Source organism: Halichoeres trimaculatus, unplaced genomic scaffold (genome assembly GCF_033239565.1).
Source record: "Halichoeres trimaculatus isolate MK-OKI-2021-1 unplaced genomic scaffold, fHalTri1.1 fHalTri1_scaffold_11, whole genome shotgun sequence".
In the NCBI taxonomy this organism is placed as follows: Eukaryota; Metazoa; Chordata; class Actinopteri; order Labriformes; family Labridae; genus Halichoeres; species Halichoeres trimaculatus.
In genome coordinates, this window is record NW_027437189.1 from 9,868,808 (window position 1) to 10,154,119 (window position 285,312).

General features: G+C 39.8%; 14 protein-coding genes across 36 annotated transcripts in view; 7 read left to right on the top strand and 7 right to left on the bottom strand.

Annotated features, from left to right (window-relative positions):
• The first annotated feature begins 1,086 nt into the window (after nucleotides 1–1,086).
• Nucleotides 1,087–55,968, top strand: pcbp4 (poly(rC) binding protein 4). 2 transcript variants are annotated; one of them, XM_074680863.1, is made up of 15 exons: nucleotides 1,087–1,193; nucleotides 2,447–2,867; nucleotides 20,874–21,058; nucleotides 21,273–21,296; nucleotides 24,649–24,681; nucleotides 27,419–27,535; nucleotides 32,661–32,792; nucleotides 35,829–35,957; nucleotides 37,170–37,244; nucleotides 44,129–44,200; nucleotides 46,266–46,307; nucleotides 46,396–46,471; nucleotides 46,984–47,033; nucleotides 51,417–51,586; nucleotides 55,007–55,968. In XM_074680863.1, exons 3-15 carry the CDS (start codon nucleotides 20,951–20,953, stop codon nucleotides 55,350–55,352), a joined length of 1,374 nt encoding a protein of 457 aa, XP_074536964.1. In that variant the 5' UTR covers nucleotides 1,087–1,193; nucleotides 2,447–2,867; nucleotides 20,874–20,950; the 3' UTR covers nucleotides 55,353–55,968. The 2 variants fall into 2 exon arrangements, with proteins under 2 accessions (XP_074536964.1, XP_074536965.1); XM_074680864.1 differs by lacking the exon at nucleotides 1,087–1,193 and having other exon boundaries at nucleotides 2,440–2,867.
• Nucleotides 55,969–59,206: 3,238 nt separating this feature from the next.
• Nucleotides 59,207–124,554, bottom strand: LOC141799074 (dedicator of cytokinesis protein 3-like). 4 transcript variants are annotated; one of them, XM_074681150.1, is made up of 54 exons: nucleotides 123,856–124,554; nucleotides 116,799–116,882; nucleotides 115,556–115,596; nucleotides 113,735–113,790; nucleotides 107,497–107,593; nucleotides 105,889–106,037; nucleotides 102,130–102,214; nucleotides 100,792–100,833; nucleotides 98,534–98,688; nucleotides 98,277–98,358; nucleotides 98,113–98,173; nucleotides 97,862–98,009; nucleotides 96,734–96,822; nucleotides 94,605–94,730; nucleotides 88,712–88,836; nucleotides 88,413–88,575; nucleotides 88,176–88,282; nucleotides 86,445–86,616; nucleotides 86,255–86,352; nucleotides 85,939–86,022; nucleotides 85,742–85,842; nucleotides 85,562–85,643; nucleotides 84,752–84,922; nucleotides 83,935–84,127; nucleotides 83,708–83,835; nucleotides 83,432–83,578; nucleotides 83,213–83,311; nucleotides 83,013–83,107; nucleotides 82,745–82,820; nucleotides 82,484–82,584; nucleotides 82,327–82,385; nucleotides 79,138–79,286; nucleotides 78,926–79,011; nucleotides 78,797–78,823; nucleotides 78,588–78,683; nucleotides 78,439–78,499; nucleotides 78,251–78,344; nucleotides 73,313–73,461; nucleotides 71,794–71,880; nucleotides 71,468–71,572; nucleotides 70,836–70,977; nucleotides 70,508–70,674; nucleotides 67,575–67,661; nucleotides 67,275–67,454; nucleotides 67,103–67,186; nucleotides 66,899–67,015; nucleotides 66,585–66,706; nucleotides 64,573–64,708; nucleotides 64,314–64,395; nucleotides 63,985–64,100; nucleotides 63,807–63,891; nucleotides 63,592–63,714; nucleotides 63,410–63,492; nucleotides 59,207–62,036 (listed from the first exon to the last, which is right to left on the bottom strand). In XM_074681150.1, the coding sequence occupies exons 1-54, from the start codon at nucleotides 123,890–123,892 to the stop codon at nucleotides 61,422–61,424; spliced, it is 6,246 nt and encodes a 2,081-aa protein (XP_074537251.1). In that variant the 5' UTR covers nucleotides 123,893–124,554; the 3' UTR covers nucleotides 59,207–61,421. The 4 variants fall into 4 exon arrangements, with proteins under 4 accessions (XP_074537251.1, XP_074537252.1, XP_074537250.1 ...); XM_074681151.1 differs by having other exon boundaries at nucleotides 64,314–64,344; nucleotides 66,585–66,727; XM_074681149.1 differs by having other exon boundaries at nucleotides 66,585–66,709; nucleotides 123,856–124,553.
• Nucleotides 124,555–130,809: 6,255 nt separating this feature from the next.
• dcaf1 (ddb1 and cul4 associated factor 1) lies at nucleotides 130,810–147,520 on the bottom strand. The gene is made up of 25 exons (XM_074681491.1): nucleotides 147,311–147,520; nucleotides 146,092–146,212; nucleotides 145,900–145,976; nucleotides 145,739–145,812; nucleotides 145,536–145,649; nucleotides 144,705–144,842; nucleotides 143,924–144,520; nucleotides 143,565–143,666; nucleotides 143,317–143,475; nucleotides 142,906–143,085; nucleotides 142,551–142,760; nucleotides 142,227–142,396; nucleotides 142,023–142,147; nucleotides 141,426–141,661; nucleotides 139,845–140,929; nucleotides 139,561–139,759; nucleotides 138,362–138,444; nucleotides 137,832–137,916; nucleotides 137,509–137,742; nucleotides 136,175–136,268; nucleotides 135,619–135,723; nucleotides 135,437–135,510; nucleotides 135,254–135,349; nucleotides 134,886–135,159; nucleotides 130,810–132,214 (listed from the first exon to the last, which is right to left on the bottom strand). Exons 2-25 carry the CDS (start codon nucleotides 146,202–146,204, stop codon nucleotides 132,159–132,161), a joined length of 4,680 nt encoding a protein of 1,559 aa, XP_074537592.1. The 5' UTR covers nucleotides 146,205–146,212; nucleotides 147,311–147,520; the 3' UTR covers nucleotides 130,810–132,158.
• Nucleotides 147,521–147,620: 100 nt separating this feature from the next.
• On the bottom strand, nucleotides 147,621–152,220 carry ssuh2rs1 (ssu-2 homolog, related sequence 1). 3 transcript variants are annotated; one of them, XM_074682004.1, is made up of 13 exons: nucleotides 151,902–152,220; nucleotides 151,601–151,665; nucleotides 150,963–151,067; nucleotides 150,431–150,506; nucleotides 150,143–150,272; nucleotides 149,953–150,013; nucleotides 149,727–149,848; nucleotides 149,575–149,637; nucleotides 149,402–149,484; nucleotides 149,210–149,302; nucleotides 148,963–149,068; nucleotides 148,469–148,576; nucleotides 147,621–148,339 (listed from the first exon to the last, which is right to left on the bottom strand). In XM_074682004.1, exons 1-13 carry the CDS (start codon nucleotides 151,931–151,933, stop codon nucleotides 148,199–148,201), a joined length of 1,185 nt encoding a protein of 394 aa, XP_074538105.1. In that variant the 5' UTR covers nucleotides 151,934–152,220; the 3' UTR covers nucleotides 147,621–148,198. The 3 variants fall into 3 exon arrangements, with proteins under 3 accessions (XP_074538105.1, XP_074538106.1, XP_074538107.1); XM_074682005.1 differs by lacking the exon at nucleotides 151,902–152,220 and adding an exon at nucleotides 151,753–151,893; XM_074682006.1 differs by lacking the exons at nucleotides 151,601–151,665; nucleotides 151,902–152,220 and adding an exon at nucleotides 151,297–151,535.
• A 90-nt stretch (nucleotides 152,221–152,310) lies between these two features.
• rpl32 (ribosomal protein L32) lies at nucleotides 152,311–155,350 on the top strand. The gene is made up of 4 exons (XM_074682007.1): nucleotides 152,311–152,426; nucleotides 153,092–153,192; nucleotides 153,287–153,468; nucleotides 155,187–155,350. The coding sequence occupies exons 2-4, from the start codon at nucleotides 153,097–153,099 to the stop codon at nucleotides 155,314–155,316; spliced, it is 408 nt and encodes a 135-aa protein (XP_074538108.1). The 5' UTR covers nucleotides 152,311–152,426; nucleotides 153,092–153,096; the 3' UTR covers nucleotides 155,317–155,350.
• Nucleotides 155,351–156,948: 1,598 nt separating this feature from the next.
• On the top strand, nucleotides 156,949–199,425 carry LOC141799069 (glutamate receptor-interacting protein 2-like). Of its 6 annotated transcripts, none has more exons than XM_074681136.1 (24): nucleotides 156,950–157,372; nucleotides 166,386–166,466; nucleotides 167,177–167,315; nucleotides 170,317–170,462; nucleotides 173,692–173,775; nucleotides 173,880–173,955; nucleotides 174,577–174,722; nucleotides 176,280–176,427; nucleotides 176,511–176,680; nucleotides 180,904–181,032; nucleotides 181,304–181,429; nucleotides 182,896–183,082; nucleotides 185,805–185,950; nucleotides 186,037–186,117; nucleotides 186,456–186,519; nucleotides 186,941–187,086; nucleotides 189,245–189,389; nucleotides 189,653–189,792; nucleotides 190,231–190,410; nucleotides 190,502–190,661; nucleotides 191,983–192,097; nucleotides 192,422–192,646; nucleotides 195,621–195,767; nucleotides 197,588–199,425. In XM_074681136.1, the coding sequence occupies exons 1-24, from the start codon at nucleotides 157,195–157,197 to the stop codon at nucleotides 197,783–197,785; spliced, it is 3,357 nt and encodes a 1,118-aa protein (XP_074537237.1). In that variant the 5' UTR covers nucleotides 156,950–157,194; the 3' UTR covers nucleotides 197,786–199,425. The 6 variants fall into 6 exon arrangements, with proteins under 6 accessions (XP_074537240.1, XP_074537237.1, XP_074537234.1 ...); XM_074681133.1 differs by having other exon boundaries at nucleotides 156,951–157,372; nucleotides 181,268–181,429; XM_074681135.1 differs by having other exon boundaries at nucleotides 156,951–157,372; nucleotides 167,180–167,315; nucleotides 181,268–181,429.
• Nucleotides 199,426–202,315: 2,890 nt separating this feature from the next.
• slc6a6b (solute carrier family 6 member 6b) lies at nucleotides 202,316–234,982 on the bottom strand. 6 transcript variants are annotated; one of them, XM_074682463.1, is made up of 22 exons: nucleotides 234,888–234,982; nucleotides 233,022–233,130; nucleotides 231,321–231,505; nucleotides 224,845–225,046; nucleotides 224,684–224,726; nucleotides 224,090–224,185; nucleotides 223,824–223,982; nucleotides 223,562–223,687; nucleotides 223,052–223,272; nucleotides 217,780–218,009; nucleotides 217,567–217,701; nucleotides 212,158–212,392; nucleotides 211,487–211,619; nucleotides 210,776–210,910; nucleotides 209,501–209,604; nucleotides 209,233–209,357; nucleotides 207,885–207,997; nucleotides 206,647–206,784; nucleotides 206,107–206,209; nucleotides 204,357–204,457; nucleotides 204,063–204,233; nucleotides 202,316–202,852 (listed from the first exon to the last, which is right to left on the bottom strand). In XM_074682463.1, the coding sequence occupies exons 4-22, from the start codon at nucleotides 224,889–224,891 to the stop codon at nucleotides 202,697–202,699; spliced, it is 2,571 nt and encodes an 856-aa protein (XP_074538564.1). In that variant the 5' UTR covers nucleotides 224,892–225,046; nucleotides 231,321–231,505; nucleotides 233,022–233,130; nucleotides 234,888–234,982; the 3' UTR covers nucleotides 202,316–202,696. The 6 variants fall into 6 exon arrangements, with proteins under 6 accessions (XP_074538564.1, XP_074538563.1, XP_074538565.1 ...); XM_074682462.1 differs by having other exon boundaries at nucleotides 224,845–225,049; XM_074682464.1 differs by lacking the exon at nucleotides 231,321–231,505 and having other exon boundaries at nucleotides 224,845–225,049.
• A 1,204-nt stretch (nucleotides 234,983–236,186) lies between these two features.
• On the bottom strand, nucleotides 236,187–242,163 carry abtb1 (ankyrin repeat and BTB (POZ) domain containing 1). Of its 2 annotated transcripts, none has more exons than XM_074680777.1 (12): nucleotides 241,912–242,163; nucleotides 241,183–241,245; nucleotides 241,039–241,094; nucleotides 240,746–240,890; nucleotides 240,439–240,598; nucleotides 240,257–240,302; nucleotides 239,458–239,574; nucleotides 239,195–239,307; nucleotides 239,009–239,107; nucleotides 238,737–238,904; nucleotides 237,445–237,645; nucleotides 236,187–237,147 (listed from the first exon to the last, which is right to left on the bottom strand). In XM_074680777.1, the coding sequence occupies exons 1-12, from the start codon at nucleotides 241,965–241,967 to the stop codon at nucleotides 236,941–236,943; spliced, it is 1,431 nt and encodes a 476-aa protein (XP_074536878.1). In that variant the 5' UTR covers nucleotides 241,968–242,163; the 3' UTR covers nucleotides 236,187–236,940. The 2 variants fall into 2 exon arrangements, with proteins under 2 accessions (XP_074536878.1, XP_074536879.1); XM_074680778.1 differs by having other exon boundaries at nucleotides 242,097–242,160.
• An 8-nt stretch (nucleotides 242,164–242,171) lies between these two features.
• On the top strand, nucleotides 242,172–250,689 carry LOC141798874 (intermediate filament protein ON3-like). Its single transcript, XM_074680782.1, has 11 exons — nucleotides 242,172–242,187; nucleotides 245,232–245,288; nucleotides 247,606–247,871; nucleotides 247,962–248,170; nucleotides 248,288–248,348; nucleotides 248,513–248,608; nucleotides 248,725–248,889; nucleotides 249,072–249,197; nucleotides 249,432–249,652; nucleotides 249,883–249,929; nucleotides 250,041–250,689. The coding sequence occupies exons 3-11, from the start codon at nucleotides 247,608–247,610 to the stop codon at nucleotides 250,121–250,123; spliced, it is 1,272 nt and encodes a 423-aa protein (XP_074536883.1). The 5' UTR covers nucleotides 242,172–242,187; nucleotides 245,232–245,288; nucleotides 247,606–247,607; the 3' UTR covers nucleotides 250,124–250,689.
• On the bottom strand, nucleotides 242,885–249,492 carry LOC141798873 (deoxyribonuclease-1-like). 2 transcript variants are annotated; one of them, XM_074680780.1, is made up of 12 exons: nucleotides 249,420–249,492; nucleotides 249,013–249,113; nucleotides 248,694–248,873; nucleotides 245,701–245,783; nucleotides 245,356–245,444; nucleotides 245,188–245,274; nucleotides 244,989–245,101; nucleotides 244,574–244,686; nucleotides 244,249–244,406; nucleotides 244,016–244,112; nucleotides 243,798–243,921; nucleotides 242,885–243,018 (listed from the first exon to the last, which is right to left on the bottom strand). In XM_074680780.1, the coding sequence occupies exons 4-12, from the start codon at nucleotides 245,779–245,781 to the stop codon at nucleotides 242,897–242,899; spliced, it is 984 nt and encodes a 327-aa protein (XP_074536881.1). In that variant the 5' UTR covers nucleotides 245,782–245,783; nucleotides 248,694–248,873; nucleotides 249,013–249,113; nucleotides 249,420–249,492; the 3' UTR covers nucleotides 242,885–242,896. The 2 variants fall into 2 exon arrangements, with proteins under 2 accessions (XP_074536881.1, XP_074536880.1); XM_074680779.1 differs by lacking the exons at nucleotides 248,694–248,873; nucleotides 249,013–249,113; nucleotides 249,420–249,492 and having other exon boundaries at nucleotides 245,701–247,288.
• Nucleotides 250,690–251,787: 1,098 nt separating the features above from the next.
• Nucleotides 251,788–257,520, top strand: LOC141798870 (NACHT, LRR and PYD domains-containing protein 12). 2 transcript variants are annotated; one of them, XM_074680775.1, is made up of 9 exons: nucleotides 251,788–251,915; nucleotides 252,076–253,672; nucleotides 253,836–253,997; nucleotides 254,088–254,261; nucleotides 254,361–254,534; nucleotides 254,678–254,851; nucleotides 254,944–255,117; nucleotides 255,217–255,384; nucleotides 255,505–257,520. In XM_074680775.1, the coding sequence occupies exons 2-9, from the start codon at nucleotides 252,087–252,089 to the stop codon at nucleotides 255,572–255,574; spliced, it is 2,682 nt and encodes an 893-aa protein (XP_074536876.1). In that variant the 5' UTR covers nucleotides 251,788–251,915; nucleotides 252,076–252,086; the 3' UTR covers nucleotides 255,575–257,520. The 2 variants fall into 2 exon arrangements, with proteins under 2 accessions (XP_074536876.1, XP_074536877.1); XM_074680776.1 differs by lacking the exon at nucleotides 251,788–251,915 and having other exon boundaries at nucleotides 251,950–253,672.
• A 137-nt stretch (nucleotides 257,521–257,657) lies between these two features.
• LOC141799299 (ceramide synthase 5-like) lies at nucleotides 257,658–264,505 on the bottom strand. Its single transcript, XM_074681500.1, has 10 exons — nucleotides 264,330–264,505; nucleotides 263,132–263,234; nucleotides 262,829–262,959; nucleotides 261,354–261,411; nucleotides 261,174–261,224; nucleotides 260,969–261,061; nucleotides 260,411–260,539; nucleotides 259,844–259,950; nucleotides 259,579–259,735; nucleotides 257,658–258,253 (listed from the first exon to the last, which is right to left on the bottom strand). The coding sequence occupies exons 1-10, from the start codon at nucleotides 264,503–264,505 to the stop codon at nucleotides 258,119–258,121; spliced, it is 1,140 nt and encodes a 379-aa protein (XP_074537601.1). The 3' UTR covers nucleotides 257,658–258,118.
• Nucleotides 264,424–278,302, top strand: slmapb (sarcolemma associated protein b). 4 transcript variants are annotated; one of them, XM_074681498.1, is made up of 11 exons: nucleotides 264,424–264,561; nucleotides 268,436–268,623; nucleotides 268,926–268,985; nucleotides 270,954–271,082; nucleotides 271,164–271,238; nucleotides 271,322–271,624; nucleotides 271,940–272,360; nucleotides 272,477–272,648; nucleotides 274,832–274,966; nucleotides 275,443–275,522; nucleotides 275,931–278,301. In XM_074681498.1, coding segments are annotated over exons 3-11 (1,368 nt in total). In that variant the 5' UTR covers nucleotides 264,424–264,561; nucleotides 268,436–268,623; nucleotides 268,926–268,933; the 3' UTR covers nucleotides 275,932–278,301. The 4 variants fall into 4 exon arrangements, with proteins under 4 accessions (XP_074537599.1, XP_074537597.1, XP_074537600.1 ...); XM_074681496.1 differs by having other exon boundaries at nucleotides 275,443–275,530; nucleotides 275,931–278,300; XM_074681499.1 differs by lacking the exon at nucleotides 268,926–268,985 and having other exon boundaries at nucleotides 275,443–275,530; nucleotides 275,931–278,302.
• Nucleotides 278,303–284,160: 5,858 nt separating this feature from the next.
• abhd6b (abhydrolase domain containing 6, acylglycerol lipase b) overlaps nucleotides 284,161–285,312 on the top strand; it is a 2,983-nt gene continuing 1,831 nt past the window's right edge. Inside the window, exons 1-2 of the mRNA XM_074682020.1 lie at nucleotides 284,161–284,285; nucleotides 285,118–285,274. Coding sequence (XP_074538121.1) covers nucleotides 284,161–284,285; nucleotides 285,118–285,274 — 282 coding nt within the window. The remainder of the gene's footprint in view (nucleotides 284,286–285,117; nucleotides 285,275–285,312) is intronic.

Below are 285,312 nucleotides of genomic sequence, written 5' to 3' on the forward strand. Positions count from 1 at the left end.
GTAGCTTTATTCACTTGGTGATACTGCTCTGACTCAGGAATTAGGTAACAGTGATGGATAACTGCATTTTTCTCTCTTAATATTTGACCATGTTAGTATTCAGGAAACTGAGAGTTTCCTCGGTCATAATTCTTAACTTATTAAAAAAAAAAAAATAACCAGCTTATAACATTTTTTGTAGAAATTACCCACCCAGTAAATTATCTACCCAAACATCTACTGACTGTTTCTCTAATCTTTCAAAAACTTATTGTGAAAAGAAAGTTTTTCCTTCAGAATAACTCACAAAGTTCATTAGCTTCAGAGCTTTCTGCTGTTCTTTTAAAGAGGCTGCTTTATCCAGAGAATCAAATTATCTGGCAGCATAAACAACAACAAAAAAAGTTAATTGATAGGTTTAAAGAAGAATGATTTAATTACTGCCTGCTCAACCCCAAATTATAAACATCTTCCAAATAAAATAGGATAATGGTACTGAGTCTGGCTTTGTGGCAAACTTAGCGTTAGTCAGAGGTCTTAGGTTGCACATTTAAGAACAGAAATTAATCCACTTGTCCTCAGATTAAAAAGATTTGAAAAGAAGAGTTTGTATCAAGCTAATTATGATGATATAAAAGAGATTCTTTTGAAAATGTTTTGATGCACTGACAACAAAAAGGACAATTTTCTTTTTAATTTTGATGCTTTCTAAGTGTTCCTTTTGTTCCCAGGGCTTTGTAGAAATGTCAGGGTGGTGATATTTTATGAGTAACCTATGAGTGTGCCACTTTTTGTGTCTTCCTTTTGAAATAACTGTATCTTGTAAGACCCATGTGGGCCCTAATGATTTATGCATGACACAGAATCAAAGTAATCAATCAATCATTTGCCCACCCATGATCTTGTTTAATTAATGCTGCGTCCCAGCTGTCTTTGGACTTCCAGCCAGGATGAAAATGTCACCATCAGACAGGCAAAGCAACAAAATGCAACCGCTCACAGAGACAGTATCATAAATGTCAAACGCTGAAGACAAACCTCCCTGTTTAGAAATACACATGTGATTTCATATCCATCCCCATTTCATTTTATTTTTCTCTTCTGCAGAGAACATGAGTCACCTGAGGAGCGACTTTGTGAAATAGATGGAGATGTCATCCTCAAATTACCGGGACGCTTTCCCCGTCACACAGGAGCAGTGGGAGCTGTCTGGGGTACCGTGCTCCATGTCTTTAAATTAATGAGCCGTTCGTCATGTGAGAATTCATCATAGTAACACACTCACACGCACACACACGCTAAGCTTGGTGTGAAAAAGACTGATTCACATCATCCTGTCCCCTGAGTGATGTTGTTTTAACATGTCACAGCGGACAAGCTGTCAAAGTCTCGCTTTAGATAGTGCACATATATGATGCATATTGAAAAACAATTTGCCATGATATTACATTTTAGTGCCTATGCAGTAAAAGTAAGAATAAAAAGTAAAGGTGAATATTGAGAGAAAGTCTCATTAACTGTTATTTCACATCTACATATTATGTCATGGTCTTTCACTGTGTCTTTTTTAATCTTCTTGAGTTACCTGATTGTAAGGCTTTTCATATACTTCTTATTTATTTATATACACTTCCTTTTAAATCTTTCAATTTCAATTTAGTTTATTTGACAAGGAGGGACAATGTAGATTCGTACACACTTAAAAAAATAAAATGTAATTGTACCCAAATCTAGCTACCAAGCTAATTTCCATTGGTAGTCCCCCCAGCTAAAATATCAAAACAAACAGGTTAATTTTTTTTTTCTGTTCTTCTTGTTTTGTTTCTTTTTAAGGAGTTGAGTATTAAGTGCTAGAGTTATTAATTACAGTGCTGAAATTGATATTTAAAGTGCCAGGTCTCTTGGACAAATAAGCAGTGAAAAATAAATTCAAGAAATGAGAGAGAGAGAAGAATTATTAAAAATAATAATAATAATAAAAAAATCTTACCGGTTAGATGTTATTAAGCAGGCATCAAGACAGATTTCTAACAGCTCAAATGACAATAAACTACTGTTGTGACCCTTATGAAGCAGTTGCACTACGGAAGCCGTAACACTAGATGGCGCTGCGTGAAAGATTTTGAGTTTAAAACGCACTAAAAAAAACTTCAAAGGAGAACGCCAAAAGCTCCAATTTTACCTTTGCACCTCTAAGTAAGTCATAATATTTCTTTTATTGACAACAGTAGTGCTTAAAATTCGCGTCAGTGATGTTTTAGGAGCCTTTAGCTCCCAATTAACCGAAGTTGAATGGCAAAAAGAGTCATTTACGTGAACGTTATGCGAAGATGGGTTATTTCGTTACCAAAAAAATGTAACGCCATGTTAGGGTCATTTGGATTTTCACCTCCCCGGCTTTAATAAGACAAGCCAATGCATCAAATTTACAGTCTGAATGAATGGACTAATGTAATTTCCCGCGCAGATGCTCCCTGATCCTGGATGTGTCAATCTGCGGTGCGGTGCTCGGTAAAAGCTCTCAGCGCTCCCAGAGGAAGGTCCTGCGGGGACAACGCTATTACACACCGGCTGAGGAGGCGACACAAACACACAGGAAGCTAACCACGACCGAAAGAGAGACAGAGCACTTTTTCCTGCTCCTGTTCTCTCTCTCTCCCTCTCTCTCTCTCCTTGTGTGAGTGTGTGTTTGTTGGTGTGTGTGTGTATGTATGTGTGTGTGTCTCTCCCCTCCTCAGCGCACAGGCGCCCTGCACTCCAGTCTGCTGACACACCGGGAGGACAGTCCGCTCTGCACGCCCGTGTCATTGGACTCTATGTGGATACAAATCCCGCTGATCGCACTTCCATGGGGAGACTTTCGCCTGCGATCACATACATGAAAACAGGTAGGACACTTTGGCTATTTTTAACGAGACATTCGTGGACAGCATGTTCCTGATTTGCAACTTGAAACGGCTCTTATCCGACAGGGGAACAATCTTGATCGCTGATTCCTGTCAAATCTCAGTTTTATCCATCGAAATGAGACGTCTGTTTTCAAATTTAGCCCAAAACTCTCCCAATAAGTTAAAAGCATGACCAGGTCATTAGAACCATACAATCTTCACAGTTCTTGTAAATTACTTCTCTGATTTTACTTGGACGCACTCCTGTGAGTATAAATTAAAATCTCTCACTAGATTATGAAGCTATGAACTGTTTTGGGCTGTTAAATCCAGTGTATGGCTCAAAGTCCCCAGATGAGCAGGGGACACTGTAAGAGGGAGGACACAATCGGTCTCTTGTGAGTGTGTCTGTGTGTATGAATGTGTGTGTCTGTGAGGACGGTTTTATGATAATGAAAGTGGACCCCAGTTGGCCAGGCCAGTCCTGAACACAAAGATCATTCTCAACAAGTCCGGTACTGTGGGCGCCTGTGGGTGCTGAGGCAGCGAGTGTGTGTGACAGCACCATTATTCATGAGGATGCCTAATTGCATTAGTTTTAACAGAGGATGGAAAAACTGTCTTGATGGGCTGACCTACATGAAAAACCAAAACACGATGGAGCGGTGTTTCAGCTTTGCGTATTTTCATCCAATTCTACCAAATAATTGAGAAATTCTGGCCACATTTGGAAAACTTCAAATCCAGTTTAGATTATCTCTGTTATGTGTTGCAGACTCACAGTTTCCAGATATTCACAGTGTTTGCTGGCTGGAAACAGGACGTAGCCTGTTAAACACGACCATTAAAGGGAGGAAAATGTGTCCTCTTTCCACTTCCAGTCACATGCTTTGAGTTATATCGCCTACAGTTATCTGCTTTAGCACAACAGGGCTATCAGAAATCAAACTGACTCATTGCTTCAGACTCTCCAGTACAATGGAATCAATAAAAACAGCATCTAAGTAGTGATAGTGGACCAGCTGATTGATTCAGGAAATCATAGTCCTTCCGTGCTGGAGATGCTCATGAATCTTGCATGTGCACCTCCACTGTGTGTATCTGTATGTGTGTGTGTGTGTGTGTGTGTGCATAGACAACAAGCTCAAACAGGAGTAGAGAGAAAGGACACAATTGAAAGAATGCCCATCACTTACAGGCTGTTACTGTAAGCTGCAGAATTCATTTGCTTGTAATGCATTGTATGGCTGTTTTACTGGAGAACTAAAGGAGGACATGGTACAGATTTATCTTTCTTGGCACATAACAAAAATCAATAAGGAATCAGATTTTTTTCCATGTGTGTGTGGTGAAGGGGCGTCCTGAGTGCAGAAACACTATTTTTTTCCCAAAAGAGGAAAGAGGGAACAGAAGATACAATTTGGCTTGTGTAGGAGAAGCACACACACACACACACATATACACACATCTTATAGAGACACTCCAGGGTAGCTCAGACACAGACCACCATGTAATGCTGACTCTCCATCCAAATGCAATTCCTTAATGCACTCTGAGAGTCAGAGATCTAATAAGAAGTGGAAGAGCATCCTCCAATAATGAAACCCCACCTGCATCTGTGCTGCAGAGTGATGGGCCGGGGCTGAGAGGCTTCATAAATAACAGAGAGCAGACCTGACACGTGCTGCTCCAACGTCTGGGAACTGCCAATAATCCCTCTCATCTACTAAGATGCTGCTCTTGCAGAGTGAAAAGGGGGTGGGAGGAAACACAGGCACAATGCTTAGTTTTTAGTTTGCAGTCATCAAGTAAAAGCAGCCCAGTGCAGCAGCTTTAGTCTATTAAACAGATCTGCAGAGGGAGATCAGGGATATCCAATCACCTTTTACTGATGAGGAGCTTTCCTGGTTGATTTAGCCTTTAATTACACAGAGGAGCTGAGTGACTCATTCAGAAAGCATCCACAATTGTATGCAGATTTTTCCTTTTATTGTCTTGATTTCTTTACTCAATATCAAATTAGACCTAAATTGCTTCCGCACAGATTTAAAAAACCTGTAATACCTTGTGGAGCTGTGTTTTTGAGAGGCAAATCACTATCTGTCTTCACTCAAGCACTAATTTAGATGTTGTTGTCACAGGAGCATTGTTGTGTACAAATTAATTTCCTCTCCAATATAAGAGATAAATCCCCTGTAGCAATTAACCTGCATTTCAGCAATTAACCTGTGCTTGTCGTATGTCTAATAACTGCACACTCTTGAGGCACTGCTCGATCGGACTGAATTCTTGTGCTTATGAAGTTGCATGTTGTGCAAAGAAAGCCTTGAAAGAAAATCACATGACTGCCCGTGTATTTCTGATCCAGCAGCTCCCATATAATAAACAGTGTTGTTGGCTTTGTTGCGGAGCTCCATGAAGAGCGCCTTTCTTCTGAGGCAGAATGTGACCCTCGCCGCTGTTCTTAAGACTGACCCTGTGGTTGACAGAGCCGCGGGCCGTCCCCGGCTGCTATGAAAAGATAGCACTGTGTAGCCGAGCTCCGGAGATTGACCCAGCAGGCCCCGTGACTGTCCTGTTGTGTCTCTCAAAGAGTCTCATGAGCGTGATTTATTTAGTTCAGAAGTCGCCCAGCTTTTAAAGAGCCGCTTTCATGCTGTCGATACTGTAAGGAAAGTGACTCAGGAAATAAGGATAGGTGTAGCTAAAAACGTCACTCCAATGACTAAGTGCTGTTTTGAAACACTAAAAGTCTGCCTTCGTGACAGTAATCCGCTTTGCTCCTTGGTACACTAAATGGAGGTTTTCTTTCACTTGGCCATCTGCATCAGTGTGTGCGTGTCTGTTTTTGTATAGCGACCAAGAAGGAGAGAAGCTTTTTATCCCCCCCCCCCTCAGCTGCCGAGTGCCTGAAATATTTAACAGGGACTGCACTATTTTTGGGTTTGTGCTCGGTTTGTTCGGGAGCTTATGTAATATGTAGTTTTAGCTCAACATGCATGGTGCTGTTGTATACCAAAGACACACCAGAGACTCGCTGAGGGGAAGACGCTGTAAACAATGTGATTTTGCAGCCACATCAAAGACTCTGTCCAGTAAAATCGGAGCCTCTGCACCATCTGTGCTTTGAAGAATTCAATTGCCATTTTGGAGACACTTTCTTGCGCATCAAGGAAGCAAGGCCGATCCACATCTTCTCATGTTACTTGTTTCTAAGAGGTATCGATCAGCTCGCCTCTCTTCCCTCCAACTGTCCCCATCTCCCCCTATTCCTCTCTCAATCTGTCTCCCCTCCCTCCTTCTCTCTCCTCCCTTTCCTCCCATCTCCTCTCTCCTCCGAGGTGTCAGATTCTCTGACTCATGCCCTGGTGTGGAGGATGGGAGGAAAAGCAGGGATGAAAGAGAAGAGAGGAGAAAGTCATTCTGCAGATAGAGAGAGTGACCTTCATCCAGTAAGAGGGGATGGGATAAAAGCGAGAGTTAATACCCTGCCAAAGAGTATTCTCCAGCATGCCAAAAAAACCATTCAGAATGATATACGGTCGCTAATAGAAGCTCTCTAATAAGAAGGAGCATGCCATTGTAAGGCAAGGCAAGGCAAATGAAGAGAAAATTCCAGCCTTGAATCCAGTGGGATAAACAAGCTGGAGAAGCCAAACTGTATAATCGAATGAAAACAGCACTGCAGCATGTGACGTACAGAGCCAGATCTTCCTTCTGTAAGAGATGTGAGATGAGAAAGACCTGAGATGGAGCTGCAGCCGAGCAATTTAAGGACAAAATAGCTGCAACTGTTGAGATGATTGGAGCGTCGCTTTAGACCTTTTGAAAGGAAAAATGCCAGACATCATTTTAGATGACGCTGCTTAAATTTGATGATTTGCTTCTTTCCCATTTTTATCATCGTCATCATCATTTATTTATATATTTGAATAATGAGAAAATGGACAAGAGAGAGTCCTTATTCACAGATATGTGAATGAAAACACAACAGTGTGGACAAATCAGATCACTGGAAAAGACTGTAAGGGGTGGAAGTTGAGGGAGAGATCATGGTACTAAATTTGCTAATTTGTTTTAAGGGATTATTTTCAGGGGCAGGAAGTTATAAGAAAGGAGATAACATCATTCATAAATCTATTAAATGTGAATAGCAGTTACCAAATTAAGATATGAGATTAGTAATAATCAATAAAAAAAACAAATAAACAAAAACAATACAACAACAAAAAATAAAAGGATTTCAAAAATATGTGAAATCTTTAAATTTAGGAAGCAGGGTTTGACAAGTTTCTGTTTTCAAGGCGAGAGGATTTAGATACTTCAAAGTGATGTAAAGGTAAACACAACAGTGCCAACAAATCAGATCATTGGAAAAGACTGTAAGGGATAGAAGTTAAGGTTGAGATCAGGGTACAAAATGTGTTAATTTTTTCTTAAGAGATTATTTTGAGGGGGAGGAAGTAATAAGAAAGAAGATGACATTATTCACAAATCCATTTAATGTTAAAAACAGTTACCAAATATTACTGAGATGTGAAATCAATAATAAGCAATGATATAAACAAAACAAAAAAAATAATAAAAGGATTTTAAATTTACCTGAAATTATTTAAATAATCAGCAAGCAGAGTTTGAAGAGTTTTTGTTTACAAGGTGATATGATTTAAATACTTCAAAGCACAGAATTAATGATAAAACCCAAAGATAATTCATCAAACTAACATTATAAAGTGCTACACAAAACCTAAAAAATCAAATATAAATACACCTCTTATGAATAAAACTGAAGGACACACTGAGTCTAGGAGGAACAACTAAAACAATACTTGAATTAAAAATGAATACGTCAATAAGACTTAAACATATCTCACAGAAACTTACCAGGGCTGTGATAGTGATGTAGCAGAATACACAGGCATATTAGATTAATCTGAGTGTGTTTTCTTTGTGAACTGATTGTTAGATGTAGAAAAGGGCGCTTGAGGACATCCCCCCTCCTAAGAAAAACAATCAAGATCAAAATCAGCAGATTGATCAATAATTCATATAAACCTCTGCGTAATCTCCAGATAAAAGCGAGGAAAGATAAATAACGAGGATATTGTACAGTAAATGGTGTTGAGCCTCAGAGTCTGTAGCCTTAACTACAGCCAGTGTAAATAAAGGCTCAGACGGTGTCACAGTGTGTCTGGAACTAGCATTCACTTGGGAGACAACTATTGACAGCCTTGAAACACACTGCTGTAAGACTCATTATCTGTATCTCTGATAGCGGTGATGAGAAAGAGGAAGCAACTCTTGTTTGTCTCATTTAGCGTCGAGATCCTTTGTGAAAACAGCAGAATCAGACTTGATCAGTGTATGTTTCCTGCTCGTTCGGGGTGTACACTTATTATTAAGCTGTGAGCCTGAACTAACTAAACACTGCTGCAGCCTGATGGACACACAAACTGATGGCTGAGGATAGAACGCAATAATGGAGTGTCAATTACCGTTCATTAGCTGTTGGATTCACTCGTAATTATGCAGATTGTGGAGCCAGATTGACATATTGGTTAGCTGCTTTGACAAGAAGGCCTGGATGTACTGATTTAGCCACTTTCAGAAAGACGGACAGTCTGGATAATAAGTACATACTCTGTAGCTCCTAAAGTGATATAAGATAGCTGCTTGAAGTGGAGTAATAGTGGTGTTAATCTCTTGTTTTTTTTCTGTATGGTGACAGAGGTTTAGATCTGAAACAGGAGGAGATGTTTGGAGGATGAGGGAGATATTACAGTGCTTTGTTTCAAATAAGATCTTTGTTGAGTGTCAGCTCGATAATGCTCCAGATTCATAATGTCAGCCAGATATCCCACGCAGTTTTTGAAATTCCTGCATCAGTAATTTTATGACACAACTTTCCTGCAGATTTGTTTGTGTGTGAGTTTTAGTCACACTTAACATCTCGACAGATTATGAAAAAAGGCTGATGAGGCAATTTTTCTCTTTTTCTTCTACAAATTAGTACATGATTTGATAATCACTTAAAAAATTGTAATGTCAGCCAGAAATCCCACACACTCTTAGGGACTCCAGTATTAGTAAGTAGTAATGTCCAGACATTTTGTAGCTGAACGTTTCATATTCTGGATTGAAACCCTGATATCCCAGTGTTTTTTTATGAATTAGAACAACTTGATAATGCACTAAATTTATCATGACAGCCAGGAAGCGAACACACTTTTTGAAAAACATGCACCAGTTATTTTTAGAACTTCAACTGTTTCCATTCTCGTCTTTGAAGATATCCGAAAATAGAAAATCAAGTAGTTTCATTCCTTCACAGATCATGGTTTGAAATCCTCATATAGGAGTGTTTTAATTTAGATAACAACCTCTTCAAATAACAACTTCAAAGCCTTTGTGATTTGTCATGCCTGCCAAGATTTCCACAATCATTTTGAAATTCCTGCATCAGTGATTTTGTCACAGCACTTCCCATGAGAAACTGTCACTCCACTTTACTGCAGCTTTGTTAAGATCTGCAAGAAACCGCTCTTTACAACATCCCAGATTATGGATTAAGATATGCTGATTAAAACTATAGGCTCTTGAAAACACTCCAGATTATAAGCAAGGTTTTAAAACATCCTGCATTAGTAGTTTTGTCACTCCACCTTCAGTGAGGAAGTATCAAAGCAACTTTTCTGCACATTTAAGAAATCTCTGCTGGAAATCTTAAAGATTTTTTGACTTCTTTCAACTCCTTACCGTTTTCACATAAAATGCGCATTTAAAAAAAGCTGATGTAACTATTTTCTACATCTAAGCCCCTTGATATTTAAAAACTCCATATTCATAGGCCAGACAGAAATTCCACAGGCTTTCTGAAATTCCTGCATCAGTGATTTTGTTGCAGCACTTCAGTGAGAAACTATGACGCAACTTCTTTATCAGATATGTTAACATCTGCAGGAAGCCTTGTGGTTTTATTCACTCTTTACAGCCCCACAGATTATGGATTATAATCCCTCAGCCTACGGGTAATCTTATCAGCGTCAGCCCACATTTAGGTGCAAGGGTTGTTGGCCTCCTCTCTGGCTCCAGGAGCAGCATGCAGCCCGGGGCTCTGATAACCCTCTCTGGAGCCTTGTGGTTGACAGGCGGCTCGCTCTGCAGGGCTGACACGGTTATGCTTTAACAGCAGATGAAGCCGACGGCTGATAGGAGAGGATGGTCCCCTCTGCGCCGAGGGCAGACCCCTCCCATTATATGTGACAGAGCTGAGACAAGACACGGCGAGAGATGAAACACCGCTCTTTAATTTCAAGCCTCTCCTGTTTCACAACTACAGCCCTCGCCTCCTGTCGCTTTTATTTTGTACTCTCAGCTCAGTGGAGAGACGGTGGAAGTGCAGACATGTGGAGAAAATGAAGTGCCCTCAAGATTTAGAGTTGTCAGCCTTTCCTGTCAATAATCCAGAAATACAATTTAGGAGTGTAACAATTTAATGACAGACAACTCAATTGATTCATGCAAAATAAAAATAAATATACAATCATTGATAAAGATGTAAACAACACAAATTTTAGAATTTTTTTTTATCTACAGATTTAAATAATAGGTCGTTGTACTCTTTAATTGAATATCTTAATGTTAGTTAAATACCTAACTACTCAAATAAAATTTTAAACACAATTTTGTTAAAATTAACAATTTAAAAAAATGTATATATTAAAATGAAAAACATCAAATAGTCCTTTTTTGTAACAAACTTTGTCATATAAGATAATTGTTGTGAATTACCCCATAATATCAACTTCCTTTATCTGATGACAGGATATTTTCAACTTAAAGCTCCTGTGGGGAGTTTTCAGATGTTTATGAAACTGAGTTAAAAAAGTAATGATGCTCCTATTTAATCTACTAAGAGAAATAAATACAAATTTGACCAGAGTGATTCTTTCTGTTTGGTTATTTTTAGTGTTTGATGCTGCTGCTGAAGGGTTGGTGTCATTGACTGTCTTATTTTATGTTTTCAGCAACACAAGGGTGTTTTTATTTATTTATTTTTTATCGACAAAAAGAGTGATGCTGATTAATCTGTTGGTCAAGAAATCAGAATTTTGAAATAAGTGGCTTCTGCCTATGCCTGCGCTTTCAAGGGAAACTAAAAACAATTTCTTGAGATACTGCAGGTAGTCTTTGTTTAAAATTTTATTTTTGAACACTTTTATTTGTAGGACACAGGGAAGTGAAAAGGGCAGGACACAGGGAGAAATGTGCAGAAAGAGGCCTCGGGCTAGAAGCAAACCTGGTTGAACAGGCCAAAATGTACCCCTCCAGTCCAGAGCATACCCGGGGTTAAAGTGGTCCGGGCTGGATTACACCCTCTGGTATATTTTGGCCTGGCCCACTTCATACCCTCCTCTATTAACTCAGATTATACATGGATTGATCACCTTTTTTGTTCTTGTAATCAAACGGAACAATAAAACATATGTTTTACGTACTGTTTGCATTCACATTGATTATTCTTCCTTGAACCAATCTTTGCAAACATGCAACCCCTGGAGGGGTATAGTGTGGAAATCTGATTTAACTAAGAGCATCTGACCGTCTTTGATTCTGAAAATAGACAAACAAGTCGCACAGAGCTACTGAGGAGTGAATACTTTAACAGTTAAAGAACTGCTCAAATCTTTGTTTTTCTTTGAAATAAACAAAATCAATTACAATTTGGATTTGCATTTGAATTTTTTATTTGAAGAAAAGATCATTTTATAAATTGAAAACTGCAGGTTACTGAGTTATTGAATCATGGAAGACCAACCGTATCACCACTTTTTGATGTTTTCCACTGCTGCAGAGCAAAAGTCACTCATCAGTACTGATATAATGAGGGGAACAATCTGCCCTGGGGGGTAAAAAAATGACCTAAGCCACTTTTACCCCAGGTGTAGTCTGGAGTGGGGGTATATTTTGGCGTGTTACACCAAGGTGCCCGCTACATGGACAGGATAACCTGCTTTTCACTAGTTACCACCATCTCTTGAACAGTTATTTATTTTTCCATCATCAATTACAGTGTTTAAATTGTAAAGCATCTATTGGCTGGTGATTAATATAAATATGTCAGGCTGTACAAAATAATAGTTTGATAATGCTTCTGACAGAAATATTAGTCAAGTCAAATTTCATTAATATAGCACATTTTAAAACACTGGCAGTTGACCAAAGTGCTGTACAAACTTAAAAACAAGATCAATAAAAACACAATGTATAGAAACACAATCAATTAGTTAATGAAAATAATTTTAAACAGCAGATTGGTAAATAGACATAAAAATAGCAGAAGAAAAAGCCAATAAGTAAAAGTAAAATAAAAAGTTGGATGTCTCGCCTAACCAGTAATAAAAGCCAAGCAAAAAGGTGTGTTTTAAGAAGTGATTGTAAGGTCTCTGTAGTCCGTGCGGTCCTGATATATAAGTAGTTTTCTGAAATCTACACCATTAGATACCTTTTTTGTCAATTCTTCAATAACTCATCTTGAAGTTGTACCGCCAAAGATAACCGTTGATGTAAGATTGTAATGTGGGTGGAATAATGTAATCATACACAACCTCATTATCATTTTTTATTGTTAATTTGTACTTTAGCAAATGCAAAAACAACAACATGACAGAAAACTTATACCAGCCATCGACCCATCTGCTCTCCAATTACGGGCAAAGGACATAGAAAAACCGATACCAGTCGACTTCTCAGAAAAACGCTGCTTACACGTGCACAAGACAAGCAGAGGAGCCATAGCTGTGTCCTCAGGGGCCATGAGGAGGACAAAAACTGTTCTGTTCCTCCTAATAAGATAAAGCAGGCGGGGTTCGTTTGAGAGTCAATTTGAAGTGATGTTGTGTATTCCTTTGTCTCACTCAGTATTTGGCAGTGCACATACAAAAACCAGATATACAGTCTCTGGTTGCTTGAGCTGCCACCAATAACACTAAGTCCTGAGGAAAAAAAGGCAGTTCTGTTTGTTTCTGTTCATTCTGTTGTAAAAATTAATTTAATTGAGAAAAAAAAGATTTTAACCAAGTTTTCAGGGCTTCAGAGCAGTATTGTTTACAGCTCAGTTAAAGCATGCCTCATTTGAACGATAGCTCTTGGTTGCATGAACACTCCCCTCTGCTGCATGGCTCATAAAGCAAAATAAGTGATGAATCCCAGCATGACTGGTGGCTGTGATGTGGGTAAAGCTAATCCAAACATGCAGCGACTCTTTGAATATTTTATTCACATGGAGTTGAGTCTGTTTAATCAGGAAGCCGCTACTTAAAGCCAAAACTCTGCAGAAATTCAAGTGTTTGGGGTGAATGTGTAGTCTCAGGCAGTGTGAGCCCAATATCTTCCACTATTTAGAGCTCAAAACACTCTCTGGGGCACAGTTTGGAGTCAGATTCATAGACAGAAACTCCAAACGGCGTGTTTACATGTGCTGTTTGGTCCCACAGGGTCTCATTTAACTCTAACAGGATGACCACTGCTGAAGGAGGACTCTGTTTATTTCCCCAGTTGTACTGTATGTGTTTCTTTCTTCATCATCATCATCTGAGTGCATGACGCTCTCATTGTGTCATCGCATGTCCTCGCACATGGCAGCACTTTGAGGGTGCTCGTGACAGATATCTGCTGAAAGTTCTCCTGTGGAACTTCTTAGCAGATCAAAGCCTCTCTTGTGTTTCAACAGGACGCTTTTGTGTGTGTGTGTGTGTGTGTGTGTGTGTGTGTGTGTGTGTGTGTGTGTGTGTGTGTGTGTGTGTGTGTGTGTGTGTGTGTGTGTGTGTGTGTGTGTGTGTGTGTGTGTGTGTGTGTGTGAATTGCTGGCTCCTTTCATCCTAGCAGCTGTATGTGGGTATGAGTGAGTTTGTTTTGGTGCACATGTCCGCCTGTCTGTCTGTCTTTCTGTCTGCCTGTGTGTGTGTATGTGTGTGTATGTGTGTGTGAATGGTCTCTCACCTCTTGGCCTGCCCATGCGTGTGTGCACACGTTGTCACCCTCTCACTTACTGCTCTATATGTGCCCACCCGGGGGACACCCTATCCCCTCTGCCTCTGTGTGTTTATCGAGCAGACATTCAATACGCCCCCCGACGCCCCTCCATGTACTGTATGCTTGTGGGGGCTGTTTCCATCAATCACCATAGAGACCAGGCATGTTGTCCTCATTCCTTCTTCATTTCCTCTCAGCCGTCTGTTTGCTGCGTGTGCGAGGGACACGGTGGCCTCAGAGCAGGTGTCCACTCCTCCAGACAGGCAGGTTGTACGACATCCTTTTCATCTGCACAGTCCCTTTGGCTTGGATGCTTCTGAAAACATGCGAGAAGGAAAAAAAAAACTATGGCTGCTGGCTGTCAAGGGATGCATGCTAGTTGTTTTTATCCATGACATCTTTGATGTATGCGTCATGGAAGGAAGATAAGAACACATCTGTGGATATTTTTAAAGAAAACAATGGTTTATCCAGCCTCTGGTACAAACTGGATTATATCAGCAACGTTTGATAATGTAATAGCATTATATTTTTTATATTACCTCAGAGGTTTGTTAAAAAAAAAAATCACACATATATATCATGATTTTTTACAACAGAGGTTTTATACTTGTCTCAAATTGAGGCTTTATACCCGAAAGAACTAAAATTAAAATGTTTTTAAAATGATTGATTCTTTTCATTTGTTTGTATTTTTAATTAAACTTTTAAAGTGCTGAAACCACTAGGGATGGGTACCTTCCACATTTGAAATGATACGGCACTGATGCCTGGTACCTGGCAATGGGTACTGGTACTCAACGGTACCTATTTTTGGTACTTTTTTATGTTTATGTGGTAAAAAATATGAATTTGTTTAATAATCAAATCTCAATTTTTTAACATTTAATATATTGATTCTTCAATATATAACCTTGCAATGTTGTGTGTGTTCATGTGTTCATGCCCAGCATGGAAAATCACCTTCTCTTCCACTCCCTCACAATCACAAGGATGCATTTAGGTACCTAAACAGGTACCTAGGTACTTTTGACAGAATTCGGCGGGTACCTATAAAAGTACCTAATTCGGTACCCATCCCTAGAAACCCGTACAAACAATAAAACAACATACAGACTTCTCTTAAGCCCTAATACTTTCTTCAAATGCCGTGTTTTGGACCGGTTGCCAAAACTTCAAGATTTTTCATGTGCCAAATTTTACTACAAAGACAAACAGTGAATCTGGCTGACCATTAATTGGAATCATTAAAATGTTCTGTGCTGAATTTTCTTTGGACTTGTTTGTTTTTATGTAATTCTAATTATTTTTCAGGACCTACTCTGCGTTATTTCTAACTCTCTGAACCTCATGATTTAACACAGGGAACAGTCTGTTCTGTTATTTGGTGTTTCTATCATCAGGGCTGGTTTAACTTTCAGTGCAACCCGGTTCTCTTGGTCAACTTCTGGCTATGTTAAAGACTTGATTCTGATTGATCAAAATGGGATAGCAAGGAATGTTTTATTAGATAAGGAGGATCTTTTAACATTACTCTCAATTTTTTCAGAGAGCACAAATTTTTACATTTTTAATTAATGGCAGACAAATGAGCAGCAGAGAAAGGAAGACAACAGAAGCGAACTGGTTCAAAAACTAGAGAGGGATGTCAAATCCATTGACTATACAGTCTAAAGTCATAACACACAAGCTGAGGTAACGAGACGTCGACCTAATTCTGGAAAACAGGCACCGAGCAAGCACAAACTGTAACACAATTACAGAGCAGTTGCAGGGTAGAACAGGAAGTAGCTTCTGTGAAGAATGATATTATGATTTGACTTAACTGTGAATGGTGTTAAATGTTGAAATTAGTGATTTATAACAATGAAGCAGGCAGAAGTTAAGACTTTAACATGAATTTGCTGGTAGCTGAGTAATAAGACGGATAATGTAAAGTGAGCAGGTGGTTATGCAAAGCAGACACACCCCAGCACACTCCCTCTGTGGGGTTTCTATTTTGCATAACCACGTGGTCACTATACATTACCTCACACTTAACTCAACTCTGTGACTGTTTGGCTGCTGTGTCTTCTGAATAAGACCCTAACTGCAGCCCTGCTCTTCTGCTTCCAACTTGATGATGCTTATTTTTAATTGGTCTGCATCAGACAAAATACTTTGAGCCTCTTATGTCCATTTGTTTTTGTGTCAGTCATTTGATTTAACGGAGTGATGCTTAACTCAGTGTATAAAAGATGAATAAAAGCAGTGAGTCGTAACGAGCAGCCTCTGAGTACAGGACGCATTCAGGCAGAGCAGGACCAAGGTTACGCACTCTGTGACAGCACTGACGGCCTTTCCGCCTCTCGCCTACTCTGACTGTTTCCTGGCTGCCCGGAGATGCAGTCTGCAGGTTGCTAATTCCCTGTTCTGAGTTACCGGGTCTAATTTAGAACAGAGGGGCTCTGTTCATCCTGGAACGCTGCTGCTCGGGATTCTGGAAATGAAGAGTTCAGAGGCTCTCCGCCCTCACACAGACACAGAGCATATGCCTTGTTATCAACCCACAGAGCTGCATATAATGATCCCTCCAACCATTAGCTCCTAATGCAATCAAGTGCTAACATTTTAGCCATGCCCTTCAGTGCCTAAAGATAATGAAGTTAGCCCACGGGTTGCACAAATGTGCTCTGTGATAACACATGTGTTCAGGATGCATCGATCAAGCCTTGCGTCATGATTATTTGGCCTTTTATCTGTGGCTGACAGCGAGCAAAATGTTCCATTTTCTGTTTATCTCCCAGTCGACCCCCTGGGCTTTGTTTGATATTTATGGAAATTGTATGGAGATGAGCTTCTAACTGATAGTTTTGTGAGTCAATCATGAGCACGTCTCTTGGAAAAGCAGAGGAAGTTTGATTTGGTGCAATGATCTAATCCGGTAAAATGACACCCTGTCCTACTTTTTACAGCGTATTGACGGGCTGGCACGTCAGATTGTGCTGCTGCCATAGTGGGACTGTAAAACCCAGTATGTGCAGTCAAGCTCTGTGACATCTTAAGAAGGATGTGTTTGAGCGTTTGAACATGTCTTTGCAAGCATTCAGAGCATAAATAAATCAGCGGAGGAGCAGTGGCCTTGTGCACCAAGCAAAAGCAATAAACCGACCTACAGTACGACAAGTCTCTGAGGAATTTGGTCTCATTTAAAATAACATCCATTTATTAAACATGATCTCCTCACGCAGCTCTCCAAATCCATAGTCAGCATGCAGATTTATAACACACTCACACACAAACACACATGTATGTCAGGCAGTGTCAGTGGGGTTGCAGCAGTGGGTTGGTGTACAGTGGCTCTGTAGGCTGGTTGGAATGCACTTGGCAGACAAACAAGTGGCCTTGATGAGTGAAAAATGGGAGGATAGTTTTTATTGCTGTGTTGTCGTCTGCTGAACATGAGAGTTTACCATCCGTGATGATCAAAGATAACACTGTTAGGAGGGTTTATCCTCAGGTATCTGAAAAATAGCAAGTCAGAATTTCAAGATCTGCTACACCAGTAGAATTCATCTTTGAAAATGAAAAATATACACTGATTTGAAATTATTTGTGGCTTCCAGATTATTCACGGTCATAACTATGAGACCCCACCCCCACATCTCCTCTTGTGCCACCCTGAGGTTGCAACTTGTGTTTTATAGAGCTATAACTTTTGTAGAGCATTTGGGTGGACTGCCATGAAATTTTGCACAAACCCCAGGAGATAAACCCTTTTGTATTTGGTGATACCATTAGCATTAACTGAATATCAGACTTTTCTCTTCATACATTATATACGAGTGTAATGTTTAAGCAGGGGAATGGGGTAAAAGTTTTTTCCAGATAAATCCTTGCATATAGTCTTGTCATGATGTATTCATTGACTGTAGTAATCACCACATTGCCCTTCAATAATATGCATGTTAGCATCTTTTATTGCATACATGTTAGCATGCTGTTATTAGCATTTTCCGAGCCAAGGTAAAATGAAAAATTATAGAATCAGAATAAGAAATAATGCAATCAAGGTCCCATATTTTGCTCCTTTTCTTCAGTTTAATATGGATCATTGATGTCTTCATGAAATGGTAGTAACATGTTTTGTTCCAAAAAGCCAATAAATCAAGCACAGTAGCATTGTTTCCAGGCTCTCGTAGCCCCTCTGTTCAGAACGCTCTGATTTAGTGGGCGTGGCCTTCATATGTAAATGAGCCACCGCTGATACCGCCCCGCTCTTCTGCATCACTGAGAGCGGTGCCATGAGCTCAGAGTGCACAATGTTTAGAAAACAGCGAAGCTCGTTTACTGTAACATTAGAGGCTAAAACAACAGGCTAACTGCAGCATCCTGAACACAGAGACAGGGGGGTCACTGAGGAAAAGCTCTTACATCTGCTCCACAGCACACAGCATTTAAAATACTCACATTTCCAGGGTTTGAGGTTTGTTGGTGGATGGTTGGTAATGCGCCTGGATTCAGGACCAGTCTATTCGCTAGCCCTCTGTTGGACTGTCCAAAGTTGGAAAAGCAGTTGGCCGTGAAGTGACTAGCACACACATGCACAGTTTTACTGAGTGTAGCTGGCACATTTCCCTCATAAATGACCTCTAGCCACTTAGCCTTGTCTTCTTCCGAGATGGGAAGCTTGTGCATGGAACTATGTGGCTGTTTACAGCCAAAAATAGAGCAGTGATGGCCCTTCAACTTCAGCATTCTACTCTTGTGGGAAGGGTGTGCAGGGGTATCTGCTCCGGTGGCCCAGTCAGGTCAGACTTGCTCCTGATCGGTCAAAAAAGGGAATCGCTGACGTCGGCAAATCCCCAAAATCTAAACAGCTCATTTAAGGTCAGGATTTTACATTCACAAGCACTACTAAGTACAGGTTTTGTCATTAAATATCACATTTTGTGGGCTGGGAGGAAAGCCAAAGACCCACAAATTTCACTAAAAGACTTAAAGGGATTTTTGCACAATATGGGGCCTTTAATGCCAGGGGATTTTGGTGTTACCATTGTTCTTCACACAAGTACAGCAGTAGAAAATAAAATAGAATAGAGGTAATAAAATAAGCAATAAGTACCGAACAAGATAAGTATTATTAACAATAAGAATGTGACAAGATGAACTGAGTTTAACAGATATTGCACTTTTTATAGGTAGTCTCGGTGAAATAATGTTTCAGATTATTAATCCAGGGTCTGGGTCTGTGGCTGTTAAAGGGAGGAATTAGGCAGCCTGTGCAGTCCATGCATGTGCACTTTAGCCCAAATGGAGGTAAGGGCTCATCCTTCTTTTCCTTCCACTCAAAATAAAAGAAAAAGGAAAAAAAGTGTAAAAGAAAAGTAAAAATCCTGTTTTGTTCTTGCTACATACTACTAACTGTTGCCTTATTTTCTAAATCTGAGCACACTTTTAGTCTCCTTGAACATGTTCCTGTGTTGCACTTTAGTTGTTTACATGTAAACACTCACACTCACACGGCGCTGTGTCAAGAATTTTAAGAAAGGAGAACTAGAGGTGAGATAGAAGTTCAAACCCAGAATCATTCATCATCTTGTCCTCGTGCAGCTGGCCAATCGCTTTGTGTAGTGGGAGTGAATCACTGATTGTCTGAGTCGTAAAGTTACAGCTTGGACACACGTTGTGGGCGGAGTAGGTTTCTGCAGCTCTGATAGTGTATGACAGCAGCTTTAGTCTTGTAAAGTTCAATTTCAGAGCATTGTTTCGATCCAGCTGCTCTTATGAGAGGATTTTCTTTTATTCTCTGATTTGTGTGATGCTGAACTGAATCTGTTTTTAAAGAGAAAATAAGACACATGGATGCTTCGCTTTTTGTTTTTAGGATGTCTTGCTTCAAGATTTGCTCATATTTCACACACCTAATAATAAATCAGCTTATTAAGACATCACTTAAATAAATAATCAATAAAGTAATTATTATCAGAAAGCCAAAAGAAGGCATTTGTAAGCATGTTCTGCATCGTCTATTGTTTAATTTCTGCTAATCACAGAGCATCTCCAGTTGAGCTGTTTATGTGTTGCATCTTTTTCCACCTGCTGATGAATGTAAACAAAAATAACTCAAGAAGGAACATGAATTATTCCATAAACTAATTTTACACACCAAGCTGAGCCTGTGAGCAGCCAGGTGACTCACATTAATCATCATAGCGTATGTCACAGCACTGACATGCACGTAGCCGCTGCCACATTGACATTCTGGCAGCGGTACAGATGCTTCTCATTTGCTGTCTGTGTATAAATTGTGCTCTGTCTCCTCATAACAGAGAGTTTTTCTCTTCTTTTTTTTTTATTTCTCTCCTGAGTGACTTTGACAGAGGATAAAACCAGGTCCTTGAAACAACTCCAAACATTTTCAGATTCATGAAAACTATATTAAATTGATTAACTTGGCGTGGATCTTATGTCGTGCTCATCCAAAGGTGAATTCTGTTATCGTGCTCCAAAAATCACTCATCTCACTGTAAGCTGTGGGTAAATGAAGACACAGATAGAGTATTAGTCATCCATGGCCACCCACAGTCTGTTTGAAAGACCCCAAATCTCTGATTAAATACAACATTGCTGACACTGTTGGTGCTTCTGGTCAATAGCCCACACACACAGTGGTCTTCATCACGACACTGTTAAGAGTTTCCATCAATATTACACCGTCTCAAGCTAATGAAAAGCATCCTCATAGAGATACTTGCTTTTAGAGGCCATGAGTGTGTTTGGCTTTGATTTATCCTCTCTTATGTGACTGTCTTTGATCTTTGGAAATCATTATTCAGTCAACAATGCACTTTGGCTCGGTTCAAGAATGCAGTATCTGAGAAACGATCTAAAACACAGCCACCAGTGTTAATTTTAGCTCCTCTTTGCAGTATAATCTTGTGTAACAACCAGCGCTTTATTTTCACATCCAGCCGTTCTTTGCTTCCTCAGAGCAGCACTGAAGGACCTCAGAGAGCCAGACCGCCGGGCCTTCGTCTGACTGTGTGACCAGCGAATGAGCCTTGTTCATGCGTCTCCCTACGTGCCACTCCCACACCACTATGAACTGTGAGCAGGACTTTGGAGACGGGGGCTTGGGAGTGACCCTCACACTACGACTGCTCATGCACGGAAAGGTACGACCTGGCTGCATGAATGAATGAATGAAAGTGTGCATGCTGAAGCACTCTGGGCTCTCTTAGGCACACAATTTGCTGACGCCTCATAAATGATAAACCTTAAACTCATGGAGGTGATAAATAATGGAGTATTGCTTTAAAAAATGTAGAAATGTTTTTTTCATTTTGTTAGTTTTGAGGTTTGTGATTCTCTTCCTCTCTTGTCTTTTAGGAGGTTGGCAGCATCATAGGAAAGGTGAGTATTCCTGCTTTTGTTCTATTCTTTTTATGCACAGAGCTCCCCATTGAAGGGTTGATGTTGCTTTTGGCACCCCTTGTGGACAAAGTGTTACCTCACATCTCTTTTCTTATTTAGCTCCTGATTCTTATTTCTTTAATCTCGTCACACTTTATTTTAACAGACAGATAAACGAGTTAGTTGGAATCTTTAGCAGAGAGAATCGGGAAAGCAGCTGTTTCAGCAGCTTGCAGTCAATACCTCCATCTGCCACCCCCACCCCCAGCAGTTAAAGACATTAAAATTGACGTTACGGAAATGGTCAGTCTTGAGGCAGATGTCCTGGTTTTGCTTGGTGTGGTTCACAGAGGCATCAGTGGTAGTTCCAGTCTGTTTTCCAACGAGATAAAATCTCCTCACAGGAGCTTTAATGCGCTTTGATGTATTTTATTATATCTGTGTTTGAAACTTGCTCTATTTTTAGGCCTTTCGAAAAAATAAAAAAGGATATTGCTGCAATAGTGAATTAAAAAAATGTATTAATAAGGAGCCCCTTCCATGAAATAAACCTAGATTTGTCTCGCGGTGATGGGCGACAGAGGCTGGAGTGGATTAATTTATACATGTATATGGCTTATATATAGACTAGAGTTATATTCAGCTGGGTTGGGTATTAAGCTTAACTTTGATATAGTCCAGAAATGACATCCATGTTTTCTGGAGTTTATCAGAGGAGAAAGACATGTATTATGAATTTAAAATCTCCAAGCTTGAGCTGCTGCAGCTACACCCCAGCTGGATGAGGAGTAAGAGTAACAGTTTGGGGATACTCCGGTACCAATCGGTGGTATCATGCCCCTCAAAGCTGGATCGGTATCGTTGGGAAGAGATCCATGATGCCGATCCAGGCAAACAGCTGTGCCTTTTGTTTTTTGTTCTTTTTTGGCAGCGCTCTTTGCTATTTGATTAGAAATGCTGTCTCTCATGCACTTGCTTTGTTTTTAGGTGCATTACCAGTCAACAGGGTATAAAACTTTACATTTGAAAATAACTTGTGTACATTTCGAAGCATTGTTTTGATGGTATACATTAAAATATTTCATAGTTTTAATAAATATTAACTTTAGTAATTCCCTAAAGTCATTTTATGCCTTGACCTAAACATTACCCATGTTTTCCCACAGTAGAGCATGCAGGTTATTATTTAAAGGTCCCATATTAAGCAAAAATCACTTTATTAAGTCTTTTAGTTAAATTTGTGGGTCTGGCTTTCCTCCCAGCCAACAAAATGTGATATTAAATGACAAAACCTGTACTTAGTAGTGCTTGTGAATGTAAAATCCTGACCTTAAACGAGCTGTTTGGATTTTGAGGATTTGCCGATGTCAGCGATTCCTTTTTTTTGACTAATCAGGAGCAAGTCTGACCTGAATGGTCCATCGGGGCAGATACCCCCGAACCCCCTCCCCGCCTACTCTCCTCCCCGCTGCTGGAGAGAAATCTCTCCATGTTACGGTAAACAAGCTTCGCTGTTTTCTAAACATTGTGAACTCAGAGCTCGTTGTGCAGCTCTCTGTGACGCGGAAGAGCGGGGCGGTATCAGCGGTGGCTCACTTACATATGAATGTCACGCCCACTAAATCAGACCGTTCTGAACAGAGGGGCTATGAGAGCCTGGAAACAATGCTGCTGTGCTTGATTTATTGGCTTTTTGGACCAAAACATGTTACTACCATTTCATGAAGACATCAATGATCCATATTAAACCACAGAAAAGGAGCAGAATATGGAACCTTTAACACTGGTATTGGTATCAGTATCGGAACCATAAAAGTCAGATCGGTGCATCCCCAACACAGTTGCACAGTTTAGTTTTTTTGTTTTTTTGAGTTTGGTTACAGAAAGGTCCTTTTTTCTACCAGCCAGGCCTAAAATAGCTGTCACAGGATCAGGACTGTGACTGCCATTTGAAAATATTGGATAATGTTTGGAAGATTGAGTGAACAGATAACATCACTGCCAGAAATAGAGCCCTCAAGAGGAAGGTGAGACTTTACTTTGTAGAGTCTGCATCTCAACTGTTTTGAAAGTTGGTACATAAATTTAAAAACGTGCAGCTGTGGTTATGATTTCATTTATTGTAATAATATCTGTAGTGATAATCTTTGATGGGATGATAAAATAAATTTACCAGATTGATTTGCTTGTGTAAAATCGTTGGAAAATTTTTAACTACCTTTCATTGTTCAGAGCTGTTTGAGTTTAAATGCAATTTGTTTAAAGTGAGCATTTGTAAAATAATTTCCCTGTTTGCCTTGATTCCCCTTTGTGAATCCAACACAGTGCTCAAAGCCCTCTAAAAAACAATTGCTCTTTTGAATATCCCTGTCCTGAATGTAATTGCCTTATATCAAAACCTCTTAAGGCCTCCACCACCGCCTCCACCACCAGTAATCCATCAAACAAAAACATCAGTGCATTGAAGGCAGGCCCCCTGTTGAAACTGAGCTCCTAAGATGTATTACTGTTGGCCCCTTGTGGCACTTTTAGCGTCTGTCTGTGGAGGGGGGCTGGCTGCTTGTGTTGCTTCAGTGGCTCCTGCTATCACGCCCTGTAATACAACACCTACAAAAGACATCAATAGACGAAGGAGCAGGGACGAATGATGAAAAAAACGAGTGCTGGAGAGAAATGTCACAATGGATGCTGCAATGTGTTGCAGAAATCAAGAACAAATAGAGACTGAAAAGAAATGGGAGCGAAACGGAGAGATGAGCTTGGCACACACTGTGTAGCTTGCAGAGACACTTGATCTGCAGTACTTCAGCTAATAACTTGCCACTCTGAGCTCCAAGCCTTTTCTGCCTTCCTTTCTTTTTGGAAAACCTCTTTATCATCCTCCCATCATTAGAAGACCAACACAGGAGCCTGAATGGACCAGGTATAATACACTTTCCTAGATGGCAACCTTAAAAATAACAGAGTGAGATGATGCTGTTTTGAGGCTCCTGTGAGGAAGTAACGTCAGTGGATCCACAAAGGTGTGAGCAAAGGTGTGACAGCTTGAGTGGACCAAAGCCAGAAAGAATTAGAGGACAGAAAAAAAGAACAGATACCTCGGTAGAGGACAAGATGTTGACAGAATGTTCCTGTCCCTGGTAACAAGGCTCCAAACACAGTCCGTCTTCAGCCATTCAAGGATTAGACACAAAGATACATTTGATATATTGAAACTCTGTTTTAAAATTCTCCAGTCGGATTTGTGTGGTTTAGAATCAGCTTCACTTGGAGGTCAGGGCCAGTGATCTTAGTATTTTTTAAACTGAGCACATTTTATTCAATTAAAGCTACCTTTCATCTTCTCTTTCAGAAAGGAGAGACAGTGAAGCGAATACGAGAAGAGGTAAGGACGCTTTTAAAATGTAACATTTCATCATCTCTGATTTTGGCATGCATGACTTTCTGTCTGCAAAGAAAATCATGCTACTTGCTTTGTTTTTTTGTTTGTTTTTAGTGACTATTTATGTGCATCTCTTCACTAATTTCTAGAGGAAAAACAGTTCATATGTTATACGTTTTCTTGTCATGTCTACATATTAATAATTGTCATCCTCTGTTTGTCTAAAAAGCATACAAAGCTGCTACGTTGTCTGAATTGCTTCCTGGGCGACATCACCTCTTCCATTTAAATTATCCTTCCTCATGATTCACTTCCTTATCTCTAGCTGTGTTCTTACCAAATCCCTTTTCTTTCTTTTCTTCCCTAAAACAACTTCCCTTTTTTTTTTATCACCCCTCCATTCCCTCGTTTTAAATCTCGAGGGTGCAGCCAAACTAACACTGCGTGGTTAACTCTTTGTATTAAAATGTAATTAGGCTGACAGTGTGCCACTACATTTGATTCTCCTGCTCTGAGGCTTTAATGTTTAACTTTATGAGGCAGAAGAATAAACAGAAGAGGAGTGAGGTCACGAGACAATACAGCCTTGCAGTACGGCTGAATAAACCGCTCATCCATCCATCCATCCATCCATCCATCCATTCATTCATTCACCCAGCCTGTTATGGGCCTTTGTTGCGTCCCAACTGTATGGGCCTCATCCTGTCTCTCACTCCCCGGGGCCTTGCAGCCACAGAGGGAGTATGACTCAGTGGAGTGACTGGAGAAAATGTCGCAGAGGTCAGAGTACTGTCCTGTGTCTTCTCATGTGACTATAACTCAGAGAAACACAAGGACACAAACTGGAAGAGGAGGAGGGGAAGGGGATTGATCGTCTGAGGGCAAAACCCAGAGGAGAAACTCTATCGGGTTGTCAGTCTAAGATACAGAAATGTGCTGTTTAGCCTTTCGTCTCACCTCCTTTAGCTCCTGTCACTTGACTTTCCTATCTGTGCTTGTTGTGCACTGTACTGCATGTCTCTAGTACTTTGAAGTCTTTATATAGTTTACCACAAGAGGGGTATCAAAACGGACTGACATTTTGAGAAATACACATGAGCATGTCATTGCTGAAGAGAACAGTGACACTTTTATGTCAGTATGGTAAATACAAAAAAAAAAAAAAAAAAAAGTTGGGTCAGTTAGCTTAGTTTAACATGTACATTGAAAGCTAAGTTGCAACAGCTTGTGGTGATTGAGGCATAAAAAGGTCTGGCTAGTTTGCTAAATTTTGAATTCAAGCTGTTTCCTTGTTTATCTGCATCCATTTTTTTTATGTTGTTAGTAAAGAAATATGCATGAGAAAATATTGACTCAGCATAAAAAAGGAGTAAAGGAGACACGGCTCTCTTCAAAGCTAACACCTGTCAGCGCTGTTTAATTGGATTTCAACTAGCAAAACAAGCTAGCTGCCATGTTTTAGCTTTTATGCTAGGCTATGTGAATGTGCTGCTGGCTTCCTATTTTAACTTTAAAGAGAAGAGTGGTGTAAAACTCCTCAGTTAATGCTCAGCAAAATATGATATTACCAGATCTTCACTAGCTCAATATAACATGCATGTAAGTCGCTACTAGCTTTTTTTCTTCCAGTGCTTATGCTGAGTCATGTACTTTTGGTTAGAGCCCGACGGATATGGGATTTTTGGGCCGATGCCGATGCCGATACTGGGGGCAAAAAAAAAGCTGATATCCAATCTATCGGCCGATATCCGATGTATCGACCAATATATCGGTTGATATATGTAATAAATTTATAAATATACAATATACACGGGATATATACTGTATATAATCACAAATCATTATAATTTCCATATGATTCAAGACGGAGACAGAACACTATTAAATCAAAACAAGGAACTTTAATTATAAAACTGTCAACATAAGAACTGTAGTGTAAACCAATGATAAATAAGAACAAGCTGTAAACACAATAATAAATAAAAAAGTTAACCTGTAAACATCTTAAAAAAATAAGTCAAACTTTAAACACAGTAAGTATATATAAAAAAAATGTAAACACACAATGAGCAACTTACACAACGTTAAAACGCCGTATTATAGTCTTACATTAGATAATGGTGGATGTGTGAATTAACAATAGCATTTATCTCTGTTTATCTCACAAAAAAGCAACTAATACAATGTTAAAACGCCATTCTAGTATATATATATAGTCTTACATTAGATAATGGTGGACGGATGGGGTGGGCACTCGGGCAGTGTGCAGCCCAACACACAGACACACAGAAGCAGGAGGGACAGAATCTCCGTGGACCAAAATTTTTTATAATCGGCTACATTTTGGCTGATGTTGATTAATCGGTGACAGGCATAATCGGCCCGATTAATCGGTCGGGGCTCTACCTCTGATGATACGTGTGATATCTGCTTTGACTTACCCTATCTTTGCTATGATTTCCCACTATTTTCTTTTTTATTTTATCTTATTCAGTTTAATTTAGTGTAATTTTCTGCAACTAAATGAAACCGAATCAAATTGAATTAGGTCAACTAATTGATAGTATGTCATATATTACATAATAGTGTATTTTTTTTTAGCTTGATGTCACTTATTTATTTTTTAACCTTGATAAAAAAAGAAAAATAAACACAGAAAAGTCGTACAAAAAATGTGTTCCCAGAAGTGTCAAACTATCTGGTGTCCAGTCAACTGAACCAAAGATCTGTGTCCCCACAGAGCAGTGCTCGGGTCAACATCTCAGAGGGCTCCTGTCCAGAGAGAATCATCACCATCACCGGCTCCACAGACTGTGTCTTCAGAGCTTTCACCATGATCACATACAAACTGGAGGAGGTAACTGTTCCTGTGATGCATGACAGGGAATGCCATTATACACAGGTGAAATGAAATAAACTGAGACAGGAGAACTAACGTCTCAAAGGATTTTTTTAACAGAGAACACCAGCCAGGGTGTATTCAGAAAATACATGCAGCAGGCTTTCAAAAGTTGTCATAGTCTTCCTGGGGCCTACTCAGTTTGTTTGAGCGAGGTAAAAAAAAAATGCAAGAAGCCATTTCACCAGGTTATTACAAGAAATCATTTCCTAAGCCTTATTTCAACATCACCACTAATGGGCTTTTATGGCTATTGATTATACTCTAAACTGAAGTGATGGAAGGAAAAATTTTAGCTGTGCTTGTGAGCACTCGATGTGCTTTCAGATAAGATTACAGCTCAGAGGAAAAGTTGGGATAAGTGGATTTAGCTGCTGTTGTGGAACCATTTTAAAATAAGTGTAAGTGGCTGATGATGCACCGTAAATGAGTCATTTGTTGGGCCATTTCTTGATAACGCTTCCATACTTTTACCGTCAGGAGGAGAGTTAATGAAACTAATTTGTACCTGTTATTGAGGGGGATTTGTACATCTTCTTATCGTCTGTTAATGAGCTATAGATGACGACTGCCTCCCGCTATTAATCTCCATGGTGACTGTCCATCAGTGCACTAATTAAAATGGCAAAGTGAGGAGCTGTCTTCACTCTGATTTAGCATCACAGCGGACTCTGGCAATGAAACAGGTGTTCCCTGCTCAGGTCGACAGCCTTCAGTAAACACACGCTGGCTGGGAGCACAGAGCAGGATTCATTAAAGATCGCTCACACTCACCTCTTTTCAACCCTGGACCTCTTGAGTTTCCATGGCAACACGTTGGCTGACCCACTGCGTGCCTTTTCTTCCATAGTTGAGTTATTGTTTGTGTGACACCTTTAATTAAAAACAAAGAGGAATAATCTGCTTTCTGGCCACAGAGTTTGGACTTGGCATTTGTTTCTGTCTCAATAGTTTAGAAGTACACAGGAGCTCAGGCTCGCTCAGTTATTTTATTTGGCAGGCGATCATTTGTGAAAATTGTGTGTGTGTGTTTTGGTCTGTGTTTTATGGATGAAGTGCTCTTCGATTGCTGCCACATGAGTGCTAGTTTATGCAAATGAAGAGATCTAATAATATGACAAAGATATTCTAATCACACTATAGATTCAGAAGAGCAGCATACATGCATTTTGCTTCAAGACATGGAGGCACAGCGTACATGAAAGCAACATAATCTGTCTATTTGGGTTCTAACCCACCAGCAACATAATATGCTTTAGGGATTTGAGCCCAGCAGCTCTTTGTGTGAGCAGTGCTCTTATAACCCGCCGTCTTATTTCCGCCATTTTGCTCTTTTTTGCAAGGATGGCACAGTGAAGTATGAGAACTTTCACAGTTGTTAAGATGTGGCTCATATTTTTAGATCAAATCCAGAAAATGACGCCCAGAGACTTATGATTGTACAGACGAGCTACTAATGAGACGAGACGTCAGAGAGCCTGATCTGCCTCACTAAATATAGACACGGAGCCGAGAAGCACAGGAGCCACATCAGAATCTGCTTTTCAAATTGAAAAAGTTTACGGTTATTGGAAACATTATGCAGTTCTCTTCATGAGCAAAATCCCCTGAGGTTATGCATCCACACTGTCCCCTTCTTAAGTCAGACTCGGCAGTTTTACTGCAAACATGAGCTGTAAAAAAAAAAAAAACAGCAACGTGCTTTGCATTCTGTCACACATTTGTTGTGTGCTGAACTCTGATGGGAAGAGAGACAGCACGGCGTATTTACATTTCAAAGGCTCACAGAGACGCACAGTTCATTAATTAAAAGCTCAATCTCCACCCACCCAGCAGACACAGGATGTTTGCTACCTGCACTGTAGGAACACAACACAGTGTGCTTCTTGATCCAAACAATGTTGAGATAGAGGTTTAAAATAGCCTGGTTATACTTGTACAGTAGGTGGTATGGAATTAGTGTGCACCTTTATTTCCTTTGATGTATTATCAGACAATGTTAACTGGATGTGTTCCATACATTTTGATTTTATCATTATTTTGGTTTAGGCAAACCAACTCCGGTGCTTTCATTTCCTCAAAGATGTATGACATTAAACAATGTAAAATACTCTGATCTATCAAAATGTAATCTATCAAAAAATGGGGTACTTGGGGATTTCCCATTTTGTTATTATTTTTTTTGGCTCACATTATTTTCCTACTCTTTCAAAATGCATTTTCAAAGGAGTATTTCAACATCATGGGATTGAAATAGTGGGTCGAACTGACCCTTGTCTCAGTCTAGCCTAGCTTAGATTTGCAAAAAGACAAAGGAAACTACACTTGATTCATTTTTAGGGATGGGGATTGATAAGATTGTGTCAATACCAATGCCCTTATCGATTCTGCTTATCAATCTGATTCTTTATCGATTCCCTTATCAATTCCTGTTGTGAATTTTCTTGGTATAAAAAGTAGCTTAAAATGTTTTCTGTGTCAACAACATTTAATTTAGTTTATACTGTAAGTGAATAAAGTGTAATTGGTCCCTGAGTTTGGATATTTCTGGGCATAATTATACAGAAACAGGTAAAAAATTGTACACAATGTGATGTTGATGTACTGTGTTGTAATATATAAATAATTCAAGTAGGCCATCTAGTGTCTCAAAGTGGTTATAGCAATGGTTTAAGTTGTTTGAAACCTTACCGTAGTTTTGAAGTCAGCCATGAGCCTTTCAATTACCTGTTAGCTTTTGACATTTGAAATTCTCAGTATTTTTTACAAAGAGTTGATGTGATATGTTTCTGTGAGGAAAGTTAAAATTCTGTTCTGAAGCTGAAGTTATACTGATGTATGCTAACTGCTAGCATATTCGCACAGTTTCCCATATACATTAGCATCAAGCTTGCGCTATTTTGGTAAATAAGGTGATTTATACTATTTCGAATGTACTGAATATGAATCTCCTGAGAGAGAGTAATGTTCATTTCTTTATGAAGTCAGTTCTTTAGTAAAACTTCAAGCTGAAAATCCTGAATCAGAGTTTTCTTGGGAAACGTTATCTAACTGCTATGCTAAGATAGCTGCAGCAGACTAGTCGGCGTAAGTTAGGCGGCTCCGGCACAATGTAAAGAATTGATAAGGGAATCGTTAAGCACAAAGGCTAACGATATCGTTGGATTGAAACATTTATTATCGATTCACAACAGGAACCGGTTTTCGATTCCCGTCCCTCTTCATTTTAAATTTTTCACTTCAACAATTGGTATACTTATAGGCTGTTTTCCAAACTGCCTACTACACTAGCAGTGCCTATTATTTTAGCCAAAATTAGTATTTAGTAGTCAGTAAACTTGCAAAATCTGCAGTATGCCAAAAATGCCTGTATGTCCCAGTGATCCAGGAAAATTTCTCAGTATGCAACTGGCATACTGTTTACAATCCACAGCGCTAATGCTGTTTGTTTATGCGGGTGGTAAGTTTTGCTGAATTACTGCCATCTACTGGAATGAGTCAGTATAACTACAATACAACAACACTAACATGAGACGGTCCATGAGATTGAAAAGAAGTGATGCCAAACAAACACAAGTAATTTTGTTACTTCCAGTTATAAAACAGGTGTTTACTTCTACGGATTCATTCGCCCATATAAAACCACTAATTCACTTTTTAAACCGTACGTGGATTATACAGAAGTGGTTTTTCTATTAGCTGTAAAAATAAAATCCCTTCTAGATTTATTTTCAGTCAACAATATAACTTTTGTGTTGTACATTATAAGAAAGGCAAAAAAAAAAAAAAAAACCATCACCTGTAGCTCTTTTTTCCAAAACTGGAAACCAGACTAGTATGCTGCAAAACAGACCTAACTGAACAGTCATACTACATACTACATGCAAAAGCAGTAGGCAGTATGCAGTGCCTACTTCATACTACATTCACATGTTGTATGTGGCAGGTGGTTTGGTAAAGAGCCGTCGTCTGTAAATGTTGACCTTGCTTTGTGAACATGAGAGAGATGCAGATTGTTGAAGCTTTTTTCCAAAAGTACCTAGTCTTCAAACCAAACTACACTTAATAGATACATTTCAAAACCCTCAATATCCTTAATTAACTCTTAAAGAATGTATTCATGTAGGATGAGAGAAGGTATGAATGTACGAAACTGCCTTCCTCTCAGAACCTTCAAATGACTTCCTTTGATCAGAAAATATTTTTTTTCATATAAATGCACATTCTGTTTTCAAAAGATCTCATCGGGAGGAAATTCCAAGGTTACCTGTTTCATTTTGCTTGCAGGAGGAAGGACATATGAACAATATGTTCAGCCTCTGTGTTATTTAGTCGAATGAAAGGCACTAAGCACGATTTTGCTCGACACCAGAGCTGGAATTAATGTTTTCCTTCCATGGCCATCACCATAGTACATGTGAGAATTGTGCGTCCCCTTCAGACCCAGCACAGGACTGGATTGTATACACTTATAGTCTGCTTCCTATGGATTCCTATGTACTCTGAAAAAATACACACGCAGAAGTTAATGAGGTGCAAATGCAGGATTGCTCTTTGCTCACTCTTCCTCCCCACTAAAGCTCCACCTGCCACTTCCAGTATGGATCCCATCGTCTTTGGTCTGTTGTCAGTTCATTTTGATGCAGATTAAATTAAGCTTGGCTGCTTCTCATGTGTATAGAGCCTGCTTTGGTCTTCACGGTGCTGAGATAATGCTAATAAGCAGTGATATGTTGATTTGGCTCAACATGATTCAGCATAATTGGCGATTCACACACTACTTTGCTGTTTGATTTCCAGTATTCAAAACAGCCAGCCAAGTTACTAAATGATTGAAGACTTGGTGAAAATGAAATCAAAAGTGAGTTTGGATAAATGTGAATCCTAAATTGCTGAATAAAGTGTGCTGGATTCAAATTCATCACTGCACGGTCCTAATTTTTGGAGTTAATCCCTCCGGTGGCTTTTCTCTCTTTCCATATCCACCTTCACCCCGGCTGCCTGATCCGTTCCGCTGAGAATCTCTTTCCTCTTTCTCTTCTACCTCTCACCACTTTTCGTCTTTGCTCATATCTCCCTCCAGGACCTGACTACGCTGGTGGCCAACGGCACCATCAGCTCCAAACCACCAGTCACCCTGAGGCTGGTCATCCCTGCCAGCCAGTGTGGCTCCCTCATCGGGAAGGGAGGGGCGAAGATAAAGGAGATCAGAGAGGTGAGCAGCCAGAACGCAAATCTACTCCATTCTCCTCTGCCAGCAAGGTCCAACAGTGAAATATGAAGAGAACAAAGCTGCTCCTGCAGATGAGGGAAAAAAATCTGCAGCTGAGAGGGAAAGATATATCATTTACCACAATTCTGCTCTTTCTGCCCTGCTGCGCTTTGCCCCATTAAGAGTGTAGGTCCGGCTGCTTGAACTCATACATTTCAGGCATGTGTTTGATTCAGAGCCATTGTAGTTACATATTCACAAAGTTCAAGTGTTGGTGGTTTGGTTAATCACATTTATCTACTGCAAAAAAACGAATTTGTTCTTTTGTCTTGGCTGATAAAACACCATTCTATCCCAGATGATACATTTTATATGAAACATGCAACACCAGATTAGATTTACATACAAAATACATAAATATGTTCACAGTGCGTGCTGTATGAAGAGCCTTGCGCAGTTTCAGGGATTATGTCTTGCAGCACTTGACTCCTCAGACTTTGTATTTTGTGTCTGGTGTTGTTGTGAAGAACCCTCAAAGTACTGCGGCTGAAAAAAGCTTTTAAGCTCAGCATGAGACATCAAAGGATAACATTTATGTTTAATACCACACATGTGCCCTTTCTAACAGCATAAAAGATGCAGCAATGTGTGGTGATAAATAATTGCTAGAGTATGCTAACACACTGACTGTGGCAATGCTAACATGCTTATTTTCAGAGGGTGTTAAACAGATATGCAGATCTTGAGGGATACCAAGTTCTACATTTTACTTGAACTTTTTTTCTATTCAAGTTCCTGTGAGGAGTTTTTAGTTGGTTATGAAACACATGCAAAGGGTAGTGATATCTTAAAACTACCTTAGAAAGAAAGTAAGAAAATGAGTTAAAAGATTCATTATTTGTATTTGGTTATCTTTGGGGCCTGTAAACACTTGCAGATGAACTCCATGCTGCAAAACAATACAAGCAAAATGGAGTCAAATACAGCTGAGCCTGTTTTGAAAGTGGTTAGTTCACATGTATTTGGCAAAAAAAAAAAAACCACAGTACTTGACTAGTTTTAAATTTAACCCTGTTGTGGTGGCGCTGCACAGAAAGAAAATAATTGTTCATTTAAATCAGATTCTCTTCTTGGTAAACACATGATCTGTCGTGTTGAAAAAAAAAAAAAGAAAAAAGAAAAAAAAGTCTAGGACCCAGTTTCTGGCACAGGGAAGATTTCTTTAAACCAACAATGAACACTGTGAAAAGGAGAAAACAGCCACTCACTTACACAGGTGGGATCAACTGGAAGCAAGTGAGGCAAATCAGGGTAGGGTACACAATCACAAAGGAACACATACAAAGGAACACATACAAAGGAAGAAGAGCTAAACCTGACTCACTTGGGCAAGGACTTACAAAATAAAACAGGAAACAGTGGGATTACACTTTGGAAGTACAGTAACACAGGGGTATTGACAAAAATAGCACAAGAAATGTTAGCTTAACAATGCTAGGAATCTTGATACCTGTGAGGGAACAGAAGGCAAAAACAACAAAATAAAAAGTGTCAAAGGACTGCAAGACAAGGAAAGTACTAAACTAAACAAAGCAAAAAACTTTCTTGGGGAATGGATGTAAGTCTTAACTTTCCTCTTCAGATTTTTACTCAATAGAAAATTCAATCACACATGGTGCTGAATTTAGGCAATGATAATTTCTCTGATCTAGTATTTTTGGGAAAAGAGAAAAAAACTGGTGTATAACAAGCTGTATCTTAGCTAGTTTGTCCCAATTACAAAATGTTGACAGCACTTAAACACTAGTCCATCAGCCTTTTTAAAAGACATCCAGGCTTATGGGCTCAGTAGATCTTTGAAATCACTAGGAGGCGATAGCTTGGAAGATAAACTATCAAATTCATCATCTGGAGACCTACACTGCAAAAAACTGAAATCTTATCAAGTGTTTTTGTCTTATTTTCAGTACAAAATGCTTTTTCAGACTTAATATGAGCCACACAGTCCAGAAAAATGTCTTAGTTGAAGTTATTTAAAGACAAAAATAAGGTCTGAATTGCTCGTAACAAGTAAAACAAATCTGCCAATGGAGCAAGAGAAAAGTTATTTATATTAAGGCATTATTCTAGTTTTGAGCAAATTGTGAAAATGTGGCTCATATTAAGCCTGAAAAGGCGTTTTCTACTGAAAACAAGACAAAAAAACTTGATAACATTTCAGTTTTTTGCAGTGTAGAATCCCTCTTAGTACTCAAATTCGAATCCATCCCTTTGTTACCAACGCATTGCAGGGTAAACCAAAGAATTTGAATTTACACTGACATAGACATCAAACTTAGACAGGATTTAGACAATAAAGGCAGGAAACTGGTGAGACAATACAGTCTGGGTAGATCACTTAACACAGCACGCAGTATGACTCAGCAGTGCCTGTTTAAAAGGGAAAACCATCTGACTACACTGAGGCTCAGCTGAAACATCAGGATTAAACTGATCAGAAAGACTGCCAGAGATATCTGACTCTGTAACTTTAGCTCAGTACCTATCCACAAATAGCCGCTCTCATTTTCTGTGCTAAGACAGATTTCCGCGTCCCGTTCAGAACCCAAATGTGTTGCAGTCACAGATTTGTTTGTTTGGTTGCCACAGGACACAGGCTCTCATATCGGAGCATTCTGTTGTGTGTGGTTCAACAATGGCCTCCAGAAACACTGCAGCCTGATATAGACATCAACTTAATAGCTAAATCATAAAAAGCTCTGTATCATGCCTCTGGATATGCTCCAGCAGAAAATGAATCAGCAAAAATTGAGAGAATTAGATCTGCTGACCATGGATGACTTTTCATTTTTGTCAACTTAGACAGAATTTGACGTAAAAACAAAAGCATACATTGTTTCTGTAGGCATTTGTGGGAAAATATAAGGCCAGTTAAGCCAGCGAGGGAGTCACAGAAAGCAGCCACGGCAGTGAATTCACAGCTGGTCTCATCTGTAGAATCAAATTTAATCACTTTTTTTAAACCCCTATCATTTGCAGAGCACTGGAGCTCAGATACAGGTGGCAGGGGATTTGCTGCCCAACTCTACTGAGCGAGGGGTGACGATATCTGGGAATCAGGACTCTGTAATCCAGTGTGTCAAGCTCATCTGCACGGTAATCCTGGAGGTAGGAAGAGTCCCATTCCGCTTTTCATTCACCTAGCTGACATTTTGTCAGAGCTCTGCTACTGCTGCTGCTACGTGACAGAAATAATTGCTGTTAACGTGCATGTTTCATTTCACAAGTTATTGTCTATTCCACTGCAGCAGAAGTTAATGCATTTTTAGTAGGCCGTCTTAGTCTTCTGTGTTATGTAATGCTACCTCTGAAAGAAGTCGACTGGATATAGAGTGCTGCAGAGCAGGGAGTCCGTACCCCTATCTTCATCTCACACAGGAAGCATAAAGAAAGAGCACACTTCCTTTATTGTTCAGACCTCCTCTGCTTTAGTCTGCCGGGTTAAGACAACCGACAGAGCCAAAAGGTGCAGCTCAGGTCAGAGCTCGGTTTTGTTGGGTAGGACACTAAGCTGCTAACAGAAAACTAACCACCCTGCAGCGAAATCTGTCCACCTTTGGACAACAGCTCTCTTGAGAAAATCGAGGAGGAGATGAGAGAAAAACAACCCCAAGCACAGTTTCTCCCTGTGTGTTCATGGAAGTGCACAAGTCCTTTTTGTTTTAGCATCGCAGCTGGACCTGACTGACTAATTGCTAGTTTGATCCAGTTTTCCAGGGCTTTCTTCAAAGGCTTCCAAGTTTCATTAGGATTCCGTACCAGCGGCCGCTTGCTTTTGGCTCCAAGATTTAAATTATGCAAAGTTATACAAAGAATTTGCTGTGACTGCTGCAGCAAAAAAGATGCTCTACATTTTAAATCCTGAAACAGTATCACCAACATTGCCGCCACTCGATAAGATATACAGTGTCGTGTACACTGTATAATCCCCTTTTTTATTGCTGTTTGAAGAATTTTATCTTCAAATTTCTGCTCGTCAGTGGATGCTTGATTTATCCAGAGGGTGAACCGCTGCCGAGCAGCCGCTCCAGCGCAACTAAAGCTCAAAGCTGTGATGAGCTCACTCCAACACTTCAATTATTCAAAGAATGAGGCATATTCTTATAAAAGAAACAAGGAAGGGGGTAACTTCTGTCATTAGCTTTTTTTGCACGTCATTGTCATTGTAGCAGACATTTTAACAACACTTCATCTTGGCGCCTCATTCTTGTGCTAATGAAGACATTTCAGAGCATGTGTCGGGTGGATTCATGCCTTCAGTCTTTTTCTGAGTAAAGTGTGACACAACTTACGACCTCTTGTCTTGTTTTTACTGAATAGTCCCCTCCAAAGGGTGCCACCATCCCTTACAGACCGAGCCCCTCACCAGCTGCAGTCCTCATCGCAGGAAACCAGGTGAGTGACACTTTACCGCACAAGTATGCAAAAGCATTTAAACAACATTTATATTATGTGGATGAAGCAACAGCCAACTTGTTAGTGCTTACAGTCCAACTACTAACAAGCAAGAAAAAAAATGGAGTTGGTTTTGCAACACTATATCCAAGAGGAGATTTCAGGCTGCACTTGCATGCAAATATTTTTATTATAGACACTGATTACAGCTAAATCGTGGTTAGATGACTGTGAATTAGACTCTGTATTGCATTGTGTTCTGCTCCATTCACTCTCCACACAGACTATTTTCCAGTATTCAGCTAATGCTCTCTGAAATAGGGGTGGATAAAACTATCCAGGTGATAAAATGGAGCCAGGACATTTCTGATCCTGCATTTTTAATTAAGTTCTGTGAATAAAGGTCGATTGCACATCAGAGCAGGGGTTCATGAACTATGGGGTGAATCCCTCCACTTTGCAGCTACCAGGGCTTTACAGTGGGGTGAAGACTAGGATGGCACAACTCTGCATCCTGTCTGCTATGTAAATGGTTTAAGTGCTTTTTAAGGTAGTTATGCTGTCATGATGGATGTTTGCAACTTCAATTTACACAACAAACATTAATGCTTTAGGAGAGAGGGACTTAGTGACAAATGTGTGCATATATATACAGCAGTCTTTTAGTTCATGCTCTCAGTCTGTTTCTCATTTGTCTGATACTGTTAATGATTTTTCAGTAAGGTTGATAGCTCTTTTAATGTAGTAAGTGCATTGGACCTCGAGGCAGGGATTTAAGTGGGTCCCTGGGAAATTTTAGTGGGTACTCCATAAAATTTCTTTGAGAAATCATAGTGTTACTTCTTTTTATAATTTCTAGAGAAATATTAGTGCAAACATATTTAAAGTAACAGATTAAGATTAATTAGATTAGACAGCATTAACCTAAGACTATAAATGCAGCTGAAATTAAAAAAATTATACACTTCTTATTTATTACTTATTATTTATTAGACAACCACCCAGTGTAAGGTGTGTGTCATCACCGCCCCAAATCAACGGTTGACAACCAAAGCATTTTTTTTATATTTCTGTAATAATTAATCCACCAGGATATGGAAACTCTTATTGAATGCTAAAATATTATTGTTGTTCTTATTCATGGATTCTCAGATGTACTTTTTTTTATGAAAAAAATAATCAGAAAAAAAGTAAATCACATTGTTTTTAGTTGCCAATTTACAATTATGTATGAGTGTTCCTAAACAGAAAAATATGTTTTAGTGGCTTTTCATTTATTCCTTTTTTTTTTTTTTTTTTAATAAATTTCTGACTTCTCAGAGAATTCCAGTATTCTGCTTAAATTTGGGAATAAAAACAAAATCAGTTTAAAAGTCATCACTTCTGTTCAAAATGGTGAAGTGAAGGAAAATCTCTGAAACACAGAGTTAAAGAATTTCATGATGCTGGGTGGTTTTCACATTTTTATGACAAGTTGTCTGATTGATTTGTTAAGTACTGTACATGTATGCGCTATTTTGAAAGTTATCTTAGATATGACCATGGATTAAGAATGCCAAAGAATTTGTATGTAATTTTGGGTGGAAAAATATAGTCGACACTAAAAATGAATACAACATGCGTAAGATTAAATATTTTTATTTATGCTTTCATAAAACAGAGGCACAAAATATCAGACAGATGAAAGAGCTCCTAATTATTCATTTGGGGAATCAATGCAAGAGACTTCTTATACTGCACTGCATAAAGGCCCTGATAAAGGGAAAACTCTTGGTTTTGCTTGTTTATGCTGCGTTCCATTTGTACTTGGAACTGGGGAGTTGGGAGTGGGAATGACGTCATCTCCGAGTTAAGGATTCCAGTTGACAAGTCAGAAAAACTTGCCATAACAGTAGTATTTCTGTATATAAACATCAAATAATACTATGTTTACGGCTGATTTATTACAACAAACACTAGTCAGAAATTCTAAAATAATGAAAATCTAACAGAAGCTTAGTTACTGTTTACCCCTGAACTCGGAATTTCTTACTAGGATCTTGAGCGGGGTTTGGGTGCTCTGACTTTCAAGTCGGAAATTCCGACCTCAGGGGGCATTCCAGCTGAGCGTTCCTGCTTGGAACTCGGAAATTCCGACTTCCAAGTATAAATGGAACATAGCATAAGCTACCAGAGTTTTTAAAGCTTTATCAAAAAAATACATTGGACATGCTTTATTAAAATCTAGCAGGGTCTTTCTGTTTGTCCCCAAAGTGTGTCTTCTCTGTGTCTCTGATGATCATCCGACAAGCATCTACAGTCTTGGTTACCTGGATGACCAGTCCCACCCTTTCTGGTTTGAGACTGGTTTGCTGGAGCAGCAGCACAAGCACCTCACAGTACAGTTTATGCAGAGATGTAGCAGCATTTGGGCCAGCTTAAGATACACTGAACAATCCCTCTAAGTGCCCTTTAAAAAACACTGGGTGCAGCAGTTTCTGTTTGTGCACTCAGACGCTCTAATAATTATGCCCCCCTCTTTGGGAAAAGCTCCATGCAAAGCTAAATGAATAGTGAATGCTACAAACAGTAATCGTGATCTCACTGTCTCTGTCACTGGTGCATGCACTGAGGACTGGCAGTGGGTGGCACAGAGTTGTACCTTCATTGATAATGTGTAAGTTTTGGGGCTTTAGATAAATCCTGTGGAGCTTCAGCCCAAACAGACCCACCCTTGCTTCACAGATCTTCACAGTGTACCCCTCTGCATGGGTGAGGGGGACGAGATGCCTTCCTGGGACACATGGGTATTAAATTTTCTGCATACTTTCAAATTTTAATGCGTCAGAAACAGAGGATGCGTACCAAACAACATCACAGATTCCTTAGAAAATGAGATGGCTTAGAGGGGGTTAGAGGCCATTACATAACAAAATCAGGAGTTGGTATCCATGGTAGCAGCTCTGTGAGCTTGATGAGAATGTCACTTCTTGCTTTGACATTCAAAAATTGTAATCCTCTGACAAGGTCAGACAGCATATCTCATGATGTGGTGGTTATTTTCCCTCTTTTTTGTAGTTTTGCAGTGATTAAACAAAACTGAATCCACTCAGATTTGACCTGCGGGGGAGGTATTGAAAAGGAAGTGATGGACAAGCAAAGTTGTCGCAGTTCATTTTGTGGGACACATGAATATCTTGATCAGTTCGAGCAGTCCCGTCAGTAGAGAATGAAAAACAATTAAGCCTGCCACATCCAGAGGGAAAAACAATTCATTGCTCTCCATCACATTTTTCTTCAGTGACGGTTCCTCCTTTTCCTTTTCCCTACTGGCAAACAAAACACGTAAAATACAGTGGTGTAAAACCTGCTGTGTGGCTGGATGCACTTCCAGCAGGGTTAAGAGCCCAGAACTAAGTTTCTGTAAGCTGCAAGACAAAAAAATTGAACCTTTAGAAGTGAGTACAGACAATAAGAAGAGATGTATCATCGGGAAGAAAAGAAAAGCTTTGGGATTGGGACACTTGGTATGCCGATGTGTGCAGAAATCCTTTTGGTGCTCTTCTCATGCCAAGCTTTTATTAGATCTTTTATAACATCAGGGATGTAACTTTCAGAGAGCTGAGGGTTTGTGCTTGATTATTATTTTATGAGTCACAGTTGCTAGTTTGGCTAGGCAATATGTAGCAGTTGAAGCTTATAATGTGCAATGCAAGGTCTGGGTTGGATCTTGTTTTGAGAAAATAACATTTCACCCGGTGCAAGTATCAGCAAAATCTAATCATTACAGACTAACTACATAGACACATTACTTTTCGCATTAATAACAAATATTAATGAAAAACACATTTTCTCTCATTTTCTATTTATTTTGTGTATTGCAATCTCTCTAGCTTCTATTTTAACTTGCTTGAAGAAAGTTATTCACCAGATTGTTTCATCGATGCCCTGCCGATGAACAACAAAGAGCAATCAACAGGACATTCAGAAAGGGGCAAAATGACTATCGATTATAATACTCTTGATGTGCTTCTGAAGAATAGCTGAGTCCTCTGTGTGGTTAGTGAGTAAATGTGAAGTGTCCACTCTCATTCAGGGGAGCTCATTGTGCAGGAAAGGCGTTTGTGTCGTGTCAAGTAAACAAAGTCAAAGGTTGTCACGACTGAAAATCCCCCAGTTTCCTTCACATGCCACCTACAGTGTTCAGAAGTAGAGTCGCACAGACAGTGAGTGCAAATGCAGAAACTTGGCCTCCATCTCATTGGTCAAATATAACCATGTTTATACATAAATCAAATTTGTTGTGTATTGCATTAACTCAGACATCTGTGCAGTTGCAGCTGGTGAAAATATTCAAGGTGGGGCTATGCTGTGCCAAACTCAGTTATTAACAACCATCCCATTATGATTTCAAACTTCAGGATACCAGTGCTTTGTGAAAAAGTGTTAGTATTTTTATACATACTACTGAAAGGCATACATAACCTCACCTCACTTGTTTAATGATTTTAATGTCAAGCTGATCCGGTCCAGTTTCTTTCATATGTAATTTTTCACTTAAAGTTCTCCTCTCAAAAAGATTTTTTGGGATGAGAGCTAACAGAGTTGTTTACAGTGTCAGCGTCCATCAATGCCATCAAACTTCAACCTCAGCGACTACCCAAATTCACCCAAAGGGCAAATTCAGAATCAGTCTTGAGGGATTAATTTGTCTGAAGCTGATTGGCCGAATTCACCTTGTAGTGTGCGTATCTTGCCACAGCAGCAGTTCTTCACTGGCTATTTGTCTCTGCTTTAGGGGTAGAGTAAAAATGCCTTCAAAGTTGAACACTTGTTTCCCATATTTCAAATAAACAACAATTAATATATACATTTTATATAGAGTGCAGACCTCCGTCAAGCATATTGTGATAGTCACGCAACACTTTAGTCCCTTTCAGCAGGCTGTCTGCTACAATTTGGTGTTAGTTACAGGTTTGTACAATACAATTTGTTACCTGACAGTATTGAAAATGATGATGATCCAGTACATATTTCATATTCCAGATCTTAGTATCTAGAATATTCCCAGGACCTGGATGGTTCTTTAACATCCGTCAGAACTGATGGTGACCTTGTCTTGTATTGTTTTGCAAAGCAATCTGACCATTTATCATGGAGTTACATACACATATGATAAAAACGGCCCTCTCTCACAATGATTAAGAATCCTTAAAAAAAATCCTAGATCCAGATGGTGATCTGGATCACCTCCAAAATTTAATCACTTCTTCTTTATACCATTTTGAACATTTGCTGAAAATTCCATCAAGATCCGTTTGTTACTCTTTGAATTATGATGTTCACAGACAAACAAACTCTCCCAAAAACATAACGTCCTTCGCGGAATAAGAAAAGATAAACATAAAAACACTCTCCACTAAGGAGGATTGCAACCAAGTGCTCTCTATTAGCCAGCTGCCACTGCATCTGTGGTGTATTTCCAATGAAATTTAAGTTAATTGCTCAGCCTTTATAAATAATACGGTATTCACCTCTGGCCATACAGCAGGAAGATTATCCAAAAGAAAATCAAAACAGAGCCTAAGATAATGCCTGACAATGTTTTCTCTACTTACCCTCTTTGTTAGAAATGTGGCGTGTTAAAAATGACCTTTTTACATGTTATTGAACATTTTAAGGTTATTGGTTTTGGCTAGCTGACATTTTGTTTGTCTCTAATGGTACGGCCACACCAAACGCGAATTTGCGGCGCGATTACATACAAAGTCAAGCTTGTCACTAGTGTTGTTTTTTCCTCTGGTGGGTGAGGTTTTCAACCTGATAATGGCACTACAAATGAGTTAATGACTCAAAAACTAGGACTCAAGGTATCTTTGTAATTATTGGGGTTTGTCTCTAGACACATTCTGTTCGTGTTGTTGTCTCATGGAAATCTTCCCATCTTACTGAAAACACATAGAATAGAATAAGGTACTTCTAATTCTTGCTTTGATCACTTGAGATTTTTAGTCTGAACCTAAGTGATAAGCTGTCACACAGTCTTTATTTAATCCATAACAGCGAGGTTTTAAATTTTGAGAACCTGCAGATTAGCGTTCATGGCTAACGTGCTAACATCCAAACAGATACTGCACCATAAATCAGCATCACTGAGCTTTTCCACCATCGATGAGATGTCTTGGCTGACTGTGGACACGACTCGTGTAGGTGCTCCTCGGTGAGGGATTGGGTGGGTTTTTGAGTGTGTGTGAGAGTGGGGTTGAGTGGTGCAGATGCCGCTGTTTGAGAAGGGACAGATATCCGCCCTCCCATGGAGCAAGTCACAAGATTAGCGAGTGAGCCTGGAGGTCTGCCTGCCGTCTCCTGCAGCTACAGCAGCAGCCAGATATTCTGCATAGCTGTCAGCAGTTCTGACGCTGTTTGTGCTGCCTCAGACTCCGCTCAATTTACAGAATGGCTTTGTGTTTTTGATATTCCCCATAATAAGCTATCAAATTAAACCCGGGGCGCGGCAGTGGTCACTGGGAGAAGGCTTTAATGAAGGCTGCTCAGTGATAAGGAATGTTTGTATAATTTGTCAGAGGAGGAAATGAAGTGGAATGGGGAAAGGGTCTGAGGATGAGTCATGGCCTATAAGCCTGTTAGGTGTGTTAAAGTGTCAGAAATGCAGCCACCAGAGACCATCTCGGGACAAATTTGATCTGCAGTGAGCGCCTGAAAATGTGGAATTTGAAGTTTTTACTCATTATTTTGACATCAAATTAACCACAGAGGGTTTTAGCTTGTAAGCACATATTAACTCCCTCCAATCATCACTCTGGTTGCAAAAATAGAAGCTGTATGCAGATATAAATACCAAGATTTATCAGTAATGAGCTGTATATTTTCTCCTTGTGTTGAAGGTGTTTGAGGCGTCAGAATTTGCACCCCACCCTCTCTACTCAGTCACACAGGGTGGCCTGGATCTCCAGCAGGTAAATGAATGGTTCTCCAAACAACAGAATGTCTGCATTTCTCAAACGTTTGTCTTTAACTTGAAAGTGGAGCGCTGAAGTGAGTTGAATGTCTGTGTGGATCTGAGCGGCAAGTGAGAGCAAGGGCTTGTGTGGCATGTCCAAATTTACACAGCCCCATCATCTGGCACGAGGTATTAAAAACAACAGCTGAGTGTAAGCTGTAGCTATTGTTCTCCCCCCCGTCATAAGAGCTATAACCCCCTCCTGAAACTCGATGCCATCACACAGCACCACCGCAGCTCTGCCGGCTCTTTTTTAAGTCCTGCCCAGCTCTGCACCAGAAACATTTGGGCTTTACAAATATTCCTCCCATGACAGCAATAGCAGACATGGTCATAATATCAGAATGGGAACATAAGCCTCTGACAAATCAGGCCATAGATTTGCAGAAAGAAAAAAAACGTAATTGTGGGTAATGAGTTTTAAAAAGTTTACAATTTTGATCACTCATGCTGCAAATGAGAGGATTATTGCTTCTGATTTCATCTGTTTTTCTTCCTTCCTAATAAAAACAAAGCTGCGCTCATGCACCATAATGGCCGGGATCTCCTCTCTGGTTTATGACCACATAGGAATAGTAGCCAGACTGCTGGCGTCAGGCAGAATCGAATTAGGACAGATAGAGAGGCAGATAGAGAGACAGATGGAGAGACAGACTCAGTGATTGATAGACGGACACAGATGTATAGACACAAAGAATGATAGAGTTTAGCTGAAGTGTTCAGAGAGTGAGGATGAAATGAGTGAGAGGAAAAGGGGGTTAACATATGTGAGTCTGCATTATTCAGTGTGACGGGGGGGATGGGTGATGCAGGTAGAGCCGCAGAAGATGAAAGAAACAAGAATGAGCGGGAGACAGATTACTGCTAAGAAATGAGGCACAGCGCGGGTCAAATATTGAAGATTGTTTGTATAAATTAAGTAGGATATTTATTTTGCATCTTTCGGGAGGATGATATTCCCGGAGATAGATTCAGGCCTGAATTTTGCATCACTCAGAGCCAGCCAGTAGGATTCCATAAATGATCTGATACGGCACCAAGCAGGAACCATTTCCGTTAAATGAATGCTTCTGACAAATCCTTTAAAGGGGCAGCAGAGCTAAATAATTCACCTCTGGTTTTATTTTGCATGTCGTATAAACAATTTAAGCTTCTTTGCCCTGATAGCTTCTTGGAGTCTGATCATGCTCTGAGACAAAAAGGAAATTTGAAATCTGTCAGCTTTAGTCTTGAGTATAAGACAGTTGAATGCATTTTATTTTTACTTACAATACATTTATAGTCCACACATCAAAACATTATTATTTTAAAAAAAATCAGATTCAATTACTGTTTTTTTAACCTGTTTAACAAGGTTGTTCTTTAAAAACAAATGAGAGCTTATTGATCTAAAAAAGCAAGTCGATTTTAAGGACAAAAAACCACACGTTTTTATTCATTTAAAACTATTTGGCACAAAAGGAGGGTGTCTTTACAAGAGAATAAGACTAGTTTGATGAAACACATCACCCACACAAATGAGAAAATCCTGTGTCTTCTTTAAAAACTGACCTTTTTTAACAGGACACTCCACCAAAACTTCACAAATCTACTTCACAGTCCACATAAAAGCAGCCTACACTGAGGTCTGTGGACTATCCCGAGAAACGGGTACACGCTGTCTAGAAAGAAATGTTCCCGTTGAATATTTTATATTTCATCTTTTATGCTGGGAGAACAAACTTCCATTAACCTACATTGCATCGAGGGTGGAGGCAGAAACTCTGACGTTGGACAAAAATCTTCAAACTGTACTTCCTCTCTGCGCTGACAGAAATGTAGGCTTCCGAATTACGGCCATTTTGGCTGAACTCTTCCTGTTATAAATTCTGGGCTGAACTGTAAAAACTCATTTTTCTTATTGTGAAAAATAGGCCGGTATTGACAGTGAAGCACTTCCATTAAGAGGCTGCAGATTTATTGCCTGTGTGTGATGTTTTATGGTTGTAATTTACCTAATGCAGGATGCTCTCCTCTTCCAGGCCTACACTTTGCAAAACCAATATGGCATTCCACACTCAGAGGTATGGCCATCTGTGGAAATATCATAATTAAACACAACATGAGTAGTTTACGGTTTTAGTGCATTATGCTCTGCTTTCTGTCCTGCAGCTGGCCAAGCTACATCAGCTGTCTATGCAGCAAGGCCTGAGTCCCATTGCCCAGCCTGCTTCCACTATGATACCTGGTATGTATGTCAGTGATAACAGATCGGTATCACTTTTGGATTTTGTCCCAGCAGTCAAGCAAATGGTTGAATAAAGCAAACTGTCTCGGCTTTTCGTCTTTGCGCTGCTCTTTCATCTGTAACTTGCCTCCGATTTTCAACCTGCATTAGACATGAGAAGAAAAGAATCGCTTACATTAGCCGCACTGATTATGAGCTTGTGTTAGTGAGGAGAGAGGAGAAGAGGCTTTATAGCTCACTCATAGAAACCATTATGTGAAATGATACGTTCGGCAGAGTCGGAGAACTGGGTGAGAGGAAAGAATGAGTGCCGCGTTAAACATCAGTCCATTAAAATGGAAATTAACTGCTTTACTATATCTAGCACTTCTCCGCTCAAAGGTTTTTTTTATTTCCCAGCATGTGAATGGTGTATTTTTGTGTGGATTCACTGACTAAAGGAGTTCAATGAATAATATAAATGTCTGATATGTCAATTTGGTTCTGAGGATGCTTGTATTTTCTCTCATCAGGGATGGACTCCAACTCTCAGACATCTCAGGAGCTGCTTATTCCCAATGATGTAAGAAGAACAACAGCTTACTTTTAGACTTTTTATTTTTTGTGTTGTTTTTGCTTTCACGTCTGACAAACAAGAAGAAGGAAAAAAAACAGGAACTCATCGCTCATCTCACATGTACACACAGCGCAGGCGAGGGAGATTTTTAGATGCCGTAGCTGCATCTGCAGAGACTTCAAACGAGACGGGAGACATGTTGGCAACTTCCTAATTATCCCCATTATTCTAACCTCAGACTAACCCAAGGTTAAAGGGATTCTGAGCTGATATGGATCCTTTGGCATTATTGTCTGTGCTGCAGTTGCAGTGTCTTAGAGTGACTCCCATGAGTGCTCAGTAAATCCTCTCATGTTCCCTGACCTACTTAGAGGCTGTCTGCTGTCAAAACAGCCAATAAGAAAACAGACAAAGATCCTTTCCCCTCTTCACTTAGCCTCCGCCAGGGTTTGATGAGATGTCTCTCCAAACTGAAAGTGGAAATCACAAACCCATAGGTTCACTTGAGAGGAGGAGAAGTCTGAGCAAATTCCTCTTTAGATGGTCATTCTGTAAGTAAGCTGGGCTGCTTTCGGACGGAAAGCATCAGGCTGTTAATTGCAGTAATTTGCTTCCTATTGAATTTCAATTTTGGGAAAGTGGGGGAGAAGAAAAGCCTCCCTCTGCAGTGAAATTTATAATTAGCCCATTTATAATTTATGAATTAATTTGCATAGTTGTAACCAGTATAGAACATAACAATAATCACCCAAAAGAAGGAAATATGGTTCTGTGAGTCCTGTAAAAATGCCCAAACAATGTAATATATCTCCTGACAGTTTCTTACTCGATTAAAAGGATGTAATTTCCTATTTTTAAAAATTCATTAAAGCTCCCATGAGGATGTTTGTGGCTGGTTATGAATCAGACTGAGAGTAATGCTGTTTTCTCCTGATGACCTAAAAAAGAAAACAAGACCTTCAAATAAAGGAGGAACTATTCAAAGGCATTTATTTTTTGTGTTTGAAACCACAGGCGGTGTACACGTCAGACTAAGGGATGAACTGCACAATGCTAACACAAACTTTCTTTGCATAGTCATACTCAAAATGATTAACAATTAAAGCATTTGACCTTAAAGAAAAAACGAGGAGGAGATATTTTCTTAAGACAAATTCATTCTCATAAATTGCTTTGTTCGATAGCACAGACTGTAAAAGATCCTCACAAGAGCTTTAAACAGTTGGATGTTTATTTATTTTTTTTAAGCTTTGGACTTATACTGTAATTGCTAAAGATTATGAGTATGCTGATAGGTTATATGATTTGCAAATTAAAAATGTTTTGCAAATGGAAAACACACAAACACACCAAGAAAAATCATGAATGCAAAAGGCACAACAGGACAGAAGTTAAAGGAGGTCAACTAGTTATCCCTACAGACATGAAAAAGTTGTGAAAGTAAGAAAAGCATTGTTTTCTTTTTTGAGCTTTACAGTTATGATAAATATAGCTATAATGCTAACGTTATGACACGGCTGATTCTGGAAGCTAACAAGAAAAGCTCTCAGAGAGTCCAGACCTCCACCAAGCATATTGTGATTGTCACCAACACTTTGGTCTTACTTTAATGTTATACTCCCTTTCAGCAGACTGTCTGCTACAATTTGGTGTTAGTTGCAGGTTTGTACGATAATTTGTTACCTGACAGTGTTGAAAATTATGATGACCCAGTACATATTTTGTATTCCAGATTTTAGTATCCAGATGTTGCCAGGATCTGGATCATTATTGTTATCATTAGAAATTATTGTGACCTTGTCTTGTATTGTTTTGCAAAGCACTACGACCATTTATCGTGGAGTTACAAACACATATGGTGAAAACGGCCCTATCTCACTAAAGAAGTCCTAGATCCAGATGGTGATCGGGATCACCTTCAAAATTTAATCACTTCATCCTTATTCCATTTTCAACATTTCCTGAAAATTTCGTCAAGATCTGTTTGTTAGTTTTTGAGTTATGTTGTTCACAAACAAACTCTCCCAAAAACATCACCTCCTTGGCGGAGGTAAATATAAGATGACACATCACCGTAAATATCATTGAAATATAAATACCAGGAAGGATATCACAAGGTGAAACCTCTATGAAGCTATATTTATCATAGCTGAAGTTAAAAAAGAAAACAATGGTTGTGTTGTTGTGGTTTTCCTGTTGCAAAGTGTTTTTTATTTGTAAATTGACTGACCCATTTTTTTCTCTTAATTCTGATATTAATCTTAAAATTCAGTGAAAAATTGTAAAATTTTGACTTTTTTCCAGAATTCTTTTAAGTTTTTAATTCTCTTAATGTAGAAGAACAGTATTCTGACGTTAATCTTGGATTTGTTACATAGTGGCTTTCTTGGTCTTTCATTTAAAGGGAAGCCTTAATAAAACAGTTTTCATTTGTCGGTACCAGTAAAGGCAGAGCAGTAATTGCCTGACAGGAGCACAGCCGTTTGAGCTTTGTGATCTTTGCTTTAAAATAGACAAAAGAGATTGATGAGTATTCTCCGTACGGTATAGGCTATAGGCACAACCCATCAGCAACATTTCTAAAATGCCTGTAGGTTTTTTTTTCCTCCATGTAAACCCCCGTGTGGCGAGTGGCACAATGCATCAGAGGACTGAGGGAGTCCAGTTCTATACGTGACAGGGACAGCTGTAAGCTCCTGCCATTGTTCCACAAGAGAGGACTTACAGCCATGACTGAGCCTCCTCAGCCCTCCGTCCCCCCTCAGGCCGACCCTGCTCCGACCACACAATCCAGCTCTGTGTGCTCACATGCACCGAACACAGAAGAAGACTTTCACACACACAGACGCATTTAAAACTGCTTACACCCCCGTCAGCAGTATATCCCGTACTTCTTCTGCACGAGGAAGATTTAGCCGGAAGAAAAATGGCTGCACCCTCAACATACCATCCCTCTTCCTGTTGTCCTTTTCAAATGACTGCCTCAGCAGGAACTCAACAAAATGTAGGCCACTTATATGAAGAGCAGAAGCAGCTTTAATGATCGTACACTCAGGAAAAATAATCGCCACAGCCAGCATACCTGAGGTGCCTCCTGTGTGATTTATTTAGCCCGGGCTGCATTTTTAAAGTGTTTTTTTAAGGTTGTTCATACAGGAATGCTGTTGTCTGAGGTCATGCGCACCAAAGTGGGTGAGCTGATGACAGCTGGCGTCTATTGACAGCTGCTTTAAAAGCCCAGCGTCCAGAGGAGATTCTTGGTCTCGGAGGGGAGGTGTTGGTTGGGGAGAGGAGGAGGGGGTGTTATCTGTGATGCCAGGTCTGTAGTGGCCATTGTCTCTGGAGTTGCTCTTTAGGTTTGTTCGCTCTCTGGTTCCGCCTCTGTCCTGTGAATAAACTGCTGAGCCAATAATAGCCGGGTGGACCAACCAGGTCGCTGTGTGACAAATCAGACATTGTGGAACAGGCTGCTTACTTCTCAGGAAAGGAATGTGAAATGCAGGGACAAGTGCAGCATGAACTCTGTGTGTGTGTGTGCACAACATGTATTTCTACCTATGTGTTAGCTGCTGTTAAGCTGACACACACACCCACACATACACACAACGAGTACTCCATCACTGTCTGCCCCACTCACATGCATATCTGGCAGCATAACCCTGTCACCAAGCCCTGACACCCTGCACTTGAGCTGATACACACTCCTCAGGCTCCGGCTCTGTTAAATATCTATCAGTGTTAATAGTCCTGGATCCAGGTTGGATAATGAAAGCACAACAGAAGTGATGATGCATTTTGAAGTACAATAAAAAGCCATGTCATTGTCTAATCCACTCCCAGCTGAGAAAGAAGTCGACGGCACTGTACATTACATATCGGTGTTATTTTCCCATTATGTTTTTCCATTAGCGTGGAGATGCATCTCGCTGGGCGTGTGTTTGGGAAGTGATTTGTTTGGGAAGTCATCACCACTCTGAGGAATCAATAACCTTTTAGCCACTCAGATTAATGAGAGGCAAATGCGCCTTCTCTGGTCTCTTTTACCACGTGCAGAAGCAATTAAGGGAGACTCAGGGGTGGGGGGGTATAAGGGGGGGGTAAGTGGTTTTGACATGCATGATGGATGAGCAGTCCACTGAAGACAATGTAATTTCAAATTTTGAAGTGGTTTGCAGTAAGCCGGCTGCACACTCAAGTTTTTGTTCTTGTGCTTTTTTCTGGCCTTTTTTAAATTCTGTTGGCTTTTTTTAACGTAATGCTTTGTTTGGTGATTTATTGACCTTTTTTCTCCTCCATTCCTCTTCAGTGTATCAAAAGAACAAATAATTCTTCTTTTTTTTAGCTGATCTTCTAACTGATCTGATCAATTTTGCCTTTTCCCCTCTGCAGCTGATTGGCTCGATCATAGGACGGCAGGGCACTAAGATCAACGAGATCAGGCAGGTGTCCGGAGCTCAGATCAAGATCGGCAGCCAGCTGGACGGTACAAGTGACCGTCATGTCACCATCACAGGAACACCGGTCAGCATCAATCTGGCCCAGTACCTCATTACCTCTTGGTAAGACCCGGTGTACAGACATCTAATGAATCACTGCAAGTGCAAGCTTGAGAGAGAGGCATTGGTTTAAAAGGGTCAAAGGTCATTCGATAGAGTGATAAGTGATAATGAGGTATGTCCTTGTGCTGCTGGTAATTGGCCTCGAGGGAGTGAGTGAAAGATTGGCTGTGCTACTCGACATGGTGGCAGTGTTTTTGTTGGAATCCTGTGCAGCTCTGGCATTTTGTTTTAATAAACTGCTCCAAAACAGAAACAATGTGATACAACACGAGGCATTATCTTATGGTATTCATCTAATGACATAAAAAAATTTCTGCACACGAAACCAGCTCATACAAATGCAATACGTTATTGGAAAAAAGAGAAATAAATGGGACAAATAATGAACTAGAAAAGCACTCAGAGAGCACAGATCTCCAGATCGCCAAGCATATTATGATTGTCATGCAACACTATCGTCCCACTTTAATGTTATACTCCCTTTCAGCAGACTGTCAGCTTGTAGGATAATTTGATACCTGACAGTGTTGAAAATTATGATGACCCAGTACATATTTCATATTCTGGATCTTATTTTTCAGAATATTGCTAGGATTTTGATTGTACATCTGTCAGAAATTATGGTGACCTTGTCTTATATTGTTTTGCAAAGCAATCCAACCATTTAGCTATATATACATATGGAGTTATACACACATATGGTGAATACAGCCCTATCTCACAATGATAAAGAATCCTCTAAGAGAATCCTGGATCCAGACAGTGACCCGAATCACCTCCGAAATTTAATCATTACTTCCTTATCCTGTTTTGAACATTTCCTGAAAATTTCATCAAGATCCGTTTGTTAGTTTTTGAGTTATGTTGTTCACAAACTCCCAAAAATATGGGTCAGCTGCTTTCACAATACATAAAAAAGCAACATATACCCTCTGTTTTGTTTTTCCTTACATTAACTAAACATGAGACCCAGATTTGAAGAGCTACCATTTTTTTTTATCACATTTAGCTCCATGTAGAAAGAAAACTGCAGCAACAATCACTGCAATCACCCTCCAATGATTTGTTTCACTCGGTGCCAAAAACAGAGCGAAACAAAGAATATTAACTTTTTGTTTTGTTTGGAGATTGGCTTCACGTCCTCAATTTTTGGCACCCAGAAGAGCCCACTGCACTGCAGTGCTTCGTGTGTGGAGATTAGATAATAATAAACTGCAAATTCAGACAAATGTTCAAATTCATTTCGACATGTATTTACCAAAGCTCCTTTAGTTGGAAAGATAAGTTCACAAAGGCTCGTGGGGTACATCACTCTTCATTCTTATAAATAAAACAGATCCCTGAGAGGTTACAGAAACTTTATTGCACCTCTCATCAACAAATTAATATGACTCTGAAAAAGAAACAACCAAACTGAGACTTCATTCCCTCATCTTTACGCTAGCTCACTTAAAAAACACAGTTTGAACTCAAAAAATAATGAGATGATGATGAAAACATGCTCACAAACTCTTATCTGTTTTCCAGCAGGTTTTTGACTGCTTTTCGGTTTTATCGTGGCTCTTAATTCTTTTATTCTCATACTTAATCTGATAATTTCGAGTGCTCTTTTATTAGGGTTTTTATCTCAGTTTTGTTGTCTTATTGTTTTTTAAGCACTTTTGTTATCCTGAGTTGTTTTTAAACTTTACAAAAAAAGTTGACCGTATTTTATACCTTGAAAAGTAGTCGGTTAACCTAAGTGTGACGTCATAATTTTGTCCCAAAAATCCCCCCAAAAAAACAAATAAAAGACAGTTTTATTCAAACTCAAAGCTCTGAAACAAAAGGAGATATTGTGACCTGTTCCTCTGCTCCTCCATCACAAGCTCACTGGTTTTTCTGATTTTCCAGCTTCAGGTGATGTCTTTGCACCATGTGATGAAGCTCTGTGCTCCTCTTGTAAAAATAGTTTCTAAGTGAAGACAGCGTGTTTCTCTCTGGAAAAAAAAATCTGACGGCTGAAACTATTTCTGGCAGCTAACATCTTTCAAACAGAAATACAGTCACGTTTCAGTGCAGGGTACAGCACTGTTACAGCGCCGAGGCTGGCAGTAAAGATGTCGATACCCTGGAAAAGAAAAGCAACACTGTGCTGCTTTATTTTTAATCTGCCCCTACTATCTGACTCCGTAGACCATGACCGACTGCTAAAAGGATAGAAGGATATGGGAACAGTTTGGCAATTATCCAACAGATCACTGAAGAGGTTTTGGTCTTAAATGACAATTTTACAGATCATCAGTGTGTTCCCCAAGGAACAAGTTCTGGCCTTTTGGGTTTTCCATATATATCAGAATAGTGACAAGGCTGCAATACTTTCTTATCAATCAATCAAGCTTTTTCTATACAAAAACGTTAATGCAAAAATGCAGCTCCACATGCTCTGAGGAGTTATTGAAATTAAAGGTAAAATTAAAGACAACACACGTGTAGATAAAAAATCTAAAATGAATGTAGATCTCAAGGGACAAAATATATGTAGCAAAAAAAAGAAAGGAGTCAAAAGTAGTAACTTTAATTTTAAAAAAGTGTAAAAGAGTCAAAAAGAAAAAAAAGAACTTGAATAAGGGCATGTTAGAACCCAACACATAGCAACAACCTATAATTTGATATAAAAATAATCTAATAAAACCTGAAACGTAATAACTGACCCAAATGTCACAAGATGCTGAAACCAAAACACATTTTTTTGCCCAAAATGTAACAGCCTTTAACTAATTCAGCTCTAACATGGCTTCATAAAACGACTGCTTTCATTTTTGTGAAAAATAAAATTGTTGTGAATTTTGATTAAAAGTGTAGCCTGTATCCACTTTTTTTTAATCATAGAGAGATGGAGTTCATAACCCATGCTGGAGCCAGTCAGTAGGGATAGCTTTAAAGCTTTTGGTTTCACTTTGGGAGAGGTGGCATTTCAGCCATTTTTTATACAGTATATTGAAAAAAATAATAATACAAAAACAACCAGGGAGGGCTTAACTAATACACAATAATGCACTTTTTTGTGGAAGACACTGGCATTTTTTGTTCACACTTCTCTGAGCCAAACGTTCATATCTTCAGTCATTTTGAAGAAATGTAGCTCCTTTAAGTGGATTAAAGTGTTAGCTGCTCTCATTGTGTCGTTCTGGGTGGAAATTGTTAAAACTTTGCTGGTTAGGAGAGGCATAATACCATAGGTGTCGTCAATTTTATTTTATTTTAAAAAGCTGTCAGTGCACATCACTGGATCATACTAGAAAGCTTCAAACTCATTTTACTCTTTCAGACCTGTTGAGACACTTTGAAGTGTAGAGTCCCCCTCTGTTTACAGTATAATCCTTTTAATCTTCATTCTGTCTCTCCTCCCTGTTTTCTCCATCCTCTCTGCTCCTGTAGTTTAGAGACAGCCAAATCCACGGCCCAGGCAGCCACCATGGCCGCTCCGGTCGACCTCAACATGGCCTTCACCCAGCCAACCTCCCCAGCTGCCTCCCCTGCACCCACCCTGGCCACCGTGGGCACCCTAACCCCGGCTCATGTGTTGGGCAACCCGTACGGAGCCCTGCCCCTCTCAGGCCTGCTGGGGGTGAAGTCCGTCCCCTTTCTGACTCTGTCCAGCCCGGCCCCCACCGTGGCCGTCACCGCAGCGCCCTCCCACACTTCTCTGGCTGCCTACACCGCCAAAATCTCCACAGCCAACTGCATCAAAAAGCCAGAGAGACAGAAGTTTGCTCCCTACTGATGCAGCCCTGCGTCAAAGGAATCAGACGAAGGACAGCTGCAGTGTTCTTCCACAAACGCCTGATGTAGCCATATTCGCCGGCAGAGACGCTCTTGACTTTTATTCTATGATGTACCAACAGAGAAGAGACCAATGGAGATGTGGGTAAAGCTATTCAAAGTTATTTACAGTTATAGATAATTTGTGAGTTTCCCATGAACTGATGGACTGCTTCATCGTCACCTCATCACTGTTATTGATCACTAAAAAAAATGCTGCTCTTTAATCTGAGATACATGTGTTCAAATATCAGTTTCCTCACATGTATGTCAGGTTAAAGATCAGCCTCAAGTATTTATCCTTCAATAAAATTTGTAAATTATACTCAGATGACAAATGCTCTCATGTATGATGCTTTTATACAATGTCTATGTTTGCCTCTGGAAGTTTTTAAGAAAATTTGTAAATGTCTGAGGGGGTTGGGTTTCTTTTTTTCGTTTGTTTTTTTAATAATCTGTGCTATGGTACTGTACTTTCCTGTTCAGTGTTATGTTCGTTTTGTTGGATTTTATTTTGAATGTGCAACTTGTTTAATCTTTATTTATTAGTATTGTTTCATTTATTAAAAGTCTTTGTTTCCGGATGTATGTGCGTCCTACTTTTATCTTTTTTTGAGGCACAAAAACATATCAGCCTGTTCCTTTTTCTCCACAGATGCCAGAAACAGCATTTGAACCCAATCAGTGTCAAATTAATAAAGCAGCAGCTGCACAGGAACACATGTTTGGGAGGGAAAAAATGAGGACACAAAGAGATTCAATGCCAGATCCAGGTTATTTTTGTTTTCTTTGAAAACAGGCCTGATGGCACCTTGTTGTTCCACTTGCCAGAATTTATGAGGGATGCTTTTCACATCATTGTGCTCCGGTGCCCCAAACAATAACAGCAAAATGAGACAGAGCAACCCCAGTAGAGGAAAAAAAAAACCTCTGCATGTGCACTAACAAAGACCAGACTCAGAATCACACCGAGTTCTGTGAGGAAAGAGCATCATTAGAGTACATTTACTCACTGTAAGTCCCTTAAGACAAAATACATTGAGACTTTTTAACAGAGGAGTTTGTAAGGGAGACAGAAATTGGCATGAAAATGAGAGGAGCCTCAGTGGCGGTGAAAAAATGAAATTCAGTTCCTGCATCAGCATGCACCACAGCATCATCATCCTCCGGAGAGGCAGTGAGGATCCTTTCATCCCAACTCTTCTCTTTTTTTTCCCTTTTTTTCTTCTTTCTCTTGCTTCTGCATCATGGATCTGCGAGACACTTAGAGTGCACACAGTCCTCATTGTTACCAAAGACACACTCGCTTTCAAACGCACACAGCCCACGCCTACAAGTTCGCTGTTATTCAGCCAGAGTCCAACAAAAAGCAAGGCCAAAACATGACAAGGAGGAGCCTTGAGATTCTGCTCTTTTAATCCCTATGAATAAGCAGAATTACCGTTATTTACCTACGCAGAAATATCTGCAGTCGGTGTGGTACCCACTGCTCTAATAATGTGTTTGAACTGTGAGCTGTCATGCATTTTCAAACACATCAAATTATTTTTAACTAATCCCCAGGAAGTCTTTCTGGGTCGCTTGTGCCACCTGTAGGCCATACATCAGTACTCATTACTGAGCTGCTGTTAAATGACTTTGAAGCAGCTTCATGAAAACAACAACCACTTTTTTTCTTGGTCTTTTTATGGACACTCAGTCTAGCTTTCAGTCTGGCTGCATATCTGCATTTGAAACTGTGATACATTTGAATATCAAAGTATGCTGTTAGTGACAGAGTGAAGCTTGAGATGGTGAGAGCAGGGACCTTAGCTGTCACAGCAGCTCCACAGTTTGTCTTTTTTCCCCACATCTTTTCTTCTTTAGTGGACCCAGGGGTGGTTTGACACGTTGTTTCATACATTTATTCCTACACTAAGGCACTAAAGTACTGTAGCATACTTAAGTAAAATTCTGGAAGTCTTATACTTACATTTGCATTTTGAGGCTCAAAATAAGCTTGTTAATTTGCTCTTGCTGCACATGATATGCAATGTAAAATTTTCCCTGATTTTGTACAACAAAAAATCCACACATCTGAGTTATTTGTGTAGACCCAAACAGTTAGCATGCACTTATCTGGGTGACCATGCACAATGGTCATGTTGCTTTGTATTGTGCCTGTGGCTGTCTTGAGTGGTTTTGAATATAAATCTTTCAACTCTTAGAACAAGCATCCAAAGAGTTAACTTTGACACACATTAGTAGTCACGAAATTTTGGTTTAAGCCAATTCTTTGTTAAATACAAGGTAACTGAGTTGTGAATAGCTGCTTTCTGATTAAGCTAGCTGCCAAATTTAGCTGATATTCCTCGGTAGAAACTTTTTGCCTGATTAAATGGCTGATTACATGTTTAATAATTACTAATAGCATGAAACAACATTAAAAACTGTCAGATAATAACACTTAGCTGCCCGTTTAATTTTCGGATGAGCCCTTCTCACAACTTTGAGCTGCGAAACAAACAACACGGACGTTAGCCATTAAACCGTTCATCGCGGGTGATGCATTCACAGGACCTTCTAAGTATGAAACACAGCATAAGTTCCGCGCAAATGTATGGTTTACTTATTTAAAAATAACGTGTAATAAATGTTTCTTTTATATTTGGCTGTTGCAGAAAATAAGCTAAATATAATATTAGGTATTACTAAAATAAATACTGTTTTGCAGTTTTTAAGAAAAGATATAACTGTAAATCCCCAGCCGTCCGTGAGCGACGCGAGAGTAAATACGTCACTGTCAGCAGCTTGCTAATGAGTGAGTAGTGTCCGAAATGTTGTTTTAATTTAGCTGATTGAGTTGACTATATGGTCAGCTACATCTAATTCACTATAGAGTGAGTAGTGCGTAGGGAATGAGTGAGTGATTTTGGACACAACCTTGGTTTTTTAAAAGTGAATAAAAACCGTTAAGGTGTTCTGCTTTCACTCACGGTTGGCGCCTCTTCTCGTTGCAACGTTTATTGGTTTCCCTTCCGGTCATGCGCTCTTGCTGCATATAGTCGAGATGGGATTTGCGGCTCTTTGAAGGAAACCATTCCATTTTTTTTTTAGAAATCAACCGAGGCTACTTTTTATTAAGGAAACGATCACTAGAAGTTATACATAATCATTTGGATCGGAATAATTTAAACCTACACCTCCCACAAATATATACTGTGTTGCTAGGAATTATTTTGAAACACTGATTTGAATTTAAGTTTGCTAGTGTTTACATTTCATGAGGAAAAAACAAAACTTACGTGACTGCAGTATGGACAATTCAGACTCACGGGGCACACAGATGACACATGAAGGCAGCACAGGCAAATAGCATAGGCCTATGAAAATGGCTTGCAAATGAATGGCCCTAAGCAGTAAACTGGTTCTCATCGAAGGAGTTGTTCAAAAGACTGACTCGTTCGCGAACGTCACATCTGCAGCGTGTCATTCCCATCCCCGACTCCGTACACCACGATGCTTTGTGACTCTCCAGCTCCCATCAAACGAAGGCAGAAATGTCCCCCAAAAATCACAAAAAGAAATGCTGGAGGGAAAGGTTTGGATGTCTAAACAAACATTCAGATGATTTTTCTCTCCACTTATCATCAAACTGTCATTTGGCTCATTTCTATCAATAGATCAAAGGAAGGAAACGTCTCACTACCCCCAACACAAGCGCACACACTTTAGCGTCCAATTCATGCATTCTGTGACCAGCAGCGCCCTCTACTGTCCTTTTTATACACTGATCCCCACATCAAAGAGAAAGAAAACTAAAAAAAAAAAAGCAGAAAGAGTTAGAGCTGATAAAAGATTGTCTTTAATGTTTGGCATCGTTAATGAATTCCATACCACAGCAGTTATGGGAGTAGGAAAACCACTTTTACAACCAAACACTGTTTGATCATGCTAACACCATATGTACAGGAGAGCACATTGAAAAGTGTATAAAGTATTTATATGAGAGGACTCAAAGTCAAGAACGGTGGAGACAGCCACGGTCTAATGGATTTTGTCCTTTTTCAAACACTGATTATAGATATTTATCAATTACATTGATCTCTGGAGTACATGTATATACACAAAACAACAATAAACCTTTTTGGGGCCTCTGAAATAATTCTCAAAAATATTTCACAATACTGCTGTATGTACAATAACAGAATTTACATTGAAAAATTCTATTGTACCTATATTTTGAGTATCACTTCAGTCATCAGTTATCCTCAACGCCACCAAGCTCACAAGAGATACTCACATACTGTATTTAATATCTAACCTCAGGTCCATCTCCATACACAGTACAGCAGCTCATGCAGTACCTGGGCCTCCTGTCTCGGTACAGTTTCTGAAATATGTTCACACAACTGATGATCTCACATACAAAAATAGATGTTGTCTCGTCAGCTGACAACTTGATGTACAGTAACACAAAGCATCCACCTGCAAAAGAAAAACAGCAACCAGGAAAACAAGTAATTGTTAAAATATTAGCTATATCCTTCCAAACCCACTTCATCACAATAAAGAGCGCCATCTTCTTCTTCTGCTCCACAAGAAGTAAACCTCTCTCCCAGTCTTCTGCGACACATCTTTAGTTTTCACACAACAGAAGGTGATTGAGAAAGAGCCGCAGGCAGAAGAAGAAATATTAGCGCTACAAACTGAACAACAACCTGAAACCAAAGCAGGACAAAGCCATACAAAAACATCACTATAGGTAGATATCTTATTTTTTTCTTCCAGGGAGCATTTAGTGAGCAGAATGAAAAGGACAGCGGTTGTCGCTAAATGAGCTTCTCACAGTCCGGATGAGAGGTCAAACTGCATTTGAGTGCACTTAAGGCAGGTAGGCGATTCCAGACAATGTCTGAGTAGGATTCACTCAGCATCTTAGGATGGGGGTATGGGGTCCAGACAGTATCTTCAGACACATCACACTGCAGCTGTCCAGGTGCAGCGCTCACTGCTTGATATGGTCTGACAGCCATGCAGAGGAAGGAGAAAAGAGAGGAGAGAGCAGGAGCGGTGTGGTAGTTAGCTAAAAGCGTCCAGCAGGTGGTGGAGGTGTGCAGAGTTCTTGTTAAATCCTGTCGTATCCACGCTGTACTTCTGGAGATATCTTCGTCACACAAAAGAGACAAACAGACACTTCTGCAACAGAGACTGAACTTAAAGCACTTGAACAAAAAACCAGCATTGCAGCTTGTGCAACACAAATAGAACATCTCATCTGAATACATTCACAGAGGTTTCCGTACGAGTGGTACGGACAGAAAATCATCTCTGACTAAAGTTCATGTCCCTTAAGATGCCGGTCCAAGAGGACAGTCCAACTTTAGAGACCTGCGGTTTATGACAGCCCGACAGCAACACATATTACAGTGTGCCATTTGATATGATTCACTATTAAGGAGCACTTAACAGTGTTTCAAAAAACATAACGGACATAAGCATTTGAAAACACTATAATGTATTTTGTATTTATTTATCAAAATAAAATAAGAACTCGTAGCTTTTAAAGCGGAGAAGTCACTTCATTGTGAGTCCTTACCTTCTGGATTTGCTTCTTGTTGTGAAAATGACAAGGAAAGCAAAAATTAAGAGTTCAGAGCTTATACTGCACCTGGGATGGTGAGATCCTAGTTGTCGTATTTCACAAAACTGTTGTTGTATTATTCTCAAATGAAAAAAAAAAACATGCTCACAGACAAGTTGTACAAGTGTGTACAATCAATATCAATTTCAGAACAAAGTTAGTCTGTGGTATTGTTCAACAGATCGTTTTCTCCTCTCTAGGAGGTCACACAGAGCTGTGAGGGCAGGTTGTGCCTGTGGTTTCTGAAGATTCATGGAAATTCGTTTCTTCTTTTCTTGCCTTCATGAGCACCGAGAAGAGCAGACCAAACACACGAGACTCTTCCATGACCGTCCTCTGAACTCAGTGCAAATGAAGGCAGGAAGACGAGAGAAGAGAAAGCTCAAAGGTAAATGTCGCAGCAGCTCATCACTGTGTCTCCTCGTGCTCTTCGCTGATGCACTGCTCCCATGGGTGCTTCCCCTGCTCCTCCCTGTGGCCGTGAGGGGAGTGGAAGATCCTGCGGGGCAGCGGGATGGGCTGAGGCGGCAGATCCTCCTCAGGGATGCAGCCCTCTCTCAGGTAGGGTTTGGGCGGCACAGCTGGAGGCTGAGGTCGGCGGTACGGGATGTGGTGAGGGCCGTGAGTGGGAGGGTGGTGGTGTGGCAGCGGCCCGTGGGAGTGCGGGTCCATTCCAGGGTGGGCGTGGGCATGAGTATGAGGGTGACTGTGCGGGTGAGGGTGCGAAGTAGGGCTGCGGTAGTGGAAGGGGCGGACAGGATCCATGGAATCGATCTCTGGTCCGCCGTAATGGATGTGCAGGTAGGGAGAGGGGAGGTATTCATCAGGAGGAGACCACAGGTGACTGGGCAGAGGCTCCAGGGCGTCGTTCCTGATGGGGCCCGGCTCTGGATACTGACCTCCAAAGTTACTCTCACTCAGAGAAGAGACGCCGCTGCTGGCACTGCCTGACAAGGTGGAGTTACTGCCACCCAGAGCGGACTGAGGACTGGTGGGAGAGCCAGGGATCGGGTGGAGAGGAGACTGGAGAGAAAGAGAAATAAAGTCTCTTCACCTAGTAAGGACAGATTGTTCAGCGCTGCACCAGTTTGATCACTCCTGATGGTGCTTTCACACGTTCACAGAATGAAAGAGCTGAAACCTACTTCATCACTCTGACAGCGTCTGTATATTGAACTCAGAAGCTCTGGGATGAGGCTTTGTAATTATGACTTGACAAATAGAATAAAAAACCACAGGCTGCTCTCAGTTATGAGGTACGCTCTAATTGTCTATTTGAGAAAAGAACTTCAAATGAAGATGATTTGAAGGAGCGTCTGTGACGGCAGAATAAGCACAACACAAGACTGAAGATTTCATTTGGAAAACTCTCGATGTGTTTTTCATAGTGTGTTTGAAATTTCATCTCCATCTTTGAGTGCTCGTGTTCGATTTAAGAAAAAGAAACTTGGGGAAAGCAGGATTGAGAGGGAAGATGTAGGAGAAGTGGAGCTGGACCTACCCAACGTGGCGCCCTAGGCAAGCTTTTATGGCGATTTACAAACTCTTACAAAAGAAGTCTGTTTTTACCGTTGTCTCTACTTTGTTAGCGAACATCTCGCCCAGTTTACATTGGTTTGGTTTTAGCACCAATGCACCAAACTGCATTAGTGCTAAAGTGGGAGTATTCTGAGAAAAACAGTTGTCTATTTCTTCACTATTCAAAGCAAACAAAATAGAAAAGCTCTTAGAGGGAGCAGAACTCCGCCAAGCATATTGTGGTTGTCACGCAACTCTTAAGTCTTACTTTAATGTTATACTCCCTTTCAGCAGACTGTCTGCTACAATTTGGTGTTAGTTACAGGTTTTTACCATAATTTGTTACCTGACAGTGTTAAAAAAATTATGATGACCCAGTTCATATTTCATATTCTGGATCTTAGTATCCAGAATATTGCCAGGATCTGGATCATACTTTTACATCTGAGTTATAGTGGAGTTGTATACACATATGATAAAAAATTACCATATCTCACTATGATAAAGAATCCTTGAAAAAAAAAAACAGATGGTGATCCGACACCTCCAAAATTTAATCACTTTTTCCTTATCCTGTTTTGAACATTTGCTGAAAATTTCATCAAGATCTGTTCATCACTTTTTGAGCTATGTTGTTCACAGACAAACAAACTCCCACAAAAACATAACCTTCTTGTCAGAGGTAATGATCACCCCATGATCTCTGGGTCACACCAAAAAATTCACCAGATCAGCCAGAGGAGGAGGAGTAGGAGGAGACTTATTTGGTATCATCATTTCTATGCTTCATTCCTTTGGGTTTTGAGTACTTGCACAAGTATAACACATGATGCATCTTCTTTTCCTGTAATGTGTAAGAATCTCTCTGATGTCTGTACCTTTCGCAGTGAACGCACAGGCAGGGCAGGAGGAGGGTCACTGTTTTGGTGGTGATACGCATCACAGTGCATCAGGAAGTGTCCTACAAGAAAGTCAAAGAAAAATCAATCACAAAAGAGCAGAAAAGTCAAAGATTGAAACATACTCTTCAGGTCAACCTGTGGATGTGACGTAAAGTTACCTGGTGGGAAGGACCTGGGTGGAACTGGAGGCATCATGACTCCTCCTGTGGAAGCTGGCATGTAGGACACCTGCTCTCTGTTCTCTCCATCCAGGCCCCAGCTGTTGGGAGTGTTGGGAAAGACTGCAGAGGAGAACACAGAGACATGTAGCCCTTAAAAAGATCAAAACCAGTCACATTAGTGCTCTACATTCCACCTTGTGTATGAATCAGACCTTTCTCTGGTAGGTTCATGTGAGGATCAGCACACGGCTTACAGGGGCTAACTTGCTGGAGTAAGGCACGCTGCATGTGGTTGTTCTGAAAAGAGTCAAATTTAGTAAGTGTTCAGAGCAGGCAGAGTAGAGTATTTGTAAATCTGTTTGCAGTTAGAGCTCTGCAGATCTACCTTACCTGTCCGTTCTCTGCCATGTTGTAGTACATGGAGTTGCCGGCCCTCTCACGGTGAGACGGCAACAGAATCATCACTTCTCGGTTGTGTTTAGCTTTATCAGGCAACGATGGAGAGCCTGGATGAAGGATTTTAATTAAATACAAACAAGACTGAAACAAACATCTTCAAACTTCAAGCTTAATGTTTTATGTTTTTATTCTTTTGCATCTATGGTTGATAAAACCTCTTAGATAATGAAAATAGATACAAGTGTGAGGTGAGGCAGAATAGAGGAATCACAGTCTCTGTATCCATCTCTTGTGTGCCTGTCTGCGTTTCAGTTACTTACCTCTGGCACTCGAGGGAGCCGAGTTAATAATCTGGGAAGAGTTAGAACGAATAGAGCTCAGGCTGGAGGAGGAGGGGCTCGGCTGCAAACAAAATGTATTCTAAGTACAACAAAACCTACTTTAAGAGCATTAAAGGTGTAGTTTCTGTGACTGGTTTATCTGACTTTATGTGTCATTAAACAGGAAGCTAATGTGCTGTTTAAACTCACACCGTTTCCAGTACAGTCGTGTTTGTGTTAGTATTCTTGTCGGCCTTACCTGCATGTGTAGCGCTTCCTCCGGGTGCTCCCCCATCAGGCCGTCCGTCATTATGACAAGGTTTCCTGCCTCGCTCGATGTGTGAGAGGACAGGGAGGAGGACGAGTGACGGATTGAACCCTGGAGGTTGAGAGGGCTGCAGGACAGAAACGATGTAGGAGATTGTAAAAGATATTTATCTCTGTGTGTCAATGAATGCCTGTGTGTGAGTTTTTTATGTGTGAGTGTGTGAGTGTGTGTGTGTGTTAAGAGTCTGCCTGATGGTGCACACAGCTAAATTTCATGCTCTAGTTTTCAAAAATTTGGGGGGAAGAGGACATTTTAACCCTTTTATGTTGGAGATTTAGCAGACTGGTTTGAAAGTGTTGCTCTATCAGATTTTTGGATCTTTTTATGTTTGAGATTTAAGTTGCAAAATTTTCTACTCACCACCTTATGTTTAGAGTCTTAATTGGAACTAAAATTTTCATGAGAAATTGAGCCTTTATTCCCAAGCGTATCATAGCTGATTCATGAGTTTCAAAGACCTTTATCTCATCAACATGATAAATAGTTTCTTTAAAAACCTGTCACAAAATTTATTAAAAAAAAAAAACATTTTCTATCCTTTTGAGGACCATCATACCTCTACATGCAGCTGAAGTTATATTTTGGTCCTTTTCAAAATAGCTGCTCTCATAAAATCTTCCACTAATTTTTTTTTCAGGTAAATCGTTGCCAAGTTTTAAGAAGCTGAGTGTAATTTTTTTTCTCATTTTTTTAAAACAAGTATTTTTCTGCTTAGATAGAATGCATATTTACTAAAAAGCTTTACTACTTTACTAAAACTGCCCAATTTATCAAACGTGATACAAAAAAAATTGTCGTAAACAAAATGATACAGCCACTAGCCAAAATGATTACACTGGAAAACAATAAAAAAACAACAATTCTATTGAGTAAGATTTTTATGCTGATTGGAACTAAAATTGTCATGCTGATTCCAAAGTTTCAGTCAGATTTTTTTCTAGCACATCAACTTTTTTCACCACAGCTGTCACAATTGAGACAGCGCGGTGAGAGGTGAGTGCAGTCCCCCAATAGGTCAGTACTGTCAATATCTGCTGTGACGGCCTCCTGCCACTAGGGCCTACTGTGTTTGTGTGTCTCCCCTTTCCTGTGTCTTATGTGTCTTACGGCATGGCCTGGCTGGGCACAGTCATTTCTCACTTCCACCTTAATTTTTCTTAATGATCTCTTTTGTTAGTTAAGTTTATTTTGGTTAAGTTGCAAATCCTTCTGAATTTATATTTTGTTAATAAACGTATCATTTTTTTATTGATTTGAAACCGTATGTCTCCGTTCCTCTGTCATGGCCTAGAGCCAGGTTGTGCCACTGCAAACAGAAAGCGAGCATAGTAGGGATGAAGAGGATCTGTGCTGGCTTTTCTCTTCACCTTGTAACCACGGGGCGTATCGTTCGAAGTTCTGTTTTGATTTATGCTGTTTTTTTAGTTTAGTTTAGTCAAAGCTTGTCACTATTCCATTTTAGTGTTTTATTTACATCATGTCTGCTACTGTAGCCCCTCCAGAAGCCATATCCTTTGTAAAAACAGAACACTGTTAGATAAACAATACAGCCGTGCCTGTTTTTTTCATATTTCATTGTATGTCCATATTTGATTTTTTTTGTAAAACAAGCACATATCTGTTAAGTAAAGTATTTTTTATACTTTTTAAGAAAAGAGGATCCTACTGTTTAAAAACTTGACGTGATAGAGAAAAACTGAGATCAATTTTGGATTCAACACCCAAAAATTGGTTAAAAACAGCTGTAAGACCGAACTCAACCAAAATTATGTTCCCCAGTGATAATCAATCCACCTCTAATTGGATCCCTTGAAATTCTCCTAAATTGCTCAAAAGAGTCGGTGTGAAGGTGTTAATTCACATGCTCCATCTTCCCCCTGGGTAGGTCTAGGTTACAGACATGTGTGTGTATGTGTCTGTGTGTGTTTGTGTGAATGACTAACCTGTGTCTGTGCATGAGGCGCACACTCTCAGGACTCATGTGGCTGTGTGAGGAGAGGATCCCCCTCGGAGAGTTGACCCCCTGGCAGCCTGCAGGGCCGAATCGATCCACTCCAGGCACACCCTGCTGGGACCCGACCATATACTGCTCTGAATATTCACACTGTGTGCGCGTGCATTGAAACACTTGCATACAAAAACACAGAGCTAAGGCCATTTTATCTCACATGTGTACGGAAATGGTGTCAGAGTTCCTTTTCCAAGCAGGAATAAAAGTATAAAAGTGAAAGACTGAGCCACATGTTGGACTACTCACATGGTGCAAGCCTGTCCTCATCATGTGGAACTGGTCCACAAGCTTTTTGTGCAGGGGGCGCATCTCTGGATGCACCAGCTTCTCATGAACAGCCAGACCCACTCCAAGGATGTGCACCTATGATGTGATTTCAAAAGCATTAATCACATGAGTTGGTATAAACAGCGAATTCACATGTGAGGAAAAGTTCCAGGTGAGTCTGACCTGCTCCTGCATCAAATCCTTCAGGTGTGTGATCCTCTCTGTGTCCTCTGGGTGACTGCTGATGTAGTCCTTATCGAAGAAGGCCTGTTGAAGAAGCAGATGAGCCAAAAGATGAAGATCAATTCAATCATAAATCAAATCAAACTTTATCTACCCTTCAACTTCCTGCTACCTCCTGATATCTGGCGATGCCGCCGTTCACAGCTGCATCGATGACCCCATTTAGGCACATGCTGAGCGGGTTGATGTTGCCATGATGCTGTCTGTGTTGGTACTGGCTGATCAGAGTCCGCAGCTCCTGGGTCTTATTCTCCACCACATAGATGGCATTCTCCAGAGGGCTCACCTCCACCTGGAAATAAATGCACGTGTTTAACCTGATCCATCTGCTGCGAGAAAGCTTAGGAAGACTGTCGCAGCCTTTAGGGAGCAGCGTCTGCTTTATGTGATGATAGAGAATAAATGTTCTCACCACTTCTCTCCTTTCCACCTCGGCCCAGCGGGAGATCCCAGGGAGAGGACGGGAGAGGATCAGGGTTGTTCTCTCGATCCACAGACTCTGTTGTACAAGCAGGGGAGAGATAACAGGGGTTATTCAGTCTATCAGCCACATCTGTTAACATCAGGGGGGGTGCGCTGGAGAGCTGACAGCATGATATAATAGAAATATGACAAGGCTGTGTAGAGTGCTGCATGAAAACAGTGCTGTGGTGGAGCATGTAGGTCAGTTCAGTGAGGGGTAAAAGTCCTGTTGTGGTTTGATTCCAAATTTAGGTAAGCGTGTCGGCAGTGTGTCACATCTGGTCCAAGTCTCTCGTACCCTGGCTGGGGTTGTTTTTATGGCCAGAAATTGAAAGAATAGAAAATAAAGACTAGAAAAAATGTAAACATTTCTTACTTTGTTGAAAATAAAACATGGCATGGTTCTAAACAGGACTAAATTGAATTTCAACGAATCTTTATTGGCTCCAGATGACTGTGAGTGAGTTTTTTATATCATCTTGTGACATTAATAAACTTATGGATTGAACAGTAACTTAATCATCATAAACTTGTATTTGAAGTTTTTGATGGTAGACTGAAAAAAAAACCCTGCATTAAATAAATCAGCTGCTGCCTCTGTCCTTTGTTTTACTGCAGTGTTCTGTCTTTGGCTTCTGCGTCATGAATTTAAAAACTTTTCCTCTTACCACATTACATCATTTTGCAGTGATTATGACTAATGCACCTGCAGTTAAGAAACAGACTACTGTGAGTTACAATTACAAAGGGTGCTGGGAGTCCTATCAGGGTGAATAGAAAACATCCAAATCACAGTTTTGAATTTGTACAGAGCACAAAGCCACTTCAAACAGACAGGAGATCTAATCTGTCTCTGAAAAACAGGATAATTACTCTGGTGTATGATCCTCTTCTGTTGCTTTTAATTACTGAATACAACTGTATTGGGCTGTGCTGTTTCCAACCCCCCTTCACATCAAATGAATAAAGAAATACAAGGAGAAACAGCTATTAGTTTTGTTTGGTTGGCAGGATTAATACTTAAAAAAAAGATCATTTTCAAGCTCTCAAAGCCATTTTGTCACCCAGCTCACTAAAACAAGTGATCTGTAAACAAAATCTGCTGCTAAATTTGAAGCTGTTTTGTTAACTTAAACTGATAAATTTCTAAGTTTTTGTCCTCTTCTGCGCCAATAATTTAAGGGTTTGGTAAAATGTTGACTATTTTTGACTGCAAGTTGAAATACAAGAAGATCAGCCAAGTTTTGGGGTTTAATTTCTTCATTCGTTCTTCATTCGAGTCGTTTCTAAGTGATCTTGAAAAAGTCTCACTTCTAGATATATGCTGATGGTAATCCACATGTTGAAATGAGATTATCAGCGCCAAAATAGGTAATTTCTAAAAGCTATTTATGAGCTTTCAAGTCAGTTCGGACAGGATTGATTTATGGCACTTAGTCTCTATGACACCACCTTAGCCAACGAATTTTAGCCTCCAGTCAATGAGTTTAGCAGAAAAGCAATAGATCTGTGTTTTTCTCTGCTTAATTAAAATGATGTCTTGGATTTATTTTGTTAAAAGAAAACGGACAGAAGAGCAGAAGAAAGCTAAAAGCTAGAGTGATAGAGTACAGGCTTAAACATGGGCCAAGCTGTTACTGATAATGTTCATTCAAACCCACAAGCAGCAGTTATTCTGCAGTGGTCTGTTCAAACTTGAGAGTCTATCAAAATGATGGTAGGACACATCGAGGATTTGCTAACGTTACAAGTTGCAGACACGTCTCAGAGCACCCGGCTGTGAGTAGCACTAAATATAGCCAGCTATAAAACTATACTACAAACTGAGTTTACAAAGTTTGCTTGTTGTCATGTTTCAGTTTGTGTGTAACTGTCAATAAATACATTACCTTGTCGCTTTGTATCCGGTAAAAAGTAAAAAAGAATCACTGTCCAGTCATTTGCTTCAAAAAGGAAAAAAAAAAAAAGTGGATGCAAGTGCTCATGGGAAACTGAGTCTTTATCTAGGAAAAATCTCTAGCTTTGCAAGATAGTCCTCATGGCCTCTGCAATGACATTCCTTAAATGTATCTTGGAACTTAAACCTAAACCTAAACTTTTAATTATCTAGTCATTTTTGTTTGAATTAAAGATACAAAATTAAAAAATAAAATGTGTTTATTTTAGCATCACAATAACGAACCCTGCAGTTATGGAGAAAGGAGTACCTCAGGGCTCAATCTTTGGTCCTCTGCTTTTGCTTGTTAAATTTCACCTTTTCAACAAATATCACACAGAACTCGATTTTGTGGCTATGCTGATTGTCTGAATGAGCCAAAGATGTCCACAAGCAATGATTAAATACAATTTGCCAAAGTAGAGGTATACCTCTCTGCTGTGAAAACATGGGGGTTGCATAATTTTCTATCTGTTTTTAAATCTCTTCTTAAAACCCACCTCTTTTCTCTGGCGTCTAACACGCAGTAATCCCCACTTCAATTTATTTTAATAATTCTATTTGATTGCTCTTTTTATGCCTTGTAATAGTGTTTTAATTATGTTTTTATTTTTTTATTTTACATGTAGTTTTTGTTTTGTCTCATGTGCATGACATGCATTTTATTTTATTTCAATTATTTAATTTCTCTGTACACCACTTTGAATTTTTTTTGGATTTTCTGCTACTCTTAAAAGCCGAGAAGCTCTCTCTTCTTGTAAGACTGACACAGACGCCAGTTTGATCAAGTGATCTGACGCTTGACACCTGTGAGGAATTTGATTGAGGAATGACAGCCAAGACCTTAATTTTATGTCACATCTCACGCTCTCTTTTGAAATGTCTGTGTTTTATAACAAACTGTGCTGCAGAGACGCACTGAGAGGGGCACTGCTGGCTCAACATACCCTGAACTCATTCTCGCGGTCCTTGGGCCCCTTGTGGAAAGGCCTGTCATAGTGGAAGCGGCTGACATTGTTTATGCGGTAGAAGCTCTTGATCCTCTCGGGCACTCGCTCCAGCTGAGGCACATCAGAGATGTCTGACACTGGAGTCACAGCATAGATCTGCAAATCTGAAAGCCAGGCGTCAAGGAAATGAGTGACATAAAGACAGACATGCATATTCACAGGGAAGGGAGAGCACGAGGGACATTCAGAATATATATGCACCATCTGCTTTAACTGTCTGACTCAGGATTTAACCACAATTAATGAAGCAAAGAAAACAGGATACACTGAGCGTCACTCTGTAGGATGGTGTCATCAGGTTGGTTCGGATGCTGCATGGCAATAGCTTGTGGAAATTCCCCCAGCATCCTTTGCTGGAAGTCCTCAAGACGTTCATAGTCATAACCACGGCAGACAAACTCCTTGTTCTGCAAAAATGGGGAGAAATACTTAAGCTTCATTTGTGAGTTTAGAGTCAGAAAACAAACTATTTAAATGTCATGATTTTGTATTCTTAACCCTGAGTTGTAATCTTTGCATAAACATACAATCTCCCTTGAAGACTCTGCAGTAATAGAGCAGTTGCATCATTTAGTTGAAGCTGTAGCTTTGGCCATATAGTTAAGATTCATAATATTAATGGCTGAAATCATTACTAGAGGAGCAACAACTCTGTCTTAATGAGTTGAGGTATTGCTTATCACTATGAATCCAAAGAGATAATCACATTTTTTAATATAAATGGAAAAAAGAAATCCAACATCAACTTCTCATCCAGGCTCTCTGTCTTGCATTAACTACTGTAGCTGACGCTGTCGCCTGCTGAAGCATCGAGGAGCGGTGCAGCTTTCTCCACATCAGCAGAAAGAAAACTGTGTCAGGAAAAGACGAGATGAGACTAGATTCGGTAAGCCTTACCCTGAGGAAGAACGGAAACTTCCTGCCATAGAAGCCCATTCGGAAGAACTCCGGCTCAATCCTCTGCTGCTCGATGATGTTGTCATAATAAGCTGCTTCCATTTTCTGTCACACAATCACAAACATGCAAAACAGACATGTTTGATAATGATTTAATGACATGCATTATTGAATCCTCTGCATTTCCTGATGAGTGTGGGCGTGCACAGGTAATTAGGACATTGTGTTTTTGATGCAATGCACATATGAGGGAGCTGGGAATCCAACAGAGGATGCTTGTTTGATCATAAGAGCAGAAAACAGGAAGCACGCCAGACGTTACCCACCCGTATCCAGCTGAGGCTCTGATAATCATATAAAGTCTCGTACTGGAAAGCCAGCTCCCGGCAGAGAGAGATTCCATATTCCCAGCACTGCAAAGACAAATACAGATGATGTACAGAGGAGTGAACAAACAATGAAAGCTCAGTTTATTCTTTGTGATGAAAAGAAAAATAAAGAATGAGAAAATCTACACGGCAGCGTAATGTCAACTCGTGGCTTTTTTTTCTCCATTCAACCTCAGGAAATTCACATCTTTCTAATTATTGGGTGCTTTTTATGTCTTCAATTAGAGATGACAGGACAGTGGATAGAGCAAGAAACAGGGTGAGAGTGGGTGGTGACATTTAGGAGGGAGCCACAGGTTGAATTCGGGGGTTGCCTCATGAGGTGTACAACCTAGACTGCTAAGCTACACCAGCACCCCATATTTACCTTATATCCTTTAAGTTTGATGTAAAAGCAAAATAATATAATATTTGGAATTTAGTACAGCTACAAAATGTGTGATTACCATAAGGAAAGATCTATTCAATGTCTTCTTTCCAGAGATTTGAGCACACGACATCAAATTTTTTTTTTTTACTAAAATTTTGACTATATGTTGGTCATAATTTCTTGCTGAGTTTACACTTGATATACAAAAACACACACATATTAAAGATTATCCTTACTCAAAAATGCTAAATAACTACTTGTTTCAGAGTCCTTTCTAAGTTTTCAACTAAAAATTAACAACTCTGATTGCCTGTAAATCTGTCAGTTAAGAAAAAAGTCTTTGATTGCAGTGGAATGTGCTGACGCGTGAGTGAGAGGATCTCCTCTGTGCTTTCTTTGTATCCTAAGCACCAAAAAAATCTCCCTGGCAGTTTTGCCCTCAGTGATTATGTCTCCACAAGGATATTGTTTGTTTGTGGTTTGAGGGGTCTCTACCCCAGTCTTGTTATTTCCTTTAAGTCATCTCTAGCAGCTGTTGTATTTTTGTTGAGTTTTCCTGGATCTCCCTGAAACTTTGATTTTCTGTCAGTTATCAAGTTTTTTCACTGTTTTGATTTAGTTTTTATACTGTGGTGTAGCTACTTAAATAAAAGTTTCCCTCCACTAAGCAGTGAGGCTAGAAGCAATTTGTCCATGAAATAAAAATGTATACATACCTCAAAAGAGCCAAATGACAGATATCTGACACACAGTTAACTGTATGAGGAGAATAATGCAGCCTTAAAGACTCTGTTTCATTTCCAGTGTTAATGAGGGCAACATCTAATTGTGCTGCAGAACAGCTGCACTGCAGATGTGAACAGTCACTTGTCCAATAGAGGCATAAAGAAAAAACTGTGACTCATTTATATGTAAGGATTGTTTCCAGCATTCAGTCACTTAAAAGTTAATCAGGATGTTTTACTGTTAGAGAGCCAGCAGCTGATGAGGGTCACACCATGTTGGTTTTAACCTTCCCCTGAAACTCTGTCTCTAAGTAAATTAAAATAAAGGAGTGAGAGAAACAGACCACTAAAATCCACTCACCTTCCCCTTGTTGAAGTAGTGCAGGATTTTACGACTCAGGTTCTCCTTGCGCTGCCACTCGCTCTGACAGGGGTAGTGGAGGAAATCCCTGAGGGGTCGGTCCTCCCACTGCAGCAGCTCCCAGTACAGCAGCAGGGTGAATGCTGCCTCTGTGATCGGCAATAGCACAACAAACATCATCAGACTTAAAAGGTACGACCATGTTTTGGTACTTTCTAGTATCACTGCAGATGTTGAACAGTTGTCTGGCCTTAGAGGTGAACTGATATCTCTCCCACATAATTTGGTCCTATTTTTCTATGAACAGATGGCAGACAGTCAGTGGCACAAGTTGCCCTGAGCATGGAGAGGCTGCTCTGGAATATCATTAGGCAGAGGAGCAAAGAGCATCTGCACGGCTGAAATCCTATCAGCTGCTCCCAGTGTCAGGCCTCCTCTTGGCTTTTCTGGCACAGTCCTCAACAAAATACCATGATTTTAAAAACACTAGCGCTATGAAAGAATAAAAATTATACTAATAATAATAAGATAATAATATTAATTAAAAAAACATTTAGAGCACTTAGCATCCTCCAAGTCATACTATTGATATTCAAATCTTGATTTTTCTTAATTGTATTACTTTTATAATAAATAAGTTAATGGGTATGTTTGTAAATGTGTATACATATGTGTGCTTATATGTTCATGTGTACATGTGTGTGTATAAGTGTATGTAAATTTGAAGTATGGATAAAAGGGCCTTGGCTTTTTAATTTATTTTAACATATTTTATAACTTTTGTATCTGTATCTGAAAAAAGGACAAAACCCCCAATAAAGAGAAGTTAAAAAAAAAAAAACACCAATTATTGCAAAATGATCTACAACGCAGATGTAAACAAGTACAGATGACTTAAAGAATCTCACAGCACAATGGTTTGGCAGTAGTTTTGATGTAGAAAATGGAGATAAAGTGGTTTGAAGACTGTGTCAGGTCACCAACAATCGACCAGCACATTAACTAGGAGGAGGAACTTTAGCTCTGCTAGCCTAAGCCACACTTAGCAAACTAATGTGCACTGATTAACTACTGTATCTCATGTTAATAGAGAGATAGATAAAATAGATAGATAAAATACTTTATTAATCCCCGAAGGGAAATTCATGAAATAATAATAAAAATAATAAAATAATAATAAATGAATAATAAAATAAAAAATAATAAAATAATAGAGACCTATTGCATTGAGCTGAGAATATAAAATCTGCTCTGTTTTTTAACTAAAAACTAACAACTCCTACAGTAAGCTCTCATAGAGGCCACTTAAGGAAGTGAACATGCCGCAGCCATTCACTTTGAATCAGTATTTTTTTGTCTTGTGTCTGCAACACTGGCAGTTCTTCGTGTCTTAAGGAAACATTTTATAGTTAACATCTGGGATTAGAATGAGTTTGCGGATGTTAGACAAGCAGATTAAGTCTGAACAGTTTTAGAACCAACAGCTTGTTTTGATCTGTTCAACACTGAAGTGTTTCTCCTGGATCAGTTGAACTGAAACAGCACACTTCATGGAAACAAAATGATACATCTGAAATGCATTCAGGCTACATGGTGACGTGAGGGACATTTTAGCAATGCTGAAAGCAAATGCTGAAAATATGAATACCTAAAGAGTGAAAACAAGGTGCAGTGCCACATTAATTCAGTAAAACACAATATGGTTTTAATAGTCTAAGAAAATTATGTCTCAAAGTTAGAAAAAGGTTTTTTTTCACAATTGAACGAAATAAACTTTCATAGTTTTTGATTTTCATTCAGATAACTAGGAAACAAGTCCCATTGGAATGTCCATATTTTGTTTTTATTTTTCATCTCTTCATTTATTCTTTATTATCTACCCTTTAAATTGTGGTGTATGCTTTATTTTTATAGAAAATGTTTTTAGATACTGTTTTTTTGCTCACATTGTTTGACATATAAAGAGCTGTTCAAGACTATAGGACTTTCTAGAGATGTAAAAAAACATTGATGAAATACATGCTGGATTTAGTAAATATACTGAACTGAATCTAGAAACTTCAGCTTCTGGACAATGAAAGCTTTCTGACTTTGCATTATTGGTTCTGGTTTTTATTATGACTTATGAGATGATAAATAAGGTGTCTCCTGTTTTTGAGTTTGAGCCGAGCATTTAAATGACATTACATCGGACTTGAGAGTTCTCTAAATTTAATCAGTTGATAAACATGAAGATTAAGAAGAAAAAAATCGATAACAAATATCATTTGAGTCACAGCTCTGTAATGAAGAGAAAGGCAACATATCTGAAAGCAGTTAACTGCAGAAAACCTAGAGTAACAACGCCCTTTTCCAGGATGAACTCACGTCTTGGAAGAACAGAAAGTGTTTTTAAGCAGACAGTGATTCACATTTAGCAAAACGTGCGCCATCACAGCCCCGCAGAACACTGAAATGTGCCTCAATTATCTTGCCAGCTGCCTGTTGTTTGTTTTACGTAAGTGATGAATAAGGTTATATCTAATTAGTCATATTTTGCTACATTTACATGCACACAATAAAGCCTCCACTGCCAATAATGTGAGTAAATCAAGAACACTTAAGCTATCAACACGATTACATAAACTAACAACTTCCCCTCATTTCCTGTTTACATGACTGAGAGTGACATTATTAGACCTGGTTAACATTTAATGTAATCCTCCTGTCAATAAAGAATTCAGCCTTTTGTAATAATTAATGGATAAATGTGATATTAACCCCTGATGAGCTGCATCTGTATGGACATGCACTAATGATTTCTGTATTATCTAATCCTGGTATCTAATTTGTGCCTCTGTAAACTGATATCATATTTAATTTACTACTTTTTATCATCTATTTTCCTTATTAATTTTAGTAGCATTATTTTCCCACTCTTGTTGAAACAGCAGACGTACTGTACTTGTTTGGATCATTTAGAGAAAACAGTGGGCTGACAGAAGGCACTAAAGTCTATCACCTCTAAAAGCCCCACGCGCTCACATTTCCAGCTACCATGCTAATTAGACCTCCAATCTGGGTGAAAGTGGGTGGAGCTATACTGGGGAGCACAAGAGGTCATCTGTCCCAGTGTACTAATAATAATCATAAAAATTAATGACGAACATTTGTGCCGCCCTTACAGGGGCAACAAATTAACTGCAGTGAGAAAAAGGAACAGGCACAGTCTGCACACACCCACACAATCCTGACGCTGCAGTCGAACCAGAATTTGCCAGGAGAAATTTACCCTGGTGGTGCAGTGGATGGCAAGTCTGACAGAAAATAGCGTGGGATGAGTTGTACCTATAACTGGCGAGTGGCAGTGAAGTTCGAATGCTACCAAGAGAAGTTGACAAAGTTGAAGTTTATTAATTTTTGTATCTTTCTTTTAGTTCTATTATTATTTCTGACTCAGTTTTACAGTAATTGTACAAATATTTAGAGTTTTGTTAAAGTAAATTCCAGTAATCTTTCTAAAATTGTCTGGAAGACATTTGTGCAAGTCTTCAAGTTTTTGTTTGTTGTTATTATGTGTTAACATGCTGAGGTGTTTTTTTTCTTTCTTAAAAGTCCCATATTGTGCAAAAATTACTTTTTTAAGTCTTTTGGTGAAATTTGTGGGTCTTTGGCTTACCTCCCAGCCAACAAAATGTGATATTTAATGACAAAACCTGTACTTAGTAGTGCTTGTGAATGTAAAATCCTGACCTAAAACCAGCGGTTTGGATTTTGGGAATTTGTGGACCTCAGCGATTCCCTTTTTGGACCAATCAGGAGCAAGTCTGACCTGATTGGTCCTCTCCAACAGTGGGGAGAAGAATGCCAAAGTTGAAGAGCCATCACTGCTCTGTTTTTGGATGTAAACAGCCACATAGTTCCATGCACAAGCTTCCCATCTCGGAAGAAGACAAGACTGAGTGGCTAGAGTTCATTTATCAAGGAAATGTGCCAGCTACACTCAGTAAAACTGTGCATGTGTGTGCTAGTCACTTCACGGCCGACTGCTTTTCCAACTTTGGACAGTACAACCGAGGGCTAGCAAATAGACTGGTCCTGAATCCAGGCGCATTACCAACCATCCGCTATCAAACCTCGAACCCTGGAAATGTGAGTATTTTAAATGCTGTGTGCTATGGAGCAGGTGTAAGAGCTTTTCCTCAGTGTCCCCCTGTCTCTGTGTTAGCTTCAGGATGCTAACTTGAGCTGCGGTTAGCCTGTTGTTTTAGCCTGTAATGTTACAGTAAACGAGCTTTGCTGTTTTCTAAACATTGTGCACACGGAACTCGTGGCCCCGCTCTCAGTGACGCGGAAGAGCGGGGCGGTATCAGCGGTGGCTCATTAACATATGAAGGTCACGCCCACTAAATCAGACCGTTCTGAACAGAGGGGCTATGAGAGCCTGGAAACAATGCTGCTGTGCTTGATGTATTGGCTTTTTGGACCAAAACATGTTACTACCATTTCATGAAGGCATCAATGATCCATATTACACTGCAGAAAAGGAGCATAATATGGGATCTTTAATCTCAAACTACGCCCCCTGTTGGGGCATAGTCTGGCATTGACCTTTGTCCCCCTCCTGTCTTCCAATGTTTTTATTTCATATCTATTACATAGGGACGCTGGGCACGCTAGCAGCTCCTAGGTTTATCCCATTCCTGTATCCCATGTCGCTGTCTGTGTTCTTATACGTCTTGTAAGGGATGTAACTGAATTTTTTTTTCTTTTTTACTCTTGAGCTGCTGCTTTGAGCTTTTAATGTGGTAAATGTGCTATATAACTAAAGTTGACATTGACATTGAAATGAAATGTCCCCTCAGGGATTAATAAAGTATTGTGATTCTGATTCTGGAAGTGGGAGGATGAAGAAATTAAGAGACAGAGCCACATGACTGAAATAAACTTGTCTGTTACCTGTGAAGTCTTCTGCTTGGAGATGCAGGTCACACAGTTTGTGGATATAACGGATGTACATGTCTTCCTTGTTGACTTCTGATTTGTAAAAGTTCTGAGAAAACAAGAGCAAAAGTGGAAATATTATTCCATGTGTGGAAGTGTTTGACAATCTCTTCTGAAAATCTGTCGCATTGCGAATGTCTCACCATAAGGTTAACAGAACCTCCAATCTTCTTGTTCTCCATTTCGTCCCCCTTCATGCAGTCCCTTCAAACAGAATAAAAAAAAATGTTTTCACTGCTCTACTCTGACTCAGATCATGAGTGCTTTCATGTGCATCTTAATCTCTGGAAACCTGTAATCCAGTAATCGCTCAACAAGTCTCGTGACTGATGTGACAAATGAGATCCCCGTCTCCCTCCAGGTCTCCTGCTCTATCTTCTCTAGCAGGCTGCAAAGGGGGAAAGAACACAGTGAGGTGTTTGCTGTAAAGGTGAGGAGTACAGGGACTAAATCTGAATCTAAATGTGTTATAGTCTGAGCTGTGAGGGTGTTATGCCTCACCTTGGATATGGACCAAACAGCTGAGTCCTGTGATGACAAAACAGAGAAGTATGTTAGCTGGGAATGCAACGAGAGCAGCTTTTTTCTAAGTATCACTTCACAGGGCTGCTAAATGAGTTTGGTGCTTACAAAAGGCTGAAGAGCTCTCTGTGATTATCATCGCCTTTCCCATCCGACACCATGCTGTCCAGCTTATCCATCAGCTCTGCCTCCACCTACACACACACACACATTCAGCCAAATCATTGGGGTGTTTTAGGTGCCAAAAAGCTGTCCAAATTTTTACAGCAACTGCTGAGGCGCACAATCTGCAGTTCATTACATAATAATGTTATAATGACCTGTTTGAAGTTGCCATTTTTCCTCTGCTCCCAATCCATCATGTCGTGGAAAATGGGGATCATGATATTTCGAACCTCAGTCTGAGGCACCAGGGTGACGCCGAGGAACGGTCCCATCATTCCTGGGATGAAGTGGGGCTTGTTGTCTCCTGCACATATTCACAAAGAGAGGCTGTGACTTTACATAGAAACTGAATGCAACAGTGGTAAAGTGATGACAGCTTCTGCTGGATTTAATTTAAAAGATTATTCAAAATCCCAAACTAGCCAGATATGGGGAGCTTTTATAACTTTTATCAGAGGTCTAACATCCAGAGAGTGTATGAAGCAATAATTTGTAAATGAGTTTGTATCAGGGTTGTCAAAGTTAATGTGATAACACATTGACGCAAATTCCTTTTACTGTCACTTTTTGACAAACGCACAATCTGTGATAATGACTCCTGGACTGCTCTGTGGGAAATCAAGAGGCAGTGTACAGGCAGGAAGAAACAAACCACCATGTGCAGAAACAGATTAAAAAACAGGTCTTCCTCAAATCCTTACCAGATGGTTCTCTCAAACAGACCAAAGTTGATTTAATATACTGTTAATATGAAAAACGCTCAGCACAAAGCAAATGTAGAGAGCGCTCGTCCTCCTCTGGGCCAAAGTTTTTCATGTGTCTCCAAACTGTCCAGCTTGGTCCCATGTGAAGTTAAACAACAATTACACTGTGAGATATAATTTTGTGTTGAGCTGCTCAAAAAAAACACAAGGGATGTTTAGTTAATCTAAAAATGTACCCCCCGTACAGTGTGTGCTGATTGAGAAATGAGCTATTTCGAGCCAAGCCTTTTTTTTAGGAACAAGGCTTGTCAGAGCCCAATTTGTATGTAAACCTGCAATGAAGTGGTAATAATAATAATAATAATAATTATAATAATAATGAGAAGAAGAAGACCATGAGGACTGAAATAAAAGATAAAAACATACACTCAGTTAGAAAAAGAAAGAAGGTAATAAAAGGCAATTAAAACCAAAAAAAACAGGACAGCAAATATGAAAAGATGAAAACATAATGATGACAAAATAATAATATTAAAGCAGAGATAATTTAGAATTACACACATTAGCAAAAAATAAAACAACTAAAAGGCCTAAAAGGGTATCAGGGAAAGGATTAAAGTGAAACAAAGGTGAGTTGTAACTACTTTAATATCTTAACATAATATAGAAGAAGTAAATAAAACAGGATGGAATAAAAGTATTGGGAGACAAAAGATCAGAGAGAGGCTAAAAAGACAGTAAAGCCAAAATAAGATAAAGATAAAAATGAGAGACGAAAAATGGCGTTACCTAAAAGCCAGTGTGTAAAAGTAAGTTTTTAAAAGTGACTTAAAGAGCGAGAGACTCTGCACACCTACTATAGATAGACCGATATGGATCTTTTGGGGCTGATACTGATACTGATTATTAGTAGGCAAGAAGGCCGATAACTGACATTTGTAGCCAATATTCATTTGCAGTCAAAGTGAAAATATTGGCGTTAAAATCAAATGCCTTCAAGCATATGTTTATTAAGCAGCTCCCACGCTTAGCAGCTTGTTTTGTTAAGTAATAAAGTAATGAAAACTTAAAAAAATAAATAGCTTTAGTTTTCTACGGTAAATAAAGGTTTCAAAAATTTCTATATGACTGCAATAAAACTGGACAGAATTGAGTTTGTGCTGCCTTTTACAGGCATGTAATGCAGTCAAATTAATTTTCTGTTTGGTTTACATGACTGGTTTTAAATGACCATCCAGGGCTTCCATAGTGTAGAAAGGGAGAAAATCTGTGCAGAGAAGCATCAGAGTCAAAACAACACAGTTTTGTGGGTTTCAGAATGGGATTCATATAGGCCGTCGGATTAAAAAAAAGGCTGATGCCCCAAAATGCCAAATATCGGCCCCGATAATCAGCCCAGCTTATAATCGGTCTATCCCTAACGCCTATACCCCTAAAATGTAATTCAGACCCAAAATAAACATGTCGGGCAATAAGTTATTGTTATATAAGCATCTTGTTACATTATCGACCAGTTATTACATTTTGTTTTTGTTACCGGGCTCGGGTTTGTTTATTGGCTTTGTGTGTTCGTAGTTTCTATCTGCAGCCGGCCTCAAGCCGACACTCAATGAACTGCGGCTTTTTGCACTTCTACATAGACTTCATTTAAAAAAAAAACAACGAATATTACCCCTTGGTTGTAACTGGAAAATCTTGTGATAAATCTCAAATTAAAGAAGTGTCTTTGGTGTGCCAGTCTGGCCCAGTGGTGAGGTTGCATGCCCAATAAGCCAAGCCCTTGTGCAGGCAGCCCTCTGGTTTAAATATAACCTGTGAACCTTTTTCCCACAGTTACTCCCTACTCTATCCACTGTCCAGTCCTTTTCTGAATAAAGACATAAAAAGCCTGAAAAAAAGCTGTCTGTGAATGCAGATGGGGATGTAGATGTTTTTTTGTGTGGTTGTGTTGCATTTCACATCTTAAGGGCTTCCGCTGTTGTCTGCTAACAGTTTGGATGCTTTAGCTTCCTGCTACAGGAGCTAGCTGCAGTTAGACAGAGCTGTGAAGGACATCAAGGGTCCTGTGTTCACCTGAGGTAATGAGGCGTCAGCTTATTTAAGATTTTTCTTTCCCCCCTCCTTTTTGTGTCCCAGGCCTCCAGCAGTTGGGTAGGTTTTTCCACCTCCGCTTCGGCGCTCAGTACCCAGTACGTTCACCAATACACTGCTCTCTTGACTGAATTATTTGACTTATATGATTGTGTTTTCTTTATCTTAATTTTAAATAATTTAAGAATCTGTGAACAGCATTTCATAAGTGCTCTTTCTTTGTCACGTAAAGCTCTTACTTCCTTTATTCAAAGAGTGTAAAGAGCAATGGTGGACATGATTTATTTATGTTGTGCATTTGAAGTGCATGACTGTGCAGATGCTTATAAAGGTGTATGAACCAATGGAATAAAAGGGAGTTATTTTATGCACTGTGATGTGTTTGAGGACTTTTGTTTTTGTAGATGAATTATTTTACACCTCTGGTTCAAGTATGTGTTTTGATTTGAAGTTTGTTAAGTAAAATCAATAAAAACTTCTACAAAATCATAAGAAAACCAAGAGCAGTGGCTTTGTTGTGATTTTTGTGCATGAAGCGGAGTGACCCACCTAATTTTTGCCACATGCTGAAGAGTTCATAAGCCATCATCACCCTCAAATCTCCATACCTAGAAAAGAAAAGATCCCTAAGTCAGGAGCCGTAAAGTTTGTTCAGAATCAAACGTGAAAAAGTGCACACAACAATAAAAAAAAATGTTTTTCGTACTTGTCCAAGGTTTTCTTTCTCTTAGCTGGGCCAATCGCCTCTAGCTGCAGACTGGGCTGGTTGATGTACAGTACAGTGAGACTGAAAAAGGAGTTCCACACCTACACACAACACAGAAAAACAACAAGAATAAAAACAATACTTAGAGCTGGGAACAAAATTTTAGGAACTGAATCATAGAAACATCTTTACAGTAAAACTTTGTGAGTTCACGGTGAATTGTGTTTCCTGAATGACAGCCAGTGCTGTTCAGACACACACCTTGAAATCAAAATCGGCCTCTGAAAAGTTCTTGTGCAGCGCCGGAGACAGGAACTGTGTTGTCACCACGATGATACTGCAGAAAGCAAACATTACACTGTCAGCTTACCAAACGAGGTGGCTGCCAAAAATAGATAAAAAGATTTGCAACACAAGCGTCACCTTCAGAGCAGGATTATCTGGAGAGGGTCTGATCTAATGGTTGGCTGTATTCCCTTACCGTCTTCAGGACAAAGATTGCATGACAAAAATGTAAAAACAGACTCACTGACTCGTTAGAAGCCTCATGACACTCCAGTCTCGGGGGAAGATAGTCAGTTTCATTAGATTGCGGAACACGCAGAAGATCTTCAACAGGAACTCCTGCCGAGGAATATATTAAGAAAGCAATGCAGTCAAGGTATGTGGTGAGCAGGCTGCTGCAAAATGCTGCAATCATGCTCATCTCTGTGAGTCAGAGTTTCCCACCTTCAGCTCCTCCTTGCTGTGGAAGTTGTTCAATAGATGGTGAAAGTGGATCTCTGTCATCTGTCGCAGCAGAGAGAGAAGACAGGACACGTACTCCCCCTGCGTGAGAAAGTGACAAATACAGGCAGACGCATTTTAAAGGTTAATCAACTCAAAATATTCACTTAATCCCACCTGTTTCTGATTCATGTCAAAATGCCGCACAAAGCCGAGGCTTACCGTTATCTCAGCGGTGCACTGGGGACAGCGTTGTCCCCTGGATGTCTCCACGGAGTGAGACTTGCTCATGATGGACAGCAGAGTCTGCAGCAGCACATCCAGGAGGCTCTCCACCATCATCTCCACCTCCTCTTGAACAGAAGACTCCTGACACAGTGTGAGCAGAGAGAGGAGAGCACAGACACGGGGATTTAATAACAGCTGTTACTTCTCATCAGATCATTTTATTCTGAATTTTCGATTCAGATTTTCAGTGCAAAGAACAAAGAAGACTACCATGGAGCTCGTCTTTATTATGGAAAAGATGCTGCTCAGAATCCCAGAACAGATAAGCAGCTCCCTCTGCTGGCGTAGATGCAGGTGGATATGATGCAAAACCACCGGCAGCAGAATACTACGAGACTCTGAGGGGAGAAAAGTGCGGCATGCACATTAGACAAACAAGTAGAGTCATCTGAAATCTCAAGAGAAAGATGATCGGCCAGTCTTGACATTTGTCTCACCAGGGAAGAAGAAGAGGCGGCTCTCCACTGTGCGAGCAATAGACTGCAGTTTGACTACATCCATGGACTGACCGATGTCCACAGTGCTGGGCATGCTCCCTAGGGTGCCCCTGACATATTCAGCTACCTCCTGAACAGTGAACATCTGCAGCAGCTCATCAAAGATATCGGGGAAGCTGTTCAACAGTGCCGCCTGGGGGGAGGAACAAAGGACACGGTTTGTAATGCACATACAGATTAACTCATTTTGAAGAAGCTACACTTAGATTCCATAAAAAAGGACTGAAAACACCACTCATACAAAATTCTAGTTTTTTCTAAACAACACAAAATATCAGCCCTCAAACCTCATATTTCTCCACAAAGCTTCCAATAATAGATCACATTTCATCTCTTTTCCTTAGTTTCATAACCAGCGAAGGAGTAACGTCTGAAACTCTGACTGCATATCAGTTACTTAACAATACATCATCCTTTTGTTATAACAGGCTGGTGGACGCACAGTCTCTGCTGCATCGTGAAACCAACACAAGGGGGCACTGTGACTTACGGTGATGGATGACAGCCCCACAGTATGACCACAGAAAGGCATGCAGCTGATCACACACCTAAACTGTCCGTGAGCAAACCAAAGGATGGTGAAAGAGCGGGGGTGAGGAGCATCAGTCACATAACGGGCAAATAAGAAGTGATGTAAGAACGGAGAATGAAATGAGAAATCAAAGAAAATATTAATGAAACCAAGAGAGTAAAATCATGAGTAACAGAAAGTAAAAATGAGACAGTGAGTGTTTTTTTGTGATGTGAACAGTCTGACCTGTGTGAACACCAGGTTCTCTGAGCTGCGGCTGTCCAGGCTCAGGACGAAGCGGATTGACTGGAAGAGCTCTTGGATGCTGGCCCTGAACTGCTCCTCCTCCATCCCGCAGGTGGCTCTAGAGTACAGGATACGGGACTGGACAATGAACTTGAAGAGGTACTCTAGAGCCTGAGGGAGCAGACGAAGACAGACAGTCAGGTATGGGATGAGTTTTTGCGTACTGTCAGTTTCTTTTTTTATTTTTATTTTATCCTTTATTTAACCAGAAAAAAAACTCATTGAGATTTGAAATCTCATGGCAGCAGCAGACAGTTACACAATAACAATAACCAATACATTAGGTCATGAGCACATCAAACCATGCCGTTCTAGAAACACCAAAACAAAATAAGAAGCGGTCAAGAATTAAAACAGTCACATTGTCCAAGACTAGCTCTCTCCTGGTCCCTTAACAAAGTCTTAAATTCACCCACAGTGACCAGTTCCTCACAGTAAATGCACTCTGAGCGCTGGATGGACACACGGTCAGTGATCTAGAAATTACCAATACGTAGAGGAGAAGTTGCTGACTGTACATGACAAAATATCTTCATGAAGTCAACAGGAAAAGTCAGACACCCACTTCTGAGAGATTCTTGATAACGTCTATTCTTTTAGAAGTTAACCCACTCCCTGTGGCCTTATTTGGCTCCACTTTGTTCCCTATCAGCCCCTCTGCTTGACCATTTCCCACAGTCTTACAAATTAATCCCAGTAGACGCAGGAGACAGGACAAATGAGAAACGAGAAAGGAAATGTGTGTGATACCCTCATGGCTTCCTGGATGTGGTCTTGCCGCACCACCTCAGCTGAGCGATCCATGTACCACTTCAGACATCGAATCAGCTCTCTGCAGGTTTGACAATACAAGTGTGAACACCAAGCAGAACCAAACCTATATTTTTATGTTAAATCTGAACATCACTGAAAGGTTTAAAGTGAGTTTACTTGTATGCCAAAGCTCCTGCAAAGTGGTTTTGTATGTAGGAGTCCATGACAGGCCTGAAGTGGTAGAAACGGCTGTCCCTGAGCAGGTTGATAATAAACACCTAAACACAAACACACACACACAGATATAAATAGATGTTTCTACGCTCACAGGCAAAATAAATCATACGGTCGCTGTGCTCCTTTAGTTCTCCTACCAGTGACTGGAAAACCAGTGGCCCGTATTTATCTGTGTTGTCATCTAAAAGACAGAAAAGCGTATCCAGGACATCTCGCAGGAACTGTGAGAAGGAAGAAATAAAACAACCATCACATTTAAAGCCTTTCTTGAAACTAAAATAGAAACAAAGGGTAGTCCCATCATCTGAGAACAAGATACTGAGGTCCCAGACTCTGAAATGATACTGTCTATTTGAGAGTGTGATCCATGTTTTTACACTTTATCTGATGTTCTCCTTAAATTACTTTTATCATGAATATAAAACTAAAGATAAGTGGAGTGATGAAAGTGACCTTGACAATCTCCTCTCCGCTAATCTGACGTAGTCGGCCGAGGATGTCCAGCACTCTGTCAGGATGAGCCTTCCAGTTCAGGAGAGCCAGAAGGTCGACTAAAGGAAAAACAGAAGGATTCAAACTCAAATCAAACACAGTAAAATGGAAGGGAAACAAATAAAATCAGCATGCGAGGTGATCAATTTACCGTTTTGTGTGAGTTTGGTAGAGCAGAGTATCGTGGAGACCCACAGGGTTTCTTTGGGGCTCCTCTGGAAGGGGAGGTTTGCCGGCAGGTTTGGACAGCTGTTGAAGTCTTCCTTACAGCAGGGCAGGCTCAGGTAAAGACCCTGGTTACTAAAGGTGGCATTTTCATCACACTTAAAGATGAAAGCAAAGGAAAAGAGGAGTTTTGTCAAGGACTGGAAGGAGTTTGGAGTAAAGTTGAGCAAATAAGACGCTACGCCCTTATCATGAAAGGATAGAGTTGCAAGTAACTAGGCGTTGCAAGTTGCTTCTGCCTTTCGCAGCAGCTCTCTCTTCTTTGTCGGTTTCTTGTAATTTTTTCGTCTCTTTCCGTCTCATTACTTAGTATGGCTCATTTGTTGGTCATGGACACCAAACTTTTAGTGGCTTCAGTGATATTTTTACTAATTTTGTTCCTGTGTTTGTCTGGAGACCCTACATGTAACCATGGCTGCACTGTTTACGATCAGCTGTTAGCAGTCTTGAGCATGTCAATGCTAACTGGTGCAAGGCCTGATGTCTTCCCACAAGGTGTGGAGAAGGAGGTGAGGACAATGTGCTGGTTCTCAGGTGTGAGCTAAGAAGTGACGACATGGACCTGTCCTTCCATCCATCCTTATTGGGAATGAAAATCTATTTCAATAAGATGGACAAGCTAGCTGTGCTAACCCAGCAACAGAGGGAATACCAGAAGGCAGAGTAGCATCATGCTATTCACAGACATGGCTAACAGAGCTAACACTGGGAGAGCTTCACCTGCTGTGAGCAGACAGGATCCAGGAGACAGAGACTGAACAGACTGCTGAAGAAGCTCAGTCCTGGACCCTGTGGAGGTGGAGGCTGAACTGGAGAATGATGGACGAACTGTCATCATCTGTTTTCTTATGGACCTTTTTGCACTTTCTAACTTTTGATTTCTTAATTGCTGCTTTGACTCCTCCTGAATTTCCCCTTGGCAATAAATACAAATAAATTCTATTTTAATCTATTCTGCCAATTCCAAGAAAGATGGTGGCAGTCTGCTTTAGCACATGGTACTGATTGATTTGATTAGCTTTCTTGCTCCATAGCATAAAAATGTTTTACATAATTGCTTGAGCTAACACAGGTAAATTCACTCATCCATTCTTCAATATGCTATGAAGAAAAAAAGCTGACCAGAACACAAAATTCATGCATGCTAAAGATGGCTTTTTGTGAGAAACTATAGAGTTAAAACACTTTTAAAGATTAATGTGCTTTAAAAGCTAATTGTGCAGTGTTTTAAGTGAATTCTTGGCAGAAAACTCCTTAAACCAGGTGATTCTTGTTCAATTAAGAACAAAAAATGTATGTCAAATGCTGGAAAATGCCATCTAAAGCCTCGAGACATAACACTTTTAATGATACAGTTGAGTCATTTGGGGCAGCCCTGCCATCAGAGGATCTACTGTAAAAGTGTGGGGAGGAGAGCGGACAGAATGGACGCAGATTTTTCATGTTTTTAGATTCAGAACAGGGTTCACTGACAAGAAAACATCAAAAAATACCAGGAGCTTAAGAACAGGATGTCCTGCACCATGAAAAAGCTTCTTCAATGCACTCAGCTTTACATGAAGAGTAATATTCAGTATTTATCTTGCAGTTAAGATAATTCTTGTCTCATTAAGAGTGAGACTGTCGTCTAAAATGAGTGTGTTAAACCTCCACATACCTTGTAAACATACAGCTCATGGCTCTCATCAGATAGCGTTGTGCCATCTTCCCTCATCAGAGGAGTGAAGGCGAAACCAAACAGCTTTTTCTCTCCTTTGTCTTTAGCTGAAAGGAAGCAAATCATGCATCATCAAACTGTATCCCCACAGCCAAAAATTCAGACTGTGATCCAAATGTGTCCTAATGAACTCATGTACTGAGGGATGACTGTCGCTGGGGTGCATGGCTGACTCACTGGAGCAGTGTCTGAACTCGAAGCGTAGGTGAGACCCCCTGAAACGGTCTATGGGAATTGGCAGCTTGACCATCTCACTCCAGCGAGGGCTGTTGTTGTGGTATAGGACGAAGGAGCGGTATTCGCTTGTGTTTGGCTCACCGCTGCCCAAACTGATGCAATCCTGAGGAGAGAAGCAGGATGGGAGATTGTGTTTAGTGACCTACACCTTTAAGGGTGCGATCCATGTAATGTGTGGATGTACCGTCATCATGACCCATATTGTATTGATATGCCGCACAATAACTCATGTGTCATACCTTGAGTGTGTCCCCATCGGCGTAGAGAACGTAGAGTGTGACCTCAATGTTCTTCTGGACGCTCTTTCCACCCCTCTCAAACTCCCCCCTCTCCAGGGTCAGATAGAGGTCGTTGCGTGTGTCACCTATGAAATCAATGCAAGAAAAACTTTATTCAAAGGAGGATTCAAACCATTACATATCCATTAAAGCAAGTTACACTTCTGATAGTCAAAAATATGCAGATGATGCCTTACTAAAGACAAAGTTGGAACTCAATCAGCACACAGTTACTTGAGAAGAAGAACAGCAGCTGCTCTCATGACTCCTTGCCTTGACTCTTGGCTCATGTACGATCATGAAAAAGGGGAGGCTTTGGTATCTTATGTAGGCACATGGAAAGGCAGGGTCTCCCAGAAATAAAGCCCTACCACCAAATATAACTTACTGATTGTAAATAATTAAATGGTTTGAAGAGAGTGGCCCTGGTCCAAAGATTCCACATATTTTTAAATTTTGTTTATTGATTCCCTTATCAATATGTCATATGAATTTTCTGTGTACAAAAAGTCTGCTTTACAGTTTTCTGGGCCAACATAATTTCACTGAGTTGATAAGTAGACTCAGAGCCTGCGTTCTTCTGGCCAGTTCCTCTTGGACATTCCGAGGTCCAGATATAAAAAGTGGGGGGACCAATCTATTGCTATTGCTGCACCTTCATCGTGAAACAGGTTTCCCCCAGACACCCGCACCACCACAGACTTTGGTCTTTTTAAGTCTAAACTGAAAACTCACTTTTTTAGAATGGCTTTTAACCCTGACTAAGGTTTTTAGGTATTGTGCTCATATTAGTTTTGTATCCTGTTTTATCTCTTCCGAATGGCTTTTATGCACCCTCATGCACACCTCCCGTTGCATTTTTATGTATCTTTCTTTTTTATGTGCTGTTCCTACAACATTATTTTATGTTGCTTTTATCTATATTGTTCTTATTTATTCTCTGACACTACTGTAAAGCACTTTGGGGGCCTTTTGGGTTCTGTAAAGGTCTCTAGAAATAAACATTGATTGATTGATTGATTGAAGAAAATATGACATGAAACTCTTGGTATTTAACACAATGTGTCGACAAATTTTTACCACCCTCGCATGATTTTACAGTGTTGCACAAATTGCACTAGTCGTTAGCGTCTTTATTGGTAATGTGAAGCCAAGATTTCACCCGCTTCTATCCCTCCGCCATTGTCTTGGAAATTCTGGTGCTGACTGATGAGCGTAACTGACACGTGGCACGTAAAGTGATGTCAACAGAAGGTTTGGCCGCTCCAGCGTAATGTAAAGAATCAGCAAAGGAATTGTTAAGCACAAAAGCGAATATTGAGGATGTATCAAACCTTTTCTAATGGATTCTTAACAGGAAACTGTTTTTTGAAACCCATCCCTATTATGTATGCAAGATATCCAGCAGACTGTTATAGGGATATCCCTGGTATTCATGGTTTATACTTTTTGGCCGATTGTTTTCAAAAGCAATACTGTGAGCAGCCACTAGGGGGAACTTGCCACGCTGCCGATAAAAGCTTGAACTTTTGCCACATTCGTGTTGAAATTAAGATGTGTCCAGACCTCTGTAGGATGCTCCTCATCTCTGCTTGATTCTGGAGGCTTACAGCTAAATTAGCAGCGTATAGCATGGCTACACAAATCAATGCAGGTGTCATAAGTACAGCTACACTATGGGTAACAGAATGCAGTACAATAAAACCTCTAATTCTCCTGCACAAGATTGTCATATTACTCCAACAAAGTTATAAGAGTGCAATGCTAAACCTGCACTTGTTTAAGCTTGATACACATGCCAGGACGTCATGAGTGAAATCATCGCCCCGCAGCACTGTCCGAGCCTCTCTGGAGGTTGAATGTTGCCCACCACAACAAGACAAGTACATCTGAAAAAGTCCCAGACTATGGCAACAAGGATGTCTCCTGCCTTTCTGATGTAAATAAGTTATAATGTACATGTCAGCCTCCGCTGCACAAGATGAACCGAGAGTGGTCAACATAAATTAAGCTGCTGTGCAGACTTAAGATGTGCACCACAGGACATTGTTCTGGTCAATGAAAAATGACCCCGCTGAGTTGTGATACACTGTAGCTCATGACTGCCTCAGCACCTTTGGAGGGGTCAGTGTATAATGAAATAAATATCAGTGGCAACAGCGGAGGAAGATATTGCAGTTATTTATAAAATCAGATTATAGTTATTTATATCTAAGTCATTTCCTTAGGGACGGATGAGTCACAAGGGTTGATATTGGGAGGTATTTCAGGCTAACTGGAAAGGAGAGGGGAGCAAGAAAAGAAGTGAAGTGAGAGGTGGAGGGAAGAAGGAGAGGAGAGAAGAATGAAGGGGAGAGGACAGGAGGGGAGACGAGAAGAGGACAGGAGAAGAGAGGAGAGGAGACAGATGAGAAGGGAGGAAGAGAGAAGAGGAGACAGGAGCCAAGACGAAGAGAAAAGGAAGGAGAAGAGGACAGGAGGAGAGTGGGAAAGAAAAGAGGATCTTACACTCTCAGTAGACAAAAAGCAGAGCAACTTTAAGCTGATGAAATATACCGAAATAAACACACACCTCTTCCTCTCTATCTCCCCTCCAGTTATCTTTGAAGACCTCTGCTCTTCATCATTTACTCAGCACCTGACCTAAATGCAGATCTCAAGCAAATAGAGAGTGACGGACGGATACTCTCCAAAACACCCGTTCTTTAAGAATTACTCAAATCCTTAGCTGGAATAACAAAACAACAGTTTGTGAACAAACTGGTTTGGCAGAAAAATGTTGCCTTGGGGCGCTAAAATTAGTATTCATTATTATCAAACACAATCATTTGAAAGATGGCAGTTTACTGTTGTAGTTGACTACTTAATATAGTTGTTTTAGCCCCTGGACTGGTTATCACTCAATCACAGGGCTGACAGACAGACAGAAAACCTTTCACGCACATACTCATATCTACAGACAATTCAGTATCCGTATCGGAAGAGGTTGGTCAATTTTTTTACATATCAGTATCGGCCGATGTGTAAAAGTGGGCTAATGTTTACTCATTAGCTGCCGGCCATTTTCAGAGCATCTTCAATGATCTATCAAATCCCAATCAATATTGTTTTCTATGACTATGTAAACACTCTTTTATGTCTCTCTTCTTGTTTTGATCCAAAAAACAAAACAAACTTTTTTGATCGCATTCATCTCTGACGCTCCATCCTTTGATCCTCTCCATGGTCGTCTTTTCTCACGATCACGCCGCTCTTTCTTTCTGAACTACCTCGACACATCATCTCAGATTTTTTTTTTTTCCAATGTTGATAGCGGTAAATATCGGTTATCAGCCATACCAGCAATATTAATATCAGATATTGGTATAGTCCAAAATTTTCCTACCAGTGCATCCCTAATTAAGAGTGACCAATTGACCTGATGAACATGTTTTTGGACCTTGTAGAGCAGATAGACGTGCCTGATTCAGTTTCTGGAATCCTGCAGATCCATCTTGCCAGTCTTCACTGACCAACGAATTCACTCGGCTAAATTCTAACCAGCCCAATGGGGAAGACAGGCGCGAGCTGCAGAAGTGACAAGCAGACGTGACGTCATCAGACTTTCGTACTTGTCAGCGTTCCTTTGATTCTTAAGCTAACTTCATAAAAACGGAAGCTGTCTAACGCCTTTTTCACAGCTGTTTCTCATGTTTCTGTAGTTGTTAGTCCATTGTTTCTCAGCAGCGGCGCACCTAAGCTACATCATACCGTGGCTTGATGTGGATTGGTCTGTGGTGGCTGTGTCAATCAGAACAATCGTCCAATCACCAGCTGCTGAAGTTTTTTCAAGTCTCGCCTCTGGAAACAAATCCAAACATGCAAACTCCACACAGAAAGGCCAACTGGGAATCAAACCGGCAACCTTCTTGCTGTGAGGCTGCAGCGCTAACCATTGCACCACCGTGCAGCCCATACAATGTACACATTGTTTAAAAGCTGAGTAATCATATCAAAACATGGACAGAGTGTCAAATCTGTAGTTGAATGTATATCAGAGTAATCCCTCAGTCTTGAGATCTCAATCTTTTCCACAGATTTTCTACTTTGAGATTTTATGACTTCACAAAATCCCTTTAACTCTCAACATAAGCTGTGCCCCAAAGTGGGGGCTGAACCCTACGAAAGCCACATCTCAAAACTGACTGTCCTATTTTGAAGGCTCCTCCTAAAGAGAGTCTAATGAAACCATTTTTTTTACATAAAAGATACACTTGGTGCATTTTTCGCAGCCAAATATATTCTGTGATTCACCATTTCAAACAAGATGGCAGACTCTCAAGCAGCTGAGTAATACACTGCGAAATCTAAATTACTGCTAAACAACTGGTAACACAAATGTGAAAAAAGAGAAAATAAAACAAATAGAGCTTAATAAATTAATTATATAAGAATTATGCAAGTTTTTCCACTGGTCACTGTTTAGATTTAGAGTTTGCCAGTCAACAGCACAGGGTATAAAAAGCGTGGGGACAGCTGGTGACATAAACAGGAAGTAAAGCATAGGCAGGGAGTGGTTCAAAGACTACAAAGACTGGATCCCAAAGACTGTCCCTGATCTGGGATGCAGGTTAAATCTTTCATCCCAGGCCCAGTAGAAAAAAAAACATCCCTACATCCTCCAGACTTCTAAAATTTGGCCAATGATAAAAAAACTGACTTATCAAGCGGCAGGGCCTGATATAAAGTTTTGGATGGCTCAGTCAATTTTTTTTTTTTTTTATAAGGAGAAAGAAAGAGAAAACTTTGTATTTTCAAGATTAAGCACTCTAAAACTGCCTCCTACCTCTAAAACATGGATACAGACCACATTAGTGTAGTAGTGCTGCATTTATTTGAAAAACAATTTTTATCCTTAAGAGCATAAGGGAGCGTGTCTGTGAACAACATAACTCAAAAACTAAAAAATGGATCATGATGAAATTTTCAGGAAATGTTCAAAATGGGATAAGGAAGACGTGAATACATTTTGGAGGTGATCTGGATTACCGTCTGGATCCAGGATTTTTTTAAAGGATTCTTTATCATTGTGAGAAAGGGACGTTTTCACCATATGTGTGTATAACTCCACGGTAAATGGTCGGATTGCTTTGCAAAACGATACAAGACAAGATCACCATAATTTATAACAGATGTGAAAGTACGATCCAGATCCTGGCAATATTCTAGATCTCTCTAAGGGAGTATAACATTAAAGTAGGACTAAAGTGTTGTGTGAAAATCATAATATGCTTGGTGGAGGTCTGTGCTCTCTGAGTGCTTTTCTAGTTATCAAATTAAGACTCTGAAAAAACGTTTTAGATTGATACAAACTGTGATGAAGTAAAAAATATTTTTATATATATTTGATCTATCATGATTAACTCTAAAAATACTGCTAGTAAGTGTAATTAAAGGTTAGCATTTGACATCCCTAATTTCAAAAAACATTTTAGAGGTCTGAAGTGGAAATGTCCCTTTAATGCAGTGCTGTATTCAATTATTTTCACTGCTTTTCCTTTAAAATTTCAATCTTAAAGATTAAACTGTTTCAAAAGGAAGAGATATTTCTGCTTCATCATAGTCAGTTGTGTTTTCTTCCACATCATTCTGTTGTTTGCAGTGGATTTGAAATTCAGTCTTGAATTATCGCCCTTTGCTTCCCTTACATCCCCCTCCATCTCTCTGACTCTCTCCTTCTTCCTCTCCATCTTCCGTAACCCGATCCATGACCTTCCCCTCTTTTCATTCCTCCGAGCCATCTGGCCTCTCGCCTCCACCTTCTCCTCTGAATCTCTCTGCTCCCATTACCGCCTCCTGCTCTTTGCCTCCTTACCTGGCAGGATGACATCTGGGAAACCCAGTTTGCGTGTGAGTGCCAGGGCCCTGTTGAACACAGCCTGGTTCTCTCTTCGGATCTGCTCCAGCTCTCCTCGCAGCAGCTGCAGGGAAATGATCAGGCCTGGGAGGAGGGGGGAGCAGAGGGTGAGGGGGAAGGGGGCACATATGTGAGTGTAAATGGGGGCAAAGGGCAAGTGAAGAGGTGTAGGGCAGTGGGAGGAAAGTGGAATTGAAGAAATGAAAGCGGAGATGGAAGAAGGGAGGGACAGAGGGGTATTTAAAGGACATTAGTCAGAATGTGGGGGAGGAGAAGACAGACAGAAGAGAGGATGGAGAGACGTGATCAGAGTAAGGGAGGAACAGAGAAGAGACGGGGGAGAAACAGTGTGGAAATCACGCAGAAAGGCAAGGAAAAATATGGGTAGAAATGTAGTGACAGATTTTAGTGAAGCATGAGTCATATATCAAACTGTGACACGCTCATAAAGAGAGAGGCAACGGTGAATGAGGAGAGTTCACGCTTACAGTGAGGCCATTTTGAATTCACTCAGCTAGATTATGTAATACCAAGACCAGGAGACCGGCATTATCTCGTCATAGTAGCTAACACATTAGCTAAAGCTGTGTGAAATGTGTTCTTTCCTCCAGGTGATTATCATCACAGTGACAGATAGAGGTTATTGATACGCCGTAAATCTTCAGTGATGTCACTTAATTCCACCTGGCGCTGTGGAATTTGAACCTTATTTGAAATGTACTTTCTAGAAATTTCTAAATCAAAAACATTTTTTTTCTCTTTCAGATGGTTTTTATTTTTTTTTGCAGATTTGGTAATAATTAGAGCACAGGCTGGACATGTTAAATATTTTGATGCATTAACAAAACAGTAAATAGTAAATAGTAAACTAAACTTATATATTTATTTATATATTTTGGGCTCTTCTACAGTTTAGAGCAATTTAACCTCTTAAGACTCGAGTTTTTGTTTGGTGTCTAACTTTTAATTCACCTTGTTATTTGGGATAAGTCAGACCTTGTAACTATAATAACTAAACTTGGTCTTTGTATGGAAAGTTTGATTAATTGTGTTATAAGTTCCCTATTAATTGTTACACTACAAAAAATGAAATCTTATCAAGTAATTTTGTCTTATTTTCAATAGAAAATGTCTTTTTAGACTTAAAATGAGCCACATTCACCTGACCAGTCCAGAAAAATGTCTTGTTTCAAGTAATTTCAAGACAAAAATGAGGCCTGAATGGCTTGTAAAAAGTAAATAAAATCTGCCAATGAAATGAGAGAAAAGTGACTAGTATTAAAACATTATTCTAGTTTTAAGTAATTTTTTTTGCTAATTTTTCTTATTCCATTGGAAGATTTTTTTCTACTCGTTACAAGCAATTCAAACCCCCTTTTTGTTTTTAAATGACTTGAAAAAGACAGTTTTCTGGACGGATCAGGTGAATGTGGCTCAAATCAAGTATAACAAGACAATTTTCACTTAAAATAAGTCAGAAACACTTGATAGGATTTTGTTTTTTTCAGCGTATTGCACTTTGATACATTGTTTTTATCACTACAATAGGTGTAATGTTCTGATTTCACCAAAAGATGGTGTGGGCAGTGGCTAATAGGTCAATGTTTAAAAAAAATGAAGTATCATGGGTCTGAGAGGCAAAATTGTAATGTCCACATATGTAGATGTTGGGTCTTAAGAGGTTAAAGACACTGCCCGAGGCTGTGAGGAGCTGCCTGGTTCAGCCCTTTTCTTTTAAAGCAAGATAAAAATTTCATTCCCTACTTTCTACTTAACTTATGTGACGGCATTTAAAAAAAAATCTGTTGCCTTAGCTTTGAAATATAGATTTGTAGATTGTAGGCATGATTATTGACACTAGACATAAGCAATATTCTCAAAATCTGGGTGTTTACATGTTGCGTATCATTCCTTTCAGAAGTCACATGATCTGTTTGAAGCTAGATCTGGATCCTCCACTTGCTGTCTGCATGAATGTTTGTTCAGATAAATACTACAGCATTTCAGCATTTTCTAAACATGACCAAAAGAGAGACACACTCCAGAGCCACACAGAGCTAACAGATTAGTTCAGACCACATCTTTACCATAGTTGGTGCTTGGAGCCGAGTACTTGGTGTTGGACTTGCGGATGATGTTCTCATGTACCTGGTACCACTCGTTCTCGTTGTTACATCTGGAGAGAGGGAGAGACAGTTGGGCAAGGCTGTTAACAACGCACCCATTAGTGGGTCCAGATGGAGGGCTCAGGATTGTGCGCATGGGGACTGCACGAACAGCATGTGTCCCAGAGACGATTTCCTCCTGGAGAAAAGGTAGCAGCGGGGGGAGGTGCTATCAAGCAGCACATTAGCCCAAATGCACAGCTCACTAAGCAAACCTGACAGCCAGCTCTCTACCAGCCTTTTTCATTACTGTGGGCCTGAAGGCCCCTGGGATGGCATGGGGAAATGCACAGACTGGAGCGTTATAGGAGCCGACAGTTTGGAGGCAGCTCAGCACTGAATCACTGCTTGCTTTTTTTAAAAGGGAAGAGCTCTGTGCCTCAGCAAGAAAAACCTAAAGAAGAGGAAGAAGACAGCTTTCTATTTCAAAAATCTTGATTTCACACTGCGCTGTCGAGAGCTGAAAAATGTCACACAACAGGACGGGGAAGCGTTTGGTTGACCTTTGACCCTGAGCGGCCGCTGAAGAGGACGGACTCAAGGAGACATTCAAGCTGTTGACTGACAAGAAAACGCTGAGCATGGTGTTATTTTGCTTCGTCCTCTAACTTTGCTCAATTATCTGAGTGTCATCTCTCTCCCTCCGTCTCTTCCCTTCTCCTTCCCTATGTCTCCTTCCTTAGCTGGGTTGGCCGGCGTACAGGAGTGGCTCTCTGTGGTGAGGCCTAACAGAAGCAGCCAGATTCACAACACGCCAAGTGCCCTATCGCAGGCCCAGGGTGAGCAGCTATTGATTTTCCAGAGGACACTTCATTATCATTCTGGTCAAAACACGCCAGGCATCATCAGTGAACGCCAAGTTGTCATGCAAGACATCTGCAGGATGTTCACATAGTCTCATTTCAAAGTACAAAAGACATTTAAATAGGAAGAAAACTACAGGTATGAACATAATTTTTATGAGCTCTTGTTTTATACTTTTAAATGCCAGAGGAGTTCATTTGTTTGAGCGACTTAAAACAGAATCAAAAGTTTCAAATATTCACTCACGTATAAACTTTGAGCACAAAGTCCTTCTCCTCTTTGAGGTCTGTGATAGTGTGAAAAACATCACTCATGGCAAGAACAGCGCAGCCATAAGGTCTTCTGTACTGCACATGAGGTGGGCCCTTCTTTGAGTCGTTCAGCAGCATACGACCTGTGAGCAAAAACCAAAGAGAGTGATTCTTGGACGAAATGCACCAACAAAAACATAACTGTGAATAAACATCTCAAGTAAATTCAGGAAATGGTGCTTTTACCAGTTCTTATGACATGTGCAACAATGTAAAGGTCTCTCTTCAAGTCTTTACTGCTCAGGTCCTGGAGAGAAAAGGGAATAAATCGACAGATTGCTGTAAATAAAGGTCCTAGCTAGCGTTAAGTGTTTATTTTCATTGATTTGAAGATGGTACATTGGGTTTACCGTAAAGAGAGCACACAGACGATCGACTTTCTCTGGATTCTTTGGTCCTCCATTTTTGTTAAGTTTCACCATGAACTTCTCACTGTAAAGGAGACAAGCTTACAGTTTCAGACTTTCTGTCAACCTTAATGTACCCAGGTCAGGCTGTGGACAATAAAGTTTGTGGACATGTGCGTGATGTCTGTGTGTACATGTGTGTGTAGGGTCATTCTAGGCTGTTGCGTGTGCACCGAGAGCTTCCTTCCTTCCTTCCGCACCTGATCTGTTTGGCCTCGCGAGTGTCGTACAGAGAGAAGAAGACGTCCGCGTCCTCACTGATGCTGTTGTAAGTGAAGCTCTTCAGGTTGATGAAGAGGTGGTGCGACACAGGGACACGGCAACCGTCACCATGGCGCTGTCTCATACTGTCACCCTAGGAACAAAGAAGAAAGTGACCGCCAACAAGACGATCCTCACTATGGGAGAAGCCAAGTAGCTGACATTCTGTGTATGGATAATCCTATTTAAAAGATCAATAGTGCTGCTGTAAGAGGTGAATAATTTATCGATCGCTCTATGGTATACTTCTTCTGTCACAAGTACATGTCATTTACAGTGGACTCAGAGAAACAGCCTGAAGAAAGCAAAAAAAAGCATGAATGGATGACGGGACACTGTGGATGAGAAGGGTCTGGTGCTGCACTCCCCTGACTTTAATTATCATATTTTATATACATGTACTTCACATAAATACCCTTTTGTGTTCATGTTTTGCAACAATGCATTTTATGCTCTAGGGTCCCTGACATGTAATCATTTTGTTTTTTAATCATTTCTAGCCAGAAGTTCAACGACACAGCTATGTTAAATGCACCCAAACAGCTCCTTTGCTGAGCTTGATTTGAAAAAAATAGCAATTCCCTAAATTTTAGCAATTTCAGGAAAGGTAACAAAACCCATCCCTGCACCTTTAAAGCTCAAAATTAACATTAAAGAGTTTTTCTGATCAAAAGTTGGAGAGTACCAGCCTGTCTTCAATGCCTTGAAAATTGGATGTTTGTTAGCTTTTGACTATTTATGTCAAAAGTCTGGTCTGGGGGGCAAATCACAGCCACAAGGTTGATTTTTATAAGGCCCCCAACTTCTACCTTAAAATGTTTTAATTTGTTTTTAAGAATAAATGTGATTTTTACAAAATCAAATAAGTTCTACTTTGAAAAACTTTGGACACCACTGCTCTAGATGTACTTAAAGGGCAATGAAAATACTTTCAAACAAAGCCCAACGAGTTATTTCACCACTTCAAGACTTTTAAGCTTAAAAGAGCAAAACTAACTTGCTGCTGTGTTAGCTTAATATGTAGTGGACTAAGTGGTATCAGCTTTCTACAGAAATCTAACCCACCAAGCCTTCGTTTAGTAAAGTTAAGTCATGCGGGGAACTCTCCTCTGATAAAAATGTAGCAACAATTGCATGGCTTCACCTTCAACCAATGCACAATTTTTTTGCCAAAGTACCCCCCGTCTGCCACCTCTGCCATCTCGTAAATTTGTAGTCAGAGTTGTGCAGTAGAGAATCTTGGTGGAGCCACGGTTACAAAGCTCTGCCCATACAGCGTACTGTCCTGGAGCCTTAAATGCCCCTTTATACGCATCAAATTTTTTCCTTCTCTTTCAATTTTTACAAAGTGTACAAAGCAAAGGGTAAATAAAAATTTATTGACATTTTGAAGCAAAATATCTCAAGAAACTAAATTTGAAACTGAAAAGAAACCGATGAAAGTCTAATCTCTTCTTAGCTTCCCTTTACGGTGTATCTTAGTTTTCCAGAGCAGCTGCTGTCAATCATTGTGAAATGTGATGTAAAACTTTGTTTTTTAACTTCTCATAACTAATGTAAAAGAAACTTTTCAGAAAAAAGAGGACTTAAGCACAACACAGCCCAATAATAACTTCATACCACCACAGCATACAGGTGTGGGAAACATTTCTATGAGGTGTATTTACTTTTTGAAGTTTGACCACAGTCCCATTCAAATGAATTGAGTAGACAGAGTTTTTGAACTATAGTGCAGCCAGTCACCAAGGCAACGCAGTTTTTGTGGCCACCTCACTTCAAGCTGAGCGAGATAACGTCCTTTCTATATTCAGTCTACAGGCCAAATAGTGACAAGTCTCCAAACTGGTTCCTCACTTTACCATTTGTACATACATACTGCAGCATATGTGGTCCCAGTGTGACTCAACTCTCACACTCTGGCAGCATGCACATGAGGCTCTAATGGGGCCTGGCAGTGACATCTTTCTATTTATATTTAATAAAACGGCCTCTCTAGGCTGTAGGGTTTATTCTTGGTTCAACTGCAGAAATCCTTAGAAAGAACCTGTCAGCGGACGATAAAGAGTCAAAAGGTGACAGCCAGAGTGCCCTGACTTTAAGCTTTGAGAATAGTGTTTTTACAGAGGAATGAAAGGTAAGTTTATGATGAAACAGGTTGTGATGATTGTGTAAACAAACAGCAATGAAAATACTGTACCTGGTTTGTGCTTTGCTGACCACAGTGTCTGCTGGATACATGCTATGAAAAAAGGAATTACAAAGGAGAGATGTCAGATCAGATTGGTACATTTTCTACTGTTCCCACACATCTTTGAACTTATTTACCTTATAGCAGCTTCAGACACACACTACATGAGCTGTGCCTCAGCTGATGCTTCAATACTGACAAAAAATCTCACCTACGAGCATTGCAGAGTGGCTATACTACTGTTTCTGCAGCGCTAAAAGAAGCCCACACGAGGCAAAACGTGAGCGTGTGGGAGAGGAGAGGACAAAGCCAGCATCGCCCACACACACCTCTCTGCTCAGCAGCCTAAAAGAACTCCTCTACTCCCCTACCTGAAGAGGTGCCAAAGCCCTGTGCCCTGCCAAAAACAAGCTCACTTTCATCGACAGTGTCAGGAGGCTTCTTGGCAAGAAGGAGCTACGCTGTTGTTTCTGGACAGGGCATTTAGTGCACAAACATTCAGCATGCAAAGCTGAGAAACATAGCAGTGGGTAAGGGAGGCTGCAGGGCAGTTGGAGAATGTTTTGATCAACATATGGAGGTTCAGCGACTGACCGGGAAGGATCTCCTTCCTAGAAAACATTCCCCAGCAGTGTATTTCATAACATCTGTGCTGTAATCGCAGATTTCTAAAATTGGATCTGCGTCACTAAGTCTCCTCTGGATGTGTGTGTAAGTAAGAGTGTGTGTATACGTTTGAGATTCCCATATCACCAAAATACATTTAAAGGAATTACTTATTTATATGATTGGTCACTAGCCTGGCTGGTGAACGCAACCTTAAAATTTTGAGTAATTTTCAAACATCACGCTAGTCATTTGTATGTGTCGTCCCACAGCCTCACCTGGGCCTGTCACTGTGTGTTATGTCTGCATTGCTAGGCAGCTATCACGCTTGCCTGTGAGAGTCACGTGCAGGCTAAAGAAGGGACACACTCAATATGGCGGTAAGATAAGCATAAAGAGAAGGTCACATGAGGCAGCTCTAACAGCTGATTCTCTCTGTGCAGCTCTCTCTTGTGAGTCACCTTCTTATGGATGATTTGATAATCAGTAGATTCACACATCCTTACACATCCAACAACACGTTGTTATGAGCAGATCCAGACTGTGCAGTAAAAACAGCACGAACTGAAGCCCATAGTGTAAGCGTGGCATCATTTGAGTCGTTGCAACAGACATCTTTGGTACGTTTAGTCTGACAAATTTTGACTTAAAAGAATAAAAAACTAGCTATTTCAAGTATTATTTTTTTTATTTACTCATTTTATCAGCTATAAGTTAAAGAATAATCCCAATTTGACATACCAGCTTGTATAGCTCTGATACGCTGATCTGATCGGGATCCACCATCTCGAACTCTTTTCTTGGAACGAGGTCCAAGCCGAGGTGCCTGTTGAAAAAGGAGCAAGAGAAGGGTGGATGACAAAAGAGACAAAACAAGAAAGTGGTGCCCAAAACTTTAAGCTCTGCAGACACAAATGTGTTGATTTTTTAACTGAGAGTTGCTTTGAATCACTCTGTAACTGTGCTGCTCTTTGAGAACTTCGGTTTCCTGCTTCTTCATGTTTAATTTTCTTTATTTTAAAGGGAAAAACAGTAGTGTATGTGTTTGACATTTGTTATAACATGTTTGGATTTAACAGTTTGAAAGTTTGGGTGAAAATAGTGACTTAACATCTGTGAGAAAACAAGAGGACTACTTAAAAACTACTCTTAAGTATGTATGGTAAAATTAAAACCACACCATCTAGCCCAGTTAGATCCTTATGCTCCCACTGGAAACAGGGTGACAGTAGTTACAGACAAAACTGTCCCACCAGCACATGGAAAGTCCCTTATTTAACTTATGAAATGCAGTGCTATTAATCCTTACAAAAACCAAAGTATATAAACAAGTTTTTGCAGTTTTACTGGGGGCGGTTACGTGCCAGACTGTCTCTTTGCCAAGCACAATAACTTCCTGTCTCTGCTTGTTGCCAGGCAACTGATGAAGGCCAAAGAATAGTGGTAAAAGATGGTTTCCCATAATTTCAAACTTTTGCTCAAAGATTTTACACAGAAACACAGGATTAGGGAATCTGACTTATTCAGCTCCAATATGTTTATGTGCTGATCATTTCTTATTATCTCACTGAACCATTAAATAGATTGAATAAATCAGTATGAATGGGATATTTGAGTGTAATTAGACATTATTTCAGTAATTCAGCACAGCTATAGTACTTATAGTGTTTAACCTTCTTTGTTAAATGCAATTTTCTTTGCTACTCCATGGTTATAAATGAACCACACACCTAATCCATAGATTTTTGTTCTCTTAATCTGTTTAAGGGTATAGAAAAAAACCTTTCATTTGGTTAACTGAAAGATTTGGAAACTTGTGTTTTTGCCACAGTGTCAACAGGTTTTCCTTGAGTCACTTTCACTGTTGAGAGTTTATCTCCTTCATAGCTTGGTTCTGACAAATCAGACTCATTTAAGGAGATGTTTTGCTATACTTCTTGGCTTTTTGTTGTCGGTCGCATAGCTTTGCTGTAGTTTTACATGATTTACGGCTCAAACAATTTTTTACTTTTCTTAGGCTGCCGTCCCTAAAAAAAACTAATTTCAGTCGCCGTTGTCTTAGAAGTTTCATTTCAGCTACTGTGAGATCTTCTGGCTCTTCACTGATGCCATGAAAAGCATATTTTATTTTTTATTATTTATTATTTTTTAAGAAAAATAAGGGATGCATGATAATATCGGTAAGTTATTGGCCAATATTGTCTTAAAAATAAAATATTAGATATTGGCCAACCCACCAAATTCTGTCAATATAATAAACTGATAAACAAAGGGCTGAAGCTGCAGATATTTTTTGCACTTTTTCCGATTTTCTTGGCTTAATGCAGATTGAGTAGCCCCATATTTGACTCCTGTTTTAAGTTCAAGTTAAATTGAAGCAGCAGTCTGTAGGGTACATGTAGCTGACTCATTTAGGCACAATTTGGGTTTAACTGCTGGTTAGCTGCACATCTCATATGCTTCCTTTGAACAGAGTTTATGTTTACTGACTGTCAATTATAATATAGGCCATATTTGCCCTGGTTGTGGTTAATGTTGTGATTTTCTCAGGAAAGAGCATCAACCAGCTTTTGATTAGGATTTATCTTTTGGAATTATTTTGTCTGGAAATAATTGTCATAAATAAATAAACAATTCAAAGTAAATATTTTTCTTATTTTGCACAATAAATTAATATTAAATAAGAAGGTAACACTTAACTGTAGAGGTCCGCAAATTTCATCAAACTAAGGTAATAATTCGACAAAGTTTTTTATTTCTTTGAAATCAGCACATAACTTCTTTAGAATAATGTCCAAATTCATTGTCACAAGTCACAATTGGTAGGTTACTGTTTTTTCCAGTTTTTTTTTTTAATTTACTCCAAACTGCAAGGTAAGAAGGTGACGGTTAGCAAATAATTAATTTGAAATTAAATTACAACCCACCACAAAATGTTTTAAGAAGTATCCCAACATTTCTGCTATTTCCTGAGAAGCAGGTGATAAATAGCTGCTTAGTTCATGAATACAGAAGTTAGGGTCATTGCTTCCTCTGATAATTACCTTTGAAATGTTAAGTAAATAATTCAATTTCCCAATAAGCAGTTGGTAGTTGGCTTTTTGTTATTTAACTTCACCAAGTTCTTTAGTACCTAGTTTGTTGATATGCATAATTGAGATTGCATGCAAAATGATATACCTTTATGATCAGGCCTATAGTGCTTTTAGTGATACAAATGAAGGCTTCAGATGTGATATTCACCAAGAGTGGGGTTGTAAATTGGCCTTACCTGATTGTTATAGACACTGTGAGTACATGCGCAATGCAAAACAGAATCTGGCCAGAAGTTTTGTGCTAATTGTCAACAAATTCTCATAGAATTTCAGGGTAATTTCAGAGAAATAAGAAAAAACTTTGCCTAATTATTACCTAAGTGTGATGAAATTTGCTGACCTTTAAAGTAAAGTGTTACCAATAACAAATGTGTTAAGAGTGTTCATCATTATACAATATGCTACTTCCATCACAGAAGAGTTGATAACCTCTGCAATTATGTGCACATAAAAAATGTCGGTATTGACTAAATGAGTTGTTGAATATCGGCAAAAAATCCCAAATCCTGCATCCCTAAGAAAAATTTGCTTTTTTTTATTTCCCAACTGATAATGTCAGAAAATGGGTAAACCCCATGTTGAGCTCGCTGGGTTCTCCTTTGACTTTCTAAATGAGCAATTCAGAGCAGCCTGCACTACCATTTTGGGATTGGTATCCAAAGGTTAACTTCATTTAATGTATAAAGGATGTATATCACTACTTTTTTAACACATCTTGGTAAAAATAATCCTAATACATGGTCATAGTTGTAAAGTATTTTGTGGTCTATAAGGCAAAAAGTGCAGAGTAGCACCAGTGACTACTCTGATCTTTTGACCATGAAATTAGATCACCATCTCAGGTCAGAGTGCATTAGAAAACCAACCTTAACACCCACGAGGAGAAAAACACTGTTTTTTTAGCTCCACTTTGTTTTGTTTTAACATTAAGAAAAGCTTTTCGAGCATGATGCTGTGCTGATGATCAAATTTGTCATTTAAATCAATGTTAATTATCTGATAGCTTTAAATGCATTGAGTTCCATATTAAAGTGACAGACAGCCCATACTTAAAAAGCTTATTGTGGGCAGATCAGGGGCCCTCACATCTTTATCTTCTCTGTGGATGCCCATCAGAGCTCAGTAGGATGGAGTAAAGGAAGTGTCATCAGTAAGAATATGGCTTTTAAGATCCTCCCGGGGGATGTGCATCGACTTTAAGCCGCTCGGGATTTGCTCAACTGCTAAATGACCATGAAATTACATCACAGAGGATGCTATCACACGCCTATTCACCCATGGCTGTAGATCTCTCCAGCGCCAAAGAAATATGGTATTCTCTGGTAGACAACAGTTTAAAAACAATGTTTGCTGTAGAGCATGCCCAGTCTGTCGATACAGTGCACTTAGTACAAGTGTAACTCACTCATTGCCCCAGTCGAGCCGTACTGTGATGTGCCGCTTGATCTCACGAGTCTGGTCCTGGGCGAGGTGACCCTGGATCAGCTGCCGACGCAAGTCGATCAGCTCGTTCATCACATGGCGAAGCTTATGGAACAGGTCCACTTTGTGTTTCTAGAAAAGGAATTAACTTTTTGTTAAGGAGTGTGAATCCATGTAACTTCAGTATTTGTTAAAGTTTTCCAGTATTTACCCAGTGTTAAATGCTCTGTATAGAAATCTTGAGAATGATTTAGAGAAAATTAACCCTCTAAATTAACCTCTCTAACCATGCCGGCATCTAAAGTCTGCTGAATTTGTTAGTGAAATGATAATAAACATCTCCTGGCAAATCTGCTTTGACCTCCTTGCAATTATAAATTCCTACACCATTTCTCTCAGGCCAAAGACAGCGCTTTTAATCCAGCTACTTTCTCTTCCCTTTACAGTATTAGAAGTCTATATTACCACCCAGGTTTGTTTACATTAATGCAAAGATTAAGCGCCACCACGACGACCATGTAAATTTAATGAGGATAAACACTGCATGTTTTCAAAGGCTGGTAGCTGCTGGAAAACAAAGATTTTTGTCGGGGTTGATGAGCCCTCTCAGACAGGGCTAATTACATACATTTTAACAGATACACATTTATGCATTGGCCATTGCTCCCTTGAGTAATACCATGAATCGTAATTGGCAACAATAAGGTGAAATGCATTAACATCCAGTCAGTGCTACATCCTATTATTATGGCTGCAACTGTGGCAACATGGCCCATATCACAGAGGGGGTGAGCACCAAAAGAAGCACTGTTAAATCAGTGCCTCACATTAGTCGAGCTTCAGAGGAAGTTACATCACCACACCAATGCCTCAGGCTCCTTAGTTTGCTCAGAGCATGAGCAGTCCTCAGTGAGAGGTTATGTAAAAACTCTGTGCCAGCTCCGCAATGTATCCACTCTGCTCCAAACTCAAAACCCGACCATCCACTTCTGCCTGCCCCCTCGACATGGAGCTGGATTAAGGATGCTCGAGGTTTCCAGTAATCACTTGTGCCGGGCAAGTAAAGGCTGAGTGAAATTGGTGAGCAGTGCTGGATCTTAAGATGATGCGGAAACTACGAGAGGGAGGCCAAGATCAATCAATGGCTGAATGACACAGCATGAAATTGCATATGACAGGTCTGTAGGCCATTATCTGTGTCCAACCACCGTTTCTGCTCCTAAAGAGATAGTATATGGAAATGTAGGGTGACAGTCAGAACGACATGCTATGGTGATGCATCTAAAGGAGATGTCACTGTATGTTTGGGCTGTATCTCAGACTATTCACCTCTTTTTTTCTCGCAGACCTTGTTACATCAGGTGTTAAATTAAGCGCAGAGAAGAAAAACATAATGCAAAAGGCTGTTCCATCAAACCTCCCTGAGGAGGATGCAAATGAAACAACAACGGATGCAATTTCCTTTTTGCAAAAAGCTGTTATTCGCCCAATTCCCTCAGAAATCTCAGCAATGTTAGATCTGGTCTCACATTTATTGCTTAGTGTTTTGTTTCAATATTTGGGAGATGTGCTGTAATATAGTGCTACCAACCACGTAGAGCTGCTTCCACAAGATGCCCCATTCCTGCAGTGTGGAGGTGGTCTCTGTGATGATAGGGTCCTCGAGGGGCACCACTGTCTCACACAACCTGAGGGGGAAGCACAAGTATATGAATATGAGCAACCCAAGGACACAGAATAAAATATCAGTGTTAGGCTGGGTGATCTCGTTACAGCTATTTGTCCCATTGATGGTTTGTTGATTAAACATATTTGAAGTTTGCATCTCACTCTTAGTTTTATAGAGGACTGATATTTGCCTGGTCTTTTCTGTACAAACTGGAAAGTAGTTAAATGTAGGCTTTATCTGATTGGCCAAATACTGTGAGTACATGGCTAATGTCTGCAAGCTGAGATTTAACTGGTCAAAGGTCAGCATGCTGAGTATGTACATAATCAGCTGTACTTGTTCCTTATTTGTTGAACATTGTTGATCTTTTGCAGATGTCTTTTTATAAAGACAATAAAGCTTTTCAGGTTTAGAAAAAAGCAATGCGTTGACCTTTTGTACTGTAAACCTGTCTGACAGTCACGTTGAGTCCTTATAGCTGGTTTGCTAACCGTCGCCTCACTAATGTAAAATCCAGAAATCACTGGATTTAGTCCACAGATTAAGAACCCAGGGCTAAAGTTAAGATATCTGTTGAAGGTTAGGAAAATAAGAACCAACCAGAATAAGAAAACCAGCACAGACTGAGTCCTCCAGGCTATTGTTAAGCTAGCTGTTTAAGGTCATGGAAATGAAACCCAACCATACACTGCCTGTTTCACAATATCTGCTATTCTTTTTCTACAGATTTTTTAAACAGAGGAGAAGAAAAAGTGGGTGAAGAAAGAGTTCTTTCAGAGGAACCTTTTACCAAGGTGATCATATAATCAAAATTAAAAAGAAAAAAGAGGACACTGCCCCTGGCCTCTTGGAGATTTTGCAAAAAATACTCAAAGATTCGGTGGCCAGTGAGTGTCACACAATTTGCAAAATCTGCAACACGAATGCAATAGCAAAAACACAAATACAAAAAGCTACAGCACAACAGAATAACAGCCACAACGGACGTTAAAAAGGTTAGTTACCCCAACGGATGCAAAAAAGTTGCGAAAGTAAATGAATGATTATCTGTTTTAACTTGATCTCTGATAGAGCTTCCTAGGGGTCTCACCTTGTAATATCCTTCACAGTGCTCATATTTATTTTATTTACCGGAACAATATGTCATTTTATGTTTAGCTTTATGAATCAATGTTAGCATTAAAGCTATATTTACCATAGCTGAAGGAAAAAAAAGAAAACAATAATTTACTTAATTTCATAATTTTCTGTGTCCATTAGAATAACTGTCCTCTTAACCTCTGTCTTGGCTGAACTTCCGTTATGTTGTTGGTTTTGCATTCATGTTGTAGCTGTTGCATTTGTGTTGTTGGATTTGCATTCGTGTTGTTGCTTTTGCAAATCAGCTGACACCTACCAGCCACCGTACAAAGATTCTCAAAGGCGATAATGTAGCTTTATAAACCATACATTTATTTAAAACATTTCTTTTCTGTTTGAAGTAAACATTTTCTTTAATGTTGACATGAATAATGCCTCACAACATGTTTAAACAAAATGTAAAATAAAGGTATTCCTCTGTTTTGTTTTTGTTTTTCCCCCCTTTTTCCATTTTAATAAAAAATAAAAAAGGTACTTTTTCCGCAGTTTGTCCGTAAAAGTGCATTTAGGCTTTGACATTTCCTGTCTGCACAGGCAGAGCACGTTTTCTGTTTTAAACTAAGAGAAGGAGTGGCCTAGTCTTACAGGCCATGATGCATGTGGTGTGCATGCTTAACATCTTAACAGGTGGGTACATCAGACAGTGCCAGTGGCCCAGTGCTGTGCTTTATTATAAATATTAATGGTCCGTAGAACAAGCTAACTAAACTAAACCTGGACATTTTACAAAATTTTATGACATGACCTGGAATATAATTTACAACCAAAATGGGGGGACATAGCAGGCATTTGGCCATGAGGACGTTTGGTCACACTACTTTTGGAGAGGTTGATAGAGTAAAAGCAGTAACAAGTGACATAAAAGATGACTAACAGATTTGGTATTAACCACTAATGTCATAATAATGTATTTAATATACCAATGCATAGAAATGTAGTCTTCTTTAAAGTTCCCCATGTATTTTATTTTTTTAAAAGCTGTTGACCTGTCATCATAATGTGTTTGTGCCATTTTTTTATATGTTTGATGCTCTATGGCGACCCCATTTGCCAGGTTTCTCTTGTAACAGAAATTTTTATCCATTTTACAAGTGCTCTTTAAAATACCTCAACTATTTGGGCTATAGAAAAAAAATCCAAAAGCAACCAAAAGAAGAAGTAGACAAGTTTTATGGTGATATCTGGGGTATTACTGTTCAGGAAGCTACATACAACACTCCAAACATAGGCAATAATTGATGCAAGCTGATACTACTATAACTATTTTTTTTGGAGCTTTTGAAAAAAAATCAAATGGTTCACGAAAGCAGAGAAGATGAGCTTTCTGGGTATGACTTTACTTGACTCTTTCAAGGCCAAAGTAACAAAAATAAGTCCAGGTGGCCTATATGATGCTTGGGTAATAAAGGGTCATCACATTTGGACTCTCTGGTGTTGAAATGTTAACACAAATAAAATGAAAATAATCACAATCTCAGCTCAGGATTGACAAACGCAACACCATTAGCAAAAGGCGCTGCAGCTTTGAAATAACTAAGAGCTATTATCATAAATATTCATGAGATTTTCTCTAGCTGCAGCACTACAGTCTACACAACTACACACATCCTTCCCGTGTGGCCACATTCACAGGGAAACATTAAACCAAAGGTTAGCTCTCTTGTGACACTCTGCACTTTGCTCACTAAGCTCTTGCCTGTGCTATGGCGGACTTATCTCTCATACTGTATCATTGTATTTGCCACAAAGGAAGCATCTCCATCCATTACACAATGAGTTGGGGTGATTGTTTTTGGCAGGGAGGCTTTGGGAGAGCCACAGATATGCAGTGGGTGTGTCACCTCATTAACTCCATGAGACAGCAAAGCAGATTCCCCAAAGTGAAGCTCCTGGAGAGAGCAAGTGTAATAATGTCAATTTCCAAGTCTGCACTTTTAATTGTCTGAGTGGAAACAGGAGTCCTCCTGCTATGTCGAGCTCGACTGGAGGCCGGTGATATAACAGCAAAGTCCCAGCCTGCAGATTTAACATCCATGAGTTCAGGCTGATAAAAAGCTCTGCTGCATTCTTTTTGTCTTCGCTTTTATCCTGGCCTCTACAGCCACAGCCAACTATTGTGACTAAACTGTACATGACCGCTGTGTACATGTGTGTGAGGGAGATTCTGAGCTGTTTGGCAGTTATTCTCCACAAGATTGGATCGTCACAATCGGTCAGGCTTTGACATTGATAAGGCGATGAATGAGTGCCACACTCCCAGTGTTATATAAGATAAGAAGAGCTCCTGATGCATATAAGATAAATAAAACTGTTTGTTATCATCATTGCTCATATCCTCCTCCAATATGTCTCAATAAAGGTCATGGATCTGTGGAGAGAAAGCGCTGCTGATGTTGTATACAGCAGGTCTGCACTCACCTCCTACATAAATTGTCTTGTTCGGCAATAAATTTAACTGTCTTTCTTTACTATATCTGTCTACTCAAACACATTTAAAGTCACTGACACAGACAGAGTGGTGTTTCCTTTGCACAAGGTGTTCCTTTACTCTGAACTTAATGGGGCTTATGGATTTGACTGAAACTGTGGGTGAAAAGTTATGTAACTCTGAAAATGCACTTCTAATGCAATACCTTATGTATGACATGGCAAAAAAGTTTTACGAAGGAAACTGTTTAGGCTTTAAGTCTGGGGGAAATCTGGCATTTCCAGAAGTTAATACATGAGCACCTAAAGTACTTCAACATATTGAGGCAAATCCATCTTTTACTAAATCAAGCTTACTGGCATGCAGCGGAGCTAAGAACGGCCCCAGTAAAGTCCAATTGCTGTGTAATTAAGGTATAGTTAGACTTTGGCCCTACTCTAACATCTCATGGGGTCTTAATGACTCACAGGTTCCAAAAGTTTTGGATTTGGCCCAGTGAACCATCTCACTCAGCAGCTGGAAAGCAGCCTGTAATAGTTTCAATCTAGTCTCTAGGCCTGATCAAAATATGCCCGCTTTGAGTGCTTTTAATGCCACTGACATCCTCTGATTGTCATTATTAGTATCCAATTCAATTATGGAAAGGATCCCTGCAGATATGTACCTTGTTATTTAAGAGTAAGATCATTTTTGTAATCAGAGGAGTCCCACTTAAAGAGCTGAAATCTTACCAGAGGTAATTTACTGAAAAGAAAAAGGAAAAGATGACAATGGTGACATGATTTGATGTTTTTTTTTTGTCAGTTATGACATTGCACAGTAGTTTGTAAGACACTTAAAATAGAAATCCGAGATGGAGGGGTGCTGGTGAGGGTGATGTGCAGGTCTCAATCTTGTATTTTTGAACTCGTCATTTAAAAAAAAAAGGAAAAAAGAGATCCAGGTTTGAAAATGTTGGATATTTTCAGTTGAAAGCTGAAAATGCCATAACATCACATCTCATCCCAAACTGGTCAACTTACACGCTCTCAAGTCTGTCTTTGCACCTATTTTCTCTTTTGGCTTTGGTTTCTCTGTGAATTTAGCTCCTTGCCAATTTGCGTCAGAAACAAGACCCAGCTTCAGTGAGTAATTTGAGGTAATCAGAATGTTCTTTATCTCCTTCTTTTGACAAGTGGTGTTATCATAACATCCTGTCTGTATTTGGGGGATATTAGGTAACAGATCTGAGGTCCTTTGGTGTGTTTTTTTCCAGATATCCACACAGAGTATCTGGACATGCATTAAAACATCTGTCTTTAGTTCACATGTGTTTATGTCTTTCATTGAGGTTGTATTGTTAGGGATGGGAATCGAAAACCTGTTGTTCTGGCTGAGAATCGATGAGAAATGTTTCAATCCATTGATATCATTAGCCTTTGTGCTTAAAGATTCCCTTATCAATTCTTTACATTGTGTCGGAGCTGCCAGGCCTTACGTCAACTAGTCTGCTGCAGCTATCTTAGCTTAGCAGTTAGATAACGTTTCCCAAGAAAACTCTGATCCAGGATTTTCAGCTTGAAGTTTTACTAAAGAACTGTCTCCATAAAGAAATGTACATTACTCTCTCAGGAGATTCATATTCAGTACATTCCAAATGGTATAAATCACCTTATTTACCCAAACAACAAAATAGCGCAAGCTTGATGCTAACGTATATGGGAAACTGCATTGATAAACTAGCAGTTAGCATACATCAGAATAACTTCAGCGTCAGACTAGAATTTTAACTTTCATCACAGAAACATATCACATCAACTCTTTGTAAAAAATACTCAGAATTTCTTTTCCTTTTCCTCCTTAAGGTTTTCTCTTGTCGACTATTATTTTCTATATAATCTTTCTTGTCAGAGGGTTTTTTATTTTGCTGTACTATTAATATTATAACTATTGATACATATTTGTTTTCCTTTGCTCTTATTCTCTTTTCTTTTTCTTTTTTCTTCTTTCGTTTTATTCCTTCTTTCTCCCTCTCTCTTTTGTATGTTGTTGAAGTGGGTAGGGAACTGTTAAAAAAATACATTTGTAGAGAAAAAGTTTTGTTTATGATCATTGAAAACTTTAAATAAAGTTGTGAAAAAAAAAACTCTGAATTTCAAATGTGGAAAGCTAACAGGCAATTGAAAGGCTCATGGCTGACTTCATAACAACAGAAAGCTTCCAAACAACTTAAACCATTGCTATAACCACTTTGAGACACTAGATGGCCATCAACGTCACATTGTGTGCAATTTTTACCTTTTTCTGTATAATTATGCCCAGAAATATCCAGACTCAGGGACCAATTACATTTTATTCACTTACAGTATAAACTCAATTAAATGTTGTTGTCACAGAAAACCTGTAAAGCTACTTTTTGTACCAAGAAAATTCATACCAGGAATTGTGAAGGGAATCGATAAAGAATCAGATCGATAAGCAGAATCGTGTTGACCTAAGTATTGTGGGGTGGTGAAGCACAGTCTTGTTCGTAGAGTTCAAAGCAAAATAAGTTAGATAAGTGCCCCCTAATGATGCCATGCAAGCTCAAACAAAAATTATCATACAGCTTACCCTCTGTTGGTCACTGTGGATTTCTTCAAGTGGACATAGCTGACTGGGAAAATACCCTGTGGACAGAGGAAGGAGTAGAGATGTGACTGAGTGTGACAGGATTATTCTTAATTCTCCTGCAACATGTAACCAAAACGTAATGTACTGTGTTGTGACTCTGCTGTAAGAAAGAAACACCGAAGCTGTGTTGAGTGCAACTGTAAAATAAATAAATAAATATACAAATGATGAACAGAGATTTTACAATTCTGCCTGCATCACATTTCATATTGAAAGGCGCAGGATCATACTCTCTTTCCGGGTATTCAGAGATTTTTGCTTTGCTGTCTGTTAACATTTTCAGCCTGTCAAAGAGGGAAAAAGATTCCTGACCATTTCCACACACACACAATAAAGCAGAGAGGCAGAGCAACGGGTGGGAGCCCTATTGTGGCTTGGCTTAGCAGGGGAAGGGCACGAGGGACTGAGTGGTGCCACCTTTGCAGTTCATCGTTCTTATTCTAATCTGCCAGATGTGAAGAATCGGTCGCAGTGAGCACAACTAATTCTCTCAGCGTGAGGAGAGAGAAAGTATGGGGGCGAATTAATGTGGGCAGCGGAGTACATAACAAAATGGAGGGGTGTTAGTAGGAACTGTAAATAGCTGAGAGTAGAGTAGAGACAGTATGTAGCCACTAACACCCACATTTAGCAGGACTGGACAGCTTTTGTGTTTTCTTTACAACACCCTAGCAGAACCACATAACTCTACAAGCTTCTGGTATTTCAGTATAAAGCATCGTGCTGCTACTGCACAGTAAAGGAAACATATAAAACATTGTTCCTGTTTCTTATCATATGTCTTATATTTAAGTTGTGGGGGGAAAAAAGTGTCCCTACCCGGTTGATATGGATTTAAACCTGCCTCTTCAACTATGAATCATGACTCTCTTCCTTTGCAGGATGTTATTACTACACAACTTTTCATACAGGCACCAAATGTGTTAGTCATATTTAATATCCACTCCACTTTATTAATCTAAGTTCTGAGTATAACATTTCTAACAAAGTCATGCCTGATTTCTTATAAAGATAGAGCACAAGGGCTGAACATGGACTTATCATGGACAATTGTGCTTTTTGCTTTCTTGAAAGAAGACAAGTAGGAGACAGGTATGTGCACAACTATGCTGTAAGATCACTGAAAGGCACCATTTCTTGAGCTGATTAGATGAAAGGTGGATTTGCATTTATTTATTTTCTATTTAAAAAAAGCTTTTTTTGGCATACTGACAAAACTGGATTTCCCAAATACTTCTTCAACTAATGCATGTGCCTTGCCTCTCTTTGTCATTTTCATCTTTTTTTTTGATTGTGTCATTATTTCCATCATTTGTAATCTCTCATATGAGCATTTATGTCTGAGATAAAATGCAGCTCGAGGGAGGAGTTGTCTTTATGAATGAACCCCATGAAACACGGGTCAGAACATTTCTATTCTTGTCCAATCACAGTTGTGTACAGTAAGTTTATAAGTCATTAAGGTCTTTGTTGTCTAGACATGGTTATTTTGGGGGATGCTCACATCATATCATCATTCACAAAATGCATCATCTTTTATGAACTCTTTTTTATTTAAAAGACAGGCAAATCTGGGCTTACTTAATAGAAAAACTGGCTATTTACTAATTGATTTAGTCTTTAAAATGTATATGTGTGTATGTATAAGCCTTGTGTCTCATGATGTAAGTCAAACAATGCCTCCTGTTATTTCACTGAAGTGTACAAAGCTAACATGAATAACCACAATGTCAAACTGGTCACATGTGTTTATATATTTACCTTAATGGAAGGCTTCTTGGTGGAAAAGCCCCTGTACCAACCTGAAAGAAGAGCAGAGTCCACATGAGGAAACCTTGTTACTTTATAATGAAACACATTTAGTTCAAGAAACTCAGGGTGAAGAGCAATTAGCTTGACTGAACCTCAATATAACTTTTACTAAATATACCAACAGTGTTGATGTATGTTAGCCTGTGATGTTATATCACTGTTTTCTCAAAGTATATTGCATCATTTTATAGTTAACAATCTGTTTTCAAATCCCTTTAAGCTAACGTCTAACCAAACTTCCTGTAGCTTTGACAAGCACAGTTAGCTTAACACTGATGAAGCAATAAGAGTCATTTCCACAAAACAGTCAAGTAAAACTTGCCTACCTGTTAAAATGAAAACCTAAGGTAAATCCCTTTTTAAGCCTTTCCAAGGAAACTCTTTAGTTGGTAGTTTGTTTCTTCAAAAGAACAAATCTCTGGCCGCAGCACAGGCAGCAGCCATGTTAGCTGAGTTCACTGAGGTAGCAGTTAGCTAAGCTAGGTCATGGAACAACAACTGACAACTATGATAGGAGATTCTTCCAGGCAGCACTGCTGACTACAGAGTGAAAATAAATATGTAGTTCATCACCAAACAAAGGTATTATTAAATATGATTACATTATTTTAGAATAAGATAAAATGTTTCAGTACTTGCCGTAAGCCTAGCTAAACTAAGTTTACAGATTATTTAGGGGTATCAAGAGTTTAACTGGTTTCCTTTTCCCACACATTGAATCAGCTTAAGAAACACAGGCAGCATTAATGTCATGGCTTTTTTAATGCTGTTTTTCAACCCTATGTTTGCTTTTTAACATTTTTTGGCTTCAATCAAAATGTGTCACAGAAATTAGCCTCACTCTCAGTAAAACTGCTTCTAGTAAAGCCTACAAAGCTCTTAAAGGGGCCTGTGCTAAAAAGGGCTAATATTTCCTCTTTCAAAACCAAGGTCCTAATGCTAAAGTCTCCATCATAGTGCTAGAAAAACATTTTTTTTTGTTATTTTTGTTTAAAAAAAGAACCAACAACAACTTATATTAAGTCAAATTGGACACTAAGAAGACTTAAAGCTGTAGATTGGATATATGTCAGCTTAAAGCAGCCAAATGCCCACAAATTCTCAGATTAAGTACTGATAATGACACCTTGCAGGTGGATACTTTACATAACCTTAATATTTATTCAGATGTAATGTTCTAATAGCTTTTTACCTTCACTCTTCTCCAGGATCTGTACAGTTTCCCCAATCTCCAGGACCAGGGCTTGACATATTGGTGACCGGAAGTTGCAGATCACTGCAGAGAAAAAGGAATAGAAGAATCATAACACAAGGGTAATGATGTATAATTAACCTCCAAAGAATTTTTTTTTTACTAACTGTGAAAGGAAAATAACATCACGGAAAAAGATCTATGCTTTGTTTCATCCTTGTGACCTCAAATTAAGCTGGCTGCCTCATGAGTATTGTTGTTGCTCCACACAGCATGTGTTTTGGGGCTCTAGCACGGCTTTAATAAGCTGTTAAATGCAAACTTCTTAACACAGTGTCACACAGGAGCCATGGCCTAGCAAACAGTAAACAAGATCCAATTCTGAAGTGGGTAGACATTTTAAGAGGCAATTAATTCTTAAGCGGCCTGATTTTGTGCATGTTAAATTAATAAATTGTCTCCCACAGTAGAGCCCACACCAACTGCTTAGTAGCATAGCTAAACTGTGCTTCAGCGTAAGTTGGTATTAGCAGAAATCTTTCATGCCACCTGCTTTCGCAGCATCATGCAGCTTATTTTTCTCCTGTGACTCACAGCCTGATTAAGAACATGATTACTCCTCAGGGTAAGGATGCCACACTTAAGGCCTTCACAGTAGGATGGCCTCTAGAGTCTTTTTTTGTCTGAGCAGCACTGCAGCAGGAGCCATGTTGTATAGTGTAAGCTGTGAAAAACTCACTGAAGACAAACTTGTTTAATAATGACACGGCTCCGCTGACAATTTTAAAAACCTACAAATGGTGGCCCTTCAAGGAGAGTTTGGTGTGAATCATTATGCTAATGAACTAGCCAGGGGACCCAGTGAGGGGGAGGAGGAGAAGGAGGGGCTACGGCTCAGCTCCATTGCTTGTTTGAGGGTAACAAGTGCTCGGTTCCTGCGCATGGGTAACTATGGCAACAGATCATCCACAAACTGGAGGGCTTTCTTCACTGTAACTGCTGCAGGGATCTGAGCCTTTTAAAATGGCAAGCTTATGGGTGCTGCATGGCAGTAGAGCTAAAGTCAAGCATCCTGGGCACACATTAGAGGGAGAGAGATGGATAGACTTAAAAAGCCTTCTTGTCACCTTTTTCAGTCTGCCTCTGGCCCTTTTCCTGCCAGGGCTAAGTATTTCCAATTTGAGAGTCCTCTTCTTTAATGGCCTCTATGTCATTTGAATTGCAAAACCTGCACTCACACACCATTTGAGAACTCTTTAGCAGAGGCCACGTCAGAACAAGATGGGATTGTCATGTTTCGAGAGAGACGACGCATCACACGGACTCATATTTTCATAGTCCTCCCTCACAAAATCTCCGAGCTGTGTAAACACCCTTTCACTGTGCCTGGAAGCTGCAGAGCATTAGCATATCCTCAAAACATCACCAACCAAATTTTCTTTCAACATGCTGAACGTAGGATGTTGGAAGGAGTGACGGGACAGGCTGTAGCAAAATGTTGGCACAGGAAACTCTCCTCTACTCAGCAACAATATATCAGGCCAGACTGTCCCTCCATCTAGTAGCATTCAGAGTACCACATGATATCTTATGGCCACGATTATGTAACCAGTAACTGGATTAGAGGGCCTGATTACAGAGGACTTCTGCGGGGCTTCTGTCATTTTTCTCTCACCTCACAGCACCTCAGGTCTTCACTGCATTACAGATATTTGTGTCAACAAATTAACTGCTCAACTAAAACCTGTGGAACTTCATCACATATCTGTGGTAGAGATTTCACTCAAGACTGCTTATTCGTTTGAGGTTTTAATGGTTTAATCCAATTCCTGTTTCATATTTCATTATGGGGAAAAAGTGGAAAACTGAACGTGAAAACCATCCAAACACAATTTGTGCCAGACTCAGCATGGGGGCCCTCTCAGTTTGGTACCCCAGGTTGTCCTTGAATTACCTGTTTTGACTTTCAGTTGCAGTGAAAGCAATGGTAATGTGTTGATACTTGTGTCTCTAACAGTTATGAACATAAGCTAATAAACAAAGTTAGAAATTAAAAAACACAAACAGCTGAATAATTTAACCGAATTCTGATCTTTCATGACCTTGGAATACAATTTAAACACAACCAACTGTGCAGTCTGATGCAACTCAATGTATTCCATCCAAGATCTTTTACAATCTATCTCCCTGTATGAAAATTAGCATAATAATGCACTACAAAGTAATTATCCAAACTATATACACAAACAACCTTTAGTTCTAAACAGTTAGTTCAAAAGGCCTCCAATAAATAATGTGAATATATTTTTCTCTGATTGAATGGTGGTTGTAAAAGATTCAAAATGAATGATTGATGAATGATTCCACATACTGAAATAAATGTTTGCTCTAGTGTAGCTCATGTTATTGAGTTTCAAAATAAAACTTCCCTCTGTGATCATCCATGCTGTTTTCTGTTTCTATTCATCTGTTTCTGGATTTCTGGATACTCAGATCTCCAGCTCTACCTGTACTGACACTGCATAACATAATCAAAAATGTTGAACCAAAGCGTGCTTAAGTTCAAACTTAAGTGCAAACAAACCCCAGCAGAAATGCTTTATGGTACAATAAGAAATTACTTTCAATGAATGTTTGTGGGCAAACACAACCTCTCCACACAATATTTTATATTCCTGTATATTTCACAGACATCTTCCAAACAGTTTTGAAAACATTCAAGTAAGTTAAATGTGTTGAGTTTGTGTTGAGGTGCTACAGTTAATTTTCCATTACAGCATCTAATTGCCAACAACCTGGTACAAAAAATGACCTCAGAGTAAGGTGGTGATTGTGTTTCTAACTCAGCAGTTAAGAAGATATCAAGATGGGAAGTTCGTCCAATCGGAGGCACAGCTGAGTTGATTGACAGGTAAGTGCCCTGTAGTTGTCAGTGTGGAGGCTCATTTACAATATGGCTGCCGCAGACGATTTATTTTAAAACTCTGTTTAAGAAACAGACAAGTGACATCACAGAGACCACATCCATTTATTATTACTGTCTATGGTTGAAACTCAATTCTCCTGCAGTGGTGAAAAACATAACTGTAGGTTCTCTGGACATCTTTTTTAAAAAAGGACTGAGATGACTGACATCCCCTTTGGTTGAACACCCCTTTAGATAACTTTGAGATTTCCTGACCAGCAACACTGTTGTTCAAACTTACTCTACAGCTTAATCTACAGGCTAAGTAGCTCAGCATCATGGGAGTTGTTGTCTTCATTGTGTACAACCAACAGTGACATGACTGAGAGAGAAGTCAAATCCAAGATGGGTGTATTATGAAGGTTTCATTTCTCTTAAGGTAAATGTATTCAACTTATGTAAATTAATTTCACTCTACAAATCGTCCGGTACTCACTTTTGGTTAGAATTAGGGATGCATGGATCCAATCCTGGTATTGGGTATCGGTCCCGATCAAGCCCCTAAAAGCTGGATCAGGTATCAGTGGGGAAAGGGTTGGTCCAAACTTGACACCAAGGCTAAACTATGATTTAGTCTACAAGGTATAGAATTTCACCATCAAATAGTCATTTCTGTAAATTCTGATCGGTCGATACCCAAAGCACAGGTATTGGTATCAATATCGCTATCGGGACCAGAAAAGCTGGATCAGTGCATCCCTAGTTTGAAACATCTTAATTGATATCAACAACAATAGCTTGATGATGCAACACAAGACTCAAAGTTTTAAGACATTTCAGTGATTGTATTATATTTGACCGTCTTAGACACTTCATGGTTCAAAGTGCTTCTTCACTTGTCTACACTTTCATTGCCTGTTTCCTGTTATTTTCTAAATTGTACTCAGCTAAAAGGAAACATTAAGACAGAAGAATTGATATGTAGTATTATCATGGTAGAGCAAAGTCCAATATAAAAGCTCTTTGGTAGAAAGAAAAATATTGTTCTTGTTCAGGGGATAAAAGAAGACTTTCATCAGTGGAAACATTATTACATGCCATCATGTTTTGAAGAATGTTTCCTCTATATAGAATATATTGAAGATCAAAACACACAGTATGTGCGGCCTGATGACCTTGCTTTGGAATCAGTGAAAGACACATACAGTATGTTACAGTAATATGGCCCACTGGGGAGAAATATCTGCTGAGAAAGGGCAGATGTCATCAGAGAGCTGCCAGTACGCCAGAGCTTAGAAGCCTTTTTTCACAGCACGTGATGGCGAGATTGTACGGAGAAACTGAAAATGACGAAAATGACACTATACTCATAAAACCTGCAGCACTGAATAAACAAACTTCTGTGCCTTTCCTTTTCTTATATCCAGCCTAGATCATGAGATGAACTCGTTTAACTACTCCAGCAATGCAATGTGAGCATGCAGACCACGACTGAGTGAGATCCTGTCCCAGATCTAACTAAGTTTGAAATTACACGACAGTCTCTGAGCTTCGCCCACTGAGTCATGTTGTTCAGCACGACTTGAACGCACACTCACAGACACATTACTGCGCTGAAGTCTTGCTAACCTCGGGTTTTCTTTGCCACCGAGGCACAGGAGCGTTTTACCATGTCTGATTCCAAAGCAGTGTCCCAGAAATCCAGGCAAGGCTTCCCAGCCGCAGGGGGCTGTGAATAAGCTGTGGATGATGACCTTATCATGAAGCACTTTTGGGCCATGTACATGACTATCACACATGGAAGAATAGGTGTATTTGTAGTGACCAGAAGCTGAGCAACTCACTGCAGATGGGAGTTAGGGTTAAAACGAGGCAAAAAATCCAAAACAACATTACTTCATCTCTCTCATCTTTTGTTCTGACCTATGAGCAGTCCTTTTCAGATAATAGTGGTCTGCAGTCTGATATTTTAGCATACTGCTACAGGAGTTTGGGTCTCAGCTGCATCACGTGGCTTCAGATGAATCCATCTGATTCATTTAAGTCGCTCTGATGTGGGCAGGTGCTGCTGTACAGTCACGGCTCTGTCCAATAAAAGTGTACAGAAAGTGTCTCAATATTGTGTTTATACGGTTGATAAATTCGCCTGTGACTCATTGCAAACAGAGATCAGAGCCAAACCATTTCAAGAGAACTGAATCAACAGCTTTAATACTGTAAGTCGGGACGCTTGTAATTTTTATTGCATAATAATTGTTTGCTGGTAGGTACTTTTGAAATTTCACTCTCTGGTTTTTAATTGAGGAGCAAAACATGCAATTATAACTTAATTGATAATTAAAATATTTAAAATTGTATAAAACAATCTGTCCTTTGCAGGCATTCTAAAAATGATCTAGCACCTAATATCATTTCCTCCTGCACAAACACACACAAGCAAGCACAACATAATGAATAGGCAGCCATTCTAAGAAAGGCATTAACGTTTCATGAGGTGGCCTCCGACTGTTTCCTGTTTAGACGGAGCCTATTAAGGTACCACAGGGGAAAAGACAGGCCCGCTTACTTTTATTGTAACATTGGTGAGAGACAATTTACAGGCGAGATAAGGAGAAGGGAGAAGTGAAATGGTGCAAGTGATGATAAAGAAAAGGAATGATAAGAGGATACAGTCAGTTAGCGTAGCAGGCCAGCAGTGTGGGCTTCATCTACAGTAATAGAGGAGGGAATATTGATCCTTATGTAGTATGTCAACGTGTTACCTAAAGGCAAAGAAAGGGGAAATGAAAAGAGTAATTTCGGCTTCCTTTACAAGGTACAGTGTGTTCTGTGTAGGCAGGTACTGAGACTCTGCTTCCCCGCATTTCAGCACCGCGGACAGCGCCAGGTCACTCCGCAAACACTTGATGCGGAGGCTGCGCCGAACTGTTGCTTCACACAGCACTACATCTCGACTCCCTCACTCTTATATATTTTAAAATAAACCCATTGTAGAAGCGCTGAGAGCCCCTGCAGTAACTCTAAAATGGATATACAACGATTCAGTGTGATAGTGTTATCATACAGCCTCTACAAGTAAAGATACACTGGTGGTGGTGGTGGTGGTGGTGGTGGTGTATTGCCGTCGGGGCTCTCATCCTGCAGTCTTTTGTAAAACGATCATGACAAATGCAATGCCTCCAATCACATTGTAAATGTGTAGGTGTTTGTATGTGGGAGAGGGGAGTATCATGTGTGAATCGGCATGAGTAGCCCTGCAAGTAACAAGCCGAACAGCATCTGGACATGACTCATCCCCCCCTAATGAAAACCCTCTATAGTGTAATCACATGCTGGGGACACTTGTGTTGTGTGGCTGTGGGGCTCACCAGCCACTTTATGAGACTACCTCGATCACATTGGCGTTTTTGTTCATTATTTTCATATTTTAACGATTTGATTGCGAACTAATCTGCTTTGACATTTACCTCTCCAACAGAGGAGGGGGAAAGAAGATCTTGCATTGTACACTGTCTCTTCCTCGGGGTCAAAGTTCACACATGCTGCGTGGAGGGAGGAAATGTTCCGTGCGCTACAATGCAGTAAAGTTGTTATTGCAGCAGTAAAAGCAGTTTTGTGTCTACAGGTAGCCTCAGCAGCTCCACTACAGCCTACACCTGTTGGAGGGACGCAGTCACGATGCCCCCTCGTGGTTTTAACTCGAATCGCCTTTTTCTCTCCCTCCTCTCACCCCCCTCCAGATATGCTTCTATAAGAAAGAGCTAAAATGCTACATTGACGCAGTTTTTTTCTTAGAACACCACAGAAGTACAGAGATGGAGCCTGATTTAAAGCACCGCCTGCGGTTGTGTACAGACTGCGATAGCATCTTTAAGGCGGTGGGTTGGAGGCTGTAGCATCCCACGCAATTTCCCTTTCTATGCAGTCACTGGCCTTGCATTTCAGCCATTAGAAGTGTATGTGTTTTTCAGTGGGTGTAATGGACATAACAACAGGAAAGAAAAAGCTGGATAGCCTAAGCAGGGTGTCGATTAGCAAAATTGGGTGTTTCTGATGCTCAAAAACTGCCATGAAAACGCCGAATGATTAAGGACAATTAAAAACTGAAACAGAAACGTCGTATATTCACAATAAACGGTTGTATTGACTCACCAACTCCGATTTTCTCCTCCTCTGTAGGTATCCACATAATTGGTTATTTTCCCTCCGGTCGAGCAAGCCACATTATGTCGATATCGTGAGATGATGCCGCTAAAAACGAGAGCTGAAGGCTACAGATGATCCAGGCTGCTCGTACATGGGACTACATGTCTCCGCTGGAATCAGTATCCTGACGTTTGTGTGTGCGAAAAGGGGGGAGGAAGGACCATCAAAGCCTCAATATCTCCGCTCTATTATGTCCCGGCGTGTGCCTCCAGTCTGATGCAGCCTCCGTGTCCACCTAATGTAACGCACACGCACGCAAACGCACACAAAACACACGCGCCCAGGCAGGCAGGCAGGCAGGAAGGCAGGCGCGTACGCTTGCGCGCACACACGGCGAGCGGTTTTTCTGCTCCTCACAAAAGGTGTTATTGCGGTCGCATTTCAAGTGGAACGAAAAGATGCATTTTCCTTCAGGTTGTTTTTGTCATTTTCTTTGTTTTTCCTCTCTTCTCTGTGGAGGCTTTAAGCGCACCAAGTCCATCTGATCCACATTACGCTCGAGCAGGCAGCAACGGTGGGTAATTAGTAGGTAATAGGTCGCGATTTGTTCAGTTGTCCGAACTGGAGAGCAAATGCCGGAAAACACCGAGAAAACTGCATTATACCATAAGCTGCGCCATCTTCATGGTCGTCACATGACTCGTTTTGTCAACACTGATGTGTCAAGCATTTGCAAATATATGCGTCCTCCCCTTGCTCCCTCCTCTTTTGCTCTCTGGATGGCAGTTGCATCCATCACAAACACAAAGTGCATTTTCTCCAACTGCCGGATGCTGAATGCTGCCTTTTTTGATTGAATGTGTCGCTTTAGGGGGGCTGCTAGCCATAAAGCAGCTCCCGGTGTTACAGATCAGGGCAGGCCATGTGGGGAAGCACCTCCTGGTTGAGTCATTTCAGAGAAACAGAGCCACTACCGGCGGTGCTTTGTCATAGTGCAGTCATGCTCCCACACAGATGAGAGGCAACTAACTCCTAAAGGGCAACTTCCCGTTGAAGTAAGATTGATAGTTTTGGCCAACTATAAGATTACACATGAGACTTGAATCACGGAAAAGCTGGTTGATTTGTGCATTCAAAGAACGTCATTGTTGGGATATAATCAACAGTAATGACTCAAGATGCCTGGTCACAACTGTACAAAGCAGCTAAGGTGAATTAGATTTTTAACGAGAGTTAAAGTGTTATTTATACATGTGTGGCAGATTATTCATGTGCTACTTTTAGTTTAGTCCTTGGAGTTGGTTATTTTTATATTTTGTCAATTTCATTTTTTTTTTTTTTTTTACTCTTTTCATTATTCACTTATTCTCCAAATGTCATTTCTTAGAAATGAGGGTCTCACCTCCTCAACAAAGCTCTAACCTTGCTGGTAAAAACTCACAGGTGAATAAATGACACCAAACTAAGGGAATTGCTCACTGAGCTTCTGAAGGTCTCAAAGAGACTAATTGAAATGTACTAAGCCAAAATATGCAGTAATCAGCCTAATGTGTTGTGTTTCTTTTGCTTTTTAATTTTCCTGACCGGTTAAACCAAAACTGACATAGAAATAAAAGACCTTAAACTCTCTGTGGTCCTGGGTGATTGTGGCCTCATAAACTGGTTTGAACAGATGCCGGGAGGGTCTGACTTCAGGTAGTAACGTATATGTGATGCAGGTCATTTAGCTTGATTTTATTGCACTGCAGTTCGTCATGATGTGAGTCACAGCTGTTGGAAAAGTTTCAGGAACACTATGCAAATGAGTTTGGGGTAGGAGCTCTAACAATTTACTGGTTGATTGATTAGTTATCAACTAAAAATTATCACTGCTTTGATTATGGATTAATGCTATTGGGCCACATTATAAAGAAAAATGCAATGCTCTTATCACAGCTTCTTAAGTGTAAATGTTTTTTGGTTAACAAGAGACAAACCTGATCAAAACTTTAAGAATATAAGAATTTGCATTTTGCACAGTTGGATCTAAAGAAAGTTCCATTTAGAGTCTAAAAACACAAAAAGAAGAAATGGGAGAGACAAAAAATGAGTAAGTCATTTACTGAAAATAATTAAACTGAAATAGGCTGTTCATCAGCTGATCAAAAGTTTAAGATCATATTAAAAAAAAAAAAACCTTGACACCTGAAATAAAAGATTTTAAAAGAGACTCTGTAACAAGGAGCTCCACTGTTCTTGTTGCTCACTTTACACTTTGTTTTGCCATGCTTGTTGTGAGTGTCTCCAGGAGGCTCGTGGGAACGTTGCTCCAAGTGGTGAAGATGGCTCCACCGAAAGCTTCCACTGTCTGGAACTGATCTTCATTTTTGTAAACTTCCCTCGCCATCCATCCTCAAATGCTCTCAGTGTGATCTAGATCATGGGGAACATGCCGGATGGTCCAAAAGAGTGAGGTTATTCCTCTGGAAGAAGTCCTTTGTCAGGCAGGTGTTGTTATCCGCTGAAAAATCCAGTCATGAAGGAGACCTACCACTTGACTTCTGTGTTCCATAACTCTCAGGATCTTATAAGAAATTCAAAATGCCTGCCTTACTGCGTCCAACTTCACCAGCCATGGCGTGTTCGAGAGGCCTCCTTATGCAGTTTGACGATGCCTGACAGGAAATGACGCTGAATCCACATTTTGGTGCAGATTTTGTCTTTTAAAGACTGTGGTCATAAACTTTAGATCAGCTGATGAACGGCCTGTTTCAGTTTAACTGTTTTCATCAAATTGCTTACTCTTTTTTGTCCCAATCCATTTCATCTTTTTGCATTCCAAAGCTGGGGAGATGTTTCGGGCATGTCCAACTGGGAGGAGACCTCGGGGTAGACTCAAGCAGCAACCTCCGGTCTGAGAATATGAGATAATGTGGAAGTGCTACAATCTGCTGTTTCTCGAGTGTTCACTTGAGGCTGGCTCCGGAAGTCACATACACACCAAGCCAAAAAAAGCCATTTTCAAAGCAGAAATTAACCTATTTACAGCCTGGTTCAAAAAACGTCTCCTGTCTGAGTCGCTAATTTTACTACCCGCACCCACTGTACGGGGGGTGAATTTTTTTCTAACTCGGCCGTTCAGATGAGATTATTTAGATCGCAAGCTGCCCCAATAAGAGGCACAGCTGGGGATCATGTGACCGACAGGTGCCCTATGGCTGTACGCTAAGCCCTTGCCACTACCAATATGGCCGCTTTAGCCGATGTGCTTCCTTTTTTGTTTCAGAAACAGGCGGGTGACGTAGATGAGACTAGGTCCATGTTTTATACAGTTTATGGGTAGACTCAGGACACAGAGGAGAGATTATATCTCTCGACTGGCCTGGGAACGCCTTGGTATCCCCCCCAGAGGAGCTGGTGGAAGTGGCCGGGGACAGGGGCCATGGTCTTCCCTGATGGCACTGCTGCCCCTGCGACCCCGACCTGGATAATCAGTGGAAAACGAACAAATGAAGCTGCACTTAGAACCTTCTTAAGATCCAACAAGCTAAAATTTAAATTTGTGCAATTTTTTAACTGGTCTTTAAACTTTGATCTGGTGTGTATGTAAGACCTTGATGAAATTTAAGAAACATCATAACATTTTCAGCACTTTTATGTACTAAACGAGATTATTCAGTGACTAAGATAATCATTTCTGAAGGTTATAATTTGCTTAGACACTTTCAACCTGCGGAGTTAACACAAATCCACTGAAGTTGCTTTCTTGTTATCACAGTGTAGCTGAAGGACAGGACACTCCAGGCGCCCGTATCGTGCCACATCCTTTCATTTGAAACAACAGAACCAAATACTTGCTGTTTTTAAACCTGATGACCTCAGGTTTACAATACATATCATTGCTGGAATCCCACACACTGGTGAATGACGGCGCATTAAGCTGTCTAGTCCTATAGACAAGTGATCATGGGCATAAATATAAGAGTGATTGGGTGAATATTGAGCGTCCAGTGAGTTTGATGTAGTGTAGGAGGGAGGGCAGTATTCAGCAGGGTAATTTCTCTCCATCACAGCGACACAGCGCAATGACTGACTCCCATCTGTCTATTACTTCAAGTGGAACACTGTGGGCGGTGTTCCAATCACATACATAAAGCTGGAGGAGTGTGGGGCGTTTTGTAAGCTAAATATGCATCCCAGCTAATAAACATCTCAGAGCAAATAAAACAAGTTGTAAGCTTTGTGCAAATTTAGTGGCATTTGTGGTGCTCTAAACCGTGTCTGGCTCTGCTCAGGAAAGAGCTACATTTAGCTTGTGCTCTGATGCAGCAGTGTAAAGATGAGACTCTGGTCCAATGCAAACAGGGGGTGCCGAACACAGTGAGAGCTGCTATCTGTTTCAACAGTCCCAAAGCCAGCAGACAATAAGAGCCAGCCGAGGAGGTAATAAGAAGTGTGTCTTACTGGCTCATCCATCACCTGCCCACAAACACTCTCTTATTTTTTCACACTCCTCAGAATCGTACATTTCATGCACACTCTGAAGTCATCTCTGCACACATGGACACACACGTGCCTGTGCAGTAAAGCACAATTAGGAAGACTTATTTGACGTGCCTCAATGTGGTTCGAGAGACTATTTAAATTGGTTCTATTATTAACTGTGGAGGAGGCCATAAGAAGATGGGGCGGCAAATCTGTGCGTGTACCATTCAACAATGAAGAGACTCGCAGTGTCACTTAGAGGAAAATGTGTGAGCTGTATCAACACCTAGAGAGCATGAAAGATGTTATTAATCACCTGGCTGGATGTATGCATAATAAAAATAGCATAACATAATGAGTCAGTAACATATCTACATGACATCCCATGTACATGTATTAATTTATCTGCCACGTCTACTTTATGTTCATGCACATTATCCTATATGAGTTATCTTACTATAATTTATTTTCCTGTGCTGATAATCAGAATAATTCACCACAGCCCGCTCAACTGTTCCATGAAATGGGATTTCTGTCCTTTTAAAAAGGTCCATGGCAGCTAGAATTTACATATGATTACTCTAAAGTGTACTTAATGAGGTAAATATGTTTGAAAGACAGACCAGAGTAGAGATGGAGAACTAGAGCCAAGATAAGACACAAGAACACGAGCCAAAACCAACAGAATCAGAAACAAATGGTCCAAAAGTAAAAGTTTAGATTCATCCAATTGGATCCTGAAAGACCTCTATAATCTATTCATTTCAGTCGGTGCCAAGTACTAGAAGGCAGTTCCAGTTCAGTGGGGTATCCAGTGATAGCCAGGAAAGGGATTTGATGTAATGAGCTGAGATTTTTGATTTAAGACAGCTTTAGTAGAAAGCATTTTCAAACAGGAGTGGAAGAGTGCAGTGCTGGTTTTGAGAGGTGAAATGAGGAGAACGACAGTAAAGTAGACTGAAGCGAAGGTTGCACAATAGCTTCTCGAGCCAATAAGAGGTAAACACTGCTTTAGATCAGGAAACAGATACCTTTATCTTCAGATTCTAATTAGAGTTACTCTGCAGGTAGTTTCAAAGTAAAACTTGGATATTCAAGGGGTGATAATTTTAATTTCAGTTCTGGTTAGACAAGTCAAGAGTTAAAATGTTGGAAGAATCAACGCTTGGCTTGTTTTGTAAAAGAGCAATCGGAATACGAGACAGAATTGAGAAACTCCCAAGATCTCTTGGTAACCCTTTGACAAGAAGTTTCATTGATGAGATAATAGCCACGTTTCCACCAAGCAGACCGGTTCGGTGTGTCTCGGTATGGCGCGCATTTTGTGGCGTTTCCACTGACTTATCCCAGGACAGATCTCCAAATAACCTAGCCGTCCCACTCTCTGGAACCCTTTTGTATGGGTGCCAGACTGAACCCATCCACTCTAGGAAGGTGGAGCTACAACACTGCAGACTGTTGATTGGTCAAAAGAATCGTCACTTACCCCGACAGCGGCTGCATTACTCCTGGCGTCACACAGACTTCTCTGAAACAAAGCTTGATTGCACTTTGTATCAAAGAGATACATGCCAATCACAGAGAGGACAAAATGCTGCATGTCTTCCATCTGTGCTCTTTGTTTACTGTGTCGATTTTTTCTTCTTCATTGGATTTATTAGCGGGGTAAACTGTGTCGCGCTGCTACAACATCACGCTATTATTTAACAGCTGGGGCTTTTGGCATCTGGCTTACACACCACCTCGCCACTTCACAGGAGAGGTCACAGTTTGTATGCAAAAAGGATCAGGCTTAACTATACTAAACCGTGCCAAACCGTACTGAACCGCACCCGACTGCTTGGTGGAAACACGGCTAAAGTCAGTTGAAATGAAAGCCAAAGGGGAAATATCCTACAGATGAAAAATCCCATTCAGGAGTTTCTTGCATACAGTTGACCCCAAGGTAAAAAGTAGTTTTGGTTTTAAACGTAGCTTTTGTGCGGTAGCAAAGACTTGTAACAAATATATAGCTACGCTACTTCATGAAGGCTTCAGCCAGGGATGCACTGATATGAAAATTTTGGTGGAAAAAAACAATCTGAGATGTGTCGAGGTAGTTCAGAGAGAAAGAGAGGCGATATCGTCAGTAAAGACGACCATGGACAAGATGACAGGATGGAGCGCCCAAGATAAACGCGATCAACAGAAGTAAGTTTTGTCTCTATTTTGGATCAAAAACAGGAAGAGAGACATGAAAGAAGAGGATCCACTCTTCTAAGGTAGTTATGGTGTTTATATAGCCATAGAAAACAATATTATTTGGGTCTTGAAAGATCATATAAGATGCTCTGAAAAATGTCTGGCAGCTAATGAGTAACTATCACTTTTACACATCTGCTGATACCGATATTGACACCGATATATTGTGCATCCCTAGCTTTTCCCTAGCAGCTTCCTACATGTCGACTGCTGGCAGGTATCATTCACATTTGATAAAAGAAGCACCAAAAAATCTAATTTTGTAGCTTTATTTATAGTAAAAATACTTTAGATACATACAAGCTGTACATAAACTGTCCCAAGAAAGTCAACTTAGAAGTCTCCTTATGGAAAAGAAAGAGGAAAAAATGAATAGAAACAAGGCAAAAGAAACAATTAATGTTTACACTACTTTCAAAAAGTGTGCAACTACAAGGCATTTGTTTTCACAACGTTCAGAGTTTGAAGTCTCTGGTCGCTCCATCAGAGGGAGAAATACATTTGAAATGAAAGTATTTTTGCTGAAATTTCAACACCTTCTGTTATTTACCATGTTTCAGAGCTCTTTTTTTAGGTTCAGATGGATCCGCTCTTTTTTGAAGGGATGCTTTTCCCTGTATTACCCATCTTGGACCAAAGTCTTTGAAACATCCTTGTTTTTAAATAAAAAATGAAGCAAACTGTTTCATTGGATGATAATCTTTTTAAGACTCATCCACTTGACAAAAACCTTCCATGGCTGAAGAAAAGGTTGTAAAATAAATCGCTGGAAGAGAGCTTTAGCAGCCTCTGAACGTCCGTTGTGATGACAGTGAGCAGGTGTGTCAATAGTTACAGTGTCCACACAAGTTATCTTCAGAATCAGCACTAAGCTGATCTGATTTCCCTATTTACAGGATAAAAATCTGGAGGTGATGATCACAAATGGCACTATTAGGTGTGGTTTTTGGTCGTTTGTAAATGGTGAAAGCAAAACTTTAAGGTAGTTCTGACACTCGTTGAAGCATCTGAAACATGTTTGTGAATTACATTAGCTGCCAAATTCAACACTTGAGTCCTTTTTGGGTGATTATTTGAGGCTCTCTGGAAAGATACAAGCTTTCGAGAGCTTTGTATCCTTTGCCAAACAAATGCAGACGCACAGCCCTGCAAATGTAAGCCTTTTCCCCCTACAAACACTAATCTGTGACCAAACAGAGGCTTATAAAGTGAGTGAATCAATATCAAATGAAGAGGCTCATTTAAAGAGCCGTTACTGTGCTCAAATATAAAACTTTTCTCTCTGCTGCATCCACACACCAGCCCATTTGGCTCATCTTCTAACCCACTTTTGTTTTATAAAATTATATCAAATACAATCATTTTGCCCACCAATGAGTCGTGTGCCTCTACCCCTCCGTTTCTGTCAGATTGTTCTTTCCGTGTCCCGCCACTCAGAGTGCAGACACCTACTGTTTCACGCTGGCAGTGCTCCATGTTATCTCCCACCTTATCTGCTGATATTATCCTCCTTTTTCTAGCCTCCTGCCCTGCAGCTCAAATGTCTTTGAGGCACAAGTCTTGACACGCAGCCCAGTTTCGCACACCCGGTCGCTGACGGCTCCTCACTCGTTCAGGGATAATATGATGTCATCCTCAAGGTCAGAGTTGTCGGAGCTGTCTGTTTATGCGATAGACAAAGCAGATTTAGAAATGTGTCGCAGCAGAGGTCACTTGGTCAGGAGTAAAACTGCCAAAAAGGCAAAATACTGTGCAGGTTTGGCACAATGTGAAAGAGCAGTATATCCATTTTTTTCCCTGAAATTCTTGCTTCCTCTGTCTCTCAGCAGCTGGAATAAACCGACACAGCAATTTTTTAATCCCACTGGGAAGGCAAAGATTTCTTTTAAGTGAGCAGACAGGCATAAAAACAGAAACTGGACCAAACAGCAGCATTGATTTACCCTGCAGTATTAATATGTTGTTTAAATGATCCAGGACAAAGTGTTCTGAGATAACCATGTTCAGCATTTACACTATCAGCTGATCATGAGCTTTGACTCTAAGCAGAGCTCCCAGCATGCACCGTGTCAGGCACAAAAGCATGAGATGTTTCTTTTTTTCTACACTGTCATCTCAAAACTCAGTTTCTTCACTGCAGCTTTCAGTTTTTACAAGTAATCAATTTTACGATTAAATTTCAGTATTACTTCACATTTGTACACAAACCGTGATGTATGAAATCAGATAAATTAGATGAAATGACCCTTGATAAGTTGAACAGTTTTTAAGCGTTTTCTAAACAAATTGATTTTTTTTTAAAATTATTATCTATCCAAGAAAATGAGTCATTGAGTAAGAAAATTACTTTCTTTGTGGAACAAAAGATCTTTGGTGATTGGAAAACAGACACATTTTTGCAGGTTTTTGTAGATCAAGCTGCTCTGACAACAAGTCAGGGAAATTTCAAGCCAGATTTGAGAAACTAAGAAAGAAATCTAAACTGTGTTTAGTCATTTACTGTAAAATCTCAATAAAAGAGTACATGTCACTGTGACTTCTACAGTATGACTAACCTAATATTAAAGAAAGGGATAACAGAGTGCAACATTTTAATTATGATTGATTTTAATTAGTTTTATTGTAACTTTTTTAAAGTTATATTTTCTGGAAATTTTGCATGTGCATTTTGGCATCAGAAGTGTCCACTTCTGTCCAGTTCTGACCGTATTGGAACTACTGGTGTACTGGAGTAAAAAGTGACCATGCTAACTGCTGACTCTCAGCTTAACGTGTATTTGCAAAATAAAGGCGATATTTCTGAAGTTTTGATAAAGAACAATTTCGCCTTGCCGGTGTTTCCATTACGACCAGAAAATTGCGCACAACTTGAGTAAAGTAAAACATAATGTCCGCCCTGACGCTGCACTTATGATGATGCCAATTCATGAACACAAGTGTTTTTATTCACTTCTCAAACTGTTGGCTTTGATCACGCTAACTCAAAACAGGCACGAACAAAACACTGAATGAAGATCATCATCTCCAGCTCACATACTCTCACTCATGCACACAGACCTCTGCCCCTCCCTCCTGCTGCTCTCTGACCCGCTCACAGGCGTCCTTGTCAGAGTCTGTTTATGTGGCAGTGGGCACATACAAGGAAGTGAGGGAGGTGCGTTGTTATGACAACGTGACATTTTTGCGAGAAACTTCAATATCTTAACTTCTGAAAAGCCACCTCATGAGAGTGTAAAAACTTTTTATCGAACTTTGAAAGGTTTTTCGAAAATGTGGCGTTTCCATTACCATTATTTAATCGCGATTTTTACGTTTTGCACGATTCTAGTTGTAATAGAAACACAGCTAGTTATTGTCGGCTGATAAGTCATCAGTTAACAGGGTCACATTTTACACCAAAACACCAGCAACGTATGCGACTGTTATTAAATTTGTCTTCTTTATCCAACCGAAGAAAGTAAAGTTTAACCACAGAAAAATATTTTTTTACAAGGATATTCTAAATCCTGATTTTACTTTGTGTGTTTAATTAAAAAAACATTAACATTTTGATATCTTCGGTGCAGTTCTTTATCTGGATGTAGTTTTCTGGCTCCTTTATTATAACACAGGTCTCAGACTCAGCAGTTTTTGGTTTGAAAGGGTTTCTGGATTATTTGACACAAGTTCATGTCTTTATACTTCACTGTCTTGCAAGTGTCAACAGATAATGCCCAGCTTCTGTGTTCAAACTCTTCTCTTAGGTACAAGCTGGATTTCTCCACTAAAAACATCCATCCACCTGTTCATGTTTTCCATCCACTCACTGATTCCTCAAGAACCTGGGAGTTGTTAACCATCCCTCAAATTGGTGTCATTTAGGTAAAAAATGCGTTTTTTGGTGGTTAACACCCTCACATTGCTTGACAAACCATTGTACTCTGCAGCACTTCTTTTGCCAAGATGTGCACAGAGCCGTAACTGTTCACAAACAGTAAATTGGTCTATTAGATAAACAGTTGAGGAAAGACAGGCAATGTGGGCCACTGAGCCAATGCTGCTCCGAGAACATGTTTTAAGATGGCTTATTTTGTTGGTGTATTGCATTTCTGTGTTGTAAATAACTCTTATGTCCTCTTAATCTTATGATGAATGCTCTATATCTAGTTACACAGTTACACTGTAACTGTAAAGGCCCATCTAGAGACAACAGCTAACATGATGACAAATTAGATTTAACTCTAAATAAAAATAAATCCAGAAAATTTAAGACACTTCGAAAAACAAGAACTTTCTATGAACTGGTCTGAACTTATGGAAATCAGACGTTGTTCAGCTGAAGCAGCACTTACCGTTATCTCCATCCAAATCAACATCATCGTTATCAGAGTCATCCTCATCATTGTCCTCTTCATCGTCATCATCCCCAGCGTCTACATCATCTTCAAGAAGACGAGCCACTTCTTCATCAGAAGGAGAGAATTCATCATTCCCATCATCCTCCTCTTCGTCGTCTTCATCCTCTCCTCCGTTCTCATTCTCCAGCTCGGCAATGAGAGGATCTGTGTCCACGTCATCGTCCGAATCCTCGTCATCATCATCGTCTTCCTCCTGGTCATCATCCTCCTGATACACAAATTCAAAAAAGAAGGTAGATTTTGTTTTTTTTCTTCCCTGAGAAAAAAGGAGCCAAAGAAGCTGAGAGTTTTAAAAAACAAACCTGATCCTCCTCATCTTCCTCCTCTTCTTCTGCTAGTCTCTGACGGCCAACTTCATACAGCCTGCACACCGTGTCAGTGTTCACAGAATCTTGGTTCTATGGGAAACGCAGTAAAAATGTCAGCCCGTAATGTTAACTTAAAAAATGCTTCCGTTCTTGAGCCACATCATGAGCAGAAGTTACCTCAATCACAGCTAAGTAGCAGTCTTTGGTATCAGTACAAAGATCAAATATGTTCCTCTTGACATCGATTGTTGCTGAAAAGAGAACAAAGAACCTGAGTCAGAAGTTAATCTTTGAAATATTATTGTGTATCATGAAAGGCTAACAAAAACAGCAATGTAAGGGAGGCATGGAGGTCTTACCAATTGGTTTGTAGTCTGTAGCATTAAAGGTCCTAAACGATGAACCGAATGGACTTTTCATCTGCATGTCCATCATGTCGTCTTCATCATCAGCCTGGAGCATTGCTGCAGGAACACAGAGCAACAGAGAAGAAAGAATCAGAGCAGAGAATCAGTACAAACTGTAAATCACGCTGGTCAGTGGTTTGGGCACTAGACATTGAAGTGGCCGTCCTTTGGGCAGAGACGTAACAGCACACCCATCGCCGGCCCTGTGAGGAGGCTTAAACCAGCTGGTTCTCTCTGTTTCCAGTCCAACACTCAGGCTTTTGTCCATATGGCTCTCTGGTGTGACTGTGGTATCACACACACACACACACAAAGACTCACACACCTCAACGGGCCCTGTTCACACCTCCTGGTCTCTAAACACACACATGCTCACGTTGCTTCATAATCACCAGCCTTCAAATCAGACACACCTTTCACACGCTCGCACTGACTGCGCAGTGAGTTGTAGGCTTGATGCCAAACACTCCGCATCACAGATCATTCATTGGCTTCCTGTGTTTTTTACCTCCGTAGATGACGGTGCCGTTGTTGTTGAAGACGATTCGGCACTGGTCCAGAGCTGGTACCGTGTGGAGGAGGTGGAAGGTCCTCAGATCCCACTGAAGCTAAAGCTAAGGACGATGATCTCCTTCATCTTTCATTTGAATCACATAAATCTGAAGCATTTTATTACAGACTTTAAAACCCATATCTAAGGAGGTAAAATCAATTTTTAGTGAAATAAATATTTAATGTTCAGCGGTGAATTGAAAGCTCAATAATCATCCCATTATCAGAGCAGATAGAATCAGGTATGATTTATGACACGTTCCGGTGTACAGCCATGACTTAAAACAAGTCAATCTGCAGAAACAGACTGATCTTCCAGTTATTTTTGATAGTAAACAGATTATTCCAAAGACTATTAGTGTGAAAATCATGGCTGTAGACTCAGTGTTGCCACAGGTTTGTTTCAATGGGAGAGTAATGCTGGTGATTAGCCCCTTCTCCACCAAACTTTTCATCCACCTATTTATGACGGCAGGCCTTGAGCACCCAGGTAAACATCTACACCAAAACCACCTGTCTATCAAATCATCCACACCCTTAATTTTACAAATATATGTTTACCTTTTAGAATTAATTTAATCAAAATAGATGTGTTAAAGAATTGTAAACCCTGTGAAGGCATCATAACTACAGAAGTAAGTTTTAAAGACCAAGATTGCTTTGCTTTTTGTACCAGGCTGTAACTCTGCAGGCTTTATAAATGGGCTCCATCAGAGACCCCTTTGCTTTAAGAGCAAGCCGTAAGTGGCACTTAGGGAACTGCGTTTCCGTACACTCCTGCGTTGGCTTCAATTTTCAGCGCCAGAGTTTTCTGTTAGACTAAAACCTACACGATTTTATTTTGGGATACAGATATTGTCATTATCAAACATTTTATCCTCAAAAGAAAATGTTCAAACTTAACTACAGAAAAGGGCTTGGGTTAGATTTTCTATTCCAATTTATCAGCAGTGCAGGGATGGTGGTTTCTGCTTGTTAACCGCTTTGAATTATCCTGAAAGCTTTAGCATGACTCTGTGTTAGTGCACGTTCAGAGAAAAATGGTTCACAGTCAATGTATTACTGTGTTAAAGACAAAGAACATCGTCTATTTAAACACACCAGGCACAGGATCTTTCTTTGTTGAAGCTGCTGATATGGCTTGGATTAAACAGGAAATATGGTTTTGGTCCCACTTTACCGCTCCTGAAGAAGGCTCCTAGCCATGAACAATAAATAAAAGGCATTTGTTACTATTTCTACTTTTCTTTATTCTCTCTCCCAGCCCAAATAGTCCAGTTTCAAGGATACAATCTCCGTGTTGATGATGACCTCCAGGCCGTTAGGGTGGAACACACCGCTGATGTTCATGTTGAACTTGTCAAACTTGTGGATTGCCTGAGCCGTGCGGACGTCCCACAGTACACCGTCGTTCAGCACCAGGTCGTCTGTGGGGTTGAAGGTAGCACAGTTCCTCTTGTAGTTGTTCGCCAAGTCGGGGTTGTTTAACGTCAGAGTCACCTGACCTGTCTGGATGTCATAAATCTGGAAGAGAGGAGAGCTCAACATGAGCATCCATCGTTGGATCTATAATTTAACACCATAATCCTGAAAAAGAGGTCTGACATGCTTACACGTGCTACATGTTCTTTCGTCCCGATCACATGGTCCTGTGAGAGCTTACTGAATTCCACGTAATGGTCGCCGAGAAAGGAGTGCCTGAGGTTGACAAGAGCATCATTTTAACTTTTAATTATAAACATGCTTTTAAAAGCTCAGTTTATTCAAACTTATAATTGTTTAAAGACAAATCCAAATCACGAGATTCTCAGTTTTGCCTCAGTTAAACTGCGCGAATGAATGAAGTGAAGTGCTTGTGTCCCATGAACCAAAGACTGCAGCCCTCAGGCTGTTAGCGTTCATAATTAAACAGCATCCTCTCTGCAGCTCCGTCTTTGACAGAATAAAGCTGTTGGTTTTGAGCAAACCCACATACATGAGGCAGTGGGTGTGCTTGGTTTGACTGTTGAGTGACGGTTTACATTCAGACAGAAGTTGTGTTGCACATGCTGTCAGCTACGCACTCCAAATGCTTCAATATTTCACATCTCGATTTGAAAGAATGAATGTTTTATGTGCTTAGTAAAATTTCAGTGCCACCTACTTCATGATGAAGACTGATTTCATGCCCCAAAGTGCAGACAGAGGGTAACTCCAAGAGGCTGAGGTTAGGAGCAGAGAGCCGTCCTGAAAAATACAGAATATGATGATTTAAAATTTGGGATATTTCAAAGTGTTCTGCTTAAAACTATGATTTTTGTTTCACAGGGTGTAAATATAACAACGACATAAGACAATCAAGAGTCAGTGATTATTAGGGATGGGTACCTTTCACATTTGAAACATTTGATACGATGCCCCATCCTGATGCCCTGTACCTGTCAATTTGGTACTCAACAGTACTTTTAAAGGTACTGACCAAATTCTGCCAAAAGTATCGGGTACCAATTCATGTAAACTCAAAAGGTACCAAGTTTAAGTACCTGAATGCATCCTTGTGACTATAAGGGAGAGGAAGAGAAGGGGACTTTCCGTGCTGGACATGAACACAGCATTGCAATACTGAAGAATAAATATGTCAAATTGAAAGAATTTTTTTTTTTTATCATTTTAACAAATTGCTATTTTTTACCACATAAACACAAAAAAGTACCAAAAATTGGTATCGTTGAGCACCAATACTAATTGCCAGGTACCAGGCACCAGTACCGTACCGCTTCATTTGTAAACGGTACCATCTCTAATTTTTGGTACATTTTTGTGTTTATGTGATAAAAAAATAACAATTTGCTTCAAAATAAAATATATATTTTTTTCAATTCAACATTTATTTATTCAATATTTGATCTTATAATGCTGTGTTCAAGTCTAGCATGAAAAATCACCTACTCTCCCACTCCCTCACAGTCACAAGGATGCATTTAGGAACCTAAACATGGTACCTTTTAATTTTTTTGTGAAGTGCTAACCGGTACTTTTGACAGAATTTGGTTGGTACCTATAAAAGTACCTAATTTGGTACCCATCCTCAGTGATTATGCTGATAATGTTCATTATAAAAAGGCTAACTACTAAATCAAGAAAGTCTCCTATTTTACTAAACATTTCAGGATGAATACTGTCTTCCTAGCTAGCTCTAAACACGTCTCAAACTCTGACATTCAAAAGGAGAAAACAGAGCTAAAGATATTTCCTCACATAGCAGAATGTAACAAAACGAACATGTAAAAGAGACGGTTATATTTAGCAACCACAGCAACACAGAGTTAAGCTTTCTTGTATCTAAAGTTGTTCTCGACAGACCCGTGAAGGCTCCAGGTGAGTGATGGCTGAACTGTGACAGCTGTAGCTGGCTTCCTCCTGGCCTGTAAACACGTTGTAGAGTTTGAGCTGCCCTGTGCACGTCCCGAGCATCAGGAAGCGCTCGCGAGCTGAGAAGGCACAACACATGAATCCACTCTCGTCCTCATCCGCCTCCCTGAACACTGAGATTGGACGAAACCTGGGAAATGAGAGCAGAGAAATGATGTTTGGGGGAATGTTTTTGTGCTCAGAAAAGGAGGCCTGACTCTAAGAAAGCCTCCTACCTGCTGAAGATGAGATGTCTGTCAAAGCAGCCTCCATCCACTCCTCCATATTTGGGATAAATGACCCTCCGTGTGTGTCGGGAGGTGAAGTTGATGGGTGCTTGTCGTCTCTGTTTGGGCTCTGGGCACTGATGGGGTGTGAAGAGAGAGAAGGGCGGGCATGTTGCCACGGGGTTTTTACAGCGTGCGTGCTGCTCCCTCAGGTACTCTGTGATGATGCTGTCCAATGCAGGGGGGGAGGGCAGGTGTCTGTCAAACTGCTTCTTCATGGCTGGACTCTGGCTGAAAGCACCATGGTCAGACTTTTGCCTCAGCACACGAGGCTTTTTACAGGTTACAGCACTGCACCCTGTTTGCCGTTCACGAGAGAAAACGATTCGTCCAATCAGAGGTGAGCCGTTGCTACAGTGGGGGACAGACGTTGACGGGAAAGCAGCAGCTGAAGAAGAGGGACACACAGCAGGCTGGGATGTGCAGGGTCGTGGTTGTGGGTTGCTGGATCCCGGGGTAGAAGAATGAGGGGGATGGTTTCCGAGTCTGGAGCCGACACCATTTGCCAGCCGTGGTGTGCGAGGGAGAGTAGCAACAGGGGACGCAGGTGGAGGAGGAGCGACAGGAGGAAACGCAGAAGTTGAATGTGAGGAATGAGAAAGACAGGACATCGGAAGGTCCGCCTCTTTTGTGAGAGTGGTGGCGGTGTCCTGAAGGCCTTTTGCAACAAGGTGGTTTCTAATGAGCAGCAGCAGCTCTTTCTCAGGAAAGCTGATCCTGGACTGAGCAACCACACTGGCTCTCTGCAGCCATGCCAGAGACACATCCGTACCGATTAGCAGCGGCTTCCCAGAGATCCTCTCTATCAGCTCGGCCGCAAACTTACAGAACTTGACATGCTCGCTGCGTTTGTCTTGGAGCACAGGCTCCTTCATGAGCTGCTGGATGTGTCCACTGCTGAACAAAGGCAGCTTGCTGATGATCTGTCTGACGGTGCTGGAGCGAGACAGACCCACTAGAGCCTTACAGGCCAGAGCTCGGATCTGATCTGCATCAGTAATGGGCATCTTCACTGTCAGCAGAGACAGCAGCACCTAAAAACAACAGATGACAGAGCTGAGGCCATGTTGGACTGTTTTCACTGCGTTTTTTCTAAGTGCACTGACTGACTGAGGCCACAACACCATGTAGCTTCTCAGCAAGATGATTTTCAAGACTAATTCACATAATTCCTCTGCATGATATAAAATAGTGCAGTACTGCCCCTTGCATTATAGCTCCCCAGCATTACGTTTGTGGTTGTTGCACTTAAAGGGTGAATCTAAGGCTTTAAAAAGGGTCAAAAAAGTTCACTGTTCCCAGAGAAAGGCACTTTAGAGGCACTTTTAACCAGTCCATTTAAGACAGCACTTAGCAAGAGCTGTCAGAAAGCAGAAATGTGCCTTTCAGCCACTGTCACAACTTGAAACAGCTTGTCTTCCAGAATAACCAGAACACCTTTGAGGCTCCTTTTTTATAAAATGTCCAAAAAAAAGACATAAGAAAGTAAAACTCACAAAACAGGTGGTGAATAGTGAAAGGAAACTCTACCTTGATGCCATTGTTGGATTGTACCACATTCCACATCTTAGTGAGCACGCTCTCGCTGGCTTTGGTCTGCTGAGGCAGGCGGCGGCGGGGGGTTCCTGCGATGAACTTGCCAATGCTGGACATGCGTTTGTCTGGAGCACAGACACAGTTGATGACGACCTGCAGAGCTGACTTCTGAATCTCGGCATCATTCACAAACACCTCTCCCTCCGCCACCGCCAGGACGATACTCATCCCTGAGAGGGGGAAAAAACAAAACAAACAATGAAATGAAAAACCTTGCAGGGAAATAATACTTGAAGTGGTGCCAATCCCTCGGCAGGACTGGGCACAGGTTGTATGAAACAAACAAAACGGATACTACAAAGCCTCTCCCTGTTATTACTAACAGTGCATAGTACTACTACCACTGATCTCAACTCCCATTCTCTTTATATCTGCTGCTATGCTGTTATGTGTCTGAGGTTGTTTTTCTGTATGTAAGACGTTTAATTAAAATACAAAAGTACAGATGAGAGTCGGATTTAAGATAACACTATAGTGAATGTTTCAAAGGGTGGTGATTTGTTTATTATATGACAGTCTGATAAGACCTACCAACAGTGGAAACACTGGATCCCCCCTCATCCAGGACAGCCACAGCTTCAGACAGCAACAGCTGGGTCTTTGGAACCACTGTGAGGATACTCAGGATGTCAAGGGCATAACGCACTGTATCACTCCTACAGAGAAAGAAAAAAAACAATCACAAAAGAAAGAAACGAAACAGGCAGAAGACTTGTTTTCTGATCCTGATCCTACCTGCCATAGTACGTCCTCCAGTCACAGGCAATGGAAATGAGCTGCAGGAGGAGCTGAACACAGGACAGCTTGTGAAAGACTTCTGCTGGTTCCCAGTACAGTCGGAGTGGGCCATACTCGATGAGAAACTCCATCATTTCCACCACCTGCTCACGGCTGTAGCTGACCGCCTGCAGAACAAGGTGAGAACAGGACAAGAACAGCTTTAATCATTACACGAACATAAACTCCGAGTTACTGAACCATGAACAGAATGAATGAGTAGAATATGTGTTGATTTAGTGCAGCTGGGTCATTCTCACTTATTCCTTGCTTTATGCATACCTTATAATATGGTTGGGAATGAATTGGAGCGCCCCCTTCTGTGCGCTGCAGGGACTGCTTCACTTGCTCCACCTTGATTGCCAGATGGGCCTCAAAGTACCTGCGCAGAGCCATGCAGGTGTGCTTGGCTGTCTGCCTACTGGAGAAAATCTCATCATCACTTAGCAGCGCCCCCTGGTCATCAGGGTTCAGGATCTCCAGCGTGCTGATCTAGAGACAGTCAGGATGGATTATTTGCTAGTACAAAATCTGCATCAGGTAAATTTGTGTTTTTATTTGTATGTCCATCCAAAGGGTGTTTGAACAGCATGCTTATATAAAGTATGTCATAAAAGAGACAGCGATTTTGTCTTACCAGATTGACGAGGCGTCTGAGCCCATCCTGCTTGTCAAAGAGCTCCAGCACGGCACGAAACGAGAAGGAAATGGAGAAGAACATCGTGGCGTGGCAGCAGCCGGACGCGTGCGAGCACTCCAGCAGCCACAGCGTGTAACCAACCACATCTGACAGGATGGAGTGGGGTAGCATGCACACCTTGAGAGGAGAGGACGCCACAATGAATACAAATGTGAACCGCTCCAAAAGATGTGTAATGCTGATGAAACCTGGTGTCATAAAACAACAGAAACCTTAATATTGTGAAGATGATCCCCTGAATAAACAGTGATTTTTTAAAGAGTTCTCTTACAGAAAAGCCACCAAATCAGGAATCATTATGGTAGCGTTTCAGATTCATGTGAATATGCACGTGTGTCTGTTTTATACCCTCTCCATGGCATCCTGGTTATACGCAAGGTAGTAGAGGCACAGTGACACTCCAGTAGCTGCCATTGATGGCCGTGGGATTTCCAGCAACTTTTGAACTCCTCCGTGAGCAACAAACTCTGCAGCAAACTTCTTGTGTAGAAGCAGAGAAGCCAGGTACTGCAAAAAAAAAAGAGAAAGAGAGAAGTCACAAAAAAGCTTCAGCTTGTGTTTACTAAGAAGGGTGGGCTACAAGAGATAGCATTTACCTTAAGAGCCTCAAAGGTCAGCTGCACATCATTGGTCTGTTTTAGATCCATATAATGCATGAGCAGCTCTCGAGCTCCCATCTGCATGAACACCGCAAGCAGCTGCAGACAGGAGAAGGAATGATCATGGGAAACACAATTATTTCAGTCATCTTCATAAAAACCTGCACACTGCAAAGAGAAAAGTCAAAAAGGGAGAAAAATGTCTACTCTTTGGTGTATAAATCAATAGGAATTTCCTTTGACAAAACACTTGTCTATAAAAGTTAAAGAAGACTGACACCTGCTGGTAAGTGTCTGACAGGACAAGGGAGGTAACAGCTCAAAGGAATCCTCGATTTGCATCAAATGTGATTTACCTCCTGGTATTCCCCCAGAGGAGTGAGGTACTGCAGGATGAGCCTCTGCTCAATCTCAGGGGTTAGGGGGTAGAGATGATAGTTGTTACCAATCACCCAGGGGCTCATCTCAGACCAGCTGCTGTTTGACAGCTCACTGAAGTTCCTCTCAGGATCTGGCAAAGAGAAGTTCAGTTTTTGCTTTGAGATCCTGCCGCTGTCCCTCTCTGCTCTCCGTCTCAGGTAACTGCTGCCATCAGACATGCCTTGATGAGTCAGTGAGCTGGGGGCAGACATGGGCTTCATCATGGTTTTAACAGCTGAGTTGGCACGGCTGCTGGTCTTGTGAGGGGAGTTGAGACGGAATGAAAGCTCGTTTTCAGGTTCGATGGTCGAGAGGTGTATGTCGCCATCCTCCTCTGTCCCCGTCCCCTCTCTTTCTGCTCCATTCCTGCCGAGTGTGAAAGGCTTGTCTTCAAAGCCTCCGTCAATGGTCTCCTCATCCAAGGGCAGCAAAGGCTCACCCAGAGTCTTCCTGGGGCTGGGCCGTTTGATTTCCCTTTTGTTCTCAGCATCTTTATCCTGGAGCTCACGCAACCGATGCAGCATCAAAGGCACCTGTCAAAGCAAAGCATGAAAAACAAGTTGACGGGGAGCTGCAAAGAAACACAAACTACCGATGATAAGCATAGTGCTCTGATCCTGAGCAGAGTTTGATTGTTAATCAGAGGTCTTAGTGAACCACTGTGGAGATCTATGTTTCTCAAACAGACATTTGAAACCTCAGACAACCCATACTGACCAAAACAGAGTTCTCCTCTCTGTAGTTGGCTGCAATGTCCTGGTTCTCCATGGCTCCAGCCAACAAGCCTGTGGCGTAAATCCTGAGGGGCTGCTCAGCCTCCTGAGCCCACTTAAAAAGCCTTTCCACTATGCCCTCCTGTTAAAGCCAAAAAGAAGACAGTTTCATAAGTTGAGAAAAAAGAAACAGGAGAGCAGCAAAGTTTCTCAAGTTATAATTACAGAATCCAAAGCACCGTTTTTTTTAAGTAAAGAAAATAATCATTCTAAATACTTCTAAAGATTTTATAACACTTGAAAAAAGTGCTGGTGAAAGGTAATCCATGCACTCAAATCAGCTGTCACGAAGGGTCAATTAAAGTGTAACTACCTTGAAAGCTGGACTGTGACCGAACAAACAACACAGATGTTTTCAAATCACTTGTGTCAGTAGAGGTGTTTTATGACTAACTGCATCTGTTTGTATTTTCAAGAGCACAAACCCTCAAATGACTGTGCTTACAAACTTTGCTTTATCAGATAGTCATCTTTTATATCCCTTAGCATCCCTGCTTTACCTTTACCTTTTACCTCTTTCAAATGCACAGCTGTGCCTCTGTGGTAAACCGTGGGAGGCTCATAAAAATACAACACTTCTTTACCTTGAAGCAGCACAAGGAACATAAAATTATATTACTTTATGTTCCTCAAACCCTTAAACTCAGCATGTTGTATATCTGTTCAAATTAAAAAGGTATTATAAGGTAACATTTCAGCTGACAAAGAGTAAAGCAGTGCTCTCAAAAGAGCGCAAAGAAAACTGTTATTCCTGAATAATGCAGAAATGGCTCACCTTCTCTTGGAAGACCACAGCTGTCTCCAGACCGGGCATAATGTTCTGGAGCAGACGACAAGCTGCTGCATTGAGGGAGAATTCCCTGCTCGTCATCACATAACTATTTACCAGCTACAAAGAGGAAAAAAATGTTATTTTCTGTCTGAAAACTAAAAACTGGCCATTACTTTCAACAAGAGACTAAGTTTAAGCACTCTTACTGTGTTCATAAAATCATCATTCTTGAACAGGATCTTGAGCAGGTGCCCTAACACGCATTCTGGATCAGCTCTCCCTAGAGGTCAAATAGTAAATGTGAAAAACATACTCCATATTTAAAATTCTGATATTTTGATCATAAGCCAGATGTCTTTTATTATACCAGGATGGCGGTCGTCAAATGGATCTGGATCTGCTTTGTGGTATTCTTCTGTTTCTTTCTCAACAAGCTCTGAAATTCTGAAAAGTTCAGATCATCAATATACTGATCACCTTAAGATCACACACACCAAAACAGCTTTAACAAGTAACATATCATGAAGGGAATAAACAGAAAAAGGAAATGATAACTTACTTGGTAAGGATGTTCACCAGCTCCTGGGTGCTGCCTTGCTGTTCCCGCTCCCACTGTTCCAGTAGAGCAGTCAGCTCTGCTTTGGAGTCCACACTGGCAGACACAGACGCCATAGCAAAGCCTGTCAAGTACAAACATATCTGTCACATTTAAGTCATGATGGCCTGCCACTCCAGAGGGGCTCAACAGAGTACAGTACTGAGTGCTATGAATTAATCATATGAAGTCAACACAAACACTACAGACACAAACACAGGCCAGGCATAAGATGTACACTTCTCAGTTTTAATATAGGACAAAAACATGAATTGTAAGCAGTTTAATTAAAGATAAGTTACAGAAACAATTGTATGTATAATTTAGTACAGCTGGATGAAACTAAATAAATTATTTGTTCACAATTCAGTGTTGAATGTTGAGTGAACAGTAAAGAAACATGTTTCTCTAATAATTTCTTTGCTATCCACAATGAATACCATGCATTAAAAGATTAAAAAATAGATATGGCTGAAATACACAATATATAGAATAAGAAAATATGGGATGTGTAGTGAAGGCAGATACATTTAAATAATAATTGTGTTTCTGTGCTGTTTTTTCGGCACTATGATTATTTCATTTTTATTTTTATTCCAAAACCAGAGCACTGCTAGTATTTTTCTCGGGTGTGGCATCATACAGAGTGAAGAATCGGATTCGCCTCATCGCTTCCATCAATCAAAATAATAATAATAATAAAGTGGCCGTGTGCAGGTGCTGCTGCTGCTCTCCTGGGACAGCAACTGTCAAACACTAAAGACTCTAACTGTTCAAGGAAATACAGGTGGAAAACCTTGTACGTTATCAATTTAGCCTGAGGACCGCTAATTCAGCTACAAAACTTTTCTTGTTGACTGACATTATCTTACATCGGATATTTGTTGTATGGGGCAGCAGTGTTCTCCACAAACTGCCTGTTGCGATGTTTGGCTAGCAAGACTGTGGCTAACCAAGGAAGCTATTCTGTTTGATTTGCTAGCGTCTTTCTTGCGGCGTGCTTTCCCGGTATCCAATGTTTAAGTTTGCATTAGGCATGTGCCGCCTCGACATGTACTGCTGTTTCTGTCAAATTCACAACATACTCGAGTCAATGAAACCTGCCTGTACATGTATTCTAGCACTGAGGTACCAGCTAGCTACACAGGTAAGCCTGGCTATATAGCTAGCATGCTAACTTTACCTCGTTGTCCCGCTCAGTTCTTCTTCGTTTCCACCGATATTACTGAGGCTTATATCCAGTGGAGCCAGTCAAGGCTTGAGCACTCGACGGTGAATATTTATTTAGCAATCACCGCTTTACAGCCAAAGCTTGATGTGCTTTATTGTAGCTTTGTGTTCGCCGTTTATTATCATTATGGCGAACACGTTCCCCACGTCATTTGACGAGCGACAGACAGTCCACCTTTAATGACGGAATTTTCAACAGCAAAACATTGCGAAACAGCGTTTATTAATCAATCTGTCATTTATTCGGACGTATGGATTAAAGCAAAGCAGGTCTGACACACTTCTGTGGTGAGATCATTTACATCATATGTTCACATTAATATAAAAAACAATATTTTGCCATTCGTGTAAATAGATAATGTTAAAATACATGTCGCTCATATAAAATATCAATACTGCAAAAATATAACATTTTAAAATGATTTCTAAATGTATGAAAAATATAAATGTTATAAGGTCCCTTATGTGATTGTAGTATTGGTGATCCATAATGTTTCAATAAGCCTTTTTCTTCTTTGGTACATGCACAAATAGTACAAAATAAAATCTTTTTTTAGTCAAACAGTAATATTGCAATAGTGAATCAAAAATATATTGATCTGCTGTGTAGCCTTGAAGATAACAAATTAGAAGGTGTTAGCATTGACTAATGGGGAGTTCATTGGTCAAATCCCCTTATTCACCTCGGCTTGATGGATGGCGTTAACAGGACACAAACACCTTCATGTCTGGGGACTCCCCCATTACTAGGACAAAGTTAGAAACTGCAGTGAGTTGATACCCAGCAATCTGGAACCGAAACGATCTGGAATGAAAAAGCCTTCATATGGAACCATTGCAATTACATTATTGTACAGCAACATGTAGCTGGATAATTATCTGCATTGACTTGGAACTCATTCCCGTAAACAAAATAAATGTGTGATTTCCCTTTCCATGAGTAGGTGACTTTGGTGACAGGGATCAGCTCTATGGTTTGACGCTGCAGACAAAGAAAGCAAACATCAGCATGTCACAAAGATGCAAAACTTGGTCAGTATAGCCATGTGTATCATCCAATCCATTAACAATACAAAGCAGTAAGATATAAACCGAGTAGGTGCATTGTTACCTGTTGTAGAATGCGTGATGTCTGGGAGAACTTGGCCTGGTGTTCACTCACAAGGCGCTGTGCAGAATTCACCACATTTGCATCTGGAAAGCCCATCACCGGGTACACCTGCACAAGGTGATCACAATTATATAGTGTTACTTTTTACATGACATCCATTTCTTGGATGACTAATTGCACCTAAAAGCAAGAGTGTGGCAGGAACAACATCAGGCTAAGGTTTTTAATGACCTTGGCAATTATTTTGAAAGGGTGGTGAAATGTATTGCAGGATTTTTTTTCTCAACATAGTTATTACACCATTTGTGCGAACACCCTGTAACTCTGTTGGAGAAGTGTTATATTGCACATATTAGCGAGCTTGATTATCAGTTTAGTCATCAAATGATTTTAGTCAAAATTTAACTTTAATTGGCCTTGTGGTACAATTAAACTAATAGTTTCTTTCTATATAAATGGTGTGCACCTTATAAAAGCATTAAAGGAAATTTTACCATGTAATTAGAGTCTCTGAAGAGCTCCTTGCCAGTCACCTTACTCAGGTTGGCCAACTGCAGACCACTTGACTGTTCCACAACATAGTTATCAGTATTGGTGGTCCTGTAAGCATTTTCATAAATGAAACAACAAATCAGGTTGACATTTACAACTCCTAACTAACAGTTAATCAGCAACTAATGATGAAGAATAATATATAGTATTATTCAAGTTAAACATTTTTGATGGAAGTTGAAGCAGTACCATTTCACAGTAAGGTTGATGTAGACAAGAAGCTGCTGTTTTCCATGGCATGTATCACACTGCTTGGATCCTTGCCCATGGCAATGGTTGCAGCTGAAAACAGAATTATTTGATAACCATAAGTAATCTTTAATCTACATAGATGGCTTTTCTCTTTATTGAAAATCTAAGAGAGCTGTGATGAACACTCACTTTTCCCTCCCTCTACCACTGCAGTGGTGGCATCGGTCATCTCCGTGGCGAAAACCTGACCCGTTGCAGACCCAGCAGACTTTCTAGCAGGAGGAGGCAAGAAGGAAAATAATACTATCAGATGATCTCAATCAAGGTCTTTCAAGCTTGGCTAGCTCATGTAAAATACTTACATTTCCAGCCCCTGCACAGTCTTTGCAAGGTTTTCTCCCCATTCCCATACAAGTATGGCAGGTCTGTGAATGAAATGTTTGTAGTCAGAAAATGACTTCCAAAACTACTCACAGGAGCTGTGGTACTTACAGTCTTGTCTGACACTATTTACCTTCATAGATGATGTATAGGGAACCCTGATGATCTGTTTGTCATCCACGAAAAAGTTGGGGGATTTGGCAGGAATATCCCACGGCCCTGGAGGAGGTTGGGCAAAGGCATCCACTGGTTGGCCTGATCGAAATAAAACAGCGCAATGTCTAGTGAGTGAGCATTCCTTCCAAATAACTGACCGCAGAAAAAAACTGACAGAACAAAACAACACAATAGAGGTGCACCATGGTATGGTTCATGACTCCACTCTGTAGATCTTGATTCAGTGAAGGTTTCCAGGCGGTACTGCAACAAGACATTAACAGAGAAAACATGACTTACTTATTTGCTCTAGGCCCTATAAAACTTTTACTGAGTTGTGTGCTTTTCTTGTGAGCTTTTTAAACACAATCCTATAAATAGATCATTCCTTACCCTGTATGTGTTAAATGCCTCCATGTTAGTTATAACACCATCCTTTGCTGGTGAAGAACTGTAGCAGCACTTGCTGGATGCAAACAGGACAAATGCCTCCCGTGCTGTCTCCTCAGTGATAGATGGGATACTGTAAGTAGTGTGAGAAAGAGACTCAATATGTCATGGGGTCTCAACCTTAGGAGGAAGCGAGGAAGTGCTTAGCTTGCTACTATATGCTTTGACAGAAAGTCTTTTGCAATACTTTAACAGTCATGTGGGAAAGAAGAAAAATGGTTTAAACCTTACTTCCAGTTTGGTTGTTGAGGTGTAGGTTCAGGCTGAGGAACTGGGAAAGTGGGCATTGGAGGAGGAAGAAATCCACCTACAATAGAAATTAAAGGATCATTGCTCTTTCTTGGGATAAATAATTTCTTTTTTTTTCTTCTCCAGTAAGTTTTATGTGCTTAGTGGCCACTATTTGGTACACTATTGAAATCTTACAGCTTGGCCATAAACACTTGATCCTATATTATGAGTAAAGAAGGGTGTCTATGTTGTTCTGCCAATTTTTTAAACAAGAGAGGGAGTTAAATATTAAGTGCACAGGATTAAAACCTAAATGATTTAATCATTTCAACATAGAAAATTTGAACAAAACTTTGCTATACACTTAAAAAATAGTAATAGTTGAAAACAGGTCTCTTAGGACAGCTGTGTTAATGTCAGACCAGATAGACCAGGTGTGATGTACTCAATAAGGTAACCAGCATATATTGTTCATAAAAGTCACCAGTAGAATTATTAGTGCCGTAGAAAGTATAAATTAAAGTGGTTTTACCTCCTCCTCCCGCCACTGTTCCTTCATACCCAGGCACACTATCAAACATGCTGGCCGGAGGTGCGCTCGGGCCCTGGGAGTCTGCAGCGGGTGGGGCAAACATTGCTTAAAGAAACCAGAAGAACCTGTTTTAGTCATGGGGATAAATCCAGCATTTCTGAAGTTAAATCTTTTAAAGTTTTCATGCATAACAAAAACAAACAGTCTAAAAACAGAAACTCATTCTGTCTCTTGTGTTCAAATCTCCATTTTTCACGAAGCCAAGCTAAATTCTGTAGTTTATAACATGTCGCTACATGAAAGCGCCAGAAGACAAGAGTCGTGAGTGACTTACCTTGCGCCTCCGTGCTGTTAAACATCATGAGATATTTATGGCTATACTAAAGACTTGTTAACAGTGTGGGTGTATTTTTAAACACCCAAACTTCTGAGAATCTTCAGCTGAACGAAAAGCAACCGCAGCGAGCGCGATGTGAGACACCTCACTTAACCTGCACGTAGAAATGACGTCACTGCTCTGAAGACTGAACTGTACAACGGATAGGTGTATTTATACCTTGCTTAAATTTGATTAAAAAAATCAACATGTTAACTACTTTTTTGTTCTAAAGCTTAATTAAAAACTCCATTTGTCTTACCAGGCCCTCCCTCTGCAGCTGGGACATACCCAGGGTTGGCGATTCCGTAATTTGGGTTCTGGTGGCTGCAAGTAACGGAAAACGAAAGTTAGGGCAGTGACACAGAGAGAAAAAAGTCAAGAGTCCAAAACGACAAATAGTGTGTGCCATACCTCATTATTGGCTTATACTCCATCAAGTAAGCACAGATAACGACTTTAGCTGTGAGCTACTTCACAATCCACCTAATCTTTCGCCCGTGATTTAATCACGCAGAGGTACTATATCCTCAATAATCATGTGACAAATGTAGATCATTTACCTTTTATAATACCCCTCCCCCGAGTGCAACATTGTCAGTCAGTTGACGCCTCCTCTTCGCAGACGGAAACAAAACTTCACTTTTCGATGGTCTGAGTTCTGCTTATGTGCTTCGGATGTGAATAACTGATGTCAAGGGGAAACTGACTTCTTCTCTTTGGAGGATTGCAGAGTTACCCCCGACACTCCCCGACACCCCCCGAAAAAATGCTCAGGAAGTGCGCACAAGATATACCAAGCATAAACAAAGTGAAAGGTGGGCGTAAGAATGTGTTCCCAGTCTCAAACACTAGAACATCGAAACGGATATCTACTCAATAAAAGGGCAAATACCACTATTATTATGTTAAAGAAATAATTTTTGTCAAAGAATTTCAAGTATTTTAAATTGCAGCGAGTGACCCACAAGTGCCTTTAAATACTACATCCAGAAAAATACACTACCCATAAGCCTTTGCAACTCTCGCGGTAGTCCTTTTCTTCCCTTCCGCCGTCGCTGAAGTCCCTTTTGGATTCGCATCGGCGGGTGAGTTCACGAAATCCATGTTAATCCTCACCAATTGTGGGATAATTTCACATTTTTGATGTAGATCAGCACTCTAGAACGTTGACATAATTTATATTTGACAGTATTGAGCCTCATTTAGTGTGATATCTCCTTAAATTCGTCATTCAAGGAGCGAAGTGCTGTACTTACGGTGGTCGACCGGCTGCAACCGCTTTCCTTTCCAAATACCTTTGTAACGTTCTGTAAAACTGCTGTGGAGCCTTTCGAATACATTGTCGAAAAATGTACAGAAAGTTCCTACTTAAACAAGACAATTGTGTTATCCTTAATTTTGTTTAAGTATCGTGTTAAAGCTGTGAATGCGAAATGGAGTTTAGCATGCTAACTAGCTAAACATTGCGACTGCACCACATAGGCTAGCATGCTCATGCTGATTACACGTTTTCATTGAGACACACAACACTGTCATTTAACATTGATATATTGTTGTTAATGGCGTGTTAATCGTCAGTTTTTGCTGTCATTTTCACGCATTTTGTATCTACCGTTGGGATCGACGCTCACGCTGTGCCAATGCTTGATGCGTGATAGTGATACCTTGTAGGACACAGCATAAAATGGACTATTTCAATACTACAGGTTATGCCGTTATGTTTGACTGTGTACATACTATGTTTCCTCAGTCATCATGGCAGCCCTCAGGCCCCTCACAAAGCCCAAGATTGTCAAGAAGAGAACTAAGAAGTTCATTCGCCATCAGTCTGACAGATATGTGAAGATTGCGGTAAGTGTCTGAAAGATAAACTGAAATGAGTTACATTTTATGCTTTGGTTGACTTGTAGTTGAATAATCTCTCAATTATTTATGTTTCCAACAGAAAAACTGGCGCAAGCCCAGAGGTATTGACAACAGGGTCCGCAGGCGGTTCAAGGGCCAGATGCTGATGCCCAACATTGGTTATGGTAGCAACAAGAAGACCAAGTACATGCTGCCTTCTGGGTTCAAGAAGTTCCTGGTGCACAATGTTAAGGAGCTCGAGGTCCTGATGATGAGCAACAAGTAAGTTGCTTGCATTCACCATTCTGTAATGTGGCTCACTCAACCCACCCACCACAGTTTGAGTGCTACATAAGGTTTAGTCCATTCTAAGAGATTTGTTGTTAATTATTTTGCAAAAAGATGGACACTGTAAGTGTAAGAAACGCAAAAACACAATGAATGTGGCTGTTCTTGTTGGTTTTCTATACCAATGTTTGTGTTGCAAGCATCAAAACGTTAAAAAAAATATTCAGAAGGGAAATATTAAAACCATGGCGGAGGTTTATGTGGCACAGATATTTAAAACTTCAACAGAAAAGATTGTTAACATCTGATTTAGTCAAATGGCTCTAGGGCAACAAAACTAATATCTTTTAGGCACAACGAAATATAGTAAGTCCAAATAGTAAAACTTGTTTAAAGCTGTTGACAGAAGCATTAACGTACTTGTCTGACTACTTGACAGCTGATGTGAAATGAAAAACACCTTTTTCTGGAATGCTTGTTGACATGCAGTAAGCTGACTGCAAAGATTTACACTGACAATTTGGTCCAAATTCTTATCAAATATATACTTGCAATATTTTTCCCCTCCGTTTTACTTACAGCCAGTTTAAGTATCCAGACGTGACTAATGTTTGACATGCTAACAGTTGCCGAGATCAGCTGTAGGCGTTCAAGTCCAAGAATCTCCCAATTTGGTTCATATTAGCAGTTTATGTATCAATTGCTTCAATTGGAATATCCTGAAAGAAGACCATAAATACTTTTTCTTTCTACTTAAGTATGACACTCCAGTAAGTAGCATGCAATTAAAAATAAGCAGCAGCTCGCACTATGTCAGTGAGAAGGAAGGTGACATTCTCAACAACATCATGCCTTTGACTTTCTGTCTTGCACCCTTAATCTTCAGAAAAGGTTTTGTTCTTCTTGAATTTAGACATAAAAGTAGCAACTTGTGATTAAAGTTTCAGCATGTTAAGCAGCAGGTGGATGATGAATAACTTGTAAATAACTAGTGGACAACACCTATGGATGAAAGTAGCTCCAATTTAAAGGTTTTAATTGAATCTGACACTGATCACCAAGGTGTGTTTGGCAGTAGTAGCTAGTAGTTTGTTTGAGAAATAATCTTGGCTAATGGCTATTAGACTGTTTGCTTCCATGGTTCAAGTCACAATAAAAAAGAAAAGGGACTCTTGACCTGAAAAAAAAAGTCATCCTGAGACATAAGCTTGGACACAAATTCAAATGATCAATACCTGACCTGCTTTCTGTCAAACATTTCATCATAGCAAAATTTTTCTTGTTAATCTACAAATCAGAATTGATTACATGTTCTCAGCGGGACCACAAATGATTCATAAAAGATCAGATGGACTACAAGAGAGCAAAGCTGCTGATATCCTAACAGTTGACCGAGCAAAGTGACCTGATGCGTGTTAAATATGCATCATTTTGGTTCAGGTGGTAGAGCAGGTGTTGGACTCCCCACCACAACCTTCCTTTTGAAGCTTGACTTATGCCCCTTTGCTCTTCCCTCCGTCCCTGTCTTTTTAGCTTTCCTACCCAACAAGGCTAAAATGTTTTTTCGTTTTTTAATCTGACTTTAATTTTCTTTCAACAGTGGCTTGTCATTCCTATCCAGTACTATTTAAATAAGTCTCTTTCCACTTCAGCTTATTGTGCCAATAAAATTTTTGAGACACATTGTTAACCCTGCCTCCTTGTCTCCACAGGACTCACTGCGCTGAGATCGCCCACAACGTCTCCTCCAAGAACAGGAAAGTGATTGTGGAGAGGGCAGCTCAGCTGGCCATCAAGATCACCAACCCCAACGCCAGACTCAGGAGTGAGGAGAACGAATAAACTGGTTATTCTAAATAAAGACTTTAAAATTGGATTTGACTCGAGTCATTTTTCTGCACCTTGTTGCCCTTTTGCTGTTTAGTTGGGGAATATATCTAATTTTTATGAAGGCAAGAAATTTAAGAACAGATGTTGGTGGGAAGTGTCAATATTTGGTCAAACCAGAAAATAAGCAAAGACAAAAAATGGTAGAGGCAGGTTTAAAGTAAAATCTTTTCAGCAATAAATGAACCAGAAAGTTGAACAGAGTTGCAAAAAATTTAAAGAATTTGCCTATTGGTGGAATACTGACTTGTGCCACTTTTGGTCGAATACATCCTGGGTCGTGTGACCTAAGGATTGCTGCCCTTTTTGTGATGATCGTGAATAAATAAGATTTTTGGTTGTGGGTGGATAGCAGAAATTTGAAGACTAATTAAGTGGGGTTTTTTTTGACAGAACAAATTTTGATGGTTAATAAATTATAAAGAAATCTAAATTAGGTTGCACCCTATATTTTTGAGCTATGAAATCTTAAATTGCTTCATGGCAATGTTTGTTTTTCAACATGAAACCATGTTTTTTCTGTGTAATATAAACCAGTATCCCCCCTGGGGTATCTTAATTTCCAGATGGCAAATGTTTATATAAAAGTATCAGCATGAGCATGGAGTTATAAATGGGTCGTTCATTTTAGGCATGATACTTCAGAGACCAGAGTTATTTTCACTGAGTGCACAGGCCTCAAAGCCGTTCAAAAAAGCTCTCGCACATGAGCTGATGTCTCCACCGATGGCTACAGAGCAGAGTGTATTCTCTTTCCTGTAAAAGGGGGTATTTTCTTTGCACCTTCCAGATGACTTGTTATCAGAACAGAAAGAAAAGGTCGAAGGCCCTGAAGAAGAGAGAAGAGGAGAGTTGACCCAGGTTATAAATGAAGAAGACCACACATTTTAAAATAAGCACAGCCTTCCTTCCATGATGTCATTCATTGCTGCTTACCTGCTTTTGTAGACGGTGAGAGGACTGATGCTGTGGAAACATGTCTGACTCATTCTTGCACCTATAAATTCTTAGGGGTTTGAATGATCAGCTGTATTGTTGTTTTTTTTACACATTCTGTAAGAGAAATGCATCAACTCATGAATTAGATTACATTTTTCAAACTGCTTTTGCTGTCAAAATCTGTCTACATCTTCCAATCTGTTATACAACTTTGCTTTATTTTAGAGCCACATATTTCCCTTTAACATTTTGTATTTCAACATGAAAGTTTACTTTGCAGAATATGCTAAATACAAATGTTCTTGGGTGTGTGATTTAAGCTAATAGGGTGAAGAACAGAACGCTAAGAAATACTTGAGTTGATGGCACAGATACAGTTTGGCATTATGTTAAAGCGTGTCTAGACAAGCCCCTGATGTAATATCAACAGATGAAATGAAATGTTATCATATGTTGATGCCGTTAAACAGCCAGCTCAGTTTGTATATTATGTTGTTTTGGATGTTCGTAGCCAGCTCCCTACAGAGAAAGTTTCCATTGCATTCTGGCAGCCAAGCTGTGCCCCACAGCCCTGAGCCCTCTGCCATCTGTTCCTGAAAAAACTGACATTGCCAGAGATGCAAAAACATTACATTTATTAAGCCAGTCAGCTTGTCGCTGGAAACTAAAGGAAAACAGTTTCAGTGTTGGATCTTAATGTTGACTCTTTTTTCAGGAACCTGCACCTGTTTGTGAAGTTGTTTGGATAAAAACTCACCTCAGAGGACTGGAAGTTCTCCAGAGTGGGAGGAGAACATGCAAACAGCAGGACAGGCAGAGGCTGCAATATCTCAGAGATGCTGAGTCTCAGGACGAGGAACGTCTTAATTTTTTTTCTCTGTCACTGGTTAGAAAATGAACATGTCAGGAAGGGTAGTGTTTGGAAAGGGGCGACTTGCTCCCAAGCAGGTCGCATTTGCTTTCCCCCAGACAGATTCCCTGAGGAAAGGCAGCCGGTCTGCAGGAGGGAAGAGGAGGATGTTCTCTTTTTCCATCAGATGTCGTCTGGGCGTCATCAGAGTGAGAACCAAAGGTAAATCAGCAGGAAATGTCACAGCGAACTATGAAAGTAATAATCTTTTATCTTTGGTAATGTAGACTTGAGACTGAATAATTTCATTATTTTTACAGACAGAAAATAAGGATCTCTGTCGCAAACAATATTACTTTGAAGGAACAAAGGAACCTGAATTCATTTATCATCAGAGACTATTTGAGGATGTTTTGGTCATGAAAAGTAGCTCCTACAGTCTTAAATCTAAGTTTTCAATCAACCTTAGATGTGAGCACTGAATTTTTATTGTTATTATTTATCTATTTATCTTTCAATTTTAAATTTTGATCTGCGCTGCCTGACAACTTAATTCCTTAGTTTTGCTTTCCAGTCACCAGTTTGACCGTTGCAACTGAATGCAACCACCATGAGATGGCAGTGTGGTCAGTTTGATAGAAGGCCAGGTTCAGATTCAGGGCATCCTGTTATAAAAGCTTATTATTCCACTCTGTGTCATTACAATGAAGGTCTTTTGAATAAGAATATTGATGAAACATTGGAATAAAACCTAAAGCAGCATAATAGTTCGCACAGACGCATATCAGCTGCTTTTCAGATCCCATAATTCAGCAGTTTTCTCCATTTGTGCAAGTTTGCACGCCAAGGTCACTGTACAAAGTCTGCTGTCTTGATGTAATCATTACATTATCTAACTCGGCATCAATAATCTTGATTGAGGAAGTGCAGAAGAGTCCGTTTTTACTACGCGCAACATCTATTCCCAGTGGTTTTTATCAGTTCAATGCACTGCTCCGTCTTCCACGTCTCTTTATTCTGTCTGAAATTAATTAGTCTCGCTCTGAAAGACTACGCTTGCACACATTGTAAATGGGGTATTAAGGACAAAAGTCTCGGAGGAAATTATCTACCCTGAAGAGCGTTGTGTCCGCTGGAGCAGCTGACTAATTAGGCTCCGTGGAACAGCAGGTTGCAATATGAAAATGTTTGTTTGACACCACTGTATACACATGTCGGATAAGCAGTCAGAGAAAAGAGGATGTGAATTTAAAATGTGTGTTTCTGACTTTAATGTCCATCTTCAACCTGAGTGCTGAGGTTTGTCTGTAGTGACTGAAACACATGAGGCAGAAGAGGCTTAAAGGGGCCATCAGTGAGGCTGGGGAGGCCGTCTGTTGTTGTTGTTGTTGTTTGTGGTGGTGGTGGGTGCAGTGGGGCTCAGAGACAGTCAGGCGTCAAAGTTGGAGTGTGAGACAAATGGTCAGACAGGTGTGTGGTGACAGGTCAGACAGCACGCCCCGATAGAGCCTCTGTGTTTAGGTCCTGACACATTCTCGAGGGACGCACACACGAGATGCGAGACCTTGTCGAACGGGTCACAAGATTTGTGACATTAATATTTGCTCTAGTTGGAGCATCATTCTTGTTTTTCACATGTTTGCCGTGAGATGAGAAATACAGTCTGTCATTATTGCCTTGGGGTTTGACTTTTTATGTATATCAATATACACGTGCTCTCACACAAGCAGCTGTTCAGCACAGGAATGTTGCATATGTGTCCTCCATTCTACACCCATGTGTGTGTCTACATGTGTGGGTGAGACAGAGAGATACTCGCAGTGTGTAGCGCGGGTGCAGTCTCTTATGTGAGAAAAACGTGACACTGGTTGGGGCTCAGTCTGACAATGAATGTGCAGGTGGTGTTAATTGTGCCGGGAGATGATTGTGTGTGTGCAGTTTTGTCGTGTCTAATTTCAGTGTGTGTGTCTGAGAGTGTGGGTGGGTTTGAGGCTGTACAGAATAGGGGTGTTTGACTTGGTGGGAAATGGATAAAGAGTGTGTGCTTGTATGTGTGTTAGTGTATGTGTGTGTGTGTGTGTGTGTGTGAGCTGGGGGAGGGAGTGACTCTCGTGTGTGCCTGCCTCACTGAACCCCTCTGGCAAAGGGAGAGAGAAAGGGAGGCAGAGCAGACACACTCACTCCAGCTCTGTTAGGGAGAGAGCAGGGTTATTTGTGAGCTCATGTGAGCGTATAAACGGGGGATGATAAACCCCTCTGGAAAAGGACGAATGATTAGTAAGAATAGCTTCAAAATGGAACTGCGGCAGGATGGAAAGAAAAGGACATGAACCTTTGCTCTCTCTGCTTTGGATTTTAAAGAAACTCAGAGCTTCATAGATTAAGATTTTTTAGGATTGAGATTATGATTTTGACATCTTTTTGTCAACAAGTTTAGATAGACATTTTCCCCAGGAGCCTTGATTCCTTTTTTTGCTTTCACAAACCGGGGGCAAGGGTTAAGGAAATGTTTTGGAAAGGAAGAGAGGAATGAAGATGTCGTTTTGTCTGAGCGGCTGAGTCTCTCAGGTCGAGTACTCTCACCTCAGCGTAGTGGGAACCACAGCTGTCTGCCCACTACTACAAATCAGCAAAGGTTACTTCCAGAGGAGGGCTGCGCTGTGTAAACTACAGCCATGCTGTGTGGTCTGAGGAGAGACGCCAAGAACAGCATTGGTAAGAGCCTCACACTTTGATCTTTGCAGCTCTGTGTGTAGTATTTATGTCAAGAGGGGGTACAGTGATCACCAAGATCAATTAGTACGCTGTAAAGAGTGGATTATGTCTTCAAATATGTGGTTCATCTGAGGGGCAGCCTCTTCTTCTTTAATCTGTCACCCACACAGCAGAAGTGCAGATTAAAATGCCTATACCATGACTGTGTTTGGGATTTAAATGCTTGTGGAGCTCCACATGCTGTCATGCCATGTGCAACTGGGGCAGATTTAGCAACGTTAACTGGGTCTTGCAGGGCCCAGTTTATAAATAAAGTTTCACATCTGAAAATAGCGGGATGATTTCATTGTCATTGTCAGTGCCACCCTCATATGCAACCTACATTCTGATTGGATTGCATTCAAGGCCCTGGATTAAATAAGGAGATAATTAACTCACCAAATATTCATGGAGAAGCACAGGACTTTATTTTAGCCTGTGCTCCAAGGTCCTTAGAGGAAGCTCATCTGCCAAACCTCTTCCTTGATCCCTTAACTACCCTCCCAGGAGCATGGATTGTTTTTTCCCCCTCTACAATTCTTGTTTCATGGTTGGGGCTGTTTATTAATCAGCTTCATCCTGACTTGGATTTTCGCCGTTGGGGTGAATGACGGTTATTTTAAGCTAGAGGAGGATGACTTGAAGGTACAGTAGTGCCCTGTCACGTGCAGAGCGTGGGGTCTGCGTTACCCAGAGCTAACGTTGCCTTTTGACTGCAATGACAGCTGCTGGACTGTTAGGGACCCTCAGGGGCCCGCGTGGTTACAAGGCTTTTGTCCAGATAAATGTGTTTGTGATGTGTCACTCACGTTGTGTGAGTGCCTTACAGCTACGGGCTGGGATATTTGTGCAGGGATGTGTGTAAATTAGTGTGAAATGCCATATTATGCATATCCTATGTTTGCTACATACATTGCCCTTAAAATGCAAAGTTCTCTTAAGATACCTCTGCAGTTAAGGTCTGAATAACGCAGCTGTGTGCACACCAGGCTGTGTTTTATGTCTTTCTTGTGTTCAGGGCCCCAAGGTTTCCAGTCAGAGGAGGTTTTACAAAGGATCTGTGCCTCTCAGCTGTCTACAGGCTTCATCTTCAGTCAAGCAGATGTGGAAATATGATGTGGACAGGGAGAGGGCTGTAGATTTGATGCCCTCAGAGCACCTGCTTCCCCCAGTTCAGTCTGTACAAATTAGCATACTTTAAAGACAGACTGAACTGGGGGAGTGTCATTTTGTGTTAGATTGGTAAACTGTCAGGCTGAAACCAGAAGTAAATGCCAAAGTGATCCTTGCATAGTTGATGGGGGTTATCTAAGTCCAGTAGTGCCAGACTATACTGCGACATGAATGAAATTCATAGTAGACACAGTAGATTAGTCTGATGTGTTATCTTCACTTTGCAGATATTCAAAGCCTTTTTTGGAGATGTAAACAGAGGGTTAACTAAAACGCCGCCAAGGTGTCAGTGAGCTAGCTTAAAAAGACAATTCAAGTCATATTTTTGAGCCTATATTTTTTGTTAACATTTTTGGTATATTAGCATTATTAAAACCAAATTAGCTCAAAGTAGTTCCCCTTAACCATGAATTACTACATGAACATAACTTATTGGATGGATCTCATTAACACTGAAGAAAACATAAAAGCGATGATTCAACTCAGGAGATAAGGGGGCTCTTCTTTAAGTCCCTATGAGGACTTTCTATCTCATTTTGGAAAAGCCTCATTTTTAGATGTATCCCTGATTGTAATCCACAATTAAAATGAGATTATCTGCACCAAAACAAGTGATTCTGTAATACTTTTTTCTCAGCTTCCCGGTCAGTTCGTCCAGGACCCCATTGTTTTACAGCTTGTAGAAATCCCTATGACACCATCACACCAGCCAACAAAATTCTGCAGAGAAAAGAGATATCTGTGTTTTTCCCCACGGAAAAGGATTTCTTGGTTTATTTTGTAGTTGTGATGGACACTGGAGCTGGACTGTCTGACAGAAAAGGGACAGAAGAGCAGAAGAAAGCTAAACAGTAGAGTGATAGAGCACAGGCTAAAGGCTAAAACACAGGCTAAGCTGTTTGTGATAACATGCATTCCATCTCATAGACTGTATAAAACATCGACATAGCCCCTGCGATGTCACCCGTCTGTTCGTGAAATGAAGCCAATCCACGGACACAGCCACATTCGCTATGATGACAGTTGTGAGTTTTTCTCCCAGCAGCTACAGGGCGCCCGCCGGTCACATGACCTGAGCTGTGCCTCTGATTGGAAAATCAAACAATCCCAATAATTTCTAAACCGCAAAGAAAGAAAAAATTTCCCTGTGCCGATAGTGTTGTCAGCGTTTTAGACCCAAGCCGTTTTTTGAAACAGGCTGTTAATATGCTTTTTAATGCTGTAAAAGTCTGTTTTTATGGTTGGGTGTGTGTGTGACTTCCGGTCTTTCTGCAGCCAGCCTCAAGCGGAGTCTCGATGAACAGTGACTTTAAGCACTTCTGCATAGGCTTCATTTTTACAAACTGCATCAATATAATGAAGAGTGAGGTTATGTTTGCGCGGTAAGGCTGGAGTTGGTAGATTAGCATTGATAGGACATACCTCAAATTTCCATCATACATTACAGAGACATCTCAGAGCACCAGGCTGTGAATAACACTAAATATGGCCGTGTACTAAGCTCTGCGTCAAACTGAGTCTACAAAGCTTGCTTGTTGTCACGTTTCAAACAACACCGCTAGGAAGCTGTTTAACACATTGCGTTGTTGCTATGTATCTGGTAAAAAGTTGTCTTGACCAAAGAAAAATAATGTGTTAAAAAGAAGATCTGCTCTCCATTTGTTAACCTCAAAACAAACACATCTTGTTAAGAGCCATGTCCTCACAACTGTGGGTGCAAGTGCTCATGGGAAATTGAGTCTTTATCTGGAAAAGCATAAAACACTAGCTCCCCTTTAAAAAACTATATTAGGATCAACTTTTAAATCACATCTCATACCAACTTAAAATTGAACAATTCATGTAAGTTTTGGAGTAACACGGCTTTAAAAAGACCCCGTACAACAATCACTTAAGACTTTAATTTAAGATGGCTCCAAGGTGAGGCACAAACATGGTCCCCATGTGATCAGACAACATTGGTTTAGAGTGCTATTTTCAAGCATCAAATAAATAAGAGAATTTGACATCATGGTAATTAGATAACGTTTATACAGACTGCAGTACAACAAAGTATTCAGATTACGTGTAATGTTTTTTTTTTTCCCAAAGAGGTCAGGTTATTTCCCAACATCATATTTAAATTACATATAATTGAAGTACATTACATCAAAGAAACCAAAAATTGTCTTTAAGTTTAATCAGATTCCATGTAACCAGATTACATATAATCAAAGTATTTAACAGCCTGGTGCCAGTCTCATACATGTAAGCAACCACCACAACCACCCCATCACCAGTCATTCAACACCAGCTTTCAAACTAGCAAACTTACACATGTGAGGTAGCACACATAACCATCACACTGCATGCACCCAGCTTCCAGCCAGAGCTGTCCTGAACTCCACAGTACAAATCTCTGACTGGGACTTAAACCTTACACATTTGAGAACTCACCAGCATGCAGTGCTTTTTGCTTACCTTGATTTTTAAATGTCCAGTACACTCCTCTAGTTGACAGTGTGGTCTAAAATCCAGCTGAAAAAGTCAGAAAGGTTTTGGCACCAACAAAGACTAGAACTATGGATCCTTTTGCTAACAGGTTGAAGTGTCAACCAAAACCCCATCAGCTGCCTTGCAGTGCTTTCTTGTAAGGGTTTTGTCTTCCTTCTACTCAACCCGTAGATCGAAATCGGTGGTTGTCACTAAAAAGCCTTAGCTCCACACAGGAAGGCCAGACCTTGATTCAAACCCAGATTCGTTTTGCTGTCAGGCAGCTGCCAAAATTCACACTTACAGTCCATATTGTGTTTTCCTGATTAGTTTTCTTACCCCTAAGATGAAAATCTGCGCTAACCACTACACCAACACCCTGACAGGATCTGAACCCTGAGCAGCCCTGGCATCAGGCAATATCATTACCACCCCACTAAAAGCTGCAAAAAACATAATCAGACTCCAAACGGAAAGTCCAATCCAGGATCTGAACCCTCAACCTTTTGGTGTTAGGCAGCAACACAAAAACAAAATGTTCATTTTAGGACCAACGAGGGCCGGCTTTCTACACTGGGGCCCTGGATGATCAGTCCCACCTTCCCCCTACTACAACACCCATGCCCGGTGAACAGGATTAGAGAGGTGCCAAGTCAAGTTTCCTCATCACTGTGACTGCTGACATGCTTCTTCGGCTGCATTCAGGTTCAAATGGCTGGTGTGCAGTGGCCCTGATAATCTGAGGCTGGCTCTGTACTGTGTCAGACAAGAGTCCCACTTTGGGTAAAAAGAAAAAAGAAAAAGGAATGAAATCCGTCTGCCTCCAGAGCAGACAGAAACGTTTCTCAGCTTTTAGTAGCAGCTGCTGTATTTGACACGGAAGTTTTAATTTTCACTCCATGTCTGGACAGTCCATTAACCACATGCTGCACTGCTGCTCCTTTTGGGGAGTTCTCATTGCTTTAGTGGTCGCAAATATAAAGCTCAAAGCAAGAGCATTGTGTTCACTAATGGTTTTCAAGGGGTCTCTGCCGCAGACGGAGAGGAGCTATTTTAAACTCTAAACCCCTCTATAGGATTGATGTGGAAACAGAGCGAAGCTACTTCTCAGGGAAACATGATTTACTAAATTTGAATTAGCAGAGATAAAAGGAATACAAAAAAATACCAAGATGAAATAAGATAATTGTCCAGCGCAAGTTTGTTTGGCCAAGTGCTCAGATTACATTTATCCATTTATCAATTTTCCTCAAAGAGTTCCTGATCAGAGAGTGACACGGTAAAATACAAAATACAAAAAAATGACTAAAAAAATAAGATTATTAAACGAATTAAACAACAACAACAACAAAAATATCATAGCTTTTCGTGGTGTCACCAACTGAAAAGACAGTGTTCAGATAAATCCTGGGGATGTTGAGTTAACACATTGGGAGCTGAGTCAAGTACTGAGTCCTCAGTGCTCAAGTCTGGATGTTTCACCCAAAAGTGTGTGGGGTTTTTTAAGATGAGGAGAAAACACATTTTGTACATTAACAACATTGGATTCTTCTTTTAATACAGAGAAGCTCTTATTGATTCTGCTGAGGATTGATACCGGCACGTGTGATTAACTTAAACTACCAACTAGTGATCGGAGTTTTAGCAGACAAAACAGTTTGGACTCGGTAGTTGATTGATTCTTTATTATTGCTAATTATATTTATGTTATTGTAACCCAAGGCCCAGTAATTTTAGCATCTCTGGCAAAGGCAAACGCACACTGCATAGAGCCTCTTCAGGCATCCTGGAGCTCTCGCTAAACAAGACAGCACTTAAACTTGCAGGAGGGCATATATAAGTGCCAGACCTTCCTCCAAACTTAAGTTAAAATCCTAAAAGGGGTAAAAACAATCTCAAAATAAAACATAAGATTCTTGTTGACTTTAAAGTCAGAATTCAAAGACTGAAAATCAAAAATCAGACTTTTTTTTTAAAGATTTCTGAAGATAAAGCAGAAATCTTAAAAAATAAAATGTCAGAAATGTCCGTCCATATATGCCTAATCTGCCCCTCAACCTTTTTGCAGTCTATTAAAACATTTTTGAGATAGAATTCTTTTTCTACCACTTAATTTCTCTGTGAGGACTTTCTTATTGATCTTGAAAAAGTCTTGCTTCTAGATATGCCTGAGTGTAATCCACAACTTAATTACCTTGTTGCTTTGCGTCCAGTACAAAGTTGCCTTAAACAAAGAAAAGTAGCATTAAAAAAGAATCATTCTTCAGTCATTTGCTTCAAACAAATGGACACCTTCCTCTCAACAGTGGGCCCAAGTGCTCATGGGAAACCTTGTTTTTATCTGGGAAAAACACTGGCTTTCCCAGACAGTCGTCACAGCCCCTTTCAGAAGTTAGAGTTTTCCTATCTTTTAAATCCTAATGCAGTCAAAGCATAAGTTAGAATACAAGTCTGAGTCATTGGTGCTGGAGTCCAAATCAAGTCAGGAGACCCAAAATTTAGGACCTGAGTCAGAATGGAGTACAAGTCCTGGCAGGAGTACTACAATGCTGTGTCATGGCACGTTATGTATAACTTGAGACAAGCTGAATGACTAAATGATAATGATTTACAGAATGCGTTATGACTTTAAATAAGAGTTTGAGAACTCTGCAGTGATGTGTGAGTAAAGTTCTGTTGTATAAAGTGAAATTGACCACTATGTAAGTAATTGAGTGCAGCTGTTGTTGTGAGCAGTAGATGCTTGTGTTCATTTTGCCTTCTGCTGCAGAGCCTCTCCTCATGTCACCACAAAGCTTTCAAACAGCACCTCCATGCCTCTCTGCTGTCTCCTCAGATGAAGGACCGTACTCAAAGGGGAGTAAGGAATCCGGGACAACTGACCAATCGCATTCGTCCCAGAGACGCAGCTTTTCAGGTACAATTCAGTCAGAGATGACTGCATTTCATGTGCCTTACTTTCTCTTTTCTGATTCATGACGCTCACCTCAAACAGAGGAGTCGTGCCAGTTTTGACTGTGGATTTTTTGTGTACTGTTTTCGCTTGTTGCACTGTTTTAAATGCTTAGATAAGGTAAAAAACTGCTGGTGTGGCGTACCTGTCATTTGTACTAAACCACACTTCTACTTCAGGAAGGAGGATGTAACAGCACAGCACAATGTGCTCCACAAGACAGAATGAGTCCTCTGGTGACACTTTCAAACTACACATCCAACAGGGTCAAACTCATTTTCATTCACAATTAGGAACACAATCAGATTTCTATTTAGGAACTGATGAGCGAGCTGTAATTTTCAATGAGCGTCTTTTTTGTGTTAATGCATTGAATGTCTTTCTATTATGAGTATTACTGTGGTGTTAATAAAACAGACTCCCATTTCCTGATCCTCTTTGAACCTGTCACAAAGATTCACTCAGATTGAGAGATTTAAAGGAACAAGGAAAAGACAGGACAGCTCGAGAATAAAGTATGTGGTCGTGTGTCAGAGAGCATCTCTGTGAGACATTCCAAAAGGGAAGAAGGAAAAAAAGAAAGAAAAGAGTCTTTGGTTGCCTTTCGGACAGGGTGATTCTGTCAAGCAGACGCTAATGCTGACTGGATCTGTGCCTGTGTGTGTCTCCGTCAGCAGACGAGTACAGAGGAGTGACCACAGTGGACCTGATGAAAAGGGAAGGCAGCAGCCTTGGCCTCACTATATCCGGAGGGTCTGATAAGGACGGCAAGCCCAGGGTGTCAAACCTCCGGCCAGGTGGGCTAGCTGCCAGGTGAGATCTTTGCTCTGTGATGTGGTTAAAACCTGGCAACCACAGCAAGATGTCGTGATGTGTTACCCTGCAGTGTCAGACCCAGACTGCCCTGAATGCAGGACTGTAGACATGTTTGATCAGCTTAATGCCGTCACAATTAGCAATCCCCTTACATCAAAGTCCTCAAGGAAGCATTTAGCATGGGTCCATAAATTCAAATTCAGATGTTGATTTTGTTTGTTTCATGCTTAATTTACTGCAAGATGGTAATTAGTTAATGCAAAATGTTTTTGAGCTTGTTTTTGAGTTCAGAGATAGCTTAATTAACATGAGATTAAACCAATTTCCCTCAACGTCAACAGCATTAAACTCATTTTCTCCAACATCAACCACATGAAAGTAAAATATAGTGGATGACTCATATTTAGAGATGAACAAGCAGCATGTGTGACACATACTCACACACATATACGCAGATTTGTGGGAATGACGCAGCCCCCGCTGAAAACGCCTCAGCCAAACATCGCTTGTCAAGTCCAGGGAGGTTTAAAGACGGACACTGTGCTAATTCTTCCAAGCAGCTTGTCCTCCCACAACTGTGTGCATGCGTGTGTGGAAGTGCTGGCTAATTTACGGGGTGGAGAGACACTCATGCAGGCAGGAGAGGGACTGGCAGTGGCATTGTGTGATGAGACTGGACCTGATGACAGGCCGCTCGGCTCTGCTGGTTAAGACGTCTATCTCTGTCTGCTGTCAGCGCTGATTGGCAGTAGCCCAAAGGTGAGAGGGTGAGCTGGGCAGAACTTTTCTTTGATTAATTCGCTCTCCACTGAGCGACATGTTGACTCAGAGTGCCATGTGTGAGACAGTCATCCCAGGATCCACTCTTAATGTTTGTCAACACACTGCAAACAGAGGAGAGTCATATTCAAATCACCTCTAATGGCAATTTGGCAAATTAATGACTACAAGTGTAAACGTTCACATTAGACACACTTTTCATTTCCACTTCTTTCACACTGCAGCAAATTAAAATCTGCAAAACAGACCATACTACTTAAAAACACAATGACAATGTCTTTAACCTCTTGAGACCTGAGCTTTTGTATCGTGTGCACTTCTTTATTCACCCTGCTATTTGGGATAAGTAAGACCTAATAAGTATAAAACTAAACTTAGTCATTGTACAGGAAGTTTGATTATTTGTGTAATGGCTTCTCTATTAGTTGTTTGTTAGTGTTATTGTACTTAAGTTCCTTGTTTTTTTTTCACTTAAATAGGTGTAATGTTGTGATTCCATCAAAAGATGATTTGGGCAGTGTCTCTTTATGTATCTCATAGGTCAAAGTTTTAAAAAATGAAGTATCCTGGGTCTGAGAGGCAGAAATGTAATGTCAGCATGTGCAGAGGCTGGGTCTTAAGAGGTTAATTTCGGCATCTCATCGTATTTGTGCTGTTATCACTAAAAGATGTGAGCTATGTGGCAGGCACAACAGGCCTCATTGACTTATAACTGTGTAGCAATGTCCTTACTCTGTGCACAAAATAAGTGCGCATGCAAAATAACTGTGCGTACATGACACGTACGTGACACGTGCGTACCAGCCCTTTTTGTTAGGCCACCTAGCATAAATTAGTGAACCAGAATAGTTCTAACATGACTGGCACTTCATCAAAAATATAACATTTTAATATGTATATTGTCATACTTTGAATTGTAAACTAAGGATTTCATTTAAGATTCAATATTATAAGTAAAATGGTAAAAAGACGTCAATTTCATGGATATTCAATACATTTTTTCCAATTCACAATTTTACTACTAAATTCCATTAAAGGGTTTTTTTCCTCTTCAAAAGTAGGTTAAATATGTCATTCATTTAGTTAATAGAGTATGTGTTAACATTTTCTGAGAACATTGGTTGTCATCATCTGTGGGTAGGCATGGTCTGTTCGCACAGAAAGAATTAATTCGAGTAAGAAAATATTGATTAATCCCAGATTTGTGCTAAAAACATTAATTTATAATAATAATAATAATAATAATAATAATAATAATAATAATTATAATTATTATTATTATTATTATTATAAATTAATGTTTTTCATTTAATTTATAAAGCCAATTTAATCCAATGAGCTTAAACTGCTACAACTTCATAAAAACAGAGAATAAGAAATTTAAAAAGATACAAAGATATAAAGGGGGCATTAAGACAGTTTACAAGAAAAGAGCAAGTAAAAACAAATTAAAAACATCCTAGAACTGGAAATCTTAAAAGCATCAAAGTTTGCTAACAGCTTTGCAAAAAAAATGTTTTTGGCCCCTTTTTTAAAAACAGTTAGTAGATTTTGTTACTTTTAGGGTGTCAGGGAGGGCATTACAGAGATGTGCGGCAGCGGCACAGAAAACCTTTAACCTATAGTCATCCTCACCCCGTTCCGGGGTGTATGGAGGAGGTTTGAGTGGCTGGAGCGTGTTGCGATCTGTGGATCTAGGAGTTCTTTGAGGTATGCAATGTTTCAGCACATATTTGTGCATACACAGTTAGTGAATGAGGCACAATGTGCTAAAAGTAGCTAAAAAGTTCTTGAAACTGAAACCCTGTAAGAAGTTTTTCACTCGTTCAAAAAATCAGCTACAGATTATAATTCACATAAATATGCAACTGAATAGCAACCTTTAACCCTTTTAATGACAAAGAATCTCAAAAAGTGATTCATGTTTAAAGAAGAATGAAGTTTTTACTACTATGTGCAAGACAAAATCAGAAAAGAAAACAGAGACACTGCTTTGTCTATAGATGCCAAATTTGATTTAAAACAAAAGTTTTTCACAGGAGCTTCAAATCTCAAAGACAGGAAGACTTTTTGATAATATTCTCTGGATACATTTCTGTAAACAGCATTCATCACATCATAGATATCAGTGGTTTGAATGTGTTCAAAACTGGCCGCCATTTCACCAAACGTTAATTTTGTTGACTGTATACTACCTCCCTGTCCATGCTTCCCACAGGAGTGACCAGCTGAATGTAGGAGACTACATCAAGTCAGTAAACGGCATTAACCTGTCAAAGCTTCGCCATGATGAGATTATCAGCCTGCTGAAGAACATCGGGGAGCGAGTTGTGCTGGAGGTGGAATATGAGCTGCCTCCGTTCGGTGAGTGAACTCCTGCAAGAGGATTATTCTGCCTGATAGACAAAAAAAACGAGCTCTGACATCTGAAGAAAGTGCTGTCATCAAACAAAGTCAAAGTTGCATTCCACCAAGAATCAGCATGACAGTAAAATATGAGTGGCACTCATTGGGCAGTGCTATCTGCCAGTTAAATCAGAGCAGAGACGTTTATAAGTCCAGACAGCATCAGCACATCTCAATCTGCAGCTTCTTATCGGTAATAGGAATCAGTTTGTGACAGTGGAACCTGGATTTCACCTGGAGAGATGAGTGCACTCAGCTTTTGGAGTGGCTGTGACATACACCTAAAAGTTGACTCAAACATATCTGGACACTATTTATGGGGATAAAAGTGAATTCATGTAAATTAAATCTTAAAGCACTGCGTAACATGGCCCATCTGCCAGAACAAACAAATCACTAGGTTTCAGATTCATCAGGGCCAGGCTGCCAAATACATCTCTGATCCCAAACTTTTAATCACTTCTGAAAAGTTTTGAAAGGCACTATGCAAATCAAACTTTTAACATGTCATCTTCTTGAGTAATGGAGCTCTTATTGCATAAACATCTGATCAAAATTTAGCTGAACGAGGTTCAGTGTATGAGATTTCTGTATGAGAGCCTGTTGGTTCTGGTCTTGATCCACCTATAGCGCCTCCCAGAGGACCGCAGGTCAAAGAGGTCAGAGCCAGGGATCTCCTCTTCATGCCACCAGCGTTAAAAGTCATCAAGACCATCAAGGTTAAATTCTCATTAGGGAATAAAACTTTCTTCCACCTTTCAATGTCCCATGTTTGGTGCTCTCTTGCAAAGTCCAAACAAGCACTTTTTTTTTTGGTGTTGAAGGAAACGAGGCCTTTGAAGAAGTTTTTTGTTCTCAAACCCCTTTTCTCGCAGATGCTGTCTGAGGGTAATCAGGCTGCAGTTGGCACCAGTCACGACTTCATCCCCCTTCTGCCTGAATTGATTTCCAACTATGTGAAAAAAATGCTTTTGTGCGTTTTTGCATTCTTACAGATGCTAAATTGAGTGGAGATTGTACATTTGAATAAAGCACATATAATGGTTATAAATAAGTTATATTTTATTTAATAAGTTCACCCTCTGAACGATATATTGCGAGTCATCTCAACTGCATTAATACCTAACAGGGTATGTCACAAATTCGCACGAACCATCATCAAGTGGTTAATTCTGGCTGAGAATCGCCGTATGTCTTGACAGACAGACATCCTGTGATTCAGCGCTAGTGAAATTTTTTGGGGTCTACCACTTAACTTTTTTGTTTCATACCCCCTGGGATCTTTATTGCAATTCTAAATAAGTGTCTTATGACGTGCAACGCCGTTTTTCAAGAGGCCTTGCTTATGCAACCCAACAATCCAACCATGTTCAGACAGAGACTTTGGTCTTAGACTTTGGATCAGCTGACGAACAGCCTGTTTCACTTTGATTGTTGATTTCAATACATTGTTTACTTTTGTCTCTCTCTTATTTATTCTTTTTGCATTTTGAAGCTGTATATAGAGTGGACTGTGTGGCTCTGCCATTTATCATTGTACAGTTTTGAAGCCAAAATACCGCAGTCACAGGCGCAGCCATTGGTAGCAGTTTTGCAGCCAGAGTCTGTACAGTAGAGGCTGTGAAGGATTCTGGGAGAATCTGAGTGGAGCTGGGTGACAAAAATAATATTTTTTTTCTCATTAAAGAGTCTAATCTCTTCTTGACTATGACATGCACAAGAACAGCAGCTGTCAATCATTGTTAAACGTGACGTAAAACCTCTTTTTTAACCTCTAACAATGGAAAAAAAAACTTTTCAGAAAAAAGGGGACTTGAATACAAGGCAGCCGAATAATATCTTCAAATCACCACAGCAAACAGATGTGAGAAACATTTCTATAAGATGTATTATTTTTCTAAAGTTTAACCACAGCCGATCTGGAATGACTGGAAAGCCAGATCTTTTTACCTGTACTGCAGCCAGTCACCAGGGGGAGCAGTTTCACTTCGAAGCGAGCAAGATGACGTCCATTTGTTTTCAGTCAATGGAAGGGACAGATACTTGAAGGGTTCACTTTCCTCTCACAGAGTACAGCTCATCTGCTTCAGATCAGGTAACGCTTAGTGTGAGAGATCAATTCAGGCAAAAGCAACATAAACTGACCAATCATAAGTGATAAAAGCCCAGCACATCAGTTTCACTCATGTGACTATTTGTATGATTTATTATTCTTTTTACTGACAGTCTACAGCAGAACTGATTGAAGGCCAACAGTCTTACACTGTTGCTGTTCTAAAAAATAAAATGTGGCCCACTCATATCTATAAACCATGTTTTTTTTTAGTAAGGCTCACCCTACGCTCAGTGGCATAAGACTGTTTTTGGAGCGATGCATCAATTTTATGGATTACACAGATTAAATTACACTCTGATCTACTCGTGCTCTAAAGATGGAGCAGTGATATTATGAGCCTTGATTTGCACATTAACACAGTCAGAGATTTTTGCCATCTGTTCCGCTTGCAGCTGTGTCGCTTTTGGACAAATCATATATTTGCAATGTCATATTTTTCTATCTTATTCTTTGCTTTATGCTGATATGAATATGTTGCTCTGCTGCCTGTGGAATTGTGCACATATTTCCTCGCTGTGTGATGACTTTTGTTGGCTTAGGAAAGCCAGAAAAACAAAGACTGTATCCTGGCTATTTTAAAGCTGCCTCTTTGTACAGGCCTCAGGGTCCCAAAGAGTCACGTTGAGGTCACTGCAGCTCTAGACGGCTCAGCTTCAAATTTAAACATGTCTTCAGCCTGGACTCCTATCAGATATGAAGCCATTCGTTTGTTTTTATGTGTTATTTAGGGGAATTTAGTTCACTCCCAGATCAAAAAAGTCATCTTTGATAGAGCACTGAATCATTTGTTTACAGGAAAAAGTATATCTGGAGGTTTATATAAAAGGGAGCTATGTAAGAGATATTTCAAAAATGCTGGTTCAACAAAAGCTGTTTTTTAAAATACATGCACAAGTGTAATTCAGGTCAGCTTCGGAGTCTTAAAGTTATCATTAATAAACATCTATTTCCTGTTATAACCTCAACATTTAGGCTGCTTTTATTTTGTAAATCACCAAATCAATACATACCGGGTTTAATCAATCTTGTGATTAAGTGATAATATTTTGAATCTGTTTTCTTTCCCTTTAGTCCAAACCCCATCAGGGGTCATAACCAAAACCATCGAGGTGTGTTTACACAAGGAAGGGAACAGCTTTGGCTTCGTGATGAGAGGTAGATGCTGGTCTTTGTGAGAATCTTTAAAGGAGAAATATATGGATAGAGGTTGTTTTTGCACTGATTTATTCTGTTTTTCTTTTTCTCCTGCATTTTTTAAGGAGGCTTTCACGAGGATTGGCGCAGGTCTCGTCCACTGGTGGTGACCTATGTGAGGCCCGGAGGTCCTGCTGACAGGTGAGAACACGGATAGACGTTTGTGTGTTTACAAGTGCTGCTATTTTTGTCTCTTGTATGTCCTGATTGTGCATGAATGAGCCTATTCAAATGGCCGCGTATGTGCATGCATGTGTGTCTCTGTATTGTGAATGAAGATGTATGGCTTAATGGATGTGTTTTTCATGATTGCCTTATCTTTGTGAGCAAATATTATCAAATTAGAATATTAAGGATTACACTTTAAAACGACTAAAAAATCAGGTTCAATGTGATAAATTTCACGTGTATGTTACTTCTGTTGCATCAGCCTACGCTCAGCATGAAATTGTGACTGTGACACATTCTGTTGAGTGTATTTTATCTTCAAAGCAGAAAGGGCACTGCTCATCCTGAGGCTAATGCAACATTGCACTTTTCTGACAAAAAAAACCTCAAAGCGCCAAAACACTGAGGCAAACGTAATTCACCATCAAAGACTTTTACCGCCGTTTATCTCGCTTATCCTCCATCTCACCTGGGAGCGAACATTCATGTGGAACTGTTTAATGATTTACTGTGACTGCAGCTTAAACGCTTTTATGAGCATCTTGTACAGGTCGCTTTATTCTGTCTCCCCTCCTGCTTCCTGTGTCTCTCCAGAGAGGGCACTTTGAAAGCTGGAGACCGGGTTTTGAATATAGACGGGATGCCTTTAAACAGAGAGAAGCACGCCGACGCCCTGACCATGCTGATGCAGAGCGGCCAGGAAGCTCTGTTCCTGATCGAGTATGACGTCTCTGTCATGGGTGAGCACACACACGCAGGGAATATGTGGAAGCACGGCTGGGTAGCGTTGCTCTGAGGGTAAATAATGTGGCTGTTCTCACTGTGTGGATGTGACGGAGGGTGTGCTTGAGACGCCACTAGGGGAGTCACAGCGGCCCGTACAGTTCAGTCAGGACAGGATAGATGGGTAACATCCAGAGTATTATTCATCTCTCTCATCACTGTTGCCATGGCGAGTTTAATTCCAGTATTTCCAAAACAGTTCTCCCTCATCTTTACCTGAGTCAATTTTTTTTTTTTTACTTTGAGAAAATCAATTAAGATAAAACATTCTTCTTTGTATGTTGCTATCACAGTGAATTAGTGTATCAAAGGGACCCTGCAGTAATAAGAATCACTTTTATACTAGTTTTGTTATCCACGAGATGCAGATTTCAAGAGCAATCATCTTAGAGGAAGCACTACACGCCAAGACATCACACTCCAAAACAACTGCATCCTAAATTTCCCAGAATGCAAGCAGCTGTTTTTGTCAGAACCTCACCTCCCCAGGTACATCACTAATGTGTGTAGGAAGTCTGAGCAGTCATCAGCTGGAGCACTTCATCAAATATTTATTTAGAACAAAGCAACAAATTTAATAAATCGGTTGATTTCACAAAGCTTTGGCAAGATTTTTTGAATATTGACACTCTTTTCTTCATACAGCAGTCTTTTTTTGTCTCATGTGGAGGATAACACTTTCAAACAAGTGTTTTTGCTTTTACCTGTCTTTGTAAAGGGAGACAGGAAATGTGGGAGGAGAGCGGCACATCAAAAAACCAAAACTGGGAGTTGAACCTTGCCTTAAAATAGATTTGATTCTCTTGAAACGCCAAAAGTCAGCCTGACCTAGTGTTGGTGTTTTATTTTCTGTGCACAAATAGTGAGTGAAATGTTGAAGCAATATCACTCCAGGTTAGGTCTCCCGAAGATCACAAACTCTGCCCCTCTCTGTGTGAAAAGGGGCAGGTCTCCAAGGACTTTTGACACAAATTCACTCTCCGCATGTCAGAGTTCAGGACTCAGGGCTTCTGACAGTCACGTGAACCGGCGCTCAGGTTCATAATTTTCAGACAAATGTATTCAACTGGCTGAAATCTTGGGAAAGAGTCACTGAAATTATGGTCTACAAAATATGGCCTTCTAAGCACTTCTGACTTTTCTGTTGCTGCATTTTGATGGGATTTTTCTCCCCTAATGCATAATATTTTTAAGGAAGCAGTCTGCAGTCTTGGTGTGATAAATGCTAAGAGTGTTGAACCTTTATCATGAAAGAGCTCGCAGTAAAATGCATTTATAACTGTTACCAACTGAAGCTAAAGACTGGATTATGTTGTGCTTGAAAGGTTAGTGTGAAGTGCAACATTTGTCAGCATTTCACACATTCATACAGATAATGTATGCATAGCAGAAGCCTGTATAGGAGAGTTTTTATTCCTGCTAAGGAATGAAAAGATGTATTATTTTTGCCTGCTCTATACATCCAGTGATCTTGTCAGCCTTCATCATATCTGTTTGGGTTTGATCTGTTTCAGAGGCGGTGCAGCAAGCCTCAGGCCCTCTGCTGGTGGAGATAGTAAAAGGTCCCTCAGCCAGCCTGGGAATCAGCCTCACCACTACGCTCTACAGGAGCAAACAAGTTATCATCATTGACAAGATCAAGCCAGCCAGTGTGGTGGAAAGGTATAAACATCCTTAAGCATTTTTTTTCCTATCTCTTTGATTTTGTCCTCCTGACACCCTAAGCCTCTGTGTCACCTCCTCAGATGTGGAGCACTGCATGTCGGAGACATCATTCTGTGCATAGACGGGACCAGCACGGAGCACTGCTCTCTGATGGAGGCCACGCAGCTGCTCGCGAACAGCTCCGACATCGTAAAACTAGAGATTCTCCCAGCCAGTCAGAGCAGACTTCCTGTCAGGCCACAAGACACAGGTACGTCCTCCTGGTGACGCAAACAATGAGACAGATCTCTGTGAGACAAAAAAAGGTAACCGGGAGGTGAGAATCAGCAGACAAAGGAGTGGTTACAAGCAAAGCAAGTGACAAATGTTCCCAGGAATTGTTAAAAGCTGCACCAAAATAATTTTTGTGGGATACTCAATTGAAAAATGTCGCTCAAGCTGAGGTCTTGATCTCATCACTAAAGTTCAAATGTTCCTTTAACAGTAACAAAGCCCAGAATACAGCTTTGAAACTTCAGATGCAGTTGACATTTGATATTTAAAGCAACTTAACCAGAATTACAACTGTGGGATGACTATTCAGACCTATTTAATGATTTTGTCCCATAGAGACCTGAAAATTTGAGCATTTTAAGTGAGTGCCGACTACTGTGCTGCTGGTTATGGTTTAATACAAACTGAGTACAGAGTAAAAAAAACTGAAGATGATTTGACTTTTAACTTCCAAGAGATACTGATAAACACTGCAAGATGCCTCTACATTCCATTACTAAAGCTTCACTAGTTGGTTTCACCATTGGTTGGTACATTGGTCTTGCAGCTGATGTAATCTTTTTTTTCCACAAAGCTTACCTGTGAGTCCAACCTCTTTTCCAACCTCTTTTCTTCTTAACTTTTTTGTAAGCATATAAAAAAAATGGGCACATCCTGACAATTCAGTAACTAATAAAAAAAAGACTGTCAGAGGGAGCATCACATAGGGCTGGGATGATATTCTATTCTCGAGATTCGATTGTATTACTGTTTTTGGGGTGTCGATTTAAATTGCAATTCTTCGATATTTATGATTTTTAGTTTGCTTTTTTTCAACACCAGACCATGTGAAAAAGATAAATGATGATAATGCCCACAGACTATCAGGAGACATATTTTCCCATAAAGTAAACGTCACGTGAGCCAGAGAGAAACATTTCACCCTCTGCCGGAGAAAAGTGGTAACTTTTTTCAAATCCAATTTATAATCAAAGACTGAAATGAAGAATTTGAATTTGGAAAAAAAAATCATTTTTTTGACAAAAAATCCCAATTTTGATATTGTCAAACACAAAATCCTGATACGTATTGTTTTTCAATTTTTTCTCCCGCCCCAGCATTATATAAAAACCAATCAGTGGTGAAGATACAGTAACATTACTTCAATAAATACGTTGAATAAAATATAATAAAAATGTAATGCAGGGAAAGAGAACATTTATAATATTTAATAGAAAAATTCAGAAGTAATGATCTATTATTGTGCTTTGGTCCTCTTTATGAGCATACTAACAACCCCTACAAACTACAAAGCTAAGGTTCCAAGCAGTTGGGGGGTACGGTACCTTGCACAAGGGCACCTCAACAGTGCTCAGGAATTTATGCTGACATCACACAAGCTATCAGTCCAAATCCCAATTTTGGTCCATGCCAGGACTTGAACCAGCAACCCCCAAGTTACAAACCCCCAAACCCCCCATGGATTGAGCTACTGCCACCATTTCCAATATAACCTCCACTGATGATAGGCTTCAAAACTCCTTTTCAGAAACAGACAGGTGATGTCATGGAGACCACGTCCAACATTATATTATACAGTCAATGGTAAGGTGCAGAGTCCTCACTGGATGGACTGTAAGACTGATTACTGTTTACGACTTAATTTGGTGCAGGTCTTTTTTCACTGTCTCACCATAATTTCTGTCTCTCTCTCAAGCTGTCCTACCACAATAATAATAATATGCTGCTAATTTTAATGTCCTGGAGGTGAAAACATCTCTAAGAAATTATTTCCTTTAAATTTTTTCTTGTGGGCAGTTTCAGGTAAAAGAGAAAAAATGAAAGATCCGTTTAAGAAATAGACCAAAATTGTAGCTGTTCAAAACTTGTTTAAAAATACTAAAATGAGTTTCCAAAGGACCAATATTTACGAATATTCACAACATGGCTAATTAACCTACAAAATACAGCAAAATACTGCTGCAGCTGGTCAAGTGGGAGCTTAGTGTAATAATGCTTCAGTCACACCAAACATGTTCCTGCACAGTGAGTATTTGTGTATTGTTAATGCTTTAAGCATAGTTCGCTGATGTACATAAATGTCTGAAGTACTTCCACCCTGTATGTTAAATGAGCGTTAAAATTTCTCTAAAGTCCAAGCATTTGAATGGGTTTTGCAGTTTAAATGTAAACATTAGATTATGTTAAACTCTAGTAAAAAATATAATAAAAATCAAGTCTTTCATAGGATGTTGACCTGCACAGAAATCCTGTTGCAGATTGTGTAGAGCTTGCAGTGCAGAGTCTGGAAGTCCAGCATAGTGCCCTCAAATTATGTAACAGGACAGCTCTGCTCTGAATTATTTTACCTACAGCTGTAAGATGCCTAGCTGCCCCCCAGCTGTCTTATTCTATATGGTGTGAGTCAGCCAGTGTGTGTTTGTGTACGCTCCAGCCTCAGTCCCTCTGGGCTCTGGCTTTGGATATGCACACTGCATCTTATGCCTCTTCTGTGCACCACACACACACAGACATACACACAGATGCACTTTCTCTGTTGGAGATCATGTCTGTGCCATGTTCTATGGACCCTTTCTGGGTCAGCAGCTGCAGGGCCCCTTAACACATGAGCACAGGACGAATCATACATCATGACAAAAGAAAATAAGATTCATTTTGGGTCCTTTTGGGTCACTGGGGGATTTTTGAGGCTGTATTTTCCTTTGTCCTTTGCCTGGTTCAGTCTGCAACACATTTTTGAGAATGCCCTTACATTTACAGAGATTAATTCTCTGATAAAGCATACAAATGAGTACTGTAAAAGAGCACTTCAACAGCTTCATGTGCTTCAGTTGACTATTGATCTGTGTTGATTCAGCTTTCAGCAAAGATGTCACTTCACTCCAAAATGACAGTCATGTGCTCCATCCTCGGATTTTTCCATTTAATCATAATTCATTTCATGAACAAGGCGCCATGACGTTCCGATAAAATAAAACCATATTTTCACAGCTCCTTTTTTGCTAGGATAAGGCATGATTAAAAGATGCAATTTGTCTAATCTCCTCTGGGGATTTAATAAGACTGATATGGCCACTGAGCGATTAGGAGTTAATGTTTCTTTCCACCCGCGTAGATCCCAAAAAACATAATTTCTTGGAGAGCTTCCCCTAGGTGAGCTTAGCATAAGCTGCCAGAGCTGAGTCTTTGCAGGTTTTTGATTGAGCTTGATAGAAACCGGCTCTCTGAAAAGGGCCGCAGGGTCTCCTCTGTGTATTCTGATTACATACTGCTGCTGGATTTAACCAGGTTTCATGCATATGGCAAACCTCCCAGGCGCTACTGCAGTCAACCATGTTTCTACTAAATCCTCCATCCATGTGAGCAAGTTGTAGAAGATTAGACCCCCACAAATGAAGCAGCAAGGATTACTGTCACATGCAATACTTTGTGACGATTTCAGCTGCATGAATGTGTGAAGGAAAAGTTAATTACCAAGGTGTGTGTCATACAGGAGGTCAGTTTTTCCCTCTGAATGCATCACAGATGTTTGACCAAATGCACCTTGTCAAACAGCCTTAAAAATAGAGGACAAAATACCAAGTTTGTGCTCTCTGTGTCACTCAAAGTTTGAAAAAGTCTTCAAAGTTGTTAAAAATTCATGTGCTCATGAACAACCAGGATTAAAGCATTTCCACCAATCAGAGGCAGAGAAACACCCTCTCATCATCATCAGCAATCAAGCCGTCAGCTGTACCCAATCAAAGCCACATGCTTCACTTCCTGCTGAGTAAAAATCATGAGAACATGACGAGGGTCTGTTTTCAGATTGTTTTTGCACCTTTAGGCGCATTTAAAATGAAATTATAAAAATGTTCTCCAGTTTGCGCTCAGCTTGTTGGAAACTTGCTAATAAAAGTAAGATCTTTTTGATTATTTTAAAAAACACTTCCCCCACTTTAAATTCAGCCTGTTCAGCTCTGTTTGTCTCAGATGCTCATCAAAATACATTAAACCACAGGATTTAATCTTGTGTACCATGACGAGGAAACATTAAATATCAATTACACTGCTCTGAATTACCCCCAGGCAGTGCGCTATGTGGTACAAATATAAGCATAGAAATAAAAGGGTGATTTCATGGGTAGAATCTCGAAATATACAGAGAGAGGAGTGGATGAGGTTCACTTAATCTTCATGCTTGTCTCCATTTTGTTGCAGTTAAAGTGCAGAAGAGCAACCATCACCACTGGGACCAAAGCAGCAACTACTGCCATCCTCCACATGCCAGCCACGGCAAGACATGGAGCAGCCCGAGCCACCCACACAACCAGCAGGACCACTGCAAATGTAAGTTATCGCTTGTGACAGCACTGCTGCTGGCCAGACACCATAGAGGGAGTCTTTTCTTCTGCATGTTTGTTAAATCATTTCCAAAAGCTTTGCTCAAACACTGTAACCGCTTCTCATTCTTTTTGTGGCATGTTTCTTCCCACTGTACTCCAATACTGCTGCTATCGCTGAAAATAAAGTGTCACGGTGGTACCTGCCTTTTGAAACGCGTAGTTACTATGTCTCCTTTCAGCTCTGGTGAGTGGTGGCTTCTCCCCTTCCTCCACAGCCACCTCAGGGTTCAGCAGCCAGGGTAGCAACACCCTGCCCTGCCCCATTCCAACCATAGCCCCTAACAGTCCACGTAGCTCCACTGGCAAGAGAAGGACCAGGAAGAAGGACCACAAGAGCTCATGTAAGACAAACCTGCCTCTTGTTTTTTTTTTTTTTTATCTTTCAGTGAAATTACATATGTTTAGATCTCATTTGTTGTGCAACTTTATAAGCTTTTATTTAATCACTGGACAGAGTACTATAAATAATAAAAATAGAAACTATGCAATGTATGCTTGAGGTGCAATTTTTTTTAAAGATTGCAAACTCTATAAATCAGTCCCATTTTATATACATTAAGTGTCTCTGTTTAATTATGCACTTTAATGGCTCCACAAAAGCATAATTTCTATAATTTTTAACCAATGAAAACTAAGTCCCAATGAATTGTAAAATGGTGTAACCATAAAAGCATGACAAGTATGAAATAATTTACCCTCCAAGAAGTTGTGCAAGTTATTCATTATGAAATATCACCCATAAGTATATTAAAAATATTTAATTTATAAAAGTGGATCGGCTTGTGTTGTACTGAGCAAGGCAAAGTACTATAGACATCACCGTTTTCTCTCTATTTTTGGGTTTAAAATCATTTTAAATTATATTTTTACAGTGTATTAGACTGCTAAAATAATTTTATAGTACCAGTAATAAAGTGCTGAGTAATGTAAGTTATCTCTCTTTCATATTGGTAGTCTGTTAACAAAAAATGTTTTTAATGTTTTGGCAGTTAGAAAAATTCCCTTAATTTGTTCCAACACATGAATTAACTCAAATTTAGAGGAGGCCCAAAGTACCGTTATGTGATTATCATTTAAAAAAAATACATTAAATTAGCCTGTTGCTCACTGTAAATTCTACGTGTAACTCCTTGGTCCAATTTTAAAATCATTTAACGATTGAGTTTATAACATACACAAAGATAGCTAAGCTAAACAAAGGTATCCTGTCTTACCCGTTGTATGCTAGCGCATAATAATATTAGCATGCTAACACGCTAAATTCGAATCATGAGACTGCTAAACGTGAACATGTTAGCATATCATTCTCAGCCACGAGACATTAATACATTAGCTTGCTTCTGAAAGCTAACTGTGTTTGTGCACTGGCTTGGAGCTCCTAGCATAGCTGAAGACTGTTATTTTTTGTTGAGTTTATTTTCTTTAATGCTGATAGCATTACAGAGGAAATTTAAATCAACTTCATTGTATTTGACTGGAGGCAGAGAGCTGGTATGATTGAAACTGAAAGCTATCATAAAGCTAACGGCTCTTTTTAATGTAGGTGAACTGACCTTTTTAAACTGTTCACAGATTTGTTAAACCAACTTTCCTTCAGTTCTGCCCTCTCAGTGTGTGAACAGATTTGACTGATTCCTAATGTTAGCATGACTGTAAACTCTGAAGAGTGACTCATTCCTTTTCCACTCCTGTGTCCTCTCTGTGGGTGCATTTCTCTGCCCCTTCTCCATATTTTGTCCACCACAATCCTTCTCTTGCTCCATTTATCTGATGTGTCCCTCTCCCTCCTTACCTCTCTGTCCCACAGTGTCTCTGGCATCCAGCTCTGTTGGCCCTGGAGGGCAGATTTTCCATGTGGAAACAAGTGAGATTGTCCTGAGGGGGGATCCACTCACAGGTTTTGGGATCCAGCTGCAGGGGGGTGTCTTTGCCACAGAGACCCTGTCTGCTCCCCCTGTCATCCGCTTTATTGAGCCTGACAGTCCTGCTGAGAGGTAACTCACTGAAAGTCCTAAAAGTAAACAAATATCATGTATGTAGTCACCTACAACGCATAGGCGACTAGGCCACTGTGCTACACACTCAGCCACATTTAAAATAGCTAATAATAACCTCTTGTCTAAGTTGGTATTTCAGCTTTAAAGATGTGCTCCAGGACAGCGTTTGTCCAATTCAGTGGAGCCAAAAATCTGAATATTAAAGAAAGGGTTATGAGTAAAAAGTGCTCTTGACTAAAGTCTTTATTTGCAACAACAGTGGGATGATGCTTGGCTGATTTATTTGGTCAAGGCTGATAAATAGCGTAAAGATAATGAGCTATATAGTTTATAGGTCGTTTTCTTTAGATGATTTGTCTTCCTCAAATTTTCCAAGTGGTTTGCTTGTCTCTACCACATCCAAATGGTTTCCTAATTTGTGCGCTCTTCAGGAAGGGTGACAGATCAACCTTTGGATACAAGCGTGACTCTTGGTGATAATAAAAGAAGGCCCCCTTTTTTTATAGGTTTTATAATCTGTATCTGATTTCATCTGAAGGGGTCAAGTTTTACTCCCAGCTTAATCTTGGCAGTGTTCATTTGGCTGCTTTACAAGGAAGGTCAAGCATGAAATGTCACGAGGTCAAGAGATGTTTCCTGCGAAGGAGGACTAATGCTGAGGAGATTAGGAGGCTGAAGTGTCAAGGCACATTTTTGTCATTGTTGGTATTGAAAGTTTTGTTGCTGCCACTCAGATTGTTTGTACTCTGTCAGAGTGATTAATTTGGCCTCCGCAAATAACATTTTAACATAATACGCTGTAAACCTGCTCTGATTAGAGTTTCACAAGATTACTTTGTAGTGTTAGAGAGCTTTGAAGATAAACATTGATTTACCTTTAACAGTTGAAAGTCCCCTTTCTTGGTACGCACATAGTATTCTATTGATCTGGTTTACATGTTGCAGTCTAATTAACTCCCATCTCCGATCAAACCACCACACTGTATTTGTCCTTGTCTTATGAGATTAATGATGGTGTCTGCAGGCAGTGCGGGGTTGTCTCCCCTGGGTCCTATACCATGATTAGTCCAGGAGCAGTTCGACAGGAGTGACTCAAGTACAGCTTGCGCCTGTGATGTTAGTGTCTCAGCCTCCATGCAAGGTTAACAAGCAGCGGTTGTTGGTGAATTAATAACAGTTGACAGTGTTGCGGTGTTTGCCCTTGCAATTAGGGGTCTGATTAAATGTGTGATATTTGTGTCATTTTGTATGTACGTGTGCACGTTTTACTGAAGTGACTTTTAGCGTTCATGTCAGGTCAGTGCTCTGCATGTTTATTAAAAGCCAGGCTATGGATTCAAAGCTTAGGATGGTATTTTAAACATTTAGCTTGTGTGATGTGTGTCAGATAGCATATGCCACTCATGAGGTTGATACTAAAGAAAGAAATCAAAACTATTTTAGACACCATTGGTAGATAGGTGGTGCATTTAATGAAGATTTTAGCGCCACACTGTGCCACTGGGTGCATCGTATAAGCTGTTGGCTAATTGGAAAATCAGTTATCAATTACATCTGTGTCAAGTGCTTCACATTTTGGTTTGGGATTTTTTTGACTCTGAGGAACTGAGGGACCTAGGGTTGCAAAATTCTGGGAATTTTCAAAGTTGGAAACTTTCCATAAGACTTTCCAGAAATAGGAATTTGGAGGAATTTATATTAACTGCATTTACCTGATCATATACATGTATAAATATCAAACTTTTTTATGAGCAGACATGCATGCAAAAATGTCTAATGCAATAAACACCCTGAAAATTTCCAATTTTTGCAAGCTAAAGATTTTCTAGAAAGTTCCACTCTTATTCTGGAAGTCTAGCCTCTAAATTTTCAAATTGGCAGTTGCTCATCTGAGTTTCTCATTCCAACTACATCTTTTACACAATTAAGTGTTTACCCTAAGTGTTTACAGTGTTTTTATTGCATTAGATATTTGTGCATGCGTGTCTGCTCATAAAAAAGTTTAATATTTATACATGTATATGATCAGGTAAATGCAGTTAACATAAATTCTTCCAAATTCCTATTTCTGAAAAATCTCATGGAAAGTTTCCAACTTTGAAAATTCTCAGAAGATTTTCTAGAAACTTTCTTGAAATTTACTGGATATTTTCCACCCTTTTACAAACCCAGTGGGACCTTAAATTTGATGTATTGTTTCTAAATTCTGTCTATTGATTTGTATTTAATATTGTAGTATTATTGTTATATGCTTACCTTATCCAGGTGTTGCATTTATGTGACGACTGCTGAACATTTTTTTTTTTCTAATACATTGTCAGATGTTTCTTTTTCTAACCCAAGTCATTCGTTACAAGGTTTGTAACAAAAATATAAGCAGAACGCAATATTACCACAGTTATGTGAATAGTGTAAGCATTAGTTAGGCATACCAAGTGAACCTGAAATTAATGATGCATTTACAGTTTGATTTTTTTCTATGAAAGAATCCCTGAATAAACAAAGTCATTATAACAGCATCGATATTGTATCAACATTTAGTATTGCTGTAGTAGGGCTTGTAAATTCTGTTTGATCAGAACCAATGAACTGTGTTGGAATTGATAGTTTTTCTCATTTTCAATTGCATGAACTATTGCAGCAGGAATGCTGTTCACTAAGTCAATCCTGTAACTGTCACTTATTACTTTTTGTGTGTGCTTTTATCTTCTGTCTGAAGGTGTGGGCTGCTGCAGGTCGGAGACAGACTCCTGTCCATTAATGGAATCCCAGCAGAAGAAGGCACCTTGGAAGAAGCCCACCAGCTGCTCAGAGACTCGGCTCTGGCTAATAAAGTCACAGTGGAGGTCGAGTTTGACGTTGCAGGTATCCAATTACCCTCTTATTCTTATTTGTGTATGTTTGTGTTTTATGATTTACTCACATTTACTTTTATCTTTTATCCAAAACAGAGTCAGTGGTCCCTAGCAGTGGCACCTTCCACGTCAAACTACCAAAGAGGAGAGGAGTAGAGCTGGGCATCACCATCAGTGGTGAGTTTGGTCACATACAGCAGGGGGCGGTGTTGCTACACAAAGTCTACAAATTGTAAATCTCCTTTGAATTGATGTTCTGTGATCCATAAAACTCAGGCTTGCAAAACAATGAGTGCACATACCTCATTACCTCTGAATAGTACTGGCCTGTACCAGCATTCATTACCCTTATTCCCTCTAACTAACTCTAAAAAAAGCCCAAGCAGGGAGCTGGGTTTGATAAGTGAGGCCAAAGATGGGGAATGTCATTGATTTGAATGTTGAGATCTAACTGTTTTGTTCTCATAATGAAAATAATTCTGAGATGCAAAATAATGTTTTTCTTCTTTTACCAGCGAGTAAGAAACCTGGCAAGCCGCTCATCATCTCTGACATTCGGAAAGGGAGCATAGCACACAGGTACGTCTTATGGTCAGACATCACTTACAATATTTTTAAAATAAATGCTTAAGTGCTGACATAGAGGTTAAGTTTAGGTCATTATTCAAAAACATCTCAACTCTTTGCAGATCAGGATGAACTTTATTTAGTTGAGACTAACGTTGGATTGTTAAGGAACAAAATAAAATTGTTAAGTGAACCCGCTGTGTAATATGAGCCTAATTGGATTGACTATCAAAACTGGATCAGTAGGACAGTGCAGACACATTTCAGAAAGGCTCAGTGTTGATTAGGTTGAAGGCGAGGTTAGGGTCACTCCAAAGTATCCCACAGAGACACGGGGCTAATAGGATTCTCATATTGAGTCAGGAGGAAGCAGCACAGGCCCTGCACGGCCCCAGTTAACAGTTTCGGCTCTTTTCTCTTTTTTTTCCGGCAGAACAGGCACTCTGGAGCCTGGAGACCGGCTGCTCGCCATAGACAGCGTGCGGCTGGAGAACTGCACCATGGAGGACGCCATGCATGTCCTAGATCAGAGTGAGGATATGGTCAAACTGAGAATCCAGAAAGACGAGGACAACATTGGTACATGAATCCCTTTAAACACCAAACACCTACATTAGGCTGAAACATAAAGGCTTTCTTTTCTGAGCCCTTACAGATAGAAGTTTTTAGTAGAGTGCTTCTTTTAATGGCACTTAATCAGAAGGGTGAGTTCCCCTCTTAAACGTCTCTCATGATTAATTTAGATAGCCATTAAAGCCTCAAGATGTAAAATTAAATTATGTTTATCTCTGGTTCAATTCTAGTTTTTGCAAATTGAAATATAAGTGGAGGAAAGATCTAAAAATACAGTCAACATTGTGCAGCTGAGCTTGGTTTTCTTTATCATCTCAGATCTTATGATCCAACAGATTTATCTTTTTTCTTTTGTGTAGTGTTCTAAACAGTCTATAGTTTTTTAAATAACAATGTCAAAAATTCACAGTTGTCTTGTTTTGTAAAAAAAAAAAAAAAAAAAAAGATCCTAAACTTTGCAAATATTAAAAATTAATTTCACATTGAAAGTAATAATGTAACGACTTGTAAATATATATATAAAAAAAAACAAATTCAGTCATTTTCCTGAAAGAGTTCTTTCAGTTTTGACATTTTCTGAACATTTTACTTTGGGATGCACAGATCCAGCTTTTCTGGTCCCGATACCAATACCTGGGCTTTGGGTATTGACCGATACCAATCCTGACGCGATTCCAGTGTGGATCGGCCCTGATACCAGGATCGGATCGACGCATCTCTAATTTTGTTATAAACACTGTTGCATTTTTACCTAAAGCTTCAGTGAAGACTTTTTGCCAGGTCATGAAACTGACTGAAATGTCTCTCTGTGACTTATGAAACTAACCAGAGACCATTAATGATAACAACAACAATTCATTTATGTTAAGTTTTCATGCCTTTAAACTGAAACCAACAAAAAGTTTCTCACATGAGTTTTAAAGGCCCCATATTATGCTCCTTTTCTGCAGTTAAATATGGATCATTGATGTCTTCATGAAATGGTAGTAACATGTTTTGGTCCAAAATGCTAATAAATCAAGCACAGCAGCATTGTTTCCAGGCTCTCATAGCCCCTCTGTTCAGAACGCTCTGATTTAGTGACCATCATATGCAAACGAGCCACCGCTGATACCGACCCGCTCTTCCGCGTCACTGAGAGCGGCGCCACGAGCTCAGAGTGCACAATGTTTAGAAAACAGCGAAGCTCATTAACTGTAACATTACATGCTAAAACAACAGGCTAACCACAGCTAAAGTTAGCATCCTGAAGCTAACAAGGCTATCCCCAAAATCCAAACAGCTCGTTTTAGGTCAGGATTTTACATTCACAAACACTACTAAGTACAGGTTTTGTCATTAAATATCACATTTTGTGGGCTGGGAGGAAAGCCAAAGACCCACAAATTTCACTTAAAGGCTTAATAAAGTGATTTTTGCATAATATGGGACCTTTAAGTGATCATGTAACACTTTGGGGTACGTGATGAGGGTGCAGTCAAAGAAAGTTAGAGTCAGTGGCTATTCATTAGACTGACAGCAGTGTTATGTGAGCCTGTCAGTCAACCCTGACACATACATCAGGGATCAGCATGTGGAAAGTGTAGAGGCCCACAGTTTAAGTTTTGACATTGAAGCCTGGGTTATACCTAATATACCTGTAGCTTCACTAGTATGGGACACTACAGCTTTAAGAGAAGCCGGGGTGTCACTTGTAGATGAATATCCCACACTTTCCTACTCTCACTTGCAGAGTCTACAACTGTATATAAATGTATTAGAGGATCAAAACAACATTTGGAATCACCACTGTGAGACAAAATACAAAGGAAAGGAAGCAACAGATCTCTTTTTTTCTAAAAACTTTTTGCTATGTTTAGTCATATCCTCAAAGGCTTTGAAGTCAAGGGTTTTGAACTTTTCAGCCCACAACCCCAAGAATAGCTGGGCTGAAGACTGACGACCCCCTAACGTGGGAATTCACCAAAAGCAGAAAAAATGAACAAAAATAGGGCCTAAGATGCTTCATTTGGCCAAGCAGTTATGTTTTTTCAATCAAAGTAAACCCCTATTTTTGTTTATTCTTGCAAAAATTGATTAAATATTCAATATTTCCCTTTCAAGCTGTTTTGAATTTCTATATAAACTTATGTGAGATATCTGCTGTTCCCTCCCATTGCTGCAGATGAGTTGGAGATGTCGGGCTCCATAATCTACACAGTTGAGCTGAAGCGATATAACGGACCCCTGGGCATCACCATTTCAGGAACAGAGGAGCCCTTTGACCCCATCGTCATTTCTGGCCTCACCAAGAAAGGCTTGGCAGAGAGGTGAGGAGGGGAGAAGTGGGTCAAAATAGTTATTTGAGGTGATGATGACACCTTCATACCTGAGGTTAGAGTGACTCATATTTATTTTCTCCAAATGAAACAGCATGAAACAATGGCTGTCTGCTCTTTGTCTGTGACAAGAAGCCTCTTTGTTTTGCGTTTCAGTCGGCGCACTGGCAGCCTGACAGTTGCCCCGGTCAGCGTGTCGGTACTGTCTGGTATAATCTGGTGTCTCTGTCTCCTTTGCTCTCCTAACCCTGCAGGACCGGGGCCATCCACATAGGGGACAGAGTCCTGGCCATCAATGGGGTCAGTCTGAAAGGAAAACCACTGAGCGAGGCCATACACCTTCTGCAGATGGCCGGGGAATCGGTCACCCTTAAAATCAAAAAGCAGGCCGACCGTACGTTTTCTTCTTCCTTAACTCATCATTCATCTTCTCTAAGTTTTTGCTTTTTATTGCTTGTAGTGCAAAAATGATCTGAACAATGTCAAATGAATGAGAATTCTCTGCGGTATTTTCGAACACAATCACATTTAAGTCTTTTAATGTGGCTGGAAAGCTTTTTTCCTGGTAATAAGTTGAAGACATTTGTTCCTGTATTCTTGGCCCTATATTTAGCTTTGTATCTATATCAATCGCTTCAGGTATTATGTGTTTTCATTTGTCCTGCATTCCTTTTATTCCAGATTTAAGCAGTAAAAGAGTTTCTCATGCCCCATATTACCTGATTTAAGACTCAAAGGCATCCATTCAGTTTTTTTTTAATTTAGTCGAAAATAACAAAGAACATGTTTTTAATCTTTATTTTTGTTTCTTTAACTTGCTGTTCTTTCCCAGGCTCTGACAGACGCCACTTTGTGGACAGAGAAGCAGCATTTTTAAGCGACACAGAAGACGATCTGACGGACTTCCCCAAAACCAGTAAACACTCAGAGATTTATGCCACTGTGCCCAGTATAGACTCTGCAATGAGCTCCTGGGATAGCTCAGGGTTCGATGCAGGCTACAGCAGCCAAGGTGAGTCCTAAAGTGAGCACTCGCTGTCCAAAAATCACATGCTTTGACTCCTTGCATAAATGCAGTGAGTGGATTTTCCTCATCTTATCAGGGACGTATCTTCACAAAGCATCTGATATTCTGCTCAATCCGAGTGAGTGGCGTCGCACTCAGCACAGGAGCCAAACCAGTTCTAGTTCTGCAGGCCTTCTCCACCACTCGTCACTGTATGACGGGCGGTTTAGCGAAGATGAGTGGGATAAGATACCTGGGTAAGTGCACAGACATGCAAACCCCTGTCTGTCAACTTGTTTCATCTCTGTGCAGCTTTAAGTCTCTATTTATTTTCCATAATAAAGAGCTTTATGTAGTTAAAAACAGAGGTGGACAGTCAGTCACTTTTTTCCATAACTGTTCATGAGTTGTGTTCTAAATGTGGGGATTATTTGGTTGACCTCTTATGACCTCTAAAAGATGTCCATGTAACCTATCAGGGGGCTAAACCCCAAAGTTTTTCATTTACACTCCTAAATTTGTCTTGAGTACTCTAATTTAAAAATTTCAATCTGCTCTTTGACTTGATAATGTATGTGTGTACTTTCCCACCTTTTTTCCACCTCTGCATATAAATGAAAGCTTTTGTGATTTGCTTTTCCCCTCCTTGAATTCACTGACAAATACTATGATGGAGGATTAGGGCCACAGGAAATAAACATTTCAAAGTAATTTTTTGAGAACAAGGTATTACGGGAATAGACTCAAAAAATTAAAGTTGTGGTATTATGATAAAGTCCTGGAGCAGCTTGTGCCTTTTTCTGTAATCATCCTCCGTTATTACATTTAACTTCACAGGATGATCCAAGTCCTTATTTGGGGGCAGGAGGCAGGCTGTTGGTTTGATGCAGACTTCCTTCTCATAAAATTAAATCTTTATTCTCATCAGATTACTGTTTGATTGGCAAAATCTTCATTTTTGTCTTGTTTCGCTTTGGTCTGATATCATTGTGGCCCTTGTCCTCCATCGTACAAATACAAACTGTAGTGTCTGAGTTATTTCCTCTCCATTCTGTGTTGTATGCTTTCCTGTTTTTTGCTTTTCCAAACTGTCCTTTTCTCTTCTTTCTCAGGTATTCACTGTCTCATCTGCTTTACTAACTGCCCACGAGCTCTTTGGTGTTTCACATAGATGCATCTTTTTTGTGTCACCCCTCCTTGTCCACAACAAACAAACGTTTCCCCTGAAAGCATCCAAAGCGCCCAAGGATACATCAGCCTTATGTGTCTCTTCACTCTTCTTTTTTTGTTTTAACCGAACTTTGTGTCACATGATTTCAGTACCCTGCTCCTTTTTGCGTGACATTACTTTTTTTCACGATTGAACTCCTTTAAAGGCTCTGTCTAATCTAGTGGACTTCTCAGCAAATGAGCTGCCTCAAGAGAATTTAAAAATAAAGTCCTGAATGAGGTCCTGAGAGATTTTCCAAGAGGGATTCTCCAGCACGCAGAACCCAAAAAACCTGCTTTTCCCATGCTGCACCAGCGGTGGCGAGATCGCAGGGCTGCTCTCATGTTCTGGTTCCTGCGTTGTCATAGATTCGTCAGCCCCCCTCGCTGCCATGGCACCATGAACCAAGAAGACAGCTTTTGGTCGCAGGCTCTGCAGGACCTTGAGACCTGCGGACAGTCTGAAATTCTCAGGGAGCTTGAGGTAGGCCTCATCTCACCCCACACCCCTCCTCCTCTTCCTCCTTCTGCTTCTGTTTGGTCTTCTCCTCCATCTGCTCAGCCCTGCTCATGTATTCATAGACTAGTGTCAGCCTAAATGAACATGCCAGATGAAGCATTATGATAATCACTGGAGTGTAATCTGTTATTAAATCTGACAAGACAGACCAGGCACCTGCTGTCATACTGACCCAGGGAGGCTTTTCCAGGCTCCGTGCACACTCATGATAGATTATACCTGCATGTGTATGCCTCTTTTATTTTTATATAAAACTCTAATAACTCTTCTTATTTCATGCTCTTTCAGGCATCCATGACAGGTAGCGCTCTCAGTCTGTATTTAGAGGAGACCAAGACCAACGATGACTCAATGTTTCAATCTGACATTAGTCCCATTAAGAGGGAGGGAGTCCATTTAGAGTCTAAGGCCCAAACCAACCTGAACATGTCAGCTGGAGCCAGAGACTCAACATCCAGAGGCAAAGGGGACCCCACTGACATCCTGTCCTCCACCACTCTGGCACTGCATAAGGTAGCTCTTTGAAAGCGACATCACAAGTCTTTCATAGGACAAAATTTTCTCTACAAAATGAAAAAAAAATGAGCCAACAATTCACAAACTAGAAAAGAAATGAAAATACTTTATTTATCCCTGAGGAGAAATTCAGGAGTCACAGCAGCAATCAACAAGCCAAAAGCAAGAAAGTGTATAGAAAGTGCAAAAAGGTCCATAAGAAAACAGATGATGACAGCTTGTCCATCATTCTCCAGTTCAGCCAGTCTCCACCTCCATAGGGTCCAGGACTGAGCTTCTTCAGCAGTCTGTTCAGTCTCTGTCTCCTAGATCCTGTCTGCTCACAGCAGGTGAAGCTCTTCCAATGTGGTGTTAATGTCCAGTGTTAGCTCTGTTGGCCATGTCTGTGAACAGCATGATGCTACTCTGCCTTCTGGTATTCCCTCTGTTGCTGGGTTAGCATGGCTAGCTTGTATTGGAGGTAGATCTTACGTTCTCAATAAAGATGGATGGAAGGACAGGTGGATGTTGTCACTTCTTAGCTCACACCTGAGAACCAGCACGTTGTCCTCACCTCCTTCTCCTCACCTGGGGAAACATCAGGCCTTGCACCAGTTAGCATTGACATGCTACAGGCTGCTAACGGCTGATTTTACATGTAAACAATGCAGCCATGGTTACATGTAGGATCTCCAGACTAACACAGGGGAAAAAATAGTAAAAAAATATCACTGAAGACAAAACCAGTTTGGTGTCCACAACCAACAAATGAACCATACAACGTAATGACCCACCCCAAAACTATTTTTTTACCAAATTTAGTTAGTAATTTCTAATTAGCAGTCACAAGTAAAACATTAGCTGTGTCCCCATGTAGAGCCTTTTTTGTCTTTGATGCGCTGAGCCTATATAGCTCATGTAGACCAGTCAGATCACACTGGTCTGGAGATGTTTTGGTTGATATTCACGTCACCATCTATTCCGGTATCAAACAGTCCAGAACGTATTGCCTGGCAACTGATATATAGCTGGCTACTGTGTTGTCCCCTAATTGTACAGCTAAATACTAGATACTAATTTAGTACCTGGTGTTTAACCATTTTGTTTGGATTTGTTGGGCAACGGCGGATGCTAACATCGCTGTTTTCTTGGTGCCTTATAAGTCAACACAAAGTAATACAGGAACTAAGCAGTGACTATTTTCTATTAAGAAAGGCCATAGAACTTTTGTGGCACAAACCATTTTAATTTTATACCCCCTCTTCTTCTTCATGTCACATTTCATTTCTATTATAACGGGGCATTGACAAGCTGGCTACTTCCACCGTTCACCTGTACTTCCCACCGTCTTTAATGTCTTGGAAGGGATGAAACTTAAATGTAATTTCCTCCTCAGTATCAATAAAGTATTTCTGATTCAGAATTTGTCAGAAACTGTCAATTTCAGAATTTTTAAGAAGAGGTAGTGTGTAAAAGACCTCTAAAATTCACTTATAAGCATAAAGTAAGTGATGAAGCTAGGAGCTAGTTCCGTCATCCAGTTTTCAGCTGGGTGTATGTTTGATGTAAGTGATTTCCTATGAGTGAGGTACAGTCCTTCCCCCGATTTCAGATTTATAAGTTTCACCTCAGACCTGAAGCCTTCTGTGTTGTCTAGGAACAACTTCAGCATTTGCTTGCATTTTGCCTGTGTTAGACGAACGGTTGTGACTGAATCAGGTCGAATGCAAATCTGTTTGAAGGGGAGGGGGTATCAGATGCCTCTGCCAGAGCAAATAAGACATGAGCTGGGCGATTTGCTCTCATTTATAACCTATCCCAGAACTAAATTACACTTACAAATCACACACAGGATTAACCTAGGCAACCTCTATGTGTAAAATACTTGACCTCTCCTATTGAACTTTTATTGTGACATTTCTGGGCTAAATGATTTCACCAGGCAAATTTGACTGAAAGAGTTGACGCTGAGCTTCACTCACAGTTGGATAAACTTTGTACAAACAACCGTGTCCTGAGAGAATCTGCACAGCACGAGGTTTATACCTGCTCGACTCCTTGACTCCACTCATCATGCCTGTCAGAACGGTATAACTGGACCCAGCGGACTTGGCCAGTCCGGACTTGCAGCGTGTGAATGACAAACACACACAGCACTCATTAAATATTTCCGTAGCAGCTGCACATGCTGTGACTCCAGACTGAGCCTGAGTGATCTCTGAGACGTCTTGTTTAGAGTCATCAGTGCATGTAGCGGCTCTGTGTTTGTAGTGGGGAAACTGGGTGCAGCAGGAGAAAGTTGGATGCTGTTAGGAACTGTTCTTTAGATCCTCATCACTGTCCCTCATTGTGGAAATAAAAAATGTTTGCAGTAGACACACCTTTTATCTTGGAAAGTCATCTAAAATCCCACATTAAAGCTGTTTCTTGTTATGGTTAAACCTGCTGACCTCATTATAGAAAGAGTTTGAGTCCAAAGAGAAAACAGGACATGAAGGCATGTGGTCATGAAAACCTCACCTGCTCAGGTCAGACACAGAGAAGACAAATGTCGATTGTAGATGTCAAGCAGCGATCTCAGGTCTATGTAAACAAAGCTTTTGCAGAAGTGCTAAAAACCACCCAAGAGTTCGCTTGAGGCTTTCAGCCAAACCACCAAAAAACAATTTTTTTCATCACCCATTATTTCCAGGGGCATCACACTTAAACATTTTGCCTAAATAGGGAAATGGCTGTTATAAGTCACAGGCAGGCAGCCTGTATCTCTCTGCAAGGAGACAAAAGTCCCGCCTCTTTACCTCATCCTAACTTGTGCAAAGCTAGGTTGAGTTTAGCATTTCCAATGTGGCCTCCTCCAGCGATAGGCTTTAAAACTCTGCATCAGAAATACATAGGTGACATCACTGAGACTACATCTACATATTATACAGTCTATGGTCTGAATGTAAACTGTGCCGATCAGTCTAACTCTTTGTTTCCATTTCGTTTGCAGGTGACTATCAGGAAGGACATGGAGAGCCATGATTTTGGTTTTAGTGTATCTGATGGACTTCTGGAAAAAGGGGTTTATGTCAACATGATCCGTCCTGATGGCCCAGCTGACCAGGCTGGGTTAAAACCTTTTGATCGCATTCTTCAGGTAATGTTTGTTTTAATGCATAAAGAAAAAAAAAACAAAAAAGAATTGGGACAGTTTGATGAATTAACTTGTTAAAGTCTGGTGAAGAGTGGGAGAAGGTTAATGTCTGTGTACACTCAAAATGAAACCAAAGCCTATTTGCCGATTAGAGTCAAGTAGACCTGGAGCAAGAGGAGTAGTCCTCTGTTCCAATGGAAAAGGAACGTTCGTCTTATGTAATGAAGCACAGCCAGGAAGGGTGTATTTCAGCAAATCACAGCACATTTCAGATGTTACCTGTCTGAAATGCCCCATGTGTCTCATCCAGCTTTAAAGGTAAAAGTGCTGCCATGCTGCACCCTTTCTTAAAGCATATCCCAAACAAGGATATGAAATAACAACACTGGGTGGTCTTACAAAACGTGTCCAAATTTTTGAACAGCTACATTTCTGAATCTGAAACTGCTCACGGTTTTACAAATAGCACAACATCCCTATGAGATATTCACAAGATACTCACAATACACTCAGAAGTCTGAAATGATGATGACACACTTTTTATGTAATTGATTGTGTTTTTATGGAACTATACTTTCACTATGTAAGGTGGCCTTGAGTGTCGTGAAAATAGAAATAAAGTGTATTATTATGAGGATTAACTGGTTCATCAGTTGTTGGAGGTGCAGGCCTCAAACACCAAGGTCTACCCAAAGCTCTAGCAGGGAAAGAGATGGTGGTTTAAGCAAAGCATTTCAGAGGCTGAAATAAGAGGTTTATTTTAAAAACACCAGGGTGATTAAAAAAATTTGAGCTGTAAATCATGTTTAGCTACCTGAGGGACAGTATAAAGCATCGGAAAGTACAAAGAAGGTGTATCCTCCTAGAGCTAGCAAAGGAACTGTCTTTGCAGTGGCTTCTTGTTGCAAGACATTAATAAACAACAAAAAAATTAAGAGCTGAGTGATATTATCAATATATGTCATATATATGTGACAACTTGTGTCAAGTATTCGTTCAAATATTTTTCAAATTGAAATGTACGCTTTTTAATTTTTTCAGATTTTTGAAAAAACAAAACTGTTTGAAAATTTACCAAATTTTTTAAAATACAAAATTGTTTGAAATTTTTCCAAATTTCAGAAAATATAAAACTGTTTGAAAATTTTCCAAATTTTTGAAATTTCAAATACTTTTGGTAAATTTTTGAAAAGTCAAAAAATGCCATGTTGACATTTTTGCATATTTTTGATTTTTTGGTGGAATTTTTTTTGTATTTTTTGAAAATTTTAGTTTTTTTACTTATTATTTAGCAAATAAGAAAAAATATATACATTTTTGTTAAACTTTTGGATTTTGGGGCAGGGGGATTTTACAAATTTTAAAAATTAAAGATCCAAGACATATTAACAATTTAAGTAATTACAAAACAACTTCTCGTTTATATGATTATTCACTGGATTTCAACTATGCAGAAGTTGATACACTTCTTGGTTTTATTGTGAAGATAAAGCAGATTTTCTGGCTCCTGAATGACTTTAATACAGGTGAGATGAGGAAAAAATAGCTCCAATCAAAGTGAAGGTTACAGACTTCTGGTCTATGGAGACTTAAGAAAAGCACATGCCAGATACATGAAATTTACTTTTTTATTCTTTTTTTTTAATTCAAGGTTATAAAGTCCCAAGAGTTTTTCCAGAAAGAAAAAATAAAATCTTGTATCTCAACAGTTGTTTTCAGTTTTACTGCCGTTATGTTATTTTATTACTCTTAATTAATCTTTTCGTCAAATCTTGTTGAAATATAATTGATTGACTGGATTCTGTCTGTTTTTTTTTTTTCAGGTAAATCGTGTTCGGACCAGGGACTTAGACTGTTGTTTGACTGTGCCCTTAATTATTGAGGCAGGAGACAGCCTGGACTTGGTCATTAGCAGGAATCCTCTGGCAGCAGCAGACAACGGGCTGCCCAACGACTGTGACGATCCCTTGAACTCGCTGTTCTGCTTTCCGGAGCGCAGGACCAACACAATCGCCCTGTGACCACAAAGAAAGGCCAACACTAGCTTTAAAACACTGAAGAGCTGGGACCCCCCCACACATACATACACACACACATGCACACACATCCTTCATGCATGGTTAGGTTTGTCACATTGTACTTCTCACACAGACCTTCACACTCATGTCCAGCACGCGGAGCATCCAGGAACAGGCGCCTGAAAGCACCTCTCACTCAAAGTTACGTGTTCACGTGTTCACGATTGCCGGTTTTAGTCACTGTGTCCACATGATGCGTTTCAAAAGGAGGCTCTGGACTTCAGGGCAGCCCCTACCCCTCACCCACCTCTTCCGACTCCAGAGGCAAAGCCACATGCAGGGTTATATAAGAGTGGAGTCATAGCTTCTGACTGAGCCAGGATGTCAACACACATGCCTCAGCTCTGGAGTCTAATGCTGCACGCACTCACTGCATACATTCACTATCTTTTGCTTTTATAAGCTTCATGTTCCCTTTGACAGAATGTTCTCTTGTTTTTGCACACAGCACACACACACGTATGCATTGCTTTACACTCACATGAAACAAACGTTCTCACAGGGTGTTAATGGACTCAAGGTTTAAGCCACATTGTGCATGTATGAGTTATTATTCCAGCCAGGGTTTGGCCCACTGCCCATCTTTCCAACTCTCCTCCGCGCTGGCTGCCCTGGAGTGGGGACAGAGCTTCCAAATAGATAGAATCTGCTACTTGCCAAGTATAATTAGCTATATTTTAAGGCCCCTTATATTTAAAATTGCCCCGTTTTTTTTTAGATTTTCACAAAGATGCTAATTAAGGTTTATATCCTTCATGCATTTCTTTCCTCAAATCTGGAATTTCACATCACATATTTGTTAGGATTGTTTTTAAGTTCAAACCACTGCACAAATCAGGGTCTCCATGTTGCATTGCACCAAAATAACTTTCTTTGTAGTTTGTTGTATATCACTGACACTTCCCCAAACAAATCACATCCTTCCTCGATTAAAGGATGAAATGCCCTTCGCCTCATCCATGGTGTTCCTGTCTGCAGCAGCTGTTTTCTTTCCATCTCTGAGCATGTTGAGCGTGCATTCAGGTTCCCCCAAGCAAGTAGCTCTTACTTCAAATGATACATTAATTAACCTCTGTTAGCTCCTGCAGAGTCAGTTTTTATCAGAAGATGTTGTTTTTATGAAGCTGTTTTCTCACTGCCTCTGAAAAAGGTTTTTATCCCACGTGTCGGCAGATGTGAAGTCTTAGAGGAGCCTCAGAGACTGATTATCCTTGGGACAGGACCCTATTTTTTAAAATCTGTTTGCGACTTATGTCCAATGTTTAATGTCATGTTGTATACAGAGGCCTATTTTTAAGGTTTTGTATTAATTTTCTGTATTGTACCTTACATTTAACTCTATAATGTATTATGGTATGCAGTGCTTTATTTTTACTTTCCAGTAAACGCACATACAGTATGGTCATTTCTGTGAGCTGTGGTACTGAATTTGACTGTACAAATTTTGGTTAATTTCCACATCTACCCTGAACATGACAGGAACTGTTTTAAAGGAACTTGAAAGATATATTGAATATTATTTTATTTTTGTTATTTAATTTAACATAGAAATGTATTTCTTTTTATGAGAATAAAGTTGCCAAACCGTTTTGGATTTTCGCTCTGATTGATTTCAAGTGCATCCAGTTTTACTCTCTCAGCCCCTCACTTACTCCTCAGGCACTACTACTGATCGTCACGGTGATATGGATTCAAGTGTGTGCAGCTTCAGTGCCTCAAAGGCTTTGGACAGACAGGACACAAGTGACATGCCCAAATAAGCCAGTCACATCTTTGTGGGTGAAATGTCAACGCAGTTACCACATGCTCCTGTGTTTGATTGATGCTGGGAAGGATCCCCTAAAACATTTAGGACAAGTGTCAATTACCTGCCACTGAGTGAGGTCATAAGAGCTGGCATTGGTAAAATCCACTTAAAGAGAGCATTCAAACTGTCACGGTTATTAAATGATACCGTGTTGTTCAAGTGGCACTCAGTTAAGTTCTCTAATATGAGGCATTATTACAGACTGTTTACACACCACACGCTTGTTAAGCTATCTTGAAAGTGAGCTGCAACAGTATCTAGCTGAAAATCATTCCTGCAGGGCCTGTAGGCTTGTCAAAACTGATAAGATGATGCCATGGTTAAGTCCTGTATGTAAATTAGTTGTGTGATGCTAAAACTGCTTCGGCACACATTTTTAAAAGCCAGAGATGATTTTCAAAATAGGAATAAAATAGGGGCATAAAGTTGATGGGATAGTCTTTAGAAATGAAAAAAGAATGGTTAAAATTTTCCTCAAAATCCCCCAAATACTTTCTCGAAGTGTTCAGTTCAGTTAATGTTCAATCAATTTCTGGAGGATTAAGATTTCCTTAAGATAAGATAAAACTTTATCGGCCCCCAGGCGAGAATTTTTTTTTTTGCAGACCACATCAAGTGAGTAGTAAAGAGCAGTACAGTGAAATGCAGTACACCGTTCGATACACAAAGCTAACCTTAGCAATAACATATAAAATAAAATGAGACGAAATGAGGTCTTCCAAGGATCTTCATCTGTTTCCTGTAAACTTTGGGTTTTCAGAAACTCTGAAGATCATTTGCACTGTTTTAGAACTTCACTGGAAAATTTTCAGATTTTTTCAATTTTTTTCTAAAAGAAAGAAATGGTATTTTCCAGGGCACTTTTGTAAATTTTACTAGAAAGATGTTCTCAAAGATTATTTTTGATTACTCTTATTACTGATTAACCACCTGTATTTTGTCCAGAAAATATTACGGAAAGTTCCTTAAATTATTTGGTGTAAATGTAAATTCTTTAGAAACACTCAAAAAAATTGGTAATGGTTAAAAAAAAGTTCCAGAAAATGCTGAAAAATGTAGAAACAACTAGTAAAAAAAATAATTAGGAAAAGAAGTCACTTGGAATTTTCCTAAATAACTTTGGTCGTTTTTATGGAAATATTTTGTTCTACTTTTTTCTGGAACCCTTTTTGAATATCCATTGAAATATTTTCCTGGAAACTTTTCAGATGTATGCCAATAACCTTTGGAAATGTACAGGGATCTTTAACCCTCTTAAGGATATTTCTCCCCAAATCCTAGCACTATCCTCATTCTTTTAGAAAATAACTTGAGAACATTAAGGATTTTATGCCAAGATCTTATGAAACTATTATATTAATTATAGTAATTTCTTTGAAAACTCATCACGCATCTTCCCACAAACTTTCACAAATGGTTGAATCAAAAAGAAAAAAAAATACACACTACAAATAAAATTCCAAAGAAAAAGTTGTTTATTTGTAGTCTATATAGAAATGATGCAATGTGCATCTCAAAGGGGACAACTGTGAGACAAAATGACTTTGGTACACTTGAATTTCCAAGTAGCACAATATTTCACTGACAAAACAGCAGGTACAGTACAGCGCTGGTTTCTGCACATGCTTCAGGGTAAAATTCCTTAACGTATCAAACACTACAATCGTTTTGAATTTGAAGGTGCATTTTGAGCGAGTATGGAACACAGTTGCTTCAATGAATATTGCACACTGAAAAGTGTAATCCAGGCTCACAAAATAGTCAATACTAAGAAAAACAAATTGCTTGAATTTCAGAAAAAAATGACTTAATCAGTGACGGTGTTTACAGGATGTACAGTATAAAATTGTTACAAAAAGGCATGTGTGATTTACAAACAATTCAAATTCTACAAGTACAAATGCCTACTCTGAACATTACAAGCTAGGATCCAGTGGTATGGCTGCAGAGCACATCGTCTTCTGATGTGCCAAGGAAGAGAGCTGTGTGAATCTCAATAAAATGTTAAGTTTGTATGTAGTGATGTTCTCACAGATCCCACTTGAATTTATAGCAAATCAGAATGTTTGGTGTCAGATTATTAACTATTTTGCCCTCGTCTTAGCAAGGAGACAACTATTTTCTGTATATCAAAGTTTAATATCAAAAAAGTTAGAAACTAAAATATTTCCTCCTGAATGAGTTGCAAATGTGACTGCGGTACTTTGCAACAATAAAAACGAACACTACAATAAAGGTGAGACGACATATAAAGTGCAAAGAGAGGTTTCAATAAATGCACTGGGACTGACTATAGTAGTCACACAGGCAGTGTACAAATACTCTAAAAATGCCACTTCCCTTTTCTCCTGACTTCCTCTAAGCTCTTTGTCCCTGCACTACTTTATCTCGAATATCTTTGAGGACGGATCTTCTTCTGAATGCATTTCTCACAGTATTTGGCCAAGGCTATGTTCATTTTATAAAGGAGAGAATGTCAAGCAAGGTTTTACTCTATACACTGCATACTGCCACCAAACTGAATGTAATGGATATGCTCTCTGAGAGATGTGGGTGGCTCAAGGTACATTCATTTTCACCGCAGGGATCATCATAAACAAGGTGTGAGGGTAGAAGTTAGCTTGGGTGTTAAAAACTGCTGTAATCACTTGAGCATGTTTAGATGGTTTTACATGGTTAATTACAAATTTAGTTAACTGAATCTTGTGGAACAAAAATTCCATCATTACTTTTAGTTGAAAACAAAAATCTTCATCTCTCCGGAATCAATAGAAAGGTAGTAAACATTGAAAATGTTCTATCTCAAAATACTGCCTAATCTGAGATCAGTGCCAACTACAGCAACGACAATTTAACATCAACAATATTGATATAGTAAAAAAAAATCAAGAGAAAGAAAAATACAACAATAATATAACTCTTCATAGAAATCAAACTAGAGTATCTCTAATGTGAATATATTGGGCAATGTAAACCTACCATTATCAATGTTAGCAAATATGATAACACAGAAAGCACATCAATCTTATTCCTCTCACAGAGAGCGCTCACATCATTGTTTCTACAATGGTGTGGGTGGGCTTCATCAAGCCATTGTTCCCATTGGGGTCCAGGGGCTGTGTCAGCTCGCTGCCCTTCAAGTTGTACTCCTTTGGGCGAGAGCTAACACCTGACTTCGCTGGGGCTGCCACCGCTTTTATCCTCTGGGGGTAGAAGATGGGAGAGTTGGTTAATGACCATCAGAGAGTGAAGCAGTGTCTGTATGCCAGACGTGTCTTCATAATCACAAATCACAGATTTTCATGCAAAGCAAAGCCTTAAAAGTCCTGAAGGTGCCATATCAGGCTGCAAGCTAACTTATTAACATTTTTACAACTAACTAAACAACATCAACTGTGCAAGTTTAACAGGGTCAGCGTTTCAGTATTTTAAAAAATGAAGGGTTAAAACTCATTGAAACAGAAATTTAAGTTAGCTTACTTTGGCCTACACCGTAAGTTCATAGTTTATCACTTCCTTACAGTCAAACATCGACAGCATTGATTAGAAACTTTGTATAACTACACTTCAGTTATTAACTGTGGTTAGAAAGAGTACAGGAGGACTTTTGCAGTGTATCGTCACCATACACTGTATAATTAATGGCCGTTGTCTCCCCGATGTCACCCATCTGTTTCTGAAAGGGATTTTTGAAGCAGATCGGCTATCACGGCCATATTGGAAGTGACGGGCTTCAAATACATTTCGCTATGCTGAATATTTTTTTGTATCGTGACACATTTAATAACCGTTCATCAAAATAGGACAAAAGGAAATCAAACTAATTAAGTAGCAAATATTAGCTTAGCTTAGCTATTGTGTATTCTGCTTGTTAGCTGGTTTTAGGGAGCATTACAAACTTGGTTAAGAGAACAGGAGGAAAAATATCTGTGGTGTGAACAAAGTGGTTACAATTCTTTCTAATGAGAAGAAAAAGTAAACCAGTTTCTATCCTTGGATTTTCAGTTTTGTTTTATGAGACTTTTATGGTAAAATTGTCATGTTGGTTAAAAACTGTTGCCTAATAGTTACAATAACAGTTGCTAAAACATTTCCATTGTATGGCCATTCTTAAGACACATTGTGTTTTACAGAGTATAAGAGGCTGCAAGTGAGAGTTAAGAGGTGGCTTTGGATTGTCAGATATTGTGTTTTCAGTTTAACAAAAATATTGCAGCTATGTTACCAAATAACAGCAGCACTAATAGCACTAAATGACATGATTTTATCTTATCAATTGAGACTTACAAACCAGTCTAGAAGTGGACTGGTTTGTAAGTCTTTGGTCATGTTTTATACCCTATATGAATATGACAGCATTATTAATGCTGTCATAACACTTTAAAGCTATGAGGCTCACTAAGAGTCACTCACCTCGATCAGGGGCCCCTCAGACTGTAAGATCTTGATGACCATCACCATGGGGATGCAGATCATGGAGGACAGGGCTAAGAACCAGCCCAGACCAATGGCCCAGTCAGGGTACTCATACACCTTGTTGTAGGTCAAAGGCTTATACTTCACCAGGGAGAAGATGAAGCAGCCCTGAGAAACAAACACAGTTAGGACAAGTTGTAAGACCATGAAATGAGAGCACTTGTCACATGTCCCTGCTGATGACTCATAAACAGTAATGTGACAAAAGCTGAGGCTTCAAAAATCTCTCACCATGCACAGGACAGGAGTGATTATGGTCCAGCTCCATTTCATCCAAGGGTTTGGTCTGTAGCCAATCATGTCCTCAACACCATCGTAGAAGTTGTCAACTCCTGTCACAAAATATGGGAAGAAATGAGAAAAGCATCTATGTTTTTCAACAACTTGTCAAAACGATTGGTACAGTACATAGAAATCAGTCCAAACTGTGAAAGTATCCTTGATAAAAGGAGACGACCTTCAGAACCACCTCTGGAATTTGGCAGCTTTGTGGTCTGTTATCTCTGTTGTCTGTTCTGAACTGCCTCTTATTTTTCCACTGGATCATGAATCACTGCTGTTTATGGTATAAATAGTCTAGGCTTCATAACTTGCCCACTAGGTCATGGTTTTCCTGTTTTTCTGTGTTAAATTTGCCCTGTTAGGACATTATGTTTTCTTTCTTACGGTCTTTTAAGAATGCAGTGTAAATGCTTTTTAATTTCACTTATTTATTCCTGTTTATAATGCAGCAAAAGATAATATATGATAAGAGTCTGGTTGGCTAGCTTTTGGTTTTAAGGTCTTTAAAAACTAAAGATTAACTGACAAACTAGAACTAAGCAGTATCCTGTTTTTAAGTTCCATTTTTTTCCAGAAATCATCCAACTCAGTTTTTTTGTCAAATTTTCTCAACTGTTTAAAACAACACACAATGTGCTGCTTTGATCTTTTTAAATTCTTGGTCACATTCAGCAGCTGTGGCACCTTTCTTGTTACATAACATGCTGCTGCTGCTGCTGCTCTGATTTGCATCTCTGACCAGCCTCTTCTCAGAGTAGCAGAGGCCAAGGATTATTTATTATATAAATCGGTGCGAAATGCCAAAACTATGCTTAGAGCACAATTTTTTTGCAAAATCATAGACGAGGATTTGTGGCAAAACACTAAGCTGTAGGACTCTCAGATCTATGGGGCTGGATTTCCAAGTGAAGTTGCACTGAGGACATCACACAATAAAGAAATTGGTGAAATCAGCTTTTTTTCAACTTAACAACACTATGATCCAATGAGTTTGTTAACCTTTTAACTTTTACTTTTTAAGTGCAATGGATATGAAGTCTATTTATTTTTGAAACCTTTAATGTCACACTCAGAAAAAAAGTATTTCAAGCTGTTGAGACAACCCAATCAGGTTTTATTCAGTTTAACCTATTCTTAATGAGAAATGGTGTCACAAAAAGTGCTCTACCAAACAGCTGAGCAGGAAGTGAAAGGGTTAAAACATCCTATATGTTATGCTTTAAGCACTTATTTAGAGTTTTAATGTACTATGGAGCCTTTTGTCGATATGGTGTGTATACTGAGGTTTGAAATCAGACAGGTGCATGGTTTTAAGCAGTTACTGAGTTGGACTCCATTGTGGAAAAAAACTACTTTAGTAATGTAAAACACAAATGATTTCATTGTCCTGGTTTTCTTCATAGGGTTGACTGTTCATAGCCTAATAGTAACTTTTTATGCGGTGGGTGTGAACCCAGATAGCCAATCAAAATCCAGCGCAGAACCAACACCTTCCCCTCTCTAAACCCCTTCTCTCTCCTCACGCCCCTGCATGCAGTTAAACATATTTACTACTGACACTGAAAGGACCACAAGGACACCTTTGTTTACCACCAAAGAGATCATTTGTGCTCCTCAGGATCATTACTTTGAAAAACGACCCACACACACACACACAGACAGCTACAGAAACCCATCACATGGAGTCGTTTCCACTTACCATACACCCAGGCTACAGCGATGCATTCAAAGAATGCCACCCACAAAAGGCACACACCACTGGCTGCATAGTAGTCAAAGAGTTGGAACACATACATGCCACCCTGGAAAACAGAAAAGGAGGAGAGCAGAATTAATGATTTCACTGATTTATGTGGAAGGAAAGAAAGTCACGGAGATAGAAGGAGGCATTAAGTAAGAGAGGGCAGGGTGGTGGTGGAGGGGTGCTGAAAGCAGGGCACAAGAATGTCTGGCACCCGACCAATTGAGGCAAAGTTCAACAGGTGCTGCTACGTTATTGAAGCACGGTCAACGGCTAAACGGAAAATGGCATTCCAAATTGTTCCATTCAGACGCACAGGAAGTGAGTGGTGAAGGTGATAGGGAGCCATATTTGGTCGTGACAATGAAGCAAGTGGAAACGCTGTGGTGTTATCTCAACCGCCGATCAGGCTACACAGTTTGTTTGTTTTGTCCTTCTTTAAACACGACAAGCAGCAGAGGTGAGAGCACAGGGACTCCTTAGAGTGACTGAACTTACTTTTGTTACCATGGCGAGCCCCAGGAGATAGCTAATGAAACACATCACGGCTATGAAGATCTCTCGTCGGTAACCCTTCCTGAGGAGGGATGGATAGAGATCCACTATGGAGGTGATCTGTCCTTCCACTTCAACAAACTGTGGGCACAAAAGCAACGATTAAGACCTCAGAGAAGAAAACATCAATGTGTCTTTCTGTGTCTCCTCTACAAACCAGTGATTAGTGAATGAGAGCCGTCTTTGTTGGGCAGTAATGAGAAGTTTAAACAGGGCTTCTCTCTGCAACAGTGGTTTGTTGCTACCAAGACACCGCAGAAACAAAACAACATGGAATCACAGCCTTTTTTTTTTTCTTTTTCCCCCCAGTGTCTTCTCATCGCTTCTTAATGTCATAACAAAATTATAAAACCGTTTTTATTTTGCAGAGCAAGCTGTCTTTGTGCGCTGAGAAACATGCCCCCTTTGTTGCATGAAGAACCCAAACAAAACCCCCCTTACATAATAGAGGCATGTATGTGTGAGGGGTGTTAACAATATATAGCATTCAGGGCTGTAAATCTGCATGACATTCATGGTCAGCAAGTTCACCCACACACAACACACACACACATGCTGTTACCGGCACCGTTTCTCTCATGGAAATAGTGTACTCACACAAGTATTTACATGTGCTCAAATTTAGAGTGTCGGCTTGATCGCTGGGCTGGCTGAGATGAGTAGCTGGCCATGTGCAGGACTGAGTTAGCACAGAGCTAGAATTACACTTGGAGGCATGAAATGTGATCTAGCCGGAGAATCCCTCGGGTGGACACTTGTGTTTTGTCTACTTAGATTATCATGACTTAATCAAAGCTCTGGCTCCTGTCAAAGCGAGATAGCATGTAACCTAGCTGTTCTAATGAATTCTGCTGTGATAATATTTGGCTTACACCCACCAGCTTCTAAAAACTCAATCTGCGTGATTACAGGGTATTAAAAAGGGCTGTAATCCTCGGAGTGGTAGTAAAATACCTTTGTGTGAACAGGCTGCTTTTCTTGTCCACCTGTTATCCGATCCCTTGCAGACGTTAGATGTGGATCAGAGAGACGCTAAATGTGTTTCACACATTGAGGCTGGCAGGAGCTTACTTTACTAACCCATGAGGGTCCTGGGAGGTGTTTGAATGGAATTAACAGGCAACACACCAACAAACTCCTGCGTTAGGAGCCCCACAGAGGGAGACTGTGAGAATGCTGACCTGGCTGTCGAGGCCCAGGAGCAGCAGCATGATGAAGAAGAGGATGGCCCACAGGGTTGGCATTGGCATCATGGACACAGCTTTTGGGTAGGCAATGAAGGCAAGGCCTGGACCTGGAGGGAGGACAGAGAGGGGATGGGAGGAGGAAGGGGATTAACGCTTTGGTCTGATTTCAACTCTGACGACAAAGTAGAGATAACAGCTAGAAAAATGATTTGAAATGTTGTGCAGATTGAGCCAGAGAGGCTGGGAAGGGTCTGGCGCTGGCAATAATCTTCAGAGAATATGATCTAATGTGTCATATGTGTCCAGCATTTTCATTTTATTTGGTATATAATCTATGTGTTGTGGCTGTGAAGAAATAAAAATCCCAAAAGTGAAGAATTAACAGATAAGAAACTACACAGTGAAATGCCAGCGCTGCTTTACGTTCATCTCATCCTGTTCATTCATCTCTATTTGGCTAAAATGCAGCTTGAAGTTCTTGTTTTTACTGTGTGCTCCTGTGATAACACAGAATCCAAACAAATAATTAAAAAGCAGATGAGGAAATCCTTCAACCAGTTTGATGAATATGAAGGACGAGCATGGTGTAAAAGATAAGAAATCTATTACAATTGTGTCTCAACAGAACAGCTGAAAAAATATGCAGGTCATTGTGCTTTAAATCAGAGTTTTCAGCGCTGTTATTCTCCAATTAAACATCTATAGTGTGCACATTCACATGTAATGCAGATTAACTGTCATTATAGTACAGTTGTGGTGTGATTTCACATGATTATGTTTAAGTAAAGGCAGACTTAGCATGCTAAAAGGTGTGTCTCCTGTAAAGTCCAGATAGAATAGAAAATACAAAAGGCAGAAACAGAACTGTTGGGGAAACAGAAAAATCCACCTCAGGAGATCCAAAGGATGTTACATCGACTGGGCTTACCGCCTCATGGTGCAAGATCACACACAGAAAAAAGCTGTATAGCTACTAAGAACATCAGCAAGTTTAATGTGGGACATATAAAGACACCTGGTGCTGTTGAATACCTGCAGTAATAATGCTGATGGAGCCAACGCAGGAGCTCTTAAACACCACAGCTGATCGTGCGGCTGAAATGTTAGAGTTGACCTACGCAAACCTCAGAAAAGGTGAAGCAAGATTAACGCTGAAGTCCCAATTCTGTTTCTTTGGCTTTAAATCAAGGAGTGTGCAATTGCCGATATCCCTAGATTTCAGCATCACTGTTTCCGAGACTTTCAAAAATATCCCTATCCAATCGGGGTTTCTTTGTTTGTTCTGGGTTTTTGGGGCAGCAGCACCCACCATCACTGCTGCCATCACCTTGGACCCTCGTACCTGACTCTGCCACATCGGCAATGTCCACCCCTTGTTCTTGTGCCATGAAGCCCAGGACGGAAAATATTGCGAAGCCAGACACAAAACTGGTACCGCTGTTGAGGCCTCCCAGCAGCAAACAGTCCCTATGTCACACATATGTCATGGAGGTTGTTAATGAACACAGGAGGAACCGAAGCTCCCATTTTTTTGTCTTTTCACGCAACCGTCTCTGACACGAGTTGCTGTCTCTACTACACTCCCCCCTGCCCTGAGCAACACAACTCACTTGTAGCAGTTGTATTTGTATTTGTTGTAGCTCCCCAGTGACGTCATTGCTCCCAGGCAGATGGCGTAGGAGAAGAAAATCTGGGTTCCTGCATCAATCCAAACCTGGTGGACACAGGGGGAATAGGTGCACAATGTTTTTCAGAAGCAGTAAAAAAAAAATCCATATTAGGAAATCTACTTTGATGACAAAGCAAATTTAATACACCCTCCACTGCTGACATGTTATTTCTTAAATGGATCAAGTGAAAGCTCATTTATTTCAGACACTGAGTATTGGTGCAGATAGTTTGATTTTAATCTGAACACTCCTGAGATATGATGTCATAAAGTTATATAAGAGGAAATGTGCAAAAGAAGATGAATCGACAAATGTATTCATCGGCATACCAGATTCATCAAGATGATTTTTACTGAACAGACTTAAAAGAAGTGTAAATCTTCCAACAGCAAAAAAACAGGCAACTTTTTGCTTTTGAATCAAGGTTAAAAAAATTAGATTTGATGATGTCACTCAGTAGCATAGAACAAGAGGATTCTTCATTGTCACAAACCCTCATTGCCAGCAAGAGTATATGTGACTGATACATAAAACCATGCTAACAGATGTTAGCATGTTGACCATCAGTACACTTCACTTTAAATAAATCTAATTTCTCTAGGTTTCTACAATGACTGTATAATCAAGGGTGATAAACACACCCGAAACAATGAATCAAAAAAATCACAGGTCTTGCTGTTCCAGATATTCTTACCAAGAAATTTTAGGTATTAAACCCTTGATGTTTTGTGATTGATGAAATGTTAACACTTTATTGCCAAACATGTCATTTTTGATGTATGAGTTTCAAAGACCTGTATCTCATCAACATGATTGTTTCCCTTGAGGATTATTTACCCACTACAGGCGGCTGAATTTGTATTTTGTCTCTTTTCAAAATGTCACGAATTATTCACACGTTTGGAACATCATTGCTAATTTTCAACAAGTTGCAGCAAGAATAACATCTAAATTGTAACAATATTTGCCTCTGCATTATAAGAAAATTTATTTTACTGAAAATTTTACTAAAAAAATTTGCCAAGACCACCCAATTTATCAAATGTGATACATAAAAAAGTATCATGACCAAAATTATATAGCAACATTTCTTTGTTGATTTTGTTCGAAGGGTTAATAAACATCTCAGTTCCAAAAAAATGAATTTTCAAACTATTTTTATGACAGGTCAAACTTTTGAGGGTTAAAATAAAAATCAGAGCACTCGATCCCTACCTCTGGATCTTGTAGGCGGGTCAGATTGGGGTAAAGGTAAAATTTGATCCCTTCAGCTGCTCCTGGCAAGGTCACTCCACGCACCAACAATACAATCAACATGACGAATGGGAAGGTCGCTGTTATGTACACCACCTGGAGAGGACAAAGACATTTTAGCCAAAACACTGAAAACGGGTGTTTTAGAAAGCTGGGACTGCATCTAAACTGTCCCTGTGCTCCAATAAAAGTCGACCTCAAGTACTTTTACAGGGAGAAAAGAAAGCAGGGTCTGTGAAAATAATGCCGACAGCAGTTAAAATAAATGTGAGGTCCATGCCATAAAGGGTAAATAGCACATGCTTTTTGTTTATTTAATGATTAGATAGAAGAATAACAGCACAATAATTCCTAAAAGAGTTAAGAATTTTCTTCCCAGAGTTCCTCCTGCTGGCTCTGGCCCAGTTTCTCTCACACTAACAGAAACAGAGAGCACTAAGGAGAAGCAAGTCAACTGTTTACAGCCGACAGAGAGTCTGGCCAACAAGCAACTTCCAGGACAGTGTTGAGGAGTGTGTCTCTAAATCAAGCAAACTAACGGCCTTCCAGGCATGTGTGTTTTTTCTCCGAGCAACAGTGTTTTGTCAATGACTCGTCGGGGTAAAAAGTGAAGGCCAAAAAGCATCCAGGCAACACAGTAAGTACAGGATGTGCCTACGCCTCAGCACTCACTTTCCCTGTGGACTTGACTCCCTTCCAGATGCAGAAGAAGCAGATAATCCACACTGCCAGGAGACACAGAGCCAGGTCCCATTTCAGGGGCCCAATGTCCTCGATCCCAGAGGAGATGCTGAGGACGTTGCGCCTGTAGAAAACACATAGAGACACGAGGAGTTAAATGGGGGTTTGTTGGACTTGAAGCAGCAAAGGTTACATCATGAAAAGCACACAAGGATGTAGATCATGGGACAAATCTAAATTACAGCCATAAGTGACTAATTATAGGGTCAATAAAGTGGAAATCAAACAGACACATGACTTGGTCTTGGTGAGCATACACTAAAGTGGTGAGAAAGGCTATTTGGAAATTCTGAAACGTTTAAGTCAGTACACTTTAGATTTGTTGCAGTTTGTTGTGATGAATTGTCATCAAAGTCAAACAAAGCATAATGTGAAAACAACCGAGTTTGGTTGTTTTTTCTGTTTAATCTTACAATTAAAGTTAAACTCAGAAGAAATAAACAAATAAAAGTTGAAAGTGAACTTTAGGAGAACTGCAGGTCAACTTTGTCTTTGTGCCAAATTAAATTTACACAAGCAAGATAAACAGTGTTACTTCAGTTTATTCAAACGTGTGTGTTCGTGCATGTGTGTCAGTTACACTCGCTGAAGTTCATACTCACTCCCAGAACTCGGTGACTGGAGAGGTAAAGTTGGTAACGTTGGCTGCCAGCCAGAGGGTCTTGTTCTTGCGGACTGTGTCCTCTATACAGTGCTCTGTGTTCCAGGGCTGCTTGCATTTGGCCCAGGGGAGCTCCGGCTGAAAACACTGGAACAGGTAGTAGAGTCCCCAGGCCAAGATCACGATGTAGTAGATGTTCAGGAGTGATACGATCACCACTGAGGCATAGCCAATTCCTGCGGGAGGAAAGAAGAGAAGGCAGATTTTATCACCAGCTCAAGATAGAATCTGTGTGAGTTATTATCCCCATTGTTTTCTAAAAGTCACTTACAGTAAAGCGTTTTTTTAGTGTGAAAGACAAGTTGACACATGCTTGGGTTTTTTTAAGCTAGCTTGAAGCAGCAGAGGAAACATCTATAACATATATGAATTGAGTGAACTTGAAGCAGAGAATTGACTTTGTAAACATCCTGCCAGTGCAGAGAAACACTAATATTTTGGACAAACTCACTGTCAGTCCAGAAGTAGCTAGCTCTGTTGTTGCTACATGCGCTAAATGTTTGGGAGCTAGCAGCCTCGGTGCTTGATTGCTGCTTTGTGTGAGAGGGTTAAGCACAACAGTAAGATATTTTTCAAAACAGTGGATGAAAAACTAGCAACTAGCGGCTAGCACTGCTGCTATTGAAGGGTTGTGATTAGCAGAGATGTGGACTTGAGTCAACAGGACTAAAGTCACTGTCTTGATTAATTTGGACTCAACTCGGACTTGGGACTTAACTCAGACTTTAGTCTGATGACTTAAAAAATACTTGAGCTTACAAAGTTTGAAGTTGTCAACTAATGTGTTCATTATTCTGTTATTTCCAGCAAGACAACAAAACACAGAAGTTGCCTCATTGAATGCACCTATTAGTGTCCAATCAGGTGTAAGAGGGGTGGATTACATTTCTGTTAGCGTCAGAGTGCTGGAGAGCGGCATTTCTTTATTTAGTAACAGGGTTTAACACTCTTTTTCTGTGACCCAGTCTTGTCATACTGGTCTTATTTAATTAAAAAAATAACACAATCAAAAAAATAAATTCAATTTATTTGTCAAATTTAACAGCTTGTTAGATTAATAGATTGTTACACCGGCATTTTACTTGGTAAATAGTGGCTTGTAAGGACTCAAAAATTTCAAGCCTATGACTTTAGACTTGACTTGACTCATCTTGTCTTTACTTGAGAATTGATTTGGACTTGGGATTAAAGACTTGAGACATGTAAAACAATAACTATCTACCAATAGGGGTGTCTTTACATCCATATGAAATGAGGAAATCCAGTTTCTAAACTTAAAAAAAAACTTTGATTCAAAATAAAAACTTTAAAGAAAGAAGAAAAAAGACAAAGCTAGCTTGTTGATGGCACAGAGCCTGTTGCTAAATACAAACCAAAACACACAGGGTCATAAGAGTAAAGCAGAAAACAGAGTGACAGCTTGAACTAAAGCTTGAATTAAGATGTTAATTGACTTGAGAAATCTTTTTGAGCAAATGTAGAGACATTGATGAATCTCAGTGAGTTAATCCTCCTTCAGGATGTGCCAGCACATCTTGAAATTAATGTCAGGTATTTATAAAGATCCATCAAAGTTTTCTTGAGTTTATAATTTCCTCCAGGAAAGTTCAGTAAAACTGATTTTCTGTCTGATGAAAGACAACTCTTTAAATAACTGCTGGAGAAAAAAATAAAACAATAGTTTGGGTGAGGTGCAGACTGCTGTTGAATAACTTCAAAGACAAAAAGATGAAAGAAAGCCCAGAACAGCTGATTCTTCACAGAGGGAACATTTCCAAAGCCTGAATTGTCTGTCTAGTGTTTTAATGTCCTTAGTGTTTTTACTCTATTTTTAGATGACTTTGCCACGAACCTGGACACAGAAATCCCCGGTACTCTTCCACTGCGCCAGAGTATTTTTAAACTCCTCTCTGTCACCCCCACCTCCTCGTTCCTACATACCAAATGAAACTGATAGACAGCCAAAGCCGTGACAGGTGTGTGTGTGTGTGTGTGTGTGTGTGTGTGTGTGTGTGTGTGTGTGTGTGTGTGTGTGTGTGTGTGTGTGTGTGTGTGTGTGTGTGTGTGTGTGTGTGTGCGTAACGACTGTGAGCAGGAAGTAGTCATGAATTCTCCCAGTGATAAAAACACGTGAACACAGGAGTGGGGAGGGGGGCAATAAGGAGCTTTGTGATTGGCCGGTATTGCGGCCACTTGTGGACGGTGCCAGATGGAGAGACAGCAAACCTCAGCGCTCTGTGAATAGCAGAGAGACTGTGAGCAGCTGCTGGAGGTCCAGTGGATGCACACTTTCTTCTCTTTCCGTGTCACATCCTACGTGTGAACATGAGTAAAGTCACAGCAGCTGCTGAGGGCGTGGTGCAGCAGCGCTTGTCTACAGCTGTCACTCAAAAGGTAGATGGGACTGCATCAAAGAGCAATGTGGGGCCCCATGAGTGTGTTAGAGTATCAGTAACTGATGGTGATCTCAGGTCATGAGATCCCCCAGAGAACCTTACCCTCAACCCGTCAGAGAGGACATTCAGTCTATAAGCAAAGATAAAATAAGAAAATATGCTCCGTATTTACAGACCTGCTTCATGGCACTACAGTCATTGCTAGGCAACTTGGTGTCTATTACCATGGCAACTCAAAACTTATAATTCCATGACACATCAAGATCCAAGGATGACTTAATGTTTACAACATCTTTAAGCCTTTGGTGTCTTTTTTATGTTCATTCACTTGCCAAGCATGTGTCCAGGAACGTGTGGGTGTGTGTACGCTCCACCTAAACCTGACCCTGCATTTAAAATGAATACAATGTGATAATGAAGAGAGAGTCAAGAGCCCAACATATTAATCTGCTGCTTTCTGGGCTGTTTAATGATGTTTACTCAACTAAAAAGCAGACTAATGAAGAAAAAGTAGTCCAATTACACAAGCAGGAGGAAAGGGGGGCTCAGCAGAATATTATGTTGAATAATGACTGAAACTAGAAAAGCAATTTCTGAAGAAATTGCGCTGTGAATGCAGAATGCTGAAGCAGCTTGCGCTGAACTGCTAATGCAGAATGCTGAACATGGATGACTGAAGATATGTCTGAAAATGGCTGAATGAAGTCTTAAATAACTCGCGCTGAAATGCTAAAGCAGAAGCTGAACATGAATGACTGAAGATGTGTCTGAAAATGGTTGAATAAAGTCAGGCAAGGCTTGCACTGAAATGCTAATGCAGAACGCTGAACATGAATGACTGAAGATGTGTCTTAAAATGGTTGAATGAAGTCTTGAAAAGCTTGTGCTCAACTGCTGATGCAGAATGCTGATCATAAATGACTGAGGATATGTCTGAAAATTGTTTAAAGAAGTCCTGTAAAAGCTTGCGCTCAAATGCTAATGCAGAATGCTAAATTAACCTGCCATGAACTCTTGGATGAAAGGAAATAAATGGACAATAAATTGAATGGATGAAGGAATTTAAAGTTGAAATGGTTGCGTCTATTCAAAAATTAAAGGAATGAATTAAATTTTAAAGAACATTGATGGAAATAATGACCTGACTGAGGGTAAATGTAAGTCTGCTATCTTAAACCCTGTTAAAATGTAATCCAGTGTGTACTGTGTGTGAGTTTTTTAACCATGTAAGCCTGTAGGCTGAGGCCCATCTGAAGCCAGATGTTGCCATGGTGATTATTGTTTACCAACTGCCATCAGAGAGCTGGTGGAGTCTGTTGATTCCCAACACCCCTTTTTGAAATCAGGCTGTAAAGGTGCTTGCAATTCTGACAAAAAGAATGATGATGAAGCATGAATCAGTGTAATCTAAAATTGGATTTAAAAGTTTGAATGGCTGAATCAATTCAGAAATTAAAGGAAGGAATTTAAATTTAAAGAAAAAAATCTAGGAAAATAAGGAGCTGACTCAGGGAAATGGAAGTCAAATGCTGTTAAAGTGTGATACTTTCTGCCCTGTGTGTGTGAGTGTGTGTGTGTGTGTGTGTGTGTGTGTGTGTGTGTGTGTGTGTGTGTGTGTTCAATCATGTAAACCTGTCTGCTGAGGCTTATCTGAAGCCAGATTTTACATTGGTTATTACTGATAAATTACCAGACACATGCTTGTCTTTGTTCCTGGATGTTTTGATGAGTTACTATAAACAGCTGCATGAGATCAAAGGTTTCCACGGTGACCAGCTCGTCAAGGGCAGCAGGTGCAGGTGCACAACTTTGCCCTTGTTACTGTAATCTTATGAAGATTTTGTGGCAAAGCAAGAGTCCGAATCTCCTGTCACCTTGCCAAAACCGTGAGGGCTAGAATAAAAATGAACACACCGTAGGAATCCTGAGACCCAGAGGAAGCTGTCCGTCTAAATTTCATGCATGAAGGTCAAGAAACGAACCCACGAGAGCGATAGATAGATGAGGGAAAATTTACTGATCTCTGAGAAAACCCCTCAGGAATTAACATGGAGGTATATGGGGATTTTTTTTAACTTCTCATGACAGTTGGCCATTTTGTGAAAAAGTGCTCCATCCTTTTGCTTTAAAAACCACTTTGTCAGAAGCAGGACAAGACTACTTACATGCTGAGGGCTTATTTGTGTTGATAGCTCAAAAAATGTGGCCAAGAGAGCAGTTGACCCAGAAGTTTCTCAGGTCTTGTTTCCCCCTCTCCGTGCTCTGTCGTTTGAATCTCCCACTCTGAGCCAAAACATTCCGTCCAATACACACCAATGTTAAACGGCTCGAAGAGCTGAAATGCATCATGACCTTTGAAGGGTCATTGTGAAGAAACTATGAATGCTAGGAAACATTTGAAACCCATTGAATGAAGCCAAAAGATAGCTGAATATTTTGAAGTTTGAATGGAGTTTGTAGCTGAATGTATGACTGAATGAGGAGGGTTTGAAGCAGGCTGAGAAAATGTCCTGAAGGGAGAAAATTTTGAAAATTCCCCATTCATCTCTATGTGACCAAAATTTCGTAAATTGTCGAATATCTCGGAAATTATTCGTGAAAAGTTTCTGAAAAGTCATAGCCCCCTTGTCCCCACTGAAACACACGTTTTGAAGTTTGAACGGTGAAAATCGGTTGAAGTTTGCTGGAGTTTTAGCGGTCCAAAAAAGCGGGCGGAAGAATGAAGAAGAAGAATAAATTTTTTTGTCACAGAAGAACATATACTGTGAATGCATTGCTGCATTCACAGCAATAATGAGGACTAGACTGAAACAGGAAGTAAATCAGGGCAGAATTCTTGTCAAGACAAATGAGGCTTTTACTTAGCATTAAATATTAAATGATCCTGTCAGAGATAATTTGTGCTCTTGTGCACAGAACCTCAGGAAGCTCAGTGTGTTTGTGCTCAGGCTAACCAGTAAAGATGGGGCAGAGCTTAGCCCAGCAGGTGATCCCTCCTTCAGACGTGTACTGCCCCAGTGCCACCTCAAGGAAGAAGACGGGCAGGCCTCCTCCAAACAGGAAGATAGTGTAAGGGATGAGAAACGCACCTGAGGAAGAGAAACACAATTTAAACATCTTGCCGTTATTACCATCTGTTTCATTATTGTTTCATCAGCTGTGCCTACCTCCACCATTTTTATAACAAAGGTAAGGAAAGCGCCAGACGTTTCCTAATCCGACGAAGCCTCCGGCCACAGACAGGACAAAGTCGAGCTTACTGGCCCACTTCTCCCTCTGAGGGGCCTTCCCTTCAGCCTCGTCCTCCGGCCGTGTGCCTGGGCTCTTCCCTGGTGAGGGTTTCAGGGTATCTTTGTGAAAGTCCTTCAGGCATTGGAGCTTTTCTTTTTGTGCCATGCTGTGGATGGAGAAGACAGTAGAAAGGACGTGAGGCAATGACAAAGCGTGAGACACAGAGGTGAGTGGGATGAGACACGGATAGGGAGGAGCACTAAAGAGATAATACTGTCTGCTGATTGCGTTGCAGCATGCTTTGTAACCGATGAGTGTATGATATACAGTACTATGTTGCTAATCTGGCTAATCTATAGAAGTGATGCACAGAGGTCAAATGTTTGTAGGGCTACAAAAAGACTGTTTCATGTAGAGTTCATGTTAACTGTTCAGCTATTATCTGCCTCCATTACGCAGAGTATTTCCTGTAAATAAAGCTTATAAGTCAGTGTGATCTTAAAATGCATGCTGCACAGTGTACAGCTTAAACAAGACCCACAGTTCTGTGTCTCAGGGTGGGTTTGTGCAGCTCAGAGGGGGGCACATTGTCACCGATGGAACAGGAAGGGAACATTTGGACCCAAGACACGCTTTTAAGTCCTCCCTCGACCCTTCAGGAGAGTTTTCTACAAGCTATTGCTTAGCATATCAGCAGCAAGTCAGTCTACTGTGATCCAAATTTAGAGAGGAAAATATCCCTGTGCATTTCCAAAGCCGCGCCTGCTCCAAGGAAGATACAACAGCTTAAAGTCACTCGAGTGTTTACACTGTAAACGGCCTTTCCAAGAAAGACAGGATTTGTTATTAACACCAGAGTATCCTATTTCCCAGCATGAGCCAAAGATGAGGGAAAGAAGCCCTAATAGGACAGAAATAACTACGTAAGACGGGTCCAGACTGAGATGTGATTTAAGCGCCTTTCTGGCACAAGATGAAGAACAAAAGGGAACAATGCTAAAGCTGTAATTTATGTAAGATTTGAGATAGATTGTTTAACTACTAAATAAGGTTTTTGTCTTCTTGTTTTGTTCTGGCTGCTTCTTTAAAATGAGATTAGGGGGGGAAAAAATGACTGAATGACTTGAGTTTTGTTCTTTTCTGACAAAAAGCAAAAAAAAAACTAAAGTAAGATTGAAAAATAGACAGTGATAACCCAAATAAAATGAGAAAAATAAACAACGAAATGTAGACAGTCAGAGTTCCTACAACAACTTTGGTTTCTCAGGAGCGGCCCCATGCATTAAGTGGAAAGATTCCTCTCACATTCCTACTGGGAACTGTGTGTCTCCTCACTTCATCAGCACTTCAACAACAAGCCCTCCATCCCTCCGTGTATCCACACCACGTCCCGTCATTTTCTAGGATTTCTCTCTTCCTGTTTTGCATGTCAAGTCAACTCGAACCGCTTTCCATTCTCAGACCTTCTTACATAACTGGATCAGTTCTTGCTCACTCGGTTTTCTCATCCTGTTTCTCTCTCCCCCTCCGTTATCCAATTTCCTCTCTTCTCCTGCTTGCGTCTGCTCAGCGTATGCTTTCACCTGCTTGCATGGTCTGCTGGCCAGATAAGACTTAGGAGGAAACTGTCCTTGGGATTTAAACCAGACATACTTGACAACAAATTCCTTAACCTTATAAGAAAACATCTCAGGACAGTATTTCTGCTGCTGGACTCCTGAGATTTTTTTTACTCTTTCTACACATAACTGGTTAAAATGAATCAAAAAGAGAATACTTCAACCTGTTTGCATTTTATCTCTATTTTCTTAACTTTTCTCATTCAAACAGACATATGTTCATGACTCACTAAAGCCTCTTTTCTAGAGATAAATTCTGCATGAAAAACACACACAAGCAAACCCTGCAAATCAAGGCTCCTTTTCAAGCAAAGCAGTTGAGAAAACTTACATTTCCTTCATGGCTGCGGCTATGTATAGAGTTCCTCCCTCTCAGCTGTCACCATTCCTCTGTACTGAATGCCTTTATGCCGACACGGGTCAGAAGAAGTGGAGCTGACAGCAGGACCCGCCCCTTGGCTAAAGACAATTAAATCCAAAGTAGAGATTGGACGCAGCACGGCTGTGACCGACAACTCAGGTACCAACGTGGGAGACTGTAAATTTCCACTTCCCACTTCTCCCTGCCCACAAACGTACACACATACACACAGAGGAGTGGTGGTGGTGGTGGTAGCAGGGAGGGGGGGTAAGTGTGTGTCACATACACACTTCTTATTCAAGTTGGAAACACAGAGGACAAGTCAGAGGGAAAAAGACAGGCGGGGCTGCTGGAACAGTGGGGGCTGGTCTCAGTTATGATCTTGAACAAGTGGATAAACTGTAGCAGCATTCAGAGTTTCAGAAGCCCCTCATAACATCCCCACGCCACTTCTGAGCATCTTTGTGAGAAAACTATTTTTGTACGGTGTGATAATTCCTGTCATGCAGGACATTCCGAATCACCGTCCTCCATTCTCTCATGACATGTGGTTTGTTATCTGGGAAATGTAAACGCGTACAGTATCAAGCTTATAACATTTCCTAATAAGGTAATGTGCCTCCTCTGCTCTTCATCCGTCTGTTTAGATACCATTCACTTCTTCCAGAGCTCACAACGGCTCCACAAAGACCCAGCATGCAAAAGTCAATTAGAAAAACTGCAACAGGGCTCTGCAGGAATTGGACACTTAAATGACAGACGGGAATCATGTGATGTCACACACCTTTAACACCTCGCATCCGTGCATGGTGCTATAATCCTTAATACTTTAGTCAGTGTCGTGCTCTGAATACTATTTTGGTTGCATAACCCTTCACAGACGTGGTCTAATCTATTGTGAGAGACCACGGGATTTGTGTTTTGAAGGTAGATGCAGCGGGGAGAAAAGCCTGTTCATGTAGGTCATCTTATAAAAGAGTTCCTCCCTTAATAAAGAGTAAACATTGCAATGTTTGAATATCACTCAAAGCCCACAGAGAGCCTGTGAAAGAGGAGTTATTGTTGAATGGAAGCCAACATCATACGGTCAAACTGGATCAGTGGTTTTATAAATTGTATTTACATTATTTAAACACCATTATAGTCTTAACTGAATAGTTTTCCCTCAAACAATTATAGGATTAACTATTTTACATTGTTTTCATTCTAATGGTTGTTTGAAATTAAAATGAACTGCTTCCGGGCAAAGACCAGATTTGTTCCATGTAAATGATTTACAAATTCTGAAAACAATCACATTACTCATAGTGTAAATACTTCTTATCTTTATTAATAATATGAATAATGCTTTTGATAGCCCTTGTTACATATCGTTTATTTTATTACTTATTCTATAAACCTTTTCCTGTTACCTAATGCTGTAGAGCAAATTTTACCAAATTCCCCCTGGGATTAATTAAGTATTTCTGATTCTGACATACTCTAAAATTTCAATAAGATAACAAAAGTAGTAGTATAACATCTATATGTCTGCCTAATTGTTTCATCCCAACCACATTTAATCATGTCAAGCCCAGCTGAATGAAAGGGATTCTTACCTCGATCAAGGAGCTTATGTTTCTGGGAGAGTTTGTTTGTTTGTTTGTGAACAACATAACTCAAAAAGTTACACACGAATCTTGATGAAAATTTCTGAAAATGTTCAAAATGGGATAAGGAAGAAGTGATTTAATTTTGGAGGTGATCCGAATCACCGTCTGGATCCAGGATTTTTTTAAAGGATTCTTTATGATTGTGAGATAGGGCTGTTTTCACCATATGTGTATATAACTCCGCAATAATTGATCGGATTGCTTTGCAAAACAATACAAGACAAGGTCAGAATAGTTTCTGACAGATGTAAAAGTACGATCCAGATTCTGTCAATATTCTGGATACTAAGATCTGGAATATTAAATATGTACTGGGTCATTATAATTTTCAACACTGTGAGGTAACAATTTATCGTACAAACCTGCAACTAACACCAAATTTTAGCAGACAGTCTGCTGAAAGGGAGTATAACATTAAAGTAGGACTAAAGTGCTATGTGACAATAACAATATGCTTGGCGGAGGTCTGCGCTCTCTGAGTGCCTTTCTAGTTACAATAGTGCTTATATGATAAGCTGCTACAAGGTACAATGTGATACTAAATAAGTGAATATGATATATAATACATCAAGACAAAATATACGATATGATGTGATGTACAACAGGATGTGACATGACACAATATATTATGACATAACGCGATGCTAGGGACACTATACCATACATTATGTTATGCTACGTTACCTCACTCAAGTGCTTTGTATAAAATATTTTCTATTCTATTTATTCTCCATAAGGCATGAAAAACATGTTTTAATATTGTTTTTATGCCCTTAGAGGAATAAAAACACTTCAGTGAAAAAAAAATCTTGATACAGGCTTTCATAATTCATGCATCAGAGGGTTAAATAGTGCTGTTTGTATACCATGACTCCGCTGCGACATTGCCTTATTAACTCTATTCTAAATCAGCTCTTCTCTAAATAAAATAAATCACGCATAGACAGCTTTTTTGGCCCCATGCAGCCAAAAACAGTAGAGTGAGCCCTGGGGTCTTATCCTGCAGAAAGGGAATTGAAGTTGCTAAGCGCCAATATGTGTTAACTTGGTTAGATTCACAGTGATAAGCTCAGTTAGAGCTGATGAGGGGAAGGTGCAACTCTAGAAGATGAGATGTTAGATATGGGTAATGTGAGATATGGGTAAGGTCCCTTTTTTGTCTCAACTATTAATGATTTTTAGTTTGACAACACAAAGTGTAATCAAAGGGGTAAAGTCTGAGTAGATTGTTGATCCAACCTATCAAATCATGTTGGGTACTGTTCACTCATCTCTAAAATGAAGGTGCCAGAGTGTTTCAAGAAACTATCTTTAGAAAAAAGGTTTTTCTGGTTGTGGCTGCAGCAGTTTTAATAATGGAAGAACTGTTAAGTAATGACAGTCTCGACAGTCTCAGCACAAGGCTTAACACTAAATCAGCAAAGGAACTCTTTCATGTTCAAATATGGTTATCATGACAGGAACAAACTGATCTGTGACATTTTTCAGACTTCTCTTTCCATTGCAACTCTGTTTACTTCTCAGTCATTGAGTTACGTCATCAAAACTGACACTGCTTTGATCGACAGCTACTCACCTCTCCTCCTCTCCTTCCAGCAGTGTCTTGTAGGTAGAGATCTCGATGTCCAGGGCGAGTTTGACATTCATGAGCTCCTGGTATTCTCTGAGCTGCCGAGCCATGTCCTGCTTGGCTTTCAGCAGAGCCTGCTCCAGGTCACTGATGCGGGCCTTTGCATCCTGCACGGCCTCCTCCTCGCGCCGCTCTGATTCAGCTACCTGGTCCCTAAGGTTTTCATGCTAAAAAATGCGCAGAGTTGATTGTGTAAGCAGATAGAGAATTAGAGATTTCTATTCACAGATGTGTTACGTTTGCTCAGGTAGTAGGCCTGAACTTGATTGAATTGATTTCTCAATGTATGAAAACATGGAATAGATCATTTAGCATTTTCTTTTGCAGAACATCTGTCTCTAACATATGAGTCCTATTTATAAATCAAAAATAAAGACTGCTGAAATTTAAATACATGTGTCAAGCATAAACATCAGACATTCAACGCATCAGGCAGTCTTTACACCTTCAGCTGACCTGTGCCTTTGCAGCATTGATCTCGCTCTGCAGGTGGCTGATCATCCTGTTGAGCTCAGATATTTCCCCCTTGGTGCTACGCAGCTCATTGCTATACTGGTCGGCCTCAGCTGTCATCTGGTCAAACTGGCGCAGTCAGAAAACAGAGGAGAAAACATGAAGGATAATTTTCTTCAAAACCCTATAATTTTTCAGATATAGAGGAGAAGCTTGTTCAACCATCATTTTTACATCATAGATATTGTTTGCTTTAGTTCTTCACCTTTTTTTTGAACCAACTTTCCGCTTTCTTGCGGTTGCGGGCGTCTTCATACTGAGCCTTAACATCAGCCATGATCTGATCCATGTTGAGGCCACGGGAGTTGTCCAAGTGCTCCACTACAGAGGTCTCATTCAGGCTCTCCTGCAGCTCAAGCAGCTCCTGTTTGTATTGAACAACACATGTTGTTGCAGAAATCCACTCATCATTATTTCATTTCACTTTGTATATTAGAATTATGAATAGATGTTGAGTGATTGGTTACGTACTGCATCATACAGAGACTTGAGGATGTTGAATTCATCACTGATAAAAGACACCTTATCCTCTAGATCCACCCTAGAAAGGTAACCTGTGTTTACATCCTGTAGATGGAAAAGGTAGAAAGAAAAATTAGAAAAACAACTTATGTCTTGCAAGTTTTCCTCTTCCCAAATTATGCTCAGAGATTTTGGAGATGTTTCTATTCACAGCCATCATATTACAAATATCGGTGAGCTGTGTTCAGAGTTGTTTATTTCTCTTTTGGTTTGTTCTTGCTATAGTATCTTGGTTAGCAAATGACTCTACCTCTGCATTTGTCCTGTAGTTCTGGTGCACCACAGGCTTTCCTTTTGGGTGCAGTTAGAAAAGTGTTGTTATGTATTTGGAGGGAGTTGTTCATACGCTGTGCTCTGGGGTATGTTCTGGCTTATTGCTTGTCTCTGATGTATGTCACATCATACATTTTATCATTACTTGTTCTATTTTTGTTGTAAAGATTAAAAGGAGAAGCATTAAATGTGTTTACTCCACAGCTGTATCTGTTTTGTTCAACTTTAGGCAGCCACATCTATTATAGTCATCATGAAGTCGTACTGCACCTTTTTCTCAGTGTTGGTCTTCTTACTGATCTCACTTTCATACCTGAAACAAGCCAACATCATCACATTACTCCTTTACATCTTATCAGTTCTTAATACTTCATCAACATATGTTTGATTATCTGCCCTAGTTCTGTAGTTAGTCCCAGTGATTCTCTTACTTGGTCTTGTAGTCGCCCATATTTTTGTGCATGACTTTGTTCTCCATGTCCAGTCTCTGTTTGTCATTCTTGAGGAACTCGAGGTGTTTCTGATGATGTAGGACTTCAGCATGGGCTCAACATCAGAGGTGGCTGAGGTCTGTCCCTGCAGCAGGAGGAAGCTGTCCTGAGTGGGTGCTGCGATTGTTTCTCAGACTCATTGCTGCTGGAGAGGATGAAGGAGAGTTCAGGTGGTGTTGGAGGTCTAATGTAGATCTTGTCTATTTCAGAGCTACTCCACAGGCATATCTGGGTGCCATGATATTGTTAATATATGGCTCTTTAACCAGTTTAACCAATATGATACAAGCCTCCAGTTCCTACTTATCCTCAGTGTCAAAGCTGCTTTGTTTCTGGTTAGTTAGGATTTTGCTTGGCTGCAAGAATTTGAGCAGTACAGATAAAGTGTTCTCCTGAGGAAACTTTTAAGAATAAAAGATTACAAAGTTTTTGATTGATCAAAGATATCATCAGGAGCTTTAAAGAAGATGAGTTAAGCGCTATAAGTTATGTTTACATTTATTTTCTTACTATTTTTACAAGCATTTTTATTTGTTATCCATATATCTTTATATATACATTTTACATCTAGTTAAATGTAGATCATGTGTGTTGTTGTCATTGCCTGTAATGACTGTAGCTGTATTTCTACCTGTTCTGAAACACCCTTATTTCTATTATAATCAAGTCTTTTGCAATGCTATATGTTTACAAATAAATAAATGAATAAATAAATAGCATGAGTGATAGTGGGTGGGAAAAAGTTGGTGAAAAATAAATAACTGTTTAATTATCACTGCAAGTTGAAAGCACAGGTAGCGATGGCTGCAACCAATAGCAGATGAGACATCAAGGATGGCATGAAATGTTTTTTTTTTTTTTTTTTTTTAGTAAATAAACATTTGGGACAAATTCTCTGAATCCAGCTCCTCGGACATGAACAATCTGTGTTTTTGTTGGCTAAATAGTTTTGGTTTGAAGTTAAATGCAGGTATTAAAAGGTACATTTCAATGGATCACCCATTGGATTAAAAAGTAATAAGTATGTCAAGTCCTTAAATAGCAGCGTCTATAACTTTCCTTTAGAGAGTACATCATTATTATTCATTTAGTGGCTTGCTTGTGGGTTTAGCGGGTTAACCTGCAGAAGACGTTAGACACATCCCTCCACACAAACACATTCATCACTTGTCGCCGTAGTGCGCCTGAACGCATCACAGAAGACCTCCACAAAAAACGAAGAGGAACATGACTTAATGGGATATAAATACAGGAAACAGAGTTTAACGACCGCAGCAGCGATACTATCACTACAGTTGTCAGTTTTTTTTTTTTTTTTTTTTTTTACTGTAGAGTATGATTCAAAACTAACTCGCCTTTTATAGAAGGAGCATCACGATAACACCTTTGGACGGAGCGTTAAAAAATTGCATGAGTGTATCACATAGCATGCTCACTGTCAAAAACACAACACGATGATGAATAACATTTCAGACATTAAATGTTTGAATACATTTTCAATAATATTACAAATTAGGCATAAAGAGGTATCTTAAATATTGTTACACTGTTCTCTGCACTGCGTTAGAAATTAAATGATCATACACTGACTTAATATGTTAAGAAGATGCCGGGTTACCTGTTCTCCTTTTAATAAGCTGTCTGTTGTTCCTTATGTTGCAGTCTGAGTTTAACGCTGAGGGACAAAATTTCATGCATTTTTCTGTCAGACCATTGTTACTACGAGCTAGTGCGCGTTTAATATCAGTTTGAGTGGAAAATCACCAGCTTCTCCATGCAACTACTTCTTAAAGCGACAGCCTCCCCCCGCGCTGTCGCTTCACCTGATTTTCTGTCACTACCATCAGACAGCGGCGACTGCATCAGCTTATTATTAGATGGCATTTTATGGATTGGTTTCTATTCGATCACAACATTTTATAATGACCTGCAAACGCATAGACAACTCTACTGTCAGCTTGAGTGTAAATGTTGAGATACTGAGTTTTATACAGAAGTGCTGATAGTAGAGTCATAAAAGCCAAGAAACAGAAACTTATATTGGATATTACTTCAGAATTTAACAGCATTTGTAGTTCATTAATTCAAGGCAAACTTCTCCTGTCTCCTGTGATCACATATTTTAGTGGAGTTTATTCTCAGCTCTGCTTTCAAACATTAGCGAGTGTTCAAAGACTAAACCACTGACCAGCAGCGTGCACAGGGAGGGGGCAGTGGTGGGAGTGTTGACCCATAAAAAAGTGCCCACTTAGAAGCCAAAAAGGGGTATTCTAACATGATCTTGGGAGCCAAAAAGGGTGCCAAAGTGCCCTCATGGGAGCCAAACATGCAAAAGTGCTCTTCTGGTTAGCTAAAATCACGCACTAAGGTGCAAACAAGCAGCACTTAGTGCCCTCTTCAAAGACAAGAATGCGCTGTCTGTATTTGTTTATTACTGGATTTATGCAGTCGATGTGCTTTAAACTACTTATAATGTGAAAATGATTTAATTTAAAAAAAAAAAACAAATTTTAGCTTTATAGACCGTTAGCGTAAGTGAAATGAGCATGCTAGCATGTTAACATTGGAATGAAAGCATTCTTCATGTTAAAAAAGAAAGAAAAAGTCTTACGCAGACTTAGTTTGAACAACTTGATAAGAAATAAAATAAATTAAGCAGATAAACAATGCCTGTACTTCGTCTGGCTTCAACTTAACTTTTCATAAAGTTCGTACAAGAGAAAGACACCATAACATCTTGCTTGGTTTAAAATGTAAATAATAATTTACACGCATTGATCTCAGACCAAATATAAAACATGTCCTCCCAAAAATGTTTAACCTTATGGAGCAGTGACAAAAATAAATGGAAATACCACATATCTAAACGACTGGTGCATGATCTTTGCTGTGGTCAATGGCGCTTTCTCGTAATTGTCTTAATCCGGAGCATGGGCCGTGCCAAACAGATGGCACCGGCATGTGTTCAGGGCATCAGTGTATTGCAGGTAAAGTAATTCTCCGAGAGTATAAAGATGGTGGCACACCTTTAAGCTCAAGCCACTCTACAAGACTGTATTTTCAGTAACTGTAAGTGAAGACAGGTTGACTAATCTGCAGTTTAACACTTTACATGTTCATCCTCAGAGTCAGAAATGAAGCAAACTTTTCCATCTTGCAACCCGACTCTCTTTGCAAAACATACTCTTGACTCACACTATAGGGAAGAGCGTGTTGCGTTTTGTTCTGCATTTCAGTACTGTGTGTTCTTGTATTTGCCTTTTCTTCAATAGGTGAAACAGCATCTCGTGTCGTTCTTGTAAAGAAAAGTTTGTTTTAAAGCCAGGCCCCTTGAGTTTCAGCACTGGTTTCTCCCTGCAGAGAACACAAGTTCTGCCAGGAGGATGGCTGCTTTCTGATGCCCGAGGGCCAAATGGCCAGGAAACAGGAAAGTGACTGAAAAAAAAAACCAGAGAAAAGAAAAGAAAAGAAAAAAACCCAAGTTTGGGTGCTTGCTGTTTGTAACTGTGACAAAAAACATCCTTGAATCTAAAGTAGTCGCACAGACTTCTTAGGATCAATGAAGCAGGTCTGATTCTAAGATTAAGGGTAGATAAACTTCATTTTGAATCAAAATGAAATAGCAGGCACATTCAAAGCGAGAATGAAGTTCTAATTTAACCATTATAATAATATTGATTCTACACTGATTTTAACATTTTGAGTTGTTTAAAGATAAAGTCAAAAAGTTTTTAACAACTCTAAATGAAAGCACCAATTATCCTTTTGAAACACGCAAAATGGGGCAGTGATATCTGGATTAGATAAAGATAACAATAAGCTAACCAAATTCAAAATACTAAACAGGCTTTGCTAGACCCTTTCATAACTTGGCAAAATTGGCCTCACGAACAATGTCTATTGTGAAATTTGGGGCTGAGGAGGGAACATTACTCCATCGTCTGTGGGACTGTGTTGAAATAAATGACATTTGAGTCCATACTACTAAAAAAAGCACTGATCTGAACTGACTCAGTCATACCACTCACACCACAAACATGTTTACTTGGAGGCCTCCATAACTTTAAAAATGTTTCCTCAAGAAAACAGAAAACAGTTTTCATTGCCTCTAAGGTCACAAAAAAGTCATCATGATTAACTGGATTGCACCTAATGCAGCATCCTATAAAGAATGGATCAATGAAACAATGGAAATAACCAGGTTAGAAAAGGTTCAGGCTGGAAAACAACAAGCTGGAATGCTAAGAAACATAGCCTTCATTGGAAAACTATTCAATGTGACAATAGCAATTAACAACAACAGAAGTGTTGATTGATTAAAACAGTAGAAATATTTGCAAATGTGTACATGTGTGTTTTTATACGTGTGAAGATATAAATGGATGCATATCATTCACAAAGGGTCTTGTTTTTGTCTGGCAAGTGATTCTCTTTCTTGTTTATAGTGAAACAACTTTTGGTTTTGCCTCCTTGTTTTACGTTGGATAAAATTAGTTTAACAAATTTCTCCCTGATTTGTCAAGTAGCTATCTCTTCCTTATGTTTATTATCTTTTTTAACTTCCATCTACAGAGGTTGGGGTTGGATGGAGGCGGGAAGGGCTTTTGCTTTTTATTATTTTTGTTGTTTTGTTTTTGTTTTGTTTTTTTTTTGTATTTTTTTCCCCTTTGGTTTTGCTTTTCTAAGTTTTTTCCTGGCCTTATTGAGAAGTGTATTGTACCACTGTTGCTTTTGCTTGTCTATTGGGTGCTACTATAAAATTAATAAATGAATAAATATATATATTTTTAAATGTGTGGGTTTATTTTGACCTCTCTACATTATGGCCTTAAGGTGATAAACTCTTCCCTTTACACAGATTTTCTGACCATGTGACTGAGGTTCAGTGAGCTGTAGGAAATCATGTCTCCCAATTAAAAAAAAAACTGAACCTGATGATTTTAATGAGACGTTGGGCAAAATGCTAATCTGAATACAACAGGGTAGAGAATTTATTTAACCTTCTTTAGTTTTGATTGGTCTTACTGTTAGCTTCCATGACAGGAAGCTCTTAAATACTACTGTGAACTATGACATGCTGGTTGGTGGATTTGCATCTGTAATTACCTTGTTAACAAAAGCCTCTTCAAGACATGCACTCATAAAACTCTCTGAACAGAGGCAGGCACTGGTATTAGCTTGTTAAGAGGGTAGTAGCTCATTTTGGAATGGAAAAATGAGCAGAAAACACAACAAAGAAAAACAAGTGCAGAGAAGACTTGAAAATTAATAGAATAACTACATCTGTAAAAATATTTTCATGGTTTCTCTTCAAATACAAACACAAGCGCTGTCTGTGTCCAAATATCTGATATTTTGACACCAGCTAGTATTTAATACTTTTGTTTTGTCTATTAAAACAGAGTCAGAATCCAATCATGAATTCATTTAAGCCTTTTTCTGCCTTTGACTGCTATATCAATATCTAGCTTTGACATCATCACAGCCAGGTTGATACATCTAGTCTCAGGAGTCTACCTGATTGTTTACATTTGAGGAGGTCAGGGCAGAGGTTGTTGTCCTGGATGGATTTAGCCTGTCTTTTGTTAGAGGTCTGTCTAAGGACAGACCTGTCACATGGTAACGGTGTAATCCTGTCTCACATGCAGACGCTGCTTGGATATATCTGCAGAGTTGGCCGTGTTCTCCGCTGACAACCTTGTGACTCACCTCAGCCACAGAATTACATCGCACTATAAACAAGATGAACACATGATGAAGGATAAAATTAACACTAAGGCATTTGATGTAGAATTGAAAGCAGAAAACATGAATTGCAGTGCAGCTTTTTTTTCCTGATTTGCATACACACTGGCAAATATCTCAGCTTTCTCATGAGACCACTGGTTTTGTCAAGCTGACTAATAAGACCACTGCTTGCCTGCTTGATTGTGTCCTGGCTGCTAAGTCTTCGGGGCAGCACGTAAAGCTTAATCCCATATTACCAAGGCTATGTTAAGTGTAAGCATCTGACTGTCACACACTTCCAAGAGGAGCCTTCACACCGAGCGGGGAGATAAACAGAATTCCTGCTTGATAAGCCTGAGCTGCAATCAGTGTTTATGAAACTTCAGAAGCATCCTCCAGCTTTCTGTGTGCATGACATGATGGTTGAAGTGGGGGGGAAAGTGAGCGGCTGCAGGGAGGCTCTCATTTCGAGACAATCCGATAAAGGGATCTTCTTGGCGGGAACCTATCGTTTAATTTAGTGCGTGTGTTGTCTTCACTGTGTCACTCCTTACATAATGCCTGGCTGGGACTGCACAACACCGGCCTAAGACCTAAGTCACAGTCATGACATTTAAATACAGGCAGTCCATGGCTCACAACAAGGACTGAAACTACAGAAAAAGACGCAGAATACAATATTGTTTTACCACATTCATGTAACACCAGGTCGTCAAATGGATTGAGTGGGTCGGGGGAGAAACTAAACTCTTCAGGTCAGTCTCTGGCTAAGTACGAGCTTACCACTCTCTCCCTCTCTTGGGTGGTAATCCCTGCGTAATAGCAAATTAGGATATTGGCAGTGACAGCAGCAGTGAATCATGTCTTCTGTCGCCTGGGAGGACATATCAATGGGAAGAGACAAGGTCACTTCAGTGCAGGTTTGTCTATCACAGAAGGAAAACACCTTTAAAATGTTGTAGCCTAAGAAAATAAATCAAGGCAGAAATGCATTCAATACTCAAACCAGACTACAGGATAGATCATCCACTGTTGAAGGAAATTGTTTGATTATTTGCTCACTGATTATACTATAATGTAAAGAAACAGCTAATCATACTGTTGAAGTTGAATTTTAAGACAGTGTTCCTACATGTTTTTTTCCCCACCTTTTTCTCTTAGATTGCCTATTTTTTTCAGCATTCCATTTCAGGGTTTCTAACTTTTTCTATTTCTTTCTTTTTGTTTACAAATCAGTTATCGTCTTTGAGGTTTAAATTCTCAGGGTTTTGACACACTTGTGTAGTTAAATCTACAGGAAAGCATAATGTTTCTACTTAAGATTAGTTCGACCCTCAACTGCTTTAACATTGAGAGCCTGCTTGTGTTACTTCCATGATAATGAAATTGATAAAACTGTTAAACTCTCAATGATAATTAAATAAAAAGGCATTTTGTATGTATGTATTGTATTCATGTACTTTTATTGAGATGCTCTAAACCCCATATTGTCAAACGTATTTAATACTTTGATTTCATCAACATGATAAATTGTTTTTTTAAAAACCTGTTAAAAATGTGAAGGAAAAAGTATACTACAGCCTTGAGGATTATCACACCTATCATCGAATTTGTTTTTTAGCCCTTTTCAAAATGGCGGCTCTCATAACATCATACACACGCTTTTTTGGGGGGAAAATAATAAAATAATAATTTAAAAAAAATCTATTTTTCAAGAAGTTGCGGCAAGAATAACATCTAAATCGTTACTAATTTTTAAGTAAGTATTTTCTACACCAAAAGAAAGAATATTTAAAAAAAAAACTTTACTAATAAATGTGGCAAAAAGTGCTAAATGTGTCAAATGTGATACAAAAAATAGAATAGAATAGGATATTCTTTATTTATGCCAGAGGGGAAACTCAGGAGTCACAGCAGCAACACGAGAAAACAAAAGTAAGAAAGTGTAGGTTGCAAAAAGGTCCGTGATAAATAAATAAATGAATAGTATACTGTTTATATATTCTAAAAAAAAACGAACAGTATAATTATAATATAATAAAATATAAATCAATTTGAATATTATAATTACTACAACAATAAATATGTTATTTTTATAATCATTAAATAAATACATGATAAACAAAATGATAAAGCTTTATTTTTTGTGGATTTTGTTAAAAAGATTAATGAACATCTGAGAAATTTTCTGGCTACTTTTTGATGAGTCAGACTTTATAGAGTTAGTATTCACCTTGACTTAAGATTCAAGTTTAGGACCAACATATAACAATCCTCGTTAGTAGCATACTAGGCTGCAAGATAAATCTAAAGTAGGGTTAAATACAATACATTTATGAAATCAACAAAGAAGAAGCCTGTAACAATAAAAATTAGAAATAAAAACTTACTTGTAACACTGATCTGCATCATCTTTATGTTTCACCACCTTCCTTTTCCATCTGTTCCGAATGTAATGAAACCTGCATGGGAGCCACGTATAGAAGAACATCAAGGTCCCTGGAAAGAGAAGAAGACAGATGGTATGAATGATACAGCCCTGCATGTTCTGTATACGTCATCTGCACAGCACCTGACGTTGAAACTAATAATAAAGCAGCAAGAGCTTGAAACAAAACCCAGAGGTCAGTTGGCATGGATGACCATAGGGAGGTCAGATGAAAACAAAGGAAATTTTACTGATATAAAATCGCAGTTAAAAAATCAGGCATTTTATTACACTGCATGTGCATGACACAAACCATCACAAATACAGATATTAACCTCAATCCCATGGAAGAAAAAAATACAAGGGGCAGGCCCTTCTTCTGATTGTTTGAAAGATTTCTGCCTTTGTAGATTTTCAGTATAAGGACACAGAGGTCATGATGATGTCTGAGTGAGTCACGCACTCATATGACTCAAGAGCCAAGAGAATTTACCCTTTACTGCCCTATCCCAGATTATTTTTCCTGCCAAACAGATGGAAATCATCAAGCAAAAAAAAGAAATGTTTTTAAGGGCAGTAGCAGACACATGACTGAAATATGAGTCATCAAGATCAGATATAAGTGTCCTTGTAGAAGTCTTCTGTATCCCTCAGTGATCATGAAATAAAAGCATCAGAAAACTGTACGAAGATGAGTGATCTTTGTGCCTTTGCAAATCTGCAAAATCAAAAAAAATTAAAAGACAAGGAGTTAATTTGCAATAAAATTGAGGTGAACAACAGTAGGAGTTGTAAGGAGAACGTTAAAAGATGTATCCTCTGTGTATGGTGCATTTTTTTTTTTTTACATTATGTTCGCTAGCAGTTTAAGATGTCTCACAAAATGATCGCCAGAGCTGCATTATCATGTCTTGTGTTTATGTTGCCCAACTCTAACTGACCTTTAAAGTCAGATCCAACTGGCAGTGCTTTCTACTAATCCAATGCTCACAGTTTTTTAGGCCTCACTGTGTCCTGTTTTGAAAAAAAAAAAAAAAAGGAGGGGGGCAGCTGAGGTGTGGAAATGTTGAAAATGGGAGCTTGCAGAGGCCCTGTGGTGCCATCATCAAGAGGCTGGTTTCAGTTGTGAACACTGTCTCCATGGGAATTGAATAAAATATTAAAGAAGTTAAGTTCCTCCTGTACAGGGAAAAATAAACAGACTGTCCATTCACTGAGGCCACACATTATGATGTCATTCCAAAATACAAAACTGGACTTACCCTCCCAAGGCTGAAACTACACTCTTCCTTAGCAACAAACACTAAACATTTGTAAATGAAGCTCACTGGGGTAATAACTAATCGTGCTGTTTATCCTTGTCTTTATCAACATGTAGCCTTTCAGGCGCTAGGCTTGAAGCCAAAGGTTTTGTTGTCTAAGGGATGGCCTCAGTGTTTGAATTGAACCACGCTTTAATGTGTGCTAACAGCAGCTCTGCTCCACAATCTACTCCCTGTTGAGATTTCAGCTCACTCAATCCTCCAACCCTCGGGGGAACATTGTGGTAACACAGCTACAGCTTCTTTATTTTGCTTTTTTCCCCCTTTAACCTTTGAAATTAAGGTAATGGGGCCACTGTGGATGTGTCTTACACACACAAGTATAAAATCACTTACACAGTTACCTACGAAGGAGCCTGTGAATGGAAAAGATCTTTAAGAAATGTACCTTTAAAGGACGTCTGTTTTGTTCCCAACAAAGCTTAAACACTGGTATATAAATCCAAGAAGCCACCGCGGTGAAACACCAAACAACAGGCCATATACAAGCCATGAAGGAAACTCACCATCAACCCAGCGACGAAAAGCTCAAAAATGGCGCCATCTTTTGGTGGATATCGTAAAATGTTTACAGGGTTTACGGGGTTTGTTCGTTCATTCACCTGTATAATTATAAATTATTCAGGAGGGTAAAATAAAGAACAAAAAAACAATGTAATAAGTAATTTAGAGTCTAAAACAACGAACGCGGTTGTTGCCTAACTGCTGTGATTTGAGCTACATTATGCTAACTTCTGTGGGAGGGCAAGTGATGGGAAGTTCGGCTCCACTCAGAGAGTCGGTTCTTTTGGCACGGCTCCCAAATAAGAGCCAACTCTTTCGGCTCTCAAACGGCTCATAATTTAGTATTACTTGTAGCCAAATATTTAAGCCTAACTCTGCAGTTATGAATTTTCTTTCTTTTTTTTTTTATTACTTAACTCTTTTTCATTCAGTGTTCCTATGAGAAATCTCACAATTGCCACATTTTTTTCATTTGCGTTATTTGCAGGCTTTCCTATTTTGAATATTTTAAACAAACTCTTTTGCACCAAAAAAAAAAATTAACAAAATATTCTGAACCAGATGCTGCTTTATTTGCAAGTGTCACTTTTTTGTGTCTTTGCTATCACAAACTGGTATGATCCTGTATCCTTACGTGCCTGGCTGCATGGTTGCCATGCTGGTGGTAGTTAAAACCAAGGTCTGCCATTAGCACAGCTGAGCATAGGTGAGAGCTGAGAACTGAAAGAAAAAAAAAGTTGCAAGCCAGCTCTTCTGATTCACTACAAAGACTTGGTTCTTTGAACCAAATCTTTTCTGTATGACACATCACTAGAGAGAACATGCTCACAATGCCAGTGTTAGGAAGCACATATTATCCTTCAGCATTATTATTTATTTGTTAGCCAAGATAAGGTTGTATCTACCAATTTAAGAAATTATAAGAAACTACAGTTAAACTTTTGTTGGAGATTTTAGATTGAGATAGGTGTTGGAGATTAACATTATCCTCAGAATTAAAAATCCTTTACAAAGTCTTGCATACAGTGATCCAGTGTTTGTACTGGTTTGTACTGCAAATAATCCACTATGGGCGTGAAGGAGTTCATATGGGGCAACGAGTAGAAGAGCATACTTTATAAAGTAAGTATAAAACTTTAAACCACATGGTGGTGCTGCAAGTCAATTTAAACTCTTTGCATTCAACAAGTGTCTTGAGAAAGTCTACTATTCTTTTATTATTCTTGAAACATATATATATATATATATATATATATATATATATATATATATATATATATATATATATATATATTTAAACTTTTTTTTCTTGTGGTGGTTCCAATACATATTTCAATCAAACAGTTTGAATAAATCTTTATTTCCTTATGCACACACGAAGCACAGACTTTCTTTCACACAGGGAAGCGGGATTTGTGTTTTCCCTAAAAAGCGGGGATATACCATGGCAAAATTCATGTTGGGATAAGTGGTGAAGGAATGTTACATGTCAAACAATGAAATCAGGTTCTGGTATTATTGCCCATCATATCCCAAAATCAGAAGTTACTGGCTTTTTAGCTTGGCATACATCACAAAACTACACTGATGTAACTTCAATGAACGTTTAAATTTTCTGGGGAGATCAATTCTTCTGTTAAGTGTTTTAAAGTCCATTTTTTTCATCTTTTAACTCACAGGTATGGAGTAAGAGTTGGGGCCTGTCACAGGGTTGAGTTTAAATCAAGTGCCAATAGGTTAGGCTTTTTCTTCAAAGAGGTAAGACTGCATTTGAGGAAATAAAACTAAAATAAGTGTCTAAAACAATATCATGCATGCACCATGTTAAAAATCACTAACACCATTGTTTGCCTAAAACTAATGTTTTGTCTCATAGTTGATGTCACGCCTTGAAAATATATACCTGTATATTCTGTACAATATACTGCAAATAAAATAAAACCAACAAACATAAAGAATATGTTATCTCCCTCTTCTACGACGTTTCCTCTCCATAAGCACCATCTCAAGCATATTTTAGTTTGAGGCAACAACCAACCACAACCTGCTAACCTCTTAGCAGTCTATATTAATGCTGCAGAGAAGCTCCTCCAAGGCATCCAGTTTCTGGTTGGCCTCCTCAATTGCACTGTATGTTTGCACATTGCTGGCAATGTGGTAGCGGATTTCATCTACAAGGGGCACTGAGTCGGTCTCGTGTCGCTCCTCCAGGGATGCAGCATCTTCTCTGACCATCTCAGCAAACTCGGGCTGCTCCACCAGCTGTGACAGACAGATCAGATGAATACACTTGTGAAGTTGACCAAATTATCTCATACAGACACTTCAGGTTCAACTTACTGGATTAATAAGTTCAAACATCAAAATGTGAAAACAGCTGGGTGAAGCTGTTACAAGTCTTTGAGCTTAGCTAGGCATTAAGCAAGTTGCACATTTTCTAATTTACATGTCAGTGAGAAATTCATTAAATACATTTCTAAAAGTGGGATAAATGTCTAAATTCCTATTTTTCTAGCTAAAACAGAGCCCCCATTAGTGGAAACAGACCCAGTGACATACCCTGTCAATGATCTTGGCCATGAACAGTGTGCACTGATCCTCCAGCCGAGAGAGACGGAAAAGCTTGGCCATCTTCCACATGTAAAGAACGTTGTCCTCACATATAGTCTTAGCCAGAGTCTTCCCACAAATGCGCTTCAGTCCTGGCAGCAGATACATGTCGGCCACGCACAGCACATCAAACACGTTCTCTGCTGTTAGCTGCATGTAAAAAAAAAAGAAAAGAAAAACACATCCAGTCAGCTGTTTTGTGATAATCATGAGCATTTAAGTTACAATACCTTTGTAATTCATGAAGTTTGCACAACCCATGGTCTACAGGACATGTTTGCTTTATCCCAAACAATGTGTTTGTTCTTGAAGAGGCTAACTGAGCTGAAGGTAAACAAAAGCCATTTCTGTGTGTCAGCCAGATGATTTTTAGCATGATGTTGCTTTTAATTGTGTCAAATTGAGATTCACCAATTCCAAAATTCACAACAAGACAACGTACAAAGCAAAAGTCAAGCTGACTTTTACACTGCAGATTCAAACACCTGATTCATTTGCAGCAAGTGAAGGAACACTCATCTGAAAAAATGTTGCTGACTCCAAAACAAAGAGCTAAAGACGATTCTTACTGAAATATACAATTACACAAGCGCTAATGTTTAGGTCAGGCTTCTATGTTTCAAAACTGGCTGCAGCCTTTGACAGCCGAGCCTCTGGTCAAGTTCTCAGCCTGGACAATACTTAAGTACATGTTACTACTCCACTTCTTTACTAAAGAAAAAAAACTTTAAGAAAAAAAAAAGATATATGTGAACATTTTCACCAATAAATGATCAACTTTTTTTTACTTCCCATCTGCCTGTATCAAGCGTGTGTGTGTTCACAACTAGATTTTCAAGGTTCACAATAAGGCTTTGTCTGGGAACAACAGTAAAAAGACTTGGAAGACTTAGATGACAGAAAAGACTTTTTATTCCAAAAGATTTTTTTGGATAATGGTTAAAATTATGTTCAACAGCATAATAATTCACACACTTGTACCCAGAAATACTTGTTTTGGTCTGATTGGTTCATGTCTAGAGGCAGTGAACCAGTTTGTCAGCCATAAATAAGCCCGTTAAAGTGGGTCTTCAATGTTTTTTTTTCTTTCCTTCTAATGGTTTAGCTGGGAGACTGACAAGCAGTTGCTGTTAACTTCCTCACTGAATGTAAACCATGCATACCACCTTAAAATAATCACGATCAAATAAAATAATATAAAATAAACACAAACAGAACAAAGTCATAAAATATGCACTTACCTGGGTGTCATCTGTGTAGATGTAATACATGACATGGATAAATATTTCATGGGTAATGTTGTGTAAAGTAATCACTGGGGTGCTGGGATGAGACTGCAGCTGCTCCCCCTCACTGAAGTGGTCCTCCAGTAAAGCTTTAAAGTAATCACTGCGTCCACAGAAGAACGCCTGCAGACACACACAGTAATAAGAAGATGAATGAAATGAGAGTACATTTTTGCAGACTGCAGGGTGTATTTAGGGACAGAGGAACGCTGAGTTGCTGCTTTTACCTTGTGACACAAGAAATCGAAGTCGCTGACTCTGAAGCAGATATCAGGGTACGTTGGGAAGCGGTCGACTCTGTTAAACGGCAGCTCACCAAATCCTACCTGTATGAATTACAAAGAATCACTCAGTGTGAATTAAAGGCTCTTTAAAACTTACCATATAAGAAGTTCAAGCATTCATAACCTCACCCTCAGCTCAGTAGGAAGTGCACAATCTGCTAACTGAGCCATCTCCTCCTGGAGTTGACAGCTATGAGAGTCCAGGCTCAGAACCTTCACACAGACTCCTGGCTTGTTTGATACTTCAGTGTGAGGAAATACGGGATAAGAGTGAAGATGAAAATGTTTAATGATTCAAGATGGAAAAACTTAATCCAAGCTTAAAAAGGGGTTCAAGGGTTAAATGAGTCACAGCAGTGAAAATGAGATTGTAGCTCAGAGCACTGTCTTACCAAATTCGTACACCTGTCTGCATTTATGATCCAGCTCTTCTATGAGGTCAGTCATTTTACACTGCTTAGCCAGACGTCTTGAGTCCTCCACAAGGCTTATATCAATATCCATTCGTCCTGTAACAATAACAGAAATAGATAAGGATGTTAAACTCACTGCAAAATGCTTTCCATTACCTTACTCCATACACAAATGACCAGTGTTAGCATGCTGTTTTGCATAGTTTGGAAACTCGTTTACATTTAGTCCCCTGGTAAAACTGGACGGACACTTCTAGAGCTTCTCCTCTGCACACTCTATTTTGTTACGCACACTGTAAGTGAAATGTGTTTTTCAATTTATAAGACAACCACTTAATTTATCTAACTCGCATGATTGAACCAGCACATTGATATGAGGTAATCCTTAAATAAGTTTTGCACATGGTGATAATGACTACTTTGTATCTCCCATCTTGCTCAATGAAGCATGTTATTAAGGGATAAACAGGCAAGTGGAAACAGGAAGAGTGATTACTGGGTAACTTTGTGTTGGAACTTTACTGCTTTGAGACCCATCAGGTTAAACCAAGGCGGCACACTGAAGGCAAATTTTGAGTTGTAGATAAATGTACTGGAAAAATCATCAACAGGCCTGTGCTCTGGGTTGGTTATATTTTAACTTTTCTTTTTATCTATCTCATAATTGTACATGGATGTACTGATAAAAGTGCAGCAATCAGATCAGTTAATAAAGACAGAATTTCCAGAAAAAAACTTGCAACAGTGCTTCATGTGGTGGCAGTCCTTCAACTCTCACCTGTGTAGAAATACTGCAAGATGGCTCCAAAAGCAGCAGGGTTGATCTGAAATCAAAACTGCTTTGTTAATAAAAAAGGGAAGTGAAAAGAATAAGCCGCATAGCTTTGATTTAGAAAGTATTATGCAATAACAAATACACATGAAAAAACTAAACTTCTATTTAAGAACTCAGTCATCTACCAAAGGGTGCTTGAGGGTGATCAAGGTCTTCCCTTTCCACTTGGTCTCAAACATGTCAGTGAAATACTCTGACCGTGCGCTGAGGATACATCGGTGGGCTGTAAATATTTGGCCATGCACCAGGAACTTGACGTCACTGTGTTGACCCTGCTCCAGTAACCTAAATCAAAACGCATCAAATCTCAAATTACATAATGCAAGCAAGTATACATGCAAACTTTATACTGGGTTATTGCACTGCATACATCTCAGTTTACTATATTTTTATTGTAAACTACTAAAATGGTAAGGAAGAAATATATCTTACATATGCAAAAAGTAATTGTAATCTCCCCTCTGCATGGCGCGGACACTGACGCACTTATAGTCTTTGATCAAGCGTCGAACTGAGTCATTCAGGGAGCCGTACATACATCTTTCACCATCAAACGTATTGGCTTCACATTTTGCACCTTGACACAAAGAAAAATAATATATTTTAGTATAGGTAAAACCCACTGCAATCATAATAGTGCACATAGAATTTATATAGCTGCTTTTTTCATTTGAATACAGAAGCAGGTATATTAAATAAGAAGAACAGTTAAATTACAGGCTTACCACTAGCCAACAGGTACTGGACCAGTTCCTCATGGCCACATAGACAGGCGTAATACCTTGTAAAGAAAGTAGTCAGATAACAGATGTTAAGAATATGATGCTGTCAGCCCTAGAGTTAGGACAACTGGACTAAACTGTACTTACAGTGGGGTGCTGTCCCATTTATCTCTTACATTGAGGTCCACATCCCTCTGTTCAACAAGGTACCTTGAACATAAAACACAATACAAGGTTACAGTAATTGCATTGACTCTGGAGTATCTTTGAAGCCCACTATGACAACAGTGTGTAGGAGCTGTAACCAAGTTTAACTGACATACAGCTGTACACATACAAACTATATTGATAACTGAGGAAAACAAGTCTCTGCCTATGTGGTGACCCCTTTGATTTTGGATTTTTATAGCTTGCATATTCCAGCTTTCATCAGCACCATGGGAAACGTTCATGCTTCACAGAGAGCATGTTTACATCTGTAAAAGTGGACTAAATGGTTGACATAATTATCTGTCTGTCCCCAAAAAGCCTTTCCATGTTTCAACATGTTTCATACTAGTCCAAACTTAGAAGGCTGCATAACTGGATATGGTAACTCCTTCTTTCATCACGTGTCACGAAGGAAATTACGAGTTCGCCTGGAAACAGAACCTACGTTAAATTTGGAAACCAAGAAGCTGACCTACAAACGTTCATGTTTGTCGTTGTTACCATCTGGGTCACCAAAGCTAGTGCTAGCTCAACCGCTTAGCCTTACTGAAAACATTCAGTTAGCCTAGACAAGTTTAGCCTTGCACGAAACATTAAGTAAATGGAATTCGCCTTTAGCCAGGCCACAGACAGCCAAGCCACAACACTAGCAGCAGCGTCGTCTACCTGACTCTGCAAATGTCGCCCTTTCTGCAGCTAATAAACAAATCGTGCACATCCATGTTCTCCGCGGTGTTTTCGGTGCTCTGTGATGCATTGAGACGGCCTGTCTGCGGGACAGGTGGGCGATGGTTTGGTGAAGATTCAGAGTATGCTCAATCGACGGTTGGGAAAGTTGACTGCTGACACACCTTCCTGCAGTTGTTTACAAGCTGCTCGGCTGCTCGGTGTTTTGGTCGAGGACGTCCAGTTATCACGTGACTCGTGTGTACTTCGTGTCCGGTAGGGAATACTGCTGACTGTCGTCGACGAAACAGCATAGACGTAAGGTTATCTACTGCAGCAAGACAATTATGTACCATTTACTTACTCCCAACGAGAATACATGTCAAAATGAATTTTGTGAATACGAAGAAATATCTTTAAGACACTAATCACAGCAATGTTACATTTATGGACTTGGTTTATGCGTAGCATCTCGCAATTGCGGCTGAAGTCTTAAAAGTCGGAGCCGACCTGAATGCGGCACATATTATCAACAGTGGTTTGAACGTGTTGAATCTTGAAGAGATGTTTTGTGAAAAACAGTGCGCTTTTATGCTTTTACCATGGAAGTCCTGTTTTCGCCACATTAAAAAATAGAAAGACTTGCCCTACAAAATAACAAATGCACATCTTTTATCATTATTTATTTATTAGGGCAAGTTTCCCTATTATTTTTTTCCTTCATAGTGGAAACACACTTTACAGGTCTCTAATTTTTAAGTGATATTTAAATGATTTAATCTGTTGCCCCCCTGATCAGTTTATGCGAGCAGAACTTGAAGTCAATCTAGATCCTACATCACTAACCACTACATCTATTCAGCTAATAAAAAGACAACATGCTGTGTTCAGTATCATTTATTCATTTTGAAAATAAATTCTAAATTATACAATTTATGACACAACAGAAATAAAACAAAAGGCAGGAGTGGTAGAGGCTTTTGGTTTATTCTTTCAGCTTGAGGACAGCAACCCGGTGTTTCAATAATGTGATCTGAAGGAGTAGTTTTTCTCGCTCCAACAGGAGGTTGTCCTTTTGCAGTTGCATCACATCAGTTTGCAACTTATCTGTAAGTAGAAATAAGAGTCAAAAAAGTTAAGAATACAACCACCCCTATGTTTATCTTTTTTTTTTTTTTTTTTTTTTTTACATTGTATTACATTGTATTGTTCTGTAGAAGACACAAGCACACACTAGCCATTAGCAATTGTGCAAGAACAATAACACAAAACAGCAGAATATCACTGAAATAGTTTTCTGATGCAATTTGTTTCTTTCAATAGTTGTATTTTGTTAGGGTAAGACTCAAATGATGATGCAGTACTTTTTTTCTTTTACAGGATGCAAGAGGTTTTCCCTGAAGACTGATCTTAAATTAAGCTATCGTGAAAAACATGCTTTTTTTTTGTAAATACAATTTCAGTTACTCACAGAGCCAAACTAGCAGAAAATAAAGGCCAACCTTGCCTTTGTAGCACACATTCAAGTGTTGGATCAATTTATTTATTTATTTTTGGTTCTTTAATTTCATAAAAACCTAATATATCATATTTTGTAGATACCAGCACAAATAAATTGGTGAATTGCAGGTATAAAGGTAAAACAAGTGCTTTCAAGCAAATAGGGCATAAGTAAAATCTTTAACATAAGCTGTGAAATCTAGTTTGAAGGAAGGGAACACTCCCAAATACCAAGCATTCCTCTAACTATTATTTACCCCTGTCATTCACAGAGAGAACACGTCCCTGTAACTGTCAAAAAAGCAGCTAGATCAGCTGATGTCTCAAATACTTCCTTTGATGTCTATCAGCAAACAAAGGGAACAAATTACAGCTTAGCTCGTTACCTGTGACAGCTCTGTGAACTGACGGTCGGTCATAATCATATATTTCATGGCTCCTTGTCATCCAGAATGGAGGAGTGCTGCGTAATTCTACCTCAACAGGGTAGTGGTCACTCACTCTCAGTGCCTGTGGGGGATGCATGTATATTAAAACAACAGTGAAAAACTTAATAAGTGGAGCAATGTGCACAAAGTTGTCAATTCTCAAGAGGGAGACCTACCATTGCTTCTGTCATGGTAAACTCTTTGTGGAAGTTGAATGGTTTGGCTGAGTTTGGCACAATAGCTGCCAGCATATCATCTCCATACACAACAATCCTATGATAAATTACAGATTAAACTCCAATCAAAAAACAATGTTTTTAAATGATCCCGCCAGGAAATGACCTAAAAACCAATGGTTTGACCATTTTAAGTGATTATAAATGATGAGAACTTATTTATGTGCACATGCCGGTCATAAGTGTGGTCATTTGATGTGACTGCTGTTGTGTCCACGTCATCATCTATCAGCCAATGGAAATTTTTGTCGCTGCGAATACGTATGTCCTTCATTTCCTTGCGGGTGACATACGAACCATCAGCATTGAAATCCCCAAGGATCATTACATTCTAGAGGAAATCATACATGGACATCTTTTAGTCAAGCAAAACCAGTGAAGTGCTTTTAAATATAGACATCTCTGTTCAATAATGATTCATAAGTAAGACACTTATACTGTACTTTATTTGAGATGTGGTTACTAGGCATCACTTTCAGGTTAAACCATGCAACTCACGTCAGTTTTCCACTTGTTTTTAACCACAAGGAAAACCTCGTAAAGCTCGTCCAGCTCTTTTCTTGAGTCCCATGGTGTGGTGCGAACCGGAATAAGCACTATGTCCTGCAGGACTGGAACCAAAAAGAGTCAGATAAGCTACAAACCTGGTCTTTGTTGTATATTTAGAAAGGTGTAGATTCACAAAGCAGACACAGACTGACTCAACTTGATAAACCTGCCCTGAGCTCTTTTGTACCACCTGTCATTCCAAGTTAGATTCATTCATCTCCAGAAAGCAAACAGCTCCAGACATGACTCACAAATACCACAGACATCGGTGACATAACATCTACAGCAACTAACTTACAATTGAATCAAAACAAATTCATGTCCTTAAACTTTATTTAAGTTTCAGTTTGGTTTAGATACTGACCTGTGTTGCGTGGTTTGAAATGGAGAATATAAGGCTCCCTTGAGAAAGCATCTGCGTCATTCTCCTGATTGTCCTCATACTGATAGCAGTCAATCAGATCAACCACATCATCCCTTCAAGTAAGACAAAAATCTTTTAAGTGAATGTCTAAAAATAAAAATCAAAGCCATCAAAGTCAGACGATAAGAATCGATCTCACCTGTACAGAAACAAAAACTGTTCTTTGTATCTGTTTCTGCCAAGGCGGGTGCTGAGCTGCAGAGCGTAGTGATGGCTGGTGTTGACTCTGAGACAGCACAGGTCAGTATAAAGTAAGCATGCATAAATAAATATTTTTCAGATTTTTCTATTCTCAAGTGGTTCTGACCTGTTCAGCTCTTTTAAGAAGAGTTTCACTGAGTCCCCACTCACATCCACAACCTCCAGGATCAGTATGATGTCATATCGTGACACAATCTACAGACAAAACAGGAAATAAAGGAGACATTTCAAACAACTATAATCACAGAGGGAAGAATATTTTTTTCAGTTGTTCTTTGTTAGACATTTCATCTCAGCTACCTCATAAAAAATCATATCAGTTGCATAAGCAGTGCACTATCAAAGAGTATAATTTCAACATTATTTGTCTTAAATGTATGATTCCTTTGCAGAACACAACCAACTCATGTTGTTTCTGTGCACAAAAACATGTCAGTGAAAGGTTTTTTACCTTCACTAAAGCTGACAGGACATCCTGATCAGAGACTTTCGCCAGCCCAAACCTTTGAACGTTGAACGAGGCGATTTTCATCTCTTACAAGGGGAACAAGGAAACATCAAAAAGTGGAAATATTTACGCTTTGCTCAAAAAAAAGTCTCAAAACACAGAATAACAGCTTTGCCTACCTTCAACATGAACTGGATTTTGTGTAGACAGTACAGCTCTTCTGGCTCACAGTCTTAACAAAGCTCCAGAATAAACCTTCAACAGGTTGTACAGGTGATATATTTCCATGTAGTTGTTTTCTTAAGAGGATGATTGCATAATGAGTGTCAAAGCCAAGACTGTTTGACACCAATAGGACAGCCCAGATTCTTGTGCACAACCAGCTCTCGCTATCAGTGATTAACGACAATATTAAACTGCCATAATGATCCTAACTCTATGACTCATTCTACTGAAATATGTGGTTACAGCTACTACTGAAGGCTATTTTTGACTAATGTTAAAATACATTCCTTTTCACTCACTTTTACTAAAATAAAGTCATCCTCAGTCATTTAGTTTACCTATTTATTTTTGTACAGTTTACTGACAGAAAACTGTTATTTTTCGTCTCACTTTTACAGTTAACTTTTAAACTCTGTGTTTAAAATCTTTTTAACTTTTTGCCTGAACAAAAAGATGTCCATTATCATCATAGCAAAGGAAAAATCCATTTTGTCACCACATATCTGTAAAAACCTCATTCATGCCTTCATCTCCTTCTGTCTTGACAATTCCCTATACAGACATCTTTGCCAAAAATGAATCCACCATCTACAAACACCATAAAATGCAGCAGCTTGTCTTTTAACAAATACCAAATGCATCCACACCCCTCCAGTTTTAGCTGCCGGTTGCTTTTTAGGGTCGATTTTAAGATTCTTTAAGGCCTAATAAGGACTTGCGCTTCATTATATTTCCGAGTTTTATCCCTGTATAAACCTGCATACAGTCTGAGATCCTCTGGCAGTCCCAAAGTCTAGATTCATGAGAGCCTGAGGAGATTGTACTTACACAACCAGTCCTCTGTTTTATTTCACTAAAATCTTTTTATTTGCAAATTTATTTTATATCATCTCATTTTACTTTTTATTTTAATTTATTTGTCTGCTTTTATATACACTAATGGATCTTTTTTACTGCTTGGCTGCTTCTCTTGTTTGTTTTTACTGTTTGCTGCTCTTTTGAACCTGTTTTACTGCTTATTGTGAAGCACTTTGTTACTTGTATTTAAAAGTGCCATACAAATAAAGTTCCATTTTTATTTAATTATTTATTATTATTTATTGTAAAACACAATGTCTCTGACAACTCATTAACTAATGGTTGATCCCAGCACTACCTTTCCTTTCAACTCTTGCAGTTCTACTCGGCAGTTATTTTGTTTTTTTACCACCTTTTGTTATCTGCTTTTTTGCAGCTCCTGCAGCTATATTCTGAACGACACCATCATCCAATCAGGTGTAAAGCCAATTAGTGCATCCAGTGTGATTCGCTCATGCTTTTTAGCTCATCCTTGGTACAGATTTTGACCTTCTGATGACTATTTTACTAGCTTTGCATCCTTTCAAACTAAAGCCGACAGGACAGCAATGCATTGCAGGTTAACACCTGCAATGCATTGCTCAAATTCTTCCCACCTGAAGCTGAGCAAAATTCTCGCAGAACAACAGAAACCATGCAACTTTCACAGTGGGGGTAGGTGGGAGACAGGAGGCATGTGTCGGACTGGTTAACCCACATTGAAGAGCCACATATCTCCTCTATCATGCCACACCCAGAGCAGCCTGTAAAATAGCCTTGGAAAAGATAAGAGATGCACATTAGAGCTCAAACACCACCTGAACTCTCTTCCATCCTCTCCAGCAGCCATGAGTCTGAGGAGCAAACGCAGCACCCACTCAGGACCACGTAGGTCATCCGGGGGCTTCAGCAGCATGTCCATGGGAGCCTACACCATCCCAAAGATGAGCAACGGATTCAACCAGGCTGCCCCGATCACAGCCGTGACCATCAACAAGAGCCTGCTCACCCCACTCAACATCGACATTGACCCCACTGTCCATGCTGTTCGCAGCCAGGAGAAGGAACAGATCAAGAGCCTCAACAACCGCTTTGCCTCATTCATTGATAAGGTAGGAGGAATGGTTTCTTAAACTCTGTTATATTATTTCCTCTAACTTAAAGGCAGGACAAACCAGTAAGGATTTCTGTTTGTGCCTTAGGTGAGATTCCTTGAACAGCAAAACAAAATGCTTGAAACCAAATGGAAGCTGCTGCAGGGACAGACCGCAGCCACTTCTGATGTTGAGCCTATGCTGAAGTCCTACATCACCGGCCTCCAGAAACACCTCGAGTTCCTCAAGAATGACAAACAGAGACTGGACATGGAGAACAACGTCATGCACAAAAATGTGGACGACTACAAGACCAAGTAAGAGAATCACTGGGACTAACTACAGAACTAGAGCAGACATTCAAACATATGAAGATGAAGTGATAAGAACTGATAAGATGTGCAGTAGTAATGTGATGATGTGGGTTGTTTCAGGTATGAGTCAGAGATCAGCAAGAGGACCGATGGAGAGAATGAGTTTGTGCTGCTTAAAAAGGTGCAGTATGCCGTCTTGATGATTATGATAAATGCTTGCTTTGTGAATTTGTATAGTACAGATTTCTGTAGCAACACATTCAATTATTTCACATTTGCAATTTTGTGGAGATTTCTGCAACCATTGTTTTTCGAATGACCTTTTTCTCCCTTTACCATCTGTAGGATGTGGATGCAGGTTACCTTTCTAGGGTGGATCTAGAGGATAAGGTGTCTTTTATCAGTGACGAATTCAACTTCCTCAAGTCTCTGTATGATGCAGTACGTGACCCGTCACTCAACATCTTATTATAACTCTGTTATATAAGAAGAAATGAAATAACAATGAGTGGATTTTTCTTCATACTTTGGCTGCATGTGTTGTTTAATACAAACAGGAGCTACGTGAGCTGCAGGAGAGCCTGAAGGAGACCTCTGTGGTGGTGCAGATGGACAACTCCCGTGGCCTCAACATGGATCAGATTGTGGCTGATGTTAAGGCTCAGTATGAAGACATTGCCGCCCGCAGCCGTGAGGAAGCAGAAAGCTGGCACAAAACCAAGGTAAAGAACTAAATCAAACAATGTGAATGTTGTGAAATGGATTGCTGTGTAAGTTCTCAGATAGCCATAGTAGAAAAATTTCACAAACAAACTAGAATACCTGGACTTTTGAGTGAAACCAACCTTGTCAAACCTGATAACTTATCTCTCATGTTTCCTCCTCTGTTTTCTGACTGCACCAGTTTGACCAGATGACAGCTGAGGCCGACCAGTATAGCACTGAGCTGCGTAGCACAAAGGGGGAAATATCTGAGCTCAACAGGATGATCAGCCGCCTGCAGAACGAGATCAATGCTGCAAAGGCACAGGTCAGCAGAAGGTTTAAAGACTGCCTGATGTATTGAATGTCTGAGGTTTATGCTTAATGCATGTATTTATGCAGTCTTCACTTAATCCTGAAGACCTGTTAGAGACAGATGTGTTTAAAAATGAAAATGCCAAACAATCTATTTAATATTTTCATACACCTCCGGTTAGAAATCTCTAATTCTCTATTTGGAGTATTTGAGCTTACACAATCCACTCTGCACCTTTTTTTATAGCGCGAAAACCTTGAAGATCAGGTAGCTGAATCAGAGCGCCGTGGGGAGGAGGCTGTGCAGGATGCAAAGGCTCGCATCAGGGACCTGGAGAAGGCTCTGCTGAGAGCCAAGCAGGACATGGCTCGGCAACTCAGAGAGTACCAGGAGCTCATGAATGTCAAACTGGCCCTGGACATCGAGATCTCTACCTACAGGACACTGCTGGAAGGAGAGGAGGAGAGGTGAGTAGCAGTACATCAAAGTTTTCATGACATAACTCAGTGTTTTTCTATATTACTACCTTTGTTTCGCCTTCATCAGCTCTAACTGTATTAAGCACAATACTGCCCCCTGTAGGTCTCAAACAGTCATTGTTCAAAACTGCATTGTTCTGAGTTATTTTTTAACATGTTTACCTTTTCAGTAAATCTTGAGCTTCTCTAATGTGTATTTCTAACTTTGTCACTGACAGACTTGGAAATGACTCCATTCTCAACATCCATACAGTTCCCACAAAAGGTAACTGGTTTTTATTAAGATTAAAAAAAAGACATAACAACTTATCTTAATATTCCCAACAGCACAGTGCGTAAACTTAAAAATATATGTTTCTGCTTTCTTTCACCTTAGTGACCCCAGTTTACAACCAGCAGCAGCGAAAGCCAAGCGCAGTCCTCATCAAGACGGTGGAAACTTTTGATAGCACATACTAAATAGTAAACAAAATTACAGTGAAGCACGCCAACTTGCTGGATCACCACGGACATATTTCTCAAATGTTCGCATCAACCACTCTCTAAAGCCCAGTCGCCTTATTGAGCCAAATGTGTTCATCATCTTGGCATTTCTATTCCTCTTATTTTGAATGCCACATCACTCAGTTTCTGTGTTTGAATAAAGAAACATAAAAAATGTGTTCTTTTTAATAGGCAATGATAGAGATTGAAAGGGCCTAAAGTATGTCTTTTCACGTTCAGTGTAACACTTGCCAAACTGTACTACTTGCTTTTGATTAGTGTCAGTTAAATCTAACCAAATTATGTTACTTCCTTTTGGTAGAAGCCTTAAAGGCGTGCATGTTTTTTTTAACTGGTAGTGTAAACTTGAGAAGACTGACAAGAAACTTTGGGGCAGTTGTAAATTGCTCATTATTTTTATGACTTAGATTGTTTGGGTACAACTTCAAGTTTTTAGTCCAAATATGCAAAAGGTAACAACTTAACCTTAATACAAGTGGTTTCCAAAAATGTAAATTTAATGACAAAATCTGAAGATAATGCAGCTCAAGTTTTGCTGGGGACAAGCATATTTTACAGATTGGTCAAATAAAATAAGGATTTTAACAAAGAACAGAACTTCTTTCAGTGGTCATTCCTAAATTAAACTGAAGTTGTTGGTTTGAAATGTGTATCTCATTGTAACAAAGAAGTTATTAACTATTAAAGACACCCTGATGCATTGAGATGACCAACCTCACCACTGGGATGTTTGTCACACACGTTGTGGTTGTTTGTCATAATGCTATTCTAATGGGAAAAACATTTAAGTAAGAAAAAACAAGAAGGCAGAAATAAATTTGACCATTTCATTACGCTGACAAGTTGACAACACAAAATGAGCAAGGAACATGAAAAGGAAAAACACTGTTAGACCAAATTATTGTATCTAATGTATAAATACGTGACAACTAACCTCAATGGAATTTCTTGCTAGCATTAAGTCTAACAACCATGACAACTAGTCAGTTAGCAGATATAAAGCTAACTATAGCTTTCCCCTCATACTTGTCAAGAGTAACAGTTGTGTTTTCATAAACCCATTATGTAAAAGCCTAATGGGGAAAATATACAGGAGCTAAATGTTTAAAAATATAGAAAAAAATAACAAAAAGTTATCTCACCTTTAGTTCATCTGTCTTACTCCAGGGAAGACTTTAGATGTTAGCTCTAATCCCATTTTAGTAAATTTCCATACCAGTTTCTGAGACAGTGCCCTCTGGTGGCAAGATGTAACTGCTGTGACAACCAATCCCATTATCCCCTACTCCTTAATGAACATATCACAGTTAGTCATCCAGTTAAAGAGATTTTTGGATCCTTAAAGGTTTTTTTTTTTGCCATTGCCCTGGGGCAAATTATGTTCATTTCTGGTCAAATGTCCTAAATGTCGTTCCCAGGCTTGTTGTTTTGCAGTCTCTGTCAGTTTTTCCGAGTCGTTTTTTAATCTGGGAACATACCAGAAAGACAAATTCGAATCGGCTCTCCTGTAGTTTTTCCGCCACTCGCCTGTAAGGCAAAATGGAGGGCATAACAACAACAAACAGTGCTAGAGGAGTGCCGTTGCTGGTACGTCCGGGCATGTCCCTTCCTCTTGGTGCTGTAAACCTGTGGTTTCAACGGTTTTATACATTTTATGGGTGTAACTCTTACTATTACAGTACAAATCCTCGTCGTGCAGACGTTGGTCATTTTTGCCTGTTCCTGTCGGATAGCTTGTAACCAGAAGGTAACTACTTTTCCACTTCAGGGTCTTTAGAGCATAAGGTTTTATAGTTCAGGTTGTTTAATATAACAATATAAATCTTTAATGATGACAAGTAGACTATTACGCTGGCATAAATAACTGTGCGGACATTTGATTGTGTCATATTTGATATTTTCTACAGTGAGCTATACAATGGACAAAGACGCCGTGTTGCTTCATATTCTGAAATCAAAGGGCACGTCAACGCTCCTTGGTGGAGAACTGCCACTAAGTGTGATTAACAGTAATAAGTATATTTCCCAGACTTCTAAAGTTCAGGCTACAGAAGGAAATGCGGAAGAAAACTCGCCTGCCCTCCTCGACAGTGCTATTCTCACTGCTCTGAGTGGTGACTTCAAACCTGTGGTGCTTGTTGGTCCTGAAGGATCTGGTAAAACCACTACACTGTACAAGCTAGTATTGGACTGGGCAAAGGGGCTACACCTGCAAAACTTTCAGTATGTTTTCCACTTCCGGTTTAGGGAGTTAAAGCATGCTGACAATAAACTTTCCCTGGAGACGTTATTGTTGAACCATCATGGTCTCATCCAGGCTGGGTTATTACCCTCAGTCCTGCAGAATCCCAAAGAAGTGTTGTTTGTGTTTGATGATCTGGATCATTGCGAAGGGAGCCTTGACCCTTCCACTCAAACGCTCTGCTCAAGCCCCTGCCAGACAGTCTCCCTCCCTTGCTTGGTGGCCAGCTTGCTGCATGGATCACTGATGAAAGGAGCTGCTTTTGTGGTGGCGACTAAACAGACAGAAAGTCTGACGCTTCTGGGTGATACTCATGTGAAAATATTGGGGTTTCTAAAGCCACAAAGGGAGGCCTACTTTAAAGGGTTCTTCACTGACCCAGGTGCAGCCAATGAAGCACTGCAGCATATGGAAAAGACTCTGGGCTTCTATGATATCTCCACCTCCCCGAAATTTTGTTGGACAGTGTGTTCCATTTACAAATCTCTGATGGATGCTGCAGCAAAACTTCCTGAGACAATATCTCAGCTGTGTGCAGACATCTTAGTTCATCTAATCCAGATGCTGTCGCTGAGTAAGGATCTGAATAGAGAGCTGGTGTTAGCCCTTGGAAGGATGGCATCTCATTGCCTCATCAAGCAGCATTCAAGCTGTGACAAAGAAGAAACAGATGCCTTTGGTTTTCAGCATCTCCCTACATCACTTGGTGCTTTTTTGAAGGCAGACCTAGAGCATACAAGTAGACCGTTCTTCTCCTTCCACTCCCAGGTGATGCAGGAGTTCTTGTTGGCTGTGTCCTTCTTTTTAGATAAGTCAGCATCTGAGGGTGCAGAGAAGATGTTAGAAAAACACACAGGTGTGAAGTTTCTAGACGGCTTCCTGTCAGCACTCTCCGAGCCGACTCAGCGCCGACCTCTGGAAACCCTGCTCGGAAACTTCAACTCGAATCAGATCACAGATTTCAGGACATGGTTTAAAAGCAACTCAGAGGTGACACTGAAGGGATTCTACAAGGAGAGGCACCACCGCTACTTTCGTCTGCTCCATCAAGCTCAAAATGAGAGCTTGGTGAAAGAGATTGTCACCCCTTCAGCGAGATTAGGCATCAGCTATGGAGACTTGAGCCTCCAGGAGTGTGTGGCTCTTAATTATGTTGTGATGTGCCTGGGTGAGATGGAGCTGTTGAATCTTTACAACTCAAGTGTGACAGAGGAGCAAGCAGAAAGGCTGGCTCCAAGTATGAGCATATCACAGAAAATAAAGTAAGTCACAGAAACACAATACTAAAAGTTATTTACTTCAGGTTTAATTGCTTTTTTACTCTATAAAGAAGTATAAACTGACTATTTTTGTCTTCTTCAATCAGTCATATCATGTTTAAGTTGTTAAAAATAATTTATGATATTTCTCTGCTGTATCCATTAGCTTGAAGAGCTGCAGTCTGAGTGCTGGGGCAATTTCTCATCTGGCTTCAGCTCTCAGCAAAGGACACGCCAAGGAGCTGGACCTCTCTGACAGCCGTCTTGGAAATGAAAAGTTGAAAATCCTCTGCACTGGACTCAAAGACAGCAAACTGCACAGTTTAGAGTAAGATCATTTCTGATGGTAAAGCACATTCTGAAGAAAAAATGCTCACTTTAGCTAAACTCTTGATCTGTTCCCTTTTTTGTGACCTAGTCTTGTAGGATGCACACTGACAGAGGCATGTTGTGAAGATCTGGCATCTACCCTGATCTTGGGCACCCCCCGGTTGTATGTGTTAGACCTCAGGGGCAATAAGATTGGGGATCAGGGCTTAGTGACTTTGTGCAAAGCCCTGCAGAGTCCTCTCTGCAAACTACAGGAGCTGCTGTATGTGCCTTGAATAGCGTTTAATCTAAAGCAATTTTCTTCATTAATGCATTTAGATTTTGCTCTCTGGTTTTAAAGAAATATCCTTTTTTTTCTTAGGGTTCACAGCACTGAACTAACTGCGGCATCCATGGAAGCTTTATCAGCAGCTTTTTGTTCTGGCCATTCAGAGATGAGAAAGGTGGACTTGACTTGGAACACGATTGGCGACACTGGAGTTGAGGTCTTGTGTAAGGCTGTGCAACACCCACTGAGCAAACTGCAGTGCCTCAAGTAAGTATGCAACCAATGCATTCATGTTTCCTGTCTGAAAAAGGGTTGAGAGCATGTAGAAGTTGCAGTGTTTGATAATCCGTAGAGTCCTGAAAGTGAACGATAAACTTCATCCTCAATTTTACTTTTGATTTATCTTGTAGGTTCTCTGATTGTGAGCTGACAGATGCTTGCTGCCCTCTGTTAATGGAGGCGATCATGTCAGAGCACTGCTCTTTGTCTGAGCTGGATTTATCAGTAAATGAGCTAGGCCAGGAGGGGGCGCTACTGCTCTGCCAGGCTCTCAGTCAACCTGACTGTCCAGTTACAAATCTCGGGTAGAGTCACATGTTCTGTCTAAGCACCACCTTTAACAAATATTTGCCAACATTCAGGGACTTGACTTGTGCATGTCTGCTCCTTCTTACAGCTTGAATCGGTGCGAGTTAACAGAGGAGGTCTTCAGAGAACTGGGCTCAGTGCTAAAAAGTGGGACTTCAAAACTCAAGTCTCTGTTAGTTGGTCTCAATAAAGTGGGAGACAAAGGAGTTAAACATCTGTGGGATGCTGTTGCACATCCAAACTGTCTGTTGGAAGAACTGGAGTGAGTTGACCCAGAAACTAAGTCTTCTCAAACTACATTTACTGCAAGGCATTGCAGTGCCCATTCATTTCAACTCTGTTTACTCCTCTTCAATGGCAGTGTTGAGATGACCAATCTAACCGACGCCTGTGTTGACGACTTGTGTGCTGCTGTGAGAGCCAGTCCGACTTTGAAGACCCTGGTGCTGAGTAACAACATGCTGACTGATGCATCTGTGCCGGCTCTCGTCCAGGTCATGCAGGACAACACAAACATGGGGGAGATGAAGTAAGCTCAAGTTCCCTTATGTTGACATCTGACTATGTAATGAGCAGCTTTTCTTTACACAGAGATTATAAGCAACAGCAAACAGGATGAGAAACTAACTACTGCTTTTGTCTCTTTCAGCCTGAAGTACAACGACTTCAGTGAAGATGTTTTTGATATGCTGGAAGAGTGTGATAGAATAAGATACTGAAGAAGCTGTACTGTACAGCTGAAGCATAAATCAATATTTTGACCAAAGGAAAAAAAAAAGTTAAGCCCCAGTGGCTCTCCGGACAGCTTAAGTGTTGATCAGTTCTAGAAAATATTAATTATGATAAAAGTACGAAGCCACCGAAAAACCAAACAAAAAACCCTTACAAATGTCAAAACAAAAATCATTTTGTTGCACTTATGGTCATTTGCACATCAAATTTTTGACAATTTTTAAAGATGCATTCTTCTGTTGGAAACTGATAAAGGAATTTTTACCATGTGACATAAAGGAAACTAAATGTTGACACTCATTTTGTTTACAGACTTAAAACTGAGATATTCTGGTAGAGTTTGGTCCACCAATAACAAGGTTTTTATGAGTGGTTACTTTAGGTGTTCGCTCAGTATTAACACAAATGGTATGTATTAGTATGTATATGGTACATATGGTATGGTAATACTGATATTGCTCTTGCATGCCTTGAACATATGAAGGAAGTCCCTTCCTCAAACATTTCTCATCTTAAATTCTTAAAAATTCTATTCTATTTTCTTTCTTTTTCTTCCATCTAGTGCTATTATAAAAAAGTAATGGCGTCTCGTCTCTCGTTTATGAAGACGATAACTAAATATACCTCCCACTGAAACGTAACATCCTTAACTCTCTTGACCCACTGTTGAAGTGTCTGAATGGCTTTAAACATTTTAGATTTTCATGACATAAAACCAAAGGTATCATTTTTTCATCCTGCCTCTCATGCCCCACTAAACCTGGGCTACCTTGATCATTATGTTAAACCCACAGTAACCAATCTATCTGGTTCAAAGCTTGCCTAAAATGCTGTATGCACTGGCTTTCCTGGGTGCTGCATAAGAGTTTGTTTCTATTATCCTATTGTTCTTTGCTTTTCTCGTTTTGATTGGCTGGTGGTCATTTATGTCACTACTGTAAAGCACTTTGGTTAACTCTGTTGTTTTGAAATGTGCTCTATATCTAAAGTTGGTTTAGATTAAAAGCCTCAGAGAGGTGAATATTTTTTGTAGACAGTCAACTTGAAGACTCAAAAGGTTTTTTTTATGATTTGCCAGGGACATTCTTTGAAATCCAAAGAACGCTGCGGTATTTAGTGCATACCACTCTATCTGTGCCTAACCTCTTTAGTGTGCAATATACCATTAAATGTAATTTATATTCAATTCAATATATTTGCAGTGAAACAGCACACAGACTGCTAAGTTATCTTCAAATTGATTTCCATGTGTTGCAATTAAATGTGTAAATGGTTATTTGTTCACTCAATTGTTTTACGGTTTGTGTCCTTGCCCTCGCTGCAGGCTCAGTAGATGCTTCATCTTCACTGTGCAGGGGATTGTGGGTCAGGATAGCCAAAATAAGCACACTGACTCGCACACAGCAAAATGTGACGCCATGAAGTAGGACATCCTGATATTTTTGTCCTAACTGATTTGCAAACATGTTTTAGGACAAACTGAATATTCTGATATATGGGTAAAACATGACGTATAGATTTTAAACACTCCCTGAAATTCAAGAGCCTCATCAGCAAGACAGAAATAATACTGATATTACCTCTAAGTTAAGTAGAGGTACAAAAAAATCAAGTGTTGGCAAGACTGATGTAGACATATTTGTCTTAAGGAGACTTAATCATTGTAATGGTTGACAGGTATCAGACAAGCTGCAGCAGATTCTTGTTCTCATGAAAGCCTTTAGACTGATGCTGCACAGTTTGCATGATTAACCCCAGGAACACCCGACATCAGACCAAACCTGTGCTGTTATTCAAGGCTTTTATTTTTTGCTACATGGGTTGCTTTTTTTAAGATTCTTGCACTACTTTAAATGATATCTAAATCAAATATGAATCAATTAACTTTTTCCTGTTTCCTTTTGAATGCTTTGTATTATGTGAGGCACTTTAAACTGCTTTTGATTCCAAAAAAGTTTTATATGAATATACTTGTGTTGCAATCCTTGTTACACTGTTGTTTTCTGAAAATAAAGCTATCACAGTCATCTTTGCATTTTTTACAATCTTGTTTTATTAAGAAATCTTTGGCATTTTGAGGCATATTTGTAGTATATTCTTAAAGGCAGATGCAGTGATTGTTGTACAGCTTTAGAATATATTACTAGTTCCACTACTAAAATTTATTTACATGTACAAAATGACTTCTGACAGTTACACATTGGCAGCACTTTCTAACTTCTGAACACACACACACACATACAGCAAGGTGCAGACAAAGACCGTACACATTTTTCCGTCTACTCCTGTAAGCAAAAAGCAGGTGTAAACCTCACACAGTGTAAACCTGACTCAGAAAGACAATGCTGAGTCTGTATTCAACACACGGAGTGTGTCTATTTAAGTTACTTCTCCATTTGAAAGACTCAGCAAATCTTTTGGAAGTAAAATAAAAAAAAGTTTCAAGTCTTCACGAGGTGACAAGATGGGTCACACAGGCACGCAGGAGATTAATGAAGGCCATAAAAGAAGAAACTTTCCGCTCATGTGACTCAGTGGTCGTGAGCGTCTCCATTAAGGCTGCCATTGTGACCGTTGTCCTTTGGTTTTAGGGTGTGAACAGGAGTTTTGCTCCTCGTCTCCTCGTCTGAGCTGCTCTCAATGTCACTGCGGTCGTCTTTGGAAACCTGTTCAAACAATCGTAAAGATGAATCAGAATAATGAGTAAGTTCAAACAACAAGACAAGTTAGAGAAATAACACTAGCATCCATATGTAGATAACAGCCCAGAAATCCGTTTAGTCGTGTCGAAACAACCTGGGATGGGTATTGATAACCAGATCCTAATCAGAATCCATTAGAAGGGTTAGGGTTAGCCTTTGTACTTAGTGATTCCCCTGTCAATTCTTAACTTTATGCCTGAGTGACCAGACCTTTCATTGACATCTCATGATGTGCCACATGTCAATCACATTTGTCAGTCCGCAGTTAAAGTTCTCACACAGTGACAGAGAGATCAATGCAATTGAAAGCTTGGCTTCACTTCACAAAAAAACCCAGTCAACAACGCAAAGTACAATTTGTGCATCGCTGTAACATCATGCAAGGGTGGCAAGACCACCAACATGTTAAAACATCTGTCGACTCCCAGCATTAACTACCAAGAGTGTAACGTAATGTTTACTTATTTATAAACTCAACAAAATGTTGTTGAAACAGAAAACCTATAAAGTTTATTTTCTGTGCACAGAAAAATTAACAGGAGGAATTGATAAGGATGCCATTGGTGCCAAAATCTTATCAATACCCATCCCTTCCCTTAAAAACAACTGAATTACAACAGGCGGAAAGTCAGGGGACTGAGGTCAACTAGCAACAACAGGGATAAGGCTAGTCCTTATTGGGAAAAAAGTAACAGTTTTGACCTTTAGGTTACAAAATATAAATAATCAGTATATCAATCAAGTCCAGCTTGCACCCTGTTGGAACAGTAAATATCTGTAAAAAACTTAATGGCAATATACCTTTGAGTTTTCAAGACATTTAGCTTAAAAATAGATATCTTTATTGGAGGGTGGAGCCCTGCCCTGGCTGTGGTAGTGAATTAAGATGCCTAAATCCTTTTTTTTAAACCTCCCTCTTGTTTCTTAATTTACCTCACTTAATGTATGTCTTCTTTGTCTTCTTCCTTTATTCCCAATAAGTACTATATTATTCTTTTTAAAAATTTGTAACAGATACAGAAATATGTATAATAGATTGTATAAGCTGCCTACACTAAAATAAAAACTTATTTTAAAAAATAGATATCTAAATCCCAATACAGAGTTGGAGTAAACATTAATTAAGAAAGTACAAAAGTCAGATCTGGGTTTCTGCCTAGCAACCATGAACCCATTAAGTTGTAGTTGAGATTTTTCAGTCTGGATCAAAGTAAGAGACTAAGTGACCAACATTCCCCCATTTTGAACTCTGCTCTCAGTGAAAGTCAAAGAAACAGATTCATACTAACCTTTCCCTTGAATATGGCTTTGACTGCAATGCGAGCAACAAGATAGAACCAGATTATGTGAAGAACCTGCAGCACCAACAGCAGACCGTTGAGCAACCACCAGGCCCGGTATGGCCCTATGATCTCCCAACTCTCGAACAAAACACTATGAACAATCCTTTAAAAGAAACACACATGCAAAAGTTAGTCTGCATTTCAAAAAACATAAAATTTTAAAAACAGATCAACGAGCACAGGTTTACTTGTGAGTTCTTATGTATCTCACCAGAAAGGGTAGATGACGAGCCGGCTGATGAAAAAGCATATGCTGAACACCACAAACAGGCCATCACATAGCCTCTGGTACTTGGCATAGTTGGCCAGCTTTGCAGCCTTTGGTAATAAACAAGAAATTAATCATTCACAGTGATGCAATAACACACAAGAAACTCTGTTGTAAATCTCAGTAGTGAAATCTCTGTGTTCAAGTGACAAACTACAAGCTACTAGAGCTAGCTTGCACTTAACTTTATGAGCCTTTTCTTGTACTTCTACATTTTAAAGTCATAATGTCATTGCAATGCTAATTACAGGTACATGTTTCTACTGTCAGACAGGTAGCACAAGTATCTCCAAACCAATACTACTGCGGTTCAATGACTTGGTGTGAATGAGATGCTAATGAAAGATGTTTGCTCTGCCAGACAGGTAATACAAGTAGTTCACAGCACAGCATGTATATGCTAACAGTTGTGTTTGCATTTATTTTGTTCATCTTTGCATGACTATGAACTTTTACTTGCAACAGCTGGCTTCTTAAAAAAAAGCAACAACTCTTCATCAAGCTCTTTACCTCAAGAAAGATGTCGGCTGAATCGTGCACACACATGACCAGAGTGCCAGCTCTTATCATGTTGTTGGTATAGGAGAATGTGATGAGCAAGATGGTGGCCAGGTGGTGGACAAGCATGATGAAAAAGTCCTGTCATCAGTGAAATGAGGGGAGATGACAGAAGTAGGAGAGAGTGGGAGGGGAGGGATTTTACAAGTGAGTAAAAACAAATGGAGTGGACGAAACATTGAGATAAAGTAGAGAATTCTTATTTGTTCCTTTTAGCATTCATATGGTAATGTCAGTTGCAACAGAAACTCAAAAGCTTGTATGAATACTGGGATAACAGGTTGACTTAAAGCCATAAATAAAAAGAATATAAGTGGAAGGGCAACACTTAACCGTCTAACCTGTTTTACTAGAGCGCAGAGAAATCAGGAGCTAATTCTGTTACAAACAAATAATGATGTGAAAGTGGACATGCAATGTGGAAAGATACAAAACAGTTCAGACACTTCAGGGCATACAGTTTCAAGGCCATTGGGTGGTAGCACAATAGAGCTGCTGTTTCTGACTCACCTTACGCTTAATGTCTGTAAATTGGGAAAACATCAGAGACCAATAGAAAGCCAGCTCAGCTACATAGTAGTTGTACTGTCCAGGGCTCAGAGGCTTTAGGAGTGAAGCAGAAACACCTTTAATAAATATGCAGCTCTGCTGACCTGCTGTAAAAATGAATCAGTATAATGGTGGCATACTATGATTAACAAGAAGATATATTAACCTGAAAAGGATAGTTGTACCAGCACTGTCGGGTATCCCACATCCAGGGTGACTATCAGAAAAAGGGCACAAGAGCAGCATTAATTTAGACAGGTATTTGTTTTCAAAACAAAAAATTTTAATGTGCAATTCTGGTGTGCATTGCAAAAATATATATAAATAGCATGCTTATTGAACTCACCGCCCATAAATGGCGAATAGCATAGATAAATATCCCCAGGTAAAATGTAAATCGCCACCTGAGCAGAAAGAAAAATAAAAGATAAGACAAAAATAAAAACAGACACATTTAAAGTTTACAGCTAAGCTAACACGTCATTAAGTTTGTTCTTTTGTGCAGAAGTTACATGCTTAAGTCAGAAAACAAACAGAGTTTAAAAAAAAACAGAACAGCTTGTTCTTTTCTCATAAACAATCCCTATCGTCTGAATTTAGGCCAACTATTTAAGCATGTATGTGTACAGAAGCAGCATCTTGGGCTTCATGCTATCTACAATATGCTAGAGTTGCTCTCAGTGAAGCTTAGCAAAAACACTATTCACAAAGAGGATGCTTTGATTTCAGAGTGTTTTTATATAAATGCTATGGCTATCACTGATAATTAGTAGGGGGGTGTAGATAATTAGTAGATGGGTTTTGATAAGATTTTATTGATACCAATGCCCTTATCAATACCACTTATTGATCTGATTCTTTATTGATTCCCTTATCAATTCCCCCAGGGAATTTTTTGTGTAAAAATACAAAATTACTACATGTAAAATTGTTGCGCTACATGAGGCCCTCGCACAGGTGGCCGAATCCAGCCTGTGGCCTCTTTCCTGCATGTCACTCCCCACTCTTACCCTGTTTCCTGCTCTATCCACTGCCCTCTCTACTATCCAATTAAAGGCATAAAAGCCCAAAAATATCTTTAGAAAAAATGTAAAATTTGTCACAGGATCTGGATATCTCTGGACATAAATAGATAAAAATAAGTTTGAAATTAGAACACAGCTACTGGATTCTAGATTTCAGTGAATAAATAAAAGTAAATAATTGCTGTACACAGTTTAAGTCATTTTTGGTAAAGTGAAGCCAAGCTTTCTATTGCTTTGATTTCTCTAAAATTGTCTTGGAAATTCTGCTGCTGACTGACGAGCATGAGTGACGGTTCTTAACTAGTAATCGATACCCATCCGTAACAAGTATATGTTTTTATGCAACACAAACTATCAGTGGTGTCCATGCACATTTGACAAAAGCATTGTGTTAGGAATATGTATTGTCCCAGAGTGATTGCACCTATCTCAAAAAAGTAGTGATATAAAAGAAAGACAAAAAAACTAGATGTATGGTACTGAAGTTTCCAATCAAAACACCTGTGTAGTTTTTACACTGCCCTCATAAATCTAGCTTAGCAGATCAGCATGCTAACATAAAGATGTATAGAAGTACACAGTGAACCTTTAAAGAGACAACAGGTTTTACAAGTCTGTGGATCACCACACAGGCTCACCCTCTTTGTATCAGGAGGGTTTAGAACATCTTAGTAAATAATTGTTGAGAGTGCCGTGGACCAATAGATGATCAAATGAAACTTTACATATTCTGCAGTGCATGTCCAATCAGAATATAGTGCATTTCATAAATCACTTCAGTAAAGTAGGAACCTACATGCTCTCACAGAACTTTTTCTGTGTACTGGGTCTATCTTGGTTTCGACGGACACGAAACCATCTCTGTATTTTCCGCACATCCCAGTCCAGCTGCTTAGAGAGTCCCTCCAGTTGCCTTGAGTCTGGGCACTACAAAGAGGAGAAGAGGAAATTACCAGCTTTTCATAGTGTCTACTTAAAACACCTCAATGCCAAAAGGTTTAACACACCACATTAAATATTTACTGAATGTATTGTTATGCCTATGGTAGCATGTATTTCAGAGTGGTGAGGAACATTCGCACAAACATGTCTTACGTACCGATTTGGACCGATACACCCTCTCCAGAACATCGTTGGACAGTGCTCGCCGAGGCACTCCTGCCTGAATCTGAAGTATGTGGGCACAGGGCTTGGCCACTAGCCTGTATACACATGGACAGAGGAAGAAATGAGAGGGAGAAAAGGGCAGGGAGGGGACAAAAAGGCAGATGAAGAAGAAGTTTAACACTTAGCACAGGCTAAAGGAGCTAAATGACCTGTTAACCTAACTGGACTTAATGGCATGAACTGTGTGGCTTCAGCAGTTTGACACACGTGTGTGGGAAAGCGTATACAAAAGAGCCTATAGGGGAGACACAGAAGGAATCCTGGGGAATGTAGCACCTAGTCTAAACACAGAGTGATGACCCATCATGTGAGAGGAGGGGAGACAGAGAAAAACAGGAGGGATGCTTCTGGACAAAAAACTAATGCATGTCACAAGATGAGAAGTTGACCAGTGTTCAGACTCAAACTCAAAGCGTTTATATCTCAATCTTATAACATAAACCCACTTATCTGGAGTGGCTTTCCTAATGTTAGCTAAAGACTGAATGAATAGAAGTACAGGCTGGACTTTGGCCTGCCCTCTCATTGGTGATTTTGCTCTAAAAGAAAGAATAGCAAACTATTCTTAGCAGTAAAAAGCCAACTTTCTATGCAACTCTTAAAACCAGACAAGAAAAGCTCAAGTGACCGCATAGGGAACAACACTGCGTGACACCACTTCTGTCATATAACAGCAGCACCAATTATATGACAGCAGGCTATTATTGCAAAGCAAGGTAAACTGGTGTCTCAAGCTAGTGAAGTTGTTTTATGTCACCACAAAAGAATTCTTACTCACACCTTGCTCAAGAGGATGAAGCAAAAGCAGTGACAGTGACTTTACTTGAATGAAAACAAAACAGACTAAAGTGAGCCCTTTTATGAATCAAAGGGGAATTTTTTAAAGAAGAATCTCGTGATTTCATTACAGTTAACTTTGTTACTGTTTGTTTCAAGCACATGATGGGGCTACAGCACTGCTTTCACTACTTTCCAGATAGTTTGTGTGCATCATGTATGACTCATATGCTCGGATTGTGTTATTATATGCCCATTTATGTAGCTTTTGCCCTTTTATGCAACACAGGAATGAAGCTCTACCTCAAACAGAGCACAGCGTGGATAAAAAGTGGAGAAAACTTGTCTTTTACCTTTCAAATAGTTGTCTTAGAAGAAACACCCCGACGGCCAGAGGCAAGGCGATGACTATGTCTCTCAAATGGGGATACTCCACACCAGGTGGTGGACGCTCCAGGTCCGCCCATGAGACATTTTCGGGAAGCCAAAATCTCTCACTCCAAAGCCAGGCTGAGATAGAGGAAGTCATCGGGGAGCAGAAGAATAAAAAAAACTCTACTAACTACTACTAACACAGCGAAAAAGGTAAACTGGGGGGACTTACTTTTCGCACATCTAGTTGTGACTTGTTTAACTCACTGAAGCCCAGTCTGCAGTGATGTTGCCACCTCCTCCCTCGCTTTTCTAGCTATTCGAGCTAACTGAGTATCACTTCTGCTTAACTGCTTTGAGTAAACTGCACGGACCGCTAGTTGACACGTAAGGCTGGAAGTCAACGCCCACTAGCACAATGTTGATTAGGCAACTTTGAATGTTTTCCACTGCAAGGATGATCTTGTTGCCTTTGCAGAGTACGTGAACAGCTCTGGAAAACTACATTTCCCGTAAATCATGAATTAAAACGGTAAAATACACAGCGAAGCATACGTTGATTAGCTTACATTTTAACTGAAAATATTTTGGGGTTTGTGCGTTTATTTTTTATAAAGGATATATATATATATATATATATATATATATATATATATATATATATATATATATATATATATATATATATATATATATATATATATATATATATATATATGGCTGTAAGAATTGTAAAAATGTTCCAACTCAACATGTTTTAGTCTTGAATGAAACCCAGCAATCGTCAAAATGTTTGCTAACCTCGGTGGAAAAAGTCAAAACTGTCATTATTCTAAAGAATGTAAAACATGATATTATAAGGCCCCTTTCAAGTAATTTAATATAACATATGTGAAATGCAATTTTATTAATCAAAGTCAAATAAAACTTTATTTTTGGACCATATCACAGTCCTGTAACACAGGGCCTCACAGTTAGCCCTGAAACCTGCCGTTACTCAGCACATTAACTGTTAGCATAAAAGAATGACCTAGCAGTGGTGTGCACAGAGGGGCCGCTTGGGAGCTAAAACACAGGCTAAAGTGTATTCTTGGGAGCCAAAATGAGTGCTAAAGTTCCCCCTAGTTGGCAAAACACACTTAACTGCCCCCTTGAGTGGAAAAAACACACTTAACTGCCCCTTAGCCGGTTTAAACATGATAAACTGCCCTCTCAGGGGGCAAAATGCCCTGCTAGCGTGCACTCCTGGTTGGAAAAATACAATGGCTCTCCTGGGTAGCAAAAACGCCCTGCATGAGTCTCTTGTTGTTTTTTCATCCAAGTCTGTGCATGCCACAGCTTTTAGCTAACTTTTCAGACCCAGATGTATTGGTTGTGTGAATTGGATATTTTTCTTTTTAGGATGCTTAAGAGTGACAGGGCCCGACACTGTAGCTTGACTGCTGAAGTAGAGTCATTTAAATAGCCAATATGTGAAGGATGATACCTTTAGTTTTATATAAATATTTGATTTATGAAATTTAAAGAAAGACTTTATCAAAGAAAACAAAGAATCGAGAAATTGATGACCATTCAAGTTTTTACCAATTCCAGGATAGTTATATACATTTCTGGTAGAATGTATTAGAATACCAAGCTCACCATGTTACTATGGTGACAAGTTACAGCTGATTGCATATTATTTTAAGGTTGAGCAAATAACTTGTTTTTTTACATCTAACTACAAACCTTTATTAGAAAACCAAAACAGTTATCAGTCTGCAGATTCAGAATTATTTAGATGACACAGCCATCGTTGAATGTCCTTTTCGTTTCCTGCTCAAGTAAAGTCCATCTAATGTAAGTAATGCCTAAGTTAACCCTCTTCCTTCAAACAAAACAAAACAATGCTATAATGTTCTATTCATTTGCCTCTTACACACAGCTCAAACCAATGACACCTTCAAATTAACACAACCACCATCAGTGCAAAATGAGTTTAATTATCTCTTTTCAATCAAATTAAAAATAAGCAACAGTTTAACCTCTTGAATGACTTACTGCTGGAGAAATAGAGGTACTTCACTGAGCAGGTTAAGATCAGATGTGCTTGACAAACAGACCAAAGACTCTGTTGTATGCTATACTTCAACTCAATGCACTTTTTTACAATTTGAATACATTCAATGACCTCAAAACACAACTACTGCTGGGATAACAAGTACACTTTTGTTGAACAAAATGTTTTAGAAGGTTGTGGAAAACTCAGTTGTTATTTGATATTTGTTGCAGTGTATCTTGAAGCCTTTGACCGAAAGGTGGTAATTGGGTCAGTTGTATATAACATATTGGTCATAAAGTGTATGGGAGATAATATTATGTATAGGCAATTCATTGTCACATCTAGATTAGAGTGGGCTTGCCCTTCAGTTGTCTGAGTGGAGAGCATTTATTGCGTGCTCTTTAAGAGTCTTAATCCCCTTAACCGAAGACAGGCTATTTAGTGTTTTCTTCAGTGGAATGACACCCACCTTGGATAGCAGACACAAAATTACTGTGAACAAAACGCAGGGCTGGAAGGTTGATAATTGACTGAAAATGTGTCAATGATTTGCAGATTTCATTTGCAATGCTCATTAAAAGCATTCTTTGCCAGCCAAGGTAAAAGTCTCAGACTGGAATTGGGCCACACAGCAAAATTAAAAAGCCTTCCTGAGATTAAATTTATGGCATCCTGTATCTTGTCAATCATTATCCAGATGTTTCCACATTGGATAGCAAGAAGAAAACGGAAACAACATTGCAAGTTGTATACTGTGGAGATTATCTGCTCTGACGGAGGTTACCAAGATAGTTACTAACAGCTGGGTCATTGCTTCCTCATTACAATACCCAGCTGTTCTCTGTTAGAGCTGAGGGAAGCATTTTATATTTTCATTCTCTCTATGAAATTGCACCAGACAGAAACGAAACACTGCAAGCATGAGCAGACATCCATACCTGCCCGTGGAAGTATCATAATAATCACTGCATAATCACACTGTCAATGATTTGTAATTGCTCTGCTGTAAATCAGAACCTGAGCTGATGAAATATGAGCGCAGGATTATTGCATCAGTAAATAGGCTTTTGAACAAATTACAAAGTAGGTTAAGCCCGTCGTAACAAAGCGCTGTACAGTGCAAATATTAGATGAAAATTAGAAAGTTAAAAACAGGAAGGAAAATACACAAAAATATAAAAGGGAAGGAAAACAGCAGCATCTATAAAAACATACTGAAACCCTAGAGGGACTCAGGAATATTTTTACAGAAAGCAGTCATACTCTTTTTTATTTGTAATTCAGTTGGTAAAAAACCCTGAATAAACAAAAAATGTTCTCCAAACTATAACCCCATGTCGTACTTTATTAAACCTGCATCACAACGGGCATGCTCCAGTGTGGACTACCCCATGTATTATTTAAAGAGTTTCTGATGCAACATTACAAGTTATGAAACCTCATGACCAGAGCTGCAGACAAAAAATATTTGAAGACCGCTTTGATACTCTTCTCAGACAGGCCTCTGTTTTCTTTTATTTTCTTAGTTCAACAAAACATTGCAGAGCAAAATGTCTTTCCCAGTCAAATGCAAAATAAATGAACTGAACAGTACATTCAGGTTTTTCCTGTTAAAAGTCAAAGCACAGTGTCACCCTGAAGGGTAACGTACACATCTTACCCTAAAGGCTGTTGAAGAATTTAAAGTGACAAACCACTAGTATCAAGAATGGAACAACAGAGGAGGTGGGTGCAGAGCATGTATGGCACACACTGTCACACTTGGCCCCCCATCGTCATGTATCATCATGTAGATTTCTCACATCAGTACCAACTGACCAGGGAGCAGCTCCCTGAACAAAACCTCTCTGTGTCAGCATGCAGCTGCAGCTTCCGAGATGCCCTACTCGGATGCATGACCTAGAGTGCAGGGGCAGGGGACTTGAGCCACAGCAGAGGGGGGTCAGGGATTTGGACGCACTTGTCTTTCTAACCTCTTGCGTATTATTTTAACCTCCCTCTGGGTATTTGTCATATTATTTCAACAAATTCTTCTTTTTGTCCTAGCTTCAGTGCAACATTTTTGAAGAGATTAGGCAAACAGCATCTGTCATCCTCTCAGTGTCCCCCTCCTCACTTGCTTGGGCTGTTCCATTTCGCATGTGAAAAAATCTGATAGTTGGAGAAGAGTTCTTCATGTCAGGGACTGCTGTAGCCTCAGCACACTGAGTACTGTAGCTCCTGGATCACATCAGGTAATATTTCATTTGAAATTTTATTCCTCATTGTCTATATTTGTTTTTTTTGTGACTTAACCCTATAGTGACTTTCCCCCAAAGCTGTGCAGCTTGTTCTTGCAAAAGTATTTCTTATCTGAGTCGATGAGCATGCTTTTTTGTGTTTACCTTGTGAAATAGTGAAATCCTTTATCATAGCCAAACCAAGCACAGTCCATCCATGTATCTGTGCGGTGGTTTTAAAGTGTGTTTAATTTATCTGCTTGAACTCTTGCATGCCATCTGTTGTGGTATTGTATACATCTATTTTTTCTTGTCAGATAAGCAAATGGATGAGCAAGAGCTGGTTGACCCCCTGAATAATCTATCACGCATCCAAGGTAATGTCACAGTGCTGTTTTTGTTTTTTTCTTTTCACATTAAGAAGCACAGACTTAGGTGTTGTAAATCATTTGGCTTTGTTTGCTGTTTGAATTACCTTACACAGCACATCTACCTGACAGTGTGGAGATAAAAAAAGCATGAGTCACTCCAGAGGAGTCACTTTGTAGCCATTAGGGGCAGTTTTGTTGACTTCAGAGCTTACAGTGCTGTCGATGGCCTTGTTTTAAAGGCTAATGTCTCCAGTGTCAACAGCTTATTTAGAGGATGGAGTCTCTTTGAACAGAGCGTACATCAGCTGACCAGTGAAACATATGGAGTCACTCTGGAGAATAGAAAGCAGTGGATTGTGCGATGATTGTATGTGAACTTTAAAATCAAGAGGGACAGTCATGTCAAAATGTGAAAGTACATGAAGTGAGAGAATCAATTTTGCACGATGAATGAATTTGCACTGCTTCTCTGCACAGTTTAAAGAAAGCACAGAGCAAACAGTGTCCTCACAACAAAGGTATCTCAGTAACTGTCAGGAGGATGTAGACATCTTTAAGTTTCAGTAACAGGCAGATTTTTCCATAGCTGTTAATCGAGACACTCATGGCTGTTTGATATGCACCCAAAACCCCTGATTTAGTTAGAGAGCGCCGTCACATCCATTGGAAAGGAAACTGAGAGCAGGGCAAGATAGAGCATGATGGCTCTAGCCTTCAGCACTTGAGCTAAAAAAAGACTTTCTCCTACATTTTTTTTTCTCTCGTCACTTGAGGCAGTGTGGCGTCCAATATCCCCATACTAGTCACCGAGGTATTTTTACTCTCATTCTAATCCCATCATTGCTTTGTCAGGTGTCATACTCTGTGACACTAAGACCCAGGATAATGTCCACGATGTCTAATGTTACTAAGATAACACGTTGAGCTAATTCCACTGAACGCTCTCGTTATCTCATGCTCTCTCAAGGGGACATTCATCTTTAACACAAACTGAGCAAAGACATCCTCACATACAGTTAGCCCACTCACATTCTAACTCTCACTCATACATATTCATGCATGTCGGATCACACAGCCCTCACACAAACACACACGCAGGAGGGAGCACGGAGCGCCCACCCTTTGTCTGGCACGCAGCAGGGTGGTCATGTGCTTGGTCAGAGGGTGACGCCAGCCTCCTGCATCCACCACTTGCTTCGTGCCCTTTTAATTTTTAGAAACCTGTATCAATGCCACAAGTATGCCTATGTGTGTGTGTGCATGTGTGTGGTTTGTGTTGTACAGAGTGTTCACGCAGCCATGTGTGCCAGACACCATGAAATCACAGTGCTCATGACAAATGCAGCTTTTCATGACAGTCTCTGCCCTCTCATGTCGCCATTTATGGTACACATGCTTGACCTGTCCTGACTCTTGTTTTTTCTCTCAGCCAAATGCTTCAGCGTCAGATGAGGTCATCTCTTTTTCTAGTCATGCTAGATTAGAGGATCAAAATATTCTCAGTGCATTGCAAAGCCCAAAGTATTTGCAGGGTTTGTTTCCACCTCTAGGAAACACAACAGACCCTTGACAACCTTGGCAAGTCTGTTCTCTTTGTTTATTGTTTACAGGGACTAGCGGTGAGTGAGCAGTGTGCATGTGCCAGAGGCTCATATGAGGCTGGGTTAATCGTCTATTTGGAAAGACTACTAAGATAGAAAATGCAGATAACACAGTTGTGCCTATTTCTGGGTTGGTAATTAGTTTATGTAATAGTCCTTTCCGAATGTCTTGGGAAATCATCCAGTGTGTCAGGCCTAGTTGAAGATTTGGGACTGAAGCCTAGACAATGTGGTGATGTTAAAGCTCTTCCTGTTTTTAAGTATTGGATTACTATCTTTACTCTTTGATGTATTATTAGGATTTATTGTTTCACTCATCACTAGGAAATCCTGTAACTTGTTTAATAATTTATATAATGTTCTTCTTCATCAGATGAGCTAACCAGGTCAAACATGGGGTCGTCTGGTGAAACAGAAAAGATCATCCAGCGCTTGAATGATGAACTCCGGGAAGCCCAGGAGCAAGCTAACACCGAGAAGCACAAGTGCTCAGACCTACAAGGTAAAAAGAAAAAGTAAACACTGGATGTTTGATACACAACAACAAGCTCATGTGCAGGAAATAAAAGCATTTTTTTTGTAGGGATCCTGGAGGAAGAGAGAAAAGACCATAAACAACAAGCTGATGAATCTGCAAAACAGATAAAACTTCTTCAAGGTGCGTCCTTGTGTTTCTGTCGTGAGATTTGAAGCTGTACATCCAGAAATTGATGTTGACATTCCTAATTAAACGCTTCACAGGTCAGCTGCAACAGCTCCAAGATGAAACAAACAGTCTCAGGGAGCAGGTAGCTGCCTCTTCACGTACACGGGATGAGCTGCAAAATGCACGTGACGAGGTGAAGGCCCTGAATCGTGCCCTTGAGACAGCCACGGCTGAGCGGGATCGCGATGTTGCCTCTATCCAGTTGAATCTGTCAACTGTGTCAAAGGATCTGGAGAAATGGCGTCAGGCTGCAAACAAATACGAGCATGAGATTGATAACCTACAGCGGGACCTACAACAGCAGAGCAAACAATGGCAGAAAACTGCAGAAATACAAGGTACTACATGACACAAATTCACAAAAAAAGATAACTATATCTCTGAAAGGATGCTGCATGTGATGCAAAATACGTTTAGTATTTTTTGGTCAGGTGTAGGAAGTTGATCGTAGATTTGCTCGAAAGGTTTTTGCTTCATGATCCTATTTGGAATATAACTCTATACTTTTCAGCAGAATGTATTAAAATGTATGATTTGTGTTCAAGCATACTGAAAATATTATACATATTCAAAAAGACTTTGTTTATGATTGTCTTAAAGCTATTTAAGAAAGGAACATCTGCTCTGTTACATAAGACCTTCTGTTTACACAGCGGGGGAGCTGCAGTCCATGCAGGTAGAGTGCAACGGCCTTCATAAGGAGTGCTCCGTGCTCAGATCTGAAAAACAAGAAATTGTGAATAAGCACCAGAAGGAGAAGAGTGCTCTACAAGCTGAGTGTGCCTCACTCAGGGCTGAGAAGGAGGACCTCCTCAAGGCTCACCAGAAAGAGAAGAGTGGTCTGCAGAGTGAGTGTGCTTCTCTCAGGGCTGAGAAGGAGGATCTCCTCAGGGCTCACCAGAAAGAGAAGAATGGTCTGCAAAGCGAGTGTGCTTCTCTCAGGGCTGAGAAGGAGGATCTCCTCAGGGCTCACCAGAGGGAGAAAGCCGTCCTGCAAAGTGATTGTGCAGCGCTGCGCTCTGAGAAAGAAACTGTGCTGCAGAAACAGAAGCAACTGGAGAAGGACCTTGCCAGGTCAGTGCACTGAGAGCTCCCCTCACTGCATCAACATCTTTAGACACAGCACACCATCAGCTCCTCTTGTTATGATCCTTCACCTATTGAACTCAGTGTTTTTTTGTTTCTGGTAGTTCACGTGTCCAGAATGGTGAGCTTAGCAGCACTCTCAAAGCCCTGGAGAGATCCCAGCAGGAGATGGAGAAGACACTGGGGGCCCTGCAGATCCAGCACCAGCAGGATAGCACTAAACTTCAGACCCAACTTGATGAAGCAGATGGAAACAGCAAGACTCTTCAAAGAGAGGTTTGTTCTGAAACTGAGTGTAAACACACTCGCACTAACTCCAACAAACTTACCTTTAACTTGTCAGCAAAAATAAGTCATTTTGAGCCCTTGATTGACATAAAACATAACATTCTTCGACTTTAACAGGGTATCGAAAATTTCTAATCATATGAGCACTCAAAAAGAATGTTAATAAGGTGGAATCAAGCTCTAACAAAAGGAAATGTGCTGCTACTAGCAGTCTATTGCAGCACAGATAGCCAGTCATAATTAAAGACTGTTCTGACCTTGAATGTGTTGTAAAGGACTAGTCCATTATCAGGTAGCGTAAGGTGTCTAAAAGAAGGACTTTCTACCTGTGTTTCACCTTCCAAGCAGAGCCATGGGATATATTTTCCTGTAGGTGTAGTGAACTGGTCTGAAACCTTTTTGAGCCCAAGGGTTGCAAACAAAAATTGAATGAATGAATGAATGAATGAATGAATGAATGAATGAATGAATGAATGAATGAATTAACTAGAGTGGAAAATATTGTGCTGCCAGTAAGCTAAGCTAGGTAGCCTATTCCAGTGACATGCACAGCCTTTTTTAAAGGCTGGGATTAAAGAAAAAGGAAAAAAAGGCACATATTGTGTGTTTTTCGCCACCCAAGAGGCCAGTTTATCATAATTTTGCCCCCCAGGGTGGCACTTTTTGTAAGGGGGGGGTTGGCCCCCACGAGGGAACCTAACCATATGCTCTGGCCCCTGATAGGGCAACTTAGCGCACATTTTGGCTCCCAAGCAGGCAGATTTGTGTGCAATTTGGCTTCCAAGAAGGCACTTTGGCATGTTTTTTGGCCCTTGAGAGAACTTAACCATGCATTCCTACACCTGGAAGTGCACTTAAGTAAGCTTTTTGGCTTCCTAGAGTGTCAGTGTGTATGTTTTGCCTTTTCAGAGGGCACTTCAGCCTGTGTTTTTTTGGCTCCCATAATGGTGCACACCAGACCTATTCAATATTTATTCAATTTATTTCATTTGCATGGCTTTTTTTATAGATTAGATTTTTTTAATTTGCCTTTATGTTACCAGAAAATCACATTGAAAAAAAATGTATTTACAAGAGAGACTCAGCTGTGGTAGCATCTGTACAAAAACATAAAAACAACATAATATGTAAACAATCAAAACAGCTTAAAAAAGATCAGGGGCTTTCAAAGAATAGCCTCCGCCACCACATTCTTCACTGTACTCTGCATTTATTAAATGCTTTTAGTGTCTAAATTTGGCCCTTTTTGAAGATTATTCCATCCCCAAAGCGCTCCACAGGAAGAGGCAGTTTCCCCAGAAAACTCAGAGTACAAGATCTTGTGGCTAACACTTACCATGTTTATGTAACTGCAGCCACCTCAGTTTAACTCGGGCAGGAAAGCTGATACCAGAATGAAGAAATGAAGAAAATGTGTCTGAATGGGAGGGGGACCTGACACATCTGCCAGAGCAAATAAAATAAGAGCCTGCAGATTCTCCTGGTTCTCAAGTCATCAGACTGAAAGTAAAGGATTATTTTCCTGGGGTGAAAAACAAACTCTACTTTTCACCCAGAACAGGTTCATTTTCTGTGTAGAAGCAGATAAAAACAGGCCCTTAACTTGTCATTTTTAGTAAGTTTGATAAATGTTACCCAGCTTAAAGCAAAGTGGCAGCCATCACATCTAATTTATGGCATCGTTAAACTAAATTTTAATAGATACAGTCAGCAGTGATGCTGAAATGCCTAAAACTCACAGTTTTCTATTTGTGAAGAACACTTTCCTGCACCCTGCAGTTCAAACAGTCCATATGTTTGTGGTAGCTGTTGGTCTGCTCCCATTCAGGTTCAGCAGGCTGGATTGGGATCAGTTGTTGCTGTGACACTTACATAGGAGCGGCACTGCTGGAAAGCAGAAGGCAGAGATTAAGTAATCCTTCACCACAAGCTATTTGTCCCCGTGTGTTGTCACCCTCACATGATGAATGAAAGTGGAAGCTAAGTGCTCTCACAGTTAAGAAAGGAAGGGTGGACACACTTGTCCAGTGAAACCCAGGGAGACAAAGGATGTGAGAAACCTTTTCCACCTTTAATCAATCACCCTCCCTCACTTGCATGATGATGATGCATTGAAATAAAGATTTCATGTGATTACTCTGAATTAAAATAATTTGACTTTTTCCATGCAGTATGAGGAGGCAAAGACAGAGCTGTCTGATATCAAGGAAAAGTATGAGAAGATCGAGCAGGAAAAACAGGCACTTATGGATGAACTGGAGGGATGCAAAGCCAGCATGAAGGAGATGCAGGAAAAGGGAACAAAGGTGAGATCTTGTCCAGCTAACACTGAAACAAAACCTTTTTCAAACAAAGGGACTTAATGTTAAAGATTCAGCCTGTAAGTAATTTAAGTGTAAGACCAGAAATGAACAGCATCATGGCTTCTTTTATTTATTTTTCATTTGCACATGAAGCAGTTGTCTTAGTTTTGGAAGCATGAGCTCAGCTTTAAATTTTGCAAGAAGTAAATTTCTGATATTTGAGGTTTTCTGCAGCCGTAAAGCAGAATCTTTGGTTAGATTCTGAACACATTTTATTTCCTCAGCACTCTTTACTCATCTGTTGTGTTTTTGACTGTTTCTCTCAAACATTTACAGCCATGTGTGTTACTTTGAAACTCACATAAATACCATTTACACACACACAGACTACTGACTGAGGGTTTTTATTAATAAAGCTACACCCAACTAAAGTATGTCCCGTCACAGATGATCACTATAATATCCCTTCCCTTCTGTAGAGTTCTCTTTTGCTGCCTGTTCAAGCCATAGTCATCGGCCTTATCCTGGCTTTGCTGTATTGGTGCTTCGGCGCATTGTGGTAGGAAGGTACACATTACTCCTGTTAAGTCGGCCTACATCTTTCATTCTCATAACTGTCTTTTAGATCATTGCATGACATAATCAGGTTTTCCTTGTTTCCCAGAATGCCTTTCTCGGGGGGAAAACTCCCAAAATTGACGTCTAAAAGACTCTAACCTCTAATCATACAGCTCCAACATCTGACATCTGTTTGTCTTGTCTGGGTGGCTAATGCTTAACAACTGTTTCTCTCAGTTGGCTTGGATGGGCTTAATCTTTAGCTGAGAGAGCTAACTGGCATTCTCTGTGCTCTGCATTGGCCTCATCGGCAAGCTGCCTCTGTCAAATCTATGGTGATCCTTGGACGTGTGATTTAATGTCAAGCGTATGCTCATGTTTCCGTTTCTGTGTGGCATCTATTTTTCAGAAGCAGTGGTTGATCTGGGGGCCTGTGGTCGCTGCAGCTGTAACGGCTGTGACTGCTGCTGCTGTGCTCTTCAGGACCTGAGGGCAACAAACACACAGACAGACTCACACACACACGCACAAACATAAGTGAACCCATACTTGTTGTCAGATTCCTCTGCACTGAAACTGAAAAACCTGCCCTCTTCTCATATCTGCACACTCAATTAGGAGGGCTCTTCCTTAACACTGTTTAATTTCTAAGATGCTCTATTTTAGATGACAGAGAGGTTAATAAAGAATGTCTGTTTTGTCTGCAACTGAAAGAGTTTGTTTGTACGTCTGTTACGTCAGAGAAATCTAGTCAGGTCGTTCGCTATTGTGACTTTTAGGATTATCTATTAATGAATGTAAAGATGTGCTACATGCTTAAATAATTCTGAATATATCTGAAAGTTAGGTGGACCACCTGGAGTTTAAACCTCCCTAAATGTAACACATCTCTGTAACTGTCAGAATAATAAATACTGTCACAATAATGACGCCCCTGATGGAGTGTATGATGCCAAAGTTAATATATTAAAAAATCACATGGTGGTGGCTAATGCTAAGGTATTAATTTATATAATGAGCAATATTAGTTTAAGGATGTGTAACCTGGGGTTGTATTTGAGGAGGGTTTCAGATTTTGGGCCAGGTTTATATGTTGCCGGGTATTCCCAAAAAACAGTATCACCCATAGACTGTATAAAATATGGACTTAGTCTCGCTGACATCACCCGTCTGTTTCTGAAGCACATCGGCTATAGCGGCCATATTGGTAGTGGCAAGGGCTTCACCTACAGCCATAGGCGACTGTCGGTCACGTGACCCTCAGCTGTGCCTCTTATTGGGGGAGCACGCGATCTTAATATCTTCTTAACGGCCGAGTTAGAAGAAAATTCACCCCCCGTACAGCAGTGGGTGCCGGTAGTAAAATTAGCGACTCAGACAGGAGACGTTTTTTGAACCAGGCCATAAATAGGTTAACTTCTGCTTTGAAAATGTCTTTTTTTGGCTTGGTGTGTATGTGACTTCCGGCACTTCCGGTGCCAGCCTCAAGCGAACACTCGAGAAACAGCAGATTTTAGCTCTTCCGCATTGTCTCATATTCCCAGACCATAGGTTGCCGCTTGGCATCACCACCTCGTTCGTTTTACAAAATACTTTCGTCCACACGCAGCCGGTAAATCCGCCGGTGAGAGCGGCCCAAAGTACGGCAAACCCATAATGGTAACACCCATGACAGCCAATCAGAATGTTCCCCTGTCATTCAGCTGTGACGTCTGGGAACCGAAAACTCATTTTACCGACGTCCATACAAAACCATGAAACTGGAGTTTTCAAAAATTTCCACTTTGGCTGAAGTTTTTGCAGTGACGTAAAGCTGCGGTTTCGTGTGGACGACAGGCGTAAACGTATAAAAATATATGCGGTTTCCCAAATACCCAGCTAAACGTGGACATGACCTGGGTCTTCCTTCTGGTGTGGTTTTTGGTCCTGATTTTTATTTTTCATCCTTACAGCTGAAGTGTTACAGTCACATTTCTTTGTCAAGAATCCAAAAACAAAAAATGAAACCCCAAAATCCACAAAGTTAAAAATAATTATAAGGTGAGAAAGACTGGAGGACACGAAACTAAATCAGACGACCAGGAAGACAAGGTGGACTGACAAGAAAACTGGGGACTGAATAGACAAAAGGCCAATACAGGTGTGAAACGAGACACAGGTAAAACACATTGGAGCAGTCAAACAGGAGAGAAACACAAGGACAAGAGGTCAAACTAAATCAAACACACAGGGAGAAAGCACAAAGAGAGCAGGAAACACAAAAAAACACACAACAGGAATAACTAGTGTTAACACAGTGGAATAATAAAGAAACAAGATAAATCCATAACCCTAAAACATTAAAAGTAAAAATCACAGAAAAGCCTATTCTAGACTGAATAAAGACAACAATAATGGTATATTTACTTTAAAGCCGCTCTGCTGCTGTTGTCCTCCTGAGCTATCTCAGCCTCTCAGGTTCAGTTGACATCGCACCTTTATACATGTAATGTTTTGTAGCATGAGAGAAGAAAGAGTATGGAATACTACTGACAGTGCTACCGCCTAACATTGTTGTGCTATTAAACCACGGACAAGATGAGACATGCTTGTTGACTGCACATTAGTGGTTCAACAAAGCAGAAGTAAATACAGATTACGTAACATAAAAAATGTATAAATGTAGTCTGAGCCATGAAATAAGGTTATATCACATCTCGTTGATTGTCCACTGTGAGAAACTGGTTTCATATTTGAAATACTAACTGTACTAAGATACAACCTGTGACCTTATAAAAACATTAAACCTAAATTTGATTCACACGTTCTTTTGGATTTGCTGTATTGAGATGTTTTTCTTTCTTTTTTTTTCGAACAAGTTCATACAAAATCTGCATCTTGTAAAAATCATCTCAAAAGTATGAGTGCCTTTGGCTAAAAAGTGATCTCAATTAAAGATCCTTACCTTAAAATTCTAGCTTTTCAGTCATTACGCAAACATGCAATCACACAAGCCACCAAACTTTATAAAGATGAGATCAGACTTCCTGCTGATGTGGGATTTGTTCCTCTGAATCATCCGTCTACAAACCCTGAAGAGGAACTCTGGTTGTGAACAGTATGTCAAAGGTAAGCTGTTCCAGTCTTCAAAACTAGTGTGAAGGTGTTTTGGAAACGATGATGAATCAACCTTGATCTCTTCTTTTACTTCTGTCTGATAGCTCTGTGGGCTTCAAATGGTGTTTAGAGAGCCTGATTGCAGCTGACGGCAGGATACAGAGGAGGTTTTCTCAGGTGAGCTCAGTGTGAACGTCATCTGGCCACAAAACGCAGCATGGAAAAAGACTGAGCTTAACCAAAGTATACACAGCGGTAAAATGATCACCTCCTGTGTGTGGACAGACTTGTCAGAGAGCTGCTGTTTGAGCTGTCGCTGACCCTTGGAAGAGCTAAACGACAAATAGATGAGCAGGAAACAAAAGGGTATCTCTGGGTAGACATCATGTGTGTTATCTTAAACCGTGCAAATACCCAGAAATCAATGCATGTACACCTTGCCATCCATGCATATTTCAGTCAGTCACAGCTGTGACATGTGATTTATGCAGAGCATTACAGACCTCCTTTAGCCTCCTGCTAATTTTTGCAAATGTTTATGACATCTGATCATCCTTTGTAATTGAACAACTCTACATAAAAGGAATTAACAATTCCCAAAAGTATTAGGATAAAGAATCAGCATGTTTGGCAGGTTTGTGTTGACTTAAATCAAATTTGACTCTATATCAAACATCAAATTTATTAAGTTATTTCGAGTTTCTCTTTTGAAATGTTGAAGAGAGCCAGTTATTGTGTTTGTAATAGGTAAAGTGTGTTATTTTCTTCAAGGCTTTTTGTAAGTGTTAGAAACCTGCTCAACTCTTTGCAACCCCTGGATTATTTTTTTTCAGGAATTATTATGATATCCCATGATATTTCTCCAAACTGTATGAAAAACACTGTTTTGTTTGAAATTGTGAGTGTAAGAATATTAATCTTGCTAGTTTCAAAGTGAACTCTGTACCCCTAAAATTTTGTTGAAGGATTAAACCTTAGCGTGAGAAGTTTGTTTTTCAAGGTCTTTGACCCTTTGCACACAAAGGGATAGAGAAGTGTGGCTGTTGTTAGGAATTTTGAATTAAATGTTGTTGATTTTTTCTAAACATAGATAGATACATTTTTAGGTTTTTTTTAAAAAAACCCTGTAAATATTTTGATCATTGCTGTGGTTGCCATAACCAAAAATGTGGTCATTTATTTAAGTCCTACTGCTGTTTCTGTTTGGTTGTGTAATGAATGCACTAATGTTAGAAAAATAAGGGGGAAAAAAAGTGAAAGTAACTGTCATAATAATAATAATAATAATAATAATAATAATAATAATAATAATAATAATAATAATAATAATAATTATTATTATTATTATTATTATTATTATTATTATTATTATTATTATTATTATTAATCTTCTTTATTAATATAATATTATCATAATTACTATTATTATTGTTATTATTATATGTTTGACTATTTTTTCTGCCTTTTTAGTAAGAGTAAATTTAAGTATTAAAGATATCTTTTTTTTCATTTCAAGAGCTTGATAAAAAAGTATTTTGATAGTCTGACATCTGCTTTTAGTACAGTGGTGCAATACTTTCTATAGTTGTATAACAATCACTTCAAAGTCATAAAAATACCCAGAAAACAGAATAATGATATAATCAGAGTTATTACAGCTAAATAAATGAAGTCCTCTTTCATTTGAGTGATTCTTGTTCACATGCCCTGCAGGGGAGCATCTTCAATCAAGCTTTTAAATGCTTCAAGAATCAAAGTTTGTCTGTTTGTGCAACAAGGAATAACTGTTCACAAGAGAACCGTCCACAACTGTAAGATTTCTGCGTCATAGATTTCATGCATTTGGCTTCATGCGTCGTATTTTATTATCATTTAAAGGAAGGAGATGTGCTGTTTGGACATAAGGGGGGATTTATGTGTGTGATGAGAGGAGCAGGATTCCTGGAAGAGTAGTGTGCAGATATTTTATGTGACTTATTCAAAGGGCTAAAAGCAGAAAATCTCAACCTATGCTTTGATTTTGACAGATAATTTGTTTAGGCTTCCCCTTTAAGACTCAGACTTTATGGAATTTTGATGCTAAATCTCTCTACAGCCACACAAGAGATCATGAGACTCAGTTTGAAGAACTGAATTAATAGGACAACTGACTGTGGGGGGCCTCAACATCTGCTGGAAGATTATAGGGTTAAGCGCTGGGAGCAGCTACGCCCTTTTAAGCAGGCTGACCACACTGATGTAAGGTCTGTGGAGGAGGATTCAGAATATTTCTAAGCAGGAAGAGAAGTCTGTTTCTTGCTTTTCAGATTTAGCTCTGCCCATGAGGAAAGCTGCACAGGAAATCACTCTCCATCGTGATTCATCTGCTCCCCATTTTAGTGGAGCCACACCGCCTCTGTCATTTCTGTTGCGCTGTGTCATGGATTCCTCCAGGAATACAATGTGACATGTGACTGAGGTGGCTCCAGCTCAGGAGAAAACTGTGTGTGTGACGCGTGAGCTGATTGAGGACAGCCTCTTCGCCCTGTAGAAAACCCAAATAAGAGAATCATTCCCACGCAATGCAAGCCTCGCTGCAGAGTTGCTGTGTCCATTTGTTCTGCTCTACTTTGTATGTAGGTCGTCTGTAGTGGACCAGGGATGCAGCACAAAGGAAGCTGAATTAGATGGTATTTTTACTCTGTAATTATTGGCTTCCTATGGGCCTAATTTACATAGCTTGTGGTTGAACCCTTCTAACCCTTTTTGCACTGTATGCTTGGAAGTACAAACCAATTTCCAGCATGACAACACAGTGAATAACTTATATCAGATACCATTTAACCTGTTAAATTCTTTAAATCTGAAGTTGTATCAAATATTTCTAGCATGTATGTACATGCACCAACAGTATACTGAGAATCATGGAGACAAATTCCTTTGAAAGTCTATTACATTTTCACATAAATACGTACATATGCTTTATCCTTTCATTCTAACATCTCCCCTTATGTAGGAAATATTGTATTTTCTTAGTGGTGATAAAATACATGATTCATTTACATCAAATAATTATACCAGCACAAAAACAATGGCATGAGTCATCTCTGTGATTTACAGAACATTCTGGTATCTGTAATGTCAGGGTCACCTCTAGAGGGCAGTGTGTCTTATTTGAAGCTCAATGGATTCATCAGCTGCCTTTCTCTCCTTCAGACGAGGAAACAACATCAAAGTGACAACCAACGCCTCACTCACACTTCACAAGTCAAGGCACCCTTTGCTCTGTGCTCTGTGCAGAAAAGCGCTCAGGTTTCCTCTGCCAACCGCTGAAAAAAAATCACATCCTGTCTCTATAATGACACCCAGTGGTAAGTCTGAGACCTGAGACTTACCTCTGAGAGGACAGATAGAGACAGAGAAAGAGTGTCCAACAAGTGTGACTCCAGGGCCTACTAAACTAAAGAGCTTTAAAGTGAGGCATTATATTCATTTTGACGAAACCTCTCTGACAGGCCATGACACAAAGGATGTATCAAAGAAAAATCTGGAAAAACAAATCAGCACAGTTATGCTCTCATATAATCACCTCCTATACATTTTTAACACACTACACACATTGCTAGCCTGGTTCTGTTAAGCACATCAAACTCTTGTTTTTAACAGAGGACGTGAGTCAGAACAATCACTCACTTAATACCCTGTCAACTTTTCAGCTACAATAAAACTAATTTAGCACAGTAGACCCTGAAAACTATGTTTTTCCAGGCAACAGAGGAGAAATTGCAAGGGAAGTAGAGACAAAACATCTGACGGAAAATGCATTAGGGCGGCTTTATAAACAATACTGGCCTTTTTTGACTGCACAACCCTAAGTCAATCCTGTATGTTCTATTTTCCCTAAAGTTTTCAAGTTTGGATTTTTAGTTGAATATCTTGAACACCTAAAGAACCACAACTAAAATACTCTTGTTTTCAACAGTTTTCACTTTATTTGATCTGAAAGCAACATAAACAGGTGTAAGGATGGCTGTATGCAAATTCTGAGTCTTAGTCTAGGACCTCTCACTTCATATCCAATTTCTAAAAGTCAATTTCAGTGAAAGCTAAATAAATGGCCCATCAACACAATTTAAAGTCTGAAAAACCCATAAGAGCATTGAAACATACAATGCCATGAACTCTCGACAAACCACAGCTAAAATACTAGAATACTAACCACGTCGTTTTTGAGGTGATCAAACACTAGGTGTATACTAAAGAAGAGCTCTTAAGATAGAAAATGCTACATCCTTCACTTTTTTTAAGACGATTAATACCCAGAACGGTGCAACCTGCCATCCTGAGCTTTTTACAGCACATATTTCAATTTTTATCCTGTTGCAAAATAATTATCTCCAAATATGCGTAAACACTTTCAAACAAACCCTCGTAGCTCTTCAGTCATTGATATGAATCTTACTAAAGTGGCAGGTAGCAAAGCTCTGTTAATGTCAAAAACACCCTGAAAGTTTCAGCCTGCTCTCTTTTATGAAGAAATCACAATTCTTTGCACATTAAACTTTTGAAATGGAGAGTTTAAGAAAAATTGATATAAAAAGTTCAGTTGGTCTTTGGTCACTTCAAAAGGCCCCTGGCTCAGGAAGGGCCTTCTCTTTCTATGAAATTTTTTGTACAACAAATTTATTTATTTTTTCCTTACCTTTTTTCCCCCAATCAGGCCACCTTGAACTAATTTTTAACATACGAACTAAATATCCCTAGAGGGTGCTATGTGTTTTTGTAATGACAAGTTAGCTTCATGAAACAAAAAGGAGAACATCTGAAAGTCTGTCATTTGTTGCCAGCAGATAAACTGTCACACTATTTACATGACTAAACAGACATGATCCATGTTCACTTCTCACACTAAAGTATCTGACGTAGGGTCACAGGTCTAGCTGCTATTGAGACTTTGTATATCTCACAGTGATTGTTCCATCACTTCATTCATTTACTTGTTTCTTTTGCTTTTTTTCTGGCATCTGTTCCTTTTACAAATCAGTTCAGCGCCGGAGCAAACTTGTGCCTGTGCGTTCACTTTAAAACATCGACCGTCTAGTCTCAGTGTCCTGGTTTCCCCAATGATGAGTGATAATCAATGAGGATATCCAGAGCAAACATAATCTCCCAGGACTAACTTAATCCACAGGGATTGTTTGTTTGATTGTTGGTTTTTTAATGTGGAATTTCATGAAGATGCCTTTACTGCTTTTATGCTTTTAACGCATCAACAGCAGCTACAGATGAGCTGAAGGTTCTACTTTGAAACAGTTTAAAGGATCAGAGTTGAACCAACGGACACATGCGGACGCCTGACTGACTGAAGAAACATCAATAACAGAATCATCTGAGTAAGTTTTATGTTTATGGAAATGCTTTTTGTTGGAAATTCACGTTATTACTGTGTGTTATCTACTCCTACAACCAAAAATTGTACAGATGGATGTTGCACATTGACTCTGCCCCTCCCCCGACACAAGTGTGCTTCATGTGTGTAACATGTTGTGTTTTTAGGGGCAGCCATGGCAGCTGATCTGGACTTGGTGAACCTGCTTATCATTGCAGGGGGGACTCTGGCTCTTCCCATCTTGGCCTTTGTGGCTTCTTTTCTTCTATGGCCCTCAGCCCTCATTAAAGTCTATTACTGGTGAGCTCAGTAACTGTGATGTCCTGCATGCTACTTTATATTTAAAATGATCTCTTGAGAGGATTATGGATGAGACGAAAAAAAAAATACAGTCTTGTTTTCTTTTTATCTTGTCCTTGAAATAATCAGCATTAACTCCCCCCTCCCGTCTTTCATTTTATATTAATGATTTTAATGATATGCACTTCTTTTTTTAAAGCTCCTGTCAATTTATTTGGTTGATGATTATTTTTGTGCTAAAATTATTCTTTTAATGTTTGAATAATCAACTGATCTGATGCCAACCCTTTGCAGTAGTTACAGGCATTGAAAAAAAACACTATATTCAGAAGCATCTGTATTGACATCAGTTTGTTTTGTAACCCATTAAAAACTCCTCACAGGAGCTTTAATCTATCATTCATAAAATCATCAGCCTAGCTTTGGAACACAGGCTGTTGCCCACAACAATGATAAATTCATACAAACAACAGGAAAAAATAGTTTTTACTTTAAGTCCCTCCTTTCCTGACTTTGCATCAGAGAGGGGTCACACCAACATTTCTGATTTAAAAGGCCACTTAAGCCACTTTAAGTGACAGCTTTATTGATAGATGCATTTTGTATGCTTCCCCTTGATACTAACATTGAAACATCTTGAATCTGAGTGATGAGACGCTCTTTTAGTATGCTTAAAAACAGTAGTGTCGTGTTTCATTAGAGCTGACTCAAAAAAAAATTAACCACCGTGAACAGAAACTCAATCAATGTGCAAGTCATCTCATCCATCCCCTCTGAGCTCTTGTGCTGTCATGTTTCCGCACATCAGCTCCATCATTCTGCTCCTCTTCAGGTACTGGAGGAGGACTCTGGGCCTGCAGGTGCGCTACGCAGACTGTGGTGGTTATCGTTTCTGTTACTCTTACAGAGGGAGGCCCGGGATGAGACCGTCCATTTTAATGCTGCACGGCTTCTCTGCACACAAAGACACGTGGCTCACTGTCGTCAAGGTTAGGCAGTGTATAACCTTTTGTTGCATCTACATGAA

Coding starts and splice junctions, on each gene's coding strand:
- LOC141799069 (XM_074681133.1), top strand. CDS start 157,195: ATGAACATGTCAGGAAGGGTAGTGTTTGGAAAGGGGCGACTTGCTCCC. Junction 174,723..176,279: donor GTATGACGTCTCTGTCATGG/GTGAGCACACAC, acceptor GATCTGTTTCAG/AGGCGGTGCAGCAAGCCTCA. Junction 189,793..190,230: donor AATCAAAAAGCAGGCCGACC/GTACGTTTTCTT, acceptor GTTCTTTCCCAG/GCTCTGACAGACGCCACTTT.
- pcbp4 (XM_074680863.1), top strand. CDS start 20,951: ATGCGTCTCCCTACGTGCCACTCCCACACCACTATGAACTGTGAGCAG. Junction 46,308..46,395: donor ATGGCATTCCACACTCAGAG/GTATGGCCATCT, acceptor TCTGTCCTGCAG/CTGGCCAAGCTACATCAGCT. Junction 51,587..55,006: donor CAGTACCTCATTACCTCTTG/GTAAGACCCGGT, acceptor CTGCTCCTGTAG/TTTAGAGACAGCCAAATCCA.
- rpl32 (XM_074682007.1), top strand. CDS start 153,097: ATGGCAGCCCTCAGGCCCCTCACAAAGCCCAAGATTGTCAAGAAGAGA. Junction 153,193..153,286: donor ACAGATATGTGAAGATTGCG/GTAAGTGTCTGA, acceptor TGTTTCCAACAG/AAAAACTGGCGCAAGCCCAG. Junction 153,469..155,186: donor GTCCTGATGATGAGCAACAA/GTAAGTTGCTTG, acceptor TTGTCTCCACAG/GACTCACTGCGCTGAGATCG.
- slc6a6b (XM_074682464.1), bottom strand. CDS start 224,891: ATGGAGAACAAAGTCATGCACAAAAATATGGGCGACTACAAGACCAA. Junction 207,998..209,232: donor TGCCGATGTGGCAGAGTCAG/GTACGAGGGTCC, acceptor TCCTCCCTCCAG/GTCCAGGCCTTGCCTTCATT. Junction 204,234..204,356: donor TCACTCCTGTCCTGTGCATG/GTGAGAGATTTT, acceptor TTTGTTTCTCAG/GGCTGCTTCATCTTCTCCCT.
- slmapb (XM_074681496.1), top strand. CDS start 268,934: ATGGATGAGCAAGAGCTGGTTGACCCCCTGAATAATCTATCACGCATC. Junction 268,986..270,953: donor TAATCTATCACGCATCCAAG/GTAATGTCACAG, acceptor CTTCTTCATCAG/ATGAGCTAACCAGGTCAAAC. Junction 272,649..274,831: donor GCAAGACTCTTCAAAGAGAG/GTTTGTTCTGAA, acceptor TTTTCCATGCAG/TATGAGGAGGCAAAGACAGA.
- LOC141799299 (XM_074681500.1), bottom strand. CDS start 264,505: ATGACTTCCTCTATCTCAGCCTGGCTTTGGAGTGAGAGATTTTGGCTT. Junction 262,960..263,131: donor GGGTGTATCGGTCCAAATCG/GTACGTAAGACA, acceptor TCCTCTTTGTAG/TGCCCAGACTCAAGGCAACT. Junction 261,412..262,828: donor AAAAAGTTCTGTGAGAGCAT/GTAGGTTCCTAC, acceptor CTTTCTGCTCAG/GTGGCGATTTACATTTTACC.
- abtb1 (XM_074680777.1), bottom strand. CDS start 241,967: ATGGATGTGCACGATTTGTTTATTAGCTGCAGAAAGGGCGACATTTGC. Junction 240,891..241,038: donor CCAGTACCTGTTGGCTAGTG/GTAAGCCTGTAA, acceptor CTTTGTGTCAAG/GTGCAAAATGTGAAGCCAAT. Junction 239,108..239,194: donor CACTTCCTACTGAGCTGAGG/GTGAGGTTATGA, acceptor TAATTCATACAG/GTAGGATTTGGTGAGCTGCC.
- LOC141798874 (XM_074680782.1), top strand. CDS start 247,608: ATGAGTCTGAGGAGCAAACGCAGCACCCACTCAGGACCACGTAGGTCA. Junction 248,349..248,512: donor AGTTTGTGCTGCTTAAAAAG/GTGCAGTATGCC, acceptor TACCATCTGTAG/GATGTGGATGCAGGTTACCT. Junction 248,609..248,724: donor TCAAGTCTCTGTATGATGCA/GTACGTGACCCG, acceptor TAATACAAACAG/GAGCTACGTGAGCTGCAGGA.
- LOC141798873 (XM_074680780.1), bottom strand. CDS start 245,781: ATGAAAATCGCCTCGTTCAACGTTCAAAGGTTTGGGCTGGCGAAAGTC. Junction 245,445..245,700: donor TCCTGTCAGCTTTAGTGAAG/GTAAAAAACCTT, acceptor TTTTGTCTGTAG/ATTGTGTCACGATATGACAT. Junction 245,102..245,187: donor CAGTTTTTGTTTCTGTACAG/GTGAGATCGATT, acceptor TCTTACTTGAAG/GGATGATGTGGTTGATCTGA.
- dcaf1 (XM_074681491.1), bottom strand. CDS start 146,204: ATGGCGTCTGTGTCTGCCAGTGTGGACTCCAAAGCAGAGCTGACTGCT. Junction 145,977..146,091: donor CTGGTGAACATCCTTACCAA/GTAAGTTATCAT, acceptor TGAACTTTTCAG/AATTTCAGAGCTTGTTGAGA. Junction 143,667..143,923: donor CTCTGGGGGAATACCAGGAG/GTAAATCACATT, acceptor TCCTGTCTGCAG/CTGCTTGCGGTGTTCATGCA.
- ssuh2rs1 (XM_074682004.1), bottom strand. CDS start 151,933: ATGTTGCACTCGGGGGAGGGGTATTATAAAAG. Junction 151,666..151,901: donor GGGGAGGGGTATTATAAAAG/GTAAATGATCTA, acceptor CGTTACTTGCAG/CCACCAGAACCCAAATTACG. Junction 149,849..149,952: donor GAGTCATGAACCATACCATG/GTGCACCTCTAT, acceptor TATTTCGATCAG/GCCAACCAGTGGATGCCTTT.
- LOC141799074 (XM_074681148.1), bottom strand. CDS start 123,892: ATGTGGATACCTACAGAGGAGGAGAAAATCGGAGTTG. Junction 116,883..123,855: donor GGAGGAGAAAATCGGAGTTG/GTGAGTCAATAC, acceptor TTTTCTCTGCAG/TGATCTGCAACTTCCGGTCA. Junction 64,101..64,313: donor GGCTCCCTCGAGTGCCAGAG/GTAAGTAACTGA, acceptor TCCTTCATCCAG/GCTCTCCATCGTTGCCTGAT.
- LOC141798870 (XM_074680775.1), top strand. CDS start 252,087: ATGGACAAAGACGCCGTGTTGCTTCATATTCTGAAATCAAAGGGCACG. Junction 254,852..254,943: donor TGTCCAGTTACAAATCTCGG/GTAGAGTCACAT, acceptor TCCTTCTTACAG/CTTGAATCGGTGCGAGTTAA. Junction 255,118..255,216: donor TGTCTGTTGGAAGAACTGGA/GTGAGTTGACCC, acceptor CTTCAATGGCAG/TGTTGAGATGACCAATCTAA.